At 40.5% G+C, this 287,880-nt stretch overlaps 3 protein-coding genes across 13 annotated transcripts; 1 reads left to right on the top strand and 2 right to left on the bottom strand.

The window, feature by feature from the left end:
* Positions 1 to 22,772: 22,772 nt before the first annotated feature.
* Positions 22,773 to 38,779, bottom strand: FUNDC1 (FUN14 domain containing 1). Its single transcript, XM_069873172.1, has 5 exons — positions 38,695 to 38,779; positions 35,626 to 35,782; positions 33,672 to 33,747; positions 26,838 to 26,966; positions 22,773 to 25,287 (listed from the first exon to the last, which is right to left on the bottom strand). The coding sequence occupies exons 1-5, from the start codon at positions 38,723 to 38,725 to the stop codon at positions 25,210 to 25,212; spliced, it is 471 nt and encodes a 156-aa protein (XP_069729273.1). The 5' UTR covers positions 38,726 to 38,779; the 3' UTR covers positions 22,773 to 25,209.
* A 40,566-nt stretch (positions 38,780 to 79,345) lies between these two features.
* On the top strand, positions 79,346 to 233,367 carry KDM6A (lysine demethylase 6A). Of its 11 annotated transcripts, none has more exons than XR_011338828.1 (31): positions 79,346 to 79,546; positions 79,695 to 79,758; positions 111,741 to 111,849; positions 124,475 to 124,524; positions 151,394 to 151,452; positions 162,819 to 162,939; positions 173,984 to 174,038; positions 176,804 to 176,838; positions 180,245 to 180,338; positions 184,315 to 184,441; positions 187,138 to 187,236; positions 187,618 to 187,837; positions 188,400 to 188,534; positions 188,972 to 189,127; positions 189,761 to 189,856; positions 192,544 to 192,648; positions 193,251 to 193,646; positions 195,637 to 196,412; positions 212,118 to 212,247; positions 213,767 to 213,872; positions 214,295 to 214,500; positions 216,873 to 216,937; positions 217,032 to 217,106; positions 218,910 to 219,058; positions 220,047 to 220,161; positions 222,220 to 222,407; positions 223,644 to 223,785; positions 227,444 to 227,570; positions 228,458 to 228,628; positions 228,889 to 229,005; positions 230,978 to 233,367. XR_011338828.1 is itself a non-coding variant. In XM_069872943.1 (31 exons), the coding sequence occupies exons 1-30, from the start codon at positions 79,389 to 79,391 to the stop codon at positions 228,943 to 228,945; spliced, it is 4,386 nt and encodes a 1,461-aa protein (XP_069729044.1). In that variant the 5' UTR covers positions 79,346 to 79,388; the 3' UTR covers positions 228,946 to 228,967; positions 230,978 to 233,362. The 11 variants fall into 11 exon arrangements, 9 of the variants coding, with proteins under 9 accessions (XP_069729044.1, XP_069729063.1, XP_069729055.1 ...); XR_011338829.1 differs by having other exon boundaries at positions 228,889 to 228,998; positions 230,978 to 233,366; XM_069872943.1 differs by having other exon boundaries at positions 228,889 to 228,967; positions 230,978 to 233,362.
* Positions 233,368 to 242,724: 9,357 nt separating this feature from the next.
* Positions 242,725 to 266,339, bottom strand: DIPK2B (divergent protein kinase domain 2B). The gene is made up of 6 exons (XM_069872772.1): positions 265,932 to 266,339; positions 260,810 to 261,074; positions 254,295 to 254,468; positions 252,295 to 252,583; positions 243,611 to 251,141; positions 242,725 to 243,092 (listed from the first exon to the last, which is right to left on the bottom strand). The coding sequence occupies exons 1-5, from the start codon at positions 266,153 to 266,155 to the stop codon at positions 250,801 to 250,803; spliced, it is 1,293 nt and encodes a 430-aa protein (XP_069728873.1). The 5' UTR covers positions 266,156 to 266,339; the 3' UTR covers positions 242,725 to 243,092; positions 243,611 to 250,800.
* Between the last annotated feature and the right edge of the window lie 21,541 nt (positions 266,340 to 287,880).

Here is a 287,880-nt window from a genome sequence, read left to right as displayed (position 1 = left end):
TCATCCATTCTGCTTCAAATATGATAGTGCATTGTCTGTAGAAAAAATTAAAGCAGTGTAAGATATCAAAGCAGCGAGTACATTTTGGGTTTCCAAGCAGTGGTCTCTAAACTGATGAAGTCTGCCAGAATAATAACAGAAAGGGAGTAACAAGTAATACCCTCCAATGCAGAGACCAAGACATTGGCAACTGCAGGCACCACACCAGAACTTGCCTCTTAAATTAATCAAGAGCTGACTTAATAACAGTGAGGTCATCAGCATGGATCAAAAGTCTTGGTCGATACCGGCTTCTCAAAACTGACTGAAATCACTCAATTACAAAGAAGTTAGAAATTGAGGCTTACTCTAAACCTAATCCCTTTGCTAATTAGAACTTTGTTCTAACTTCCAGCCTAAAGGCATTCACGAGAAACGTATCCATTTCATCCTTGTTTTGACATTGTCCTTTGAATAATGTGTCTCTTTTTTGCTGTTCGCTGCTTGCTCCTTATGTAATGGCAGATAGCCATCACATCTCCTTTCAGCTTTTTGCCAAGTTTAGCAAACCAGACTTCTTGGCACTCCACTTGTGTGATAGTTCATCTTTCTTATGAACGCTCAGGTCTGCTCTTCTCTCTGCCTGTTCCAGTCTGAATGTGTCTTTCTCAAATAAAGGTAACTCTTCACAATAATCTAATTGTGGTCCCACCAAGTTGCTGCACTGATCCTTTCACTTTCATCTCTGCTGTTGCTCTGCCATGTCTTCTCGACGTTTCTTTCTCCTGTCTTTCTGCTTTCTTGGGTTTGCACTTCCTTCTATCACTTCTCATTCCCACTTGCACCACTTTTGGTTCTGCTTCTTTTCTTCACTGCTGCTTTTCTCATTGAAGGACAAAATAAATGAGGAATGTCAGGTCCCCCTTTCCAATCCCATTGATTGAATTTGCTGAAGAATAAGCAGCCTGGAGGGAAAAGGATTTATTGGGCTGTTTGTTAGCTTGAATGGAACCATCTGGTTCAGCCTGTTGAGTCTCTGAGCATAATTTCTTACTGCACGGCTCCACCGTTCCTCTCTCAAAATGCACTTGGAGGACTTTTGTATCAGCATGTCTAAAGTATGGGCAAGACCTAATTTAGGAGATGGGAGAAGCAGACTTCACTGTCTGTCAGAGGTGGTTTCGTGCCCCTAAAATACACTTTTCAAGACAACAGGTCCTGGTGCTTCATGACTAGTTTTCCTTCCATCTGTTGAAATTGGAGCAGCTGTCGTGGTGGAGTTTTATTTTTTTGTTTGTTTGTTTGGATGCAAACTATGTTAGCACAGAAAGAAATGTCTTAACTTGAAGTTCAAACTGAACTTCTGATCAAACTCAGTTCTTTTTATGAAGGAGGTACCTATTATTTGCTATGGTTCTACCTTAAAGATGGGACAAACTCCAGATCTTGTCAATGAAAAGGTTAAAGAAGGTTTAAATGAGAGATGAAACCCTTTTGTCATGCTGGGGCATGAAATTAGCTGGTCGCTGGCATGTTCCACACCACAGGGACGCTGTATTTATTTTTGTGTGCTAAATGCTCTAGCAAGGATAGTTAACAAATAAATAAATGGGTTGGGGTTGAATCCTTAAAGGAATTTCAAGTGGAACAAAAACTAATGTGAAAGTTGAGACTTTAACAACCTTGACAGTGTCGCTTTAAATTACACTTAATAAATACCATGAAGCTGAAGTGTTCTGTGATTATGCATATATTTGTAACAAATGGTTGCACAAATATTTGGCTCCTACCGATGAACTAAATGATATGACATTTGCCTGGGAAAATTAATTACTTTAACATGTGTTGTATAAAATATGAAATAATCATGTAATCTATGTGTATACTGTAGGGTGTTGCTGAGTGACTAAGTTATTACCAAAGGAAATATATGAGAAATAAACAAGAAATACTCAGAGAGATGCTGTAAATGTCATGTTATGCTCAAGGGCCTTTTGCGGCTGAATAATTTTTATGTGGATGAGGAGAACAGGATCATGCAGTGAAAAGTCAAGTTGGAATGAGTTAATCTTTGTATTTGCACGTAATTTCATTGGTATTTAATGTAGCTATGATGTTTCTGTTTCAGATTGTAGGGTCAGTTTGTAATGAAGATGACAAGATTGAATCAGACTAAACTTCGTGATCCAGCATGGTCTGAGCACCAAATTTTAAACTGTCTTTGTTAAAAAGAGAAGCTGCCTGTTAATGAAATGGGGAATAAAGCCGTCCTGATAGTCAAATCATGGCTGCTGGCTTGGGCAAAATCTTACTGCCTAATTCATGTGACTTTTTGGAAGGGTGAAGTAATCTCCCTTAGAGGTCTTGCCTGTGATGAGGCACTTCTCTGTGCAACTGTCAAGTCTCACAAGCAGGGAAGGTTCAGCGACTGCCAGAGCTCTGCCCTCCCCTCCCATTAGGATGCTCCACGGAGTCTACATGAAACTGCGCACATGAGGAAGAAATGGAAAGCAGTGAACTGGAGAAATATGAACTGGCGAGGGAAAAGCAGCTACGTACATTTCTTCTCAGACAAAAGGTGTAGAGCACAATGGACCCAATGTCTAAACAGTAGCATAATATGGTAAATAAATCACACCCATTGCATTCATATTCTTTCCCCTAACTAAAGAAACTCAGATAGATGAGGCTTTTTTGTGAGCAGCTAGTAGGATAATTTAAAAAACCCAGATCTGATTGGTTTGGGGGGCAGGCTGTGTGTCTCCAACTACTCCAACAGTTATGAAGAATGTGTTAAACTAGGGCACAGCCTGCTCGGTGAATGTGTCTCTGGCATTTTGTCGTGAAGCAACACAGAAATCTGGTTCCCAAGTGGTGATCCTGGAGTTAGTTCCTACCACAGGGGAGGAACAGCTGGGGAGTGCGAAAGTGGAGGACAATGTTGGTGAGAGTGTTACAGGAGTTGTAAACCTCAGGGAATGAAGGAGGGATAACATAAACCTGAAGGTAGAAGACTTGAAGGCAGCAGACTTTAATGAACACACAAGATATTAGCAGTAAAATGCCCCTGGGAATCAAACCTATGGAACAAAAGAAGTCCAGAAAGAGTCGATGGTTCATTAAAAAGTAACAACAACAAAAAATCAATTAAAAGACAGTAGAAGTAGAATCACAAAATATCCCAGTGCGAAGAAAGGATAGAAAATGGAGTTAAGAGGTACGTGTGAAATCACAAGCTCTTCAGTGATCTCAAGTGCAAGAAGGGAGTGTACAGAATGTAGAAACTAGGTCAAATATCTAAAAATGAATGTTAAAAAAAGCTCAGCATGAGCATATAGAAACAGAATCAAAAAGTCTAAGGCAAAAAATAAAATACTTCTGTTCTTTCCCTATACTAATAAGGCATTTTAAGGGCATTTTTGATAGTAACAAAAAGGGAAAACAAGGGAAGAATTACCCTGTGGGGTAATAGGCAGATGATGCTGAGAAGCTCAGAGAGCTTCGTGCCTTTTTTGAAGAAGAGTAGAAGAGGATGAACATAGTGCTTCTGTTAAAAGTAGGTGCAGGGAATTGTGGATCCAGGGAATTAGAAATAATCACCATCCTGTTACTCCTGAGAAAAGAATAAGACAAGTGATCTATGCTTTCATGAATATTTAAAAATGAGAAGAGGCTCGATATATAGAATCATAGAATCATTTGGTTGGAAATGACCTTTGAGATCATCGGGTCAAATCATATCTGTCCAGTACTAAACCATATCCCTGAACAACTCATCTTCTTTCTTTCCAATACTTCCAGGGATGGTGACACAACCACTTCCCTGGGCAGCCCATGCCAGTGCCTGAGAACCCTTCCAGTGAAGACATTTTTTGTGATGTCTAATCTGAATTTCTCCTGGTGCAACTTGAGCCCATTTACTCTCCTATCACCTGTTCCTCTCCTATCACCTGTTACTTGGGAGAAGAGACCGATACCCAGCTCACTAAAACCTCCTTTGAGGTAGTTGTAGGCAGCAGTAAGGTCTTCCCTCAGCCTCCTTTTCTCCAAGCTGAACAATTCCAATTCCCTGAGCCACCCCTCATAAGACTTGTTCTCCAGCCCCTTCACCAGCTTTGCTGCCCTTGGCTGGATGCGCTCCAGCAGCTCAATGTCCTTGAGTGAGGGGCCCAAAACCTTTTTCCAAATGCACCATATTTCAGGTGTTGTATGTACAAGAGAAACAATATGAGCCACAAACAAGGGCACAAGGAGGATGTACGTGTGTGCGCATATGCACTGGGGTTTTGGAGGGGACTGGACAGGCCTGCCACGAATACATTTGGTGAGGGTTTCCAAACAGAGGCAGACTGTGAGATTACCTCTTTCCCACTACAAGGGCTTATGCAGCTGCCTAGGCTGAAGACTGAGCAGTCTCTAAGAGCTGTAAATTGCAGGGATCATCAGAGCTGAAGGGAGCCAGGAAAGAGAGAAGCAAGTGTTGGGTGCAGACTTTCAGCGCTCTTGCAGCTGAGAGCAGTTATGGCCCTTCTAAAAAAGAGGATGCACAGCAAGGAGAAGAGGATGCAGGAAGCACTTGGAGGCTAGTGGGGCCATTTGCTGCGTTGTTTTGAGTACCCCATGCTTCTGAGATGAATGGCAGGATAAGGTGTGGCCAAGGAGAAGACTTGCAGACAAGAGAGACGCGACCTTCCCAATGCTGACTGCATCTCACTGTGCTTCTGCCTCCTGGATGCTTGGTTCAATGCCTTAAGAGCACAAAATGTGGGGAAAGATGCTGCATGTAAGAAAGCTCAAGATTTAAAATATCTCTCTGGAGCTGTGATGCTTTGTCTGTATTTAATGGCCGCAGTGGTTAAGAAAAGACAAAAGCAATACAGTTACAACAGGAAAATACTCTAGTGGTAAGCATAATGAAAAAGAGCGTCACACCCCTGCTGAGCAGAGCATCCTCACCTTTCAAGTGCTTGTAACAACGGGTTAGAAAGATTTTTGCTATGTGTGGCTTAGGTACAGCTGGTCCACCCCAGGGTCAGTAGCGTGTTTATGTAGGCTCTTTCAGCACTGTTTTTCATGCAGGATATTATGATGTGTATCTGTAGTAACGGCCTGGCAGGAACCCTACTGGAAAGGTGAAGAAATAGGTGGCCTTTCACTCACAGCAATCCGACTCATCATTTTCTCCAAGATAGACATTCAGGCTTGTCCCTGTGGTCTCTTTTCCTCCTGCACAGCCAGCAACTGTACACTTGCTCGGAAATGGCTGAGGAGATCACAAGGACCAATTCAGCAGGTGGGATATTTTGTCTATGTAGGTAGCTGTGCCAGATGCCTGGGAGAGAAATGCAGAAACTGTGTGAGTGGGTAACCAGAGAATAAACTGCTCGCTGGTGGAAGCAGGGCAAATATGAATATTCAGCTTCTACATTAAGAAGTTAGGTGATAATCGAAAGCATAGCTCCCCAAGCCCTGAGACTGCTCATGTTTTAATCATTGCTAGCATAACTGTTGGTTCTCTCATCACTTTATGGAGTGGATGACTTTTTTTTAATACTGCGAGGCTGTCAAGGCAATGAAGCTTCATCCCCTCATTGAACGGAACATCCTTCCTCTCTCATCCTCTGCCTTTCAGTGTCACTGATGGGTTTTGATATCTTACTGTGCAAAAGTAATCAGAAGTGCAAGGTCTACCTGCTCTTGACTCCTTACATTCTATAATTCTGATTGTTGCCTGTGTAAATCAAACAGTTCCTCAGTGTTAATTTGGGGTTTTTTTCCAGCTTCCCTAACAATTTTCTTTGATGGTGCTTTACGTTTTTGTAGAGAAAGGTCTAACATTAACCTCTGTTTTAATGGAAGAAAAAACCCAGGCTGTTCTGAAGGATGGTGGAGAACAGTAACCTGCCATGAGATGCTTGAAATGCCCCCTAGGAAAGAGCCCAAAGCTTGCTCTTCTCTTCACAGGAATCTTGGGAAGAATAAGTTCCTTAAGCTAAATTAGCTCTTTTGAGTAGGTCACTGTAGAGCATTAGGCTGACTGGAAACAGATGCAATGTCTTATGTGAGCCACTAAATCTTACTGACACTGTAATGTCATAATATTCAGGATATTTTTCATCTCATTCCTTACGTACGCCAATACCTTGTTTGTGATTTGCCTCCTGGTTTACACTGAGCTTCCAGGTGAATGTCCCAGTCTTTCCCTGACCTTGTTGTCTGTGATTTAGGACCAAGCACTGTGCAGAGTGCTTCAGGCTAGTCCATCCTCTGGACATGATTTTCCTTCACTGAACACCAGTCTGGCTTTCTCATCCTACTGCCTACATGCTCAGGCTGGATAAAACTTTTGGGAATTCTTTTCTCTCCATTGGCTCAGATTAACCTGAATAACTATATGTCACCTTCAAATTTTGCTTCCCCACATCTATTCTAGATCACAAAGAGATACTGCAAATGCCAGTCATCATGTTATACAATCCATTGGCATATTAATATTAATACAGGATCTAAAAACAAAAAAAAAGACTGAAAAAACATTCCAGTAGAGACACAGGAGATGCCAGGATTAATGTTTCTTACGTACTTGTGATCTAAACCCCTCTGTACAGCAATATAAGTTTTAGTCATCGGTATGCAGATGATTTTTTAGAGGACCCCTTCTCATTTAAGAGGCAGTATGGATTCTAGACTAGATGGATTATTTTTCTGACTAAGGCTGCACTGTCAGGCTAAATCTACTTTCACTATATAGGTACAGAGAAAATCACCACATACATAGTACATTTTCACCATTTATGATCCATGCTGGCTGGACAGACAAGATAAAAGGGACTTCAGGGTGCCGTAGAAGTTTCTCTCCTGGACTTCATTTTTTTCTGATTTAAGAAAAGGGGAGAGAGGCCATTTTTCTAAGACCTAGACTTTTAGGACACGTTTAGATGAGTGAAACTGCCTTGCTCCTTAATAAAGTAGAAGCATATTAATTGAGTTCTCTGCCTGCTCCATCACAGTCAGAGATTTGGGATTTATGGTGCTTAATAGCCATCACAGCTAAGCTACAATGATCAGCCCAGATACTGGGTAGTTTTCAATAAAATACAAGAACACAATCCATACAGATTAGTAAATTAAAATGTGTGTTCTGTGTGAAGCAAAATACTTTTAAAATGTATAGTTTCTTTGGAACAGGGTCTTATTTTTTGATTGTCTGCTGCTCAAGGAAAACAAGGTGTGAAAATATAGTCAGTTTAAGATTAATATTATGTATTCCTAAATAATATCAAGACTGTCACTGCTATCATGAAGTAAATGAATAATATCCCTAATCAAAAGCCTTTTTTGCCAATAATAAAATTCTGCAAAGTTTGGTTATTTTTTGATTATTTGCAAAGGCGAATTTTGCTAATAATTTTTTGCCAATTATTTTTGCAAAAACAGTTCCACTATATACTCAATAGTGCAACTGCACTGACATGAGGGAATTACCTCCACATATGACCTGCAAAACGTGTCCTGCAATGTGGCACGTAACACAGAAGGAGAAGCACATTTCTGTGTTTTACCAAATGGGGAAATTACAGTGTTGAAGTTGCAAGGCTTAAATTTAGCCTGCCTTATGTTTTCCCCCTTTCACGTCCTGCCCAATAACTTGTTCTAGGAAAGTTATTGCTCACCTAGAACCTACAAGCAATCTTGCAACAGGTGACATAATAACTAGTACTCTTGGCCAGAGGATAACTTGTTTTCTAAAGGGGGAAGAGAGCAGCACAGAGGTGAGATCTGGGGGCAGAGCTCCCATCAGGCTGATCCCACCTGGCGACAAGCATTGCTAAGAGCAAATGTTAAAGTAATCATAGGATCATAGGCTAACTCAGGTTGGAAGGGACCTGGGGCCTTCAGACAAGGATCAACTCTGAAATCAACTCATGTTGCTTATGGCTTGAGAAACACAGGACCTGGAAACCTGCAATGATGGAGCCTGCGCAACATTTTTTGGCAAGCAACCTGATCCACTTTGGGCTTGCCCTCATGAGGAATAAGTTCCTTCTTACGTCCAGTGTGAACCTCTCTTGTTTCAATGTATGCTTTGTTGTCTCTCTCCATCCTGCCGTTCACTCCTGTGAGGAGCTTTTCTCCCTCATGTCAGTGATCTTGCTGTAGACGTGGGAAGGCGAGTGCTACATCCCTCTAAAGCCTTCTCTCTTAATCAGCTGTCTCTAGCAGGTCAGGCAAATGTCAAGAAGCAGCAATCCACATACTGCAATAATTGCCATTTTCCATTTTATTTGAATAGTTGGACTCTGTGGATAGGAGTCAGTGAGATTCCTATCCCAGGGATATAAAAAAATTCTTGATTAAACAAGCAGTCTATCCTAGATATCATATTGAAATAAAGTAACAGATATTTGTTTGTGTGTACAGATACTTGCTAGCAAGGGGTTGATTTGTGCAGAGCCCCAGGTATTCCACGTGTGGATATGTCCATCACCATCCATTGGTCTTCACCAGTGTGGATGTAGCAAGAGACTTTCTCTCTTAGCCCACAGACCTACAGAGATGAACACCCCAACAGAGAAGCCCATTCCTCTGCACATACCTTTGTTCCTGAAGTACCTACCAGGCTTCTGACAAAATTCTGTGTTCAGGTGATTGCTGCCTCACGCATTTCCCCAGTGCTGTGAGTCTCCTAACAAGAAGCACGTGTGCAACTGAGGCAAAAATGGCCTGGGCTGGTTTGTGGTGCTAGAGAGGTGGGTTAACATCTATACATAGAAGATCCCAGGCACAATCCCCTTTTACCTCCTGCCTCCCCGCCATCAGGATTCCTTCACCCTAGCGCAATCTCAGAACAGAAAGAGTGGAGAGACTGATTTCTCTGTAATTTCTCTAGTCAGGAAAGTAAGCACTCCAACTTTGTTGTTCCCAGCAGAGAGATCAACAGACCTAAATTCTCTTCTGCATCTGTAAACAGCTAGGAAAAGCTGAGCCTTCAGCTGTATCCCTACTACTTTTCTTCTGGATTCCTCAACCAGCAGTTTGGCAGGTTTAATTAATTTTGCTTTGGGACAAAATCAGATTCACTGGAATGGTTAGCAGCTTTATTAAGTGTTAAACATGCAGCTGTATGAAATAAATAAAGTTAATGTAGCTGTAAATAAGAGCCAGAATTCGGCGTAACCAGACTAATACCATGAGCTATGATAACATCCATTGAAACAGAATGATACAATATCAACTGCATTTGCGGTTTGTGCTGGTCTGGAAAGAAAAAAAAAAAAAGTACCTGGCAAGACTATCATCAGAGTATTACTAAGAGTTCTTTCTGTTGTGTATTGGTTTTAAGAACCAGAACTATTTTCTTGTCAATTGGAAATTCAACCAGTGAGACTCACTTAATACGTGACACTGTCCCCTTTGAGTACAAACAGGACTCAGAAGCAATTCATAAAGAAGAAAAGCTCTTGCTTAGTTTAGCTACATGACCTGCTTAGCTCTCAAAGGGACCCATCAAACTGAAATTAGGCAGTAAAAAAAAATCATTATAAATAAATTCAGGAACTGGCAGATCCTGGAATCCCTCTGCTAATTTATATAGCTTTCCAATCACATTTTACATTTTTGTCAAGTTTCTCTCTTAGGTGAGTTGTCTAATCACAACTTTCCAGTCTACACATCGGATGACAAGTCATGCACAGCATGATGTCAGTCCATTATCAAGAAAAACAAGTTGTATTTTATCCTGTGCTGCCACTGGCTACAGTTTTCTACATTTTGAGTGTCTGGTAAAGCCATAGTGTGGATTGCTGTGGTGGCATCAGCCATTCGAAGTGTGAAGATTTTTGCAGGACCAAGCTGCCAGCAAGACCTGAGCAAACAACGTACCCGCCTTTCATCTCACAACATATCAGCTCAAGGTCCTGGGGAAGGGAAGGGCATCATTTCATGTGGACTGTGATTGTTCTTCCCATGACTCCTCTCCCACCTAAGACATTCCTCAGGGTGCAATGTTTGCTCTATTTTGCTGCAAATTATTTACAGGATGTGTGAGTAACTATTGTGATATTTGTAAAAACAATGGAACCTCCTTTTAAGAAAAAAACATTTCAGCCTCAGCAGCTTTGCATTTTGGAAGAAGATAGGTTGGGAGTCGGTTACATGTCTTGAAACAGGAGATCTGTAGAGGTGAGGGTGAGACTCCCAGCTGCAGAGACAAGCTGGATCTCTCAGGCTATGATTCTATTGTCTAAATAGGGGCATCCCACCCCATGTGAAACACCTTACAGTATCCATAATTCTATATGGATGGCTTGGGTATCCTGAGGCACCCCAAGGGTGCTGCACCCCGTGTTCAGGCACCTGAGTCCTGCCCCCTTTGCTGTCTCACCAGAGATGAAGTGGCACCCAGAGCTACAACATTCTTGACAAATAATAGCCCACATGCAAGGATGGCACTTTTTACTAAAATAGTCCATTGCATGACATTTTGAATGCTTAAGAGGGCAAAATGCCTGAAGAACTTCATTATGCCTCTACAAATCCATTAGCAACACTAGGCTACCAGAAAAGCCTCACACTGCATAAGATTAGCACATCCCAAAGACACAGGAATTCACAGCTGGAAGGGACACCCTCCCAACCCTTGCTGTCTCGTGCACTGAGACAGGGCTGAGCATTCTGAACCATCAGTGCTGCATGTTTCCATAATCTTCTCTTTGAGACGCTGAAGAAAACACTTCTGGGTTATGTCGTCCAGTGCTGCATGACTGTCATCATTAGGAGGTTTTCTCTATTGCCTAGCCTAAATCTTCTTTACTTCAGTTTAAGCTGATTTCTTCTTGTCCTTCCTCTGGTGGACATGATGAGCAGTTGATCATAATCCTCTTTATAACAACCTTGTGCTTACTGGAAGACCGGGAGACAGATTTTCTGAGAACTTGGTTTTGGCCTTAAAATAACTCTTCCAAATTATTTTGCTTTTGTACCACTTGCCCACAAAATAGGCAGTTTTCATAAAAGAAAGAGACAGGAACGATCATTTGATAACCGTCTCTATCCGTCTGCAAAGACAGGTTTTAGTCCTCGGAGAGGCGACCTGTCAGACATTAAACTGATACTCTTATTTATCAGTGTCATTTGTAATCTGTAAATCCTTCTAGTGAGGTAACGGTTTTCAATTTTGTTCCAACAAAAATGTTTGGATAATTTAACTGACTGGTGCCTCTGATCCCTTATTGAACTTGCAGTGGCCTAAGTGAGTAGTTGCTGAGCCAAGGAAAACTATATTGGGTAATCTGGATAGTAACACAATAGATTTCCCACTTCTTACCAGACTGGGTATTCAGAAAAGCAGGGCAGATAATCAGCAAAATCAAAATACACTGATTTTAGAAATCACTCAGGAGTGTTTTCTTAGCCTTGTAGGACCAGTGCTATCACTTCAGCTGTGCGTGTTTGTCTCCTGGTGCAAGCCTCGGGCTACAAATGTCCACATCTACTAATCTTTTCAGAAAGAAATCTCTTGCACAAAACTCGATTTGCCTTGTCTGAAAAATAACCCTCTTTGAAATCCAGAATCAGTTGTTGCTGCTGTTCATCCATGCGAAGTGCTGACAGCCTTTGAAAAGCAATGCAAAACTTGTGGGTGCCTCACACTACTGCTTCAGTTTAGATTATGGAGCTGGGGAGATCAGGTCCATAACTGCTTGTTATCTTGAAGGGGATTGGTTTCAGGAAGAAGCAAGGACAAAAAAAGTCTGCGCGCCTTCTAATGCTGAGCAGGTTGCAAGAAGCTCAAACCCAAAATTGAGAATAATACATATTGTACAGGAATGACATCACTTTTAGTCATTTGTAGAAACGCTCATGATCAAGTTTCACTCAGAAGACATAAATTTTGCATGTAATACAGCTCCACAGTGGTGTGACTTGATAGCAAGGAGGAACAAAAGTGATTGGTGACAGTGGTGGGCACTGCCTTGTCACCCCCAAGTCAATAGCAATTGAGGGCAATGCCCATCCATTATGTGGCCTGAGGAGCAAAGCATGTTTTTTTAGGCTTGGTCGTCATTCCCAAAGTACCCATATGATAACAGGGCAGCGCAGTGCTGTAACCCCCTATCTCTGTAACCTCCCCCGGGGAGCTCAGCTGCCTGTGTATCGAGGACCCAAGGCCAAGCTCTGATACGGCACAGCTGCATAACCTTGAGTCAAGCTGCTGAGAAGGAGCGGTGAGAAAGTCAGCACACAGATAAGAATGGTAAAATTACAGGATTGCTGAGATAGGTTTGTTTTAGAGCTCAAGGATTCAAGAGGGAAAACACCTGCAAGAAAAGATATGGCATGCTTTAAAAAAAAAAAAAAGAAAAAAAAAGAAAAAAAAAAAGAAAGGGAAAGTGAGGCTGCTGGGAGCTGGTCAGAAATTAAGAATTAGGGGATGGTTGGGTCAATGTAGTTGATGTTACCTCCCACTGCATGGGGATGACCAGCTTTTCAAAATGCCCGTTGTCCCTTGTGGAAAAGGTGTGTGACCCTGCTTTGAGCCGGGACTTGGATAGAAGAGTTTCCAGGAGCCCCTCCCAGCCTGAGGGGTTCTGCTTCATGCATGGAGGGATGCTGACACACCACCACCAAGGGCCGTGTCCCGTCTCAGCAGCACGTCATGGAAAAAACAAGGGAAAGTTGATATTGATTTTGACACCTTGAGGTGAAGCAAGGATGCAAGTGGGTCACGCTTGCTGGATCAGTCACAAAACCTATAAACATGGTGCCTACCAAGACACACACACACACAGAGCCACTTGCTGGATCACTACTAGGTTTTCTGGCCCTCAACAGGCTAATTCCAGAAATATTTTTCCCGAGTCCTGCAATTCAGTCAAAGATGAGTTTGGACATCCAAACTCACACCACAGCTGCCAAGCAGAGCAGAGGCTGTGTTGGAGAATGAGCATGCTTCCGTCGGGAGATGAGGAGGAGGGAAGATCTTTCACAGATGGAAGTAGGACACGGGGACTGCCCAAGGTCCCAAGCCTGGGTGGCCATGCCCTCATGCATCCCAGCAGGGTTGGCCTTAGCAGCTCTTTTGCCTCTGCAAAAGCCTCCCATGAGGCTGCCCAGCCTTGGGCACATGCCTGACACACACAGGATTTGCAAGTATCTAATGAGGGTCTGTCAGCCACCCCGAAGTGGTGACCATGTCCCATTGACACTCACATAGGATGTGAGCACGCACAAATCCTGCAGCAGGAACCTCTCAAGGCAGTTGCTATGTAAGTGCACTGGGCAAGGTGGTTGCTGTAGATGGGGAAGATGTGAAGGATGCCTTTGTGGCCCTGGATGCTCCCTTTATTTTCCCAGTGGTGTTGGTTATTCTGACACAGTCTGTTGCTCCCAACAACTCTTGCCTCACTGGTTTTCTTCAGCCAGCCCAGTCAGAGCAGTGCTGCTGGTGCTGGGCACAAAGGAGACACTCCGCAGAGTATCATTGTCCGTCTTCGGCCGGCACCTTCTGGCAGCCAGAGATGGACTGGTTTATTCAACCACTCTCTGCAGAGGCTGCTCCCCTCAAGAGCTTTAGGTTTTTCCAGACCATTTCCTGAAAGGATTTTTTCTTTTTTTTTCCCCTCAAGCAGAAGTCCTCCTGGTGTTTCCTTAGAAAGGCACTGCATTCAGCTCACGGAGAAGGCACATTTAATACTCTCCAGAGCTCATGGAATGGTTGGACTCGATGATCCAGAGAGTCCTTTCCAACCTAGTGATTCTATGATTCTATGATTCATGACTTTCTTCATACGTGGTCTCATTTCCTCAGTCCCTCTTCATCTCTGGAGGTGCAGGATGATGGTCGAAGCCCTGCAGGCAGCCCTGCCCTGACCCTGGAGCCAGCACTCGGAAGAGGCCTGTGGGAGAAGGAGCTGTGGGCAACCTCTTCAGGGAGCTACTGCCCAGTGCAGACCCTCATCTTGGTCTCCACTTGAGCTGTGGTGCAGCCCTGCCTGGCCACGGGCCCCGCTCATCCTGATCCCACCCACATCCCTGACCCAGAGAGGTGTCTGGTGGCTTCAGCTCTTCCTAGCTGGGAGTGGGATGGAGCCAGGTTTCCAGGCCCTGCCCTGCTGACCCCTCCAAGGGGAGCCTCCACTGCCCCAGTCCCTGGGGATGAATGTGGATAATGGGATCTTGCTCCACTGAGCAACAGAGGTTTTAACCAGCCCACAATACCGAGCACACAATTTTGCCTGATATTGTCGTTTACTGCTTCATCCATGAGATCAAGCCTTAATAGATACCAGGCAGCCCATCAAGGGCTACAGTGAGCAACTCAGTGGTGGGAAAAGCTTTGGCTAGAGCTCACAAAAGTAAAAAAAAACAACACAGAAACTTTCCCTGGTTGGTAGTTTCAGCCGTGGCTTTACTCAGATGCCTGAGCAGAGTGGCTGGGCAGCTTCTACAAGGCACAGGCTGCTATAGTGTTAAAGAAGTGGTGTTAATGTATTCACAGCCACCTGGGGCTGGGCAGCAGTTAAACTCTTTCATTAAGGAATCACACTCCTACCTAAAATAGATCAAACAATAAAATTGTGGAGACCAGATGAGGGAAAGTGTGTGGAGGCATGACATACAAAAAATTTGTATTCCTCTCCTTTCTTATTCAAACTGCAGATGATTAACTCTGCGTAGTTCATGTATTTACAGATCTTTGTAAAAGGTTAGCAGTTTCCTCCTCTATATTGCATATTAATGTAGAGAAAAGCAACATCTGAAATCGTAGAAACATTATAAACGCTTTGGACAGCTACATCATGGGTGCGACATTGCCAAGACCTCTTCTCATGTTGGCAAGAAAGGATTTGTACTGGGGAATTCTATTAATAGAGATTATTTATAATAGAGATTATTAATAGAGATTATTAAATCTTCTATGTACCAGACTCCAAATCGTTTGTATTATAGGTACTTCTCCCATGGTATGTATGTTAAAATGACATATTTTTAATAATATATTCATGTTGTCACTTACAAATGTACATAGCCATGACTCACCAGTATTTAGTTTCTCCTGCAGAAGTGAAATCAAGCTTACAGGTCTGTAAATGCCAGGATTTCAGTGCTCCCTCTAGTTTTTTCGTGTAGACTTCATTAAACTCTCACCAGTTCTCAATAATTCCATTTCCAGTAAGTTATCACAGCAGCTCCACAAAGGCTTTCCAGCATCTCACTCTCCTTTCGCAATCCTAGGATGTGATTTATCGCTCCAGTCTGGGTGTGCTGACAACTTTTAATAGTACTAATTGCCTTATTATCCACTCCAGTGCAAGAGTAAAACCTTTTGACATTTTCCTTCCTTCCCTGAGGAAAACAAATTCCAGTTTCTGGGATATTGCCTTCTGCTGCCTCTGTGATAACTGAGGCGAGGAATTCCTTCAGGCCCTTTGCCTTGTCAACCTCATCTGTCACCAACTTTCCATTCCTGTATCTCTCTTGGTGCTCCCTAATCACTTCACATCTTCCATTATTTTGTGTTATCTTTTTCCTCTTCCTTTTTTATTTGCAATGTCAATCTTCATCACATATTCTATTCCTTATTTTCTATCAATGTGCTTTTTCACGTCAGGCTCTGTGATACACACCTTGCTCCAATTTACTATTTTTAAATCAGTGTAGGAGTGCCTATTAACAAAAAAAAGGCATTTTTTTCAGGCTGCCCCATATTTCAGAATCTGCTGCAACAAGTTCAAGCAAATCACACGCACACAAATTCATACGTGTCATAGAATCATAGAATGGTTTAGGCTGGAAAGGACCTTGAAGATAACCCAGATCCAACTCCCCCCTGCCATGGGCAGGGATACCTCCCACTGGACCAGGTTGCTCAAAGTTTCATCCAACCTGGCCGTGAACACCTCCAGGGATGGGACAGCCACTGCTTTCCTGGGCAACCTCTTCCAGTGCCTCACCAACCTCACAGGAAAAAAAATTTTTTCTAATATCTAACCTAAATCTCCCCTCTATCAGATTAAAACCATTACCCGTCATCCTATCACTACTCATCTACCCAAGATTCTTAGTTTTCTAAGATTAAGTTTAATATCAAAAAAACCCTCGGCAGGTCTCTAACCTTTCCAATTCTGATATAATAAATGAATTAGCCTTTATTTTTCTTTTAAAAAAAAGGGGCAAAAAGCTGGAATTAATTCCAGTACTGTATACCCTCAGCACGTATTCTTTCTGCTCCGTCAATAAAAAAAGAAGAACATTTATGATATATGTTCAGATGTGTAGGAATACAGGGCTAAATCCAGAAGAAACACTGAGTGTCTGAGTGGGATAACACCTGCCTTCCGTATAGATGTGCTACTTTGATGGTATCACTGGAGCCTCCTGCTCACAGCAGGATAGCTGGCCATCAGCAGTCTGTCATGTCAGTTGTGGCTTTGTTCAGCCAGATCTTGTAACCCCAGAGGAGGGAGAACCCACACCTCCCATGGGTGACCTGTCCCAGTGCCACACCACTGTCCTGGTGAAAGAGAATCATAAAATCACTAGCTTGGAAAAGACCCACCGGATCATCAAGTCCAACCATTCATGTCAAACACTAAACCGTGCCCCTCAGCATCTCATCTACCTGTACCTTAAACACCTCCAGGGAAGGTGACTCAACCACCTCCCTGGGCAGCCCCTGCCAGTGCCCAATGACCCTTTCCATGAAAAATTTTTTCCTAATGTCCCGCCTAATCCTCCCCTGGCAGAGTTTGAGGCCATTCCCTCTTGTCCTGTCCCCTGTCACTTGGGAGAAGAGGCCAGCTCCCTCCTCTCCACAACCTCCTTTCAGGTAGTTGTAGAGAGCAATGAGGTCTCCCCTCAGCCTCCTCTTCTCCAGGCTAAACAACCCCAGCTCTCTCAGCTGTTCCTCATAAGGCCTGTTCCCCAGCCCCCCTCAGCTTTCCCTGATGTCCGCTGTGACACTCCCAAGCCACAACTTACGGCTGCTGCTCCTTGTTGAGGAAGATTTGGCTCCATCAACTTTGTAACTCTCTTTCAAGTAGTTTTAGGCAGCCTTATATTGCCCCTCAGCCTCTTCTTTCCCAGGCGGAACAACCTCAGCCCACTCCTTGTCAGTCCTATACTTTAGGTCTCTAATCAGCTTAGGTGGTTTTTTTTTCTGGACCCTTTCCTATTTCTCTACCTCCCTCTTGAATTGTTGTGCCCAAAAATGGTCACAGTATTCCAAGAGTGGTCTCACCACTCTCACCACAGACAGGTAGATCACAACTTTCTGTAAGTGATGACCATGCTCCTCCTAAGGTACTACAGTACGCAGTTTTCTCCATCTGCAGTGAGTGTGCAGCACTGATTCAATACAGTTTGGGGTCCACTGTAGCATCCATGCCCTTTCCAAGAATCTTCTGCAAGAACCTTCTGAAAGATTGCTCTGTGCGATGCTCAACTTCTCCAGCTTTGCCTATGAATCAAAGCTCTACAGTTTGATGGGCCAAATGCTTCTCCTAATTTGGTGTCATCCACGTATTTGTTAAGGGGATGTATGCTGGGCTGTCACACAGATCTTCGATGAAGATATTGAACCATCACTTGCCCAGAGAATTCATGGATGCCCTACCCCTGGAGCAACCTGCTCAAAGTGGAAGGCGTCCCTGCCCATGGCACAGGATGTGGAACTGGATGATCTTCAAGTATCCCTTTCAGCCCAAACCATTCTATGAATATTCGTGAAGCAGCAGTCCCTGATGTACTCCGCTTGGTACCACTGCTAGCTGAACACCAAGAAGAATTTCTTCACTCTGAGATGGTGAGGCACTGGAATGGGTTGTGCAGGGAAGTCATGGATGCCCCATCCCTTGAGGTGTTCAAGGCCAGGTTGGATGGGGCCTAGGGCAGTCTGATCTAATGGGACGTGTCTCTGCCCATCACAGAGCGGGTGGAACTAGATGATCGTTAAGGTCCCTTCCAACCCAAACTATTGTATGATTCTATGATTCTATGTTGATTGCTGCCCTTGGGGTCTGGCAGTGCAAGCATTTTTCAGCTCACGTAAAAACCCACTCCGCCAGCTTACGTGTCCTCTGCTTACTGGTGGGAATTCTCTAGGGCAATGATGTCAACAGCTTTACAAAAAACATGACATCCACATTTCTCACCTCCATCATGTAGCCAGTCATTTCATCAGATAAGACTGATCAAGTATGATTTGCCCTTGGTAAATCTCATTCTCATCCTTCATGCCCTTGGCAGTTCAAACGTGTTTCATGGTGTTGGTCTCACCCAACCTTCAGTACCTACAGGTGAGTGAGTCACAGCCTGGTGTGCCTTTAAAAACAGTGGAGAAAAGGGGGTTCTTCTAGGTCAGATTCACGTGAGCCACTGTAGATGTCAATTCTAGAATAAGGTAAAATTGCCATAGAAATGAGTGTTTCCTTTCATTTATATAACCAGGCCATAGGGTACCGAGCTCCACATCCATATTCAGACAGATTTCACTTCTTGTGCCTTACCTTCAACTCCTATACACACTGCAGTCCACGGTTTTCTGATTCCCTGCAGGACACCTGAGGCTCTCAAAGCCTACCTAGAGATTCCTGTAACAACATGAAAAGAGAAAAATATGTGTGTATCACTTTCAATGTTTGTTCTACCTTTGTTTTCATATACAAACCAGTCAGTCATTGAAGCATATGCTTAGCTTTGCTTCCATAAGCAGCCTCAAAACAAAGCACCTTTAGGAGCTGGCGTGCAGTTTAGCTGGCATAAGGAGATTTTAAGATTGGAAATTAGGTATCATATTTGATGCCATATAAATAGGAAAAAAACCTATCAGTGTTTCGAAAGGCAATTTCTCAATATTTTTTAACTTAACAATAATATGTTATTAGAGCATCATTAAAATATAGACTTCCTCATTGCTGTTAATTTTCATTCCTCCTCTTTATTATCCGAAGTGGATTCTGAAACAATATTTGGCAACACTTGATTTTCATACATTCTTCTCATACATCTTCAGGGTTTTCTTACATTTGCTCAGATGTATTTTGGCTTAGAATTCTGTCTGAGCAACATCTGCCTGTTGAGGCATTTTGATTGTCTCACTGGAGAGGATTTGAAATCTGAAAGTAAAAATCTGCATATTTGGCTGCAGCATGAGTTTGTTGTCTGTTGAACATGTGAGAAAATAGTATAACCTTTACTTCACAACTAATACTGCAAGAAAGCAAGATTTTTAATTAAAATCATACTAGATATGTTGGCTCTTAATTCTCTAGGTCCCGTGAGCACGTATTGGCAAGTGAATGTAGAAAGCCTCTTGTTGCAAGGGAAGTTCAAAGCATCTCTGTTAAATGGGAATCGTATGGTTCAATACTCGTTATTTTCCTTTGTGGATGTTAATATTTTCTATTAAGTATTTTTAAAATATACAGTGCGCATAGGCAGAAATGGTTTTTTATGGCTTAAGGCTGTGAGCAGTTGATTTTGTGGGGGTTTGACAGTGAAGCCAAAACCTCTTGTATTAAGGATAAATCATAGAATCATAGAATCATAGAATAACCAGGTTGGAAGAGACCCACCAGATCATCGAGTCCAACCATTCCTATCAAACACTAAACCATGCCCCTTAGCACCTCGTCCACCCGTGCCTTAAACACCTCCAGGGAAGGTGAATCAACCACCTCCCTGGGCAGCCTGTTCCAGTGCCCAATGACCCTTTCTGTGAAGCATTTTTTCCTAATGTCCAGCCTAAACCTCCCCTGGCGGAGCTTGAGGCCATTCCCTCTTGTCCTGTCCCCTGTCACTTGGGAGAAGATGTGTAAGATGTGTAACAATACATTCCAGTTCTCAGGTAAGCATCCTACCAACAGGCAGCAAAATATCCTGGCTGTAATCAACCCTCCTGCCTGCCTGTCATCCTATTATAGCAGTTCCACTGCAAGCAGCATATTTAACTATTTAGCAGTGACTTAAGGTAAACTTTGAGGGGATGAGACTCAGAACTTTCTGTGTTCACTCTCATGAATGCTGAGGCACACCCAGAGAGCAGAATGCATCAGCAGGAGAGAGCAAAGATATCTTGTTTCAAAATACCTAATGGATGGATAGGTAGGGCACTAGTCCAGGAAGCAAGAGAAGTTTCCCAGAAAGAGGTAACTGAATGTGTTCTCTGGCTTCCTCGAGCTCTTTAGCCCAGAGGCATTAGCTGGCAGATAGTCCAACAGCTGGATTGGCTTGTGGGATTTTTTTCCCAACTTCCCACTGTTTTCAAGCACTGCATTCCCTCTTTTTCACAGATCAGCAGCAGTGTATGCTGTGGTGCTCTATTCTAGGTAGCCGTGAAATAAAGAAGGCAGGCAAAACAAAAGCCAGGGGTGTAGGAACACGCAGCACACTGAGAAACACAGAGGGTCAGGGCACAGGAGAAGAAGGTGCAGAGGACCCCTGCATGCTGAACCTGTGAACTAGTCAAATTTGTCACCTCTGTATGGGTTTACCCAAGCTATAAATTGAAGCCAGGTTAGGTCCAGTAAGATTCCTTAGTGAAAGCGACACCACTTGTGCTACTGTTAGCCGTGCCATTTCCAGTACAGTGTGTGAGCACAAAAACCTGTGTTACATCTCTGCTCTGTGGTCCTCCACACTCCTTTTAGCCTGAATGCAGGGCCAAACATGAGCGAGGTTTCAGGCAGTGCTGGATCAGCACTAGGTGCTTTGTGCAGACTTACCCCACAATTATCTTAACTAAAATTGGCTCTCGGTCTTACAGGTTCTGATGAATGTCAGCTGTCTCAGTAGAGCCCACCAGTCGCTTCCCCGACTGCCCAAAAATAACAAACGTTAACTTTTCCATATGTCCCAGTGGTGGGACACCATCACGTTGTATCAGACCTGCTTCCCAATCAGACGCGGGAAGAACAGCTCCTTAAGCTCATCATTCCTATCTAATTTTTTAACTGTAACACAAAAGAGAAGGGAGGATGACACCTCCTACTCTTCGCAGGTTTGATTCTAGTCCTTCTCCTCCACCATCCACCTGTCCCATGAACAGTCTTAGGGTAACCAAACCCCATTTTTATGATCAATCTCCCTTCCAAACTGTCACCTCGTTCTACCTGTGCTGGATTTGGGTGAACATTATCTTTTTCCATTATCCCCTACAGAGCCCACACAGGCAGCTGCATGCTATAGAAGTTTGATTTTAGAAGTAATAACCTGAGATTTCCAACAATTTTCAAAAGGTTAGGAGGAGGCATTACTGATGCTTCTTCACATTACTGTGTGCTATATATATATTATTAAATCGCACAGGTATCAATTTTGAATTACAGCTTTGACTTCTGTGTTTTATTCTGTATGCATGCTTCCCTTCTTAAGACTTCATGACAAATGCACTTGAATCTAGGAGGCAGCTGTATCTTTAACTACAACATTTTAATTTTCAGTTTGGCTGTGAAAACAGAAACAATGTTTAATTCTGGTCTCTTAAAATTCAGTAATAAGATCACACTGGTTCTGACCAACCAGTCATCTCACTTTTAATTAAAACTTACTGCCCAGTGCTGCTTTAACAAAAAAGAAGTAATTTCAGAAAATGGATTATCTCATTAAGATAATACTAAACAAATAGATGATTTATTAGCAGTCTCTCCCAAAATTCATTATTTACTGAACTTTCTACAGCCATTCACTACAGAGGGATATTTGGCATGCCTGAATCAATCATTCAGTTTTGAAAAGTGACTGCTAGCAATTGTTGGAGGGAAGAAAAATACACAAGCCTGTGGAAGGCAAAACCAGAATAATCTGATCACTAAAATCATTTTATTGTGAACGTGACCAAGCAATATGAGCTAGCTATGGCCAGAGAAAACTAAAGTTGCTTTTCTTGCATCTTTAGATATAACTCAGCACTCCTCCAATTTACCTCAGTGTTGCCCCATCTTTTCCTGAATGGAGCCTGTTCCTTGGTTTCATTAGCACACAATGGAAATTAGTTCCAAGGACCAATTATCTGTTATGTAAAAGGCGGTTTCCCTGTGCTAGTTTCATGTTTTTCACCTTTCAGTTTAAGCTCTTCAGCTATACAACAAAAAGCATAGAAATGCTGGCTCAGCCTTTCATTAAATTATCTACTTCCAACACTTTCCTTCTTAATCATCTGCTTCCTAAAATTGATGTTCTCCAAAAAGTGCTCTTCCAAAATTGTCTTCAATCTTTATTTTGCCCTTCTCTGAATCTTCTTACCCTGCATGAGTTTTTGTCACAGAGGATAACAGTGACTTTGAAATCATTCCAGAGAAGAATTTACCACCAGAAACCACATTTCTGATTTCTTCATTCCATTCTCAAAAATCCCAATCAATATTCATTTTTCTGACTGTGACTTTATAGAGCATTCCCTTAGGTACAGTGATATACGAGACTCTGTTCTGAGCTGGCACATGTAAAATCTCAGGTATTTGCAAGAAAAATGCTTTTATTTGTCTTAGTAATTTATGTTTATCAAACTCTGCCACTCCATCATGATGCTCCTCAACCTGTCAATTCCAGCTGCAGCCCCTGGTAGCATCCCTTCTGCTTTGCCAACCTAAGAAACTGTATTGCAGAACTTAGCGAGTGTTGCTGTGCCAGCAGCTGAATGCATTACGTAAAGCCAATCCCAGTACAAAACACCAGCATTCACCTTTCCAACTACACCATTTCTACTTACTTTTTTTGTCCCTCAACAATTGTGCATGTACATTACACCTCCTATTCCAAAGGCTTCAAAAAAAAAAATTAAACCCCTCAAATATATTTAATTCCATCAGTCTTTATTCATTTGCTCAGAAAATCTCAGATAAAGCAAATAGAATAACAGAACGACTTTCCTCTGCAGAAATCAGTCTTGCACACTATTCTGTGTTGGGGTTTGGTTTTGTTGGTTTTTTTAATTCTATTTTTAACTATGAAGCATATTCCTTGATCACATGGGCAGCCTTTTTAGCAAGCACGCTAAAGGACGTTACCTTGAAATCCTTTCACAGAGGAGACTCTAAAAATGCAGGTTTACTGGTTCGTGCTACTGAGGCAGCCACTCCATTCCTAAAGCCCTTCAGAACGCCAGAGTTCATTCCAGTCAGGGTGGGTGACTCACGTCAGTTGGCTTCAGCAACTCTTTTGACAAGCCAAAAATCCATTAGCTTCATCAGCAGAAAAGAGCTGACTGGTTACATTCCCGTTATCCTTTGGACTGAACACTAAGGCAAAATAACTTTTACATTTTAACATTCTCATCTTTCTTAAATTTTCTTCAAATCCCAGATGACCCAGCGCACACATTCCTCCTTGGGCCTCCCATTTCCAATAAACTGCAACAACTGTGTTTAGACATTCACCTTAAAACAAAATATTTAGGATGCTAATGTGTAATTTGTGGCCATTTATTTCTCTGAGTTTAGGGGGGTTAAGTTTTATTTTCAAAAGTCTTAAATAGGCTTTAGCCTAATTAAACCTCACAGATATGCATGACATGCTTTGTAACTTACCTAGGCCAGAAGCATGCATATATGAAGTAAATAAATAATATAGACCTCTGAAGTCCACAGATGCACTAATTTAAATACATATTAGGGTACTGTGTCAAACGACTTTCACATATAGCCCAGCTGATAGATGTTCACCCCATGTGCCATACATCCGAAGTTCACCTCCCTCCATCTGATACTAATGAATCACTATTGCTCAGACGTGAACAAGAACCCAACAGAACCCATGTGAGTGATTCCATTTCACATTAATTTGTTGATACAGTAAAAAACAGAGAAAATGGGGCAGAGCAAAGAGTCCTTCTTGGGCAGAAATTTCTAAAAGGTTCACAAGTTTGAAATGCAGAAAAATATATTAAGCATTTGTTGGGATTCTCAGCTTCTTTAAAATAACCTAGTAACAAATAACCAAAACCACCTTAAAAACCTACTTGAGAGTAAATTTTCCAGCCCACCCAGTTATGCCTCCAATCTCATTTAGAACCCGCTTCCTGCTCTGATCCATCAAAGGTGGGGGCAGTAAACACATCAAGCAGATTAAGTCCCATTTCTTTCCCAGACTTCAGAAGAAGCAGGCACTCTTCCAATAAGCTAACTGAAACCAGCCCGTACCCTCGTTTTTCCATAGCCGACACCCTAGACAGCAAAAGCCAAATTAGGTGACAGCTGTGAAAAATACATGTCTAAGCAGGGAAGAACACAGTGGCAACAGGGGTGAATATGAAAGTGAGTATCGTTTCCAGCTAGAATGGTCTGCAAAAGCAGCCATCACTTCACCCAGGGTACATTGCGCTGATATCCTATCAAGCCCTACCAAGTACCAGCCCTTGCAAAGTGCTCAGGCAGAAGCCTCATCTCTTCATCTCTCCAACTACTGAAGTTTGAAACAAGTTCCATGGTTCATTGGGTGCAAACCAGTTAAGCATCAGATCACTGTGGAGTCTGCTCTTGCAATGATTATCTGTGTACTACAGTGTTATCAGTAAGTTACGCATTAGGAAAAGTAACACTGATGCATTCATTCACTTTGCACACAAGTATCATAGGTATCTCTGTAAATATTTGTACCAGATGCCTGCAGGCTCTAAATATAAGACTTCCTTATTTTCTACATACACAAAGGCCAGAGTCAAAGTTAATTTTCACCTTTAATAAGCTCATGATTCTTTGTTATTTAATACTCTGTAGAAAGGTATTACAGATTGATAAATTATTGCAGTGACTTCTAAAGAACATGGACAGCCATGAGGCTGAAACTACAGTACCATATACATTATATAGTCATGTACCTACTAGAGCATGAAAAAAAAAACCCTTTTAAATTAAACAATATTTAACTGAAAATACAGCAATGGAGCTTTCTTTCTTACAGTATGGTTACATATCTATATTCCAAGAATAACATTTTAAAAAAATGCTAGGTCTTGAAAGGTCATAGATAAAAAGAGTCATGATGAAGATGAACCAGTTTTGCCCAGAAATGCTATAATGAGCACACTGCACAGTTTTTCAGCAAATCCTAGTTTTGCCAAGCTTCAAGAGGCAAAAGCCTGAAATGTAAAAGCTTTCCAATTGTCTAGCTAGTCCACTCCTCCTGCTCTGGAAGGCTGAGTGACCACACTTGCTTTAAGACAGCGTGTCACCCCATAGCTGTTTGTTCTTTGCTGACATGAACGCCATCAGGAAGTGACGATTCAGGTCCTTATGATGCCAGGCCTAACAAAAAGCCTCCAACAAATCCACTGGAAACCACGATGTTCTGTTTGATAAATTCTGTTGACTGAGAAGAAAAACAACATTCATAAAGAACCGAGTTAATTGTGTCTGATTGCAGCATTTAATACTTATCACAACTGCCTGGAAACAAGAATATTAAAATTATGGAGAGGCGTGCAAGGGGAAGCAACGTGTTTAAAAACATGTAAGACCAGGTGGCAACTGCTGGCATCAATGGAGTGAAAACTAATTCTCATCTCTCTATAACAATATATTTAAAATATAGTTAGCATTTTAAAAGTCAAAATACAGAGGAATTGTCATAGCAATTTCACACCAATACAACTCTTGTTTTGATTAAATCAGAACAGATGTTTCACAAACTCACTTGGCACAAAAGCACCACCATGATTTCAATTTTAATCACACAAAAAAGGTTTTTAAAAAATACTGCTTTTTGGAAGACTGGATCACTAGAAAAGAGATACATTTCACTCCATTATGAGCCATTTTCCCAACAACTGAATTCTACAAAAACCACTTATGTGTGGTAACATTTGTGTACCATATTTCATGAAGTAGTAGCACAGAGTATAAGACATTACATCAAATGCGCCATTTCATAAATCTTCCACTTCAAAGAGGCTACATGAAACCCCTATCTTGTCCTACCCATTTATGCAAGGCAATGGAGGACAGCTTAAGCAATCTGGGGTTCAAGAAGCTAGAAACCCCATCTCACCAGGACTTCACACTCACATTAGAATTAAAGGTAATTTTTATCAACCTATGTGCAACTCTATACAGGCTCAATCTGAGATGTCAAAACTCTTAATTAAAGAGTGCTAGTGGGGCTGCTGATAAATTGTCTGCAGCATATTCCAAGTCAGGATTCGCAGTTATTGAGAAAGAAACTTAGATTGCCTGTATGTGAAAACATGTAAGAACAGGCTAGACATCCTTTTTTGTTAATCAAAAAAAAAAAAAAGACAAAACAATTCAATAGAAGTCTTCAAATGACAGAATGAAATAGCCCCAGTAACACTGATCAGCATCATGGGCTACCTCTTTTCAATGTAGCATGTAACTGACAGATTCTGAAGACAGATATTCTTTGAACTCTACAGAAATGAGATAAAATCCACAACTCCAATTACAAAGTAGTTATAGCCTTTCTCCAAGAAGAAAGGTCAGTCTTTTCCAACCAAGTAATTTTGCTATCAGCAGTTTAAGAAGATTTGGGTTTTGTCTTTGTAGCTACCACGTTTCAACCACAACACCCTCAATTTTTTATCGTGTCATCACCTTACTGGCTTTCTCACTAGCCAAGAATCTATACAGACTGAACGGCAAAGCCAGTGACAGTCTGTAATCAAGCTGTATCAGCTGTAGAAATGCATAAACTCTTAAGTTTGTCTGTCATCTTTAAGACTGAACAAAATAGAAAGCTAAATGAATGAAAGACAGTACAATCTGATAACTTTTAATAAAATATACAGCCAGACCATTTCTGATGCTTTCCACTTTTGCACCTGCATTTTCAACTAATCATCACCTGCAATGTAAGGTAAGAAAAACTGGCTAGCAGAAAACAGTTTATCACCTTAGACTTACCTCTTCAATTAGGGTATTGATTTCAGGTGCTGCCTTATTTGCACGCTTTTTTAACTGTTTTTTTGCTTTGTTTACATCTTTTTCAACTCTCTTCCAGTCAACTTGTACATATCCACTATGACTAGCGATCTAGGAAAAGGGAGGATACTTAGTACAGCGGCAGTTAACATTTCATGAGTCAAAATACAGTATCTTAGTGCCTATGAGGGGCTTTTTCTTTTTTTTTTTTCTTATTACAGATGCAGGAAGAGACACTGCTCCAATTACAGCAGGTCTACTGCTTCAACTACTAACATTTTCCACAGTAACAGCAGTTCAAATTAGAAAACGAAATGGCAGAGTTCAGTAGACTCTTTTTAATTTTATCAGTTCTCTATTCTTTAATTATAAAAGCTTGCAGTAACGATGTTTTTCCTTCAGCATTTACTGTAAGTTTTCTTGTAAGAAAAGGAAAGCGAAAAGCACATTCATAGGACAACAATGTAAAAACTGTTTTGTTTCAGCATCTTTCAGAAATGTGGAATCCTGCTTTGTAACAGGGGGCTAATCAGCCCTTTGAAATACCAAAAACTTATTCTATCCTACATCATTTAAACTGTCCAACAAAAAGTATTTGATTCAAGAGAATTCTCATGCTTTCTACAAAACAAAGCCTATAAGTTCAAAAATAACTTGTACAGTACAAATTCTCTAACATCAACAAAATGGGTAATTTTGGAGGGAGGGGTTGTTCAGATCAATTTACATTCAAACTCCCAAAATGGTTTAAACAACAGCCATGGGATTTTAGCATGTTTAACTGTCATTCCAACCCTTTGCCTTATTTCTCTTACTAAGATTTGATCCTAGAAAAAAATAACATGTTCTGTTACTTGACCAACACCAAGAGTCCCACCAATTTCCTTAAGACAATTCACAAAAGAAATACATATTTAAATGTTTATAAGATCATAGCTTAAAGAAAAATAAAAATCAGGCAATTACTGCATGCTCTGGAAAACGGTTAAAATAAACAACTCATTAGTTGGAAAGAAAAAGAAAGGAGAGGAAAAAATCAGACTAAGGATTACAGCTTATTTTTACTGCTAAGGCAAACAGATACACACCACTAACTTCATGAAGAGTAATATTTCTCAGGTCCTTCTTAGGGTCATGTTTGGCAAATTCACATAACTTATGTAATAGTATTTTGTGCAAACAGTACCACTGGTAAATAAAAGCGATAGATAATGAATTTTCATGGAACAGATTCATAAATATACAAATTATTAGGTTTGGCATAAAAAGAAATATCTTACATAGCTCATAAGCACTGATATTACACATAGTTCTTTCTACCAAATAACTAAAACTAGACCATCTAGCTTGTTTTACAACAGCTACAATAATTAACAAACATATTTCCCCACAAATTACAATGTCATGATCCTAAAAAAAACGCCCAAAACCGAAATAAGTGTCAGACAGATTTTGTCTGAATTCAAAATAAAGCTCCTGAAAGACTACCCTTGTAAGAAAGCAAACTTCAATTTCCATCTTTGCGCAAGATTTTGAAAAAAGTCACTGGACAAATGCAAAATCAATTTATTAATTATCATAGAATGGTTTGGTTTGGTTTAGTTTGGTTTGGTTTGGTAGGGACCTTTAAAGGCCATTAAGTCCAGCCTCCCCTGCAGTGAGCAGGGACATCTTCAACTCAATCAGGTTACTCAGAGCCCCATCCAACCTGACCTTGAGTGTTTCCATGGATGGGGCATCTGCGACCTCCCTGGGCAACCTGTTCCAGCGTTTCACAACCATCACTGTAAAATATTTCTTCCTTAAGTCTAATCTGAATCTGCCCTCCCTTAGATTAAAGCCATTACTACTTGACCTGTTGCAGCAGGCTCTGCTAAAAGACCTCTCCCCATCATTCTTACGGGCCTCCTTTAAGTATTGAAAGACCACAATAAAGGTCTCCTGGAGCCTTCTCTTCTCCGAGCTGAACGCACAGTACTAATGCTCAGCAGGGATAGCTAATAAAGGACAGTATATGGTATGAAAACATAAATCCAGTCTTAAAGCTGCACTGGTTACAAATGCAGTCAATGGGTGACATATCCGTGAAAAAACAATGTTGCACATTGGGGTAATTTTTATTGCATTACCGCAGGAATTTCAAAAAGACTCAAGCGTTGAATTAGTGTCTTCTAACACATAAAACTCATTAATATGGACTGATCTACCCCATCCAACACAAAGCAAGAAATGCTACTATATTTGCTTGCTTGTAAAAAAATATAAGCAAATGGACTTGAAAAGAAACATTTCATTAAGACTAGTTTAATTAGCTTAGTTATCCATATAGTACAAAGACAAGTCAGAAGGTTTTAATTAAGTTTTGTTTAGTTCTCCAGTAGTTACAACTTACACTTGTGTCAGAACTCCAGCTTACACAATGAAAATCTTTTCTCCCTGAACTTAGTAGCCATGATCTTAAGGTCTGCTTTTGAGTGTTTGAACACATCTGTGAAATAAGCAACAATGTTCTGAATATACAATTTGTAACAGAGAGGAAAAAAACCCTGTATTCACTGCAGTGATAGTCAAGAGCCTGTGTCATATCTACGCTGGCTGCAATCCTATTAATTACATAACTTTGTAAGCATATGAATAATCCCTCTGAACTCAAATGCTGGTGAGACAGACTTCAATAATTAGACTTTAATACATCATAAAAATCCCTGTTTGTTTACAACAATAGATGCACATAAACACAAATTCTTAATGTTCACTACTATTTTTAAACCCAGCCCCTACAAAACAAACTAAAATAATAATATTTCATTATCAGCTCCATACTTATATCTATTAAGGAGTCATATATGTCTGTACATATATATATATATGTTCTTGAATAGACACGTAAGAGGGTAGGTGTGGATTTCTGTGTATACAGAGATCTAACTATATATGTATATATGATAATGGAATATTAGATATTTCTCTATCTTTTAGATATCACACTAGTAAAATGTGGTTCTGTTCAAGATCTTCCAGAACTGGTGAAAAAAAAATGGATTTTTTCCAAAAAGGTAATTGAAAAAAATACATCCATGCAGGAATACTAAAAATACGTGCATCTTCCTCTACATTGATGAAAGAAAACAGAGAATCTAAAAAGTAAAAATTCATTTTGGGGGTAATACTGGAGAGGCGCGCAAGTACTTTGTTATTGTGAAACATTCTTAGGAGTAATGAGCAAAAAATGTTTAAGAACAAAAAATATACATGGCAAGATGGGACAAAAAAGTTTTAATTTCCTCAACAACAAAATCTCTCATAGTAAAAAAATCCCAAGCAAGCCCAGAAGGTATATGTGAGCTTCCTGTGCTCAGCTGTTTGTGCAGCATCCAGGAGCCATGTATACTTACAGGTATTTTCTGGTATTTATATAGGCAGCGACCCCCATCGCACTCAATCAGTTTCCAGAACAGATCTGACAAGTCTCTAACTTCCAAACACAAAGACAAGGAGGGTCTGAGAAATGATAAAACAGTTTTTGGAAAAGTTTAACTGCAGAGGCTGTGTTTTCAGCCATCATCTGCTGGCACAGCTCCACTGTAACCAGTGAAACTACTACAATTTACAAAGGCAGAGAAATGATGCTCCTCTATTTCATATCAAAACCTGCCAGAAATATGGTATTTCTTTAAAAGTTTAACTTCCAACTACCATTTCCTTAGGTTATTCCACTGAATGTTCCTTCAAAGTCTGGAGACCTCAACTGTCAAGTGGGATATTCAACACAGAAGTGAATACAACTCTTTCTAATTAAGTTCCGACCCCAGAAACATATTTTTCTCCCCCTACTTCACTGAGATGCTGCAATCTCATCACATCATGGTATCAACAACCCCCTATATAATATACAGCCAAGGATATATTAAAGTTTATTTCGCTTCTTGTATTGTTTTCAAAGAATTACTTTAAGTTAGAAAATAATTTAATGAAGAACTGAATTGAATTCATCAATAGCATATTAATGCGATAAAGCAAAATATGAGAAATTAATTATAGTTCCTTAAAATAGGGCACACTACTGGTCCTATACCAGCACATTTGAAGAACTATATTTCAGTAAAAAAGGACAGTTGGTGAAATGAAGCTCTTGAATGTCCAGCAAAGACGTGACAACAGGTCTTAATTTTGAAAAACTATGCAAATTCCTTAATGTCATTTTTATTCTACTCCTCAGACTACTTTTAATTTAATCTGTATTAAGACTGAAAAACTTCTAGATCGCTTACTAAAATCTAAAAAATCTTTTTTATTTCCTGTACTAACTCCAAAAATATATTGCTTTCAGTTTCCTACTAGATTTCTTGAGATGAAGTCAACACATGCTGAAGAAAAAATTGCATTTTTTTTTAATTTCAGGACTGAAATGTTTCACTGAAGGGCTTTAGCCAAGAATCTTGCCTTCTGTAGTCCTTCTTGTTTTAGCAGGTAATTACAATGTCAATATTGCAGTCAGTAGTTGAAATGCCATCTGCAAGTTCAGATAAATTTATAGATAAAAAGGAAGCTTCTAGTCATGTGATGAAACGCTTCTCTGCCCACTCAGGGGAAGCGCTGAACATGTATTCATAGGGAAATTAAAATAACGATGTGTGATCTTTAAATGAAAAAATTAAAGACTACAGAAATGTAATTACACTACAGAATTTATGACTCAGCTTTAAAATGCAAAATGTTTTGAATTGAAATGAAAGACCAAGGCATTTACTTCATTCCCTTCCAAGTGAATCTGATCTTACTTAATTAAAGATATAGACAACTCAATCAAAATATGCAACTCATTCTTCCCCTTGGATAATATTCCTTTTCAGATACACTGTAAATGAGATCAACTATGAAACCAGACACTTAAACACATGGCAAATCTGTTTTATATACAGGAAAGCTCCCCAGACCTCACAGCTCAACAAGCAAAAATACTGCACAAGTAAAGGGTTTCATGGAATTTCTATTTTCCTTTGTCTATAGGTCTCAGTTTTAACTTTTCAGCTTCCTGTAATCAGAAGTACTAACGAAGGCACTTGCAGGCAATAAGCTGCCTGCCACCCCTGGATGCCAGGCCTCCGTTCTGCACACTCTTCAGTCATATTTAGATATGAATTCTCCTTCTGCACGCTCTTCAGTCATATTTAGATATGAATTCTCCTTAAAAAGATTAAGACCAATGGCATACACCATGGGAAGAGAGATTCAGATCTTTAAGTGAACTAGACATAAAAGAGAATTAGTGCTTCAAGATCCATTGCATATATATATATATAAAATTCTCCCCTCATGAACCAGAAATACACATTACGGGCTAAAGAAGTCCAGAGTGCTGCATCAAATTGACTCATTTGCTGGCATAGCACATTTTGCCAAAAATTTACATCTAGATGATTCCAAACTACTTCAGATTCAACATCCTCATAAAATTCATCCCTGTGTTTAGGCACAAGCCAAATAACCAGTGATTTCCAGTTTTAAAAAATCATTACGTACAATGGTGAAGTGGAATGAATGCTATTACTATCAAGCTTCATATCAAAACCACGCCTCTTTCACTTTTCACATTGTTGTTGATGCTTGCTTTTGAGCTATTCAACATAAAACACACCCTATATTTGTTGAAAACAACTTAAACTAAATAGTTCTAAGAACATACATCCTTACATGGAGTGCTGCAGTTCAGATACATGTTTAGCACAGGATTTAAAAAAAACAAAATCAAACACTAAAACAGTAGAGAACATGACCACGAAGGGAGTAAGAGTATTTCACAGAGCTGTGATATTTTGATGCATTACACAGCAGCAATCAGAAGTACTATCCAAGCCTTCCCGATCAATGGTTAACTGTAACAGCCATTACAATCAAAGGAATAACTAAAAGTGGGATATGTCTTTCAGAAACCCTCCAGGATGATGTTGGAAAGTACGAATAAAAATTTTTTAACATCTTGTTTCAAAAATGGTATATTATTGAACTTAAGTAGGCATCAGTCTATTTCCTGTGGAATGATTTAAGGAAAAGTGACAAGCTCACAGGTATTAAGATATGAAAAATGCCTGTAGAAAAACTAAGAACTACTTGGCATCTTATTGAAGAATATGTGAAATTCTCCTTCGCTTAAAGTTTTAGCATATCCAAAAAGCTTTACATTAGATATATCTTTGCCTAACTACAATACCTGATGAAAAACGCAAACGATCATGCCAGGTAACTTCACTAAAAAATTCTGGACTTGAAATTCAATTGAACAGAGAAATGCAATGCAATGAAGCTATCAGAAATCAGCAAAGCTTCAGAGAATCAGCAGATATAACTATTAAAGACAGCATGGAGAGGAAAAACATGGCTGCATAATGGGATCATGCCCTCCACGCAATTGCCAAGGAAGGCCGCTTCTTCTAAAAGCGTAGATAAAATTCTCAAACCTATTTAAAACAAACACAGCTTAAACTCCTTGATTTCCCTAACCATAAGTTTACAGGCAGCTCCTCTAACCTCGCAATATCAAATCACATACAACACCTCAGTTTCTGCACAGAGGTTTCTTCTGACTTACCACAAACTATTTTACAGGATAGAGCAGATTCATATTTACCACTGGTTTTTAGAAATGTCTGTTTTGTACACAATATTCCAGCTGAAATGTAACTTTTTTGACTGATGAGACAACAAAGATCAAGTAGATAAGAAGGCATCCTAATTAAATTTTACCCAACAGCTGTGTTTTTCCTATTGTTTAGTAAATAACATTTGCCAACTTACAAAGCATGAAATTCTACATACTTGAAGCAGAAGAAAGCCACCACCTACTGCAGTTGCTGCAAGCTTTCCGACTTTCTGGAACAAAAATCCCGCACACCTTAGGAGAACAGAACAAAAAAACCCAGTCCAATGAAGTTGTCTGCTAAACAATGCCACACTCCAAAATTCCTAACAGCTATTTTTTCATTTAACAAATCAAATGTATCATTTCATATTTTTTTTAATTTTAAAATCAGAATATTTAATAGAAACAATATTTAATTCATAACATCTAACGCAAGGCAACGTGAGTAATGGTTGCTAGTTCACGGCTGTCTGATGACCCCTTTAAAGTAAGCTTGAGATCTCCAGGCTTTGTCTATACCCAAGAGCTGTATGCTGCTATTAAATGTAGCATGTTAATAAAGCACAATGTAATAAAACAAAAGTGCCACTACAACTGTTCCCAAATGGAAGGGAAATATATTATACCATCATTTATATTGACTATACAATCCGTAACTTTCAAGATCTTAGGTAAAAAGAAGTTACTTCCCTACCACAAGAGCTAAAATCAGCTGAACCTCTCAACTGGGATACAGCCTTAGTCTACTTTTAATGGATCAAGGCAACCAGAAAATTAATTCTCTTGTTCGCTGCCTCCAAACACTGCCACATCAGACAGGGAACAGCACAGATATCAATATCAGAGAATAATCTGGCCAGGAAGGGACCTCGGGAGGTCATCTGGTCCAGCCACCTTCCCAGAACTGGGGCAGCTTGCGAAGTCTGAACCAACCTCCAAGCTAAATCAGGTTGCTCAGACTTGGGCAAGCGTTAAATATTTCCAAGGCTGACAGTTCCATAACTTCTCCGAGCAACTCTGCTGGTGTCTGACCTGCGTACCCACCCACACAGTGGAATGTCTTCTTCACCCGGGATATGAGTAGTGAATTCATATTTACATACATGAACGCACACAGAGGCATATCTATATCTTCAGATAATGAAATATATAGTTTCCAGACCTTTTGATTGGCCAACTTCTCTGCACACCAGATGAACTATTCCCTAGAAGCTTCTAAGTTTATGTATATACATCTAATTTTTAAAAATAACTGTAAGGCTACAGAGGCAAATAAAAAAAAAACTGGACTGAAAGCTAGGCCTACACTATCCAAAGCTGTACTGAGTCTCGACATGACAATTTCATTTTCCATCTATTTCATCTTTCAAATCTTGTATAATTCTGCTGTTAAAGTTACTGTGCTACCATAATGACATTTTCCACCAAAGTTAATTTTTTAGAATACTGGAATAGACAAACACCATTCAAATCCCTTTGACAAGTAACAAACATTTTGACATAGCTGCTAAGACTGTGGCCGTATTTTCCAGTTTAAGTTTTCATCTTTCCTGTCTAGCTTCCTCCATCAATTATTTTAGCATAACTATGCTGTGGTATGTCTCTTCAGTTAAGATGAGAGCAGACTGTTTATTTGTTCCAAATGGCTCCAGATGAATTTAGAGGGAAAAAAGTCCCTATAAAGCGGGGCTTTTAATTAAAAGTACAGCCTGACACGCACTTTTTTTTCTTCATTTCTTCTACTACAAAATGTGTCCTAGCCATAGTAACATAACAAGGTTTCTAAATCTATACTGGTAAGAAAAATGCTTTTCCATACAGAAGTTACATGCAGTAATTTTCCATTTAAACCTTATATTTTTAGAGTTCTGACATTTCCCCAAATCCTTTTCAGAATAACTCCTATGAATTCCCTTAGCCAGCTGGTGTTTTACCAGTACTACAAAACACTTTGGAATGATGAGTCAGAGTAATGAGTTAAGGAATTGTTCACAGATTAATAAACCTGACCAATGATAAAGGAGATCCCATTAGAGAAGATAAATGTATCTGTTTCAAACAGCCTTGGAAAGGGATCTTCTAAGAACAGTAAAAAGTCTAGCACAGTTATGAAAAGGGATGCTCCCTCACCAGCCAGTCACGCCGCCCATCACGATCTGGGTAGCTACAGAGTATTTTTCTACAATTGGTCCTGAATTCCGGCCAAACACACGATTCCACCAATGGTGACGCCGTGCATATTCTGTTAAATCCAGCACTTCATAGGAATCATCGTCACTGTCATGTTCTTTAAAAGAAAACAGAAAAAACACAGAAAAATGTTACTTTCTCACTTATACAGTAAATTAACATTCTATGTAAAACCCTCAAATATTAACAGAATACATTTTGGTATTACCTGGCTAATTCAATGGTTTAAATTGCAGCACATGAGCTACCTATGGCCCAGCAGCTTACAGAACAAAAGATTTTGAGATTTTATGCCATAATCTTCAAGGTAAGAAAGAGAAGACTATAGGGAAGGTATTGTCTATAAAAGGAACAGGAATCTCCTACCTGTTCAAACAGAGGAACCAAGCGGCATCACCAGGTAGCTGGTACAACACAGAAAAAGGCTGCCTTCCTCTCCCCTCCTTCACCCCAACCCCCCTGGAATCCTCAGTTATCCAGTGGAACAGCTCACTGCAGGACGCTGTAGATACTGAAAGCTGATATGGACTCCAAATAACAACAGAACAAATTAAAGAGAGGGAGGCGGGAGGGTGGATATGGCACCAAGGCTGTCAGACACAAAGACAACAACCACGGCTGATGAAGTCCTGGGCTGAAAATCATTAAAAACACACTGAGAGAGTATCCATGCTTACCCTGTTATATCTTTCTTAGCTCATCCTGTACCTGATCGCTTTCAGACACAGGATGCTGGGCTTTCATCTGACCTACTACGATTGCTTTTATGATCCCCAGCAATGTGAAACATGCTTAACTTAAGAGAAAGCACACACATGTCTTCTGGACAGACCAAAACTTTTAAAGATTGAGAATTTCTGGCCTGCAGTTTTCCTCAGGGTAGATGTTAACATATGCTAGTAAGCCAAGAACAGAAACTCCTGCTCCTTTCCCACAACAGATTAAACGGATGAAGCTGGGAGTTAAGTTCCACACTTGCAGCACAATGCCCTTAACATTTTCAAGACAGACCACCTACAACTTGAAGTTAGAGATGCTAAATACCACGTATACTCAAACATCACAGAGAAGAGACGGAGAAATACTTCAAAAAAATTTAAAAGCACATCATAGTTCTACAAACATGCATACAGGAATTGAAGTCCATTTCGGTTAAATATAATTAAGGTGAAATATAAGTTCAGCAATGATTCTGGGATGTTCCAGAGAAGAAGAGAAGTTAAGTAACTGCCTAGAATTACAAAGAAAGACTGGAGGCTTCTGTTAAGAGTGTCAGCAACTTTTTTTAACTCTTACTGTAAGCATGGATAAAAGGTTTGGGAATGCAAGAAACACACACAGAGGTATGAACTCTTTCCTTTTATTATCACCTAAATGTTCTTCAGTACCAAAACACAAACACCTACAATGCTAAGAAGTTGTTGTTGAATCTTCTTCCTTTCCAACTTTGAGGAAGAATGCAAACTTCTTTAAATGGAGAACACAGAAACACCATCACAGATGGCCAATTCAAAAAATTCTGTCCCTGAATTAATACTATTCAAATCAAAAGCCAGAAAAGTATATCACATGGCATGGAAAATAATGCTGGAACATTTTCTATTGGTAAGAAATCACAGAATCATAGAATGGTTTGGGTTTGAAGGGACCATCCCCAGAAAAATGTTTTACCACAAGAACAGTTAAACATTGGAATAACCTCCCTAGGGAAGTGGTGGATTACTCTTCACTGGATGCTTTTAAGGCTCAGCTTGATGAGGTGCTGGGCCATCTCATTAAAACTATAGATCACCTAAAAGGTTGGACCAGATGATCTGAGGTCTCTTCCAACCTGGCATTCTGCAATTCTGTGACCTTTAAGATCATGCAGTTCCAAGCCATCTGTCATGGGCAGGGACACCTTCCACTGGATCAGGTTGGTCAAAGCCATATCCAGCCTGGCCCTGAACCCTTCCAGGAATGGGGCATCCATAACTTCTCTGGGAAACCAGTTCCAGTGCCTCACCACCTAATATCACATGCAGTCTTTGCACACACAGAACTGTGCCCAGCACAGCCATGTCGATACACTTGCATGTTAAAAGCCACAGATAGGGGAGTTGCTCTCAGTGCCCCCAGCTCCGCAGGGAATGTCAGCACCACTGAAGCTCAGCTCCTATGTCCACCTGTCCCCGTGCAAGGCGTTTGCCGGCACTCTGGGTTCACAGGAGCTTTCCAGGGAGCATCTGCTGCTCCATTCCTCCCTCCCAGCATGTGTCAAACTGCTCCCACTGAGGGGAAGGAAGGGGTGAAGAAGGAGACGATGGGGAATGGAATGGGGAAGGGAAGGAAATGAGGAAGGTGAAGCAGACAGGGAAGAGGAGAGGGAAGGGGACAGGGAAGGAGATGGGGAAGGGAAGGAGATGGGGAAGGGAAGGAGACTGGGAAGGGAAGGAGACTGGGAAGGGAAGGGAAGGGAAGGGAAGGGAAGGGAAGGGAAGGGAAGGGGGAAGCAATGGAAGTGGAAGGCGATAGGAATAGGGGAAGGGGGAAGGGAAAAGGGAAAGGGGAAAAGAAAAGAGGAAAGGGGAGGGGAAGAGGAAAGAGGAATGGCATGAGAAAGGAGAAAGGGATGGGGAAAAAGATGTAGAAGGGAAAGGGAGGTGAGGAAATGGGAAAGCAAGGAAAGTGGAAAGTGATAGGGAAGGGGAAGGGGGAAAGGGGGAAGGGGGAAAAGGGGAAGGGGAAAAAGAGGAAGAGGGAAAAGGGAAGCGGCACGAGGGATCGGAAAGGAAGGGGCTGGGAAGGGGCCGGGCTAGGCCCGCAGCCGCTGGACCCCCGTGGGGCGGGGCCATGGCCACCCCGCCCCCTCCGCCCCCCCCTCCCCCGGGCTCCGTCACCGCCCGGGCTCCCCGGCTGCGCCCCCCACCCCCGGCCGTCCCGGTTGGCCGCCGGGCCTCCGGCTCCCCTCACCGCCGAGGCGCGGGGCCGGGCCGGGGTCGGAGGGGTTTGAGGGTGGGGGGCACTGACCTGCGGCGCCGCGCGGCCTCCGCGCCGCCATCTTGGGCCGCCGCTGACAGCCGAGGCGCGCCCCGCCCCCCCCGCCCCGCGGCGCCGCGCGCGTGCGCCCCGCCCCCCTCTGCCCCCTCCCCGCGAGGGGCGCGCGCGGGCTCCCCACGGCGGGTGGGGGGACAAAATGGCCGCCGCACCTTCGGAGGCCCTGCTGCCCCCCGGGGTCGGGGCAGCGCAGGCACAGAGCGAGGGAGAATCCTGGGTCGGCGGCTCCTGTCCCTGCACGGGACAATCCCAGCATTCACCGTGTGTCTGAGGGCATTTTGCAAATGCTTCTGGAATATTTACAGGCTTGGTTCCACGACTGCTTCCCCGGGGAGCTGTTCCAGTGCTCCACCACCCTCTGGGTGAAGAACCCTTTCCTAATATCCAGCCTAAACCTCCCCTGGCACATCTTCCTAACGTTCCCTCGGGTCCTATCATTGGTCACCAGAGAGAAGAGACCAGCAACTGCTCCTTCTCCTCCTTCCTTTGTGAGGAAGCAGTAAAGTGCGGTGAGGTCTCCGCTCGCTCTCCTCCAGGCTGAACAGACCAATTGACTTCAGCCAATTCTCACACGGCTTCCCCTTTGAGCCCTTCACCAACTTCGTGGTCTCCCCTGGACGCTCCCCAGTACCTTTACATCCTTTCACACTGCGGCGCCCAGAGCTGCTCCCCTGCGGTCACCGACCCAGGGCGGGAGCGGAGAGAGCGAGACCATCCCCTTTTTCCCTTTTCCCCGTTTTCATTGTTTCCCCTTTTCCCCGTTTTCATTGTTTCCCTTTTCCCCGTTTTCATTGTTTCCCTTTTCCCCTTTGCCCCTTGCCCTTTTTCCCTTTATCCCTTTTCCCCTTTCCCGCCTTTTTCTCCCATTTTCCCTTTCACCCTTTCCTCATTCTCCCTTTCCCCTTTTTTCCCTTTCCCCCCTTCCCCTTTTCCCTTCCCCTTTTTTCTCTTTCACCCATTTTCCTTATTACCCCTTCCTCATTGTCACTTTTCTGCTTTCCCTTCCCCCCTTTTTCCCCTTTTTCCCCTTTTTCCCCTTTTTCCCCTTTTTCCCCTTTTTCCCCTTTTTCCCCTTTTTCCCCTTTTTCCCCTTTTTCCCCTTTTTCCCCTTTTTCCTTCTTTCCCCCTTTTTCCTTCTTTCCCCCTTTTTCCTTCTTTCCCCCTTTCCCCCCTTCCCCCTTTTTTCACCCCTTTTTCCCCCTCACCCTTCCCCTTTTCTCCCTTTTCCCTTTTTCCCCCTTACCCCGTTTCCCCCATTCCCTTTTTACTCCCCCTGCCACGGGCAGTAAGCGTCCCATAAAAATTAATAACCAGAAAAGAAAACAAAATGCAAGGCCCCTCGAAGAGCAAAGGTTAAAGTCAGTGTGAGGCATGAAACATTTTTTAAAAGTGAAATTTGGAACGGCCTGACCCTGGTTTGCTCCCCTCTTTGATGTGACAGTGGGTGCTGTTGGTGGTGCTTTGGTGGGCTGGAAGCCACACAACTGTATTTTTACTGCTCTTATTTTGGTTTTATGGTATGTGGTTCCATACAATCTTTATAAGCCTTAACCTAGCAGTACCTGACACAGAAATGTGGCAGTAGGAACATCATGAAAGCAAGACAGTTTGGTTGCTATAAATCATAAAACAAAACTAGAAATGGGTTATTTGAAAATGTTTACGGTGTCTCATTTGGACCCTTACGCTGCCAATACACAAGACAGGCAAATATCATGAAAAACACCGCACTCTTTCCCATGTCATAAAGCTGTTGTTAGAGATTGAGACAAATCTCTCAACCTATGAACTAAGCATTTAGAGTCTAGTTAACCCTTTAATCACAGTAGCCTTAACGGACCTAAAAAAAAAAAAAAAAGAAAAAAAAAGAAAAGCATATGTTCTACATGAAGGTATTTCTTAAATCTGCTCTGAGACTGAAGTTAGTGTACAAAATTTGAAGTTAGAGTTTAAAACAGCAATTTGCTTATTAAGTGATTTTTATTACAAACATTTGCCATCATGGCAAGCAGGTGATAGTATGCCAGACGGAACTAGGTAGTACATTTTTTTTCCTTAAGATTTTGAATAAGTCTATTTCTGCACAGAATACTCTGCAGAACTGCCTCTTGCAGTTTGCTTTTACAGAAACCTGACATCTTCGGACTTTTTGTATTTAAGTATGATTTCTTTTTAATTAATTTTCCACTCAATAACAAAAAGCTTATTCAAATTTATTGGTAAATAAATTGCAGTCTTTTTTCTGACACAATCAATTTATCAAACAAAAAAAGTGTTTTGAGTGTGTTACACATCCTTATAACTAACACTAGAAGGAAGCACACAAACAAAAAAAAAAGCTGATTTCCTGGTTTCTTTCACAATGCCAAGGCTGAATAAAAGGCAACCCAGCTAACTCATCCATGGCATCTCTACAAAAGGTTCCCATTTTCTAGGTATTTTTTGCCTTCCTGATCATTGTCAGTCTGCGTTTATACCCAAGCATTATACACACACAGCTCCGGTTGCTGTGGCAGATGATCTCCTGGCCAGGAGAACAGGGAAGGCGCTTCAACTAAAACAGACAGGCCTGTTGGCTGCTTTCAGTTTCACAACTGTTGATGCAGTTGCAAACTCTACCGCGGTTTGCATGGTTGGCTTTAGCGGCTCTATTTCTGTCTCTCAGGGAAATCCCAGGAGATAATTTTTTACTACTGTTTATTCTTCTGGCTGAGTGCATCCCTGTGGAGCTCCTGCAGCCTTCTGTTTCTCTTCTTCGTTGTGTAGGCAAGGCTGTAGAGAAATAATAGAGATTGAAATTTCTTATCCCATGCCCGATGAGATATTTCATGTGCAATTGGGGGTCCAACTACTACTCCAAACCTAATGCTGCTGTCTTGAGGTCATAGAATCATAGAATGGTTTGGGTTAGAAAGGACCTTAAAGATCATCCAGTTCCAATCCCCCTTCTATGGGCAGGGACACCTCCCACTCAATCAGGTTGCTCAAAGCCTCATCCAACCTGGCCTTGAAGACCTTCAGGGATGGAGCATCCACGACTTCTCTGGGCAACCTGTTCCATTACCTAACCAGCCTCATAGGAAGATTTCTTCCTAATATCTAATCTCTATCTCATCTCTTTCAGCTTCAAACGGTTATTCCTTGTCCTGTCACCGCACTCCCGAATCAAGAGCCCCTCCTCAGCTTCCCTGTAGGCCCCCTTTAAGCATCAGGTCCCCCTGATTTTGGGGCTCGCTTTCCTCTTTGGTACATACGGCTATGTCTGCAGCCTTCTCTCAGCCATGCCCCACGGTGCTATACTCTGGACACTCACACATCTCATCCAATGCTTTCACTCCGCTCATCACTCAGTCCATAAGCCTTTGCAGCATTTTTGGTAAGACAGTCTTTGCACTTGTTTTGGATCCCGCCTCGTTTTGCACCACTCTTGCCAAATTAGGGCAGTGTGACAAGCTGAAAGGAAGGAGTCAGGGTCTCTGGTTTGCCTCTTCTGGGATCAGGATGTACCCAATTCCTAACGCAAGCTATCTCTCAAGGGGTACCAGCTGTGGAGGGTGCAGTGGGTCTCTGGCAACCACAGCCACAGTCGATACTTCAGCCAGGTCCTCATCTGCCCCGGGACAACACAGAAAACACCATCAGGACAGCTCTTGCTTCCTGCAAATTTCACAGCCTGTGCAGACACAATGAACCTAGTGGCTCCAGCAATCCAGAATATTTTGAAGGCCTTTTGATTAGCCCCACCATGATCACCGGCATAATTAAACCTTATCAAAGATATGAAATGTTATTCAAACTCTGCAGCTGTAAAAAAAACCAACAACCCAGCCCATGCAAATGAAGTGCACATAGGTGCCACCACTGAGCTATCCACAGGGGCAAATTTTTCAAGGAAAGGTGGGCAATTTAAACTCAGGCCACATTTTGGCTTCGCCCTTAAAGGCTCTTTAGAACTGAAGAGTTTCCTTGTGGCATCAGAAATGCTATATGGAAAAATGGCTCTCTTTGCTCTATAACCCCTAGCTGCAAGCTCAGACTGTGCATCCGGCGTCTGGCCACGTACCTGTGGCAAGCAGGTTCACTGCCATGGCTGGCAAGAGAGAATACATGGAATACTTACCTTGTGAATGCTGCCCCCTAACCCCCCACAATAAACAGCCCAAAGAACAAAAAGCAGGGCTGTGTGACTCCAGTCCTACAGCTCCTTTGTGCTGCTGACCAGACTTCCAAGGTGGGACACACATACTTGAATTTTTAACCATCTTGCATGGTTGATTATTAAAAAGGGCCACACACAGTGTGGGCTGTCTTCACTAGGCCATTTATACAAATGAAATATATTAGATTTAAACTAGTAAATACAATTTGAATAACCTGGCAATACACATATTGGAAGGAGTGGATTATTCCTTTTCAAAATCTGGACTAGACATCATGCTGTTATTCAAAGCTCAATAGGCCTGTGAAGAGCAGTGAAATGTCTTTTGAGAGATGGGAAGGGATTTGAGTTCTCAGTCCATCAGGATCCTGGCAACTGGCTGCTGTGAGAAGGCAGCAGACTGACTCTCAGCAGTTACAAGTGCAAGAGCCATCAGATTGTTTCTGGAGAAGGAGTGAAAGCTTGCACCAGGAGTTACCCCACCGTTTGCTTGTCTGGCAGAGAGGTGCCACAATCCGAACTGTTATGCACTAGGAAGATGTTAAGATAATGATCCTCCTCTCAGTAGTTATTATGCTGTGAAATAATTATCCTCTGCCTTGTGCGATCTCCAGATGAGACTTTTGAGGGCTTGTTTTTGTTGATTGTCTTCAACTATCCTTTGTTGATTTTCTTAACTTTGTAAAATGTTGTTTAGTTATGAGAATTTTTTTTGGTTTTCTGATCGACATATAAATTCTGGTTTTCAATTTTGTAGTCCTCTAATCCTATAACAATCTCTTTCATCTTAATTTTTTTACCCTAATGAAATTTCAGGTAGAGATTCTCACCACAATCTATGCACGAGGAGAGGGAGAAAGGGCAGAGACATGGATGTCTGTTGTCTAGATTAACTAACAGGAGTTTAAATTGTTCCTTGCTGAAGGATTAAACTAACAGGTGTGAAAGGGGAAAACCTTAAGTTCAGTGTGCTATGAGGGATTTTTAAACAGGCAAGAACCGAAGGCAGCTCCAAAGCAAGAGGCATTGGAACCACAGCATCTGCATTTTAATTATTAAACAAATATGAGGGTTAGTGTCAGGTAAGGCTGTGGCAGGATGCATTCCCATGACCCTAACTTGGAAAAGTAAGGAAACTAAAATAAAAAGTTAACAGGGAGATTGATCTTTCCACTTCATTTTATTTACAACATTGTTAATAATGGAAGCTGATTATCCATTAATCTTTTGATCTCACCTCTGATCTGTTACTAGGCTTGGACTGCAACACAGAGCTTTGCCCATGAGCTCATGCTGTTGTATAAATCCCATCAGTGCATTGGAACGGTCTGTATGCCACGCATGTGGCAAATGCTGAGCTCGCAGCAAGAGGGGAGGTAGGTTTTGCAGTAGAGTGTATGTCTGATGAAGTTGAGCTCAATTTTGAGCTCATTTAGGATCACTCTGGGAGTCAGCTAATACTTAAGCAGTGGGAGCAGGCTGCAAAAGGAGATGACTACTGTGACTCATGATGGTTAATCTTGCACAGTCAAGATGCTTAATAAAGACTGGAGTGTTGAGCAAAATTCGAGGCTTCTTGTGATTACCTGGGCAAAGAAAGGTCAAGGAGGAGAACTGAGAGTCTTAAAAAAGGAGAGGCACTTGCAAGGCACTGGAAAGTTGTCTCTAGTGTGATACAGGTCTCAACAAGGCACATGTCTTGTATTTTTGTTAAAAGAATTCATGGTTTATAAAATACTTATCTCATGTATATGCAAACTGACTTTTTCTTTCTGTTTTTTTAGAAGAGATTTCTGCCAAATGTGTGTTCTTAATTTGCAGGTTTGTTACAAGCAAAAAAATATAAGGCTTTTAACTTTCTGTAGGTAACCTTTGTCCTACTGTATATCTATATGACAAAATTTAAGGAAAAGGGAGATGACTCTAGTACTGTATTATTTTAAAGAAATTGTTTAAAAAGCTTTTAGCCCCAATCACGAATATAGAGGTATATTTTATTTTGAAGTTGTCCTTCAGAGAGAAATATGCAATTCCTTTGTTACATCTCGTAGATGTTCTGGAGTTCCCTGCCACTGTCACTCAAGTACTTAGACAAATGAATGGAGACAGTGAGAACATGGACTGACAGAGGAACTTCTGGCAGTCTGCCCCACAAATAAATGTAAGGAAGTGCTTTTCTTTGAGAAGGCATGATGTTGAATCGATCACACATACCACTTCCAGGGTTAACAGATGTTCCTATTAAGTTTTTGTAGTGTAAGTGCACATAAAAGAAAAATCAAACTCTTTTGTGTAGCTTTTTACAAAGTTAACAGTAATAGGATAATAACTGTACAGGCCAAATTTAGAAACAATCCACAAAGAACAAGTTGAGGGCTCTCTGGAAATGCCATCTGAGCAGCAAAGAGCCCAAAGAAATTCAGACTTTTCTGTTCTTGAAGCCCTGCACCAAGAAAAGGTTAAAAATCCCAGACTGAGGGGAAATGTGGTAATAACGTTTTTCATTTTCTTGCAAGAAATGAAAAACAATGCAGAACTATAATGAGTAAACACTAGACAGTATACAAAGAGAAAAGATAGTTCATGTGAGTCATCACTGCTGGCAAGGAAAAACTTTCGATCAGATGTTACAGTGGAAGTCAGAAGTAACATTCACTGAAACACCTGGCTGCTCTCGGGTCACCTCAAGCTTATGAGGAACCTTCCCAAAACTTATACCATGCTTCTTATTTTTGGCTGAAATAAAGTGAAATAAATTTCCCCCAGATAACTGAAAGCATGCACATAGTCACTGCAGACAAACATGAGACTCCCAGAGTACAAGGCTGCTGCCAACTGCCCCGTTCCCTGTGGCCGTATCCCCTTCCTAGATACAGATCTCAAAACAACATTTCTCTGGCCGAAGGACTAAGTTACTTTAGCGGCCCTGAGATTAGGAGAGCTGGATTTGTTTTTCAAGGGTAATTTCCCTGCAAAGACTGAGGCCCTTGGCAAGTGGGGAGACAAACTGACAAGTTAGAGAAGCATTCCTGACTGCACTCGTACAGAGTAGCAGTACTTTGTCACTAAAATTCTCCCTAACTTCGCAATGGCAGTGTCAAATAAAATTCAAATAATTTCTTTATAACAAAGATTAAGACTTGAGAAATTCCCCGAAGGATCAGACTGCCAGTTATTTACCTTTCAAAGTTCAATAATAACAAAGTAGACTACATCACGTCATTGTTTCCAGTAGCAATGTTAATTTTTCCAGCTTTTAAATACTCCGATCTTGATTTCTCATAAAATAGTAACAGAGTTAGACAAAAGTTGAAAGCAGCCATTGCCTCTGATAAAACTGTTCAAAGACAGATAATGTTCACCTTTCTCCCTTATTTTCACTAGTGTTTGTTTCCATGGAAGTATTCCACCCACTGCCTCTCATCACCACTGATCATCTTCAGCGCTTACAGTCTCTCCAAGGATTTGACAATGATTTCTGCAGACTGAGATCTACACCCCCTAAAGGAGGCCGAATGCTGCTCTGCAGAGCTTTCAGCAGATGACAGTGCTGTCTGCTGAAGCTATTTGGGACGTAATTTTGAGCTAAACATCTGTGGCAGCAGCAAACCTGAATTTGATTGAACCTGAAAATGGCATGGGTAGGGATTAGAGGAGGAAACTTAGTTTCACATCCTGTGGTTAACTAGTTGCTTTGACGAGGAGCAAGACACTCTGGCCTTATCTACAGAAGTTTTTGTTGCCATGTATTTCCCAGTTCTAATACCGTGCCCAGTCCTAGAGGCTGCAGGGGCACCAGTTCATCTATCAGAGTTTTAATGTTCTTCTCATTCATTCTCTTCTAGAATTACTCAGAGCAGGATGACAGATCTCAGAGCAGAGATTTGCTTGGTGCACTTTCCAACTAGAATCAAAACTAGCATGTAGAATCTTCTCGTCTATTATTCTATTCACAAAACACGTACTCGCTTGAATAGGGCAAGCAAGAACAACAGATCTACGTGCTGACATGATTGCTTCTTGGAGGATTCTGCTTGTACTTGTTTTTTAACTTCTGGTTCATCCTGAGGGGTATCCCTGGTTATTGGTCAGATGGCAAACCCCGCATTGAGAGTGGAGCTTGTTTGCTCCCTTTTTCTTGTACACCAAGATCTGGCTGAAGTTTTCACAGGGAGTTCTGTGGAAGCAGCTACGCTGTTTCTTAGTGCTCAGCCCCAGAAAGCCATATATGTGCTGCACAGACACAGGTCATGCAGGAGGACTGATCCATATGCTGCCAGGCAGAGGAAGAGGTTATGAAGAAGCAGCTGTTGTGCATATGGATAAAAAGATGCAATAAGTAAAGAGACGTCATGATCCAAAGGATAAGGAGAGTACTTCCAGGATCTGGAAAAAACTGGCTAGTACCTAAAAGGTCCTCAAAAGTAGTGCAGAAATCAAAGCTATGGAAAGATACAGGCCTTCTGTATGTGTGTGGGCATGAACATTTCTACATATTATCTAAGGTAAGATCAGGAGTGACTTATAGTTCAAAACCTTTCAGTGTCTGTTTACCTCAACTTCCACATTTCTAAAGCTGTGGTCATTTTCAGGACTGCCCCAACACCAGACTCTGTAAAGCATGGATTCTTACGTTGCCAGGGTATTTTCTGTTAGTGTTAAGCTCCAGAGGCCTGGTTAGATGTGCCTCAGGACTCCACTTCTCTGAAGTGGTACTAATGCATCAGCATGCAGCACAGAGCTACGCCAAGCTGGCTGGAGCCACAGAAAGACGACAGGGATCCAGGAATCGCAAACCAATTAACACCCATGTGGCCACCATGCAGCAACATCTGCCAGAGTGAAATACAGCAGGGATGCACATCACCCGCCAGCCCTTGTTCAACTGGGACCTCACCCTGGAGTTACCAGGAAGGTGGTGATGCCAGGGAGGATGTTCTGATAATGATCACTACTGCAGATGTGCCTTATCTCTTTCTTGCTTACTCGTGACGTATCACCAAAGTTAAAAAGTAAACTAGTGAGCAAATCATAAAGCTGGGCAGCAGCAGCTTAATAGTTTTGAAATGCAACGTCACAGCACATTAGCTTTAAACTTTGCTTTACTGTGTTCTGTGATATTTATGGGTTTGTTTATTTTTATTTTGCATGTTTTACATGTATTTTATATCCCATAGGCAGTTCCTGAACTCAATTTAGATTTTTTTTCTTCTCCTGATTGATCAGGACCAGTAAGTAATCTTCAGAAACTTTGTTTGTTCTATTTGTTCCTGTCTTCTTCCTAAATGTGTTTGATGAGTGGGTGATTGTTTGTGCTGTCATTACGAAAACCATATGTTGATGTGGTCTTATGGAGGAGTGTTTTTATTATTTTAAGAGTTCAACTAAGGATGTTTCCAAAAGAGTCCTAATTGCTCTTCTAGCTACAAAGGCTGAACAATGACTGGCTTACAAATAATGCCAAAAATCTGTTCAGCAATGTCTAATTATTTCAAAGACTAAAATCTGTTTCTCAGAAATGTCTTCTTTCCACAGTCTGAACTTTTTAACATACTAAGAAAATTATGTTTACTCGAATTCCCTATGGATATATAGCCCAAGTGTCTGGGATGAGGGAAAGTATCCACTTATCATGTGTATGTCAATGTATGCAAAAACCTTGAGGCTGCTCCTGTTGTCATGTGAAAAGCTCTGTGCCACAGCACACCTGAGGATGGATCCTGCAAGGACATCTGAACATATGTAGGTTTCCTGAGTGAATGACGTTGCTCAGATGGTTGAATCTCCTGGGGGGTTGTGCAGGAACCAGACGGGTTCTGAGGTTTTTGTAAGATACTTGTGACCTCCGTCAATAAAGGAGACAACACAGTTTGAAGCACACGAGGATATTCACTTGTGGGCCATTCACTCCTGTCCATCAGGAGCAGAGGAGCAAACTCCAGGCTGCCAACCCAGTGGAACATCTACTTTACAACACTGAGTGGAAAAGACTGGCTTTAAGTCAATGTCTCACCTTTTTTCTCTGCTGAGAGATGCCAGCATGACAGTATTCCTGGAAATACTTTGTGAGACTCCTTGGCATCGCAGGTGAGCAAGAGACAGGGTTTTGACATAGGTGATATCAATTTACTCTGTAAATATGAGAGGCCCATTGACATTTAGGGGACTATACACAGTATAAGGAATGTGCGATGATTGCAGTGGTGGTAAAATTGGTCCTGGAGCTGGCTGATCTCTAAGTAACTGAACACTGCGCTGGCAAAAGGAGAATCACTAAAAGTGCCTCAGTGCCCACTAAAAGCTGCTAAAGAGAAAAGTATGTGGTAGAGATTCAACTATGTATTTTATTTATAAAATACTAGATAAGGACTATTATTCAGTGCTGCGGAGGGAAAGAAAATGAAAAGAGGAAAGCAGCTGTGCGGCTGGCCAAGACCTTGGAAAGGACAGGCTTTTCAGAATAATTTTCAGAAAAACAATTTCCAAACCTCCCTGCTGCGAAGCCTCCTACACAGCCCTCACAGAGAGCCTTTTAGAGAACCTTAAACAAAGGAGAGCAATAGCACAACCACATTTTGTGAGCAGAAATACGGCAAATAAACACCACACATTTCTAGGTGCATGTCAGCCAAAATAAGTTACTGATGAAGGCTCTTTCTTGTGGGTTGCAATAAGAAACGGGCAAGAGGAGAAAAGCAGAAAATACTAATTCTGCAGTGGGAGACAACACATCATACTAAGCATCAAACTAATGCACATTGAAAACATACGCATATGCGTAATTTAAATGTTATGTAAGCCATGCATATATTATATAAATCCCATAAGGTTATAAACATTACCTGAAATAAATGTACATGCATTTCTATTTTGTGTGTGTGTTTCTGTGTATATAAACCCATTTATAATGTAAATTCTATTTTATTAAATTAGTGGTGAAACAAACAGTTTATTTTTCTCCACAACCCAGAAAGATCATAGAGGAAGTTGGCCTGGTGATCAAAGCCTCTGCCTGGGATCTGGGTTCAGGTGTTATTTTGTCTCAGGCCTCCTACACCATGTTAGGTGGGGTCTCTATGACTTATCTGCAACGTGTCTCACGAAGAATTTCGGGGGATGATTAACATAAAGAATGAAAAACTCAGATCCATAATGATCAGGGCTAGCTAGATACCTTAGATGAACAAAATAGTAATGGGCATTTTTACCTGAAGGATTCCTTTGTGGGAATTCCTGCTCCATGCTTCTTGGCCTGCATAAATATCTTTTGCTGATCGTTAACTTTTGGGATATTGTATCATCATAGCATGAGGATAGAAAGGCGGTGTGAATGAAGAACCCTTGTCATGGTGGTTGGCTGAGGAATGGGAAGTCGTATTCCTAGCTGTGCATTGGTTTTGATCCAGGTTCCTTATGGTAGATGGCAACAGACTTAAGAAATATTTGGGCCACGTTGGGGTGTTCTCACATTGCCACCACAGGGCACGGGAAATGTCTAACTGGAAACCTCTGTCTCCGGAAGAATAAAGTTGCAGGTCTCTGTGCTCCCTGGGAAGCTGAGGCTGGGAACTGAGGCTGTGCTTCCAGCTTGGAAGTGGTGCCTGCCCTGCCAGAGCAGCCGTTTGCTCCTGACCTTCCACTGGAGCTCCCCAGCCCTTCCTCACGCTAGCACTGCAGCTTGTGTTGCTGTGCTTGCCCATGGGTGGCAGAAAGGCTCGGAGGTGAAAGCCATTCTGCTCCAAGCTGGGGTTTAATGCAGGCAAATATGTCAAGAAAAGACACAGCCTCATTCCTGCATCACAGATTTACAGTCTCTGGGATTTTATTGAGCCTCTCATGCAGTGGGATGTGTAGACTCTTAGCAAGGGCCTTGACCAGCACTGCCTCTACACATGGGCTGCAATCAGCCAACACTTTCACAGCCGGGACTCTTCCAAAATATTTTCCTTGGTTCACTATTCAAACCCAACTCTAATTCCTCTTCAGCTTTGGAAATTACACAGAAAAGAATTCCCTTGAATGGAGACCCTTGAGCTCAGCTTGAAGCTAAGGGAACAAATGCCATCATTCCCTACCCTATGGAGGCTGTAGGCTACAAACACGGGGACAGGCAGAGGCCGGGCTCGAAGCAGTTTTTCTCATTTTTTTCACCGGGGGTGTTTTGTAGCCCCCCTTGCTTGGCTTGGTACGATACACTCACATTGCCAGCTCCAGTTGCCCAAAAGACTGAAAGTAACTATAAAGTTGTTCGGATTTGTTAAACAAACAAAGAACAGAAACCTCTCCCTTAGTTGGCTGTGGCATTGCAAAATAAAATAAAATAAATAGATAGATAGATAGATAGATAGATAGATAGATAGATAGATAGATAGATAGATAGATAGATAAAAAGGTTTGAGCTTGTTGCAGGATATTTTCTTGTTGAATATTTATTCCCAGTGCTTTCTTCTGTGCTGCACCAGCCAGAATACCCAAGTGGAGACATTGCTGGGTGCTCTTAGTCTAAAGCAGTGGATCACTCCATGAAATGAAGCTGTATCTGCTATAGACAGTGGGTATAAGCTGTCCCTCTGCCTGCTACTTGGCACCGTGTGCCCATTATTGGTGGGAGCCGCCAGGATGGACAGGACAGCAGCCTCCTCAGAGTTGGACTGCAGGTAAACCCTAGGGGAATTCTCCATCTTAGCTCTTAGATGGAAACCCACCCGCTAGTGTTCTTTGAGAAGAACAAGAATTCAAATATTGGTTTGGCCTGAAAATTGTTCTGGCTGCCCTGAAGGCAAAGGGAAGATAATTCTGCAAAGCCACAAGAAGAAAGTATTTTAATTCATAAATCATTTCCCTGGTTTAAAATGTTAATTTTTATCTAACTTTTTCCTTATTCCAAAACCACATTGGGTTTCAGTTACATTTCCTTTGAAAGCAGAAAGCGATCCTACTGAAATGCAATAAAAGGAACTAAAAATACCTCCCTCCCCCCGACTTTGTGCCATTCCCTGCCTCCCCGAATGTTAGAGGAACAAAACCGGATGCCACATTTTTAAGAATTTGGGGGCAGGAACAAGTGGTGCAAGATGCCAGCAGGGAATCTGTGCATTTAGCGCAGAAGGGGTGTTCCAGAAGAATTTCTTTGCTAGAGCTGCATGTGGATGGGTTGTGGCTCTGGCGGAATAGCTGGCAGGTGCTTCTGTGTTTAACTCAGCAAAGTGAAGAAGGGGCAGGTAAAGCCCTCTAACTGTGCTCGCTCTGTGCAGTTACATACACGGCACCAGATGGATTAACGCCCCCCAGCCCCCTCCCCAAACGCACAAGGTGGGAAAGGGAAAGGATGATGCATACCTAGAGTCAGTGGTAGAGAGAAGACAGCAGCTGCTCAGGGCTCCTTGGGAGAAGGCAGGGTTAGAACCTGCCAAGAGACAAAGTGATGGTTTCACAATCTATTTGTCAAGAAGGATAATTCTGAGGTAATCCATACCTGAGATGCTGCCTTCATGCCACTAGCAAGAAAATAATATCCCTCTGTCCCTAGAGTGCCTGTTTTGAAGGAAAGGAGAGAAAAGCAAATTTCCCTTTATCTCAGGAAGAGAAGAAATGTGTTATTCTACACAGAGGCAGAAGCGTATGTGAGACTTATGAGATGTGCTGGTATTGTGATCCTTAATGTTCTTAGAGCTTGCACTATTGCTTTCTCATGTTAAACGCAGACGTGAAATAGTGTCAGATTGTCCTGTAAGCATTTGCCCATTCTTTGCGAAGTTGTATGGTTGGACTCGATGATCCGATGGGTCTTTTCCAACCTGGTGATTCTATGATTCTATGTATGTGGCTACAGACTGAGTAGAACAGAGGAGACACAGCTTGCATTGGGCAGAATCCATTCATTACCCTGTAGTGGGGTTTTATTAGTTTGTAATGAAATGTCAGAGCTCGATTACACCTACAAATACGTTGCTGTATTTGAACATGTGCATGCACGTTTATCTGTTTTCACTCACCTGGCAAATGCAAAGTTAGGACGCCAAGATCAAAGCGTTCAGATTCGTCCCTCAATGAATAATGATGCCACCTCATCACACAAAACCAGGCTGGGAGTGAACATAAAGAAGCAGGGAACAAGAGACTTCCCCAGTTGACAAGCAGGAGGACTGGCAAATCCAAGAAGTCAGAAAATCTAGTGAAAAAATAAGCCCCATTCTCCCTCCTTGTGTTTTACTCCCATGTCTCCCTTTCTCAGCCTGCTTCAGGCTTTGGCATCTTTAATTTCTCTCAGCTGGCTCAGAATTATCCCAGGGTTCTCCTTCTTTTTTTTTCATCTGGATAGGTAACACTGACTAGCCTAGTTTACTTTTGGCCTTGCCTACTGGGAATGTGAAGTGAGGATAAAATTAAACTGTGGGTAGACAAAACACAAGGAAGTTTCTGCAGTGAAATGTGGTACATATTAAAATCAACTCATTCATTAGCTTTCACATTATGAACTTATTAAATACCATAAATCTTTTAAAGGGATTCCTAGTTTAACGTCTAGTGGTGCAAACAGCTATTTTCTGTTTACACAATAAATAGCATTTTCCACAGAATAAAGAAAAAAAATTAATTTTTCTTTCCAGCACAGTCTGTAAAGAAGTCCTTTGGTACCTGACACAAAACAGCAGTGACACAATCTGCTCCGAGTAAATGTGTTCGCTAAAGGGCAGCCTTGTGCAAACACTGTTTAACACAATATCGTGCCTTTTCACTTCTGCGTCTTAATTTATGCTGATATCACAAGAATTTGAATAGTATTTGGCAAAATTTCTTGAAATCCTTAACTCATACTGAGAATCCTGTGCAGTGCTGAGGTCTGTATTTAGCATTAGACTGTGAAGTTCAGTGATGACGCTTCCATCCCTTATTTCATAGAATCATAGAATCACCAGGTTGGAAGAGACCCATTGGATCATTGAGTCCAACCATTCCTATCAAATATTAAACCATGCCCCTCAGCGCCTTGTCCACCCGTCCCTTAAACACCTCCAGGGAAGGTGACTCAACCCCCTCCCTGGGCAGCCTGTTCCAGTGCCCAGTGACCCTTTCTGTGAAAATTTTTTTCCTAATGTTCAGCCTAAACCTCGCCTGGCGGAGCTTGAGGCCATTTCCTCAGTGCTGTCCATTTCAATGTTGTTGTTGCAGCTTTCATCAGAGAGAAAGCAAGGGTCATCTTCTCACACTTAGGGTCATGCAGACGTAGGTAAAACATATAAGCAGTTTCCACGCAGGAGACTGCCCAAAGCAGTTGGTAGAAGTGAGCAAAGTTTGAATAGACTGCAAGTTGTCCACCGCAACTATGTAAATAAAGGTCTGTCATGGAGAAACTGAAGAGCTAGAACTTTCAATCTCAGAAGGTACCTCCAGTGGCCTGAGATGACTCTAAAGTCCTTTCCTCTCTCTTTGACCATTTGAGATATCCAGAGCACGTAGAGAGACGCCCCAAACACACACCAAACCTGCACACAAGTCTGTGAGGTCTTATGTAGCCCTTTTCTCGAACACAAATCATTGTACCTGCTCACATTTCTGTCTCCCAGAAGTCTCCACCCTCTCTTTTACCCACAAGTCCCAAGACTCACTTTTTGAGGGGCCTCTATGATTATCTAGTGAGTTGCCCTCCCTTCTGGGTCTAGCAGCTTGATGTGCATCTTCCCTTTTGATGGGCAATACAGACCTAGTCCCATGCCCCCTCCTCACTCCCAGATTTGCACAGTCCCCCAGAAAGTAGTAAAATTAGAAAGCTAAATTGTTTCTGCTCTTCAGGTGAAAAAAAAATTAAAACGGTTAACAAAAGGCAGTAGAAAAGCAAGAAAGGGGATGTAGCGGGAGCATGAAGTGATCCAGGAAGGCAGGTGCATTTGAGGGCTTCTTCTGGACACTGCTGAGAGGTGCAAGCTGGAAGGTGGCTCATCCATTGTGCAAACTGGCACCACTGAAGTCAGGAGACAGGCAAAAAGCTGTAAACACCTGCACCAAGTCGGAAGATTTCTCCAATTTTTTTTGTTCATTATTACAAAGGATACGCTGTTGTTTTTCTAAACACAGAAAAAACTTACTGTAGAAATTACTACAAAGCACTATTGGTTACTCGGGTATACGTAAGGGCAAATTATGTTCCACTTTTTACTGCAAATGCCGTATACTGCATCATACCGTGCCCTCATTTTCATAGTTACACAATACATCACTGTTACATCAAGTCAATAGTACTTTGGAAGTGTAAATGAGGAAAGATCTCAATCACAGTGACAAAATAAATGGCCACAGGCAATTATTGTGGAATCAGAAAAAGCATATTTATACCACACACAGAATTGAGCTAGGCTATCATCTTTTATGATGATAGTCAAAGAAAATAAGTGCAAACAGATCCTTTAGAAAACAAGGGTAATAATTACTGATTACACTGTAGTTAGGCTGTTTACATCTGAAGTATTAAGTACAATTCTACAAGGTCTTAAACTATGTTTTATAGCAGCTTTTGATTGATGTTGCTACTGTAAAACATTGCAGTCTCTAAGTTACCAAACATCACATATTTTTCTGTGTTAACTCCCATTTGTTTTTATTTGGAAAAAAACCCATTTGTTTCAGGACTGTGGGCATTATATCAATTTCTTTCATAGTGATCCTAGAGTAACCTCTACGCTAATGGCATCTGAGCTAAGAACAACAGAGCAGAAGATTTTTCACTCAAAACCTCCCAGCAGACAAATAGATCAATAATCCGGAATTATTTGGCTCTTTCATAATTCCCCATATAAAATAACTACTTTATGCTTGATGTAAGAATAAGATGACTAATCCTGCGTGGTGTGGAAAGCAGCTGTTTGCTAAACCCATCTTCATCTTACTGCAAATGAAAATGTCATCTGTAAAGGTCTGTGATTTTTCAGGACAATTCATCACAGTGATTAGGCATCTCCTGAAGCAAGATATTATCAACTTCTGGTTTGGAAGAGTTAATTCACTGTGCTGCAAAGTGATGTGAGATGGAGGAGTTGCAGGGAAAGGAAGTTTTAGCTTTGATATGAAAAAAAGAGCAGAATGAAACTGAGAGAGACATCAAAAGGGAGCTGTTTATAGAAAACACTCTTAAGGCTGAAATTCTGCTCCAGTCTCCCTGTTCACTCCCAGGACTCCGGCCAGCAAAAGTACAAACTGATGACCAGTTTTGTGGGCTTTCTGGCCTCTCCTTACTACGGGGTAACCTCCAGCTAAGCTACCCATCTCCACAGCATCAGAAGTATGTAAAAAGTTACTATTGACCACTGTTATTTGCTTTTCTTCCACTACACGCTCAACATACATCTTCATGCAAAGGTATAGCTGTACCCCATAGACGCTGAATCAAGAAACAGAAAGCAGTTCTGATTGGGACAACGCCTAATTGAAAACACTGCCACGCAGAATCATAGAATCACCTCTATAACTACCTGAAAGGAGGTTGTAGAGAGGAGGGTGCTGGCCTCTTCTCCCAAGTGACGGGGGACAGGACAAGAGGGAATGGCCTCAAGCTCCGCCAGGGGAGATTTAGGCTGGACATTAGCAAAAAATTCTTCACAGAAAGGGTCATTGGGCACTGGCAGAAGCTGCCCAGGGAGGTGGTTGATTCACCTTCCCTGGAGGTGTTTAAGGCACAGGTGGACGAGGTGCTGAGGGTCATGATTTAATATTTGATAGGAATGGTTGGACTCGATGATCCAATGGGTCTCTTCCAACCTGGTCATTCTATGATTCTATGATTAAGGTTGGAAATGACCTCTAAGATCACTAAGTCCACCTGTCAGACTAACAGCCCCATGCCTACTAAACCATGTCCTGAAGTGCCATGTCTAGATGCTTTTTGAACACCTCCAGGGAAAGCGACTCCACCACCTCCCTGGGCAGCCTCTTCCAATGCTTCGCCACTCTTTTGGTAAAGAAATTTTTTCAAATATCCAATTTAAACCTCCCCTGGTGCAATTTGAGGTAATTTCCTCTTGTGGTATCACTGCTTCCTGCAGGTAAAGGGATAAGCTCAGCCTCCAGATTTTTTTTCTGGCAGATTTAGGTTTCCAGAGACTGAAAAATTTGTAGTCAGTCTCCCCACATGTACAGCCTTTAAACCGAACTGAAATAGACGGCAGAACTGAAAAGGAAGACTGACACAGTAAATCACAATGATTTATGGGCATTTAGGAATATGGGAAAATTTACACCTTCTCATTTATTTAAGAATAAGTACACTACTTATTTATAGTCTTGGTTCTCATGCAGCACAGACTGTTTCAGGATTGACTGGCCAAATTGAAGTAATTGGATTTTAAAACTTATAGGGTTGAATTCTGGCATCCCTTGCATGAATGTATATGCAGTTTCAGTTCCCTGGATGCAGTTCACATTTCAGATATTAAACCCCTATTTTATTAGTCATCCTAATACATCTAACCAATATAGAAACAACCACTGATTTTTCCATGTCTTTTTCTATCTAGCTTTAAATGATCAAAGCAATGATTTATACTGCCATACAGACATCAGTAATTAAATGTGTGCTAATAATTAGCCTGAATCTTATGTTTTTTAAGTTTCATATGTTTTCTTTCATTTTATTTAATAAGTTTTACTCTCGTTCCCTTCTTGCTCTTGTAGGGCTTCCTCTGCTTATATATTTCAATTGGGTATAAACCCTGAATATTTAAACCAGTTTTAGATGAACACACAAGCGTCTGGCAAATTCTGGGAATAAGATAACCAGGAAGCACAATAAACATGGTCAATATTCCCTTTTTTTGCTGGCAATTTTAATCTCTGAAACTGTAAACACATAACATCAAACCTTGGGTTCCAAACCTTGGGGAGCTTATGAACTCCACTCTCCTCAAGAGATTGTTAATTAGGATAATCAGTAACAGTTTCATCTGTTTGGGGTTTTTTTTACATCTTGCTGTTAAAATCATAACTTTCAAGCTCCATGACATTTTTCTGTTCTTTTGTAAATCCCCGTATTATTTTTCTGCTGCCAAGATGAAACTGAAGTTGATATTTCAGAAGTGATCGCAGAAGTCTTGTGGGAAGAAGGAAATACACATTGATCTTCTCTCTGCTGTTCACAATTGCATTTTGAATAAGCTGATTCCTGCCCAATGCCACTTCTAGGGGTCATTTAGAATTTCTGTCTCCCCGGTTTGTCCCTCCCTGGAACAGCACTGCTCTCGATCACATCGACTTAGCAGCGCTAAGTCGCACTTGGCCCAAAGTTCTGCCTTTTGTTGTTTTCAGTCCTCCATTTGCATTATTGAATTCCTCTTTGGTGGTGTTTACAAGTTAGAATTCATGCTAATTGATAATGATCAACTTCCTTTTTTTCTAAATAAATTGCCAAAGTACAGAAAAAGGACAGAACTCTGCTCCATTTCCCTCAGTGTTCTTTCCAGCCCCAGTCATTTATCTTCATCCTCAGTTTAGGGGAGTGCTTGCAGTCCAGGTAACCTTTACTAACCCATCTAAAACTGAACAACACATTGCCACATGTTCCACTGAAGTCCCAGTTATATCTTAAGCGCCACGTTCACTTCATTGACTAATCCCATGTTTCTCTATTCAAGTCGTGTCACTGGATAGGTTTATTGAGTTTTTCAAGTTTGTTTTCTTTTTTTGAAATAATCACAAAACTAGCCATGCAGAGGACACATAACTGAGAATACAAAATTGTATGCAAAACTATTTATCACTTAAGTCAGCTCTACAAGAAGTCCACAGAAAGCCACTAGGAAGAGAGACAGATTTTAAAAAAGCAGTAAAAGAACATTTCAACTACAAATAAAAAAAACAAAGACAGAAACATTATTTGGGATTCCAGACCTCTACTGTAAAGAGAAAACAGCAATCAATGTGTTAATATAATAGGAAGAAAACAATAAAGAAATAATTAAAATTCTTGAAATAAGGCGATTTCAGGAACATCGGAATCTGGAGTCTGGCCTTCACCCTACAAAGTCTGTTTTTTATCACTTAGTTGAGATAGCAGAAAAAAATACTCTGTTTTAATTAAATAAGATACAGGCATTTGGAACCATTATTAGTTTATGTTTGGCTGACAGTAAAAGAGAGATTTTGAAACACATGAAAGCAAATTAAGGATAAAAGGTTTAGATATTTCTGTGATTGCTTTGACTAATCAAAATATCTGGGGGATAAACTCAGGTTTTTTTTTCATTTGGTCACCATACCAGGAAGCTACTTACCTTTGATGGTATTTTTCTGATTTGTTATTTCTTGATTTCACAAAAGTGGATATGGCACAAAAATAACAAGACATAAACATAAATCTGAAACTATTTTATTAGATGTAGTAGCAAAAGGACAACAAGAAACAATTTTACAGAGGATCCTATAAATGTTTAATATATTTGCAGACTTGACAACAAACAAAAAATGGACAAAATGTTAAAAGAATCTACATCATTGACTAAGTAATAATAAAAATGCTTGGGGTTTTTGAATTACTTTCATGCACTGTACTTTATGAGGTACTAATATGTAAGGCTTATTGATGATCCTCAACTCTGTTTGAAAGCTTCTACCCTGCAATGCTTATCTGAATAGCCGCTTAGTCAGACAACAACTACTTTTAGTTTGTTCTAGTTTTCATCCTCTATCCTGTGCAACACTTTGTGTTTTAAACGTTATTTTCTTCAGCCTTTTCCAGCTGCCTTTATACTGGAAAAAAACCAGTAACTTGCCTTTGCATGTCTACAGGACTTTGCTGTTTGATTTGGGTTTTATGAAATAAAATATGTTAGCAGTACTGCATTTTGTGTTCTCTGTTCTTATCGTACTGGATTTAAATACCTCACAGATGCTGATGCACAGCTTGGAATCTGTACTATATGAGCAATAGGTGACACTGTTTGCCTTAGTAATTATCACAAGATGAATAATCTTTCCCTTTCCCGGGGCACTCTTGAGGTGGATCAGGAAGCTGATGTTGCTTTCTGCACAGCTACGTTATCACTAGGTCTGCATGAAAGATGCAGCCAGAAATGCAGCCACTGGTGGTAGCAAGAGCTTGACTTCCCAGCTTGGCAAGAGCAGAGCTCTAGATCCGCTTCAGCAGGCAGCAGTATTCTTCCCCTGTCCCCTGACAGCTAATTCCTAAACCCACTGAAACTAGTGGAAAATGTTTCACCAATTTCAGTATAACCAGAAATTGTCTCTGATTGAAACACAGCTAATATGGGGGAAAATTCCAAATAGCTTAAAGATAAGGGCACAGAACACATCGGAGCACATCCCTCTGATGTTAGGTCACTAACAAGATATTTAATCTCCCAGTACACCTAATTTGTAAAAAAACAACAGTACCGCCTGAATTTGGAAAGTTCCACCTGCTGAACTGTAATATGGCAATGCAAGCACTATTTATCAATTTATTTTCACTGTAGAGGAAAAGGATACTTCCAAGTAATGGGTGTTTGTACACTGTGTTACATTGTCATCATGTCACAAAAGTGCAGTCCCGAAATATTTTTGTTTATAAGCTGCCACATGGAGAAGCCAACTGGCATGTTGTTTAGCCACTAATTTCTGACATGTGCTGTGTATACAGAAAGACCTGATTTATGAAATGTGAGATTGAAACGTGTCAGGGTTTTTTGCAATTTATGCAAAAATAACTGACTGTGCACAAATCATAACTACATTTGCAGTAAGTAAAAAAAAAAGCTTAAACTGCTAATTTTTAAAATTGGCTGTGTTTTTGAAATATAAAAATGTTTTTAGCTGAAATGGGCTCAAATTTCTTTTTATTATAATTTATAAAAAACTTTTTGATATGCTGGATGCTTTATGGACAAAAAAGGCTGATAAGCTAAGTCTGATGCAGTGAGATTGAGAGTGAAATATGAGAGTGAGGAGACAAAGAGGAAGGCTGAAGGCTAAGGGCTACAGCCCTTCAATCTGGTAATTCAGACACCATATGCACATCTTGTCAACTCAGATGAAGTATTTTAAAACACATTAAGTATGGGCTAATAAAGTGGTTGAAGTTTGCATAACTTGTCCTCAATTGACCTTGGTGAGGCTACATTTACACTAGAAATGGTAGAGAATTATTTTTTAAAAAGACAGAACTATTGTTCTTCTACATGGAATAATTGCAAACCTTTAAATAGGATATTTTTTCAAGTTAAAATTTTCCATGAAGAAGTATCAAAACTTTTTTTTTATTTTCTCCTTCATTTTGCTTTTCTTTTATCCTTCCCCTTCTTCATTTTACCCTCAGTCTTCTCTTTCCCCCTCTTCTGTTTTGCCTCAGAAAATTAAGATGAACAAGGAAGAACAAAGGATGAGGATAAATAAAGATGAATATGACAAGAGTTTTTCATTTCTTAGTTTCACTGAAGATAAATGAAAATAATAAAACAAGGAAGTGCCACAATAATTTGTTAGGTTGTCTTTCCACTAAAAATGACACCAGAATAAAAGATTGATGGAGATGCAGTAAGATGTAACAATCTAAGATCACATCTTAGACATTTTATTTTGTAATTTCTAACAAATGACTCAGAAAGCATGAAGCTCAGAGTAAATTTCATCAGCTGTATCCCATGGTTTAGCCAATCTGAAACGTGAAAACATCTCCTGCATGGGGGAAGTGCTGAAAAAAATGGCTCTGGAAGAAGCAGCTTAATGGGCGCTGCTTAGGGGCATTAACCAACCAGGGAAAGGTAAGTTCCAATGAGACTGAGCTGACTAATTAGACAGCGGCAAAGTTAAGAAGAATTTGAAAGCTGAGATTACTTATGTTATGAATGCTTTTCTTTCAGTGCTGAGTAGTCTTTACACTTCCCAATATTTCCATATGACCTGGTCTTGCTCATTCTTGCAAAATCATGTCTTTTACTGTCATTGTTACCAACAATAGCAATAACTATGGTAATAAATTTACTAATTGTTAATAACATGACAAAATATGCAAAATTACCCTCATTTTCCTTCCAAGAATCCACAACTATTACTCTAAATTTTATGTATAAATTGGTATGGGACACAAATTATGCCAGATTGAAAGCAGACCCATTATGTGGCCTCACACTGATAAGCATCTAACAGCGATAAGCAAGGTGACAAAACCTGGGCTTTAGTCTTCTGAGCCCTTTGGAAATGATTACGACTGTCATTACGCATAATGCTCAGACATTTCTCTACAGTGGCAATGCTACTTTTTAACAGACAAAGAAAAAGGAAAAATGTCAGTGAAGCAAAACTGGGAGATGTAAACCAAATAGCTGTGAAAGCTCTGTGGAGCAGTCAGAGAGAGAGAGAGAGAGAGAAGATCTCTGCCCAATGACAGCGTCGTTTCTCCAAGTGTAAAAAACGGTGCTAAGCACCTCTCTAACTTTTAGAAGTATTCCAAGTAAAGCAGTGGTGTGTGACCCTTTGTGCCCCAGGAGCCTCTTCTGTAAGTACTAGAATCCTGAGCATTCCTTCTCTTGTCTCTGCCCATTACATCCTCCAGCGTGAGGTTCCTAATGCTTCCTGTATGTATGTGAACATCCTGCTCTTTGCAGGTACGTGCTCTTCATTGATGATTTCTGGCAAGTAGTTCTTTTTCTGTGTTTTTGTCACAAAAGAATAGCCCATATTCTCAAGCCAACTACTTCTCTGCAAAAATGCCAAATATTTTTTCTAGCATCCAGTAGGGTATTTCACTGCAGTAAATGTATTATTTTCCCAATAAATTACTCTGGAAGTTATAATTTCTCTCCCTGAACGGTATAACTGTTACTGACAGATTATCTGACAGCCTAGATGTCAAAATATTTTTCTTCAGTGTATACTTGCAAATTTTAGAAGTGACTGTCAGGATTTTGAGCCTGGATGATGTTTGCTTGAATTAAAGCCGATTTTTAAATATTATATTGAGTTGTTTCATTACTGAAGAATAAATCAACATAAAGCGGGGGCAAAAATGCACATGAAAAACAGAGACATTATCTGCCTTTTTCTAAACCAAAACATTTTTCATTAGAAAGTAAGATTACCTATGGATAGCACTTAAAAACAGCGGATAGTAGACAGGCCAAGTGGCAATGAAGCATGTTTTGGAGAGATGATACAGTTTCTCCCTCTGCTTAGAAAAACCGCAGGACATGCTTTGCATCAATTTTACAGTGAGACAAGGAGGAAGCCTAGAAAAACATACTTGTGGAGCATGTACACACACACCCCCCCGCCCCTGCCCCCTCCCCGAATAAAAAGTGATAAATTTGAATTAGAAAGCCAAGGGCTGAGTGGAGAACAAGAACTGTGCAGTGACTTCCATTAGGAGGCTGTGGAGGAAGGCCAAGAAAGGACAAAAGAACCAGCACCAATTGAGAGCATGAGAACAGGTTCTGCTGAAAAGCTCTTTTAAAATACTGTTATCTAAGTGTAAAAATAACCAATGACACCTTTAAGCATCAGTCTCAGATACAAGCTAGCTAACGACCTCTGTTGACCCCAGTTTCTCATATGTACAGGAAAGAAAGACTCGCCCAATAAGTTGCTGGAGGACTACTCTATCCAGACTTCGTTTAACTGTAAGAAGAGTTGCTGTTGTTTTGTTAAAGAATTGTGCCCCCGACTATTAAGCTGCTATCACATGCAAAATCATATAAAAGCAAAAGATGGTGTTGACAGAAAGACTTTAGGAACCTTCTTGTATGGTGCCAGCCATTCTCCCTACTTTAACTATTAATGGTAATTTCTATCTTTTCCTTGGAAATTTGCAACTATGCTCTGCCAGCAGTACCCAAAAATGCTGCTACGGCAAAACTTAGGGCTCAACTTTGTGTTGTGATGACTTTCCGGATACATTCAGAAGTTCGTTTGCACTTATGCAACAGACTTGACTGATTGGATCAAAACTTTGAACCTGTGTTGTGTAGCATGATGAGGAAACCGAGCAAAGACAACAATCAGAGCAGATTGCTATTGCAAGAACTATTCAGGCAAGCTATTATTACTCCCTGGCTGTATCTCAGAAGAAGGGGCGTCTAAGAGTAGGCCAAATGAATTGTTCTGGTAGGTCTCAATCTCCTCCTGAGGAGAAGGTAACAGATTTTCCTGAAAAGAAGTCATGAAGAAATATAACAGGAAGCCTTTAATGATCTGCTTGAGAGATAAGACAAAACCTTGCTGTGTATCTCCTTACAACTAAATATCTTCTGTAATTGTTGGACTCTTTCCTAATTAGCTCTGATACTGCAGAGGATTGCTTTGTGAGCTGTTTCGTTAAAACATGTTGTTCTGTTCTACTTCCTTTCAGATGTTCTACAGATATCATTAGGCTTACCTTTTTATTCATTAACTGTACTATTTCTAAGCTAGTAGAATACATACACACAGTCTTAATTTGATTCAAACTCTGACTAAACTGTTTTGAAAAAGAGATTTATCTCATTCTACTCTAGAACGCGTGCATGCATTGATAGCCTGAAAGTTGAATCTGATTCATGAAAGCATGGATGAATTTGAATCTGCATTTCTGGTTTTTTAACACTTTTCAAGTGTCCAGTGTTCTACTGTAAGTTTTCCAACCAATTCTACCGAGTAACAAATAAATATATAAATAAACAAACTACTTAACTAACCAACCCTATTCTAATCTTTTCAGATTCTATACCTTTATTCACAAGTCCAAAATACTGATCCCATTTTCATCTTGAACCTCTTGCTTCTTTGCAGTTAATATCAGGACCCAAAATGCTCTCTCTCATAGCTTTCACAGCAAGAATTCATTTATAGCACACAGTAGTTTAGATCAAGCAAAACTTTGAGAAATTGGAGGATGATGTTACACCACATATTGAGGATAAAAGTGAGAAACACTTGTACTTATTGAAGTAACTAATCCAAAGCTAATGATACAAATCATAGCTCCCATGGCAAGACTGATGATGAATGCAAATGAATTTTGTCAGGGCCTGAATGCTAGAGCTTACTGATGTTACCCAGCCTAATAAGATGGGTATTCTTTGGAGTAAATGTGTGTACCTTTGAGCAGAAAAGGATGTTACAAAGTTGAAAAGAGCCAGAAAAGCAATGGAGCATTTCTCTGGAAAGCACTTGGAAATTTGAACAGAACCTCTTCTGGTTTCAAAATGACTGTTTTTTCTGCAAGGGAATATACCCCTATGTACTCCTGATAAAGAAATATGCTTGTCTGTGAAGAAACAGTAAGTTTGATAAATTTAATTTACTAAAGAAACCTCTTTGCAAGACCACATAACAGTTTGCGTCAAAAGAAGTAACAATGTTTTGGAAAAATAATCAGAAATTTCCATAAAGCAGAACTTCATTTCTCTCTCAAATAAAAAGTTAACGAATTTCCACACATTGCAACAAATAAGCCTGTACAGTTTCATTTCCTCAATATATGCTTGGTTTCATTAAATTTTACTGAGCTAAATCTTACATATTTCTCATCAGTATAAATTTGGCCAGTCTGCAAGATCCGAAATACTTTCCCTGATGTAATTTTATGAGTTACACTGAAGTCATTAGCTGATATTATTCTTCCATTTTAAATACCCATAGGCATGATTCTAATTTCACGTACAACAGTTAAACTTCTGATACAAACAATTACATGTTCATGGTGAAAGACTTTCTGAATGTTAACATAGAGCAGAAGCCACAGCCCACGTATTAAGACTGCAAAGCAAGCAGAGAGTAGTCAGAAGTTTCATTTTTAATCTTTAACCCTTATCGTATTTATTGTTTATTTATCGTTATTTTAAACACTTTCATGAATTGACATCTTAGCTATGATTCCTACACTTCAGAAAAAGCATAGTGGAAACATTTCAAAGCTGGACTTAAGAGGGAGTTATTAGCTCAATAAGATAATAGTCTGAGGAAAGAGATGTGTGCACAGGTAACACAGTGTTCAAAGGTGTTCTCTTGAAAAAAAGGGTTACTCCTCCTTGTGTGTAGATCAGGGCTTTGAGTTCCAGCAAGAGCTGCTGCATCAGTACAGGAATGGTACAAAAAGAGAGCTTGTGATAAAGACCAGTATCAATTTGCCCTTCTCCTGACTTAAAAATTTGACTAACTGGCAACCAAATTAGCCATTGCTTAGAGGTAGTTAGTAATTAGTAGCAGGTAATTTCCATGGCTCATAAGTTTTTAAAGGATCCAGGTTTTTGTAATTTTTAATTTGTTTTTTACTCCTGTGATAGCTATCTCCAGTCAGCCTCACAAGATGCAATCATCTTACTTTGTTGTGCCTCAGTCAACCAGCCCCTGAGGCACTGCTATGAACAGGTTGCACCTCCTTACAAAAGAAAGACAGGATTCTTCACAGCAGTAGCCAGTGATGATGTAAAATTTATTAACAAGACAAGTTTTAATTTAATTCAGTAGGCTACTCAATAATACAATCACTGCATCATCAGTTCTGGCATTTAACTTCATATTAAAATGATGTTAATTCTGAATATTTTTCAGTGTGCTACACAATATTGCATGTGAATAATTACCATAAAAGTTGTCTGGAAGTGGCTTTCACCTCTCCCTGGAAGTCTAGGGGATCAATGTCATTAGAATCATAGAATCACCAGGTTGGAAAAGACCCACCGGGTCATCGAGTCCAACCATTCCCATCAAACACTAAACCATGCCCCTCAGTACCTCGTCCACCCGTGCCTTAAACACCTCCAGGGAAGGTGAATCAACCACCTCCCTGGGCAGCCTCTGCCAGTGCCCAATGACCCTTTCCGTGAAAAAATTCTTTCTGATATCTAGACTGAACCTCCCCTGGCGGAGCTTGAGGCCATTCCCTCTTGTCCTGTCCCCTCTCACTTGGGAGAAGAGGCCAGCACCCTCCTCTCTACAACCTCCTTTCAGGTAGTTGTAGAGAGCAATGAGGTCACCCCTCAGCCTCCTCTTCTCAAGGCTAAACAACTCCAGTTCCCTCAGCCGCTCCTCATAAGGCCTGTTCTCCAGCCCCTTCACCAGTTTCATTGCTCTTCTCTGGACTTGCTCCAGAGCCTCAATATCCTTCTTGTGGTGAGGGGCCCAGAACTGAACACAGGATTCGAGAAGCGGTCTCACCAGTGCCGAGTACAGAGGGAGAATAACCTCCCTGGGCCTGCTGGTCACGCCGTTTCTGATACAAGCCAAGATGCCATTGGCCTTCTTGGCCACCTGGGCACACTGCTGGCTCATGTTCAGTCGCTGTCAACCAACACCCCCAGGTCTTTCTCCCTCCAGGCAGCTCTCCATCCAGACTTTTCCTAGTCTTTAAAGTAGTACCAATTGCATCCGTATTTTTGTGGTATCAAGACAGCTATTGAGACTCTACGAAAGTGGTAAACTTGGATGCTTCCACGTAAGCATGTGAATTCAATAGGGGATATGGATTTTTTGGTTTTGTTTTTTTTTTGAAAGGGAGGAAAATTAGAGGGTCTTTCTTCTCATTGATAGTAAGAAGCCATTGGGCAAACTGTGATTTTGTTGTGTGAAGATTTAAATCCACAGTTTACAGTAAAATTATGTCCATCCACTACTGGTAGAAAAAGTATTAATCTAAACATATCAAGGGTTTGGAAAATATTGCTTATTTTCAGTGAAGCTGCTCTTTGCTGCCCTCTTTCCCAAGAGTCTATTCTCCCATTGAGACCAAAGGCAATTTCCTTCCTCTCACTTGGCTTTCAGTTTGGGACTATATATTCATGGAGAGAAACACTACGCTTTAACTTTCCTCACAAGAGTAAACCACCACAGGACTCATTTAAAGACCAAAAAACCAAAACTAATAACCCCTAGAGAGAACTGCTCACAAACTGACTTTAGTAGTACTGAATATGCTTATACAAACAAATACACAACTGCAAACATTCAAAAAGAAACCAAACCATATCTCGAGAAATTGTAGGATGGGAAATTCTCCAACCCATTTGTAAACTAGCACTTTCCTCTTTTTTTTCAAGTGAAATGCAGCTGATGGGTGGAAACAGCAAGGGAAAATGTATTAAAGGTCAGGTTAGCTTTTGATTTTATGAATGTCGGGTTTATGGGTAGAAACTACTTGTCTTCCTTATGCCATCCTGATGTTCTCAGCTCTGTAAGAGGCCTGATCCAACTCTTCTTGATGTGTATAAGACACAGTGGAATGTGAACCACTAGACAGCTTTGAAACAGGACCTACCTCTTTATAATACCAATTTTATGAAACAAACAAACAAATAAATTTCAATTAGGTGTTTTAGCATAGGACTTGTTTTATCTTCCAGTCACATGCAATGAATATGTTTACATGCTATGGGTATAACCCTGTTCCTTATTCATGGAATCCTATGCATCAAATTGATGGGATCCCACCTTGCTTTGATAAAATTCTAAATATGCAAGGGAAGAAATAGAGAGTTGCATGCCCTACAGCAACAGACTTGAAATTTAAGCATCATGTTTAATTTCATTTGAAATGGCCCCTGACTCACCAACTGCTCTAAGGGAATCCTGAACTGTGTTTAGACAAGGATAAAGAGTTGTCATTGTCTGTGTCTCTTAAGTGTGTGATGGAACTTCTTGAGCCACTGCTTTAACTCTGGACAAGCAAGACCCAATGTCAGAGAGCCCCTTCTGCTATTTGCACCTTTAAAACTTTCCTCTGTGTGTGATTACAAGTTTAAATATATACCACAACTTGTGCAAATTACCAGATTTTAAAAATTGCTTCATAGGCAGAGGTCATAGAAAACAGATAGGAAAGACTCAGAGACTACATCCACAACAGCTTTTTGAATGTTATTTAAGATTTTATCATTTTAGGCATCCAAAAGAATGTTACAAAAAAGCAACACACACAAAAGTTGATGCTTTTAAACGAAATTGTTCTCAGATATTCTCTTGAAAATGTTTGTCTATAAAGCACTAAATTAAATCCAGTCACAGTATGGGACATCCTCTGCTTTAGGAGAAAGCCAAAAATATCAGATAATAATGTATCCTGGATAATATTGCATTTTGCACTAGGATTTACAACAGCAAACAAAATATCCATCCATTAGTCTAGTTTGCTGAGCATTACGACCAGCTCCTTTCAAACATTCATACAAAACACCTCAACATTGCTCCAGAGCCCTTATGGAAACATTAGTTACTTCTTTTTTACTTACAAGCCGGAAAACAAGCAGGCTGCAAAGGTATTAGCCTAGCATCTTACATTAAGTCAATCCAGATACAAATACCTAGCCACAGAAATACAAAGATTTCCCCCTCACCACTTTCCTTGACAGCATTTGCCGAATTCGTAGAGCTACAGGGGAGCTACAATTGTCAATCTGGAGATGAAGACAGGTTAATAAAAACACTATGTTTTTATTATCAGCTTCTCAAGAGTTGTGTTAAATTCCTGTGGAGTCACAAAGGCAAGAAATCTCACCTTCTTTGTACCGTTTTTGAAGAGCAGAGTTCCTGATCTTCTGTCAAACAGGCAGCTTCTTTGGAAGGTGGTATGTTGTAAGCTGCCACATCCAGCTCCTAGTGGGAGGAAGGACACTTGCCTACTTACCTTCTGAAACTATTCGCATAAATAAAAGCATGCCTGCATTGAGAAGACACAGCAATGGATGCAGCCAAACCTGCTGGGGGCATGGGAGGGAGGAGGAAAGGGCGTGATTAAAAAAAAAAAAAAATCTGCTAACAGAAGCACTGTAAAGGAGCCACTTTCTGGACAAATTTAATTATCCTATTATTTATTTCAACAGCTCTGCAGAAATTGTCAGTTAGTATAATATTACAGATCTATAGAGTGCAACAAATACGATACAGTGGTAGCTCTTCTAACTTTCACTTCTTCTACTGGCAGAAATTAAAGAGGTAAGCATGTTCATGCTAGCATTAAGAGAACTAGGTTTTTTTACATGGAAAATCTACAGAACACAAAAAAAATTACTTCTGAATTTCATTAATCAGCTCAAAATACAGTTAAATTTAACTATACCAATACATGGTTTCCCATGTTTAAAATGAGTTGTTGACACTTGTTATTTTAAATAAGTAACAATTCCGTTGAAGTTTCTATTTCTCAAGAGAAATTTTATGATTTCTACTAAAACACTGCACAGTGATGGAGATTACTGCCTAACATAGCTGTGCCTACTTCTTATAACTATGAATTACCACTTAAGTTCCAGATGAATTCAAGTATTAAGCCTTTCAGATAAAATGTAGGTTTTAAAATCAAGCTGACCAAGGGGAGGAGAGGGCAAGAGACAAAAATGACTGTCATTCAAGCAAGATGGAATGATACTATGCAAGGTCTGCAACTAAAGCATTTAGTAATTACCAGTTTTTAACACTTTCATAAAGAAAAAATATCTCTATGATAATAACGCCTTTCCTAGATTAGCTCACTTTAACTCCCCTCACCACTCGAAGTTAGTAAAGTGTATCTGAGATTGAAGAGCAAGTTGTTCATCAAAAAGACTTCTTTTTCAAACACGTTCTAGTTTCAATAATTACTTCTACACATGTATTGGGGTTTTCTTATAGCTAGCAAAGACACTTGACTTTTGGAGGAAAAAATCAAACAAAATAAAACCCAGTTTTGGGGTTTAGATCAGTTTCCCCTACTTTCTTGACCACCATCCACTGTCAAAATATGAAGTGGATCACACAACACTCATCAGAAGTTTAATGAGGGGTGGCAGGTATACCTGCTCCAAGAAAGAGTAAGCCTGAGGCATGGTGCAGGTGAACTGTGACCCAGGTTATAGACTCCACCCTGGTGCTGCCTCAGAAACCACTCCTGCCACCATGCCCATACCTGACCGTGAGCCGCAGTCCAACTTGGGTATCAATGCAGCGCTGCTCAAGGCCATTTTGAGTCCATCTGAAGCAGCAGGACTGTGACTGTAGGTCCTCCCTGTGCTAGGGACATCCAGCACAGTTTTCTCCTTAAGGCTGAGTGTCTTTACTTCACCAGGTGAGTGAGTGTATGTGCTACAGGTTCTTCCACCTAAAACCTTAAGAGATTCTGGTTACCCTTGTAGTAGTCTCCACTTGGTGATTTTTTACTGGCTTGTATCTGAGTGCAGACCAACTCCTGTGACAGACCTACCTTGGAATTGTAGACACCCTGGTTTGAAATAAATCATTATCTGTTGTTTTTCCATGTTTAATAGCCTGTTTTTTCTGAGTTCTGTGACACAATGATAGTACAGGGAACATGCAAATTACAGATCATTTTACTATGAACTCCTGGTTTAGTGAGCTACTGCTAAAATACAAAAATGAAGTCCTGCAGGTTTTTTTGTTCCAAGTTTCAAGAACAAAGTAATTTAGTAATTTAAGCTTTTCTGCTTTTACCTTGGAGTAAAGGAAGAAAAGAGCAGTAAGAAAAAAAGGTGTATTAAAAGACCCTGTTAATGAATACGGAAAGTTAAACAAAGGGGCTACTTTCTCCCTGACTAACCTATTGTCAGGTTGTATTCGTTTACGCTGGTTTCCCTTACAGGACCCATAGTACATATTTCAGGCAGCTGGACTAAACCTGGCAAGGTGGCAATGATCTAAGTGTTAGTTTTATATTTTTTAAGACACAAAATGGCATCCTGTGGGTTCTTTCAATTAGCTGCCTTTTTTTTTTTTTTTTGCCTCTCAGTTTTTCAGTATGTACATACCTTCCACACAAAGCCAAGATTGTTATTTTGTGATGTTTCTCCTGGGCTACTGCAAAAGGATTTGCCTTATACTTAGAGGCCTAATGAGCCATTATAAGCATAATGTTGACTCCACACCTGGATTTTTTTTTTTATACAGCATTGTCAGTAGAGATCATGCGTGCATCCTGTGCTCCCTCATACTCCTGTGTGACAGTATAAGGAGGTGCCTGCTACCCTCACTTTCCTAGCACCTGATAGCTTGCAGATGCAAAGAACTTCAAAAAGCAGAAATGAAAGATCAGTTTGAACTCATACACCTGACTGACTTCAAGCACCATACTTTTTTCCAGGGACTGAAATAATGAATCTTGCTCTATGTGACTCGTAAGTATGTCTTGGGACCAGAGAAGACCATGGATTTCAACCATACCCCAGCAGGGATTGCTATATTGCTCAATGAAATTTGCTATTTGACTTTGAAGTCACATCAAGTATGTTAATAATAACAAACAGGTTCTGTTAATTGCTGTTCTTGAAAATATGCACATATCTGAGATTGGATCTGATGAGGAGGTCAGATAGTACAAGAACACTAGCTGTCCATGGAAACACACTGTCACCCAGAAAATCTTCACAGAGCACGTCTGTCATATCAAGTGTTCTGAAAAGACAAGTGCTGCAGAGAAATTCTGTCCTTCTGGAGAGCGAGAGCTACAGAGCCACAGAAAATAAAGCCAGATGTGTACAGCAAAGAACATGGTTATGACAAAGTGAGCTGGTGGTAGCTGCCCTGTCCAGGAAGAATTCCATTTTAAAGGAAAACAGGCAGAGTGGTCCCTCCAAGAGCTTGTCCAGGCAGAAGATGTCTAAGGAAACTTGGCCTGCATAAAATGTACTGAAGGAACTGCCTTTGGGGAAAAAAAATTGTACAATACTATGCAGAACACTTGTAGAGTTCAAGAAAAAGCTCTCCTCAATTTTTAAGTCCAAAAGTGAGTACAAAGCGGCAGCTCCACATCCCAAGCTGTGACAAGATTAGATGTATCTATAACAAAACAGCATGATATACTTCTGCAAGGTAACCCTTTTGAGTTGAAATCCAGTTTGGTTTTTTTTTTTTAAGGAGAGGTGCACATTAAAAGTTTGAATGCATTTGTTCCCCCGTATCTTACACACAAGACACCCAAAACGTTTTACATTTTCAGGACCAAATCTATTTTGAAACTATAAAAGAAAAAGATCTACTGAATTTGCAGGGTTCTGATCTCTTAATGAACTGCTATTTTGCCTTGTCCCAGATCATGACACTGAAAAAAAGATCAGGCCTTCTGCATTTGTCATTCAGAAGACCTGCAGTAAGAAGGTTCGTACTTTGTGAGAAGCAGCATTACTGACACGGGACAGTATTTATAGTAGCAAACAACCCTCCAGTCAGGGCTTCCTACCAACAGATTCACAGTGACTTTGCAGTGAATATCCACGACAGGACTACCACACTCCTGCTTACAAAAAAATCCAAGGATCACCATCTTTAAAAAGGTCCTCCCTTAATTGACAACAGCAAACTAAGCACTTGGTTGCTGGAGTTGACAGCAGTAATAAAGAATATTGACGTGACAGTAAAAAGTAGACCCGGAGGAGGTCACCCTTCCCCTGTTCCATGCTACATGAAATGATTTTCCCAAGATTGAGTTCCCCTACATGTGCTCAGGCTTGTCCTGTGTGCCAATGAACCCGAATGCTTGAGATACCTCAACTACCTTTGACATCAGGTGAGATGACAGCTTGAATCCCAGTGCTAAGCTGAATCTTTCTTCCCTATCAGCTTTTTCGCACTGATTGCAGGAGTTGCTTTTCAGCTTAACAGAACATCAGGTAACGTGTATTTATTTATAAGGAGAACGCTAGAATTAACTTCTGCTGTTTCTAACATCACTTTTCAAGAAGCAGTGCATTAACTTTGCATCTCAACTTCAAGCTGCAGAAAACATCCAGCATGCTAAACACCTACTTGGAACACAGAGTTCTCTCTGGCATAAAGTACTCTGCAACTGCACATGTACTAACAGCGTTTCATCTCTTAACAGACTGGACAAGTCTTGCAGCATGACAAGGCAATGCTTGATACAGTGTACAGGAATAAACAAAGAAACTGCACGGAAAATTAATGAGCATGAAAACATAGAGGAAAGGGGGATCCAAAGAATACTGTTCAGCTCAAGACTTCTATCAGTCCAAAATTTTCACATAGAAGGTAGCAAAGTAGTTCTGGAGACTTGCAGATGACTTCGGAATTCAAACTAAGCTAAAACCTATCGAGTTAACAAATACTTGATAGATGCAGAACAACACTGCAGTTTCTTTCTTTCTTCTTAAGAATTCAAGGACACATTCCTCCTGGGGTCAGCTTCTAGGGCATATCTCAGAGTGGGAGGTGAGCATCACAGTTGTCTGAAACAAGCCTCTGTCCTTTCATACAGGAGATAGTGTATCAATGGTACCCCCAAAATTGTTATCAGACTGCTTGCAAGGCCAGGCAGTGTTGGTTTCAGTATGCATTTTCAAGCCTTTCTTGCTGTTATTAAAGAAGCTGAGCTTTGGATACATTGTGAAGAGCTGAAACACTATACAGGCCTTTTATGGTACTTCTTGAGTCATCCAAACAGTAGTTCAAACAGAAAAAAAAAAAGGGGGGAAAAAAACTAGGCAACTGGAAATTCAATTCAAGCAATACAGGCAGGATGCAGGGGATAGAGTGGTGTTGACAGCACTAAAGTAGTAACTTGGGTTTTTTGACTTCAGGTACATGGAAGTTCAACTTGATGTATGACATAAAAGTAAGATCTCAGTAAGCTCCTACCAGGTCTCTTGAATTGTTCTGTAATTTGCAAGTTACCTGCCTTGTACTGAGAAATCGTTTCAGCTTCTACTCTTTCCATTCATTTATACTTGGTATACTGTGAGGTGGAAACATAAGACCTCACAGTCAAGATGGAGGCCAGTGACAAGTGGGGTTCCCCAGGGCTCAGTGCTGGGTCCAGCCCTGTTCAATGTCTTCATCAATGACCTGGATGAAGGCATCGAGTGCACCCTTAGCAAGTTTGCGGACGACACTAAGCTGGGTGGAAGTGTGGATCTGCTGGAAGGCAGGGAGGCTCTGCAAAGGGATCTGAACAGGCTGGATCGCTAGGCTGAGACCAATGGCATGAGGTTTAACAAGGCCAAATGCCGGGTCCTACACTTGGGGCACAACAACCCTGTGCAGTGCTACAGACTGGGAGAAGTCTGGTGGGTTAAAGCTACCAGGAGGAGAGGGGCCTGGGGGTGTTGGTTGACAGCGACTGAACATGAGCCAGCAGTGTGCCCAGGTGGCCAAGAAGGCCAATGGCATCTTGGCTTGTATCAGAAACGGTGTGACCAGCAGGTCCAGGGAGGTTATTCTCCCCCTGTACTCGGCACTGGTGAGACCGCTCCTCGAATCCTGTGTTCAGTTCTGGGCCCCTCACCACAAGAAGGATGTTGAGGCTCTGGAGCGAGTCCAGAGAAGAGCAACAAAGCTGGTGAGGGGGCTGGAGAACAGGCCTTATGAGGAGCGGCTGAGAGAGCTGGGGTTGTTTAGCCTGGAGAAGAGGAGGCTGAGGGGAGACCTCATTGCTCTCTACAACTACCTGAAGGGAGGTTGTGGAGAGGAGGGAGCTGGCCTCTTCTCCCAAGTGATGGGGGATAGGACAAGAGGGAATGGCCTCAAGCTCCGCCAGGGGAGGTTTAGGCTCAACATAAGGAAAAAACTCTTCACAGATAGGGTCATTAGGCAATGGAACGGTCTGCCCAGGGAGGTGGTTGACTCACCTTCCCTGGAGGTGTTTAAGGCACGGGTGGACGAGGTGCTGAGAGGCATGGTTTAGTGTTTGATGGGAATGGTTGGACTCGATGATCCGGTGGGTCTTTTCCAACCTGCTGATTCTATGATTCTATGATTCTAAGATCCTGAGGAATAATCCGTGCTGAAATACACATTGGCACATCACCAATTAGTAGATTCCTCAGCACCAAGTTAGGCACCTTAAGAAGCGCAACCGAGAAAACATATGACTTAGAAGCCATGCAAAAGACAGATGTTTGATTACAGCTCTGTTTTCACTAGTAATAATTTATGGCGCATTACGAGAACCAAAAGTAACTTGTTTTTTACACGGATTTCAAACTCAAAAATACGTTAATGACAAATGCCTGTTTCTTTTACCAATACTCTAACCAACTTGCTGCTGGCTATTTTGTGAAGATAAGCAACCTCTGTCAACTCAGGTGTTTTATCTGTTCCAACTGCATTTGCATCGGAATGCATGGCTATATGATAAAATTCTGATTCTAAGAGGAGCGAGGACATACTAATGTGAGCCTTCTTTTGCAGCACTCAGGACTTTGGCTTGACCAGATCCCCAATCAGTATGCTGGGAAGCAGCACAGTCCTGCACACTTCTGCCAGTGTCTCTGAATTGTGCTGTAGGCACCATCAGGACCAGAAAATATTTGAGAATCTATGTGGAAAGTGTCATTGACACGTAAATGTTAGCTGTAGCCCCTACAGAGGCAGAAACATGCTTCAGTTTCATGAATATGTGATTTGATGGTGGCAGTTAAAAAAAGAAGGAATAGAACCAGCAAGCAGCAGCATTGTGATTGAACTTCCATTGCACAATTTGGCCTTTGACCTTATTAATCTAATCCCCAAAGGCAGTTAATAGCTTCACTGATGCTTTAGAGTGTCTGGCAGTCATCAAACAGCCCCCTCCGTGAGAAGAGAAAATTGAACCAGCAGAGACAAGTCCACATGGTCATGAGGTTTCAACTAGACATTGGAGAAGTGATAGTGATGTTACAGAAGATTGCTACTGATCCGTTTTCAGCAAAATGCATATGAGCAGTGAACTGTGCCACCACACGCATGTCGAAGGTTGATCTCCTCATATGCACCATGGCAGAGGCAAGATTTGCAAGGTCTTACACCTGGGTCAGGGCAATCCACTGTTTCAATTCAGGCTAGGGGACAATGTGATTGAGAGCAGCCCTGTGAAGAAGGACTTTGGGGTGCTGGCTGATTAGTAGCCCAACATGAGCCAGTAACATGTGTTTGCAGCCCAGGTGGCCAATCGTATCACCAGCTGTATCAGAAGAAGTGTGGCCAGCAGGTTGAGGGAGGTGATTCTCCCCCTCTACTCTGCTCACGTGAGACCCCACCTGGAGTATTGTGCCCAGTTCTGGAATCCCCAACATGTGAAGGGTATGGAGCTGTTGGAACGGGTCCAGAAGAGGCCATGAAGTTGATCAGAGGACTGGAGCACCTCTGCTACGAGGACAGGCTAAGAGAGTTGAGGTTGTTAAGCCTAGAGAAGAGAAGGCTCCAGGGAGACCTTATAGCAACCTTCCAGTACCTGAGGGGGCTACAGGAAAGCTGGAGAGGGACTTTCTACAAAGGCATGGAGTGATAAGACAAAGGGGAATAGCTTTAAATTGGAAGGGGGAAGATTTAGATTGTATATTAGGAAGAAATTCTTCACTCTGAGGGTGGTAAGGCCCTGGCATAGGTTGCCCAGGGAAGCTGTGGCTGTCCCGGGAAGCTGTGGCTGCCCCATCCCTGGAGGTGAGATGGGCCCTTGAGCAGCCTCATCTGGTGGGAGGTGTCCCTGCTCACGGCAGGGTGTTGGAACTGGATGATCTTTAAGGTTCCTTCCAAACCAAACCATTCTGTGATTCTAAGATATCCACATAGCCTGAATAATTTCATATTCTCTTTAGTTGTCTTACAGATTGAACAGTTAGAGAATTTCAGTAGTTGATCAAAGGCTGCCCTTCACTTCTGTGCAACAGCCGCATCCCAGTGGAGTGGCTGTGGTCTTCAAAAACCGTGCTGAAAATAACCCTGGAGCTTCCTGGCCCATATGGGGAAACTGATGGGAGTGTAAGGAGAAAACAGGACCCTCGAGTTCCTGGGCAAGCCGAGGAGCCAGGGCTGCCCAAGAGACATTTGCACCACGAAGAAGAAGGCACCCAGCCCCGGCGCCATTCCGAGAGCGGGGCTGCCCCTCGCGCTTCGCCCTCGCGGCCGGAAGCGCCCGGCACCGCCCTCGCGCCTCGGCGGCACGTGACGCCCGCGGGGCTCGCGGCGGCTCCACCTGCCACTGGCCGCCCAGGGAGAAGGCTCGCCTCGCCCCGCCCCTCCCCACCCCCCGCCATGCTCGCGGCCGGCGCGCGCGCGCCAATCCCAGTGGCCCCCGCGGCTGCGGGTGATAAAATGCGCGGAGCGGCCGGCGGCACCTCCGCCTCTGGCAGCGGCCGAAGCCCAAGTGTGGCGCTGCTCCAGCTGCGGCCGAGACGCCTTCTCTCTCCCTCTTTTCCCCTCCCGCGCACGGAGCCCGAATCAGCGCCCTTCCGCCCTGCCCGGTTTAGCCAAGAGCCGCGCAGGTCTCACTCCCCGACCCGGAGCGCCCGTTGTGCGGCTCCGCCTGCGGGCGGAAGGGAGGGGAGCGCGGCCCGCGCGTCCTCCGGTGTTTAAAGGCGGGTGTCGTGTAACTGACAGCCCGCCCGGCCCCTCCGAAGCCGCGAATCCCGTCGGCCACGCCCCCTCCCGTCATTGATTGACAGCCCGCTCGGCCTATCGCAAGCCGCGAATCCCGTAGGCCCCGCCCCCTCCCGCGTTTGATTGACAGCCCACCCAGCCTATTGCAAGCCGCGAGGCCCCTGAGGCCCCGCCCTCTCCCTCCGACGCCGACCAATGGGGGCAGGGGGGCGGGCGCCACCCGCCAACCCGGCCGAAGCGCGGCGGCGGCGGGGCGCTATGACTGACGTAAGTCAACAAAGGTCACGTGCGGCGCCGCGGGGGCGGCGATTGGCTGCGCGGGCCCGGGCGGGGAGGAGGCGGCGGTGGGGGAGGAGGGGAAGGAGGAGGAGGAAGAGGGTTGGGGGGGTGTCACGGTGGCGGCGTGGGGCTCTGCCGTGTGACACAATTACAACAACTTTGGGCAGCTGCTGGGGAAGTTTGTGCGGGCGGCAAACACGGCCCTGCGTGGCTCGGCGGAGCGGGCGCGCTTCTTGCCACCTCGGCTTCGCACCCCCACTTGCTCCGGCGGCGATGTAAACACCGCTCCGCCGCCATCCGCTGCCGCCTCCTCCTCTCCCCGAGTCCCCAGCGCTGGGGATTCCTCCCTTCTCCTCTCCCCGAGTCCCCAGCGCTGGGGCTCCCTCCCTTCTCCAAGTCTCTAGCGCAGGGGTTCCCTGCTTCCTACTCCGAGCCTCCAGCACCCGGGCTCCTTCCCTTCCCGTCTTCCCCCGAATCTCCAGCGCTGGGGCTCCTTCTCTCCTCCTCCAAGTCCCCAGCATCGGGTCTCCTTCCCTTCTCCTCCTGAATCTCAAGCGCCGTGGTTCCTTCCCTTCCCCGCTTCCCGCGAGTCTCCAGCACCGGGGCTGCTTCCCTTCCCCTCATAAGTCTCCAGCGCTGGGGCTCTTTCCTTCTTCCTCCGAGTCTCCAGCACTTCTCCCCAGTCCCCAGCACCGGGGCTCCTTTCCTCCTCCCCCCACCCGCCAAGCCTCCAGCACTGGGGCTCCCTCCCTCCCCCGTCCCTCCCTCCTCCTCCGAGCAGCGGGGCTTCCCCCCGCCTCCCTCCCTCTCCCCTCCCTCCCTCCCTCCCCCTCCCTGCCGGCTGTTGTTGTTGTAATAAAAGTTGTGGTGTGTGTGCGCGCCGGGCACCCCGCCCCGCCCGGCGCTGGGGGGTGTTGGGGGCGCGCACGGGGGGGGGGGGGGGGTGTGTTGCGATCGCGAGTTTTAATTACGCTGCGTTTCCATGAAATCGTGCGGAGTGTCGCTCGCCGCCGCCGCCTCTGCCGCTCCTTTCGGTGATGAGGAAAAGAAAATGGCGGCGGGGAAAGCGAGCGGCCAGAGCGAGGAGGACTTCGCCAGCTTGACAGCCGAAGAGAGAGAAGCCCTCTCCGGCCTCGACAGGTACCGCCGCCCCCGCCCCGGCCCGCGCTCCCGCCGCGCCCCCCGCCTCCCCGCCGCGTGAGCCCCGTGTGCGGGGCCGGCCCGCCGGGAGCGAGCCCGCCCGAGCGGGGCCCGGCTCCTCACGCCGCGCTCTCTCTCCCCTCCGCAGCCGGCTCTTTGGATTTCTGAGGCTTCATGAAGATGGCGCCAGAACGAAGGCCTTGCTGTTAAAGGTAAGCGCCGGGCTTGGGGCTGCGTGTGCGTGTGTGTGTGTGTGTGCGTTGAGGGGGGGGGGGAGGCGCCCCGCCGCCCCCTCCCCGCCGTCCCGCACGGGATCGCGGTTCGGGTCGGAAGGGGCCGTAAAAAGCCCATCCAGTTCCAAGCACCCCCTTTCCTCTGCTCTTTGCTACGGGCAGGGACGCTTCCCGCTACACCGGGGCTGCTCCAGGCCCCATCCAGCCTGGGCTGGGAGGGGGCACCCGGGTGCCACATCCGCACCCCCCCTCCCCGGTCCCCGCACGGGTCATCGCGGGGCGAAGGGCTCGGACGCTTCGGCCGCGGGACGGGACCCCCCGGGACCGGGAGAGATCGGGGCGAGGGGGTCGGCGAAGATTGGGGGGGGGCAGTGGCGGGGGGGGGGGGCGCGCGCGGGGGCGGGAGTGGGGGGGGGGGGAAGAGGAGGAGGAGGAGGTGGCGGGGTGGGGTGGGGGGAGGGCGCGCGCGCGCGCGCGGCACCGCCGCCGCTGCTGACGTTGGCCTCGCCCCGGACCCCTCCCTCGTGATTTTGGCCCCGCGCGCGCGGCGGGGGCCGGAGCGGGGCGGCGCGAGCGGGGCTCGCGGGCACCGGGCACACGGGCGCGCACACGCACACGGGGCCTGGGTGGTGGTGGTGGTGGTGGGGGGGGGTGTTGGGGGGGGGTGTTGGGGGACAGGACTCCGAGCGGCTCCCGCGGCCCCGGAGATTTGTTTACTCCGCCGCTCCGCGCCCTGGCCCGGCGGCCCCGTCCCTCCTTCCCTCCCCTCCCGGCGTTGCCTGGCTCGCTGGGGAGCGCGGAGGCCCGCGCGGCCTCCCCGGAGAGGCGTTTGTTGCCGTGAAAAGTTGTTAGCCCTGTCATTTAGTTAAGTAATGGCTGCTCCTGTCGGCCCAAGATGGCCGGACAGGGAGGAGAAAGGGAGAGGGGGGGAGGCGGGCGGGTGGGGGGGGAGGTAAATACGAAACAAACACCGGGAACCGAGGAGCCCCCGGGCCAACTCGCCCCGCGCCTTCCAAGTTCTTCCCGGGCGTTTTCGGGGCGCCCGCGCCGCCCTCATTAACCTGTGGCACGTTGCGCTGCCCGCCCCGGAGCGGCCGACAAAGGCTGCTTGGGCCGCGCTGCCCGCCCGAGCGCGGGGGAACTCGGGCCGCCGTGGGGGAGAAACACCGCACCGGGACCGCCGCCTTCTCGCTCCCGCGTCCCGGCGTGTTCCTGTCAGTAGCGCTGCGTTTGACACTGTGTTCATCCTATTGTTGTGCCCGCGCTGGATGCTGACGTTTTCGCGTGGAGAATTTCTTTCTGTCGCCGGTCTCGGATGATCGAAAAGACTTGATTCTAAAGCGTGTTGAATTCGGTGGCCCAGGCCCTTCCTTGCGTTTGGGTGTTTATTTCTGGCATGATTGGAAAAGCTCAATGTCAGGACGCGGGGGGAGGGGAGAGGGATGGAAAAGAAAACAAGTACACTTTTCTTTGTGCTTGTGTTTAAAAAAATCTCGTGGTTTGCTTTTGATTTTCAGGGTTATTTATAAAGTATTTCTTCCAATAAATCAAAAAGGTAGGGGAATGACATGCCAGGCCGATTAAATAACGTACATTAACTGTTAGTGGACCAGAATTAATGTCTGCTCTGTGAATGCTGTTGGGGCCGTCAACAATATTGGAGAGAATCGAATTTGGGGTAGAGCTTATGGATGCCGGATAGAAAATAAAAACATCCTATGTGATTAGATCATCTGTCACTTAACATCGCTAGGTTAAGTTTTATTTTGTCTACTGTAAAATTAAGCAACGCTGACAGCAGTCCACCATACTATGTGAGCTTTGAATCCTTTCGTGCATATAGGGCATTTCCTTTTTTTTAGGCTAGTTGATTAAATTTTTAGTATATACAGTCCGTTTGAGATGACTGAAGTTGTGGGGCATTTTGATAGTTTGGGTCATTTTTCTAGAAACATCCTTGCTTGTTCTCCTGCTGTATCAATGCATGAAACCATGCAGCAAATACTAAAAAAAAAAAAAAAAGTAAATAAAACCCCAACCAAATATTTTGCTATTTCACCTCAGTTTTCTGACAGTGTTTTGGACATTCAGGAATTGTGCGCTGACTCATGAAGCATATTCTTCATAAAACTTGTCTGTGAGAAAAGTAGATTGTTGAGGAAGTAGGAAGATTAAAATGTGACTGTTTAGTGGAGAGTTGTTTGAGAGGAATTTCTTGGCTTGAACCTGGTTTTGTTTTGTTTGTGCTTTTTACTTTCTGGGAATTTGTACGTGCTTTAATTATTGTGATTGCTATGTAGGAATTTGTTAGTTTTAGGATGTTTGCGATTTAATTCCTTTTCTGTGTGTGTAGCTTCGTATGTTCTGTGCTCTACAGAAAGGTTTAATTAATATAGCAAATCGCTTTAATTCCGTGTAACAGTTATTTTAGCTGTAGAAAGTGTGGCCCTGGATACGTGCATTTTAGTAGTAGGTTTTACAATGGTAGTAACAAAATCTTTCCTTTTGTGCATGTAGCAACAACAGCTAACAAAGACACTAGACTCCATAATTATGAAATCCTAACTGAGTGATTTCAGAATCTACAAGCCAGCGCGTTATAAAGTAATGTGAGATTTATGTGGAAGTACAGCAGGTAAGGAAAACCATTGAGTCATGTTTCCCCGAGGAATCCTTCACAAAGGCGAAAATTTATCGGTACCCCCCTTGTTGTGAGAATAGAACACTGGCTATTGAACCTTTAAAAAAGACAGGCTTGTAGCTGTGTCTCTTCTGTCAGTGCCTGGCGATGTTCCCTCCTTAGCCGTGTCTGAGGATACTGACTGGAGGGGGTGGTGAGGTCCTCGGTTGCAAGCATTGAGGAAACTGCTCCGTTTTCTACACAGGTATTTGTGCAGCAGCAGGATTTTGCTGTAGGCTTAAATTCGTTGTCTCAGTATGAGGAGGTGCTGCTCTTGATTTACTGGGGCTCTCTTGGCAAGAGGCAGTGCATTGGCTCAAACCACTCGCAGGCCGACCAAGAGGTTTTGCGAAGCCTTTGCAGCGGGAACTCTGGCTTGATGAAGCCACACCATGACAGAGTTTAATATGAAGAAATCTTGTGTCTTTTTCAGTGATGGAGGAAGCTTGGGGTCTGAAGCTGCAGTGTAGTTGTAGGGGTTGTGTTCCAGGTCTGGACTGCCATCCTCCCTTTTTCGTAGTTTCGCTTTATAGGGTGTATGGCTGTAGTATTGTGAGCTAAACTTGAGTCCTGCTGCTGGGTGTAGCAAATGAAAAGAGCAGATAAGACACTGGTTCTGTACAGTTCTATGAATTACGGAAGTTACACACTAAAGGCCAGGGATATTGTATTGTTGCTCCATGTATTTGATGTGCGATAAGCCAGAAGAAATAAAACTTTACTGTAATTGTGTACATGCTGTTAGTGTGTGTGACAGAAGAATAGAGTTTTCTCATGCAAAAAATTTTGTATTGGTGAAAAGGAGCTTGAAAATTGTAATTTGCAGCTTGTGTGGTTTTAGGGCAGAGGGGGAAATTGAAAGAGGGGGGTCACTGTTCAAACTGGTTCAAAAGCTGAAAATCCAGTGTAGCTAGTCTTGTATAGGAGAAAGTGCTCACTGTTACATTTCTGTAGTTGAAGAACATTAATGTGGAGGAGGGAAAAAAACCCACAGACACAAACCCAAAACAAACCTCAAGCCCCTGCTGTTACACCTCTCTACCAGGAAGACCTTGTCGCAGAAGGTGAAGCTTAAAGATTACTCAGGGGGAATTGGGCATGAGGACATCCATTATATTGGAAGTGAATTGCAAAGCATTTCCTTTTCCTTTCTTCTTTTCTTCCTTTTTTTTAATGGTACTTTCAGTGTTTTGCCCAAGTTGACTTTCAGTGACAGACCTTCATTTCATAAGCTATGTAATTATTTGGCTTCTGTACAGATTTAGGTTGATGTAGCTGGTATAATGTATTTGGTGTAAGGTGCTTGTTAAATCCTACTCAATGAGTTTAATCAGTTTGTCATATCCTGTAGAAAAAAATTGAAGCATTTTTTCCATTTAAAACTATTATGTTGAAGTCAATTTAAAGAGATGAAGTAGTTCCAGGCAGTACACCAGTTTTGGGTCTCTGTTACCTCTTGTGGTTTTGCAGTCCTTTTGTTCCAGCTGATTTTAAAAATGATATTTCCTTTGTGTGAAGGCCACATGTGTTGACAGAATTAACAAGGTGATTATCTGTGCTTTTATTAAGCATACAAAGTAGAACACAGTGGCAATGTTCTTTCATTTTTCTTATAATTGTAGGTGTTGTTTGTTTAAAAATAGCTCCGGACAGTGTGAATTAGTGTATATTGACTGTGTCCCTTTAGTATCGACATTAATGTTAATTTTCTACTAATCTATAATTAAATAGCCTCAGTTTTAATTAAAACAGACTGCTTGAAAAATAACTATGTAGGAAAACATTTTAGCAGATTAGTCTAGGTGTATTAAAGGGTTTTTTTTCTTAATAACTTTGGAAATGTTTCAGCTTAATGTATTTTCATCAAAAAAAAAGAAATATTGCTATAAAAGAATTGCACTGCTTGACTTATAGAATGGCAGTGCTGGGAACTGAGAAACTGGGAATTGGTACCATGAGACATTTGTAAAGCATTCCAGAAAGTGGGCAGTCTCTCCAATTTCTGTAAATTTATATCTGAGCTGTTCCTTCATGTTTTTTAAATACATTCTGCATTTCTTATTTGTTTATCTGGCATACTCTCTGTTTATGTGGAACAAGTTGGAGTTGGTTAAAATTCTGTAAATTGTGTTATGGGTGAAATTGTATACTTTCTTGAAGGTGTCTGGAAGTGGAGAACATTAAAGTAAAAATGTTAAGTGCGTTGGATAAATTTGGACTGATGTATAGTTTTTTTTAAGATCAATATTTTTCTGTGTGGAATTCAGGCTTTTTTTTAAAAGGATTGGGTTTTTTAGGATTGAGTTAAGATGTAATGGATGACACATGCTGTAGCTCATGGTTGTACCATCTTTAGACTTTGGTATTTTTATATTCTGGTGCTTAAAGACTTCATAGGTTTGTGATACTTCACCTGGTATTTAAACCAACCTTTTTTTTTTTCACATGGAAATGACATCTTACTTTCTGTTTAGGTGCGAGATACTTGATGTGTTTCGATACTTTCAAAGCTAGCGTTCAAGGAATATTTCTTTAAAATAGTATGTTTTATTGCTCAACTCATACATTCTTGAATATTTTGGATGTTTAAGTTTCAAGTGTTGTGTTGTAAGGTAAGGAAATTGAAGTCAGAAATGTTACAGTTGTCATCTTGATATGTTGGTGTAAAGGCAAGGATGAACCTTATATCTACAAACAGTGTGCTTTTGTAGAAGTGTAGTTAAGATTGTGGGACAGCTGGCATATTGGTATTTGCCTTGCAGTAAGCTTTGTTTGGCATTAGAGTGTTAGTAGTGAATAGAGTAAGATTTTTCTTTGTTTAGTAGTCTTTTTTTTTAAGGAACAAATGTTACATATTGTAGCTTATAAGTACTGGTCTACTGAGTCGGGAGGCTGAAGTGATCTTTTTCTTCAAGTGATATGCTTGCATAGACTTAAGATAATTCCTGCCCTACTGAGTCAATAATCAAACAGACAAGACAGGCAGCTATCTGGGATGAAGGAGAAATCTTATTGTATTTTAGGTGCTGAGAAATAGAGGTTTGGATAAATCATTAAACTTCTGTAAGTGTGAGGAAAACGTGTGGCAAGGGTGGGACACAATTGTTCTCCTTCAATTCCATTCTGGTAATTCATCTTCTGTTGGTCTATTTGTGGATCACAGTACTTGTGGACTCTAGCTTTTGAATTTCTACATAGGTAACCTCTGGTACTGTACATGAAAGAGAAATAAACAATGTAAAGCTTTTTGTCTGTACCTAGTGTTCATATGTGCTCTCTGTGTAAAGCATGGCGCTCTGCCTCTTGCCAGCCTTTATGGCTGTTTGTTCGCTGTAGTGGATTGAGTGGACTTGGTAATTATAGAGGTAAGATGTGTCTGTAAGTGCTGATACCATCTGAAGTGTTGAAAGCATCATCTAAAAGCTATACCATATGTTTGTTATACTGTTTTAGAAAAGAGTAGATATTTCATGCTTGGATAATGCTGCACGTAGAAACATTTGCTTTCATTTCTTTAGTAAGATGGTACAAAATTAATGAGTGTCATGGAAAATATTTACAGCTATAAAGTGATTTTGTACTGATCAGGATTTGTCACAAGACTTTCCAGTACCTCAATAATATGCTGTAGCCCACTGTTGTTATTTATCCACCTGAGAATTAGGCAAACTTACGTTCTGTGGAAAAGCTAAGCTTTGGTTTCCAGCCTTGAACATTCATGAGTTAAACTTCAGGTTTCTCTCTCCTTAGTGAGCAAGTATTGCCCTCTTTGGCCCTCAGCTGATACAATTTTTGAGGAATGGGAGGGATTCTTTCAGCAGTCTGAAAGGGAAGGAAGTATTGTAGTTTTAAAAATGCTAAGATAGTTGTGTAAAAGCTAGTTACTGCTGCAAAGGGCTTAGACCAGCTTCTGCGGAAATTAAGCAGATGGGCCGCAAGTCTGAGGTGAACAAATACGAGCTAGGTGGCTGGTTTTAGTAATGGTTCAGATAATTCCAGAAGCTAATCTATTATTGTGCTTGCTCTGAATGTGTATATACAGATGTCTACAACTTCAGTCCTCTAGTTTCACACATATTTTGTGTTTTATATGTATAACTCATGTAGTTTACTTCTTGTTTTAATCTCCCTACTTGGCAAGGTTCTGCAGCTATGATACTTAAAGTATGACATTTGAATAATATATCTTTACAATTAAAAATGGAAGTGATGCTCCTTAAACTTCAGGTCTCAACACAGAGACCAGTTTTTGTTACAGATCTTAACAATGCTAATCTTGTTCACTAGCAGAATACTGCTTTGTAGTTAAAACCAGACAAAATTGAACTATGTGGTCCTTTGTGGAGCTGTGCAGAAGGCTGCCAGGATTTGTGTAGGTGTACCTGAAAGGATAATCTTGGTACTTCATGGAACATTTTTATTAGGAGGAAAGAGAGCAACTGTTGGTCTAATCTGAATTTCTTGGACTAGGGAAGATCTGTAAAATAAAGGAAGATAATTAAATATCATATGTTATCATGGGATAGGCACATTGAGGAAATAGCTGTAGTAGTTCTAACTCCTTTTGTGGAAAGGCTGTTTTCAAGGCAGGCCTGTTTCAAGACTAGTCTGTTGAAAGCTTGCTTTCAAGACTAGTTCTATTGATACTGTCAAAAGTAGGATGTGCCGTTTGATAGTTTGCTTGTGGACCCAGTAAAGTTGGTTGAATGGTACATTTTTAAAATGAGCCTCTATTTGTCAACATGTTATAGTGGATTAGGTATTATTCTTGATACCGAATACTACTCTTTGTATCCAAAGAATGGTAGGAAAGTATTCCTTGTGTAAATAAAATACTGAGTTAATGAAAGGATAGCACTTTAGGCGTGTTTGGGAGTGGAATGATATTCTTTCTCAGCTACTTTCACTTTAAGAGCATAGGAGGATGCATGGTTTACCATCAGAGCTGTTTTGACAAAATAGTTTCCCTTATGGTTCTTGTATTCACTATGTAGCATTCACAGAAGCAGCTTGTTTAATTAAGATGTAGAATTAAGAGCTCATTTTTAGTTTTGTAAAGGGAGTGACTAGCAGTGTGTTATGTATTGCAACCAGAACACTATATGTCTACGTATAAATTTCCTTTGTGGTAAGTTGTTAAATTAATTGTTGTTTGTTAAAATGGCTTTAAGTCATTTCCTTTTTGCACGGTGGCATGTTGAGGATTATGATTCACTTCTCATTATAGATTGGTTATTAAAGTCTAAAGCAGATTGAATTGTGCATGTGCTTTTATTTTAAATTTCTGCTTGCATTTTGAGAATTTAGAGGTTCTGAACAGTTTCAGGATATCATTTTTAGCATTAGTCCTGAGATCCAGTGCAGTGGCTTTTAATGTAGAGGGCAATAGGTCTTTTTTTTTGGTAAAGAATGCCAGAATATATGTAAAAAAAGGACTGTAGAAGAAAAGTTACTGTTAGGAAGCTGCTTTATGTCATTGTGGATATGGCTCTGGACGGAGGAAAGATGTTGAGGGACTTAGGTTGAGTACTTCCTGAATTATGTTTGAACCTGTGTCTACTGAAAATCAGGCCTCTATTTGATCTTGAGGAAGAGGAGAAAAGAAAGTCTTTTGGGAAGGTTTTTCAAAATTGTAATAAAAAAAGAGATTTTCAGTTAAAGGAAATGGAGGAAAGGTTGAAGAAGGATACTTGGAAGATTAGATGTGAGGAAGAGTGGGAAGCGAAGGCATTAAATGAGTGACACAGTGATGCAGACAAAATGGGGGCAGAGAGAGTAGCAGCTTCTTTCCAACAGCTACTTGTCCCTGGATACTATCTAACTGTGGAGCTGGTCCCTACCTCAAATCTTTTTAAGAACTAGGTAAATAGGAATAAAATAGAGGTAACAAAATTGAGGAGAGTTTGTGGAGGATGTGGACAAGCTTAAGAGTTGTCTGAAAAAGACAATGGGTTGTGTGCTGTAAGTTCTGAATAGAACAGTGCCTTTGCTCTCTCCCATTTTTGAAATAAAAGTAAGGCATGGCTGTAGAAGCTGCTTCTTGAACTAGGAGCAGTGACTGCATTATCTGTGGCTGTATCTTCTACTGCTGCTTCCCTTATCCTTTACTTCCACCTCAAAGGAGAGGAAGGGTAAAGAAATTTACTGCTTCTGTTCCTCAAAGTGAAAATGAAGGCCAAGAACTGTCATGTCTGTTTTCATGTCATGTTTTGTTGCCTTTAGATTTGAAGGGTATAGAAAGCTGAGAAACCATGTAAGATGTAGGTAGATATATTAAAAGGCCAAGAAATAGTTTAAAGCATGGAATTGAAAGCCTGTGTAAGAGAGAATGATGCTGATGTAGAGAATGTGATGGTATAGTTTAATGCAGCAAAGTGTTGAAAGAGTCCGAGATAAAGTAGAAGGATAAAAATGGACAACATCATTATGTAACATCATAAAGCATGTCATAAGCAATCTCTGGTAGGAAGGAAAAAGTGGAATGATGTTGGGAAGAAAAAAAATATAAAAATTGAGTACAATGGTTAATAAACTTTAATAGCGCTTCTGGGCATGTTACAAATATAGCAGCTAAAGGTAGATGATGCACACCACGGTTCCTAAAACTTTGTGTTCTTAGTCTCTGGTGTGGTGCACAGAAATGTTATTTTCTGAGTGATTTGAGTCTCTACGGGATTTTAATGGCTGAAAGGGTGGACCCTTTGAGTCTGATTTCATTAATGCCTGAATGTTATAAATTTTCTAAGATGGGAGACTACAAAGCTCATTAAGGACTGTCTGACTTCAAGTGTTACCTGTCGAAAAGAAAAGTAGTCTTAAGGGTCTTGTTTGCTTCTTAACCAAATTTTTTTTTGCTTATTTTTAAAAAGAAATGAGTGTTTATTTGTTCCTTTCTGAATTCAAAGAAAGGGGTGCATATAGTGTTTACTACTTATAATTCTGGAAAAAGAATCCCTAGTTAGAAACGGTTCAGCTAATTTTGAATCAGAGCAGTACATCACCTTCTATTCCTTGCTTAAGAGGTTTTGGGGAAATAAAAAAAATGTTGTGCATGAAAACAAAACTTTAAGCATTAGGCAGTGTTAAGAGATAAATGTCTGAGTCAGCCTCTTCTGGTATCTTTTATGAAAATCTTCAAGTATACCTTTAGCATAGGAGTGCATGTAATATAATTCATAAGTTATGAAAGCTCTCCACTACAAGAACTTAACTGTGGTCACTATGTGGAGGAAACTAGTTGTTGAAATGGCTTTAATGCCTCTTCTGATTATATGTGAGGAGGATTTAGAGGTGTTTCTGCTTATAGTGGAGTTCATTTGTTGCCTGTGTTAAATGAGATCACAAAGACCATCAGGGGCCACGTTAACTAATGAGCAGAATGAGGTCTTATTTTCAACCTTAAAAGGGCTCTGGCTTACAAGTTGTATGTTGAAAAATGTATTTTTCTCAGTTTTCTGAGACAAGTTACGCATTGCCCATCTATTACTATCTTGATGGGAATCTTTTCTATGTGTAGTCTCAATATAAGACATTTTAAAAAGTTTATTTAATATAAGTAATTCGAAAAAGTATCAGTGGTTGAATGGGACCTGGAAAGGTGACACTTTTTAAGAAAAAAAAATTGGAAAACATGACAAAAAACTCTATTGTAGTATGGAAATCTGTTGTAGGGGAGGTGGGTGTACTTGGGAGAGTTGGAAAAATTGTGGAAGGTTGTGTAAGGCTTCCCAAGGTAATTGTGCACCACAGGGATATAATTGTTGTGTAGGACTTCAGTGCCTAATCTTGAATATCGTTTTGAGTTAATCTGGAAATGTAGAAGTTTGGAAAACTGTATGAGGAAAAAGCTGGAATTGGAATATCACAATATGTTTATTCCCTGTCAGCAACAATGCTGACATTTTAAGTAGTTGTTGTTATTACTACTACTATTATTATTATTAATTAGTTGAGTTTCTTCCCCCGTGGCTCCTTGGTTTTTGCTTTTGAATGGTAGGATGTTTTCCTGTAATGCCAGTTGCGAACTTCAAGCTTGCTTGTATCATGGCCAAAAAACTGAGAACAATGATGACTCCATTATATCCAGTGAAAAAGGAATCTTTTGTACTACTTAGTTTTAATTGCTAATTAAGCTAAGTCCTTGGTAGTGTGAAAGAATGGAATAGTTTATGCCCTCCACTTTGGACCAGTATTTGCCGTTCAGTTGCAGAGAATGATGGAAGGGGTGATTTTTATTACGATTTCTAGATGAAAGTGACCTTCCTGAGAAAGTGAAAACAGGTAAGAGCACTCATTTTGTACAAAAAGCTCTCAGAATTCAGAGAGCGCTTGCACCTGTGGAGCTGAGGAGCAGCTTAGGACTACTGTGCTGCTTGAGAAGGTCTAACAACACCACCTGACCCCTTTGAAGTTCTCCATGGATTCTGCCTGACTGCCTGCTTCAGTTTGTTTACTTAATGATCAAAGGTATTTTAGATTGTCCAGACAAGTGGCAGGGATCTTCTAGAGAAAGCTTGTTGATTATTTTAATTTGTTCTTGGATGGTTGGTTGTTTTGGTTTTTTTTAATATTGAGTGTAGCTTCCTTAATAGTGAAGCACTGGTTCTAGTGCATTAGAGCTCATTTTAAAGGTTTTTCAGTGTAGCTAGGTAGGAATTTCCTAACACCAGGAAACTGCCTCAAGAGGTCTGGGTGAATGGATATGCAGATTTACAGATTGAAACAAGAAAGCAAATTCCAACTACAGGTCATTTCACAACTTTCTCCTCAGGGCTTTCTCACTTCCACAATCAGGACTCAAATATGGAAGAAACCAGTTCAAAGCAATTCATTAATGACTAGCCTAAGGTCTGTCAGGCTTCAGACAGCTGGAAAAGAGAAGTAACATACTTCTGCTGCAGTGACTTAATTTTCATGATTTTTCTGTAGTATTTGAGAACCTTTCCAGATTTTTGTCATGCTGTTGCTGAAGTTAACCTGTATGTTCTCATAAGATTTGCATAGCACCTTGTTTGCCAGTGAATCCCTTTTCTAAATAAAAAAAAATCAACTACTGAAGACTACCAGCTGTATTGGTACCTGGGTTTAAGAATGAGGGTACTGTCAAATTTGGATGACCTCTTTGTGTTTGTTTGCACTTGGATCTCAATTGGACAGTAGTGTCTGCTGCTATAGCTGTTCTGTCATTTCCTCTTCCTTGGCAATCGCTACGCGGTGTATGCTGACAGAAGTTATTCTGTTAGCACCATTGCACTGTTATGTGCAATGTCAGAATCAAAACTTGTTAGAACTCTTTCCTTTTACTCCGTTGGGTTATGATTGAACCGAAGTGTGTGATTTTTTTTCTTTTTTTTCTTCTTGTCCTAGTGTCCAAGCACATAGAATATGGTAGAGCTGATTTTTTTGTAAAACAGCAATGCAGTCTGTAGCTTTGCCTTTGTGTGCTGTTGTGATGCTTTTTGTATTAATTTCAACTTTCAGTATTTTTCATGTTTTCTAAGGAATGAAAAATTCTGATCAATCTTAAATCTTGTAAGTAATGTAGTTTAGAGCCCAGGTCAATGTGATATTGCTATTTGTTACCTCAAATGACTAGAAAAACGATGTGATGTTGTACTGCACAGAGTTAAACTCTGGTTAGGATGAAATATTCTCTAGATGAAAGTTATTCTGAAGTGATAGTTTTTAAGGAAAAAAAACATTTTTCAGAGTTACTGCTTTTTGTCCTTAATAAAGGTGTATCAAGTTATGTAAGTTCTTTACTCTGTTGCAGCTGCTGTATCAACTTCCATTTTAATTATAAGCTGCTGTGTTTTTTTCCTTGGTTTTTAACTTTGTTAGGACAAAACATTGGAAAATGTACTTTGTGTGTTAAACCTGCAATGTAGGTAGAATGACTAGTGTTACTTGGATGGCGGGTAGAACATTATTAAACAGCAGATGATGCAGCATGTATGTAACTTAATATTGCTTGTCAAATTGGTAATTCATTTAAGTAGAATAAATCCACATTTTCTGTAGAAGCTAAAGAACAGGCACTAAATGAATAGGACAGGTACCGTGATACTGCCTCTTCTTCCACAGTCAAGTAAGGGAAGTAAAATAAATTGCCATGTCTGAGTAATTTTGGCTCTTAGTGTAAAAATTGGTTGCATTGCTCCTTGGAATGGACATTAAAAATGTAATGTTGTATTTTCTTCCTTCACATAAATAAAAATCTTGGCATCTAATTATTAGTCTGGTTGGGCCTCTTGCTTTGTATGTTGAACTTAAAGGAAGGTTCCCATAACTTTGGAGAAGGAAGGGGTACCTCTTGGGAGACACAATAGCAGAGCACCTGCTCAGGTGATTGAGCTGAAATGAAAGGTGAAGTTTCTATGGCTGAGTGGCATGTGCTGAAGAGAAGTGCCAGTGAAGTAGCACTTGCATGTTTGCATGAAGCTGTAGATCTATGTAGGTTGTCTTTTCTTTGGCTGCTTAGAAACAGCTAGAGCTTAAAGCTCCTGTGTAATGTTGGCCTCCTAACCTCTCCAGCAAGTTAAGAGATTCATCTTTTTGTGTGTCCCCTGTTGTTCCTCCCCTGGCAGTGTTTCTAGCTCTGCTTATCTTAAATTCTGCATGCACCAAGCCCCCTGTCTGTGTTATGATGTGTGAGGTGCTGGTCCTAAGTCTGCATGTAGTGATACAGAAGTGTGTGGGTGAGAGGGAGGCACATACACATTAATTTTAGGAGAATTAGTTTCAAACCATTTTTTCAGTATTACTAATTTAATTTTCCACCTTTCCTTCTGCTGTTATGCTTTTCAACTAATACACAAATTAATATGTGACCCTCTCCCCTAATTAATTGTGGTAATAGCACTTTTTAATATACAGTGTATTTTGGAGTGAACATCAGTGGTTTTCTTAGATGTCATCATGCAAGTATTTAGTGTTTTATTTGTGTGTGTAGCCTGCATTATCTGTGGGGAAATATCTTCAATTCAGTATCAGCTATTTTTATGCAGGCATGAACTATGTAAAAACCTTTAGTTTTGACTGAGCTCTTAGAGGTCTGAGTTGTTCTGTGTTCTCAGTGAGTGAAATGTTGAGATCTCATACCCTATTAATGTATCTGAACTACTACAAAATCTTTGTAGATATGGTTACCCAGAACTTTTTCCAGTGAGCTGAATTTAACTCCTGTGAGACTTTGCCATATATAACAGGTGTAGGCCTAGGAAGCAGTTTCATATGGACTTTCTGGAAGGAAAAATAACTAAAAATATGATTGGAATGGGAGGAGGAAAGAAAGGGCAGATGCATAACCACAGACTCTGGGTAGTGGGAAGATTTCTAAGGCAGTAAGAGTAAAGTGGCTAAGTAGTGTTTCTGGAGATGTTGCAGCAAGGTAGAAAGCACAGTCCAGGTATGCAGTAGAGTCGGAGGTAGCATGTAGCTTGGACCACATAATTAAATCGTAAGTTACGTGCTTATCTTCTCTCATATGTTTAAAACTACTATAACCAGTGGAAGGAGGAATCTCCCAAGATTTTGGGAAATAGCCCACGTTCAGGACATAAATGGCCCTATTAATTGTGCACTCTAAATATAAGTCTCTGAAATACAAAAGTTTTTGCTTCCATCGGGCTATATGGTAGGTGAAGGGAAGGAGATCACAGGCTGGAGAAGGCTTGCAATGCTAAAATTGGGTTAAGAAGTACATCTTACAGTGGTGTTTTTTTGATTTTGGAAGTGTCACCGAATTGCAAATCTGCTCTTAGAGCAGAGTGGTATGTGCTGTTTGCTTCACCTGCAAACCTCTTTGTCAAATACAAACTGACCAGTTAGTTGCCTCTTGAGTAGGTGAGTACCAGTAGTTGTAAGTGAATCCTGGATATGAACGAGATATCAGCTCACCTTTGTTGGGCGAGTTTTGAATGCGCATCTGGTATAGAAAAGTTTTTGGGAGGAGGGAAGGATGTTTGAGAATTGCAGTGTCCTTTAGCTAGTGAGAGCTTTGCCATATGCAGGCCTTCTAGAATACAACTACTCAGATTCTTGTAGTAAGAGAAAGGATTATCTCTGTTTTCCTTCCTCTCCACTGCGAATTCAATATGTATAGCACAAAATTGCAGTTTATGCAGTGAACTTCTTTTCTGTGGTGTCTTATGTCCTTCCAGATTTCTCTAGGAAGGCCAGGGAATGAAAGTGTTGTGCCTGTGGACATAACTCTGACTTCCATGAGTGATGCTCCGTCTTTTTGGGTCTGTAATGTGCTTGTGCTTATTTGCCGCTGTCTGCAATTGAAGTAGAGGTGCCTGTGGCGTTCCTGTGGTTCAGTTCTTAGTCTGCTTTCCAGGAAGACTCAACTCTGCTTTTTTTCTGAACTTGGTTCCCACCTCTGCCCTTCCCCCCCATACCCAGTGATCTACTTTTGTACACCAACTTTGAGATTTACGTGCCATCCTTGTCACACAACTGGTCATGGTTGTAGTGGCTTAGGTGTCCCTGAGCCTTCCTCGTGCCTGTACAAGACAGTGCTACATAAATTTTAGTGGTTTTCTTGAAGCACGGAAATGTTCTTTCATTTTATCATGTTAGCAGTTAGGTTGATGACATTTCTCAAGGCAAAGTCTGCATTGCATCACTACTGATGTAACAATTCATACCTTTTTGCTCAATACATTGACTACGGAGTACAGGCACGTCTTATGCAGCTAGAGTACTAACAGCTGCTTCCCAGTGACTGTTGTCAGATATTTGTGGACAGAACTGTGGTTACATCTATTTCCTGTTTTCAGGACATTACTTAATTGCTCTACGCCTTCTGGAAGGTCTCATGCAAGATTCCACTTGCTGGCAAGCTATGTGTTAAATTTTATTGACAAAAATCTTTTCAGTTAGCATTTTTATACTTATGTCACTCTAAAAACCTGTTTCACCAAACCAGAGCTAGAGTTTCTATTTAAATGGTATATTACATTTTCAGATGAACTTTACAAGAATAGTGATACCACTATCTATAGCATTCACTGTAGTCACACAGCTGTAGCTTTAGACAATGATAGCTTTCCGACAGTGAAAGCAAGTAGTAGCATTAGGACATCAACAAGGAAAATAAGTGGCACTTTTTAAAAATTTTAAAATACTGTTCCAGATTTAGGCTTGGGTTGATGAAAATGGGTAATAAGTAAGTTATTTGATTCTTGAGTTCTGACCAAAAATGACAGCAGAATCCAGGGGTAATTGTGTTTTGTTGGATCTGTTTGTCTGATATTATTGATAATGTCTGTGTTCTGGAGAGAAAAATCGGCATTCGTGGACTTTGGGAGCTAAGAGCATTTAAATGTAACAGGTGATAGTCTGTGTTTTGGAAAAAAGAGTAAGTATGAGTTACAAGCCTAACAACCAGATAAATGGTGCAGGTGAAAACAAATTGCATGCCTCTACCCATTTGAATGTGTGTGGGAATGTGTTTGGAAAAAAAAGTACTATGAACAATTACTTGGATCATGCTGCTTTTAGGGAACTTGAGATGGTAGCTTAGCATTATAAGACTTTAAAAAATGCCCTTTCTAATGTAACCACCTGAATGCCTGCTTTTGTTGTAGCCTATTATTGATAGTTCTTGAGGTCAGAGAGCTGTTCATTCTTTTAGTACCGTTCTGTGGGTGGTGATGAAAGTTGGGCATGAGACATCTGAAGTTATTTAAAAGATTGTATCCAGCCTCATTTCTATTGGGGTTTGGGGCTGAGGGGGGGAAGGAGGTGGTTGCTTATTTAAATGGTCTGTTAACAGAAAGTTATGAATAACTTTTTTTTTTTGCTTCACAACAACTTTAATTTTCTATATAAAATTTTGGAAGTACGTCACAGAGCATGTAATGTTACTGACTTTGTGGGTACTCTTCTACGCTTTCATTTTTCTTTTCTGGGGAGTTGCTGAACTAAAACTTTTCTTCATATTTAGGAGAAGATTACTCCACAAGTGAGTTTCGAAAAGCAATTACCTTTGTGTAAAGGAAAGCTAGTTCATATGAGGACAGGAAGCTTCAGTTACAATGTTAGGTGGTACGGACATACCTGCATTGTTAGTTCTTGACTTGTTAGAGTAATCCTGAAATTAAAGTCAAAGTATAATTTGAAAGACCATAATAGGTGGGCTTGGTTCTTAATAAATTGTCTGCTAAAAAATTGCATTCGTTCATTAACTGCAATTTAAAATTGAAGTTCTATAGAGAGAATCCGAGCACTGAATCCCACTTGTATTTACGCTTTTCAAACGACCAGATTTCAAATATTGTCTGTGGGTTTGAGGGTTGTAGTTACATGCTTCACTTATAGACAGTATGTTTGCCTCCTGTCTGGATGGTAGGGATGCCATAGTTCAAAACCTTAAAAAGTTAGTTCAGTCTTTTACCTAAGCTTTCCCAAATACTTTTATCCAGAAGTGCTTCCAGGGCATAATCCCTTTATTTTGCAATTTAGCTCTTTATATAAAGTAATTGGTATTGGTCTGTCGTGTTCAGATAGAAATTCCTTTCAGAAGTCTCATGCAGAGTTTTTTAGAGAAAACAGAAAAGAATATGTAGATTTGCATGAGAGCTTCCAGCTGGTTTTGAAGTCTGTCCCCCTTATGGTGCAGGCAGTTATGTCACAGGTACATAGATACATATTATTACATTTATGAAAATCACTATTAAATACTGTTTTTATAACTTTTAAGTGCTCTTTTGCTTCTACTGTTGCAAGATCCCAGTTTTCTGATTCTTCAAATCCTTTTTTAAATTTTCAGTTCAAATTTATACACATTTGTTTGTCAATGCTGTTGTTGGGGTGAAAAAGCTCTTCTGTTCCATGGTGTTTGTATGTTGATAGTAGCTTTTGATTTGCTAAGCTAAATAATTGGAGGTGTTTTGACTTCCTTTTGCAAGAGAGACTCTTCTGCTTTCCTCTTATCTCTGTAGTTCTCTTCTGAATTTGTTTTCTGAATAGAGGGAAATTTTATAGAATGCTGTAGATCACACCTGTGGAGATTCTCATGGTTTTAGAACAGAATGCTCCCTGCCTTTTCTACTGCAAGAGCTTGAGAGTATCAACTACCAGGGAACAAATTCAAAAGAAACACAAGATGGTTCCTTGCAGTTACTCTGTGGATTGTGCACCAGACTGGCTACTGGTCTGATGTATTGTGGTCATCTTATGCTTGTTGGAGATTTATCCTCTGTTGAACTCCAGAATCGTGTACTTTTTTTTAATTCTTCTTTATGTTGACAGCATATGCTCATCTTGGTTTGTTGTCTCATAATCCAGTTGCTGTACCTGAGTAGTTTTGGTGGGGGTTTTTTGAGCAATTTTAATAAGCCAACTGTTGCAGAGTTCAGGATCTTAAATGGTTCCATTATGTTTTGCTACTGCATGCCTACTGGATTTGCTTTCGAAAAAATACGTCTGCAGCATGCTGATGGGTGTTTTCAAAGTTGTAATGTCCTCACCTCATTATAGTTGATAGACCTAAAATTATACAGTAAATTCAGTCCAAAGGCCAGTATTGTATCCCTGCAAATTATGGAGATAATGATAGGCTACCACCAATAAGTGTACTTAAAAGGTGAACTGCTATAATACTAATGTTGGATTTTGTGCTGCTTGGACACTATTAAATACCTATGAAATGGATTTTAGGTAGAGCTTGGTCTGACTCGTAGGAAAGATGACAAGATGTTGAACCATATGTGATACAAGTGCAGGTGACCATGATCAAGAGTCTTAAATCTTGTTCCATTATTATACAGAACAGAAGGAATAACTTTTAACAAATTTATTTGTGCCTGTTCCATGTTGTGCAGTGTAGCTGTGCTGTTAAGTGTGAGGGCACTAAGGAGAATGGAGTTGAGATTCTGTTCCTTCCTGCCTGGGTGTGTGAGGGAGTGGCATAAAGGTAGCAGGTGAGTGTTTACATCTGTAGAGGCAGGGAAGTAAAATTTGTAAGAGCTGCAGATTTTATTTTAATATATTGCAAAAACTTTAATTTTTTCAAGTTACCCCACAGCAAAAAGTTTCAAGCATATATTCAGTATACTGGATTTTTTTGTTATGATAAATTAAGAGTCAGGTTTGTGTTGTTTGTCCTGCAAGTCTGCAGAAAAACTAACAAAAACCTGAATTTTCTGTGTACAGCTTCTAACAACTTGTAGACTTTAAGGAGCACTTCCACCTGCTTAGCAGGTGGAGAGGAAGGAAGAACAGAGAAGAGAGGAAGCCCCCCCACTCTTCTGCCCCGCCCCCCCCCCATCCTGTTAGTGCAACCTGGCCCTGACTGTGCTGGCGAATTGGCTGAGAAGAGGAAAGCAGTTAAAGCCTTTCCATGCACTGAACTGCAGTGCAGACCTTGCTAGTTAGATTTTCCCTGTAAGGCGCATGCGCCTTATGAGGTGCCAGTTCTCCATCTGTGCCCAAAAGGCAGTGTAAATCTCTTGTATGTTCTGAGCTTAAGCATAAAGCTTACACACCTCCTGTTGCTTGTGCAGGACAGGCCACAGCTAGTCCTGAATGATGAGGTTTGCTTTTTTGGGGTATAAATAAACCTATTACTGCAGGAAGCTATGGAAAATGAACCTTTTGTGCTGCAGTTGACACTTCACAATAAGGAATTAAAAAGATTGACACTTGGGACTGAGTTGCATGCTACCCTTTGCCTTTTATGATTACTTGAAAATGTTTTTAATTTAATTTTGATGCATTTTAAAATGTTCTTAAACTGTTTCACCTTTGTAGTTTTTCATCCTCCCCAAACATTCTCTGCAGAGGGCTAATCACTTGTTCTCTTGAGTGACTGGCACGGTTGAAGTGATTATTATGTGGAGATGCTATGTGTTGGGTGAGTAATAATGGGGAGGCTGTTGTGCTGCCAGATGGAGTAGGGATGGAATGATATCATAGTGAAGAGGGTGCTGTTCTTCAGGACTTGAGTAAAGTGTGATTTGTCTGCTCTTCTTCTCTGGCGTTCCCCCGATGAAGGTTTCATCTCACTTGCGCATTCCCTCTCGCTTCTTTATTCTGGCTGACCTTTTATTTGCTGCTTCTATGTGTACTCTTTAGAACTTTATTCAGTGTCTGATTCTGTCATGCTTGGTTCATAGGTTTTTGTTTTGTTTTGCTGTTTTACTTGTTTCCTTTCTAGGGGAATTGCTTGCTCGTGGTGTCTGTTTTGACAGGGATTTTTCTACAGTGTATGGTGGGGTTTTTATGTATATTAATGAAAGCGAGTGTAAAAGTGTGTGCATGTTTCCACATACCCCATGTTGATATACTTTTTCTAGTAATGATTAGTTCTACTCTTTGGGAACAATACTTGAAAAAAACCCACATTCTTCTGTGCAAATAACCTTTTTTTTTTTTTTTTTGCATTGTGAAGCGTTTTCGTTGACTGCAGTTCACTCACTTGTGTATTCTGGCAATTTAAAGATCTTCTGTGATCACTGAGTGCTGTGAGAGTGAATTTCATCTTTAAACAAAGGTATATTATATTAATGACAGTGAAATGCAAGACAGGGTTATGTCCCATTGCATCCAAAAACTTAAAAAGGGAGACAGTTAACTTCAGTGTTAAGGAACTGTCTTTTTAATGAAAACTCTTGAGTGACTTTATATCCTGGGTCACCGTTGGTGCATTTTTTACAGCCTCAAGTTAATTGCGTTTTGGAAATTACATTGCCTGTAGTTCTAAGGTTTTACATTAATTTATACTTGAAATTGATGATGTCTGCTGCTGTAAACAATGTAGGAATTGATCCTTCACCTAAAGGCCTTAGTCATTATAGCTTCAGCTGAAAGGTAAGATCATGGAATCATAGTATAGTTTGGGTTGGAAGGGATCTGAAAGTCCAGTCGTGCTGCCATGGGCAGGGACACCTCCCACCAGACCAGGCTGCCCAAGACTCCATCCAGCCTCGCCTTGAACACTTGCAAGGATGGGACAGCCACAGCTTCCCATGGCAACCCGTGCCAGTGCCTCACCATTCTCATGTTAAAGAAAGCATTATTTTATTATCAGCTATATAATTTTAACCTATGCTGTTAAAATTGAAATCTGATACAACTTTAAGCATTATTGTTTTTTAAAAAAATTGAGTTTCATATTAAGGAGTTAGTTGTGACTGGTTATAGAAACCCATGTTACTGAGCACTGTATTGTCTGTGGTTTGAATTGGTGACCTGTTGTCCGCAAGTGTTGGTGTATTGTGCATTAAGTAGTCAGAGTATGTGGTAACTGAAAATTAGGTCCAGCAAGAGTGGATGTTTTACCTTTTCCAGCTGTGTATGATAGAAAAGAGTATTTGCAAATCCTTCCATTGGAAGGAGTAATGGAATGATGGAATTGAGAAGAACTCATTATTTAGTCTGTCAGTGTTCAACTGAGACAAATGGTGGTGGGGCCTTGGACTCCTTGATACCTTCTTCTAATGGACTGCATTCTTTATCCAGTTGTTTGTTTGAAATAGTTTAATCCACTGTGTCTATGCAGGGTTGTACTGTAGTTGTGGGTGGGCAAAGGGATAGGTGGAACGGAGTTTCCCATGTGTAGGTGGAAGCTTTGTCTCTGTCAGTCTGCCTGTAACCTGCTGTGAATCATTGTCATGACTTTTGGCTTAAAATTGAGGTTGACTCAACTTGCTGTGAGCGTGAACAACTCAAGTTTAAAATTCTGTTCCCATCTAGGCAAAGCCCAAGTCTTGGTCTCTTGTATCCTATATTAATGTCCTTATTAGATGGTTTAAATGTTTTTCAGTGATTTTTTTTTTTTTTGTGTGTGTATATCTTCCCCCAGTAATAGAATTAGTTTCTGACATGGTACTTACCAGGAACTGTGGCCTTTGAAGCAGGCTTTGTTTTCTAGTTCAGTAGTATCCCTGAAAATACATAGTGAGGCATGGAGGATTGGTGTTAAGCTTGATACATGAATGCTTTCTTACTTGGTATTTGTTAATGTCCATCTCTATATTGGTTGTCAAATATGATAGGGCTTGGGAAGGAATATTCAAGAAGGAGATTTTCTATCTAGCTCCAGGGGAATGCTAATGAGAGCAGTCTATGTTGACAGCCTGCAGGGCTATTTACCCCCCAGCCATGGGATTCTTCAGGATGTGTTGCCTGTGAAAATTAAGTATGAAGTATGAAGACTCTCTTGACTAGTTTTTGAGCAACATTTGAGTGTATTGTCATTTTAGTTGGTGCTTAGTGCATATGATGATGCAAATGCACACTAGTAGCTAAAATACTTGCACACACCAATTCTGAAATCTGTAGGAATGTACCCTCTGTGCCTGTTAATGCCTCGTACTGTAAGCAGATGTTACCTCTTTCCAGGAATGCAGTACACCAGCTCTTCCATTCAGAAGTGGTACTAAGCATTAGTTGCAGGATTGTATCCAGAACATTGTATTCCTCTTATTTCCTCATTGCAATTATTTTTTGCTCCTACTGCCACATGAGGTGGGAAAGGTGAGGGATAAGGCTGGGTGTTTGCAAACATTAGCAGAGAACAACTACAGGTCATGATGGGAATTATTGCTGTGTTTTTCTACGTCTTTGCTGAGCATAATGATCTTCTCAAAACCATTTTTCTGCGCAAGCTGTTTTTCATGCACATTTGGTGATGTTCCAGTGTTGCTCACTATTATGTGAGTGGCATCCCTGTTGTCTAAGCATAATTAAGCAGCCACAAGAGAAGTATGTACGAACGATAGTGGAAAACCAAACATGATATGTGGGGTGGTACCTGTATGTGAGATTTCAGTGATGCCATGGAAAATCTTTGTGGGGAACCTTAACTGCTGTAGCAGTTAATGCTAATGTCAGAAGTATCAGTATTCTGAGACTCTTGGAAATAATGGTATTTCAGTATTTGAAGCCAGGTTCCTTAGGTGTTCCTTTTTTTTATCCTTTGTGTCTTAATGTACCTTTACCAATTTTGTCCCCTGTGGTGTTGAAAGCTCTATACTTTGCACCCTATTAGCATTAGTTTTTATATTTTATTCGTAAACAGCTCCTGACCTATTTTCAGCTCCATTCTTCTCAAATAAATCTTTTCCTTATATTTTCAGACTAAGCTACCAACAACACTTATGTCTGAACACCAGACCACCTCTGGTGCTTGTAACCTTTTGAATCTGTGTTTAAACTGTGCAGGTTTAGCAATCGGTGGTAGTTTTTTAATATTTTATAAAAGTTGCTCTTCTGTATCACCTTGTATTCAAACAGCAGTAGACTAAATCATTCTATTTAGTCCTAAGCTATGTATTTTTGCAAATATATTTGTTGTATTAGTCTTTCTAGACATTTTCATATGCACATGTATTTACATTGTTCTGTTTAATAATAATTTTATTTCCAAATTTCTTAATTCACTGCTTCATTGTCACTTTTATGCTTGGTAGCTGATAGTGTTACATTTCCAGAGACTTAGGTCTGAGTCAGGAGATCTTTGCGTAAGTCATTCAGATTTAAACTTTGGGGTTTTTTTCTTAAAACAGGTAACTACTAATGCAGACTCTGTCTTTAATCGGGTTTTTTTTTTTCCTTCTTTCTGTGTTGATTTTAATTGTATTTCCAAACTTTTCTACCCAGTGAAATCAAAACCAACTGTTTGATGCATGATGTCTTACTAAAATTGATATGAAAATCTGTAGGTGGCTAGATACAGCTAGTTTAACATTTTCAGAAAAGATAAGTTTCTCTATGAAATCTAACTTTCGAAATGTATGGCATGCTGCACCTCAGTTGTGATGTTCTATGTTGGTATAGTTAAGACTTGCGAGGATAAAATCAGATCCAGTAGTCTTAAATTTTAGTGTGTGATGAACTCTTAATTAGCTCTGGAACAATTGCTAAATTAAGGTGCTGCAATTCTACTTGAAATAGAATTATTATGGTAAAAATAACACAAAAATGTTGCTTTTTTTGGATAAGCATCAGCCATTTCAATTGTCTATTAAAAATCCACTGATACTTAAAAAAAAGTTTTTTGAAAAATAAGCATTCATAATTTAGAATGAAACTGTTTCTAAGCTGTCAACAAACAGAATGCTCTGTATTCTGTCCCTGAATACGTAATCTGAAGACTTGGAAGGTTATGATAATTTTTGGACAGAATTTAATCTATGTCCTGGATAGTGTAGGTGTCTGTACATGCATCGATAGTTACAAGTGGATCTTATTGTATTTAAAAGAAGTAATGGGGGAGGGTTGTATCCTAAAGGTGATCTCGGAATTAATGCTGCAGAGTGATTCATTGCATTAACTTCAGTCAACAAACTTTTCATCAAAAAAAGACTGGTTATGGACACTGTTAGCTGAAAACGACTGAGTTTGCTCAATTTTTCTTTGAGAAGCCTACACTGAGTTTGCATCTGTCTGACAGAAAGTGCTTGTAAAGAATGTCTTATACTTGGCAATAAGTGGTGGCAAGCTACCTCCCCTCCCCCCACTTAAATGTCACTTTTCTCCAATTAACATCGGTTTGCCCATATTCTATTTTGTAATCTGTTCTGTACTTCTGTGCTTTTTATGAAGCAGTGTCCCTCATTTTTCAATGATAATTAGCTTCGGGGAAAAATTGTTCCCAAGTTATTAGTGTCTCCTATTCTCCGTCTGATTCTAGCATTTGTTTTCGTTATGCTAATTCTCCACAGTAGGATTCTAAATGGTTATATTTTCTTATGTTACTGTTTGTTTCTTATTCAGTCCGGTCTCTAGAACATTTTTGGTTTGTGCTCTTTACCTTGCAGTTGGTTTTTATGTTAATTTTCACTTGTAAACTTGGCAACCTTGAACTTCTGCTGTTTGCTGTCTCATCTTCTCTATTCTATTTCCAGATTATACTGAAGATGTAACAGATATTTGTGTTTTTTTTTTTTCAAACGATGCCTGTGGTAGATAAGTCCTAGACCACAGTAGTGGCTTTTAAAGGAAATTCATCTTAATCCTCATCATCGAGCTATGGATGTAGCTAGCGTGTCCAACTGCTTTTCTTCTGTTACGCTGTTTATTCTTGTGTCCTCTTTCATGAAGTATTAATCATGGGAAAATAAATGGGCCAAAATTAATGATATATTTTCTGAGAAATGGATAAGGATAATCAGTTTCCATTGTTCTGTACTGGTTATTGTTCCTGAAATAAGGACTTAAGTCTTAAATAATGTTAACAATTAGAGTAACTTCCCAACATTACAATATACCATAGAAATTTTGCAAGAACAGAGTTACTGAAGAGCCCAGCTCATGTTTTTCCTTCTTGAGGCCCAGGTCTTTTGGGGCATGAGTATGTTTGTATCCAGCATGCTGTGCTCTTAATGCTCTTATTGAGGCTTTTATATAATGTATCATATATGAAATACAAGGAGAGTAAACTTGTGCGAAGCTGGGAGAGGAATTTTATAATGCGGCATGAACTTTACAAAGAGAGAGCATATAAAGAAGCTTTGAAAATGGTAGTGGGAATTGATACTGGGTATGGAAATTGAGTATTGTGCTCTCTGTACATATGAGCGCTGTCAGTGGAAGGGATCTGCTGAATTTTATATAGGTTATTTTCATTCAAATATGAATTGCATGCTTTTCTCTGCAGAAGTAAATAAGATGTTCTAAGTCCTCTACAACCCTGGAGGTGGTGTTGTTTATCTAGTCAGTTGTTAATGGGATGGGTGGGGGTGATAGTTGTAATATTTGAAGAATTCAGGCTTGTTTTTTTTTTTTTTTTTTTTTTTCCTCCTTGCCTAGCTTGTCTGGTTCACACGTATTTTATTGCAGAGCAGGAGCTAGAACTGAATCAGGAGGTTCCCAGGATGGTAGCTGTTGTAATTGTTTCTAGAAAACTGTGTGCATTTTAGTGTGAATTGTGGTGTGGAGAAAGGAATGGAAGAAAAGCCTCTTGACATGGCAGTGGGGAGAGTGAGCCCAGCACATATACAAACCTCAGCTCTTCTGGTCTGTAGATATCCCTCAGATTGACTGGTAGTAGATAGTGTGGTCATCACTTCAGTGTGCAGCACTGTCTACATAATGAATTTCTTTTCTAGAAGGGTAGACTATCCGTTAAGAGCTAATCAACACTTAATTTCTAAGCATTACTATAGCATTTATTTTATTTGTGAAGAGTCCATTTGTTTCTCTATCTGAATTTTTTTCACATGGATTTTTTTTGCGTGCTTCTGTTTCTCATAAGCTGCTTGTAAAGCCCATCCATTCAAGTCATTGATTTCTAGAGAAACAAGAAAAAAGAAGTGGGAACTGTTTTGTTGGCTGTGGCCCCCACCTCCCCAAAAGGCTTATCTACATGGATGATAGCGTTTTCTGTTGTGAACTTCTAAGGTTCCAGGTACATCTTGAGGCTTTGAGTATGTAATTTTACACCGTTGTCTGTATTAGAACACTATCATTCCTTAGCAGTTAATTTATTGCTCAGTAAAATTCAAGTGATTTCTTTCACTGTGCATTACTGCCCAGCTGTTGCCATGCTAACATTTTACATTGTTATTTTTCCTGTTTTCTGTAGTTGTCCGTGATTTTACTATGTTTTAAGTAAAAAAATTGATGACTGAGTGCACTCCCGTGTTTGCATATCATTATTATATTAGAGTTAATTATTAACATACTGTCATGTGTGGCCATTTAGTCCTGCTACTTCCATCTTAGTCATGCTTGTCACAAATAAAGAACATCATTATGTCGTCTTCTTTAGGAACAGTTCAATAAAGCTATATTGATTTTTCCTTTCTTTTGGACAATTGTTTAACAGTAATTTGAATCTGTGCTGTAAAATACAAATAATTGCAACCAGTGATTATGGAAAAGACTTTTTCTTTAATTAAAGTAGAAATAACCTTGTTCTCCTTTATGCAGTAGAGATGTAATGTGTATCAATGACTTCTGTATACAATGTTTAGAATTCTGGTTTTATCTGTTGGAATGTTTGTGGTGTGTTTTTTTTTGTGTGTGGGTTCTTCTTATTGTATATTCCCAACTCTAAGATCTTTTCTTTAAGAAAAGGTATTACATTAATAATAGCTCTAACTAGCATTTGCTTTATGGGGTTGTTTTTGTTTGGTTTGGGGTAGGTTTTTTTTTTGCTTCTTTTTTTTTTTTTTTTCTGAAGGGGAGAGCAGGGTGGGGAAAGGAATGTTCTCACAGTGAAGGGAAGAGCTATTCCAGGTCCTTTCCGTTTGGAGAATAAATAGTGAATAGACGGGGATTTGGTACTGCATTTTAAAGGTGATAATGGTGTTCTCTTTTCCTTTTGTGTTTTTTCCTTTTGTGAATGCATAGCTTTTTCTAAGTTGACAAATAAACTTTCTCTTCTTTGCAATATTGTATTTAAACGTGTCCTAAGCATTGGTGGTTGAATTTGTGAAATGAGGTTGTGTGAACAAAGCGTGATGTCATAAGAGAGTGTTTGTAACGATCGTGTCAGAAGTGGTCCCAATGACAAAAATGTGTTGATGAAGTTTGCTTTTAATCATGCAGGCGGCAAACAACATGAATATTGTTGTTTTTTTAAAAAAATTGTATCATATAAGCCAACTTTTTTTCCTGCAGCCATTCCTGTATTTGTTTCCTGCTTTTGCCTGGTTGCTACACTGCAAAGCAGATGCAGGTGATTATTTTGCCAAGTTTCTAAATTCTTCAGGTTTCCCTTTTATCTTCATGCAGCCTTGAACAAAGGGAAGGAAGTATATGACATTGTGTAACAATCTTCCTTTTCACTTCAGGGTATTTCTGTTTCTTGTTAATTTGTCAATAACTCAAGTCTGGCTTCATTGAGTGCACTTAGAAATCCATACGTTTCTCCATGTGGAGAAATGACAATACTTAAAAACCTGAGGGGTTTTTAACTTCTTTTGAACTCTGTCTCAGGATGATTTAAATGGGTTGCACAACTGATACCATAGATTACAGTTAGAGATCTACTGAAATGAATGAGATCTCTTGATTATTCCTTCAAAAAAAATTGTATACAGATACATGTAATTGTGACCTTCTTCAAAATGTTTTTCATCTGCTCATTAAACTGAGACAAATTCTTATCTATGCAAAGGAATACTTGTTCCTTTCTAAAGATGTTTGTGGAATGGTTTGTGGAAGAAAGTTTCTTGACTAAAACCAAAGTTGGATAAATAAATTCGTCTGAGTGAATCTGTTCTAACGACCAGGAACAGCAAGAGCCATATACTCTCATCCTGAAGAGCCAGTCTGCTCATCCTCCAGAGACTTGGAGGTGTAGTTTGGTGTTCCTGCCAAGGCAGTAAAGCTCACTCTTGGTTCTGTTTCATTTTGTTAGAACATGCTAGAAGAATTTTCAATGTACATTTTAAATATTCATACAAAACAACCTTCGCAATTAGTTTGCATAATGTGTTTTCCAGATAACGTTGCAAATAAGTTAGAGATGAACTGAGAAGGTGTAGTCATTCAGCGGTGTAGTTGGATTACACTTAGATTAACAGTTAACTGTTACTTCAAGGGGAAGTTCTGTTTCGCAGCTCTGGTGTCCTATGCCTTGCCTTGTCCTGGCATTAGTAAGATGGCTTAACAGCATCTTCAAAGTATATTCTAAGACCAAGGGAGAATCTGCCCTGTGGAGAATTTGAGGGTTGTGTGAAAGACCTGGGTACAGTTTTTTGTATCCATACTAAATGCATAGTCATTCAGATACTTGTGATACCTCTTTTAATGAGGATTTACTTAAAAAGGGGCTGGGAAAATGTTATGGGTCCCGGGATGCTTATTTGTTTGTGCATGTGATTTATAATTGTCTTGAACATCCTGCATAGAAAAATCCTGCCATATTTGTTCATAAAGTCAAATTCCCTTTAAATATCTGTAGTGATCTAATGAAGGAAATAAACTACCCTGACTTCCTCTCCAAGAGTTTCTAAGCTGCCTGCTGCGGTAGCAGTTTCTGTATGCTGTGAACAGGGACTGAATTGTAGAAGACAAAATATTAATTTAAGAAAATGTTGTAATGTGAAAATTCTCTTCAGGAGCTGCAGCAGGTACAGCAAATCATCAGCAAATGAAAAGCCTGTCTGCAAATTAATCTGTGATGGTAACATTAGGGATACCAGCAAGAATTGTTACTATTTGTACAAATTTAGAGACAAGATCGAAAACTGGGGAAAGGAAGCAAGGCACAAACCCCGATATTCTGCATTAAACCACCTGCAGATTGGAATAGGTTCAGCGGATGAGCCTGAATTTTGAGAATTCGTTCACACACACGCAGTAATTTAAAGAAACTCATTTTGGACTTGTGCGCTTTGCTTCTGATTGCAGGGATTGTATTCCTCAGATTGAGAGTTGTCTGACTCCAAGAGGTGTTTGTAGTGGTGGGAATAAAATTAAAGGAGTAGCAGCTTTGATAAACTGTCAACAGAATTCCAGTCCTTCCAATGCAGTTTGCTAAGGCAAAACTCACAGCGTGAATGAACAGTCTGCAGTCGCTCTTTGATAGAGGCAAATACACATCTCCAATTAATGTCTTCAGAATGTGGACAAATAGCTACAGTTTGAAATACTGGCTTTATTGCATCATTTTAATACCACACATAGACCTCATAGACTTAGTATAGATATTACTCATTTTTCATCAGCTTTCATAGAATCACCAAGTTGGAAAAGGCCTCTTGGATAATCAAATCCAACCATTCCTATCTGCTACTAAACCATGTCCTTGAGCAGCCCTTCTGCCTGTCAAACACCTCCAGGGATGGTGACTCAACCACCTGGGCAGCCTCTGCCAGTGCCCAGTGACCCTTTCTGTGAGATTTTTTTCTGATACCCAGTCTGAACCTCCCCTGGCGGAGCTTGAGGCCATTCCCTCTTGTCCTGTCACTTGGGAGAATAGGCCAACTTTCTCCTCTCTACAACTTCCTTTCAAGTAGTTGTAGAGAGCAATGAGGTCTCCCCTCAGCCTCCTCAAGGCTAAACAACCCCAGCTCCCTCAGCCGTTCCTTGTAAGACTTGTTCTCCGGCCCCCTCACCAGCTTTGTTGCTCTTCTCTGGACTCGCTCCAGAACCTCAACATCCTTCTTGGAGCAAGGGGCCTAGAACTGAATTCGAGGTGCAGTCTCACCAATGCCGAGTACAGAGGGAGAAGAACCTCCCTGGCCCTGCTGGTCACACCGTTTCTGATACAAGCCAAGATGCCATTGGCCTTCTTGGCCACCTGGGCACACTGCTGGCTCATGTTCAGTCGCTGTCAACCAACACCCCCAGGTCCCTCTCCTCCAGGCAGCTTTCTAGACAGACTTCTCCCAGTCTGTAGCACTGCACAGGGTTGTTGTGCCCCAAGTGCAGGACCCGGCATTTGGCCTTGTTAAACCTCATGCCATTGGTCTCAGCCTAGCGGTCCAGCCTGTTCAGATCCCTTTGCAGAGCCTCCCTGCCTTCCAGCAGATCCACACTTCCACCCAGCTTAGTGTCGTCCGCAAACTTGCTAAGGGTGCACTCGATGCCTTCATCCAGGTCATTGATGAAGACATTGAACAGGGCTGGACCCAGCACTGAGCCCTGGGGAACCCCACTTGTCACTGGCCTCCAGCTGGATTTCACACCATTTCCCACCACTCTCTGGGCCCGGCCATCCAACCAGTTTTCCACCCAGGAGAGCGTGTGCCTGTCCAGGCCAGAGGCTGACAGTTTCCTAAGCAGAATGCTGTGAGAAGCTGTCAAAGGCTTTACTGAAGTCCAAGAAAAGCAGCATAGCAATTGTAGCACCATGGCTTTGTTTTTATTCATCAGAACTTTTTCTAAAAACAGCCATAAAATAAGGCTGTTCTGAACTTGAAATTTGGTAAAGATGTGTGCAATACACCTCAAGCATGGGGTACAAACTGAGACCCGCTCATCTGGTCACATACATTGCTTTGTCCATTGAGTTCAGCAAGGCCTATTTTATTATGGCTTACCATTTAGGAAAACAATTTTAAAATTTGCATAGCAAGGTAAAAAGGGCAAAATAAAATACAGATTAGATCAGGAATTTGGATTCTCCACAGATGTTTCTTAATGCTTCTTCATTTTATTGTTGGCATTTTTTATTTTGATGATAATACAAGCGTACACAAAGTAAATTTCTAGTTTTATTAAAGTGACTTAACGAAGCTTGTAATTTCAGATTCAGTATTAAAGTCTCTGATTACTGTAATATATTAAAATCAAGTTTGTAATTACAACCAAATTTGCATCATAGGCCGTGAGCTAGTGGAAGTCGTGGATTAACCACCTGGAATTCATTGGAAATAAGTCAAGCTTCTGAGAACTATGAAGTCTGCTGCTGGTGTAAAGGACCTTCCCTCCCATTTATTTTAATTCAGCTACTTCATTTTATGGCTACTGTGTTCAAAATGAAGAACCTTGGAAGTTGAAAAAGTTGGGAAATAGATTAATTCATTAATTTGTTCATTCCCAAAGCGTAAACAGGGTCATGAGGCAAAACTATAACAGGTTAAAGATCATGACCATTGTGGTGAACAGAAGGTATCAGTTCAGTGTATTAAAAATCTGTGCTTGAAGCACGGAACATACTTCATTGGTGTGTGCTGCTTAAAAAAACCTTCTACGGCAACTTTTCTAAAGTAACACTCTTTGTAATAGGATTCAAGTTTGCAATTTTAGCTTTATTTAGTCTGCAGTCACTGTGTAGTAAGTAAAAGGTTGGAAACTGCATTTCACGACATGAGAGAGATATGCAAAAAGAATCAGATCTTGGAAAATATATGCTGAAGTGCTTAAATTGCCTAACTAAACATGGTGAGGTAGTGTTCCCTTCTGCTTAGGGAAAACAAGTGAAATAAATGGTAGAATGAAATGTGAATCTCTTGGGGAAAAACAAATCCAGAATGAAATCAGGGTTGTTTGTCTTGCAAATTGGAAAGAATAAACAAAAAAATTTTACTTTACATTGATTTTTATTTTTTAAGTTAAAAATCATCGTGAGTGTTAGAAGTTTGGTTTGGGTTTGGGGAATTGAATGTTGCTGGGAGTCCACAAATAAACTAGAGAACTTATTGTTCTTTGCTATCAATTTGCATTAGAATTGGGAAACTTCCAAATCTATTCTGTCTTAAATATTATGCTTCTGAAAAGTAATGCTGGCTACAAGTTATTGAGAGTGTGTTTTGACTTTTTGCCTTGCAGAATAACAAGAAATGTTGATGATTCTCAGAAAATTTACAGAAAAATATAGTATTTGCTTCAGTTAAATACAGAATTCTGAAATCCATGTATTTCTTTTTCTCAGGCTGTTCGCTGCTATGAATCGCTAATTTTGAAAGCTGAAGGAAAGGTCGAGTCTGATTTCTTTTGTCAGTTAGGTCACTTCAACCTCTTATTGGAAGATTATCCAAAAGGTAAGGGTTTTTTTGGTACTTATAAATGTTATTGGGGTTATTACTCGCGATTTTCTTGATTTGTGTTATATTTCAAAACTCATAACAGATGAAGTCTGGTGATGTGTTTACAAAAACGGTTGTATTCTAACTTCCTGTTCTTTTTTTTAAAATTGAAAAAAAATCCCTAACAAACCACTACTGGTTCAGGTATGACCATGTTTGTTTAATATATACAGTAGTACTGAGCTGCCTACTTGATTTTTTTTTCTGGTTGATTGTTACATGACTGTACAAACAGTTAAAGCCATGGCTCTGAAGGTCTCCCATGTGGGGATGGGAGACACAGGTGCATAGTACAAGAGCCTATCTTAGTGCTTTCTCAACAGGTAAAAGGAGGCTGAGGGTGTTAATTCAAAAGCAAAAATTTGTGCTTAGTGTGTTTCAAGTTCTGTTTTAAACAGTAGGAAGAATGGGTGTAAGGGTTTGGCAGGAGAGGGGCGTGTGTCTCATTTTTTTATAGGTCACTGTTTCCTTAGTCTTTGTAATTACTTGCATGTTTTTTGTGATTGTTGCAGCCAGTGAACATAGAACCTTTGGTACTCTCGTGCTTTGTTGCTTATGGGTCAGTAGAGTGCTTTTTTGTTAGTTGTGTCCTTTCCCAAGGATACTCTCTGTTGCTGATTGACATATAGGGCTAGGTATTGAGTTTGTCCTGTTCCCACTTGGGTGTCAGGCCCAGTATCTGATAGCTGCCCCCCTTCTGGTGATTGTGGGAGGTGTAGATAAGGAGAAAGCCTTTCTGTATATTGCTCTGCTTCACTGAAGCAGTTTTTCTTTTTCATGGAATGTCTTTTTTTTTATTGTTGATGCTTTTTAGTTTTAATATGAATGCAATTCTCTTTCATTTTGCATATAGAAATAAACAACACCCTCACCCCAAAAACATCTACTTCCACCCCTTTTTCCAAACACACAAACCCACCAGTTTACAATTGCCTTGGGACATAGAAATAGGAAATGAATTATAACTGGTGGTAGTTCAAAAGCAGTGCTCAGTGATTCATGCTAGCTGTGGACCATTTCATAACAGTGTGTCTTTGTGTCCACTTGCTCACTGTCTGACATAAAACAATGTGAGTTAGAGTTCCTGGAAACCTACTTTGCCTTCATTTTTTAGGTTGACAAATGTTTAGATTTGATAATACTAGAGAGGAATTTGCAGTTTATTTGAATTCAGTTTGTAAATTTAGAAATGTTTGAGTGATGGAGGGTTCTGCGTCTATTGAATGTATGGGGAGCTTAGGAACCTTAGTGCCCTTAACTTGCACCAACATCATAAGAATCCCCAACTTGTACCTATATCTCATCCAGCTGGTGCAATACAACCACTGGTGTTTCTCATTCCAGAGACATGGAAAAACCTGAAGGAAAAATGGCAATATGCTGTCTATAGAACTTACTGAAGAATACTCTGATCCCATGTTGTTTTCTTAAAGAAAAATCAAGCATCCCCTCTGCAAACAACTGTCACTGTTGTTTCAGATTAGCCTAATGTAGCTTGGTATGATGACTGCAGTGTGGCTTACTGGAAATATTTTACTTAGAACAGTGCAAGATTGTGGGCTGAACTGTATTAACTTTGCTGTTGAGTTGATAACAGTTAAAAGTAACTGGACTTTTAACCTTTAGCCTGGAGAAGAGGAGGCTGAGGGGTGACCTCATTGCTCTCTACAACTACCTGAAAGGAGGTTGTAGAGAGGAGGGTGCTGGCCTCTTCTCCCAAGTGACAGGGGACAGGACAAGAGGGAATGGCCTCAAGCTCCGCCAGGGGAGGTTTAGGCTAGACGTTAGGAAAAAATTCTTTACAGAAAGGGTCATTGGGCACTGGAACAGGCTGCCCAGGGAGGTGGTTGAGTCACCTTCCCTGGAGGTGTTTAAGGCACGGGTGGACGAGGTGCTGAGGGATATGGTTTAGTGTTTGGTAGGAACGGTTGGACTCGGTGATCCGGTGGGTCTCTTCCAACCTGGTTATTCTGTGATTCTGTGACTATGTGCTGCTGTGCATTAGAGGTGAGGTTTAATGATAGGGAGTCGACTTTGTCCTGCTTATGTAGTTTTAAGAACAGGCAATAAAGAATACAAATAATTGTTGAAAATACCAATTCTCCAGAACCATTAAATGAGCATGAGAAGAACTATCTGAGGGAAAAAACCCATTTAGATATTAAAATACTTATTATTTTCTTAGATGCCTGTTTAAAGTTGCATCTCAATCATGAAAGAAGTATCAAGAAGTTAAAAAACATTGTTGGTAATGAAGTTTTTAAAAAAGATGTATCTGTATTTTCAAAGAGGTAGGGTAGCAGTGAAAATAATGCTGGAGGTGTTTTAAATCATAGGAAGAGGGAAGTTAAAGGCGTTTATTAAGTGAGGGGCACGCGGTCTTGTTCACAACAGTTCTTGGATTCCAGTACCAAAGACCATAAAAGCATTATCCACGGTGCAAAAAGGTGTTAGCGATCTGTAACTAATTTACTGCTGTTAGGTGGAAGAAGTGTTAGGCTGATGCAAAAATAATTGCTGGTTTTACTCATCAGCTTTAAAGCAGTGTATGTCAGCATGGAATAAGAGGTGGAGGTTTTAGTTTGTGTAGCTTCAGAAGAGTCATTCGCGAGACATGCGGACATATGTTTTTGTGGAGAATCATAGAATCATAGAATCACCAGGTTGGAAGAGACCCACCGGATCATCGGTTCCAACCATTCCTATCAAACACTAAACCATGTCCCTCAGCACCTCGTCCACCCGTGCCTTAAACACCTCCGGGGAAGGTGAATCAACCACCTTCCTGGGCAGCCTGTTCCAGTGCCCAGTGACCCTTTCTGTGAAAAATTTTTTCCTAATGTCCAGCCTAAATCTCCCCTGGTGGAGCTTGAGGCCATTCCCTCTTGTCCTGTCCCCTGTCACTTGGGAGAAGAGGCCATCACCCTCCTCTCTACAACCTTCTTGTCATGAGAGCAATGAGGTCTCCCCTCAGCCTCCTCTTCTCCAGGCTAAACAACCCCAGCTCTCTCAGCCGTTCATCATAAGGCCTGCTCTCCAGCCCCTTCACCAGCTTTGTTGCTCTTCTCTGGACTCTCTCCAGAACCTCAACATCCTTCTTGTGATGAGGGGCCCAGAACTGAACACAGAATTCAAGGAGCGGTCTCACCAGTGCTGAGTACAGAGGGAGAATATTGACCAATGTTGGACATAAACGTTACAGTTCTTGATTAATTTTTTTGATTTTTCTGGCACTAATTCTCTGCTGTGTGGTTTCACCAGGATTCAATAAGTTGTAGTGGGTGATTCCACTCGCCAGCCACCAAACAGTGACCATATCTTTCTCTGGATGGACTTTGGTTTGGGGAAGTGTTTGTGCTTCACCTTCATCCAGACACTGGATAGTTGTTGGTTATATATAGAGTCCATTTTCCATCCCATGTCACAATACAATGGGTTGGTTTTGTTGTGCAGAAGAAACACAGAGCAGACTTCATAATGGTGATTTTCTTAATTTTCATTCAGCTCATGCAGCACCCATTTGTTAAACTTCTTTGATTTTCCAGTCTGGTGCAAATGTAAAACAACTTGAGTGGTTGAGATTTAGTTCTTCTGCAACCTCTCCACTTGTTTTACGTGGGTCTGTTTCAATACTGGCCTTCAGCTGAATGTCATTTAATGCAGAAGGTGTCCATAGTCCTCTTCTTCCTCAACACTTCTGTTCCCGTTATGAACTTTTTGGATTCAAAATTGAGCTGTACATTCGTTCAATTCTTTCTTTTTTCAAGACAAGGTTGGATGAGGCTTTGAGCAGCCTGACCTAGTGGGAGGTGTCCCTGCTCATGGCAAGGGGAGTGGAACTGGATGATCTTTAAGGTCCCTTCCAGCCCAGACCACTGAGTCTGATTCTTTGATGGCCTCCTGGTTAAATGCTTGGTTGATATTATTAGCGCTTTCCTGCTTTACATCCCATTTTGAACTCATGCAACAAAACTACTTGCATTTTCCTTTTTACTGTTTTGAATTTGTCAGTGTAATATAAAAAAAGAATAATCAGTAAACCCAAAAACATTAGCATAAATAAGTAGAGTGAATTTCACATTTTAAACTGGTATACAACATGAATACAGTTAAAGAAAAGTTTAATCCAAAATAAGCATAATTGTTTACAACAACAAAAAAAGGCAATTATTTTTGCACCAACCCAACAGGATGCATGTGCATTGCATTATACATTTAAAGTAAAAAAAAATAGTTATTCTGTTCTGTAAATTTTTACTTTTAGTTGTCATATATTCTAGTTGCAGTTGTAGTCAAAATTTTAACTGCTTGGGAAGAGAAAAGTAAAAGGAGTTCAGCAATGTTTTCAGCTCACTAATACATATTTTGTCCATTTTCTAAGTCATTAAGTTGCAGATGTGTGAGATGCTGAAGCAGGATTGTCTTCAGAACTGTAGTCTGTCTGGACTGAAGTTAATCTTGGGACAAAGTTGTGGAGAAGTTGATATATTTAAAAAAACTGTGATTAGTAAAATGTCACAAGATAGCAGCATGAGTAATGCTGAACAACTTTTTTTTCTCCTCAGATGTCTATCATTTATTTAATAAAAATCTTTAATAAATGTGTACAGCTTTGTATGTGATGTAGAAAGGTCTTTAAATGCAAATGTGATTGTGTTCTTTGCACAAACTGTATTGCATACATTTTTAAACAAAGTAGAACTGAGTTGTCAGTTGATTGTTGAAGTCTGATGAGTGCAAGGTGAAGCAACGCTTGGTCAATAGGGCTGGAACACCTTCCCTGTGTGGACAGGATGAGAGGGTGAGCAAGAGAAGAAAAAGGCTTCTGGGAGACCTTATAGCAGCCATCCAGTGCTTAAAGGGGAACAACAAGAAAGATAGGGAGGGATTCTTTATCAGGGAGTGCAGAAATAGGACAAGGGGTAGCTGAAAGAGGGGAGATATAGGTATCAGAAAGACATGTTTTGCTGTGAGGGTGGTGAGACACTGGCACAGGTTGCCCAGAGAAGTCATGGATGCCCCATCCCTGGAGGTGTTCAAGGCCAGCTTGGATGAGGCTTTGAGCAACCTGATCCAGTGGGAGGTGTCTCTGCCCGTGGCAGGGGGTTGGAACTGGATGATCTTTAAGACCCCTTCCAACCCAGATTTTTTTTTTTTTTTAGTCACAAATGCTTTGATTAACTTGGATCATTCGGTTGGGTGTTACTGTGTTACTTATGTGGTAGTATTTTCATGTAGCTAATACCTTCTTATGAATCTAGTAAATGTATAAAATATATGACTCGTACCGCACGAGAGGGAACTTGAGAAAGATTTATCACGGGTTACTGCATGTCATTATTGGAACTAACTGGCAAATACTGACTGCCCTTGCTGCACATACACAGGGAATGTTAGGGGCCGGTTACCTTTGAATGTGGACTAGGTTCATAGCTGATGCCTTGCTGAAGTCCGAATATATCTAGCCTACGTCCTTAGGTTTTTAAATGAAACCTGTTACGTTCTGTTGTGATTTCTCTGGAAGTGCATGGTTTTCTGCCACTTGTAGCCACTGAAATCCAGATTTTATAACCTTTTTGCATCAAAAAAGTATGTTTCCAACAAGCATTATGAATTTATGCAAATTACTGGACGAGGTTTATTCTTCTCTGTGTTATATCTGAGGGTAGACTGCAGTACCACTGTGTGTTTTCTTAGCCATTAAAATATCTGAAGGTGATTTGCAGCTTGTAGTTTTCCCAAAATGGTGTATATTTGAATTGTTGTTAGCTAATGTTTTTTTTCTCTGCAGCCATGAAACTGAATTATCTTAACTTCTTTGTGCTCTGCTACTGTAAGGAGAATGTCCTAGGCAAGATTATCAACCTTTTTGCAGATTTTGAAATACTGTGAGTCACTGACTTGTAAGTGACTATAACCAAGGCAGATTTATTCAAGTTCATGAGCGTGTTCAAGGTGGTTTCTGTGCTCAGTTTTTGTTGTCTTGATGTTTTCTGGTTAGAATTTGGCTTCAGGATTTCCCAAAATGAAGACATTTGCTCTTCCCAGTCAAAAGCATTCTGTTTATTCAGTAGCATTTTCTTAACTTTTGTCTGATGTCTTCCTCTCTTTTTTTTTTTTTTTTTTTTTCTTGAGGCAGCTATTCCCCAGCTGTTCAATTGTTTCAGAGGTTTCCAAACCCCTTGTTCCCTGGGCGTGTCTTTAGTGGCACCCCAGTCTCCCTGTTGCTGCTCTCTGCTTTGTGCTGGCACAGCTGATCCTGCAGCTGTGTGGGAAACTGATCCAACTGAAAAATAACCTAGTAGGAAAAAAGTGATTGTCCCAGAATGTGAAACCTCAGCCTTAGATTTTGCCAAAAGAGCTTGATGAGTTGTCATGTAGGCTTTTGGACACTGGCAGCCTTGTGAATTGAGCTAAGACTCCGTGATGTATACCTGTGAACTTTGTTTGCTGCTGCATTCCTTTGGAGGCCCAGGATTTTGCCATAATTGTGCTGCTTGTCTCAGAGGAAAGTGATGCTACATCAGTAGTTGGGAGATTTTTAAATTTTATTTTTCTTTCTTTTTCCATGACTGGTTTCCATGAGGAGCACAGAAAATAGGCAGTGATCTTGGTGGTCTGGGTTCTAGTTGAACATTGTTTAATGAGCTCATGGACTCTATCGGCTGTATTGGTAGGAATCTTTCTATCTGTTTTGTAGAAGGGTCGCATAGATTGGCTGTTTTCCAGCCTGTGACTTGGAGGACAACTAACAGTTCCATGAGTAGAGGCATATCATTTGCCTCCTGCAGTTGCTGTTCTCTAAGCAAAATTCTTTGAACTAGAAGTAGATAGTACAATTAATGAATGATTTGGGAAAAACATGGAATTATTCAAATCAGAGCTACTGAAGTACAATAAGTACTGCACTAAAATAATTCTCATTGCAGTACTCAAGGGGTGATCACATTTTTATGTACTATGTCAGGATGGTTTTAATAGTTGGTCTGTAGACAGTGACTGCAATATAAAGATATTAAGTAATTTATAAGGTAGTGTTAATTACTTGAAGGGCACGTTTTAACGATTGTTAGGCTAAAATTTAAAACAAAATTGAAAAAAATACATAATGTTTGAGGTGCTCAGTTTTTAAGATGTAGCCTAAACCCAAAATGGAACTGGAACATGTTTTTATTGTTCTTGTGTAAAGTTGGTTGTGAGAGCAACTCCCATGTTCAACAATAAGCATGTAATCCCTTGTGCTTACAATTCTGTCTCTGTAAAGTATTTCTCTGTAGTGGTTAATACCTTAGTCTTTTAAGACTTTGAAGGATAGGAAGCATTTTGGTGTGCTGTGTTTCTGAGGTACAGAGTAGGAAGAGTCATAAAATGTAAGACAGCTTCCCCACATTGATATGATTGCTGTTGGGCTGTCTTTTACTGATGATAGCAGGCTGAATGAGTTGAGAAAAAGGTAGCTGTGTTTCGAGTAAGTGTGATTTTTAGGTGTGAGGGTTTTTTATTTTGTTTAAGCAACTCACTTCTATCATCTTCAGGATGCTGTTGTTAAATTTGGGGAGGTTTAATTTCAGGTGGTTCATATAGTTGCATGAAATTCCTATAGAAGGAAGAAAGTGAGCTATCTTACGCTTAGAACATTGGGGTGTGGGTTAGCAATAGGCGATAGTTATTATATGATATAGCTGGGCCATGGTTTTTGGTTGGTTTTTGGAAATTTTCTTTTTGGGCAGTATTCTAAATAAACACTTAATTGTTAAAAGTAATTTTGCAGAATATGCTCTTTAAAGGATTTGTGAGCTTCATGTGATTCTGTTCTGTTCTTTCACTGACATTCCCCATGTTTTAAAACCTTTCCTAGAGTTCCTTATCAAAAGTATTTCTGTAACAGTAAATCTCTTGTCAGACTTGTCTTATGTGTTTAATACTTCTTAGTCTCCTCTGCAGCTCATAGTTGGACGTGATCATATAACAGTGGGCTTCTCACCACTATGCATTGTATTTCTAGATGAAGAAAGTAACTACTGGTTGTTAAATGTAGTTGTTAACTACTCAGAGAAATTTTTGGTGACTTTTCTTTTAAATGTGTGTTTGGGCTTTAGTGTCTTCTGTCATCTCTTCAGTACTTTCAGCACAAATCTCTGGAGGAATTGGAGAACAACCTTTTTCCTGAGGCTTTGGAGCAAAAGGCCTGGGCTGCATTTTTGCAGCTCTAGCTTCCCCAAAGCTCTAGCTTTTATGTTCATTGACTCATCCTTGGAATTTCCTTACCTGTTGATGCTCTGGTTTTGTGGCCCAGCAGTATTCAGCTTACTGGGTTAAAATACCATTGTGGATAAAACTTGCAGTATGTGATAAAGCTGTTTCCATAACCTGCATACAATTTCTAGGTGTTAAACGAACAATTATTTTTCCTGGAAGCACTGTCAGATTTAAAGGAATGCATGTGCCCTTTCTTTACTTCACTTGTGCAGTTCTTCAGATGGTTTTCTATCTTACTACTTATTTTCACATCAGATAAGCACTTAGAAATGTTAGTGCTTTATTATAAACTAGCATTAAAAAAAGAAATTTCTATTTAAGAAAGCAAATATTAATTTACACAGAAGAATGTAGAGCTTTGAGTCGGTTTGAAGTTCTCTTTTTCAGGGATATGTCTTGAAATTAATGCTTGCTCTTAACTTTAAAAAGTTCGGCAAGCCAAAAATCTGATAGTAACATTTAGCCTTGCAAGGTGCCACTAGATGGTGTCAGTATCTAGTTCACTTTTTGCTTACTGAAGCACTAAAATACTCAAACTGCACCATGTTTGTATTGCTTTCAAAGGCTCTTCAATTTTCAGGTATTGTAAAGTATGTTTGTTAGAACACATTATGATAGCCATCGTTCTGTGATTGTGATTAGATGTGCTGGAAGTGACAGGTAGGTGGAGATCATTCACTCTAGACATTCTGCTCCCCATTTTACCTTACTGGCTTGTTTAGGTTATCTATTTAGACTCTGGATATGAAAAGAGATTGTCTATTGTGTTACTAAAACAATTATGTAGTTTATAAAGGATTACAATTTATGTAGGAAATTACATAGATTAAAAATGAAACCACATACATGGTAGTTATGTAAAATCTATTTTGTGTTCTCTATGTGAAGTCAAAGAATCTAAAATAGGGATGAATAAGAAACCTGTTATCGCTATCCTGATTTTGAGATGTCCTTTGACCCTTGTCATGGTAAGAAACGAGGGCAGACTCTTCTAGGGCAAATAATAAAGGCTGTCAGTGTTAAAGTAACTGTAGGTGTTGCAGTGTGGGTAGTTCTGGGTGGCTGTGAATACCTGTAAGAGGTCACCAGTAGACTGATTGTGTGAACTTGCTGAGGGTCAGCTCTGCAGTAGCTGCTAGTGGCTTATAAGACAGATTCTGAAGCAGGCCTGAATTTAAAAGGTTTCTGACTGCCCAGTAGTTTAAATTCCTTGGGTGGAGAGATGGTATTTTTCTTTTCAGAGCTGTTTTAGGTAAACATTTTTTTTTTCTCATCAAGCACTACAACTGATTGTGATTGATCTGAAAAGCTGCATAGAACTTGGGGGCATATGCCCCCATTCCTTCCCACTCAGAGTATGATGGTAAATGCTGTGTCTGCCTGTAGGGTTTTCAAGAGTCTGATGTTAAGGGTTATCTCTTACACAAGTAATATAAATTGGCTGGGTTTGGAGAGAGATGTTAATAGGAAGAGTGTAAGCTGGTAGAATAAGTAATAAAATACTGGGCAGAAGGATGGAGGTTAGTGACCACAAGCACCGTTTCAGGAGTTTTTGAGTCACTTACCCAGTGTTGTTTTTGAAGTCTGAATGTGGTCTTTTGGCTTTAGAGAGATTTCTGTGGTAGACTAGATCATTTTACTAACATAGTGGAGAGATAAGTAAGAAACATCATCCTGCTGTTTCAGCCCTGTTGTTTGAGTCCAGACACATATTTTCTTGGGTGCTCAGGGCTATTTTGCCTGCTGAAAAAATAAGTTCTTATCTATTTGGCCTCCAAGAATTCCAGAGGTGTAAGAATTTTAGTAGCAAACTTCTAGATTGGAAAACATTGATGCTAAGTTCCTAATCAGAAGATTGCAGAATTCTGCTGTGCCTGAGAGTGATTTCAGAGCACTCATTTCATTATATTTAAAGGAGGACATCTTAACTGAAACAGTAATGAACTTGAATCTGTAAAAATGAGTTGACTGCAGTTGAAAGAGGGGCAGTACTTCATAGATACTTCTTTTCCTGACAAAAATTGTAATGACTAGTCTTGGATGAAAAGTAAAGCTGAAAATGATACTGCAGCCTTCGGTATCCTTTGGCTTTTTTTTTGTTGTTTGTTTTGTTTGTTTTTCATGCTGCTAATGTGATACACAGCACAGGTAACTTCCTCTTCACTTTTCAGTGAACCAGAGAATATCATCCTACAATTGGAATGTAGCACTAGGGAAGCATAGTCCATGTTTCAGATAGGGGCTCGTGTAACATTTGTGTTACTCGGCAGATTTTTTTTTTTTGCCTTTTTTTTTTTTTAATTATTCTTTATCTACAATAAATTGTGTAATTTGAGGAGTTTGCACTAATTTCTTATAAACTTAAGGGGGAAGTTGGTTATTGTTCTGTAATGCAGTTTTTTTGACAAGCTGCTCTCACCATAGAACTCAGGATAAATGCCTGCTCAGTGGTGACTTGACATGGAGAGTAGCAAGTATGGTATGGTTCGGGTTTATAGTTCATGTTCTGCTGTGTTAAAACTAGTAGGTTGTTCTTGCTTTCATGATTTGTTGATTTCTTGATTTGTAATATGCAAGATTCATCTTAGGGATATGTCTGATTAAACTTCTATTGTGTGGGCTCTTCCAAAAACAAGAAGCTTTCTTGAATCCCCCTTTTCTGTTTTTCTGGTTGTTTATTCAATCCTTTTAGCAGAGCTTGAGTGCTTGTGAAATAGATGTTTTATCTAGATGTAAAGGTGACTGATATGAACTCTAACAGGTCACTAACTGCAAGATGAGCACTTGTTAAATACTGAAATTGCGCATCAATATCAGTTTCTAGTGGTCTGCCTTTCATGAGGAGGAAAGGGATATTCAGCTCCTGTATAGTGATTCCCTGCTATGATTCATTGTTATCAATTTCTGCACAACACTTAGCATTTTAGTATTTCATCTTCAAGAAGTTAAGTAAAAGCATTATACCATTGTCCTGGAAGGAAAGGCTGCACCCCTAGAAGAGGTTGCTGAACACAGAGTTAGGATTGGACACTTTAGACACTTAAGAGGAGGACTGTAGTGTCTCCTTTATTCTTCTGGAAGAGTAATGTGGCCTTCCTTAGAATGAAGGCCTTATCTCCTTATCATGGAAACATGAAATATGCTTCAGCAGTCTATGCTTTCCATGTACTTGGTTTTAATTGTAGCATGAGCCTAGCATAGTAAAGCAGTCATTTGAACTGTTACTATTGGAAGTTGATAAATCTTTTTGAAGAATGGAAGAGTTAGAAAATAAAATTATTTGCAGATGTCAGCGTTCCAAGGCAAACTGGTAGAATATTATGGAGCAACGACTTCTTTCTTTAATATACAAACTTTTCCCTGTGATAAATGGGGGCACTATAACTTCTCTGGGCTTGGTTCTTTATGAGCAGTGACATTAATGGAGCTTAGATTCATGTGCCTCCTCATCTTCCACCTTGCCTGACACGAGGCTTTATAGGGTCTAAATGAGTGAATAACTTCAGATGCCTTCTCTCCCTTTGTGCAGTGCTGCTCACCTCTTTTCCATTGTCTCTGTTTGACTGGAGAACAGGGCTGTGCAGTGAATTATTTAGAATTTTCCATTTTTGGACAGTGCCTGGTGCAGTGTTCTTAAGAGAATGTAAAGCCGGTTTGTATTCCAGTCTGATGTGGCCTGTTAGCTGAAGGGCAAGTTCAATCAACCAGAATTTTTAGCAGGGAAGAAGGATGCAAGAATAGCATTTTAGAGAAATTTGTTGTGAAGTAGAGCTAATATTCTACTCAAAAGAGCTGTTCTTAATACTGTTTACCAGGTTAGTCTTGGTCTTAGATGTAGAATAAAATGTAAGCTCTTTTCCACCTGCTTTTGTTTCTCTAGTTACTGAATGAAAGGGCATGTGAAATTGATTTCTCTTTGTATGTCCCTCTGCACCAGTTCTTTAGAAATTACAGGACATCAGGGAGCATGGTACATGAGCATACATGATTAAATTTTTAAATCTTACAACAGCTTTGTCCAGGATGAAAATCCCAAAATTCCAAATAGTCTCTTTTGTTATAGGTGTTCTTTAAAATATTGCTTGATTTACATTTGTAAGATTAATAGCAAATATACTTTTTTTTTGGTAACATTTCACAAAACAAAATTATAATCCTAAGGAGTGCATTACCCACAACAGTGTACTTACTGTGGCAGTGTTACTTTTATTAAATCATTTATCATTTTAATGTTGTGTATTCTGACTCTTAAGGTTTTCTATCTTTTTCTTCAAGGAAAATGCAACAAAACAAATTCAACATTCATTTTTCTTTCTTACAGCATTATCTGCATACCAGAGGTACTACAGTTTACAATCTGACTACTGGAAGGTCTGTATATCTTGGTTTTTTTAATTTAAAAATAACCCCCAACCTTATTGTTGTAAATGATTGAATTTCTAAAATGGATTTATTTCAATATAAGTTTGGAGTGTCTTATCTGCAGTTACTTTTTGGCATGTTAATTAAGTCTTAATGGAAATGTTTACCTAGATGTGCAATTCATATTATAAATTTAAAGTGGAAATGAATCTTCACGTTTGAGATAGTAGATGGATTGGTTTGACATATTTTGGATTTAAAAAAAAATAGTTATCCATTACTTTTTTTTTTCCCCTATGTGAGCATAAGTATTTGGATGTGTGTGAGTACTGAGGGAATCATACCTACTTGAAAGCTGCCCTGCAGGCATTGGATGTGTACGAGGAAAAATGTTCTCAGGTTGCTTTTTATTTTCACAGATGCCGAATTGTTTAAAGTCCCTTTCAGTATTTTAGATAACATTCTTATGTAAGACAGGAAAAATCTTGTTAGTACAACTGTCTTATCTCTAAGTCCTTGTAGAGGTATCAGCACTTTGAGTAAATATTTCTTAGAGTGATATTGTCAAAAAAAGCCTTGTTAATATTGTCACGTGAAATAATTTGAAGCTTGTTGATTGTGTCAGGTGAGGCATGTAATGGTAGATACTTGTGTGGTCTTAAGCAGCTGTTTTCCTTTAAAGTGTTTAAGTGCATATTTCGACTAGGGAGGGCTTGCTCTGGAAGGACATCAACACCATGTATGTACTGGCATTGGAGAAATGACATTTTCAGTGTTCTTTGTATTTTATAGGGGCTGTAAGTATGTTCTGGAAAGTCTTGTGATGAAAACCCCCATTGGAGGGGATAGAAAGGGAGAAAGGCAGGATAAATCGAGGGTAGAAGAGTGACCTGAAATTAGCATCTTCTCCTCCTAGCATATGGAAGGAGAATTCCAATCAGAGAGTCCTAGGAAGACTGTTCATATAGTCTTGTAATGCTTCTGTTCCAGTAGAAGTTGTACGAGTGCCATTTTTGCACCAGGCCATTTTGGAGCTGAAGTAGTGTTTTCAGGAGTAATCCCTGTAGTTTAAAAATTACAACTGTAAAGGCATTTATCTGTTGTTCTTAGGTGCTCTGAGAGTTAGATTGCTGTAAGTGACGGTTGAAATAGATCAATTAATTAAACCTCTATTGTAATAGTTTCTGTTGTTTGTACTCTTCCTGTGTTGAGCATTTCAGAATAGTTTGTGACTTGAATTATTTCTTCTGGCTTTTGTTCTAAGGGCTCATTATTAGAAGTGATAGATGATTAGTAAATTATTTTCCTGCATTTTCAGAAAATTTGGGGTAAAGTTCAAATGCTTGTGTGTATTTCCATGGCTGTATAGTGTTTTCAGTGTGGCTTAGAATATTATCTGCAGTTAAAATAAATGCAAATTGATTGTTTTGTAGTTTCATTCCAGCAGTGTGGATGGCAGTAAAATGTGGGATCTATGCTTGACTTATTGAAAGCAATTTCTGTGTGCAATATGCTGATACTCTAATGCACTTCTTTCTTCTGAGTATATCAGGAGTTTTGCCATGCAGAGATTATTTCAAACAATTCCAGTTGCAAGCAAGAGAACATTGTTTGCAACTGACAAAAGAGCATTTTGACTTCTAGAAAGAACCACAAAACCCCAGTAATTTTTCTTCAGGTTGGCGTCAACCTGGGAAGGATGCTACGCTACTTGATCTCGTTATGAATCTCCTCATAAATTTGTAGTCAAAGTGTATTTTCCATAATAATTTGGATTTCTTAATTTTTACATGCATGAAAAACAACTTGAAGAATCCAGATCCATTTTTCAGTTAAAAACATTTTTGCCAAAACTAATAAAAATCGTGGGTGAGTCATGTTTCATCTTTTTAATGGATGATGAAACTAGTCTGGAGTTGGCAGTGGGGAAGCTGCCTGGGTTGAGTCTTTCTCTGAAAGGTCTTCCTCACCCCAGCTGAGAGGTTTTCTTGTTTCTTTATGTCCTTCATGCTTTGTATGTGTAAGAAACCATTTAGTCCATATTAATAAGTTCATGGTGTATTTTTAGTCACCCTTACATCCTATTTCATTAAACTTTAACTTTTTCGGAGAGATACAGATGACTTAAAAAAAAAAAAGAAAAGCAGCCACATTTCCTTGTTTTACTGTTGTGGGTTTAAGAATCTTTTTTCTCCCGTTCTTACAGGATTAGATGTCATCAATTAAGTTGTTGAAATTTGTGATGGTAAAGAAAGGAAGAGTGCAGTGTGTGAAGAAAGGATGGTGTTTGAGCTATGAGGAGAGCTGTGTGAGAGTACTGAGACACTGATATTGAGTGCTGAATCAGATGAATCTTATTACATAAGACAGGTTTGAAACCAGACAGGAACAGCCTTATAAACTCAGGCGGCATATCTGAAATGACTAGCTGCAGTGCAGTGCAAGTTGACATGGTTTTGGAATAAGTGCCCAGTATTATCTTTGTTTTATAAATAGAAAACTTCTTGACGGATTGTGAGAAATTTTAGGTTGCTTTAGGTATAGTTTGGCCTCCTTAGGTAGTATTTTTAGTCTCTGCAACTTTAAGTTTTCAGTGTTGCATGGAATTGGTAATGGAGCATTATTTTCATGGATTGTTTGTTATATGGTATTTCTGAAATGGTCTGAAATTTTAACCAAGTTATCTATCAGAATTTGATGCATAGGTTGTTCTGTGATTAATGCAATAAGCATTTTGTTGATCCTGTGGAACAAAAAGAGAAAGGAAAAAAGGTTAGAAAATGTATTCTGAGTATATATTGTAGTGATAGAAATGAAGGTGGAGGGTTAGGAAGAGGCTGTATTTTGCCATTTACCAGGTCAATGTTCTCTCCATTTTGATGAGGTTCTGCTTCCTTTCGAAGAAGTAGTACCTGTATCGATAGTTTAGAAGGAGCTGGGTGTCATTGTGCTGTGTATTCCCAAGTAGACCACTTTTTGCAGTGATGTCTTTGGCTACTCACAGATCAACACAAAATATTTTGCAGAATTGCTGATTTTCTCCAGTTTTTGTTCTGCACAGGCACTGTGGTACCTCAGCTCTGCATTTAAAAAAGTTATTTCACTTGAAATCATGTGAAGTAAATATCTCAACTTGGATAAAAGCTGAGTTAACAGAGTTTTTGCTTTTAAGTAGTTTTTTCAGTGTTTATGTGCCTATGCTAAAATAAATCTCCCTTCTGTGCAGTGTACTTCATTCTGATTTCCTTTTAGAACTCCTCTGTGTCAACATGTTGGGGGAAGTGAGGAGGACTGTGGGGGATGAATGGTTAGGAAAGGGCAGTTCAGGAGAGGGAGACAACAACTAGAACTGAAGTTTGTAGGTTTTGATGCTACTGAGAAATTAAAGATATCAAGTGTAAGTGTCTGCCATGGTTATCAGCTTTGACACATTCTGAGGAGGCAGGATTAGAAGCTTAGCAAGGAGTAAGATTCCTGATTTTATCTGATGGCAGATATCTGGCACCTGGAAAAAGTTTTATTTTAATCACTTCATGGGGTGGTAATATGATATAGTTGATCGTCCTGAACTCTTATGTAATGTGGGGGTTGGGTAGGGCTGTCTTAACACAAATTTCAGTACATGAGTGAACTGAGTGTGTGTAAGTGTGAAATATCTGGCCCTGTTGCATTCACGTGGTTGCCGAGGGCAGGGGACATGTAGAAACCTTCCTCCACAGGTGTGGGGCTGCAAGAGGTTTTAGCGCTCAGCAGAGTGATTCCTGGAAGGGCTTTACAAAAGAGCCTGGCTGGCTGGTTCTTTGATTAGGTGGCCTCTGCTTTGGCATGATGGCATGATTTGATCTTAATTAAAGTATGCTTGTGGCGTTTTGCCGGTAGGTGAGTGTTCGTGTATTGTCAGTTGGAAATTATGTGCCTGTAGTTGTTGGAACACTGAATAAGTAAAACTTCTTGATACCGGTGTCACTGATGTTTCTGTGTCTGGGGAATGAATATATAGCTTTCTAGACTATAGACTTTCATTTGACTAAAATCAAATACAGGGGATCGTGGACAAGTTATGAGGAACATGAGGACGGTGCTGCCTTTGTACATTATTCTGAGTGTGTTAACTCAAAGACAAGTATCTTGACTGTCTTCGGTGATTTTTATAAAAAGCTGTGTTTCGTCAGAACAACAGAGGGTACAGAGATACTTAAATGTTTCTATCTATATGTGAGTGAGTTGGGAGGATTGCCAGGGCACAGTATTTATAAATGCATGTAAGTGAACCTTAAAATGATGGAAGTTACTGTGAAAATGAGTTAACTCCTGTGTTAGGCAAGGCTATTTACCATGGACTAGGATGCTAGAACTTAGATTGAGGGTGCCTTAAAATGACAAGAAACCTCAATTTATTCAGCTATAGTCAATTGTAGTATCTCTTCATAGAGAAATACTCGGAGTGTTTCAATCAGAAAATCTGAATGTTCCCTCAAATGTTTGAGGAACACTTAATTAGTGAGTTACATCCTCCAACATGAACTCAGAAATAGTCTTCTTGTTAGCTGTTCACTTGGGCTGGAAAGTTGCCTAGAAGAAAAGTAAATCTGTCAGGCACTCTTTATCATTGTAATGAAAATGGTCGTAATCACCTTTCTTTTTAATAAAGATTTAATTTATGTGATCAGGGTGAAAACATCAAAGAAGTTTAGTAAACTCTAAGGAGGATTTTTGGAGACCTACTTCTGTCTGTGTTCCAGTGGATTCTAAGAATATCTGTGTGCACGTATACTACAAGCTGAAGTTACAGTGCTTTAGAAGACTGAATGGTCTAGTGATCTAGTTTCTTTTTAAAAAAAGAAAAAAAATATTAAAGAAGGGGAATAGATCCCATAATTGGTTTTTTTTGCAGTGAGGTATTGATCTAGTTTTGGAAAGCGGCTGTTGAGGACCCCCTGCTTGCATATACTGGACAGTGGAGCTACTGCTGAAGTTCAGATATTTCCCTTGGACCTTCTTCATATTTGACTCTATGTTTGCAAATAACAGAATTGCCTGTTGCTTTTCTTGGATGGTCTTTATAAAACTGAGAAGAATCCAAAAGTATGCAAAGGTATTAAATAAACCAAAAAAGCAAAATTTCTCTTTAGAAACCCCAGGAAAGTGCAACTGTGTTTGTGTTCGTTCATCATAGAGGAAGAACGTGATCTTAGTCTGTGTGGAGTTGTTGATTTGTTACAGAAAGCAGTTTTTTAGTGCTCCTTATCTAGACCTAAAGTGTAATTAAGTACCGGGTAATTTTTTACAATGCTGTTTTATAATTAAACCAATGTAGAAATGTTACTAGTAGTATTTTTAACCTTAGGACTGAACCACTCTTAATTAGTAGTATAGGTTTTTTTTTTCAGAACTAAAGTAGCAAAAGTGTTTGTTTTTAAATGTGACCTGTTCTTTTAAAAAATATTTTATACACTTTCTTTTCATCTTTCTACCTTTTCTGTTTTAATAGGCCAAGTATCTTTTGTTTTTCTTAATGCTGTAAAAGAGGAAAACAATTAAAAAACATTAATGCTTTAATTTTGTATGTTTTGCTGTCTCTCTTCAAACCATAAGTCTTTTCCTCCATTTTTGAATAGTTGGACAAAAAGCAATTACTAGACACACTGATAACGGCGAATAAGAGAACATTTTGCACCTTAGAGGATCTGTTATAAGGCAGCAATTTTCCACTTCATTGACTCACAACTGTTTTATTTTCTGCAGTAACCTCAAAATACCAAGTAGTGTTTTTAGACAGAATTCATCAAAACTTCCATTATTTTTTTAATTAGATACAAATGCTTAGTTTAATTGAAACAGTGCAGTAGTACAGGATCAGTAGAAATTGCTGGAGCAGACACCTTCCTGAAACAAAAATTGGAGGAGGCAGTAAGACGATTTGTGAACACTGCTGTTTATTTAAGGCCTTAGTTTTTGTGAAACTTCTTGAGAGAATGAGTATCCCACATAAGGAGGCAAATTGCACCTCAGAGAATCAAATTTTAAAAGGATAAGAAAGCCTTTAACAAAAATTACTGGACACTTAATAAAGAGGACACTTAATCAGAGAAGCATTTAGAAGAAGGCTTGGTCAGGAAAGCAGAAATCCTTAGTAAAGGTGAAGTGTGCTGAGATCAAGGGCATTGCAGAAGGAACTGGGAGACGAGGTAGGTGCCCTCAAGATGTGCAAGGTCAAAACCTGCAATTCAGCATATATTTGCAAAATAAAGTCAGAGTAGTAGGATAGGAATGGACTAAATAGAAATGTCAGAGGAAATGGAGAATCAGGAAGTGAAAATTCAAAGCAGAAGTTGAATAAATATCCAGTGGCTCTGGAAGGCATTGAAAAGGGCGATATCATTAATACCTTCTATATGGTCTTTACTTCTGTCTGAAAAATACAGTGGTCATCAGTGCAGCACAAGGGATTCTATACTGCCCCTCACTCTTGACTAAAACAACAGTTGTTAGATTGCCATCCTTTGACTAGAGGGGTTTTGATGAAGACATTCTGGTCATGTTCTGAGAAGGTATGAAATGTAACTGTTCCAAGACCTATTGTATTCTGAGAGGGAGAATGAACCATGGCATTATTCTATGTTACAGAACAGAAAACACAAAATAGAGGTAAATTTGAAAGGAATGGCCTGATTTTTAAGTACTGAAGGCAGCTGGCCATTGTAATGGAAGATAAAAAGCATTTTTATGGTATTTAATGGGAAATAAGCATTTTCAGGAGACGGTGTTGCTGGAAGTGCAGTCTGAGTCTGATACACTGTGATAATATAGCTTGGCAAGCTATTATGTCTAGAAAAATAAAACAAGAAAAGGGAAGGGAGAAAGCTGAGGGGAGAGAGAGAAAAAAAAAAAAGTCAGACCAAGTGAGACTGAACAAATATTGTGGGGTAAAGGAAAGTGTGGCTAGAGGAAGAATCACAAGGAGGTTGGGAAGGAAAATTGTAGCCCTGCTGAGATTCTGAATTTAAAGAAAATGAGAGAAGTAGAAACATACTTCAAGGCTAAGAGCATATGGGGAGAAGGAAGGAAGGTATATATAGAATAATACAGGAGTGGATTGTGGGAGGTCTGAAATGAGACTTCTGCCAGCTTTCTCCCCAGCAGCAACCTCTGTCTCATAAATGCACCAGGCACAGTGGGAGAGATTGGGGGGGAGGTGAAATAAATAAAAAAAAAAAAACCAAACAAAAAAAACAATTAAAAAAAAATCCAAGGAACGTGGTAACTGTTCAGGTGAGGAAAACAGTATCACTCTCTGTCAAAAGACCTGCAATGTTTTCTGTTTTGAGGAAGCCAGAAAGTAGCGTTTGAAGCACTGATGATGGACTGCTTGGGGAGCTAGATAAATAGATAATAAAAATTCATTATGTTTAGAGTGGAGGAAATTGCAGTAATGGGGTTTCAATGGATAAAGATGAACTCTGCCCTGAACTTGCTCAAGAGTCCATGGCAAGGGGAGGAAAGAGTTAAGATCACAAACTCTTCTCCTATTAATTAAATAATGACGATTTTAATGTATGTAGCTGTTACTGCAGCTGTTGTTAACAACAATTTCCTGTCACAAAAGAATGGGTTTTGGAGGAAATTGGGAACAAGGCATCTACTGATTACAGTGTCTTTTATTGAACTCTTGATGAAAAATATGTGAGGATTTATTTTCTGTAATACTTTCTAGGGGTGCAGTGGGTAAGAGTGAGTAATTATGTTGGTGAAAACCTTTCACATTGATCCTAAGATATGCTGGCAAGACAAAAAGAGGGAGTGGAACGGATACATCATCATCAAAGGTCTTTTTAAAGAAAAGTCAGTCAAGAATTACAATAAAGACCATAAGTAACCATAGCTGTTTCTCCTAAGATTTTTAAAAGTTATTAATACATTAAGATTATGAAATAATGTATAGAAATTGCACATGAGAAGATAACCTGAAAAGCTAGAAAAATTGTTAAAAGAGCAAGGCCTAATAGAAATTTGGAGTATGGAGACTGCTAAATTGAGGGCCAAACTTAGGAATTGTGCACTGTGTAATCTCTGTTCTATATCAGAATACTTGGTAGCTTTGTAACTCTGTAAATGAGGTTATTTCAGCATCCCATAGGTGTGATCAATTAGCGTGATTACTCAATAATGTCAAAAAAAGGGATTCTTAAATGGAAACTCTGTTTATGAAGACTAACTGCCTCTTAAAGAATTATGTGTAGGCTTTCAAAATATTGCAGAGGAAATTATTAATGTAGTGAAACTCTGGAATGCTGGAAAAGTAATTGTCATAGTCATGGAATGATTTTGGTTGGAAGGGACCTTAAAGATCATCCAGTTCCATCCTCCTGCCATGGGCAGGGACACCTCCCATTATACTAGGTTACTCAAGGCCTCATCTCCAGCCTGGCCTTGAACACTTCCAGGGATGGGGCATCCCTGACTTCCCTGGGCAACCTGTGCCAGGGCCTCACCACCCACATCATGAAGCATTTCTTCCTGATGTCTAATGTAAATCTTCATCTTTCCAATTTAAAGCCATTCCTCTCATTCTGTCACTGCAAGCCCTTGTAAAAAGTCCCTCTGCAGCTTTCTTGTACTTCAGGTACTGGAAGGCTGCTATAAGGTCTTCCCAGTGATGGTTATTGTGTTACCAATAACACTTGGTTATGTATAGACTACACAAAAAGTAGGGCAAATTGATAACTGTATTCGTGTTTCAGAAAAAGATTTTTTAATATTGGATGCTAAAAGTAATTATTATTTCTTAAAAATCAGACAGATTGAAAGAAGTACACATTTTAATTCTAAACCATGTTGTTAAATGAGTGCCACCTTGAAAGATTAAGGAGAAAATGTGTTGTATGTCAGGCTGTTAATTACAGCACAACTTATCTCTAGTTTAAAAAAGAGGATACATTTATCTAGATATTTCTTAAAGGGTAATAAATACTAAGAGTTATTGTTCTGGGTTTTGTTCTTTCTCTGTGTCTGTGTCTAAATTTCTGTCCCTTTGGCTAAAACACAGTAGTCCCGTGACAGAGCGAGAAGCAGATACTGTTTGGTATTTTTTTACTGTTGTTAATGCAGACAAATAATGCAGCATGTCCAGTGTTGTGTACAGTAAAATTGTACATGGTTCTGATAATTAACTCCCTATTTGATTATTTATCTAATGAAGTTATGACAGGAATGCATATTCCCTCTCCTTGGAAGGAATCAAGAGTAGGTGTAGAATCTTAAAATGCATGAGACCAACCAATTTAAATAATAAATTTTGACATGTTGCCTGTGCCTTCCAGATAAATTTGATAAATTCCTTCTTCTTTATGTCTCTTTCTATTAAATGTTATCATAAACAAAGGAATCCTCCTCTACACATACAAACCATCTACCTATTTGGGTCACAACAAGTATTTGGTCTTTCTAGGAAGCATGTATGTTGTTATTTGATTAGAAAGATTGTACATTTTCACGTAATTAGAATAATGGTTTTATTTCAATGTCTATAGACCTGAATTTTTTCAGCGTATTCACTAAGCCACTCATTCCTTCCAATCATTGGTGTTACAGGAACTCAAAACTGGCAAATACTCAGTTGTAAAAGAGTAAGGAACGTGCTTTGGGGAGAAACTTTGCTTGGGTGAGAAGACCAGGCAGAATCTCAGAGAAAATGCTCTCCTTCACTTTAGACATGTTAACTGTTTCTAAACAATATTCAGTTTTCTAATGGTGATGCTTCATCCTGGGAATTCAGCAGGAATGCTCTTCTTGTCCCCCTGTATGTATGATCTCTGTCTAGAAGTCCAAATACTCTTGGTGTAAATAACATAAGTATCACTAGGATTGATGGAAAAGTCTCTTCAGAAAAGCTTTTATGCATGTTGAATTCTTGTATGGCTGAAGTTTCTTTTGTGCAGCATAAAGCGCTGTCAACCTTCATCTACCAATACTTAGAATAATAGCACACTTCCTTTCTTCAGTTCCTGTGATGAGTATGTAGGATGCTAAAATGAGACATGAAGTGTGGCGGTGGAGGAACTCATCAATTCAGATTGTTCAGAGACATTTAGTTGGTAGAAGAGTTCTGGCTTGAACAGAGAGCACGTCTTCTGTAGGCAAGAATATTATTTGAATGTTTATAATATTGAATGACCAAATGTATCTCTTTTTCTGCAGATAAGCAACTCCATTGGTAATGCATGTGATGCTTGCCTTTTGAAAAGTATTGTTGTTTGCAGAAACCACAGTAATGGTACAATTACTTCATATGCTTGCCCTTTTCCTACATGGAAAAGGTTAAAACAAAACACACCCACCCTGCTTTACTTATTTGTAGTTTGTAGATTCCTGTTTGATCGTAAGGCATCAGTAGATACCGTGTCTCATTAATGAGTGGTATTCCTTTTCTTCACAAATGAATCTTCTATGTTTTATAGTTGGTTCTTTAAAAGATGAAAGATTTGCTTAGTTTTAGAAACTAAGATTGTTTTATTTTGCAAATTTCACGGTTTTCAATTTGCTCTCTCCGGAACTGATATTTCTGTTCTAGTTTTTTAAAATACTCTTTCAAGCATAAACCTAATTAAAGTATTCTGCTGTATTGCTTCCTCCTTTTCCCAGGATGGATACATATTCCATCTTTTCTGTGGGATGGAGGTGGGTGAGGTAGGAGTGGTTGAAGTGTGAGTGGATCTAGTACAAATAGATGGAGAAGGTAGCAGGTAGGAGGATGCCTAGACATAGAACTGGAGGTCTCTTAAAGAGCCTACGACTGGCTTGTGTGAGGCTGGTATGCTTATGCTTTGAAGAAAAGGCAAATTATTTAAAATGCTTTTAGAACAGTGTTTTGAGAATGATTATGCTCTGCTCTGTGGAGCACCCTTACAAGGCTGAGTATTTAGAGGAGAAATAGTAATTATTTTTCTTATGTAGTAAGAAGTAATCTCTGGTGTCTGCTTGCCTTCACGGAGTGCATCAAGTGAGATCAGTGCTGAAACCGCTGAGAGTTGTCCTTGAAGGGAAGGCCAGATGCTGAAAAAAATACTGGAGATTTAAATGCTAAAGCATCCTAACAGCAAACAAAGAAAATCTTCGAGTTTAGATAATTTCAAGCAAAAGTGTTTCTAAATGTATGCTGAGAAGGGCTGCAGCTATCTAGAAAACCTGTAGTTAATCACGTGTTCCTATGCAACCTGCAAGTTTGTAATAAGTAGATAGGGATTTACCAGCATTCAGAAGAACCTGGGCAAATACACTTTTGTCTCTGTTGGCTACTTCTCTGGGCTGCTGTATTAAAATTATTTGGCATTAGTTCCTAAGCCATTGTGTAGTATCATTTTTTTTGGTACAAGTTATTCCTCCCAGCTTCTGAGGGATAGCTGAGAACTCGTAAGTTCTACCCATTATGCTATGCCATTTTTCTCATTTTGTTTGCCAGGGGAATGGGGCTGATGAGTGTTTCAGCTATAGGAGAAATAGCAGTCAGTTAGGGATGTTTCATTCTTGTTTCCTTCATTGCCAGCCAAGTCTTTGTTCTGCAAGGCCAAAAAGTTCCTCGCTTAAATTTTATCTGGTATTACCGGCCAAAATGAATGCACCTGTTTTTCTTGGTTTCCTCACTCAGTCTTTCTAGATTAGATTTTTGCATAGTGTTTTCTTATTGCAGCCATTGTTGTAGCCTCTTTCTTATGAATTATCAGGGTCATCAGAAAACAGTGATAAAACTGTATTACCAGGCATCATAACTATACTGATGCTGTCTGTAATGTGTTCTCTAAAAGTATTTAACATATATTTTTTTTTCTCCTCCCAAAGAGGACTGGGATCCATTATAAACAGATTTTTGTGAACTTTTTCTGAGAACAAGTAAGCTAAAAAGTCTTGATCCCAGTCCTGGTAAACGCTGTGGAAGGGGAGATGGATCAAAGAGAAATTTGGAGTGGGGGAAGGAATTCAGTCATACGGGCAGTTAGCTTGAACATTGGTTTTGGAAAGAAAAGAAGAAAAACTGACTATGGTTCTGAATGACTATTTTCATTATAGTTAAGGATTGAAAACTCATAGTGGTGATAGAGAAGGAGGAATCTCTTTAAACAAGACTAGTGCTGATGGTGGTTTTGTTTTGTATTCTGTTGTCAGCTGCTGCAGGAAATTCATGCTTACTCTGTCTTCCAGAAGTCTTCCTATGAAGGGTCGTATAGAAAGTCGCATCAGTTTTGCAGAATGCTGCAGACTCACTGTGTTTTAATGGTTTCAAAAAGCAACTGGACAAAGTCAGGGAAGAAAATCCATTAAGAGAAATTGAACATGAAGACATTTTGTCTGGTTTTAGAAACTTCTGAACCACAAACCACTGAAGGCTGGGAGGGTATATTTAGGAGGGAAAGACTTAAAATAATAATATGAAGGTGAATGAAATTACTCTTAGTCATAACTTCAGCAGCAACATTATAAAAGTTAAAAAATGTTAGTACTGTACCCTCCCTCCAGGATCACCTACTCAGAGTTAGGTTTCCTCTTTAGTGACATATCCTTCCTCTCCAAAAAGTAAAGACTTAATTTTCTGATTAAATGCAATCATTGGATGTTATCTAGAGCAGAATTACTCTGTTGAGCTATACAAGAATTTTGGCACACTTTATCCTGTTCTCTTTTTCTCTCCAAAATCCGTAAAAATGCAATAACATAAATGAAATCGTCCATCTAGTTCATAATGGAATGCGATAACCCTGTCTCAGTTCTGCTTCTGATCTCAAAGTCTGGGCAAACAGAGCCCTGTATCTGCCCGAAATTTGTAAATAAGGTCTGAAGAAAAGCTTGTCTTGAAGACATTTCACTGGGATAGTATGGCTTTCAGAGGAATGTCAGTCTTTTTTTCCTAAACTGTCTTCCCTGTCCATTGGTGTCAGATGAATTCCTCAGTCTCTCCTTGATTGTGATGGCCATAACACTGGCTTTTATAGAAAGAGAACATGTAGATATTCCTTGCTGGTGAATATTTCTGACCTGGGCTTTGAGTATAGAGAAAACTGAAGCAAACAGATGATGCACATCACTTCTGAGTTCAAGACAAAAGCAGATGATTGATGCCACAGGAAGGCAGCTAGTCTTGAACTGAGAATAAGCATTAAATGCTGCCTTGGGAAAATAATGCAAAATAAAACTGGCTCGATAGAAACACAATTGATGTTTTGGATTTTTTAAAATGCTTCTATTTGATAGCTTTGCTAATTCTGGTATTTTATGTAGAAATGTAACTTCAAGTTCACATGGCATCTGTACATATTTACTGCTAATTCATATCTCTCAACCTTGTTTTTTATCTTTTCCTGGGATTCCAGTTCTATGTGCTTCATCTTACAGCCTGTACACACAAACTGGGAGATGTTGTGTGAGTCTTGAGATGTTTTGGTAATTTGAGTTCAGGGAACAGGTATCAGGTGTAGCTTCGCTTTGTTATTTTGCTGGAACACGGTGAATTACTGAGTTTTTGAAGCTTTCTGTTGAAGCACTGCTCCTTTCCATGGAAACTCATCTGTTCAGGCTGTGAAAAGAAAGTGGTCGACAGTTTTGTAATTATTAGGAAGAATGTGATCTGCCATGTCAATAAAGGATTACTCTGTCATAAGTGGAATAAAGTTTCCTGTCTCTGTGCTGTCAGTCAAGTGTGAGCTGAGCGGCAGTTCACTGGTCTGAGTTACCAAATACATCTAAATCCATCAATATGCCTGTTCTGAGTCATTTTGTTAGACACTGCTTTCAGAAAGAGAAAATGGAGAGTAAGTGGCTGTGTATAAGAAAATCTGAGACGTGAACTTCATAAAGCAAAGTTATTCAAAAGTCTTGCTATAGAAGCTCCCACTTCATTTAAATGCAAGTAAATAAAATAGGATTTTCTTTATTTATTTCACCCTATGCATATTGTATAGAGAGCAACATTCTCTAATGGGATTGAGGGGTGCTGAAACTGGTTTTTAGCCTGAGGTTTCTCTTTGTTTCCCTGAGAAGGATCTGAATTTTAGGTCTGAAAAGTATTTATTGGAGGCCAGTAACACAGTGAAGGTACTAAGCAGGTTTAAAAATGATTGAGAGTCATAGCTATCATTCTGTGAAAACCTAAGAGAAATCAAAAGTCAGATATATCTGGCAGTTGATAACAGAATTGGATATTTAATTACGATGTTAAACAACTAAATACAGCCTGGACTTCCTAAAGCACATTTTAAAGTGGATGTGTTCATGTTTAAGAACAGGATCAAATGTAATATTGAAATCACATTAAAGAGGGAAGTGTTTCACAAAACTTAAGTGCTTCCACAAGGCATAAAGCACAAATTAGACCTTCCAGAAACTATGTTCACATTCTCTCCTTTTCCCTGACACTGATGGTGAAGAGACCTTTGTAGGCTCCTTGCTTGCCATGTTTCCCTATCCATCCATATGAGTAGATCTTCAGTGGCTCTGGTCTGTCTCCCAAGGAGTATTTTTTTTTTTTTTAAGTTGGAGTTCTTCCTAGCAGTCCAGTACTTAAGTTCTCTTAATTCACATAAACTTCCCATGTGAGTATTCATTCTCCTGTACATTTGAGAGACAGGTTTCTTTTTTGGTTAAGCAGGGTACTGTAAAGAATATTCATAATTTCAGTGTAAGATATGTAAGATATGCCCATTTGGAGATCTGCTAGGTGACAGCAAGACCGTAATTGCAGGTTTATGAAGCCACCTATATCACTGTCTTTCCTGCCTTAGAACTGTCCTTGTTGTTTCGTGGGTGTAATTTACTTTATTTTTGATATCTCCAATTGAAGAACGATCTTGTTTATGGAAACCCCACTGTAATAGGTAATGGGACCTTATACAATGTGTGAAAAAGCTATGAAGTCTGTTTTGGAAGTGTAACTTTAAATAAAAAGGTAGATTACACTAGAGAGGAATCACATATTTGGAAAGGATTGGAAGTAGCATACAGGGTATAAGTTTAAGCAGTCCTTAATGTTCTCTGAAGTGACAGAAAATTGTTAATTGTGTTGTGACAGGAGGAGAACACATCTTTGCTCTAGGAAAATACATTTAAAGTGATGTATGTTTACACTTCTTCCATATGACACTGTCTGATGTGGGGCTGGCATTAAATATTTTGAATTATTTTAATGATTGGAAGTGAAAATGAATATTGATATTCTAAAAGAGAAGATAAATTTTGTTTGTTGCATGGTAGAAGTTTAGATGTACCAAAAAAAAGATTAGGGAGAACTAAGATAGCAAGTGGGATTTCATATGGTGTGTTGAGATTTTTAAATGGTAGTGTTTGAAGCTATTTGTATCTCCTATCTCATTTATGCATGGCTGATGGTGTGCTGGAAACTCACCTGAGTATCAGAAGAAAGAGGGAGAATGAAGAAAAAGTTAGAAGCCTAAACAGTATTAGAAGCCTAAACTGGAAAGCATGGCCTTATATAAAAGATAAGTTTAGTTCAGCTTGACATTTTGCTAGAATCTAGTTATGCACCTCTCAAATGTAGGACAGCGGAATGAAATTTCATACAAATGAGAAGCGTGCGTCTAAAAGTTGTTGGCAGAGGAGATAGACAAGAAGGAGAGTGATCAACAAACAACGTTTATATGGGTTACAGAGGGTTTCTGCTTACTTTTAGTACAAGAGCAAGGGGTATCCACTCACACTGACAAGCAGCAATTATAATATAAAATTAATTTATAGCACTCAGCCTAGCAAGGTATCCTTAAATAAGAGCTCCCTGGAGTCTTGTGAAAGGATGTCAAATTAACATAGGAGGAGAAAATCTCTGTGCTATGACAGTGGTTAATTGTCCCTCTTCTTCTGTCCTCTCTTCCCTCCTCCTCCAGGCTATCAACTACCTGTATGGGCAGAGGAGTTTAGGATAAACTGTCCCAGAAAAAAAGACTTTAAAACTATCATCTTTGAAAGGTTTCCTATAACCTTTCCTTGTAATATGCAGAACTGAGGAGATACTAGAGGATTTGGAAGTGTTCAGTTTCCTGATTCAGCACAAACCATGTTTTGGTTTGTGGTTTTTCAGAGTTAATTTTTCAGAAGTTAAGCAGTTGACAGAAGTAATTAAATAACATCAGGTACAGCAACAGTGATCTAATGGCAAGAAGAAGAAGGATTAGTGAGGGAAAGAAAGCTGAGCTCTGGAGTAGATGAAAGCTAAGTGGAGCAGGGCAGAATTGGCAGAGAAGAGATGGTGGAGCGTGGAGCATTCTGACATTTGGCTGGTTTGTGAGGTTTTTTTGGTTTGTTTTACCTTTAGATATTGAAGGCTCTTCAACTCACTACTATATATATCTAGATATTAACAGAGCAGGCTGAAAATCTACACTTGTACAGTTTTCTGTTAAGAAATCATGATTTGATGGAATTGAAATATTCCCTGGGAATGGCTGGTGGGCTGCCCAGCTGCTTTGCTTTGCTCTTGGCTGCTGGCCATCTTGTCTGCTCCCCCAGCTGCCTGTCATGCGGGCCTGCTGCCTTGTCTGTTGTATCCTCTTTTAGAGTATTTGTACATTCTGACAAATAAAACAGCAAATCACCAATTAGAACAGCAATTAGTGATTACCGCTAAACCAACTACAGTCTTAATTGGAAAATCATTTTCAGTAATAATTGATTGATATCTAACTAGCAGTCAGTAATCTATGATCTTGTGTTCTGATACTTTAAACAATTAAACCTTGAAAAAATTAACACACACTTACTTTAATATTTGATATATTTATAACAATACATAAAATATATACCCTGAAACATGCTATGCAGTGACACTTTCCATTTTGAGATGTTACTGAGTAATGTAATGATTGAGTAAAAATTGAAGCAACTAGTGAGGTGTTTTTTCTAAAGCTCATACTCAGAATTTTGTTCCAAATGTGGGATTTTGTTCAGTTTGCACTTTACAGAACAAACTGTTTTTATGCTAGAGCTAACGAAGTATGGGCTGATGTCTGTTGTCCTTTCACACCTCCTGTTGTTCCTTCTTCAGCGTTTCTTTGTAAGCATCCATGAACTGGAATTCCTCTTTTCCTACTGAAGCATCCTGAATGATATCTTGTTTCCTATGACATCTCTGAGCAGAAAATGCAGAGTTTGAAATTCAGCTTGGTTCTAGTTACTACCCAGCACAATGTGTCTTAACAATCTTAGACAGTTTTTCCACTTAATTTTTGTGATTGTTTTCCTTTATTTTTTTAGTGGTTTGCTTGTGTATATTTGAATTGCGTCATAGTCATTTGTGCCTTAGTGCATTCAGTTTGTCCACTCCCAGTTTATTGGAGTGCCTCAGGTAGAGCAGCTGTGTAATTAATTATGCTGAGGCTTTTTTCCAACACAGTAGTGATTCTCCAGCAGTGAGAAATTGACAGGGAAATAATGGGGATACTTGTAAACTCAGTGGGATTCCAGTCTTTGCTGGAAAGGGTTGGAAAAACGTTGAGTCAAGAAAGTAAAACTCCGTACCGGTAGTTCTGTTTCATAAAGTATTTTGAAGATAATAGGTATTAAATAGTGATGATCACTTGCCATGTAAAAGGGAACGAAAAATTCCAATAAACTGTCCTGATGTCATCTTCCAAAAAAAATAAGTTTCAGTAACTGCGCATATATATGGACACAAATTAGTTTCTCTACTTTGATTGAAAACACTTGTTAAGAGATTATTTTTTTTAGGTTGGAGTATCTAGCTGGGAAAAGAGAAAGGCCAAATCCTTTAATCCATATGAAATAGGAGTGGTAGTCATCAAAGGAAAAAAGAGGTTGAGGATAACTGCTCTGTGTTTAGTTTGCTTATGCTAATTGTTACAGGGGCCCCACCTTAAGGGTACAGTCAAAATAAGGAAGCGCTCACAGGACACCTTCTGGGGGATTCTCTCATCTTTTCTGGGAGAGAGCAGAAATGGGCACGCCTCTTAAGGGCTTGTACACAACTGGATGCAGCATGGGGAAATAGTGGGAGGAGTTAAGAAGTCCACACGAATGCTTGTATCAGAAACGGCGTGACCAGGGAGGTTATTCTCCCTCTGTACTCGGCGCTGGTGAGACCGCTCCTCGAATACTGTGTTCAGTTCTGGGCCCCTCACCACAAGAAGGATGTTGAGGCTCTGGAACGAGTCCAGAGAAGAGCAACAAAGCTGGTGAAGGGGCTGGAGAACAGGCCTTATGAGGAGCGGCTGAGAGAGCTGGGGTTGTTTAGCCTGGAGAAGAGGAGGCTGAGGGGAGACCTCATTGCTCTCTATAACTACCTGAAAGGAGGTTGTAGAGAGGAGGGTGCTGGCCTCTTGTCCCAAGTGACAGGGGACAGGACAAGAGGGAATGGCCTCAAGCTCTGCCAGGGGAGGTTCAGTCTAGATATCAGAAAGAATTTTTTCACGGAAATGGTCATTGGGCACTGGAACAGGCTGCCCAGGGAGGTGGTTGATTCACCTTCCCTGGAGGTGTTTAAGGCACGGGTGGACGAGGTGCTAAGGGGCATGGTTTAGTGTTTGATAGGAGTGGTTGGACTCGATGATCCAGTGGATCTCTTCCAACCTGGTTATTCTATGATTCTATGATTCTATGAAGTTGTAGGGTTGTGGTCTCCCTGGGATCACAGGCATGCACAGAGGGATGGCTCAGGCTGCTGGAGTGTTCCAGTGGATGGGTGTGAGCTCCTTAAGAAGGACAGACTGGGACAGTGTGGAGAGGGAGATGCCCCTTATCAAAGAGCAGCTAGAATACATGGAGCCCCACTCGTAGCTGAGCACTGGAAGAGGAGTTGCCTGTAGTGTTGCTTGAGCCTCTGTTCCTGGAGGCAGTCAAAACCCAACCGGACGTTGTCCTGGGAAACCTGTTCAAGTTGACCCTTCCTTGAGCAAAGGATTGAACTACATGATCTTGAGAGTGTTCGTCTCCATTTTTTTTGCAAACCCAGAGTAAATTGGTTTAGTTAGAAAGCACTCAGTCTCATATATGGCTTTCTGTTTTAGGTCAGGAGTAGGTTTTTGGTTTTTAAACCATATATCATACAAAATAAATTACAAACTTTGTAATTGTTAGCAGCATTCATGGAATCAGTAGGGAGAGTATTAAATTCGGTTAGATGAATCATCTCCATAGAATGTCTTTCAAAGTAAATTTAATCTTAGTGTGTTGCACGACACCTTTGCTCACTTGATTTGTTTTAGAAAAATATTGTTTTCTGTTACAAAGTGGAAAATGAAGATGTTTACATCAGGTCAAATTTTATAAGCTTCAGTGGAAGGCACATAGCTCAGATAACAATAGCAACAATCGTTATTGAGATGTTTACTTGGCTGTTTGTCCTTCTGACAAACACTAACTGATCAATATTCCAGTTTGCCAAGGACCTAAATTTACTAATGGATGAAGGAATACCTGGTTTACAAAACGCATATATTCCATCATTGATGAAGAGGGTTTTGAGTTGTTTAATGTTGCAGTTTTGCCTTTCACATTGAAGTGCTTCCTATAAAGTGATTGAGACACAGGGTATTTATTGCTCAAGGGGTTTTGAAATTACCAACGTATCTTGAATTAGTTACCGTATGTGGTTTGTAGTAGTTTGCTAGAGATCTTGTCTTGATGTACTCTGTCCTTCCCTGTGTGGCAAGAAGCTTTTTTACAGATAGTGCTGGAACGCCACTTGATGGACAGTGGTAGAACGAGGCTCCCTCTTCAGTAGGTTTTGCTGTGTGTCTTGGTCCCTGAGTGAAAATGGTGGAACAATAGTGTTTCGGGGAAGCAGAAAAAGTAGTGTTCATTAAGAGGGGAGCTGTAGGGAATAGAGAAATGCAGCACGGGTGGGCAGTTGCAAAGGTTGTGGAGAAATGCACCGTCTTTCCTAAAGAGGAGATGAGAAGGGAGCAGGATGGGGAGGAAAGTATGATAATTTCAAAGATATGTATCTCATACAAGGGGAAATATATATATATTTTTTACTTTGTGGATGATGCAGGATTTTTGGTTTTGTTTTGTATTTGTTTTCAGTTTTTTCTGCTTCACCTTCTTAAGAACTTTTCCATGAAAGGAAAAAAAAAGATTTTTATGAATTAACAAGAGATATTAGCTAGTTTTCTTCCAGAAACAGTAGGTGTATTTTGGCAGTACTTAACTCTCTGAAAAGATTAACTTCTTAAAGACAAGAGGAAATTGCTTTGTGGATATTTACCAAGATGTTACAGTAATTAATCTGTTATGTATGCCAGAATATATTTGTCACAGGAATAATGAGTTTGATATAGTAATTGCTTCCACATGGCTGCTGGGATGCAGGCACACACCCAGTAACAATGTTTGGACTGTTGTGATTATTGCTCAAGAAGCAGGATCGTGCAAGCATGTTCTATACAGCTGTCCTTTAGAGATCTTGTAGAAATCTAATATTTTTCAGATACTATAAAATTCCTTGAAGACCTTGAAGCCAAAATTAATTATATTAATTTGTAATATACCCCTTATGAGGATCTTTACTGTTCTTGCAGGGATGTGTAGAATATGTAGATAGGTAGCTCTGTTTTCCCTGTTTGTACAAATCTAAACAAATTTGATTTGAGCCCTCCTCTCTTTCTCCTGATAACTTAGAATGTTTGTGACTGGAATTGCTACAGCTTGTCAGCTCCCACAGGCAAGTAGCTGTTTATGCACAAGAGTCTGAGTGGAATTTTTGATGCAGTACGTATTCTCCAGGGAACTGTTGTTATATATTGAGTAGTGTCAGGAGGAAGTATTAGGCACTGTAGTGTCAAAACTTCATCTTTCATTTTTGCAATAAAGAAATAAACATATTCACACATTTGAACACAAAAACTGTTATTTTGCGTTGAACAGGTGGCTGGGAGACCCCGTGACCACAGGGTACAACTTAAACTATAAAACCCTTTCCTAGTTAGGTTTTCTGCAGCCCGATGTGACGTGGGATGGACTCCTGATTCCACTGGAACTTGGGCAGCTGTGGAAGTGATGTTCAGAGTTCTACTGGAGGCTTTTTTTAATATGTTATCAAAGACTTTTTAATTTCTCACAATAGTAAGCAAATGAAAAACGGTCACTGGCCTCATAATGGTGCTGAACTTCTCCAGTTTTCCTTAAGACTTCTGCCAATGAACTTCATGGGGACGTTTTATTGTATTTCGTTTTTTATTTTGTAGTTTGGTGGGGTACGCTCTGATTTCTGTCTAAATATTATCAACTTTTTAATGAAACAAAGGAATTATTTCACATACATCTGGCCCTGCCCATTAGAGTCATAAAGAAGAAATGCTGTATTGGCTTACTTATCTCACTGGTTAAAGACCCGGACAGAGAAGTGTGACAGGCAGGCTGTGATGTTATTTCACGGTTTTATTCTTCATGTTCTGACCCATAGAAGTTGGTTTCTCTCAACTCAAACATTTATATGTGGCTAATGAGATAGTAAAGTGTTACTTCTTCTTTTTTTTCTTTTTTAAAAAAAAAATCTAATTTGCCTGTTTAAATCATTTATCTAGGATTTATCTAAGACCTTGAACTCCTGGAGCATGTCCAAAGAAGGGCAACAATGCTTATGCTGAGTGTGGAGCACAAGCCTTATGAGGAGTGGCTGACGGAACTGGGGTTGTTTTGTGGGGAGAAGAAGAGGCTGAGGGGAGACCTCGTCACTCTTTATAACTACCTGAAAGGAGATTGTAGCAAGGCTGGTGTTGGCCTCTTGTCCCAAGCAGCAAGCGACAGGACAGGAAGAAGTGACTTTGAGTTGTGGCAGGGGAGGATTAAACTAGGTATTAGGAAGTGTTACTTCACCCAGAGAGTTGTCAAGCATTGGAACAGGCTGCCCAGGGAAAAGGTTGAGTCATGATCCCTGGGGGTATTTAAAAGTCATGTAGATGTGGTGCTTAGGGACGTGGTTTAATGGTGGACTTAGTGCTTGGTTAAGGGTTGGACTTGATGATCTTAAAGGTCTTTCCAACTTAAACAGTTCTGTGATTTCACTCCTTCTGTTCAAAAAGTTATTGTAGGTTTGATACGCCTTTTGTTGGTAGCAGTGTAGGCTTAAAGAGCTTTTGCTTACATTCCGCTCTTCTGCTTGTGCTAGTGCAGTCATTTATGGGGGGGTTGCTACACAGTGAACTTGGCTTGAAAACTGATCCAGTTAAAAATAATCCTTTTTTATATGGATATTAATAACTTGGATCAGTTCTGGTGTGCAGTTGGCTGTAGCGCTCTCCAAATGACGATATAGGCAAAAATGAGAGGCAGCGTGAGGGAATGTTTAAATCAGCAATGCTGTGAAACTGTGGCAAAAACTGTTCCTTCTCATTTTGAAGTGGGAAGGGCCTGATTGGATCCTGCCCCGAGGCTGCATTGACTTATTTAGCATCTCTCTCTACTCTCTTGACTTTCTAGGAAGTGTGCACTGAACAGTTTTTTCACCTAGGAGTGTAGTTTCTTTGGAGATTCTTGTGTGTGTAAAACAAATTTGGGTTCAGTAAAAGGGTCTTAACTTCTTGGGGCAGCTGAAGTATGTTACTGGTGACAAATATCTGGAGACAGATATGATAGGAATACATTTCTACAGTCAGTCGGGGTGGCCATTTGTAAGTCTGAATGTGAGTACGGCCACTTGTTACACAGGGCAGGTGGGTTTTCTGAGCCTGTGTTTATAGATGAAAGTGTAACTGTGATGGTCTGGTCTGATGTCTTTCTGCTGAAAGCACTGGCCGCTTGCTTGGAGATGGTGAAAAAGGCTTGTCTGTGAACTTGGCCTGAAATAGCTATAAAACAGAACACGTGAAATGTTGGAGATGTTTCTATCTGCTGCTTCAGAGAGACTATAAAGTAGTTATTTAAATATTTGGATGGAGTTTTTCTCATAGGTTAATTTATTATTTTTCTTGATTGCTTAAAACAAACAAGACCAAAAAGTCTTAAATGTGCTTATTCATCTCAGTTACATAAAAAGTATGTACAGATATATTTTTACCTCCTTAGCTACCTATCAATAAAATATGGTGGGTTATACGTTTTGTTTAATTCTAATTCAAGTGTTGCTCAGTATAAAATAGTGCATGTGAGCAGCACAGTACACCATATAAACTTGACAAGTCTTCTTGAATTGCATAAACATGTAAAATGGAAAGAGGTATTTGAGCCATCTAGTGGTTGGTATGAAACATTTTAACATTTTTCAGTAGGCTGTAGAAATGTAAATTACATCAGCTTGGAAATAAATAGCATTTCTAATTTGCCTGCTTTTTAATAGCATGGCTGTAGGGTGAAAAAAAACGGACATTCAACTTAAAACTTGAGGTACAGTCTGTTTTGGTTTGTAGCTTATAGTGAAGATAGATCTCATAGTTACTAATCTAATTTTTACGTTAAAGGGTGAGTTTTGTTAATGTGAGATCTTCAGAAATTGTGAGGGTTATTAGGAAGTGCAAGGGAAGAGCTGTAATAGAATAGTTTTGTTTTCTACTTATTGAAACATGTTTGGAGGAAAACTAGTGAGCTTGTATTCTACCTCAGCAGCAATTTATATGAAGGTTTTGAATAGAAGGGATTTAATTAGGGCCACAAAGCTGATGCGAGGGCTGGAGCGCCTTTGCTGTGTGGACAGGCTGAGAGAGGGGCTTGTTTAGTCTAGAGAAGAGAAGGCTTTGGGGAGACCTTCCAGTGCTTCTAGGGGGCTATAGGAAAGCTGGGGAGGGGCCCTTCATCAGGGAGTGCAGGGATGGGATGAGGGCTAATGCTTTGAAACTGAAAGCGGGGAGATTTAGATAGTAGGTAGAAATTTTTTCCTATGAGGGTGATGACACACTGGCACGGGTTGCCCAGAGAAGTTGTTGCTGCCCCATCTCTGGTCCAAGGTGTTCAAGGCCAAGTTCAGTGGGGCATTGCGCAGCCTGGTCTGGTGGGATGTGTCTCTACCCATGGAAGGGGGTTTGGAACTGGATGGGCCTTAAGGTTCCTTCCAGCCCAGACCGTTCTGTGGCTCTACGAAACTGAAGTTATCTTTACAGGAAGACATGGGATGGATATTTCTCCTGATAATCTTGTCCCAATAAAAGTAACAGAGGCAGCTGCAAACAGGTTTCTAAAGATGGGCTATGTTCCTGGTAAACAGAGTCACAGAATCTTAACAATGTTAAGTAAAAGGTCATTTTGTAGATGAAAATTTGTGGAATGATCCCGCTTAGTCCTGATATGCATTGAGCTGTTCTAACCTTTCATCGTGGATGTTGCCAATAGGAACTCGGCTGCATGTTGAACTGGATGGTATTCAGTAACAGGCAGAAAAGTTTGTTGCTGAAGTAATGAACTTCATGTGTATCTTGACTTCTAGTTATTTGTGGGAGAATACTGCATACATTGAACCACTGTAAAATCTTCCAGTCCTTGTGAAAGTTCCATCCAGGTTCAAACCCAGATTAAAAGGTATTTTTTAATCTTTATTCAAATCTAATAAAGTATCAACAAGCAATATTAATGGTGTTGTATACGGTTAGAGCTGTAGTATTTCAGAACAGATAAATATGATCCATACTGACAGTTGCATCTTTACATTTGAAGTAAAATATTACTGAGTCTTAAATCTTGAGAGTCTTAAATCTGTTTTTTTCTTGAGAAAAAAGTGGTAGTTTTAACAGATTTTGAAGGTCAATCTCAAATGTTTTGTAAGGCTGAATGAGAGAAAAATGGGAAAACCAGTCACAGAAGAAAGGTCAGGGCAGTAATGATTGTTTTGTATTTTACTTGGGTGGGGTCAACCTGAAAGCTTCATGTAGATTTGGTATATTAGTTACATTTGGACAAATTGCCTGTATCTTTGTCCTGTTGTGCCTTGAAAGTTGCTTATTATAACCGACTCAAAATCAAATTATTAACAAGATCAAAATACCAGCCAGAATAATCATCTGCATCTGTAACTCATTTGGACTGTGAATTCTAATAGGTTTCAGAAGAGGAAATTAAATTCTTGGAAGATGGAAGAGGTTTTAGTTGTCTGGCATAGTTTTACTTGAATTCCGCAGTGTAGTGATGAAGGATTTTTGTTATTACTGTTGTTCTCAATCTGTATGATGATCTAGTCTTGATTGCAGTTGGGGGGATCTCTGAGGTAGCACTGGACAGTTTTGTTTAGTTAACTTCTGTTCTCAAATGAGCCTGAGCTGAACGCAGGACAGGCTACTATGTGCGCGATGTATTTCGCAGGCTTCCATGTTGCACGTGTGAAAATTTCTTTTCTTTGTGTCTTACTTCTGCATTTAAATTTACTTGTAAGCCAGGGTATTGTGTATGCTCAGTTTTTGAGCTTGCCTTCAATCCTGGTCTGTTGTTGCGAGAGCATGCTTGGAAAACAGAAAATACTTGGCGTATGGAATTAGAGATCTTTTATCTTTATAATGTTCGTATTGTGTTTTTGTTCAATTAAACAGGAATGTGGTTTTATGGTAGCATTAAAGTGTCATCTTTTATGGTTTATGTATTTCCCCCTCCATTCCTCCTGTTAACATCTTCCAGTGCTCTGATTGCTGTAGTGTTTGGTCATACCACAGCGTTTTCTTGGAAGCTGTCCATCGCTGAAGCTACGATCGGACTGTATTCATGAACTGATCCTTGGCATTTCCCCTTGTTTTAATTTGCATTTAGAAAGATGCAAAGGAGGTGTAATGAAATGGTAACTTTGGGTCCTTCTCCGAATGAATGCTGCTGTTTGCATTGTGTTCTGGTTACCAGTCATTTTCTAAGAGAAACTTGGTTATATCTTTTATATTTGGATTGAGTAGGAGTCGTAACTGGGACTCATTCAGTGGAATTCCACAGAAATTTGACTTGCTGAAGAAGTATTAGCAAGTGGAAGATCGATTATGTTGAAGTACAGTCTTCAGTGATGGAATTTCCATCTCTTAGCTATGTGTCAGAGGTTCGTGTTCTTTGGGTTGCATCTCTGGTCCCTCAAACCCAGAATTATATGTAAGAAAAGCCTAAAAATGTTTCATAAACAGCATGTGCTTGTTGTCTCCTGTAAATAATGGAATAGTGCTGCTAAATAGAAAACAATTACGCTGTGGCATAACTTTAAAAAAGAAAAAGTAGGTTGTTTACTTTTCCTAAATGAGGAAATATGTTGGGGGTTTTTTTGCAGAATTGGATAGATAAACATTCATTAGATCTCCTTAGTAGTGTCACTTTAGGAGCAAATCATACTTCCTGTGGAAAGAAAATGGGAGGGAAATGGGTTTCCAAAGGAGAATGGTTTTTCTTGGTTTTTGTTCTCCTTCCATGAAGTAGGGAAATGGAAAATAGAAGTTGATTAACAGTGAAGAAATAGGATTGTCTTAAGTTTGAAGCCAGTGGTCTGTGTTTTTGTTATTCAGAAAAGTAGATTTTTTCCTTAAGCCTATTTTCAGATTCTTGCAATTAGTGTTCTGCTTTAGACTCTGAAATTGGAGTGTGTAGCATAGTTTACTTTTATGTGAGTACGAAATGGTGTTTAGTTATAAAACATTGTTTATTACATTAAATTGCTAGAGACCTCTACTCCATCATTTGCTTCCCTGCTGTTGTACAAGCACCAGAAGGCATATCTGTTTCTCTGATGTAGAAATACTTGGTTATTATTGTTTTTGTTATTGCTCCAAAAATATTTTGCAGAGCGTCACTTTTTTGTTTTTAAATATCTACCTATCTTTTCATTCCTTCTTTTTCATACTTCCTGTTCAAGGTGAAATTTAAATATGCTTATCTTATAATGGAAATTGAATAAAATGTGAATAAAATACTGGAAACTCGGTCTTGCAGTATATCATTGTCTTATCTGGGTTTTAAATGTTGTTTCTTTCCTTTACAGAATGCTGCCTTTTTATATGGCCTTGGTTTGGTCTACTTCCATTACAATGCCTTTCAATGGTAAGTTGTAATAACGAACAGTATCAGAGTATTTTGTGCTGTCTTATTGGTGAGTGAATATTTCAACTTCAGTGTGACTGTACAGTAGTTTAGGGGGTTTATATTGTAGATATGAAGTCTGGAAGCATGCTGTGCTGGGTCACATATCTGACTGACTGTACCACACTGGTGGCAACCACAGCAGTTTCTTGAATACAAAAGCACTTATGGGAGGAGAGTTTTGGCGCCTTATAACATGATTCAGCAAGGGGGGTGGAGCAGTATGACTTGATAGGTTTTTGTGAATTGTTGTTATCGGTAGTCTGTAGCCTGTGTTGGTTTGAAAGCCTGTTTACAACAAACTTTACTTTCTCTTGGAAAATAAATGTCAAGGTGGGCTTGTTTTCATTAGCTTGGCATTAAGTGATTTTTACATTGCTGTATAATGTGAAAGTTTGGGACGTGAGAAGCAGTACGCTGACGTGAATCAGAACTTTTAAGACTGATGTAAAAAAATAGCAAATTGCGACAGGGCTTTGGGGACTTGAAAGGGGCTGCTGTTGGATGTGGGAGGGGAGGGTTGGTGTTCAGCTGGAGTTTTGGTTTTATAGAATCATAGAATAGTTAGGGTTGGAAGGGACCTTAAAGATCATCTAGTTCCAATCCCCCTGCCATGGGCAGGGACATCCCACTAGATCAGGTTACCCAAGACCCCATCCAGCCTGGCCTTGAACACCTCCAGGGATGGGGCAGCCACAGCTTCCCTGGCCAGCCTGTGCCAGTGCCTCACCACCATCATTGTGAAGAATTTCTTCCTAACGTCTAGTCTAAACCTGCCCCTCTCCAATTTAAAGCCATTCCCCCTAGTCCTATCACTCCATGCCCTGGTAGAAAGTCCCTCTGCAGCTTTCCTGTAGCCCCTTCAGGTACTGGAAGGTCGCCATAAGGTCTCCCTGGAGCCTTCTTTTCTCCAGGTTGAAGAAACCCAATTCTCTCAGCCTGTCCTCACAGCAGAGGTGCTCCAGCCGTCTGATCATCCTTGTAGCCCTCCTCTGGACCCGTTCCAACAGTTCCATATCCTTCTAATGTTGAGGATTCCAGAACTGGACACAGTACTCCAGATGAGATCTCACAGGAGAGGAATAGAGGGGCAGAATCACCTCCATGGACCTGCTGGCCACACTTCTTTTGATGCAGCCCAGGATACGGTTGGCCCTCTGGGCTGTGAGTGTACATTCCCGGTTCATGTCAAGCTTCTCATCGCCCAGCACCCCCAAGTCCTTCTCTGCAGGGCAGCTCTCAATCACATCATCCCCCATCCTGTACTGAAACCGCAGATTGCCCCAACCCAGGTGTAGAACCTTGCTCATGGCCTCGTTGGACCTCATGAGGTTCTCACAGGCCCACTTCTCCAGCCTGTCCAGGTCCTTCTGGATGACATCCTGTCCTTCTGGTGTGGCAACTGCACCCCTCAGCTTGGTGTCATCTGCAAACTTGTTGAGGGTGCACTTGATCTCACTGTCAGTATAGTTGATGAAGATATTAAACAGCACTGATCCCAGTACGGACCTCTGAGAGACACCACTTGTCACAGATCTCCATCTGGACTTTGAGCCTTTGACCACTACTTTTTGAATAGGACCACCCAACCAGTTTCTCATCCACTGTACTGTCCATCCATCAAATCCATACCTCTCAAATTACAGGGAAGGATGTTGTGGCATACAGTGGCAAAGGCTTTGCAGAAGTCTAGATAGATCACATCCGTTGGTTTTTCCATGTCCACTGCTGGGGTTACCCCATCACAGAAAGCCACTAAGTTGGTCATGCAGGATTTGGCCCTGGTGAAGCTGTGCTGGCTGCCATTAGTCATCTCCATGTACTCGGTGTGCCTTAGCATAGCTTCTAGGAGGATCTGTTCTGCTTTATTGGTGATGGGAGAGAAATGATAAACAGAATAGTCTCACTCACTGATGTCCTGTGGGAAGGTCCTCAAACTTTTATTGGTCAATAAAAAGAAAGCTGGCGTTTGTTCTTGTAAAGATATATCTAGTGTCTGTGAAAAAAAGTCTGAGAAGTGCAATGTTTAGGTGAGTGGTTTCTTTATCTAAAGTTTATTAGATTGCCTTCCTTGCTGGCTGCCATGTTGTTTTCATCATGGTGGTTATTTCTTTTATAACATTGAGTATAGAAACTTAATAAAATAAATGATTTTACTATTTGATTACTAAAAAGTTCATAGTCTTCTTGGACTAAGCATGACTGAAGGTAAGGAGGCAGGAAATGAGTACTGACTGATGGTTTGGGACAGTAAAATGGAAATACTCCTCCTCTCTTTAGTAAATTGTTAATTTGTCAAAAGTTTCTGTGTAACTGTAAGACATAGGAGTTGCCCTTTCCTTAGGATATTGGAAAGTGTAAATAATCTTTTATTCTTGAAATTAAGGTGAGTTGGTTAAACCGTGTGCTCAGAACCTGGGATTTTATTTTTTTTATCTTGCAACTTACTACTTTCTATAGTGATTGTGGTGAAATGAATGCCTTGTATTGTGGCATGCAATTCTGTCACATTCTAATTAACAAGAGAAGAGTTTTCAGAAAACCCGAGAATCCACTGTTTTAAGATTATGATAAATCTTGGTTGAATTTTGTCAAGTTTCTGAATGTTGTTGTTCTTACACAGGCTTCATCATTTAACATTCAGGAATATTCTGTGCAGCAATTCTTCTTTCAAGGGGTATCTTGTTACCATTTGCACTGTGAAAATGGTAGAAAACTGTCAGATAAAATTAAATAAGAAGTAGTTGGGGTTTTAAGTAGTTGATTTTTTGAAAGACCACCTGTTCAGCATAGACTTTTGCCATCAGAGGATCATGGTGCTTAGGAGCTTCCTGTGGATGGAGCAAAGAATCAAGTGATATGAGGCATAAGTGTTAATGAATTAGAGCTTTGAATTAATTCATGTTTTTCTTGCATGCATTTAAATAACCTTGTTGAGGACATAAGTATAAATCAATGCCTTAACTTATGATGTCTTAACTGCATATAGAGCTTTACATTAAGGTAGCTTAGAATAGTCATATTTGCCACTTCATACAGACAATAAAGATCTGTACAGCATGGTACTGAAGAAGTGGTCTCATTGGAGTATTGGGAAGAATTTTTAGAGGAAGAAAATGGAACACAGATAAAATCTTACATTTTTGTGTGTCTTGTGGTTTGGGGGGTGGGGTTTTTTGAGTTTGGTGTGGGGCTTATGGGGGGCCTTGGTTTGTTTGTTTTTTAAATCCCTGTGACTGCTTCCCCTATCCCCTTTACTATGTTTTCTTGGGGGTGAGAGGAGTGGGATGTGTGGTTGTGGGTGTGTAGGTGTAATGAAATCATAATAAACCTGGAGGTTATAGCGAATCATTTACAGTAGTTATGTTCTTTGTAGATCTTAATCCTCCACAGGACTCTCTTGCAGCTTGCAGGGAGAATCCTGCTTCCTTCAGAGTGAAATGCTAGTCAAACTGTCTTTTTTTCCTGCTGCAGCTATTCTGTCTATTTATTTTTATAGAGTACACAGATTTGTGTGTTTCAGGCAGGTAGAGGAGACCTCTAGACTCTTGAAAGTGGTTGAAGGTATTGTGCTTTATCCATGAATCTTTAATTTTTTTTAATCCACACCACTTTAGATGTTAATATAGGTGTTAATTAGAGGCATGTACATAGTCCTCCTGACAGGAGGGGGTAAGGAAGTGCTCAGAATTATTTTATGTTTCATATAAAAATAAGGTCAGTTTTGGGATTCTTGTTCATGTTTTCGCATTATTTTTTAAGTTTTCCAGCATTCATAAAGATAGGTGTTGGATTGGCTCCAAAACACGTACGCAATTCACTATAACTCAGTATTGTATGGTTCTCTATATACTAAAACAGCATTACAGCATTATCGTAACTACTAAATCTTAATGGATACATCATATTATATTGGTGATTTTGCTTGACTATTCATGCAAGAACTGAAAGTTCTCGACATACATATAAATGCTACAGTAATGTATTCAGACCAAAGATATTTCATGCAGTTATTATAATAAGATATGACATAAGGTATTAGATCCATAAATTGAATCAAGTATAGTTAAATAGGTCTTACAGATCTTAAATTTTAATGCTATGTTCTTTTTCACCATTTACCATCAGGCAATAAGTCGAGTGGTTGGCTGATTTTCCCTGTTGATTCCCTGTTTCTCAAGTACAGTAGAACACCGGTAGAATAGTTAGCAGAGATCCTGGGCTGCATTAAAAGAAATGCAGCCAGCAGGTCGAGGGAGGTGATTCTCCCCCACTACTCCACTCTCATGAGACCCTTACTAGGAGCACTGTGTCCAGTCTGGAATCACCAACAATAGAAGGATATGGCACTGTTGGAACGGGTCCAGAGGAGGGTCATGAAGATGATCCAAGGGTGGGAGCATCTCTGCTATGAGGACAGGCTGAGAGAGTTGGACTTCTTCAGCATGGAGAAGAGAAGGCTCTGGGGAGACCTTACGGCGACCTTCCAGTACCTGAAGGGGCTACAGGAAAGCTGCAGAGGGACTTTCTACCAGGGCATGGAGTGATAGGACAAGGGGAAATGGCTTTATGTTGGAGAGGGGCAGATTTAGACTAGACATTAGGAAGAAATTCTTCACAATGATGGTGGTGAGGCACTGGCACAGGTTGGCCAGGGAAGCTGTGGCTGCCCCATCCCTGGAGGTGTTCAAGGCCAGGTTGGATGGGGCCTTGGGTAGCCTGGTCTGGTGGGAGGTGTCCCTGGCCATGGCAGGGAGGTTGGAACTGGCTTGTATTTGAGGTCCCTTCTAACCCAAACCATTCTGTTATTCTATGATATTCACATAGCTTGAATGATTTCATTTACTCTTTAGTTGTCTTATAGATTGAACAGTTAGAGAATTTCAGTAGTTGATCAAAGGCTGCCTTTCGTTTCTGTGCAACAGCCACATCCCGGTGTCCTGGCTTGGATGCCACATTTTCTTTCAGTTCAGTACGGATTGTGAACCTGACTGCTGACGTATGCTTGAGTCCCATCAAGATCAAAAGATGGAGTGTAAGCTCTGCACTGTTCCTCAGAAACACCTTACAGGAACCTGGGATCAGTCACCCCTGTTGCCCCATTTAGCATACCTTTATGCTTCTCAGTCCAAGGATTCCTCCTGAGCTGTGCAGGTGTTATGTAAAAGAACAGTCCTTCGTGCTGATGCTTTTGCAGGATGCTGTGGGGAGTGTCCTGTGCTGTCAAGGTCCGTTCTTTGCCCCTCTTTGCTATATCACTACTTCACTTGGTGGGGAGGGGTGGGGAGAAACAATTAGTAACACCGTAACATTTGTCTTTGAGGGGTCTGTTTTTTCCCAGGAGAACCGCATCTTGTGGTTCTCAAGCTGTTTATGTCAGTGATTGGCGGATCCAAGGAACTGGGTTCTTCCTATGAGGAGCAGTGGAGTGTGTAGTGGGTTGTACAGAAATGCAGACCACCTAGTGGGGGCCTCATTCACTTGTGTGGCGGCACTTCACCCGTCATGCAGACCACAACTGCTTCATCAGAAGAGATATCTATTCTGTGTGCCTCCAGGTACATCAGTAGTTTGTGCCGTTGTGGAGGGTGCACAGCATTTGATGAAACAGTCCATACGTTGTGGTTTGTGTGCAAGACTGATTCACCCAGCTGACACTGGCATTGCGCTGGCAGCGGGCAGTCTGTGGAGTTCCTGCTCTGGAAAGTCAAGGAGGGGTATAAGTGGAGAGTCTATAACCAGCTTGCTTACCACTAACTTGTGATCTTCAAGTATCAGCACAATCTGTATTGGTGCTTCTTTCTTCCCTGTGCTGTCAGAATCCTTTGAGCTGCTCTGGTGTTTGCAGTTCTCTTCATAAGGAGGGCCGCGTTTAAACAAACATTGTGTAGATGCTGCTTTGTTAAGTATTTCTCAGGTTTCAGGGTCTATATAAATACTTCTTAGGTATATAAAATGGGAATGCATATGTAGATGACGTACTAATTGTAATTAGCTACTAACAGAGTGCTAACTAACTTTCTCTTGTCTTATCTTTCTGTGATTGTATATGAAACGTTCTTCTTGGACTGTTGGAAGTGTATCGTATTTGCTAATGCTGGGGAAGAAAACTGTACTCTCAGCTGCTGTTCTAAGGAAATGTTTAAAAACTTAGGTCACAATGTTTCACTGTTCAACTTCTGTGGCCCTGTGGACAGCAGAGGTGTATATAAAGGCTTTAGAAGTATTCAGTAAAATTGCAGTGTCCTGGCCACTGCTGCATACAGACATTTTGTTCATGTTCAAACTATGGCTATGAGTTTCAACTAGAAATATGTCCATCGTAGCCTCACATTGTTTTCATTAGTGAGGCTGTGAAATGGTATGACACTTAGTATAGGTGGTCAGAAAACTGAAAGATAATAAAGGATGAGGAAAAGAAACTTTTTTCCCTGGCTGCTTCAAGTATTTCACCCGATATATTAGAATAATGTTATGTTCTTCTATTTTGTACACTCATTCTGATTTTCACAGTCTTTGTTTGAAATGTACGAGTGTTAACTTTTGAATAGTTAAATCAATGCTATTTTATTATAGTCTTTCGCCTAGTTCAAAGCTGATTTTATTCAGTCTATCCAAGTAAAACCTTCCAATAAAAGTCTTACGAGTTCAGTAAATGTTTAATACAATCTTATGTTAATTATTATTCAGCTGCTTGCTTCACTTTCATAATGGGAGGCATTGTTGTATAGATGAGTGGGTGGAAAGGTAGCTGCAGTATTGATTTTGGAAGTCTTGATTTGAAGATGATAGATTCATGTAATTTTTTTTTCCTGAATTATTGTAGCAGTGCTGAGCAAAATTTAAGCTCAGAGGTGCTTTTCACTTCTTGTAGTGTCTGTTTTCCAGTCCTGCTTTTGCATTTTGTCTAATGTTGCCTGCCTGTTGGTGGAAATGCTCCCATTCTTGGCGAAAACGCTTTTTTAATTTAAATAAATTATAGTAGATGCAATCAAAGTTGTTTCTTACCATGAGGTTGGTTATTATTTTCAGAGAACAAACCAAAAGTTTTCTCTTGCTGAATGTAGATGACTGCCCTTCATTCGATTTGTCCTTTGGACTAATGTATGTTTAGTCTGCTGAAGGATTAAAATTAAAAGCTCTGTCTGTGCTTGAAGGCCTGTTAATTAGTGGTGGAGACTATGAACCTATTTAAGGAAGGCTATGCGCCATCATCTCTGAAAGAAGCTGTTAGCCTCTTAGGCCAAGTCCTGCCTCATATGTGACAGATCATCAAGCTGTTAGTTTATATATGTTCTCCTGGTTTTAGTCAACCATAGAAGAGCTTTGAAGGAAAACATCTAAATAATATGGGTGCCTTGGATCCTCTGGACCCATAGTTTTTTGGGTTTAGACTTGGGCAGAGGACAGAAATGGCATTAGTGATGTTTCAGAGCAAGTGACTCCTCTTGTAACCAGAAGGCTCAACTCAGCAGATGTGGCCTGGGAAGGACCATGGTCAACATCGAGCCATGTTCTCTCTCATTTCCCTTTACTAATGCAACTTTTGCTCCTACATTCCACTTCTTTTCACGTCCAGTTCCTTCTCTAGTACGAGTACAGTACCAGTACCAGGCTGTGCCAATCCCTGATGCCATCCGCACTGGATGCTACTGGGACTTAGAACTGAAGTGAATGTCAGTGTTGTTGCAGATGTTTTGCCATTGATGTGGCAAGGAACTGAGTCTAGAGCTCTGGGCATGGTACTGGGAAACGGGCAGCCCCAAAATAAAACTAAAGTTATTACTGTAGTCAATGTTTGTGATGTGTGCTGTTATCATAATTGCATTGCTGTTTTGTTTAAATGTTTCCCATAGGCAAAATTAGATCAATATTAATTAGGCTGTGGTGTAGAATTGCTTGTCTGTCTGTAAGTGTTAATAAAGAAATGTTTTTTCAGAGTTTGAGTGGTTTATCCCGTGTAAATACTATTGCTTATTTAAAATCAGACCAAATTAGATATGAGCACCTACCACTTGTAGAAATTGTTGAAAATGTTGCCTTTCACATGACTTCATTTGTGAAATTTTGATGATTCACAGAAATATTGGAAGTGATTTGTATTTGTTGTTATTGCTTACTGTCATCCTGGAAAAATGACAAATTGCATAATCAATATAGAATTAACACTGGAGTTAAGTAAGATCCAGGCCAGTATTTTGAATGGAGAAGATAAAATGTCTGATTTTCAGGTAGAAATTCTGCTCTGGAGAATATTTGCTGTATTCTTACAACATTTCCCCCTGAATTTACTTACGTAATTGTGCTTAATTATGCGTTTAAATTTATCTTACACTTTGGGATTCTTCTTTAGTTTTTATTATGGCATGCAAGGGTACAGAACTTAAGATGCATGCAAGACAGTAACCTAGGGTGTGTATGGATTCATTCTTAAATGTAAATCCGTCAAGTATTAGAAATTGAAAGAAAATTTCTGAGTGGAGATTGATTCGCCAGTCTCTACCAGTGTGTCCATTCCATTGTCTAGTCAATGCAATGAATGGGAGCAGTCAGTGCTCCTTTACTGTTCTTCTTTGAGATTTTTTTAACCTTTCAAGGAAATAATGCTTTTTAAGCATCTCTGCCCTTCCTCCTGAAACTGTCAATTTAGTGATCAAATACAACTGAAATGTAAAGTTAGAATATTATTATGGCATATATAGACTATATATATAGAATATATATATTATTATCGAATATTATTATTTAGCTGTTTATGTGGTACAGAGTTTTTTGTTTTGACTTGGTTGTTGGATGTATTTTTCCAAGTGTCCATGAAAGTGGGTTGAAAAGCACGCTGTTACTTCCTGCATAGATTGTGTGTCTAGGGGGGTGATGTTTTATCTTACTAGTTTTCTTCCTCCATGTGTGTTTTGGGCTTCCCTTCACCGGAAAGATGTGTTGGGCTGTAATGTGATCTCAGTAAAGACCTGTGGTAACTTCTCATGTTGAATCTGATTCCACAAGCAGCTTAGACAAGAGGGAGTGACGTTTCTGTGTTGTCTGTGCAGAGCTGAACCTTACACAAAGCTGTGACCAGCAGATCCTGCACTAAACGTGACAATCATTTCATGTTGTCCACTGGTGATAATTTTCCAGTTTTTTTAAGTGCTGAGCTTCTCTAAAAGACTGGGGTAGACAACATTCCTTTTCTTTTGAATGACGGTATGCGTTCAAACTAAGTAACTGCCCTTAAAAGTCTTTTTAGTCTTAAAAAGTCTTTTAGTCTTAAACGTCTTTTAAGACTCTTAAGTGTGGGTTTAACACTGTGGCTCAGCTATGGCAATGAATAATATTTCCTGTTCAGTAAACAAGAGATTATAATTTTTTTTTGTCTTAGAGTTTCTCTTAAGCTTTTTTAGAAACCCATGTTTCAGTGATCTGTATGAATGAGACACAGCATATGGGAAATATGGAAATACTGTTTTCTCACTAGGCAAGCTGGCTAAAATGTGAAGAACATGAAGTTCACAAAGTATATTTGAGCATGGTCACAATCTCATGTTATATCAAAACGCGATGTCTTCTCCTTGTTTTTGTTTTCTCTCTGATCAGACCCATGGCACTGGCTTTCTTCCTTTTTTAATCTTAGGATATTGTCTTTGAACAAGGTACAAATAATGGATTTTAATACCAGTGGCTAACTTACTGAGTGCCATATTAGAGTTAAGGCAAGAATTACTAACATACAATCATAAAGTCTATATGTGCCAATGGTTCGTGTCAATATTTAGTGAGAAGCCTAGTCTTTGGCTTTCTGGTTTGAACGGTGTTCTTGTAGAAGGCGATGAGCCTGCTGTTACGAGATATGGATCCTTGTTTGTTATGATTTCAGTGTAGATACTGAGGTGTGTGATTCGTCACCACCCATATTATTCCAGGGAAGATTAGACAAGATGTGAGAGACTGCTCAGCTGATGAAAGTTTGTCCCTTTTGTGCCTCACTAGCACATTTTCTTTGTGTAAGCAGAAGAGCAGGGTACAAAGTAAGGAAAGCCTTTCTGAAGGATTATAATTCAGTTCCATGAAAAAAGTGTAATATTTTTGCAAGCCCATCTGCTCCTAAGTTGTATTTAAAAGTCTCAGATAATGCTTTAAGTACAAACTATTCGGTTGCTTTGTCTGGGGGAAGTTCTGTACCTTCGGTTTGCTTTGCCATCCAGAATAAGAAGAGAGCCTATAAAAATTTTAGAGCTGAAGTGTTTTTTCTGATGGATTAAAAATGATCATTTATGTGTTTAATGAATAAAAAAGCCTATGACAAAATATTTATTGGATTTCCTGTTGCAACTGCTAACCTATTGTCCTTTCAACACTTGGAAAGTAGGAATAAAATCAATTTGCTTAAACATTGCACGATTTTAGGCACTGCGCTAGTTCCCATCTGGTGTCCCTGTGCTGCTCTGCAGTGGGTATGGTTCTCCCCATAGGCTTGCCCGTCACCTGCCTGCTCAGAGTCCGTCTCTGGAGTTGCCTGGGACAGCAAATAGGAAAGGGCTCCCTGTCCTAATTCTATGCGATTGGCCTGAGGTGCAAAACAGTCACAGTTTCAACGAAGACACAGTTGTTACATAGCATTTTTGGTTTATCTGGTACATTGCTGTGATGAACAAGGGTGTATATAGAGAGGTTTTAAAGGTAAAGAAATAGGATAAGAGTCATTTTCACTTATCATGGGAATATGACAAGCAAGTTATACTGGGAAGAGGTGGCAGGCTTTCATATCTGTTTTCCTGGAGGTGGGCGAGTGACTGGAACATAATGGAGCAATAGGTATTAGTTGAGTCCCTACACAGCACTGATCCCAAGAAAAGGAGGAACAGGGTGGAAAGCAGAGCAGGTTGGTGCAGTGGGAGGAGATGTGTGTGATCTCTCCTTCTAGGCCTTCTGTTCTGTTGCTGCACTACCTGGAATCAAAAGCAACCTAGCAGTTGGTTGTGAGAGGAATGATCACTGTGTAGTCCTAAGGTTGCACTAACTTTGTTACCAATTCCTGAGTCATGCTTTCTGAAATAGCAGATATGTTACTGTATTTCATGCAGCAAATTTGTTTCTCTAAATTAATAGAAAAGATTAGACTTTCAAATATACCAGGATATTGGGAGTACCAAACTACCCAGTCCTTGATGAATCAAAAGCCATGCACTGAAAACGTTGCTTGTAAACCATTATTTTTGTATATTCTGTAACAGAGCTTTCTGATCCACTCTCTGCCAGCCATATTAGTAACATTGATTATAAAGTAATACTTCAGGAAAAAATAATTTTTTAATCTGTTTTTCTTTCAGGGCAATTAAAGCATTTCAGGAGGCGCTTTATGTTGATCCCAGCTTTTGTCGAGCCAAGGAAATTCATTTGCGACTTGGGCTTATGTTCAAAGTGAACACAGACTATGAGTCTAGTTTAAAGGTAGGTTTAAGTCCTTTCAAATTGAATTAACACTTGTTACAAATTGTGTTGTACCTTAAAACTGCAAGGAATGTATAAGTGCATCTACCTGCTTTAGAAATAGAAGTTCTTCAGAATGAAGTATCTGAGTCTAAAGAGAGAATAAGGGTGGGATTTAAGGTGTGTGTAGGTGCTAGAAGTACTCAGGAAAGCCCAGCAAAGTTATTGATCAGCACTGATAGGCCAGCACATCAAAAATTTGGTGTTGGGCTCTTGTTAAAATAGTACATTTTAGAGGAAGGCCGAGGATGTGCAGAAGGGTGAAGGAAAAGGAGTTGAGCAGCTTGGATTTCTCATGTTTGTTCTTTTATGTCTTTTTTCCCCTTAGTTCCACTGTTGTAAACTGGAAGGTCTTATAAATCATTAAAAATAGAAAGCTTTTATGCAAATTAATATTTTCACGTAATTTTTAATATTCTTTCTGCTTTTCTTAGTAGTTAATCATTCTTTCATTTCCTGGTTTGAGAGTCAGCTTCTAAGGCAACAGTTTCTGGCTAATCAGTCAGAAATGGTTCGTGTTAATACAATACTTCTTCTTCTGTACTCTCTACTGTTTGCATTATTTTTTGGTCTCTGATCGAAATCTATCATCTTAGCTCCCTCCATTCAACATATTTGCCCATTTTTTTCCCTCCTTCCATTTCCTCTTCTGTCCATCTGTTCTTCCCTTCCTGACCTCTAAATTTATTTACAAGCATAATGGAAAAAAATGTTCTTTAGTGGAGTTCAACATTGTGCTGGGAAACACAGGGTTGAGAACTTTGTAGCTTGTAATTAAGTGTAATTTGTAAAAAGTATTTCTGCATCTTAGTCACTCCTAAAACTACTGAAAACATTAAATGTTTTGTTTTCGAGAATCTTATGGCTTCCTTTTCCTGGCAGATTGTTTTCCTGGACCTTGTATTTTTGAGGCTATCACAATCATGTTGTCCAAAATTTGAAGGAGTGCTGGTCTCAGTTTTTCCTTTCCATATTTGTAATAATGGGAGGCACTTTCATCAGGCTTCCTTTTTTTTTTCCGTTCAGAGACAGGTAGAGTTGGAAATTGTGGTTAGAGAGGATCATATTACACAGGAGTAGGAAAGATTCAGTGCAATGAATGGCAAAAGAGAGCAGGGAGAGGTAGAGTTAGACCACTGTGTTGGGAAAACGATTATGAGCGAGTTTGAGTGGTCCTATTTCATTATAGTTTGGCATAGATTTAGTATCTACTTTTCTGGGACATGGGAAATAAGAAATGTTGAAGATGTACAATTTTGTTTTATTTTTAAAGAAGTCTTAGGGACCAAACAGAAGAGTAAATTTACAAGAATGTTATAAACTCATAATCAAGTAGTGGAAGGAACTTCTCCATTTTAATTTTTAATAGAAGAAATTGACCTTTTCCTGCTGTGCAATAAAATATGTAACTCTGTGGCTGAGCCAAGGATTTAAATAGAAATTATGAGAATTTGATCTAAATAATCTACTGTTTGATCTTTACAACTTTGCAAAATAAAATGTTACTTATTACAAGGATTTTGAGCGTAACAAACCTGTATCCTTCAGTACATCAGTTCGGAAGGGGAAAAGCACCAAAGTAGTATTCTAGAAACAGAAAGAAATTAATCGTTTTTAATGCAGAATTGTCTTGATTCCATTGCTTTTATGTGCGATGACGTTATGTCACTTAGAAAAACAAATGGCAGCAACAAAACCAGCTTCCTCTGGAGCAGAGTGAAGCTCTTCAAATGCCCAACAAAATGAACATGATGAGGAGATTGCATTAAGCATGGTTTTGCATTGTCCTTAAATAGGTATAACTACAGGTTGTTGCTAAGAGATCCTCGTTTTCCACCTTGCAATCCTGATTGCATTGTTCGGCATCCTCTGCTGTGTTGAATGGAGTGATTTTTCCATTTGCAGACTGAGGTAGATGAGAAGTCTGAAACAGCTCAACTTGAGATTGCCCAGTTGCTAGATCCAGTGCAAGATAGATGGCAAAAGTGTGTGTGTGGGAAGGAAAGGGAAGAGCTGTATTATCCCCTTCTGGAGCAAAATGTAACATAAAACTCTACCTTGGAATTATCAATTGAAAAGCACAAGGTAGAGTTTCTGGTTTGCTTCCTTTATTCTGAAGGTTGCAGTCCTTAGCTGAGAATCAGTAACAGTGAGGAACAAGACAGAAAAGAGACAGTGTGGCAATCCACTCAGTCTCAGAGCAGTTTCAGCTGCGTGCAGTTCAGCACAGCTGTGGATTGCATGTACAGTCCTGAGACTGATTTACTTTGAAAATGCAGTTTTACTGATTGAAACATCAATTAACACATCCGGAGATATCGCTTGAGGACTAGATGAGCAGAACAAGCAGGGCAGTAGCTTCTTTAAAAGCCAATCTATTGATCCTTCACTTGAGGTTTAAAAGACCTCTTAAGCCAGAGCTCTGTAAGCAACAAGAATATGAGATGCAAGTCAGAAAAGACTTGCTTAGTGAAGAAAACAAAATCAGGTGCTGGTGTGGTGGTTATGCACAAGTGTGGGAAGAATAAAATGGAGTGCAAAAGGGTGTTTTCACAGAATGTCTGTCTCTTTCTCTGAGTCTGAATGTCTCATCTTTTCATGAAGGATAAGTAACCCAGAGGAATGAGAAGACACAGTTGCCTTGTACCTTTTTTAGATGTTGTAGACCTTGTTAAAAGGACCCGGGATTTTACAAAGTGTTTGTGGGGCTTAGAATCCAACCTTCTGGTAACTGGCTGTGAGCATAGATCCTTTCTTGGTCTCTGTGTAGCATAATTGATATTTCAGTTTGGGTGTCCTAGTTCACACTGAGGGGGAAAGTGGAAATATATTTTCATCTGATACTTGCTTGTGACTGTTGGGGATTTCACAGATTGTACCAACGTTACGTTAATGTACTTTGAAATATCATAATATTTTTGATGGTATTTAAACATTCATGTTAAGTCTGTAATTGCTAAGAATAAACCATTTGCAACAGATGAGTCATTGTCAGTAAGAGTCTTCAGGCAAAGGGAGAAGATGGGAGTCTGAAGGTCATATATTCCATGTCTTTCACAGTTGTAGACCATTAACATATATCATCTATATTGTGTGTAAGCAATTTAAGCACAAAATTAATTTTTACTATTTTAAGATGTTGGTGATCAAGATAATTACTAGAGTGCTGTTTAACAACCATAAAATCACCTCTCTTTTTTTCAAAAGCAATTACTGCTTTTGCTTGTTTTTAACATTACTGCAGTTAAGACTTGCAAATTACTATGAGAACCCTTGACTGCTTCCTTATCCCATGGCCATAAACTCTGGCAAGCACAGCCAGTGCTGTTGAAAATGACTTGGCCTTTCAGGCTTATATTAACAAAAAGTAAAAAGTAGCCTTTCTTGTTGAAAAGAAAACAGTCCTTGTGTAACCTGTCAGAGCAGTATCACCTTCAGAGATCACACAAGAAAGCTGAATTTGCCCTATTAATCAGAAAGGTGCAGTCCATTCTAAAGTGAACTGGCATTGTCTTGGGGAGAGGGATATTTTAGTATTGTTTACTATAACAGCAACATACTCTTAAGGTTTACCTCACTCCTAACCTTTTTGTGCTTTACCGTGTGTCCTCCTGCCCCCTTCCTACCTGCCATTTCTTACGAATGACCCTAGGAATACTGCGTCCCATGGTGTTGGCTGCAGTGACGCCATGGTAATATGGAAAGAGAATGAAGCAAGATGTCTAGATACGAGATATGCTTTTACTGGTTTGGGAAATGTAATTGGAAAAAAACCTCAAGTTTCTGAGTATGTGCCATGTTATTTCTGGCATTTCTCTTGCTATCCTAGTAATTTTCCTATTTACTGACTATATTTTTTTCAATTTTTAGTTCTTGTCAAGTGCTTTTGAATCTTAACCAATTTCTAGCAAATATATCAGTGAAAGAAATTTCAAAGAGAAAATCCTAGACCATTTCTGCACTGCATGTTGCCCCAGAGCCTTTTGAACTCTGCAAGCTCAGGAACAGGTGATCTGGTTGGCTTGGTCTGCAACAGAGGCACCAAGTGTCTGGTTGTGGGGATGCTCTTTTGGGACGTGAAAAATTCCTGTCAAGGGAGCTGTCCTGTCCACACAGGAGTTGATGTGCATTGGGCAATCCCAATGACTCTTGTCCACCTGGAAGGTGAAGAGCATGAAGGTTGAGCTGAGTATGTAGCTCTTGTGAGACCTCATCTGGAGTACTGTGTCCCGTTCTGGAATCCTCATCGTCAAAAGGATATGGAACTGTTGGAACGGGTCCAGCGGGGAGGGTATAAAGGTGATCAGAGGGCTGGAGCACCTCCCTTACAAGGACAGGTTGAGAGAGTTGGACTTCTTCAGCCTGGGTAAGAGAAGGCTCCAAGGAGATCTTATAGCAATCTTCCAGTACCTGAAGAGTGCCTACAAGAAAGCTGAGGAGGGACTTTTTACAAAGGCTTGTAATGATAGGATGAGGGACAATGGGTGTAAACTGGAGAGGGACAGATTTAGGCTAGACATAAGGAAGAAATTCTTCACCATGAGTGCGATGAGGCACTGGCACAGGTTGCCCAGGGAAGCTGTGGCTGCCCCATCCCTGGAGGTGTTCAAGGCCAGGTTGGATGGGGCCTTGGGCAGCCTGGGCTGGTGGGAGGTGTCCCTGCCCATGGCAGGGGGGTGGAACTAGGTGATCTTTGAGGTCCCTTCCAACCCAAACAATTCTATGATTCTATGTTATATGGCACTGCTGACATGCCTAAAAGAGAACCTGAGGAAAAAAGTAAAATTACAACTGTGATATTTAGTTTAGTGGTTGGGTTACCTTGGTAAATGGCAGCCGTGGGAGACTAGTCTTGGATCTGGTGCTTATTCTGCTTGGTGGCACTGAACTGTCATTATATGCTTTCAGTGGGGAGTTGGAGCTGCAGTCCTGGAAGCCTTTTGAATGCAAGAGTTGCACTGTCATTGCTTGATGACAGACTGCTTAAGGCAAAAATAGAAATCTTAGGGTTTTGCATTTATTAGAAAGATAAAATTGAAGAAACAGTGGGTGGGAGATTTTCTGTGTGTTTGGTTTTGTGAGGGGGTGTTTTGTTTGGTTTTTTTTGTTTGGGTTGTTTTTTCTGGTAGATTGTTCTTTTTCGTAATGGGTGGTCAGTGGGGGCTAGGGATGTGAGCAGATTATTGGCAAACCAAGCCATGTTGTGCTTTGGGAAGCTTGTTTGGTTTTCAAGTATTGCAGATGCATCCTGTACCCAGCAATGAAACCCTAAGAAGAACGAGAACTAAATTTCTGAAGTATTCAATTATATCCCTTTCAGTAGAAATACCGATTCTGCCTTTTACTTTTAGAAATGTTTCCTCCCTAATTATATACAAAACAGCTCTCCTAGTAGTTTGCCCCTGGCTTATGCTTTAATCTAGCCTATAAATCATGAATTTAAATGTATTTTTAATTTTTTAATTATTTTCCTGAAGGTTCTCATTTGTTAGTAATGTTAAGGCACACTGCTTATATTAGGATAAGAAAGAGGCTGGAAAATAATCAGAATTTATTGGGAAAATATGCATGAATTACATGAATATGCATAAAATATTAAAAATTAAATACTGATTTACAAATGATCAGCTCAAAACTTATTTATATTCACTCACCATTCCATCACTTATTCAAATAATTCTGTCATATATAAATATTTATGAAAGTTTTAGCTACCATCACTATTGTATGCTAACATGTAGCTATAATAGACATTGTTACTTTATTATGTTCTTTCTCTCAATTATAAGTAAAAATGTATTTATGAAAGTGAAAATTTGTTTTCAAGCCTTCAGGCGCCCTTTTACAACCTAATAATCTTTTATGTGTGCTTAGATGAATAGTTTGAGCTTTAACGTGTTGTATTGAAAACTTATGTATTTTTTTTAATTAATAAAGAAAAAATAGCTAGTCAAAATACATACAGTTATGAGAAATTTCTATTTCCTATGTCTAGTTTGATGTCTAATTCTACCAGAAACTTATCAGTGCCATTTTTAGGTAAGAAACTAAACCAAAGGGCTTTAGTAGTTCCTGTGCAACCCATGATTGCAAACACTCCCCTTAACAAATTAGACAAAAGATTATTTTGATAAAAATGTAAGTGAATGGAAAACAGCACTTGGGAGTGAAATTGCTGTCTAAGTCATTGTAGTTTGTATATGAGAGACACATGTACAAGGAAAAACATGAAAGCTTTTTAACACAGTGCGACTCTGTAATGAAGCTGTAAGAGAGTTATTCGGCCAGCTGGGTTTGACAGTGGATCACGATATCACAAAGTCTTGCCTACAGAGTGTTTTCTTCTGTTCTCTCTTACTCCATTTTCCTTGGGTCTTCGAGTGATTTTTGGAGTTTTCCTATAAGAGAAAACTGTAGGTATGTTTTGGAAGTGTCATGATTACAAAGAGGAGTAGATGCTGTAATTGAATTAGCGTGCGTCTTATATATCTATTGTATTATAACATGCATCTTGTAATTGAATTAATATGACATCTTCTGTCTTTTGGTGGGGGGGTGGATGACAAGCACAAACAATAACAAGAGAAACAGTTCACTCAGATGTCAAGCGTTCAAGCTGATGAAAATTGGTGCTGGTACACCTACTTTATTTGTTGACCTTCTCCTTGTGAGAGGTGTCTTGGTTCAGGGCTGGTAGCGGTAGCTGTAACTGGAAGGTTGGCATTCAGGGCACGCACTAATAGCTGTTTGTGCTGGCTAGGTAGCCGCAATGCTCAGCAGGGATTATGCTGTCCTTTTGGCTCAGCCTGGGTGTCCGCGTGGGCAGAAGGCAGAGCGCTGCAGGTCCTGAAACGACCCAAGCTGAGGGTAGGTGGGTGGTTCAGTGCTGTGGTGATGGAGCAGCGAGGGCAAGCTCCTGGCCATCCTGTTTTTCTGTGGTGTTTGGTTGCTGCTGCAGTCCTTTGGGCTGTTAGCATGGGAGTAGCTACATTCTGATGTTGCAGAAATAACAATAAAGTGTGCAGGCAACATGACTATTGAGGTAGCTTTGTGAAAATCACTGTGGTGATGTCGGTCAGTAAATTCAAATACAGCCTTCCTTTCGCTATTTGAAAATACAACTTCTCTGGTGTTTGTTTGAAACAATAATTCAGTTGCAGCCAGTCAAAACAAGAGATTCTTCGCTTCTGTTATTCAGTTTGTGTCTATGTGAGCATAGTTTCTTCGGTCCTCAAGCAGCTTGCTCCTGCCCTGTCCATGAAACAGTTTTCTTCAGTCTTGAGGTTTTTTTTCTGAATGTTGGACAAAAGTATCTGAGTGTTTACACTGCATAAACCTTCATCTTACAAGATGAGTGTGTCTGAATCCGGAAGGGGCTGTAGAGCGGTGCAGTGAGCTGGTGTAGCAGCACACGGAGCACGTCCTCTCCTGACCCCTCTCCCCTGGCCCCAAACACGCCTGGCAAATGGAGGCTTGGCGCCCTGCCACGGCTGATTACGCAAGGCTTTCCGTGCCCTACTTATCTGAACAAAGGCTGCTCTGAGGAACGTAGGCATCACACCTAGGTCACATAGGCAGAAAAAGCCATCTCCTGACAGAATTGTACTGAGTCAGTCATGATGGAGCTTTCCTTCATGGTAAGTCTGTGAGAATTGTCAGGTTTCAAATGATGGCTTGCCTTGCTCGCTAAATAAACACAGGAAAGAGAGCTATTAAACTTGCTAATGTCATCCTCGAGAGGAGGAGGGAGTAGAGTCACTCTTGAGGTCTCAAGTTTGAATGTAAACAGAGGCAGTACTGAAAGTCTTACACAGAGAAGAAAATAACTCTTTTCGTGTTGGTCATTTATTGATCGAAGAAACAAGAAAAACCTGGGTACTTGTCTCTTAAATTGTAAAGGACTAAATTTGTTAGGAGAATCGGTGTTAATTCTCATGGTGAAAACATATTAAGTTACCTAAATCAGTGTCAAGATGACTGTTGTTTTACTACCAGCTCTGATGCTTTCATTGGTTCCGTTTATATGCAGTCCACTGTACTCCTGATCTTTGGAAAGTTTACCTTCGAAACTGTTGCCACAATCAAAAGCAAATCAAGGACTCCAGAGGAGACAAAATAGGCTTTAGATAATTGTGCAGTTACAGATGGCTACAAATCAAGGTATATTATGTCTTGAGCTGCAGCTCATGAAGAGAGACTGTTACTCTTTAGCATTCAGAACACTGCCTTCTAGGTAAATCCTCTTACTCGAGATTTGAATTTCTATAGACTGCTGTCTGCCTTGAGGTATTGTATGTCGTCTCTGAACTGCAGCGGCCTCTCCTGCATAATAACTATTTCACACAGCAGTCGCCAGCTTCAGTACTGCAATATTGGAGCGAGGTGCAGATGTTTGCTGGCCGCTTCTGTTTGTTGCAGAAATGGAAGTTGGAAATGATTATTATTTTTTTAATTTTTTGGTGCTGGTAATTGTGATTAGTGGATCTTCGTTTGGATAATGAGGTTTATGCTTTAGAATGCATGCATGCGGGTTTTTTTGTCTGATTTTGAATGCTTAAGAGGGAGCCATGTATTATTTATCTGGCAAGAGGTTTGCTTGTGTATGTGCATTTCAAAGGTTCTTGGTTTGAAAGATTCTGGGTTTTCTGTGTATTGCTTTGCAGTGATTGCTTAGTATTTATTTTGCTGTAGTTAAAGGCTTTGGTTTATCAATTTCTTTGCACTTTGTAGCTTGGTGAAGAGTGTAAGCAGAAATTTACTACACATAGCAAATTTTGATAATTTGAATTTTGAAATGTAAAATTTGGCTAATGTCACAGTATGAATTTAAATTTTTAGGAGGCATTGCTGAGAATATTCCTGCTTTTTTTTACTGTACAGCAGTGCTACTACTGGATTATTTAAATATTAAAATGATTAGATTTTCTTATATGGTTGCCTGCTTTCTGTCAGTGAGTCTCACTGTGTTAACCCTTCTGAAAAGCTACTACAGAACAGTTGTCAATCATTTCTCTGTAGATCTGCATATTATTTGTAATAGCATTGCTAGGTGAGAGCAAATCTGCCCCTTTCTGCTTTATCTTTTTGTATTAATTGTTACTGAGAGTGCAAGATGGCATTTAGGTACCATTTAGGTCGGCATACTCAGTGTACAGGCCGAGCTATACAGGTTGGTTCCTTTTTTTCTTTTGTTGGGTAAAATGCAGTATAAAGTAGAGCATTTTATTTTTATTTAGTCTTTTTTTTTTTTTTGAGTTGCCTGCTTAGTAGAATCACTATGGTAACCGACTAAAGGATGCCTCTGAGGCACACAACCTGCATTGCAATGTAAGTGAGGGAAGATTTTAAGTTGTCTGACTGCTAAGCAGTACAAAAAGGAACAGACGAGGCAGAGAAATAAGCTAATGTTTAATTTTCATAACCTATTATAAAAGCTTGCCCTTGGATTATAAAGTTATTTTAATAATAATGTGTATGTGAGTTCATTTTTTTCTGTGTTCTCTTCTGGGAATGATTACTAAACTGTTCATTAACAATCATAATTTTTTGTTATCATTCAACTTGAGTGTGCTTCATTTTTAAAAGCTGTTACGTATTACAAATGATGTTGATAAAAGTCACTGAGGAGGTAAGCTACGTTACTGTGTGCCTCACAGAGCTCCTGAGAGCATCAGCATTCCTTTTTTTATATTTTGCTATAGATGATATATTAATTTTCCCATAATTTTTCTGTTAAAAATGTTTGTTTAACAGTTTGGTCGTCTGTTAAACTCTTCATAAATCTTTTGAGATGTGTTATATAGACATGCTATACACAAGGTGTTATTAGGACCATAAGGAAAGTTATGTGGTATCTTGTAGCTCTGAATATAACAATACTGAAAGCAAACTGCTTATACATCCATTATTAAAGGATATTTTTTTTAGCTGCTCTAACAGGCTTCTGATGCCACCTAGTTTGGTATCCTGAACAGCAAGAGCTGAATTACCATTTTTGCGCTAACAAAATAAAGTATAATCAGTAATGTATTGTGTATTAGAAGCCATCTGAAAATCTGTTTTGTAGATAACTGTATTTAATAAACATTAGTATTTTGTAGGCTCTCTTAGGTTCCTGTATGCTTAGGCCTTACCTTCTATTGAACTAATATTTTAATCCAAGTTTTGCAGTGTGTATTCTATGAAGTTTATGGAAAACCTTAGATGCACTTGAGTTTGCATTCCTGTTCCATTCATTTTAGTACACTTGGTTGCATTTCAAACTGTAGATAATGATCACTGAATTAGCGTGACACTTGTGAAATGATTGCTTGCAGACAGACTTCATTGCTCTGCTTGTGTGACTTTTCTAGAACAGTGAAATACTTGACTCAACTTCAGAATGCGAAGATATTTCAAAAGTTATTTTTTGTATCTCTTGAGGAAAAATGATTAAAAATAAAACAGCTTTTAATGTTTGACTGAAGTTATCTTAATACCTGGAGGGAGAGGATGTAAGAACTTACAACTCTTTAAGTATTCATGTTTTAATGTAAAGGCATTCATTTTAAGTGCTTTTTTCGAAAGATCAGTTTTTAAAAGACTCCAAATCACTCCATTTGAGGAAAGAGTATTCTGATTTTCTAGACAGACAAATAGAGAGCTTTGATGTTTATCTTCACAAGGCTATGACCTGATACAACTACATTTTCAGCTGTATATTCCAAGGAAAACTTGATCTTCCAATGGTGACCATTTATTTGATGCAGTTATTCTTCCCGATACTATCATAATTGTTTTGTGAAGATGTCTGTTACCATCTTGTATTGCTAGAAGCATTGCTACACGTTTGCAATAAAAGTATTTACTTTAATCTAGTAAACAATTGAACGGAAATTGAAACTTATTTTCTTCAAGACATGGGGTAAAATGCAGAATTCATTTTCAAATGCTAAATTGATTTATTCTTAGTTGTTTGACAACATGTTAGTGTTACTTTAAAAACAAGTTGTTCTTTTTTTTTCAGCATTTTCAGTTAGCTTTGATTGACTGCAATCCCTGCACTTTGTCTAACGCTGAAAGTAAGTAACGTATAAGTATTTGCATTTATTTTGCTGTAGATTTTTTTTTCAAGTCTTATTCTCACAACTGTATCAATTTTTAATGAACTAGTCCTTCAGTACTGAGAGAGGGAGGCTACGAAAGCCATCTCCATCTGTCAATGGAGATGGATAGTCCGATGGAATTGTGGATTGTTGTAATAAACGGAATAAGTTAAAACAGACTTAGCTTATTAATTATTCTAAAGGCTTAAGTTGAGGAGGAAACATACTACTTGACTGCTCATTTGTTTATTTATTTATAAATGTAGTCCTTGTGCTGTGGCACACATTTAACAGTAAATATTTTAAACTTTGTGCTATCTTGATAATCTGTCATTTTTCAGCATTTGTTTTAATGCCATTTAAATTTACAAATCTAAAATTCAGCATTGATCTTACACTGTGGAAATAAGAAAAAGTATAAAATATAATTTGATTGTTTTATTAGATGCCAACCATATATTAGTGTGTACTTGAATTAATCTTTCAGTGTAGTGTGATCTGTCATATGCAGTATATACTGTAGGGTGTTATGGAGCGTCCTGCAGGTATTTATCCGTAATTCCTGGAATTGTATGCAAGAATAAGTGTATGTACCTGCATGTTTTGAAAACTATAAGAATTAAAACCCAAACAGTTGCAAAGGAAATTACTTCCTCAGTATTTAAGGTACCTTCATGCAGCTCTTGGTGTTGAGCTTGCTTCCTCCTGAGACTAACTTCAGAAACATTGGATAAAGCATTTTTTAATTTCTTAATTTAGAGGTGCTGGATTCATCTGTGAATGTTCTGTCTGCAAGGGTAGTGAGGGGGAGTTTGTTTATCTGGGTGAAATTTCTGGCTATATTGGCATCAAGGAGCCAGCTGTGCTACAAGGTCTTCTCGGAAGCTTTGTCACTTACCAGGAGCAGACACAGATAATTCTGTAAACTTATTTGCAGAATTTTTCCTAAGTCAATAGACTTTTGTTGTTTTCTACCAGATACGTGATTCTTTACTGCATTTCTTGTTAGTTCATATTATTTCTCACTAACCTTATTGGTTTTTACTGCATGTCTGTATTTTTGTAAGGTTTTCTTAGCTCTTCCCTCGTAACCGCCCTCTGCCCCCACATTTTTGTAGAGGTATTGCCCCGTGGCCTTAGGCATGGTGCCTGGCAAACCCAAAGCAAGAGATGAAGAGGAAGGAGGGATACTTTGTCCGGTTCTCCTATATTGCTTAGCCGAAGGACAGCTGGGTGTCAGCTACCATCACATTAATGCTTGAGATTGTCTTAATTGCTAACCCTTGCGTTTCTAAAGGCTGGAAAAGTAAAAGCATTGCAGTAAATGTCTTCCTAGCAGAAATATTTGAGTACTAAGCCTGCCTACTTTCGATTTAGGCAGTCGCTTATGTGATGCCTTTAATTTCTTTCCCTTCAAGGAGTGGCTTCATGCTGAAGAGGTTTTGCTATAAGGGGAGAAAAGTAGATGTTTGTTTTTTGGTTTTTGTTTTTTTTTTACAGAATGAATGCCCAAAACAAAAGCAGAGGTTTTTCTTTTGTCTGTGCATTTTGAAAATGTGATGAACATAATGGGTGTGCTTTGTGGCCTTTAGCAAGGAACACAAAAAGTTTATTAAAATTTTAGATGATACATTTCATTATAACCTAGTTTCTGAAGTGCACCAGGGTACCTTCTTTATAGTGAAGGACAAAGCAGGGCATAAAAGGAGCTTTTCATCTCCCTTATAACCCAGAGAGAAACCCTGGAACTGCAAATTACCTGTATAAAACTGTGAAATGCTATCCTGTAGCTCCAAGAAAAGAAATCTGTGTAACTGAAATAAATGGAGGTTGGCTTAAGCACAAATAATTTCTTACTGTCCTAAAGAACACCAGGGAAAAGTCTCTCAAATGAATTTTTCTTTCCTCATCAAATCAGAATAATAAGGATTACATTCTTCTCAGCTTTCACTATCTAGCAGTTGATGACTTGTCTAGGTTAGCAGATCTCAGGGTTTAGAGATCAGGTACTCCACCTTTTCTTTATAATTTGAGTATCATGAGGATACTTCTCCCTTTGCTTTTACTTTTTAAAAACTTCCATTTTCTTTCTCCAAGAATTGCTAGTAGTAGTATGGCATTCTGTGCTGTTTGGATGAGGAATTTAAGATGCTTTACTGTAATGATCAGAATACCATTTGTAATTAACAGTTTTAGGTCAGTTTAGTAGTGGAAAGACAATTCCTAAAAAGGAAAAAAAAAACCTCTAAAATTAAGATCTTGCATGAAGCTGGCACTGTCTAGTATAGCTTTCTATTCTGGAACCCATCTAGTCTGTCCCTTGGTAGTTGAATGAAAGCAAAAAATAAGTCTTCATTTCTAACTCAGTTGTGTACAGAAAATGTTTCCTACATTCTCTTGTTGTGCATCTCTGCTTAAAGATATTTATTTGCTAAGTTTACTGAAAGTTTAATGGACTCTGCATTTCAGAATACAAATAAAATCCATAGGCTGCCTTTCTGGAATATCTATTTGCAGTCTTAATTCTTTGTTAGGATAGGTATTCGTTCTCTGTCAGTTCTCTTATATTAAGTATGATGTATCGATGTAAAGAGATACTTCCCTTGTATCTTCAAAATGTAATTTATCTTGATTTTTCATTGCTAAATCTGAAACATTGTTTATCCCTTGCTTAAAAAAACATATTGTAATTATTGTTGTCAGTAGTTAAAACTAATAATTTCGGTTTTCCACTCTTACAGTTCAGTTTCACATCGCCCACTTATATGAAATCCAGGTAAGCTTCAGACTCCTTTTTACAGTGTGGTTGAGTTCCTAACCCTGTGACGTAATCAATCTGAGGAATTCCAGTTATAGATACTTTTGTGAAGTTAGGCTTAAATCTCAAATCGCTAAAGTATCTTTATTTGCTTTGGCTAAATGAAAAATATCTTGTGTGGACTGTCAGGCTATAAAATGGAGCAGCTATTTTAGTAACCTTAGCTAATTACTAGTCTCCCAAGTTGAGTGCAAGAAAAAATCCCTAGACATAATTTTTAGTAAAATTCTCTATAAATACATAATGTTGTAAAACTTTGTATATAGATAAAAAATGTGTAATTTCTGAATTCATATATTCATTTTGCTTTTCATGCACACACACACACACACACACACACAGAGTTGAGTTGAGGCCGTCTTCCAGATGCCTTTTTTTTGACATGAAGTGTTCAAATTTAACCGAATGTATGTGACAAACATTTGAGATCAACACCACATAAAGTTGTGTTAGTAATTCCATATCAAAACCTACCACGGAGTTTCTTAGGTGAATCTTTTGGGAAATTACAGAATACTTGCTGAACTTCCAGAATATAAGTGAAATAGCTGTTGAATCTTTATAATTTGACTGACTGGTCATGTAATGTAGGTTGTATGCCCTTTTATCATGTTTATAGGCATTACGTGACTGATAAAGGGATATGACATGAAAATAAAACCTGTTGTAATTAAAATGTGTGACACACAAACTACATTTTCAGTCAGTTTGAAAAGGAGCTTGATAAAGTAAGTGCTGTCCTTTGGCACGTGAAAAAATACTTTAGGTATTTATATATAAATAAAAGATAAAAACTTGATAAGATTATATTTCTTTTAAATGCTTTTGGTGCAAAGATGTATGAAAAGGCAGAAATCCACCATCACAAAACACCATTAAGAAACTAAATGGAGTGTTGGCAGTTCTTACTTGGCCACTGTCCAGATTTCGTTCTGAGCACCGGAACATATCTGACACGTTTATATGACAAAGCATCATCAATACATTAGTTCTCTCGATCTGCTAGAGGAAAATAGAAAGTTGAACAGCTTGGGTTGCTGTGCCAGGTGCCTTATATAATTGTGTGATCAATGTTACAAGTGCTTAAGCAATGCTTTCTGACTGGTGTTGGTAGGCTGCAAGTCACAGCAAAGAAGTTTTAGTGCATTCTGCTGTTAGGTTTGGTTTGGCTCACAGTTCTGTCTGGGTTCAGCATCATCTTTTCTGGAATCTGAGAAGCTTGGTACCACAAAGGATATTGACTTTGTTCTGGATATTACCCTTGACACAGCAAAAAGATGGGTTTGGAGGCAGGCTTTTTGCTTGGTGTCCTTTAAAGGACACAGTGCTACAGTTTTCTGAACCCTTCCACATATTTGAAAATTATCTGCTCTGTAATATTTAATGAAGCAATTCCTTAATTATGTACCTTCATATTATGGAAGTTTAAACAATGGGTTGCCAGCCACTGGACAAGAGAATAGCCTGATGCTGTTAACAATTAGCAGTGGGTTTTCATGGTGTTTAATGCTAATTTCTGTTACGTCATCTGTGGCAGCGTGAGTCTGACTTATTAGGCTGGTAGCTTATACTGTGTCTAAAAGACGTTGGGTTGGGTTCCCCTCCCCATTTCGAAGACCATTCATGATGCAGCCAAGCAACAAGGGCTTTGGATCTTCAGAATTAACATATCTAAATAAAACTGAGTGTAGACTTTATGAAAATTTTCTGTAATATTCTTAGGCACACATGTGGCAGATCTATAAAGGGCAAATAATAATACAACAAATAAAAAAAGTAAAAAATGTTCTAGATCTGAAAAATTTGCCCTGTTTTAGTAAGTCTTTCTGAATCCCCCCAAGCATGTGAACATCTTCAAAGTGGGAATGTGAGTCACTGATATTTACCCATTTGACATGCGGAGAGCTGCCTCTGCTGTCAAGCTATACAGTGAACTACAGTTCATTTGCTTATCCTTCATAATCATAAATTACAAATTTTGTTCCCAGTGCTAAATTTAAATTTTTTTCCTCATTGTTTTTATTTGCTGGCCATGGGTATTTCATTTATTTATATTATTTGTTTTCTTACCAGTTGTCTGCATTTCATGAACACCAATTAAAAGTCTTTTCTACCAACTTCCCCTTGTTCCATTTGAAAGTATGTACTTGTTGCATTAATTTTTCTTCCTGGTTAGATAGAGGCTTTAAAAACAACAGTTGTCTTTTGTGATTCTGGGATCTCTAGGACCTAATAGCCTTTCTTAACTTTTAATAGGTATTAATATCGTTTAGAGCCTTCTTCCCAGATGTCCCTTTTAAAAGACTGGCAGTTAGTACTGTGTACATAAAATAAATGTAACTAAATAAATATTATTTACATTTAAGTAGCCCCATTTATTTTAGTAGGCTTTTCAGCTGTTTGCCAGAATGAACTCTAATGTTGAATTATGTGTAAATATATTTCTCTTTAAAAATTGAAAAGAATTTTTAGGAAGTTAAAAAAAAGAGTACTCTTACTAACAAACCTCAGCACTTGTGCCTTTAAGACTTATGTTGGAGAGGAAGAACAAAGGAATTAAGAATTGAAAATAACAGTCACCATTAAATAATTATTGTTAGGGTAACGCGAAAATGAATGCTGATGTTATTGTAAAAAAAGTCACCTATAAAAAGAAGTCTTAACCTTTTGTATATACAAAACATCTGGTACTGTTCCAGTAAAGACCATGAATCTAACCTAGAAATGTGTTTTCTGTATCAAGACCTGTTCATATAGGGAGTTAAGGATTCCCATGCTTCAAGCACACTTAAACTATATAGCAGGTAATAAGATGGCATACCTTCATTCTCTAGGCATAATCCGTGGATATGTTTTAATTCTACATACGGTGAGGCTCTTACCAGGGCAAGAAGTATGTTGAAAAGGCAGTTCAAGTATACCAAAGGAAGGAGAGAGGGAAAATTATACCAGTGACCAATTACTGATGATCTTCATTTGTGTTACAATTTTCCTGCGAGGAATTTGCATAGGGTTTTTTCAGGTGGACCACTCACATTCAAGTATGCCCCTTAAAAGCAGTATATTCATTTTAGTATAAGAAGCATAATGCATGTACGAATAGTTGACCAAATTTAATAATTTTCAAATTTCCCTCAATTATTTTAAGTAGTCAATTGATATTAAATACTATGTTTGTGAAAGTTATTCTCTTATCATATATATACATCACTCATTAAAGCTTTCATATGCACTGTATGCAAAAAAAAAAAGTTTTGGAATTCTTTGTCACTGTGTTTGTGTGCTGTCAGTGCTGTGAAATCATTGCTATTGGTGATCTGTTGTAAGCTTTATGATTAATCCATTTACTTTTTTCCTTTTGCAGAGAAAGTATCACTCTGCAAAGGAAGCTTATGAACAACTTTTGCAGATCGAAAACCTTCCTGCACAAGTAAAAGCAACTGTCTTACAGCAGTTAGGTATGTAAAATAAACTTTTATTTTCCTGTGTGTTTCTTTTTTCCATCTTCAGCAGTGTTTTTTAAGGCTCCACTTCTAAAGTGAGTCTTAGACACCGAGCGTGTGTGAGATTTTTGCCCAAAATAGAATGCATAATAGTAGGTAGTTAAGTAAATAAGAGAAGAGGGAAAGATTTTAATTAAACACAACATTAAAAAGCTCTTAGACTTGCTACAGTATGCACGTTACAGGTTTTGGGGAGTGAGGGGATGGTCTTTAAGAGGAGGAGTGCAGCAGTTAGAATTCTGTGTTCTCTGTTCTGCCTCTGAGAACATCCCTTGAATAGCCAGGCTAAATGCAGTAAACCAAAATGTTCTCCTCTGTTGCAGAATAGAAGAACATGGAAAATATAAAATTTGCCTTATTTTTCTCTTCTAGTATGTAATGAAAACCGATTTCTGTAATTTAAAAGCTTATCATCAGATTGCTTAAAAGAAACCACATAAAAAGAGAGAAAGTATTGTTGTTTTAAAATTGTCATATTTCGTATTTATAGAAAGCTCGTAAATAATTTATAGACCAAAATTTCTAATGAGTGGGTAGAATAAATGACTTTTGTCCTGTATGCCTTATAAAAGTATTTCCAGAATATTTCATTAAAATTGTTCAATCCAGTGCAAAACTTCTTCATTCCCTTTATCCATGTTCTTCATCTAATTTATTATGCTGAATATTACTTTAGCCTGCTTATGCCCATTTTTTTCCCCTCCCTTCACATAATGGTCATTTAATTCAAATTGGTAACTGGCACTAGGTTATTGCCACAGGGATTTCTTTTTTGTAATGCAACTTGTGTATCAGTTTGGACTGGGCTAATGTGTTTAGGTTTTTATTCTTCTGCGTGGAGCTACAAATGAAAATGCGGAGGAGTTCACTAAAGGACTCCAGGTGCTGATCTTTTTGCTGTCACATGGCAGTGTTTCTTGTATTTCAATAACCCCTTCAAATTATTTTTTTAAACTTGATATTAACCTGCCTAGTATAAATTGTCAGCAGTTTCATCCAGAAGGCTATACGTATATAATCAGTGGAAGAGAGGCTGCCCAAAATAGCCGACTGACACTTTTTCAGCTCCGTTGGATGTGTGTTGCCACAGTAGAAGCAAAAGTGCATGGTTGTATTCTTAAAATTCAACCACAGATCTGTGTGCTAGCAGTGACTCTGAGAATTGTCTGCTGTCTAAAAACAGGATTAACTCCCTTAACTCAGTCAGCGTAGGTCACCTAGTTTTGTATTACGAGTAGCTTCCATGTGGAGAAAAGGACAGAGTGGTCTTAACTGGAACATTCTAGGAATAATACAATTTATTTTGCTCTCTGCTGTCAGCAGCAGTATTTATCAGAGTATGGTGTTTATCACAGATTTAGTCTCTAGCAGCTTGTAGTGAAAACACCTCCTCAGGAAGCATAGTCTGGGTGGTGCACTGCTTAGAAAAAAATAGTGGAAAATACCAGCTATCTGCCAGAATGCTATTGGCAAAACCCAATCAAAATATATCTGTAAACCAGTAAAAATGTATTTATATTTCTATGTTGAACTCCTTCGCCCTCCCTCCAAAACTGAAAAATTGTTTTGGCATGAAAATACCCTTAGTTTCTTTCCCTTATCTAGTTAATATTTAGCGAACCAGAGTTGAAATTAGGCAAGTTCATATGCCTTATGAGAGTATTATTAAAATCTTCGCTCTTGTTGCTGGTTTCCCAAGCAGGTCGCTGTGGATGACAACCTGATGGTTCTCAGATAAATACGCACATTTGAGCTGGTGCATGCTCACTAGTTAGGGTAGACATAACAGTAAGGGCTAAAGGCTAGTCAATATGCTAGCTGAGAATTTGAGTTAGTTCTTGCAGATGGGAAACTGCACAATTTACCAGGGTTTTTCCATCACTTTCTGTATGTTCTTCACTTTATGCATGAGAAGATGGATCCAGTTTTCTTTACCGGTGGTATTCCAGTAGAAAATTTGTTTGTTCTCCCTTGCCATCTAACTTGCCTTCTGCCTTTCTTACCTCCCTGCCCAGGAAGATAAGATCACAGGAAGATAAAATCGGGAAGCAACCCTTGTTTCTGCAGTGAAACTAGATAGGGATTGCTAGTTCTCATTTCTGACTCCTAGAAATAGATTCTTTCCTCTTATCAGTGAACCTCAGTAAAGATCTCCTGAAGATACAACATGTTATCTTTCAGTCCAGAAAGCTTCTGTTGAAACAGAAAATAGGCATTGCCACACAACACTTACAAATATTCAGGAAATTGCCTAATGTCTTCTTTTTCACCCTTGTTTTTATAATCCCTGAACTATTACCTTCGTCTCAGGATTTGTCTGGCACTGCACCCGATACATCTGTCCTTCTTCATGTACAGTTATGCAGGTGCATTCTGGTAACTGCTCTGACAGAAGACTTTTTTTATTACACCTGTATTTTCTTAAGAACTTCAGTGACCCTGGATTTTCATCAGAATCATAGCTTGTTTCTGACGTCAATGAAATAAAATATGAACTGTATAGACCAGGTAGAAAGAAATAGTTAAGGTACAGTTTAATTGCAGAGGGTGAAGTGAGGCTGCAAGTACTCATCAGTTCAATTCTTGGCCTTAACCTTCTTTGGCACTTCAGATGAGGTCTGAATTTGATCTGGATCTTTTGAGTAGAATTACCTGTTCGTGTAGTTAAATGATATCAAAAAGGGTAAGCTTAGGGTGATGAAGTTTAGCTGGTGGAGGTTTTAAATGGATATTTAGTGCAGATGTTTGTACAACTCTGTAGGTAACTAAAACTTCATACAGACCTTGGATATTTTATTGAATTGATGTTCCACAGTGGGGCATTTATGGGTGGGACACTACAAAACCATAAGGACAATCCATTGTCAGTTTTGGTTTACAAATGTTGACTGAAAAGCAGTGGGTTGTTAAGGCAGACTGGATTTTTAAGACAAATACATGGAGATTAAGCAAGTAGGAAGACCTTGCTGACCAGTGTTGTAGGTAGGGATTTCAGCCAGCCAACTGCCTGTCACAAAGGATTTCTTTGTACTCATTCAAATGGCAGTGAGGTTATTTTGTGGCTGCTTAAAGGAATTCCATCTAAGCATAGAGGCAGATGAGGAGCAGCTTGAGAAGAGGCTGAAGGTGCTTTATAGGAAACGGTAACCAAACCTTGCATCAGTGCTATAGCAGAGATACGTTTTAATAGTGTGTGAAAGATTATATGGGAGCATGGGTTGTGGGAGGCCTTTAGAGAGGGGATGAGTAATTTGTCTAACATAATGAAAGAACAGAAGGCATTTGAAAGAATATGATGTGTGGTTAGATGAGGAAATAAAATGATCTTTTCAGCAGAATTTGTTACAGATGAGAGGTGATTGCATTTGTCAAGGTGAATAGAGAAGATATTGTAACAATGAAGATGAAATGATAATATAAGACACTTGTAAGCAGAGATACAAAGAATGTCACCAATGTTCTGTTGAGGAATTGTCCTGATGTGGACATAGGATAAAATACAAGGATTTAGAAGAAGAGGAGTAAACCAAACATAATATACAGATAATTGATGTGCGTGACAGGGAGAATGGTGGCATTTTTCACTGTGACAGGGAAGGTATCTATATTCAGAGGAGGGAAGATTAGCTTTTTATAGCAGAATATTGAACAGTTGATAATCATGCTGCTATAACCACATACAAAATAATTTAAACCAAAAAAACACTTAAAGTACTTGAAAGTAATTTTGTCTAAGGGTCCTTTTGTGCTATGATTTTAATATAGAATTTCAAGTTACAAAAGTTTGATTCATAATACTATAGGCAAGTGGAATTATTTGTTTATATTCCTGTTTTTAAAGAGGAACTAATACTATGAATATCCTGCTGTGCCAAAAAGTTAAATGGTCTTAGGGAATTTCACTTCTGCCATTTATGGATTCTTTTTGTAGGCTGGATGCATCACACCGTGGATCAGCTCGGAGACAAGGCAACCAAGGAAAGCTATGCTATACAGTATCTCCAGAAATCTCTAGAAGCAGATCCAAATTCTGGTCAATCCTGGTATTTCCTTGGAAGGTGAGAAATTACTTTGTAGACACTGTAACTATATTTTTAAATTTTTTGAGGATACTCATTATTGTGAGTATCTTATATTGTGTTTCCTTCTTAATACTTCCAGAGGAAAAATGAAGGGAAAGGATATATGTATCTACTGAAGTCTAGTTTTCTGGAAAGTGTATAAAAAGACAAGGTGCTAACGTATTTGGGATGAATATAGATGAGAAGTTGAAATGAAGTATGTTACCCAAGTGGTCCTGCTTTTTTGTAGCTATTTTTCAGTCTAAACATTTACAGTAATCTGAGTCTGCCCTCCTTTTTTTTTTTTTACCTGTTCCTCCTCCCGCCACATCTTCTCTCTTCTTTTTTACCTCTGTTTTTTTTTTAGTAACTGCTCTGTAAATATTGTTACTTTTCATCGTACCTTTTCCACAATTCATTATTTCTTTATTTTCTCAGAATCTCCTGTCTAACCTCAGTCAATTTCTGCACTAACACAAATATTTTCTGAGGTATACATCCATTTATAAACAGCATATATTGCAACTACATACTAGGCCAAGGTAGCTCACATTGATCCATTCTAATACTTATTAAAGTGTGGTATTAATTCTGTCCTATGAGACAGTGCTTTTTACTTGAAAAATAACTTATTCCAAGATGTAAATCATATAAATTTGAAGACTTTTATTGGTCTCCTTTTTAAGAAAATGAAGTACTTCACACAAACCAGCAGTAACTCTTGAAATACTTAGGTTTTGGAGAAAGCTTTGAGGGCAATTCAAGTCCCTATGTGAACAGGTTAGTTCTATGGAGAAATACATTAGAAAGGAATTATGCAAAAATAAGACCAATATCCTAACCTCCGTATCTTCATCTGACTTTCTTGGAGGTCCTGGTCATGTATGACTGGAACAGACTTTTGGTTTTGTCATCCTAATTTTGTTCCTCCAGCTGTTCCTGTAAGACAGGGCTCTTCCAGCAGCTCTATAAGCTAAGCGAGGAGTACCAGCCCAGGCTGTGAAGAGCAGAGGGTGAGGGCAGGCGCGAAGGGAAAAGGGAAAATGAGCCAGGGATTGTCTTGACTCATCCTGTCATTCACTGGGCTGAAATGCTGTTTTTTTTCCTTGGTACTCCTATTACATGTCCCTTGGGCTTGTTGAGTTCTTAGACAGCAGCAGGATGGAGCCAAGGATTCATAAAGTATGTGTGTGCAGCTGCCATGCTCCTGCTCCTGCTGTGCTGTGGCCTTCATGTGGTTGGAGTGAAACCTAGAACCATGCAAACAAGGGGAAGAAATGCAGGAAACGGGATGGGGGAAAATCTAGCGGAAGCATCTCTTACAGTCTACAGGGAAGACTACAGCGAAAATGTTTCTATGCCCTATTCCTCCAGTCCATACGCTGTCAGGAGAGGAGGAAAGGATTAGGGTTACAGGGTTGTGCTTTTGCTCTTCCTCTTTTTACCTCCTTGTGTATTCCCTTGAGTTGTTCATTATGCTAGTGGTTGCCCAGACTGGATAGAAAGTTGGTTTAAAGCTGTCTTTCAAAAATATAGCACCACCACCCTCCTCCCTCACTGAAAAAGTTGTAATCAGAGTCTTCATGTATGTGATAAGCAGACAGATTGAAAGGTGTCTATTGGAACTTGGGTTAGATTGTGGTTAAAATCATCTTCTGAAACATTATATTCAGATTTAATGAATGTTTTCAGGCAAAGTACTGCTAGATTTCATTGTATTTCTATCCTAGCGTGTCTCAAGAATACGTGAAAGAGTGCAGTATGTTTGATGAACCTTTGCCTGTCCTGTTCTGCTCAGGTTTTAATTTTTTACTAGAATAAATTTTCTGTTCTTTGATTTGAAAGTTGTCAGTTCTTTTTCCAATAGGGAAATTTGTTACAAAGAATACAAGAAGCAGAGTTATTGTAGATGAAGCTAGTAGATGTGTACGTATTTTTAGTATTATACTTATTTGAAACTTTTCATTTTAAAAAGCTAGCTATTATTCCTGATGTTGTAATTGTAGTTCTTTTTAAAGTTCTGATATTTCTGTGTATAATGCCAGAATACCTTTGAATTTGTACTGGAAACATAGTTGTCAAGTAAGAAACTGCGAAAAAATCCAGAACAGCGTGATTTTTTACAAAATTTCATGCTCTCTAAATGCAATGAAACTAACTGGTTTGTAGTTCATTACTTGCAATCTTATTAAGATGTGAAAAATGCACGTACAGATCTTCCCAGACAATCAGGAACCATCCTGATTGAGTTGGTCAGACTCTCTTAAATATTCTGAGGTAATTCTTGGAGACCCTGAAGTTGCATAACTGTTTGTTTGATGAAATAACTGACTTAATTGTTTATAATGCTATCTGTAGATAAATAGTGCTCTTATTGACTGATAAGTCATCAGTGAAAGAAATGTTAGTCTTTTTGGTGTGACACTTTCCCTTAGAAATGTTGTACACTAGGGTTTAAGCAGTTTTGGCATACTTCTCAAATAAATAATTGCTAATACACGTGTTGGTTAAGATATTTGAGTCTGCTTCTGCCTGGTGTTCAGGAACAGCACATGTTCTGGATTCATCTGGATGAGTATGTGTTTGCATAACTTAACATTTATCAGATCAGTCTTGGTAAGCTGTCCTTGATGATTCCCTTTTCTAAATATTACCAAAGCTCTTTCTTTTTTTTTTTTTTTTCCTTCTCCCAGGTGCTATTCAAGTATTGGGAAAGTTCAGGATGCCTTTATATCTTATAGGCAATCTATTGATAAATCAGAAGCAAGTGCAGATACGTGGTGTTCTATAGGGTAAGAATGACGCAGGATAATAGTTACATGATTCAGTGCTAATATATATATATATATATGAAGAATATCAGCTTTTTAGCTCTTCTGTGCTCTTAAGGGGACTGTAAACCTTTTTGATTCATACCTTCCTGTTGTCAGACTTGTCTGATTCAATGTTTAAATAATGTATATTTGCTTTCTTAGTTTTTTTATTAAATACTGAATGTGCTATGTATATAAGCATTGCGTGACAAGGTTCTATTTGTTGTTTATGCTTAGCCCTGTGCTTCGTATAGTGGCAGAGTTTAATTTAGTGAGGGTTTTGAGGGGGATGTGTGTATTTGACTCATTTGTATTTTGACTTTGTTATTAATCCTCCACTTCACTAATCTTTCTATTCAGTGTGCTGTATCAACAGCAAAATCAGCCTATGGATGCTTTACAGGCCTATATCTGTGCTGTACAATTGGACCATGGCCATGCTGCAGCCTGGATGGACCTAGGCACGCTCTATGAGTCCTGCAACCAGCCTCAGGATGCCATTAAATGCTACTTAAATGCAACTAGGAGCAAAAATTGTAGTAATACCTCTGCACTTGCAGCACGGATAAAGTATTTACAGGTAAAGCTAATGTTTTAAGGAGTGGGAAATACTCTTCCAAATACACAGCAGAGGGGAGGGGAGAATTAACACACAAGTTTAACTTGCAATTGTTTGTGGTGTGTATAACCTGTTTTCATGTGTATTGTAAGCATATCATAGCCTGTAATATTTTATTTCTTCATTTTTAAATGGAACTTAATTCCTTATAAACCCTATTTTGCACATGTAATCAAAGCATACTGTTTTACATCACTTTGCTTTTTTCTTTGTTATTGTCTACACTTTTAAGTTCTCATAACATATAGAGAGCATACGTGCACACTATCTTTCACTCTTGTTTGCAATTTCAGAAAAAAGGAATTGTGAGACCTCTGAATCCAGAGCTCATCTTTGTTCTGATTCTCACAAAGGTTTATATTCTGGTTACCCTCTTTATACTTAGCACCTTTCTAAAACCCCAAATTTTAATTCTCTCCTCTCTTTAAGACATAATTAGCTACAGCATTTAGGAAGATTTCATGGACTTGCTCTTACTAAAGTAGGCTTGTGTTAAATTTGCTTTTTACATAATTTTTCCTAGGCTCAGTTGTGTAACCTTCCACAAGGTAGTCTACAGAATAAAACTAAATTACTTCCTAGTATTGAGGAGGCATGGAGCCTACCAATCCCCGCAGAGCTTACCTCCAGGCAGGGTGCCATGAACACAGCACAGCAGGTGAGAAGTTGGGTTATGTTCTGCAGGTGCCCAGCTTTAAGGGTTCTTTACAATCGGTAGTGGTCAAGCTTATTTTGTTGAGCATAGGACTGGCTTTTAGTACTAAAAAGCCTTTGATTTATTTGCAAAGGGATATTAGATCAAGAAGCTCCCTATAATATGGGAGAAATATGGGGGTACCAATTTAGAACCTTTGTGGATTTTCATGATTTTAATAAGATTTCATCTTAAATAGAAATGCTGCAGTGGTTTAATAATCCCATGAAAGGTACACATTCCTCCATTGATGACCATATGGAAACTGATTTTTCAGTTATTGAGATCAGCTTCAGAATATCTACTCTGCCCTTTTAATATATGTGGGCTGTTATATAATTAAAAGGAAAGAATTAAGAATATATAGAACCATATTTTTGTCTTCCTTCTGTGATTCTTAGGCTTGTAAACCTCATCATCCAAATACTGAACCTGTACTAGGCCTCACTCAAACACCAATTTCACAGCAATCCTTGCCACTACACATGATTCCTTCTAGCCAAGTAGATGACCTGACCAGTCCTGCCAAGAGGAAAAGAACATCTAGTCCAACAAAGGTATATATTCTGATGAACTCAAGAGCCCCCTACCAAAATTATCTAGAAATATGCATTGAAGTGATGCAGCATGCACAGAATTTGTGCTGTAAATTTTAATCCTTTGGCATCAAGGTGGGGAATGTTTTCAGGAATTTTAAAATACATTTTTCAGTGGTGTGTTTAATCAGGTTACAGTTCAGACAGGAAGAGCATAAGGGCAATGCAGATCGATGGCACTATACTATAGTCATAGTTGTGTAAGTGAAAAAGTACAGTCATGGTCTGATGATACATAGAGAGGGAGACGATCATGTCATCCTGTCTATTGCCTTTGCTTATATTTAGAATTCAAGTGTTTCATCATCATGTAATAATTTTACGTAGATAAATTATTCTGTTTTAAAAGTAGCATACATTTAAGTTAATTGCTTAATTGAATTTGATTGTTTCTCATTATATTAGATATCATTTAACCTTTTCCTCTGACTACTCTAATGCTGTATGGGAATGGTAGAATGAGACTTGGCATGTTTTAGTTTGTTGTTATTCTTGAAATGGTGATCTTTCATAAGTAAGGTAAAATCTAGGTAGTAAAAGAAATTGTGCTGACCCTTTGATAGTCATGCATTTTAACGTAACATTTTCTCTCAGAATACTTCAGATGTTTGGAGCAGTGGCCATACAGTGTCACATCCTCCTGTACAGCAACAAATTCATTCTTGGTGCTTGACACCACAGAAATTACAGGTAAGTGTGCTGAAGATCTTCTGAAATTTTGGAATCTATCTTTCTTTCTTCCTTCCTTTCTTCCTTCAAGGAAAATAAATCTGGAATGTTTTTCAGTTACACCTCTGAAGTTCAGTATGAAATACTTCCCAAATAATTCCCACAGCGTAATTCAAATTGTGCTAATATTTGTGGTTTCTCTAGGTGAAATTAGTTCTGTAGTGAAATAGATGGTCTCTAGCAGGAACTAGGAATGCAGACATTGTATGTATTCTATAATTCATAAATTAAAAGCATACAGTCAGTCTTTTTTGTTACGATATTTTAAAGATAGAAATGCAAATTGTCACACTTGAGTGCCTAGTGAGTTTTACTACTTGCTGTAATGTGGCAGATACTGAAGGAGGTGTAGAAGTATTGTAATATCATATTTTTCCTCTGAGGGAGATTCTTGTATCAAATTGTGTAAACATACATGCATGTTCTGCAAAATGCAATTACTCAAATGAAATCTGGTGCTGCTTTTCTATTTTTTGTCTTGGGTGAAATGCTAGATTTTGATTTTGAAGTCTTGTTTCAGGTCTTTTGTTAAGATGTTTTGTTGTCTCTTCAGCTCATTAGGGCTTGCAGTGAGCTTATGGAATTCTATGTTTTGAAAATCAGGTCTAGCTGGAAACTCTTACCCATGTATTACAGATACTGCTTTGGATGCAAGGGAAAATTGAAGGGAACGCAGTACGAAGAGAAGACATTCTGCCTGACTGAGCTGTGTTCCCCTCAATTCCAGCACAGTTCTTCAGCTGTTTCTCTGTCTGAACAATATTGGCTTTATTATGCTGCATAGTTTTTCCCTCCCTCTCCCTGCTACCTCCCACCCCTTTGGTCCTTCCTAATCACTCTTCTGTCTCTTCATGCAGTCTCACAATTTCTCTCTGCTTATTTTATATCCTAATACTTTTCCCCCATTTAGCTTCATGTTTTTCCAGATGCGACTTCCTTTTCTAAGTAGCACCTAAGAAGGTTTCTCTATGTAAATACAGTATACTGGATTTGCTGGCAATAGTTTGAAAAGGTTCCAGCATATATGGTTAGGAAAGCCAAAAAGATATGATGCAAGAGGAGAGTGCATAAAACCTATATTACATCTTCTAATTCAACCTTTTAAAAGTGGCAGCTTGGAAGCTGAGTGGATATGGCACGTAACACACACCAAATGGCTCTGCTAACAAAAGCAAGAAGGGGAGAGGGCTATGTTAGCGTAGTAGCCTCCTATGCTGCTGTGTGCCAGGGGAAGAGCCATCAGTGTTGGTTTCAGAGAATTGGTGACAGCAGCAACAGTGCTGCCCACAAAGGCTTTGCTCCCGTGGCACTGAAGGGGGGAGCACAGACTTACCTCTGATGACGTATGTGCTAGGGTCCATCTTTCTGAGTCTTGTTACCCTGTTCAGATGTATTTTAAAAAGCAAAATAACAACTGAGGACCACTGGGTTTGCCTTCGATGTACCCGGTGTGTGTTCCCCTGGAGGCCCTTTCCCTTTCACAGTCAGAGAGAGAAATTAGTGTTATTCATTGAAGTCCCCTACAGAGGGAAGTTCCTGTTCATCCAGGGAGTTTGGCATGAGCCAGCTTAACCACTTCTTAAGATGATGTTGTATATTTTTTAGTTGATAGTTTGCAGATGCAATTTTTCAAACTAGAATTAACTGCACTTTTATATAATACTCAGTCTTCAATTGTATTTATGTATTACTAGTACAACATAATCAAAGCAAAGAAGATGAGAAGGTTGTAGAAAACTTAATACATGCAGACCTGAAAGGAACAAAAGGAAATGATTTACGTTTGGGTTTGGTGGGGCTTGGTTTGGTTTGTTTGTTGTTTTTTTTGTTCGAGGGGCGGGGGGGGGGGGGGGGGGGGGGGGCGGGGTTAGCTTATTTGTTTATAGTTTTTTTTAAAGGACTTACAGTGATGTGAAGTAGCTTAGCATTTAAGAACAATCAAGAAAAAAGCTTATGTCACCATTTGCGTAGCACAACTTTTGCCTTCCTCTCCATACAGCCCTGCTTCCTTCTCAGGCAGTGCTTTTGTGTTCCACAAATTTCAACATTTACGTCCCACCACTTAACAGCAGCAGGCTTACTGGTGTGTGCCGAGTAGTTTAAAATTCATGCAAATATTAGATTTTTGCTAATAGATATTTATATTTTTCAGTTGAAAATGAGTTCAGTATCATCTTAAGACACTGCTCTCTAAGTTATATGGTTTTCTGGGTTTGTTTTTTATATTTTCTGGAGAATTTTTCATGTGTGGCTACAGGTTGTATTTACTTTGTGCTGAACAGTAAGCACGTAAAAAGAACATAAAAGAATAGCACATTACAAACCATGCATAATGGTAAAAAGAATTCTGTACAGTCATACTTAAATATAGTTTTCTTTTACAGTACCAGTATGCTTAATGTTAATGTGGTTATAGTACTTAGATGCTCAAATAAATTAGGAAGTCTCTTTAGTTTTAGTAACTAGTAATGAGGTTTGGTTACAGAATGGTGTATGGAAATATATATTAGTCTGCAACAGAAAGCATCAACCATATTTTCAGCTTTACAAGTCTTGTCTTCATGGATAATTTTCAGTAATGTATGCAAGAAGGTTATTAAAAAGCACATGCAATTTTCGAGGTTCTGAACTGTACTGATGTTTTTCAGCACTTGGAACAGCTGCGTGCAAACCGAAATAATCTAAATCCAGCACAGAAACTAATGCTGGAACAGCTGGAGAGTCAGTTTGTCTTGATGCAGCAACACCAGCAGGTGAGAACAAAACTACTTTTCTCTTCTATGGAACAGTTATGGCGTCTGTTGTGTTTCTGAATTCTGAAGAATTTCTGTTGTACAGAGTTCTCATGCCCTTCACGACATTACATTGTCATCTTTTGTTGTATGAAATATAATTGTGGTTTACTGGTTGCAACGTTAATGGGTTTAGCTGTGTTTTATTATAGGGCTAGCTACCAGACAGTGTAAAAGTTTTAAAGCTACACTTCCAGAGTAAATTTGAGTGGATGCATCTAAAAACACTCTGACTTAAAAAACAGTTATAGTAAGCTGTGTTACAGCATATCTCTCTTCCTCTCATTGTTCACTTCTCTCTCTCTTAGTGTCCAACGTTAGCAGTAAAACGCTAACATTCAAACTGAAGAACCTAGAAGAAAAGCGTGCCGATAGCTTTACCTTAAAATTCACTCAGCGCATTTGTGAGCACAACAGTCATCTTATTTCTCAAAAGCAGCTGTGAAGGTCTTAAAATCAGTATAAAATTGGAGTTGGCCAGTGCAATGAAGTACACAAGTGTATGATCTTTACTTATTAATTCCTGCAGCTAATGCTCTTGTGCTTTGTTCGTCTTCCATTAGATGAGACAAACAGGAGTTGCACAGGTACGATCTACTGGAATTCCTAATGGGCCAACAGCTGATTCATCACTGCCTACAAACTCTGTCTCTGGTCAGCAGCCGCAGGTTGCTCTAACCAGAGTGCCTAATGTCGCTCAGCGTGGAATCCGTCCCGCCTGCCCTGGGCAGCCTATGGCTAATGGACCCTTTCCAGCAGGCCCCATTCCCTGCAGCACAGCAAGAACGCTGGGTAGTACAGACACTATTTTGATAGGCAATAATCACATAACAGAAAGTGGAAGTAATGGAAACGTGCCTTACCTGCAGCGAAACGCACTCTCTCTACCTCATAACCGCACAAACCTGACCAGCAGCGCAGAGGAGCCGTGGAAAAACCAACTATCTAACTCCACTCAGGTATGTAATTTCAGTTTATTCATGGCATACGTTAAGGAGGCTAGATAACCAAGTCACTGGAATCTTTAATTTGTAAACACACGTTTTCAGTTTCTTAAAGTTGATGACCTAGCTGCAAATAAAACACACACTAGGTTAAACTTGCCTATTACTTTTTATTGTTAAAAATCTGTTTATTAGAATAACTACTTTTAGGATAAAGGAAGTGATCATAAATTAAAGAGGGCTGCTGCATTCTGTGCAGTTGCCTGCCTTTGCAGAAAAATTTCTTTGGAAAGGAAGGCTTGTACATCTTTTTGTTGCTTCTTTAATGTGAAACGTAACTTTGTATTTCATGTAGGAGCAGTGTGCATATTTCATGGGAAGCTGACTGTCATAGCTATTTTTGACATTACATTGTCATCATCGTGTAATCATTATCCATATCTTGTTCCCATATAATCTTTTAAAATTAATATCAAGCAATCCGTCCCACAGAGTTACTTGCAGAAAATAAACTACAATGACAGTAAAAATCCATGGGGATTGAAGTGTGTTGTTTTGTGTATGTGTGTGTTGGAGTTTGAAGATGGAGCTTATCTTCTCTAATTTCACCCGAAGTGATTTTTTTCTGAGACATACCTTATGGATGTAAGGAGGTATTCTATAGGAAGATACTCTGATGACTTAATTCACTTTTACCAGATGAATTATACAGCTTGATACAATGTTGCTTTCTTCTTAGAAAGTGCATAAATTTCTTGTTACTTCACAACTTAATTGTAGGTTTGGGACTGTATAATGAAGTATATAACACAGTAGTGTTTTACCCTGAACTCAGCTAGGTATGCATCACCTTTGTAGTCTTGGATGTCTACTGTTTATTAGGAAATTGAGTTCTTTACATAATATGATTGATTCATGCTATTAACGTCAAGATTTAGATTTTCTGTGACTTGTTAATTCATTTGTGTCCCCTTAATGATGAATAGCAGCAGTTATTTCAAATTATTATCTCAAGACACTAGGAAGGAACTATATACTTTCATTGCTGTATATGAGTAGACTTTTAAAGGTGGAAGTGAATGGAATTCACTAGCTTCTACTCCTTTAGAAAGCACATAGTTACCAGTGGAATCAAAATGGTTTGATTGCCTTACTTCTTTTATACTCTCTCCTTTTTCGCTGAACTCAACTCAGGTACTTGAGCCATCTGTCTGCTCAATAACAAAAGAAGAGCGTGTGAGAAAACAAATCTGATTTCTGAAAGAAAAGCTACTTGGATCTGCATAAGAGCTTTGAGCACAGAACAATGCAGATTGCTGGATTTAAATGACAGAAAAAAGTGAAAATTTGTGAAGGCTTCTGTGGAAGAGTAGCACAAGCCTACTTGTATTAATACCAAAACTAATGTGCCTTGATGTTTTGTAAATGTCTTAAGAATTTTAAGTAATCTCTTTAATAGTTGTTTCTTCAGGATGGGGAAAAAGCTTTTTGTTCATGTGACTATTACACACCTAGACTTAAAAGAACATATTGTAAATGCACATGTTAGTTTTTATCCATGTTATTTCATGAGTTACATAGGGGCCTTTGACATAGAGGTCCAGCAGAATTTGCTGTCTGAAACCCAAGTCTTGTAATTTAAGCACATTTTATAGTTCTCATGATGAGAGTTTCTTGTGATTACTGAGGTTTACCGTTCAGTTGATGTTTGCCATGTTAACATAGTGGCTCTCACTCCGTGGAGTTTGGGGATGTAAGCTGTGGTGGTTTGTTTGTTTTGGGTGGTTTTTTGTGGGAGTTTTTTTCTGGTTTGGGGTTTTGGTTTGTTGTTTTGTTTTTTTTTAATGTTACTGTATTTCTGTTGCTTTATTTGTGTCTGGTTTTCCACGTTGGTCCAGTTCGGGCATTTGTAAAGCCAATGGAAGGCTTTTTAAATATTCAGTTGTTTACTGTATGTGAATATTTCAGTTGAGATTAAATTCTAATTTCATTCCTTCCTTCGTAGGGGCTTCACAAAGGTCAGAGTTCACATTTGGCAGGTCCTAATGGTGAACGACCTCTCTCTTCCACTGGGCCTTCCCAGCATCTCCAGGCAGCTGGCACTGGTATTCAGAATCAGAATGGACATCCTGCCACGCCTAGCAATTCAGTAACACAGGGGGCTGCTCTCAATCACCTCTCCTCTCACACTGCTACCTCAGGTGGACAACAAGGCATTACCTTAACCAAAGAGAGCAAGCCTTCAGGAAACACATCAGCAGTGCCTGAAACAAGCAGGCATTCTGGAGAGACACCTAACAGCACTGCCAGTGTAGAGGGACTTCCTAATCATGTCCATCAGGTGACGGCAGATGCTGTTTCTAGCCCTAGCCATGGAGATTCTAAGTCACCAGGTTTACTTAGTTCAGACAATCCTCAGCTCTCTGCCTTGTTGATGGGAAAAGCCAATAACAATGTGGGTACTGGAACCTGTGACAAAGTCAATAACATTCATCCAGCTGTTCATACAAAGACTGAGAATTCTGTTGCCTCCTCACCATCTTCAGCCATTTCCACAGCAACACCTTCTCCAAAATCTACTGAACAGACTACCACGAACAGTGTTACCAGCCTTAACAGCCCTCACAGTGGACATACAGTTAACGGAGAGGGGTTGGAGGACTCTCAGAGCCCCATGAAAGCAGATCCTCCTCCAATTAGCCACAAACCTAGTCCTCAGATCATACCATCAATGTCGGTGTCCATATATCCCAGCTCAGCAGAAGTTTTAAAAGCATGTCGGTAAGTGCTAGACATCTTAAATAGAGATAGCGTGTACGATGTAACTTCCATTGCAGGGAGTGCACGTGAAAGTGCTTCATTCATTCTGATATAACAAAGAAGCAGTCATGTTGGTGAAAACAGAACGATGTGGGTTTAGCTCCATATCTTTTGAATGTTGGCTTCTCTTCTCACCCTTCGGTATTGCTGGTCATATTTTAAGTAAGGCTAAGCTGTTCTAAGGTAGCTTGGGTCAGAGCTGAGTTGACTGCAGTACCTTTCTAAATATTGTTTAAAAAAATCGGTAGCTCTGTTTATTTTTATATTTTAGTTTAGATTTGTCAACCATATCCTTGGTCATAACTGGTTGGTGGAGTTTGCACCTGCATTCTTACAGGTTTTGAAAGTTGTAAAAATGTGTGTTGCAACTGCATTAGCTGAGCTTTTTTTTTTTTTTAATCGAAAAGCTATTGTAGCTTTTAATTGTGTTTCAATGTTTTTCTCTTGGTACTTGTGGGTACATTGATAAAAATATCCACAGCGTTGGAGATAAATGGCTTTCTTAGCATGGTTCCCATCTACCTTGCCACCTTGGTTATTACCAGTGTTTCATTTTCAGAACTTCAGAAACTTTGTTAGACATATTCAGTAACTTCCTTTTAAATAGAATTTCAGTATTTCATAAGGTTTAAGATTTCATGCTAAAATCCATACAGTAAATACAGACCTGCCACTGCCTTTCTCTCTAGCCAGTTGTTCAGTAGCTGCCTGACATAAACCAGAGTGGTTTGCAAGTGAAATTATGTGCTGTTTGGAATGACAGAATTTGCTAGGTTGCCCTGGGTCATTAAAGGGAAAGGTGGTGTGGACGTTATCAGGAAAGTGTGGTGCACTTGCAGCCAGTCCTTGCACTCTCTTGCCAGGCTTGTCGAAATAACTTCCTTTCCTCCATGCTAGATTCCCAGTCCCTTTTTGCTCTGTTACCAGTGGTCTTCTTTTCTGGATGACCTTAGACCCTCTTTCAAGCCTAGTGTCTTCTGGCTCTTCATGCCTGCTTTTCAGTGTGTTTGTTCCCTTCCTCCTAGCCATCCTATTTTTCAAGGCTCGCTTCTATTTCAGATGCTTGTCAACACAGTTCTGTGGGAAATTGTTTCAGTGAGAGCAGAAAGGAGTGAAAAAGCTGCACAATCATATCTTCTTTCAGATAATTTGAATTTAAGGTACAGATTACCAAGTGGCCAGAATAGATCTCTCACTTGTTAAATGAACATGGTTTTGAGTTAAAAGAAGCACAACGAATCAGACTTGTAAAGGCATAAGTAAAGTAGGAGGTTTAAAATACTTGGAATATTAAAATATAACATCAGTTTGTACGTTTCTCACTTCCTTTTCAAAACCTGTAGATTTTGTTTCATGAAACTCTAGCTACTGTAGAGAATATGATTGGAAGGCCTGTTTTAAAGTATAGAATGGTTTTTGAACACTGCATCTGATTATGTTGATTGTATTTCTGGAATGTATATGGTTATTTTCTTATAGAAGGACTTCTCAAATAGGGACCTGATATCAGTAAATAACAGATACATTTCTTTTTTCAAAACATGTATCCTTTTCATGGGATTTAAGGCTTAATTTCTGTGAGGAGCTTTGATACAGCCCCTACAAAAGGAGCCCCTACAGTTAAGGGTTTTTTTTCCCTTATACTCATTAACCAGTTGTCTCTTCTAGACAGAATTTATAGGTACAATACAAACACTTCTCCTTAGATAAGAAACAACAGCAGCAGTATAGATGTTGGAACTCATGGTTGTTAAGGAAGAAAATATTACGTTCGGTGCTTGTATTAAGCTCTTATAAATATTTTTTTTCCTTGTTACACTAAGTCATCCACACTTGGCCTGTCATTACATATCAGTGTTCTCATAGCAAAACTGATAAATAATCACAGAACGATTGAGGTGAATCCAGGAAGGGACCTCTGGAGATCATCTAAACTAACCTTTCAGCTCACATCAGGGCCAACTAGAGCAGGTCGCTCAGGACCGCATTCAGCCAGGTTTTGAATAATAATTCCAAGGATGGAGACTCCAGAACTTCACTGGACAAGCTCTTCCAGTGCTTGGTCACCCCTGAAGTAAAAATGTGTTACGAGTGCATGGAGTTAGTCTTCCCGTGGTGCAGGACTTGGCATTTCCCTTTGCTGATAGTCATAAGATTCCTGCTGGCCCATTTCTCCCACCTGCTGATGCTCCTCTGATGGGTCACTCACAATGACCGTCTGGTGTATCAGCTTGTCCTTCCAGTTCTGTGGCAGAGATGGCTCTCCTGATGGCGGCGGTTTCAGTACCTGTAGCTCAGGTATAGGAGCTGTTCATGTTGTGGAGTGTGCTTTAAAAATGCAATCTTTCAGCTAGCTTTAAGTCTGTTGGCCTTAGAGTGCAGACTGTTTTAACTCTTCAGCGGTGTGAATCTTTGTCTGTCTTACATTCCAGTTCATCAGCAAGCACGTTAGTGTTGTTTTTTATCTTTGGTCAGTAAGCTTGAGTCATTTTAGATCAGATGTATCAAGGCATAAAGTGAGATCAGGCAACAGTAAACGTGGCGATGATTGTGATATGATTGTTCAAATTGCACAGCATTTTCCTTGGCGTCTTCATTGCTAGTAATGTGGGGTGGCACAGAGTGTGGAAGACTAGATTATGGAATTTTTAGATGATGTTTCTTAGCAGTGACCTCTGTCAAAGATGTATACTGTAAGCCACAGTGGTATAGATGGAGTGATAGAGTAGTATAGAAATGCAGCAAATTTAGCCACCTGCACGATAGCCAGTGGCCTCTGGCAGCGGACGATGATGGACTGAGGGCAGTAATATCTTAAACTGCTGCAGCTAAATCTTCCAGTGTTCATCTCTGATGCATAAGCCCTATCTTCTTGACAGGCGTGTTGGCACTAGAATGATTAAGCTCGTTTTATGTCCATGTGGTCAGCTTAGATGCATTCCCTTAACGCTTTTGATGGTTTCTAGGTCTGTCTTAATAAAAAGCAGTGTAGCAGAAACACCAGGCTCCAAGCCTTGAGATTCCTATATACTTTTTAGCTATTTATTTCTTGTCTCAGTGTTGTTAAATCACCAAAAATGCCAGGTAAACTACTCTCTCTTTCCAAAGGAAAATAGATGGAAATGCATTTGAGTGGTGCGTAGTTTGGGTTGTTGGTGTGATGCTGGTGTGGTTGTCAGAAGGTAGGAACTTCCAGCAAACATCAGTGTGCTGGGATTTGATGGTTTTATCCAATAAGCACATTTTCAGAGTCTCAGTCAAATCCAGACTCTAGCATAGAAGGATAAAAAGGATAATTTCCGACTCTGCTGCATCAAGGAAAAATTAATTTTGCCACGGTAGTGACAACATTTTTTTCTAAGACTTGGTGATTATTCTGCAACCATCTGAGCCTCCCCCACCACCTCCCAACAACTTACAAGCACTATATTTAGATATCCTGCACAATAGCAGAGCTCTTACTATTGCACTGTGCTGCCATCACCGAGCAACTTTTATCATCAGAGTGAAATCCTTAGGGATCTTAAAGTATTGTAGGATTTTTTTTATGGACAACATTACAAGTGCTGACACTTGATTGAAATATATCTGGTGGCAATGGAAAAGTATTTCAGTGACTCACTTAATTTTCTGTTAAAGCTGGCAGCAATACTTAAAACTTTGTCTTTACTTAGAAAGGTAAAGGTTCCTTTGTGAAGCTTTGGAGTGTCCATGAGGTATGAATGTGCTGGCAGGCAGAAGTATGATATGTTAGTTGGCAAAAACAAGTTCTAGACATTGTCTCTCCATCTCTCCTCAGAATAGACAGCTTTATGTTATTATATGCTGAAACTTGTATCCACATGGGAAAGCTATTTAACTGTAAACTGTTTATTATACATAACTGTTTTCTATTAATGTTATCAGTCTTAATATACATTAAACATAAGATAGTTCACTCTGGAAATGGAGCAAACTCTACTAGACACAGTTTAGACAAAGTTTTTTTTTAAAAAAAATGAATTTTCCTTCAAAGTTAGGATGATCTCATGCTTACAGGTGCTAGCAGGGACTCTGTCAGGTATTAGTTAGCTTTGCAAATTCATGCTTTGTGCTTACTGCTCACAGCCTTCCCTCTGGACCACCTCAAAGTACTCAGATTCTGTCAGTCAGTAGAGAGATTTGCTTTCCTTCTCAAAAGAATTTCATTTGAAATCCAAACATGCAATGAAATTGAAATGTCCATTCAGAGCACTAGAATTTATATATCCATGTCTTACAGTTGTCACCATTTGTGAAAAAGTTAGCTAAGATGCTTTTAAAATTCACTGAAGTGACTTTAATCATGAGTATGTGGTTATTGACTGTTTTGCTTTGTACTCTTAACTGCTGTTTTCCATGCCTGACCATGTTTACAGTTCTTTTAGTTGAAATATAATCTTTATTTTTTTGTTGTCAGAATTCCTGTTGGAATTTTTACCATCTCAATATATTTTGGGATAATAGAGCAAATGTGGTGCTTTCGACCATTGCCCTGTTTGTTAGTAAAAAAAAGTGATAAAAGCATATTTATAATCTTCTATCACTTTACCCACATAAATCAGTTAAATGCAAAGAAGCTTCATCTGTTACTGTTATTGAGAGTTACTGATTTCTAATGTACTGGGGTTTGGTGTCTAACACTGATCATGGCATAGACTTGTGGGTATCTGTTACAAGGAAGAATTCCGTAGAAGAGAGGAAAAAACTGTAGGGAGCTTCTTTTGTCACCTTTCAAATATTAAATCTTCACTTGAAAGTTAATGTCATAATAAAAGTTTCTACACCTATTACATTCATAAAAATGAGGAGCTAACAGCTTTTTTAAATTGGGATCGTGTATGTGTTCTTGCCGGTAGATGTATAAAAATAGTTTTTTTGCGTGGTGTTAGGATGAGTGCATTGCAAATGTGCATAAAAGTAGTGTTTATAGACTTCAAGCTTTGAGTGTCTTCAAAATTTGCTTAGCAGAAATCTGCGTGCAGCTTTCCTGAGAGTAATGGGAAGGGTATTCCTCTAGTCAAATGTTGCATTTTGATTGTTTTAATACACTTTTTATCAAGCTCTTCAGAGGCGAGATCTGCAGTTTGTGTTCAGTAGCAAAACTTTGAGCATTTTTACTGCAAAAATCCTAACAGTTTTTAACACAAATCGTTGCTCATTGGTAAAGGGAGATTTATAAGAGTGGGGTTTAGTCATTTTGTTCCACTTCAAAAACTATCGCTTCGTTATAGCAGAACACATAGCAGAACACAGAAATGTCTGCTGGGGCTTTTCTAAGCAGATGTAAACTCTGCTGCCAGCATGTTCAAAGCTGCTTCTCTGGTGGCTGGAGTTGGTGAGCCGATGCCGAGTTGCTGTTAGGTGAGTCCCCGCCATGGCCCAGCACAGCTGAACACTGGTTCTGGAGTGACTAGCTGCAGGAGAGGCAGAGCAAATCTGTCAGCTGGAGACTATTGACAGACTCCCAACTTGACCTTGGGAATTTAGAGCAGAAGAGCAGAGTTTTAAGCACAGCCAGAGTTTACAGATTTTTGCCATCATGTCCATGTCAGTTTTGCTTTTCACTTGGCAGGGTACTGGCACTGTGTTTTCTTGAACTTACTCACGGAGGTGATACCAAGTTCTGCTTTAAATGAAATGTAAAAGATTCTGACGGTATTCAGAATTAATTATGAAACATTAACCCTTGAAATGTACTTCCTAAAGTGTTGATCAGGTCTCTTGTCTTTCTACAGTGCTTCACTTGGGTTCATGTGGCTTACATAAACATTTTTTGTGGGAGGTAGTCTCATACTTTGTCCCAGGAAATTTGTAGGCAGCTCTGTAAGCGTTAGATGTGCCTCATAATTTCTTATTGAGTAGAGATTTAGAGCTCCCTCTTCAGCTTGGCTGCACCTTGATTCAGCAAGGCAGGGAACTTAGAAGCTAAATAATAAGAAAGATGAGCATTGGCAAAACTGGAGGAGAGACTTGGGTTTTTAGTGTTCAGCAACTTGGAGGACAAGAAATACTTGAGTCTTGGCTGGGACTGATTTTACAAAGTTAAGAGATGGGAGCTCTCCTAGTCAAATTGCACTTGCTGGAAGTGCCTCCATGTCTTTTCATCATAACAAGGGGTTCTGAGAAACTTTGTGGGACACGGTAGCAAATGCAGCATTTTTGAGGTAAGCCTAAATGTAAAGGTAGGCAGTTTCCCCATATGTGAAAATTCTGTCATGCTCGTTATTACTGTTCTGACCTGTGTTGGTTATCTGTTAGGGTAAAGATCGTACCTGCATGGGGTTTTTTAATAATAGAAATAATGACTTTATATACTATAACCACGACGTAATACATTAATAGGATTGTTTCCTGCCATGCTTGCATGTGTTGCAGTTTACATGCATAAATTTGAGGACAGCCATATACTAATTAGTTGATTAGCCCTTGCTTTCTTTTAAAATGTGTGGAGTTTGAAGGTGTGCATGCGTATACGTGACAGCTCAGGAGCAGAGCTCTGGGGAGAACATCTTTGTTATAGATACTGTGTGCGTGATTGACATAAGGAAAAATGTCTAGAGGGGAGGGTATTAAAAGATGTTCTGCTGAAAGACCTGCTTATTTGCAAAATAAGTCAACCTTTATAAACAGTAAAATAGAAGATGTTTATATACTAACGTATCAGGTACTACAAACTTCAATACTGGATGTTAACATTTATTTTAACATAGTGTAAGATAATGCAAAAATAAAGAATTGCAAATAAGTCCCATAATACTGATTGCATTTGGGTGTTGTCTCTGTAAGTGATGTCTTAAGGTACAAAAATGAACTTGTGACCAAAAATGTTAATTTTTAGAACTACTGTATAAAGTTGTCCAAAATAGAAAACCTGAAAATAATTATTTGATTTTGGTTTTCTTAAAACCCCACCAAGCAAAACCCAAACACCTGTGCTAGAATACATTTCATGCACAGAGAGAAAGGAATTGTCCTGTAGTAGTAGTTTTATATATTGAAGCTACATTGGAGTGGGCCTTAAATGTATGAATATTTGTCAGTTATTAATATACATATCCTTATTTCATTTGATACATACAGAAAGACATTCTGGCTCCATCTCTAATATGGATAATTATATTCTGTGGTTTTCTAGCATATTCTTCTTGCTCTCTGACAATACTTACTTGATACAGTCTGACCTATTATCCTGATGGTATTCTCTAGGGGAAAAAGAAAGATATTTTGGCAGATAGGAACAGCTGGATGTAACTTGCTTTTTTTAGTAGCTGGAGCTCTACATTAATCATTATTTTCCTCCTCATGAATCTGCATTTGGCTCTGTTTATTATATACGTACTTCAAAACCAGAGTGTTTGTTATGTGTAGGTCACACTGAAATTCCTCAGAAGTCTATTTGTTACATAATGTTTTTCTTCAAATGCTTACAGTTTTTAAAAAAACCCAACAAACTTACCTAAGAGAAGCCATGTTGTACATCTTCTAAACCCTGCAGGTTTATTTGTGCTTAGAGCACAAAAGACCTGAAATTATTGGCTGTTTGGGATTCATTAATGTGTGAGAGTTGATTCACAAGGTAACTGTAATTGACCTACTACACTATAGAGAACTGCAGTGTAGTTCCTCCTCATACAACAGGGATTTTGTCAGGAAGCAACGTGGTAATACTAACCACCAAAACCTGACCTGTTTCTTAGTGTTGCTAGCATTTTGTTTGTTGCTTAAGAATAAAGGCATATTGGAGAGATTAAAGTTTGGTGTTTTTTAAGGTAAAAGTCATTATCAGAAAAGGGGCTCAGAAATCATGCATTACAATAAAATAAAAATGGAATTAGTAAAAAATAAATGCTGGGAAGTTGTAATTTTGTTTCATGTATACAAGTGTCGTCTTAATAAAAGCTGTTCAAGTGAATCCAGTAGGTAAAAGGAGTTGCTTTGTATCATAAAACACAGAACGCATGCCAAATAGAAAGCTCCGTTTCATTCCTTTTTTATTATATGTGAATAGGTTGTCTGGTCTGTAGGAATAGACTCAGTAAATATTTTGTTTCTCCAAAGACTAAAGCGAGCACTTAAGTAGGGCAAGACCATGGCAGAGGCTGAAAAGTTTCTTTATATCTACCTTCCTTGGTGAGGGTGTTGAGGAAATACTTAACAGATCTATTCATGCGGAAATGAAGTTGTTTAGGAGGCTGAGAAGAGGTCAGACAGAAGGTGCTAGTGTAGCAATTGGTACTTCTACAAAGAGCTTCCCTTGAAGGGCTAGACAGTGTTCATTGAAAAGCTACAGGGAATTTAGAAATGCAGTAGCTGAGATATATGCAAATCTCATTGAGATGATGTTCTGGAGAACAGTAAGGTAACAAAAGTTCTCATCTTGTTAAACTGCTGTTGGAGTGTAGGGGTAAAAGAGTTGAGGAGGTGATTCTAGTAAGCGTAAGTGTCATTTGGTGAGTCTTCGCTACCAATAAAAGTGGTTGCAACAGTAAATTTTAAAGTGGTTATAAAACATCTAAATTGCTGTGTTTGATAGAGTAAACTCTGTGCAGTAAGCTACATTTCTTTAAGCCTCTAAGCAAAATAACAGATAAGAGAGTGTACTATTAAATTAATTAAACTTCCTTAGATTCCTCGAGAAAATGCCCCATTGAGAAGAGGTCATTAAAAAGAAATGAAACCCAAGTAATTCTGAGCGTAAGAGAAAACCATGTGATTAAAAGAAGAAAACGTGATAGAAATAACTGCTCTGATTTAGTTATTAGAAAAGCCAATTTTTAATACATGGGGGGGAAAAATGAAGAGTATGCTGCTTTGTCTAGCTGTGTATCACGTCTCTTTAAAGACTGTTATCAAAAGCTCTTTCCTGTACTCTTAGAAATGTAAGTATCTTTTCCCTGTGAGCAATCCTCTGAAAGGAGAATTAATGAAATGTCATCACAAGATTGAGATTTAACACTCAAGCTGTTTATTTCTGCTGAAGTGAAACCAGCTGATTTTTAGTTCTATCTCAACTGGTGCATCCAATTAATGTCCTGGAGGACTGATGTTAAAAATGCAGTGTCCCTCAGTTAAGAGGGTCCATCTAAAACCTGCCTGAGGTCGCGTCTTTTCTTTAAGCAGTGTGGAGAAGCTCCTGAGTTAACTTGTATTTCTCATGAAGGAAATAAATAGCTTAGTTATGGTGTGGTTGTGGGTTTGTTTCTTTTATTTTTCTAATCATTATTTAGTAAAGCTTGTTCACAGCCTTGGAAGAACGAGAACGGGTAAAGCTCCAAACAAAAACTTTCGTTTGATAATGACTCAGAGAAGTCCATGCAAGAGGTCTGCAAACAATTCTGAAGAGCCCAGCTGGATAACTGGACAACTTCATGTCAGCTGAAAGTTGATGTTGTCGGCTTTATGGTGATATACAGAAGGAGTAATTTGAAAACTTGCAAAGCAGTTCTGAACTTGAAAGCTCTACCATTTTGACATTAGTGAGGAAAGCAAATGAGAGGTATAGGCTAGATTGTAATGCATATTAAAAGGGGCTAACGAGCCTTTTTATAATTCTTTTTGCTTGATGTGCAAAGAGGAAGAGTAGAGGGCTATCCATCGAGGAAAGGAAATGACCGGGAGGCCAGGAGAGATTATCTGCCTTTCAAGGGAGCTTGTAAAATGATACAAGTATAGGACAGCAAACAGAAGATTGCTTGAGCCAGTCTGGAAGAGGGTCTGAAATGGCCTGCGTGTCCACAAGCGCAGGAAATCAGCTTCGTGAGAAGTGGGAAGAGCAGTGCAGAGGCTGGAGTGGACACAGATCTCCTTGTTCTGTGGGCTCAGTGTTGAAGCCTTGGGCAGAAGCAGACTTAGGCTGGCCTTTCTGAAGGTGCTGCTCCCTGGCAATTAAGCCTGCTTTGTGAAGTCAGTTAGTGAATCAGGGGTTCGGGAACTCTGCAATCAAAGAGGCAAAGAGCCTAAATCTATCTGAGAGGAAGTACTTTGTGGAGGAAGGAGCTGGATTAAGTTTGTGGTTTGTTCTTAAAAACAAAAACAACAATAGCAATTCTGGTTTTACTGGGGTGTTCCTTTGTCTGGAAGCAAAGGACTTTTTTGGCTTGAAGGCAGAATTGTTCAGTTGATCTAAAGGCAAGTTACTTCTGGCAAGTCAACGTCACCATAGCAAAAGTTTTAAGAATCAAATCTGAAATATTGTGTTCTCACAAGCTAAACCCTGCTGAGAGTAAGACATTCAATTTTGCTTCCAAAGGCGAATACAGAAATCTGCAGATGGGAAGCAGAATTATCTGGGAGTAAAAAAAAACATAGGAAAGATTTGTAGTTCAGGAGGAAGGCAGGTGTATGAAAAAGTTTCGTACTACTTGTTATAATGCTTTTCTTGCATTACTCATTAATGTCGTTCTGTTTATCTTAAAGCGTAAGAACAAGGTGATTAGCAAATGAAATGGAAAGATGTAAAATAATTAAGAAAAGAAAAAAAAGCAACATAATGTCTTACATAACATATAATTAACCTATGAAACTCACTGCCAGCCTATACTATAGAGGTCAAAACCAGAACAGAATTAAAAAATTATTAGAAATACATTTGCATAATGAGATAATTCAGAATTCTATTGTAGGGTTTTCTGTAAGTTTAAAATGAAAAAGCTCTGGGATTATTGCCAGCCCAGTACCTGGTTGTGAAAGGCTGGAGTAGAGAATTCAATGATAAACAGGTTGTAATAGTTCTCTGACATTACTTGCGTTTAAGCATAGCATAAGCGTGACTTGACTTCTTTATGTTTCCCTTTGGGAGCTCATCTTTCCCTTCTGGCTGTAGAAGGAGCCTGGAGAGGTGAGCCTCAGAGACTCCACTTTAGGGGTTGTGAGTAAGCACCTCCTTCCCAGGGTGGTGGCTTTTGACAGAAAATTTTCTGTGGCTTTGTGATAACTTGCAGTATGAAAGCAATTAATTGTGTCCACTAATTGTTAAAAATGGCTAGGTATTTCTGTTTTGAATCAGAATTGGGTCAAGTAAGTGTTCTGCATCCCAATGCTGCAACTGATTCCTTCTGCAGACGTTTTAAAAATGTTTTGTTCATTATTCTTTAGAATGTAATTATTGCTGATAGATTTGTGATAGAATATCAAATAAATCCACAGCTCCTTATAGTCATGTTAAATGTGATTTTTATTTGGAGGAGAGATGATATTAATTGTGTTCTTCAGAGTAGCTATAATCTCTTGAGCCTTAAGACCTTGTTAATTCTCATGCAGCTAATCCTCAGATAATAATACACTTAAAGAGATTGACTGCACAACAAAATTAACTGCTTAAGTCCAAATGATTGTAGCTTAACTCTGTTTTGTCTTGTAAAGTGTTCCTAAAATCTAAATGTATAGATGACTAGCAATTGTTTAGGAACTTTTTATTATCATCAAAAAGTCACCATCTCCCAACTAAAAACAAAAATGGGAAGTATTTTTAAAAGTACTGAAGCTATGAGTTCTAGAAAAGTCTGAAATGAAGTTTGCAAGAGGAAAACTATAAGCAAGAATGAAAAAGAAGAAACACCAAACCCAGTAATGCTTGACGAGTACACAGGACAATTAGAATACTCCATAGAGGCAAGAGTTCAGTAAATATTTTTGTTCTGTGCTTGGGAAAAGGGGAGATACAATGTTCACATCATGGGAGGTACGATAACACAGTATCTGTTTTCACAGTAATCAAGGAGAAGATTAAAGAGTAGTTATACATAAATTTGGTGGTTTTAAGGCAGAGGTCCAGATCACAAACATCCATGATCTCTGAAATAGCAGGCCAGAGAATTGTTGTTTATCATTAATACAGATTCTTTCTGTAGTCCTTGGAAAACAGAAAAAGTTCCAGAGGACTTGAAAAGCACTACAAAACTGCTTTCTGAGAAATAAACATAATCCTCTCAGTCTGACATTAGGCTTCAGCAAAGTAATACATTCATTGAGTTGATTAATTTAATAAATATAAAGGATAATAAATGATGGTAATGATTCCTGGTCTTAGAAAATTTTATCATGTTAACTTTAATATTACTGATGTTTTTGAGAGTTTGAGTAATAAAAGAGTTAAAACAGCTGTATAACACAGTTGGCTTTAAAGTTGAGTGATATCTTTTTTTAGTCAGCTAGGATGATGCAACATCAATACAGTATCTGTCAAGTCTATAGCAACTTCCTGATAGTAGTTCATGTAGCTGTAAATGTTTGTAGTGTTAGCTTAAGATCAGATTTTGGTCTCATTTTACTTATTTTTTCAATAGAGAGGTAGGGCTCCGACAGAGGTGTCTTTGAGGCAAAAGCAGCCAGAGGCTGTCTTCCCGTAGGACAGGGACATCCCAGCTGCACAAGAAGCTACTGGATTATCTGTGCTGTGAAAATCGTAAACTCGTGGGAAGAAGTGAGGTAGACAGTAAAGGCATCGTCTCTGGTGAAGCCATCCATCTCCATTTGTCAAGGAAACTCTAGATAACATTGAATTATTTGTGTTAGTATTTGCCAGAAGCGCAGACTGGAGGGGTGGGGGGTGCTGTATAACGAAGAGGGCAGGTGGCTGTTGTGAAGCAAACTGGGTCACATCTCTGTTTCTGGTTAACTTGTATGTTTTGGTACAGCCAGAGGGGAGGTTGTTCTATAGGATTGAAGGAAGGTAACTGTTTCTAGCATGTGTGGCAATGTACCCTAGAAAGCAGTAAAATGGAAGGCAAGGATTGTTCTAATGACTCTGGTAACTGAGGATTCAAAAGATCCCATAATTACATGCAATGTAGTCACCTGTTTCATTCTGGTGATTGGTGTCACTCATAAGCATGTCAGTTCGTTTGGTCCTCAGGGTAAAGCAGTTGCGTGAGGAGTTGTTGCTTTTACCCATCCAATAAATTGCAGTGGACTGTAAACTGCAGCTTTAACTCAGAACATTGCTGCACATCAGTGTGCACCCTCAGTCCTTGCCTTTCTGAGACGGGCAGCTGCCTCTGCATTCTCTTCCCACTCTGCAGGAATGAAGAGTGTTGTCCTGCCTCTGCAGACTATGAAAAACGAATTCCCTTGGAAAGTCAATTTAAATGAATGAAGTCTGTCCTTCTCTTCATTCCTTCACCTTGGCATTGCAGGTGACTGTTTAGGCATGCAGTTTCTTTTTGACGACTAATTCAGGCTTGTTTTTTCTCAAGCATTACATCTGTTGCCTCTTTCAGCCAGTTTGAAACCCTCTTACAAAAAATACACTCTTGAAACAGAGATGTGAGATTTTCCTAATGGTTGCTGTGGTCAAAGGGGTCTTTCACTTTCCCTCCACTAACCATAGTTCTGTATTTCCAGAGTGGAGGGGCTGGCAGTGGATACTCATGTGCTACATTTTAGGTGCCAGCAGCAAATCTTTTTAGTGCTTCTGTGGTTGGTGCTTTTTATAACTTCTGTTGCTCTCTTTTGCACACTTTCAATTACAGTGTTATTTTTTAGTCATTTTCTTGCATTGTTATTAATACTAAGTTATTCTGATTCATAGTCAAAAAAAGGTGATAGTGAAACTTGTCTGTTAAAAATGACTATAAATATTCTTACTATTTGTTTCCTGTCGCTCATGAATTACAAGTGGTTTCCTTTCTCAGCTTTGCTTTTTTTTTTTTTTTTTTTTGGCCTCTTTCCTCTCTTGAAATGTCCAGATGGGGCTTCAGTAACTTAATAGGAAACTGTGGTGTACATTTAGTAGTATCAGCTTCAGTTGCTGGGTTTGAGGTATCTTTCTTCATCTAGTCTTTTCCTCTGTACTATCTGCTTTCTTTTCTGTGTCCTTTACCTTTTCAGACTTGTAGTTCCTCTAAGTGTAGAGGAGTTTCTCCTTTCTCTGTTGTCCCCCTACCGTGAAGACCCTATGTTACTGGCTTCACTAAGCTTTCACTCTGGTGATTATCTTCTTGTGACTACAGTATCGTAAGTCACATTTGTTCTGAGCAGTGTCCCTGGGGTTTTTTTCAGGTTCAGTCTTTCTTATCCTCCTTGCCTCAGAAATTGCCTTGAGAACTGTTTTATCAGTTCAAACAATTTTGTCGTAGTTATCTTTGATTTTTAATACTATGCCTTTGCTTTTCTTGTTTTTTTCAGTTTGATAATGCAAAGATTATAGTCACTTCTAATACCTGCTGTTCAGTTTATAGTTTCACTTTGTATAGATGGTCTGTACTTCAGAATCATGCAACTGTGGTTGATAATTTTCTTAAGGTGATAGTGGTTTTATATTGCCATGTTTTCTCCTATGGGTTTTTTATAGGGGGGCAATAGGGTCTTGGCAGGAACTACATCAGACCAATGTTGGTCAGTGAGGTTTTTGCCAAGTTGCATGACGGCTAATCAAAGTTTCCACATCACTCTTTCTTTGAAGTTGCAATCTATTCTGGCATTAGACTCACCTTGCACAAGGAATAAGCCGTGTTTGGTACTTCAACAGGCATGCTTTGGAGGGAGACAGTTGTTAAATATGTCTCTCTCTGTACTGCTCTGATCTTCTGTCAGAGAAGAGCTGTGTATGACTTAGTCATTCGACTTGTGCCAGCTGACTTTTTTGTCGTGTTGAGCACCAGTTTCTCAGGATTCTTATCTTTGCTGCAGCCTGGGATAGGTGAGATTTTTGCTCTTTTTTTTGAAGCATTTGTCATAGCAGTCAGTCTGATCTAATCTCAGGCCCCAAGTCCATCTTACCAGTGGTTTGCGGTAAATACAACAAGTAAAGGTTCTCACTCAAGTACACGTGCAGGTGTTGACACAGCAACTTGCTCAGATTAGGTCCTTTCCTGGGTGGCTCAAACAAATGGATTGTGCAGCAGTGGCTCCTTCTGCCTTCAAAATGTGTAAATTGGAGAGAGGTAGGCGATTGTTGAGTTTAGTGCTGTCGGTGTAGTTGTAGTTGGTTTTTGTGACTCGGCAGTGTTTTGGCTGAGACACTGTCATTTTTATGACTGCTCTGCTACAGTGCTAGGCAGTGTGTTACTGGACTGTGTTATCTCAGCTGCTATGAATTGATCATCTACCTGCCAATTCTGACCTAGAATCATAGAAGAGTTAGGGTTGGAAGGGACCTCAGAGATCATCTAGTTCCAAGCCCCCTGCCATGGGCAAGGACATCCCACTAGACCAGGCTACCCAAGGCCCCATCCAGACTGGCCTTGAACACCTCCAGGGATGGGACAGCCACAGGTTCCCTGGGCAACCCGTTCCAGTGTCTCACCACTCTCATGGTGAAGAAATTCTTCCTAATGTCTATTCTAAATCTGCCCTTCTCTAGTTTATACCCATACCCGTTTATACCTAACAGGGTTCTTCTCTGTTTCTAGTTGAAACTTGCTTTCTCTGTTAAATTTTGTCAAATAAGTCAGACTTGCATTTATTTAATATGTCTATGTTTTTAACTAATGGTAGTGGTGTTGCAGATTTGGCAGGCAAGGTGGGAATTATTTTAAATATTGTCAAATTACACACTGAGAATTGTTGATTGAAATATATGAGGTTTATTTACATCTTGGATTACGATTTCTCCTTATACATCATCATTTTGCAGAAAAGATGACACTAACGTGTGTTTATTTTATTTGTTAAGTATTGACAGAGGCAGCTCTTCTTTCCTTTTAGGAATCTGGGTAAGAATGGCTTATCTAGCAGTAGTATTCTATTGGATAAATGCCCACCTCCACGACCACCGCCTCCACCATACCCTCCCTTGCCAAAGGACAAGCTGAATCCACCTACACCTAGTATTTATGTAAGTAAATCTAATGGTAGAAGTATATTGCTGACTGTCTTCTGTAATTATTTGGATATCTAAATTACATAATGTGATTTTTTTAAAGATGCGCTATTCACAGCTGAATTCTAATTACTGTTAATTAGATGCCATTCCAACTAATGTATAAGCAGGAAAAATGCTGACGTTAAGGAAAATTTTGAGACTTACTTTGGCTCTTAATTTGTAAACTGTAAATTGCAGTAAATGAGGGTAAAAAGCATCAGATTTTTTTTCTATTTATTTTTAATGCTCAAAATATAGGCAGAATAAACAAAACAGTCCATTAGATACAAGGTACGTTTTTTCAAATATGTCTGTACATTTTTTGCAACTGACAGTTTAGGTGTAAATGAGATGAGTAATTAAACTAAATTCTCCTAACAGTCTGCCTCAAAATATGGTGAAGAAAAAAATAATAAAATTTGAGGTGATGTTAAGAACAAAATGTCTTTAGGAAGAGGGAGGGTTTAGTTGCATAGTGTTTTCTTATGCAACCATTAAAACGTCTGTTCTGAAAAGAAAGTTTCATAATAGCTTTAGTAGAGTTTGAACTAGCTTCCTTAGTAATGGAAGAATGATCTATAGAATGTCCACTTCCTTGATAACAGAAGAATAAATTATAGCATGTCCATACAGCTGGTCTGAAAACCTCGTGTTAGCTTTGCTCAGCCCAACTTGGGAACCAGAAGCAATTGGCACTTTGCTGTGGTTGTACACAAGCAATCTGCCTGGGAGCTAGATTAAGTGGAAGCGATAATGCTTCCAAGTGTTGCATCTAAATTAATCTACCTTACTACAAGTGCATCACAGTTTTGTTGAGCTCATACAAAGCTGGTAAGTCACCGTGTTGCAGCACGCTTGGTAGATGTGCTAGCATGGGTTCTAGTGTTTGGGAAGTATGCGTTATGTTTTATTTATTGCAAGAAATGTCTTCATCATTTTAAATGATTCACAACATGTTTAAAAAGAAAAGAAGATGAGGAAGAACATAGCATAAAATTGAGGTCGTAGGTGCATAAAAAGCATAAGAAAATCAAATCAACCTTTCTGGTTAACCTGAGATATACTGTGTGAGTAGTCTCTTTAATTCTACTGTTTCTTGAAGATATTATCTGTAGAATTAGCTTTTTGACTTCTGTAAAGAAAGTTAGCGTATTCTCTTACTCTTCAGAGAATTGTGTAGATTTAGAGAATGTACAAGGCTGCTGTCAGATAAAGAAATAAACTGCAGGAAACCTGAGTTGCAAAAGGCAAAGCAGCCTGGGAATAATTCATGCCAAGAAGTAAATTGCAGTAGCAAATTAATTTCAGAATTGAACCTAGCCTTTAACATGGAAGGGGTTGAACGATGAAGCTGTTCATTCCCCACAGTGCAGGGAAATGGAGAACATTCATGTCTTCTTTCTGTTGTTTCTCTTTTTTACTATTATTTCTCATTTTACAAATAACGAGTCTAATTTCATCTGACATCTAATATTCCATTATAATTTTACAGTTGGAAAATAAACGAGATGCTTTCTTTCCACCTTTACATCAATTTTGTACAAATCCAAACAACCCTGTTACTGTAATACGTGGCCTTGCTGGAGCGCTTAAATTAGGTGAGTTTGCTCTCTATGCCTTTTTTTCTTTTTTTTTTTTTTTTACTTTGGGAAAAAACTTTGTGTTTTAAAAAGAAGTCTTGCAGTTCTTGAAAGTAGATGTTTTATTTCTGTAATACTATATTACTTGTGTATTCCAAGTAATTAGGGTAGTGTGTCATTTCTCAGTTTGCTACCATTTCTAATCTTGATCATCTCTAAAAACAACCCCCCAAAATCCAGAAGGCTTTGTTGAGCACACAGAGGAGCTGAGCTGTGGGTATGTAAGGAGTGTTGATTTTTAACCTACAGGTGGGCTGTGCTGTGAAGCCTAAGGCCAAAAAAATGCTTTAATTTAAACCTTTAAGTATTAATGTCTTCTTTTGATGAAACTTTTCATAAATAACTGTTAAAATAAAATACATTTTATTCCTATTTATTAGATCTAGGACTCTTCTCTACTAAAACATTGGTAGAAGCAAATAATGAACACATAGTAGAAGTGAGGACACAGCTACTGCAGCCAGCAGATGAAAACTGGGACCCCACTGGAACAAAGAAAATCTGGCGTTGTGAAAGCAGTAGATCTCATACAACAATTGCTAAATATGCACAGTACCAGGCCTCCTCATTCCAGGAATCTTTAAGGGTAAGTCTGTTGTTTTTATTTCGGATATAGTTTATGAACTGTATGTTAACTCTGGAACCAATTAGTAACAACTGTTCAAAACAAATGGAAGCCATTAAGCAAAAGGAGACATTTTCATTAGCATGATGAGCACAGGTAAATTGAAAAAATCTGTTTTGTCAAATAGTGTATATAGACTGTTCCTCCCAAATGCTTAATGTAAAACTCAGTTTTCTTAATGTAGAGCTGTCTATTACATATTTAAAAGCTTATTAGCTTAAGCTTTCGTGTAATAATGTCAAAATTAATATTAAAACATTTAGAACTGAAGTTGCCTTTTTTTAACTCTTATTGCTTTAAATTTCGCATACTCTTTGAAACCAAATTTCTTTGTTCCACATAGTATCCTGAATTAATTCAGATGTGGTGTATTAGAAGCATACTTGTCTTTCAGCACAACAGTTTAAAATATTAAAGTAACTTTTTCTTTTTCCCCTAGAAAAGTAACTGATGCTTTCCATGTTTGCTATTGTTGGGTTACAAACTTAAGTTTCTATTTAGTTTGGAAGTTGTTAGACATAGTGAGATGTTTGAAATGTTATTTTATTGGTATTACTTTTTAATACTTCTGCTGAAGTAGTGAGCATATCCTTGAAATTAGCTGTGGGCACTCTTTACAGGCTTATTTTTCCTGTAGTTAGAGAAAGATTAGGCCAAGGTGAAACTAAGACAAAAAGATATTATTGGCCAGTTGTTAATAAAAAACAGGGAAAACACCTGTGTTGGAAAACAGCTATTATAGTTTTCACTGCCATTGCATGGAAACAACAGCGGTTTCAGTAAGAAAGGAAAGAGAAATTTAAAATTTAACCTTTGTACATTAGAGGAAAGGATTAGAAATGAAGACATGAATTGGTAGTTGAAGAAAAGAGAAGGGAAGGTAGACACAAAGTTTTAAGTGAGACTGAAACAGGAATCCACTGGGAAATGGAGAGCACTGAAGTCATCAAGAGCTTGGGTCATAAATGAAGAATTTTCTTTCTCTGCAGTGGTAATAAATTTAAGTAGGGCACTGGTTGAAGTTTTCTAGCGCCCCTTGACAGTTGCACCACTATTGTATTCTTGTACATCATTCCAGAGGGCCTGAAGAACGTGATATCTATAATGTTCTAGTGAAGTACGTGTTTAATGATGTATGTAATTGATCACATACCATCTTGTCAGCAGGAAAGCCTCAGCTTTGGTTTGGCACCAAGAAGTGAACTGCAGGATTTTCTGATTATTTTTTTTTTTCCCTCTGTAACAAATTGGTGGTAAAAATGCAATATTTAAAATAATTTTCAAAGTCATGTTTTTCATTTTACCCTTGGAAATAAAAAGGCACTGTTTTAAGTGTCCGTGTCTCCTTTACCTAACAGTGTCTTGACCTGTCCTTAGGTGACTTTGACAGTGTTCAAATGAAAGCCTTGTTTCTTCTTTCTACAGACACAATCCTCTTGGCTTGCCCTAAGTGATGGTTTTTTTATTCCTCTAACAACTATTACATTACTTTTCTAACATGTCTTGCAATATTTGATAAATCCATCATCTCTAGGTTCCTTTTTGTTTCTTTGTCCTTCATTCAAAGCATGAATAGGACTTTTTCAGGTACATAGGGCACCGAGATTTAACAAGAATCCGATTGAAAGGCAGAGATCTTTGGATAGCCTCCAGGCAGTTCTCTTCTCCTTTTTGTCTTATTCCTTTTCTTTCTATGTCTGTATACTTGCCAAAAAAGAAGTCTTTAAAATAGGGTTCTGAGCTCGCTCTGCTAGAAAGATCAAATTACATGATTTAATATTGGTTATATTTTTTCCACTAGTCATGGTCCTAGCTACTGCAGTGCTAAAATAGCATATGACTATGAAAAATTCAAAAGACTTTGTATAATAGATTTTATAAAATCAATTTTATAAATATTAGTCATTCTAGTTTCACATCAAGAGACCTGGTGGACTTTGGAGGAAGATGAATGTTCTAGTCTAAAAAAGTTAGTAGTGGTACATAAGACTGGGTTCCAGTTTACCTGCATAATGAAGCAAACCAACACACTCACGCATAGGCTTCTGCCAGTAGGCTAGCAGAAATGTTGACATGGTAGACGTTTTCTGTTGTGCTGGCCTGAACTTCACTGAATATAGCCAGGAAGAATTTTTTTGAATAGCTGACTAATAGCTCTTTATTCCTTAACAGTAAAATTCACATAAAGTCTTAGATACAGGTATTTTAAAGCTTGTACCAGCGTCTTGAGACAAGGGTACTTGTGTCTGTGAATGTTATCACTTTATACCTATATATTGTATATATTTTCTTAATTTTATCTTTATAAACATTTCCATAATTGCATTTTCTAGGAGGAAAATGAGAAGAAGAGTCACCACAAGGACCACTCAGATAATGAATCCACATCTTCTGATAAGTAAGTGTGGTATAACTGTAATTCTGTACTTGGTTTTATGTGGCTTTTTACATAATTCTCATTAAAATTCACCTGTTATGTTTTATATTTGTAGCTCTGGGAGGAGGAGAAGAGGACCTTTTAAAACAATCAAATTTGGGACCAACATTGACCTGTCAGATGACAAAAAGTAAGCTGATTACAGTTTCTCCTGTTCACAGTGGTATTCTACAGTATGATGCTCCTTCTGGAAAACCAGTGCAGGCAACAGTCAGTCTGTTGATAAACTTGATTCCAGTTCTATACCCTGTTTCCGCTACTAAAACGTTGCCTTTGGTCTTCTAACTGTTGCTAAGAGTCCTTATCACCCTAAAATCACTTTTTGAGCTTTTCTTTCTAGGATATTATTTTTTCCAGAAATGAACTTTAACGACCATCAGAAGCTGTTCTTTCCAGTCCTCGTCCTAACACATTCCCTTTTTTTCACTCTGGGGCTTAAAATTATTTGCTTACAACTTTAATTGCTTCTGGCAGTATCAAGTTTTCAATCTTTGCACAGAAATTATCAGATTAAAGGTTTTTTCTTTTTTGTTTGCCTTTTTTTTGTTACTTTATTTTTGTACCTGCTGTCATCCCTTCTGCTTCCACTTTTTTATAGCTCTTGTTTCTCTATACAGGAACCGGTTTTAAAATATGTAGTAAAGACCAGAGCAATGCTTGCCTGTGGGTAAGCCGTGATACCTTTGCCAGAACCTAAAAAAAAAAAAAAAAAAATTGGTTATACTTTAGACTACTTATTTTTCTGTGAGCAGATGAAGGTAGTGGAGAAAAATACTAGAAAATACTCTGAAAGCATATTTCTTTTTGTTCATTAATATTTATTTGCTTCAGTCTTTAGTTAGTATGTATTTCCATAGAAGATCCAGCACATCTAGGCTACCAGTCCCACCAACTAATCTCTTTTAATGAATAGAGCAGAAGAAAAGGTTATGATGTTTGAAACTGGGGAATAAGGCCTGCTTAAGATGCTGAGATCTTTCATGGTGTAGTCACTGGAAGATCAATGTGTGTACGTATGTATGTGACTAGAGTTTTTTATGAAACTCTGAATATTAATGCTGGTTGTTTCCTAATGAAATTCCACCTATAGATACAAAATTGTTGCTAGTAAGCTAGCGCTCAGAGCAAACCATTGAGAGAGAGCCTTTAAATTAAGCTAAGTGTAACTAACCTGGGGCTCACAGGGAACTGGATTTTGATACTTGAAATAGTTATTATAGGATTCCAGTTAGATGCCTGATCTGATCTGTAACCTCCACTTTTTCCACAATACTATCTTACTCCTCAACCAGCCTGTCAAATTTCTGATTGTATTTGGAAATACTTAAAATTAAAAGTGTAGTGTAGATACCTGGGTGATGTTACAGATCTCCACACTTAGGTCCTGGGATTTTTTTTGTTTGAAGATCTGTGATTTTCTTAATGCAAGTATTCAGGTCCGTAGCACATGCATGTAGTTAACTTCCTTCTTGGTCGCTGCAGTTGTATGCACAAGCCAGGGTATGTTTAGACAGTCTTGAGGTACATGGTAGCATCATATTGATTGGCTCTTGAAGCTATGGTTAGCAGCGTCTGACTAGCTGAGAGTATGAGGAGAGCACAGCTCTGTTTTCACTTGGAAAAGAGACACACTGAGGTGTAAATCACAATCAGAATTTTCTAGCAGTGGTAGCAGCACACTGACTGCAGGGGTGAGCCCAGTTACCCTGGCTGGTAGCTTAACCTTAAATGAAACTGCTTAAATTTGTGTAACTGTTGAGTAAGGGTATTGCATCGTCCCAAATTCCCTCTTAAGAGATGCTGAGTTACACAGAAGTCGGTTGTCTGCTTCTTTATCTCCTATGCTAACAATTTATTGTAAATGTTTATATTTCCCAAACTCTTCTAAGAGTTTTAGGGATTCACAGTTTGTTGATTTGCTGTTTTGCTGCAGGTGGAAGTTGCAACTCCATGAACTGACAAAACTTCCTGCTTTTGTACGTGTGGTATCAGCAGGAAATCTTCTAAGCCATGTTGGTCATACCATCCTGGGCATGAACACAGTGCAGTTGTACATGAAGGTTCCAGGAAGCAGAACACCAGGTGAGTATGACCTATGTGCATGAAAAAAATCAGGTTCTAATGCTGTGATGCTGATTTAACTGCACTGCGGATTTTCTGTATCATGGAACGTGTCTAAACATGATAAAACTCTACATATTCAGGTTTTTTTTAATTTATTGTCTAATCTTACCTTGCAGTGGAACTCTCTGGCTTTACGTAGTGCTAGGTAATTAGCGTACTGACCTCTTGCATGCAGTACTGGATTCTTTGAGGGGAAAAAGAGACTCGGCTTATAACCTTGGACAGTATTTGTATTTTACATACCTTTAAAGTTTTTATAGGCTTCCAAAGCAAGTCTTGTGCAATCATAGAAGACATTAGACTTTCACTTTTTAGATTTCTTTATTGTCTGAGGATAGGACTCAACACTCCATAGTGAACGGTGCCGTGTTAGGCCACTGGACTGAAACTTGAGAGGTCTGGACTAAATTTCAGGGTCTGGTTTTTCTGAAGTGCAGCTTCAGAAAATTCCGTTAGGGATTATGGCTCAGTTTTCCAACTGTCAAAAGAAGATAAAATACTGACATTTCTGCATTGGTTCTGAAAGCTCTTTGGGACAGATTTTCTTGCTGCTCGTCTATTCAATGCTGGAAGTCATGAAGTTTTGCTCCTGACTGGGACTGTCAAGAGCTATCATAAACCACAAAATCTAGGCTTTAGCATCTTGAAGCATTTATTTCTACAAAAAGGGAACTGCCCAAGTGTTGGTCAGATTTGCAGCATTGGTAGTTCCAGCTTTTCATTTTCCACAAACTAAAAAAAGCAGAATTCTTGTGTGACAGATCTTTTAATTGCTTAACACCGTGAAGCACCTAAATAGTGTGTGTAATGTAAAAAGATGTACAAATAATTAAACTGTGATATAGAGTTTTTTGATAATTTTAACTTCATGTTTTCATAATGTTATAGATCATAGTTTCATGGATCAGCCTTACATGAAGTGTGTTTATTTTTCTCTAAATTTCAGGTCATCAAGAAAATAACAACTTCTGTTCAGTAAATATAAATATTGGCCCAGGAGACTGTGAATGGTTTGTTGTCCCTGAAAGCTATTGGGGTGTCATGAATGACTTCTGTGAAAAGTAAGCTGGGCATCCTATTTTTCTCTTTTTTTATCAAGCTCTCTGTGTCTTTCTTAGACCTGAGAAATTACTGAGAGTGTTGCAAGAGGACATTATTTTATGTATTCTCAGTGTAGTAAAAAAAAGGTTATTACAAGTAAATCAAAATGCAAAATAGAATTTATACAAAATACATTTGTACAATGTACAGAAGCTTGGAATGCCTGCAATAGCTTTTCTTTCAGAAATTAACATTAGATCCATTATTTGTTTTTTCAAACACAGGGTTTAAGGAAATATGAGAAGTGAGAGATTGGTAGTAGCGAATGCTCATCTAGGTTCAAGATTCACATGCATAGTACATTATGGGGGATCAGAAGTTTAGTATAAGCATAGGCTATGTACTACCTATGTGTATGATGTGGCATCAATCCAGGGTTTTTTAGTAGTAGAATTTCTACATCAGAAAATCCATCGTAGCCCTTGCTGTTAATCTTGGCACTCTGTCGTGCTTATTAAAGCTGACCTCTACTGTTACCAGATGGTGATGCTTTTGTAGTGGCATCTCAGGCTATTGCAGTGGAGTGATGGAACAAAGTTGGGGGTGGCGGAGTTGGGGTTTTGTTTTGGGATTTTTAGGAGTGGTGGAGTCAAGTATTTTACTGATTCTGTATGCTTTTAATCTTTGTGATGATTAATGTAGTGTTGTACACAAGCAACTTCAGAGTCATGGGTATTTTGGCATGGTTTCTTGGTGCATCTAGAGGGAGAGCTTAGTATACTCAGACCCCAGGAAATGTCATGGCATGCTTTGCTTACACTTAAGTGTTTGTAGCTTGTTGGAAAAGTTGAGGTGCACTGACTGTTGGGGAAAACTTCAGCCAGCTCTAAAACAGGGATTTGTACATAGTGCCTTATGTTAATGGATGCTTTAAAAACAGACAGCACACACACTTGTGCACACACACCCCCCCACAAGAAGAAAGACGGTGGAGGAGCAGCAATTGTGTCCCCTCATCATGCCAGTATTCAAGCTGTAGCCTCTGAAGCTGATCCTACAGGAGAATTTTTGTTCTTACCTTGCCCAGTTAAACTGGACTTAGCTGTTGACTTCAGAACTTTTCCAGAGCTCTGCAGATACACCTCAGTGTCTCTGTACTCTTCATTTTCTGCCTATCTACTGACAGCTATTCTTATTTCATCAACCTTTACAAAGATTAGCCATCTCAAAATTGTAATTCCACTGATGCAATTGCAGTGTCTCTGATGGTGATATTTTATCCCCATAACTCTGTCCTCCTGAGGGTGACAGAGAAGGATCTTAGTAACCCAATAAAATGTCTGGAGTACCTTTGTCAGGCACTAAATTGTCTTTGAAAATTTTGAATTGCAAATAATCTGTCATGGTACGGTATAAAACCAGTATAAAATCGGGATAAGGATGGGCGAGAAGTATGTATTTTAAATAACCATAATGGAAGAATTCATGCTTAGGAAATCCATATGAAGGTGTTTTTTTCATGCTTCTCAGGAGGGTCAAAATTCCTTGGCTGAATATAGTGTAGTCCTGTGGATCACAGTTGAGATGATGCCAACAGGTTGTTTGTTGTGTGGACAAGCTTGCATGCACAGACAGTATGAGTACGTGGTTGGCATTGTTCAAAACAAATTGTTCTTAAGAGCTGGTATGGTCTGTGTATAAAATCAGGCACTGGTTAACAAAGCAGCATTTGGCACCAGTGTCAGTTTAGATCTGACCAAGGATTTCTCTGCCTCAGCGTTAATAAAATACTTGGAAACTTAAAGGAAAATAGAACATAACTGGAAGCCATAAACTGACTTCATGTGGGTAGCCAGATGGTTAAGTGTTTTAATGTATTGCAGGATGCGAAATGTGGAATTAGGATCAGGAATTTTATGGATGAAACTTTCCTTTTAACTAGTCCTTCTGGGTCACTGATTAGATGCAGAAAGAATTTGTTGTGGTGATCAGTTTTTACAGCTTAATGTCATTGAAGTATCAACCACTAATATGCCTGCTGATAAATGCTGAAGACTTTATTTCTCCTCTTCTTTCAGGAATAATATGAATTTCCTAATGGGATCTTGGTGGCCAAACTTGGAAGATTTGTATGAAGCCAATGTCCCAGTTTATAGGTTTATTCAAAGACCAGGGGATTTGGTGTGGATAAATGCTGGCACTGTTCACTGGGTTCAGGCTATCGGTTGGTGCAACAACATTGCCTGGAATGTTGGCCCTCTTACAGGTATGGCTGAATAGTGCCACTGCTCAACTATGTAATTAGGTCATGTTATACTACATTTGCCACAGAATGTGCAATTTCTTACTAATTTACCATGTTTCACTACATTAAAAACACGAACATACTGCATTTTAAGGCTTTGTGTTGAAGCATTAAATAATTCCATTGGTTAGAGGAAGAGAGAGCAGCAAGAATGCAATCTTTGCACTTGTTCATTTAATGGACTTGTAGATATTAGAATTGTATAACAAACACTAGCAGAATAAAATGCTCAGGTGAATTCATACATGCTGTCTTGTAGGGCATTTCCTAATTTTCTCTCCCAAAATTTGTTCTGCCCAGCAGACTGCATTATAGTTTGAATATAATGACTTGTCCAATCTAAGTTTTTCAGAACAACGGATACCTAATCGCTTTTAAGTGAAAGCATCAGGATATGTTAGCAGCTATAAAATTTTGATCATTAAGCAACATTAAGTGTTACAGGCCTAGTGCTCTAGAAGTCTTTAGTTTTGAACCATTGTCTTGGAAGGTTTTTAGATCGGGACTGGAAGGAATTTTCAGAGCTAAAATGAGATTGGCAAGCATTTGAAGAGAATGTACTTCCAAAAAAACTGTTCTTTTCTTGAACAGTTTAAGGTGTGTCTTCATTTCACTTTGGTGCAGTAAATAATATATCTCCAGGATTGTATGACTGACTGATACAGAGCTCATGTGTTCAGTTGCAATAAACTTTGTCAAACATTTTTTAAAAACTGGGCAGGGTGAGTAGGCTGCTTAATGAAAAAGTCTGACTCATTGCAACAAATCTCTCAAGGTGCTGTCTTCCTTTTCAAGACAGGTTGTATACCATAGCACTGTAAAATGATGATAAAGAGCGAATAGCGTTGGATGCAGACGTCTCAGATTTAGATTTTTTTTTGTCTTAAATTTTAAGTATTTGATTTTTTTCAGTAACCCTTTAGGGATATTACTCTGTTCACCATAGAAATCAAACACTTGTCAGAAAAATATTTTCACAGGCATTTGCTGCTGCTGTTGTATTGTGTGTTCTTCTAGTAACATAAGTAGACGTTTCAAAACAAATTTCATAAACCTTAAGTGTAATTGGAATGAATGGCTTATTGCAAGTGAAATTTAATCTAGCCCTAAAAGGAACAAATTTTGATTATAATCAAGTTATTTTGGCTCCAGTTGATACTTGTTTCTAATTGCTTCTATAATTTTGTTTTTGAATAGCCTGTCAATATAAGTTGGCAGTGGAACGGTACGAGTGGAATAAACTGCAGAGCGTCAAGTCCATAGTACCCATGGTTCATCTTTCATGGAATATGGCTCGAAATATCAAGGTCTCGGATCCAAAGCTTTTTGAAATGATAAAGTAAGTTTTACATATTTGAATGTTTACTGTACCTATTTCCTCTTCAAGCCAGAAAGCAGTATTTGTTTTAAAAGTAATCCTTTGTAAGACTTCTGTTCCTGGGAATCAAGCCAAAATTATTTTCTATTGTTTTTCAAATAATCCATTTATAGATGTCATTAATTTTATTACATTGTCTTTGATATTGTTGTGGCGTAGCTTTAGAATGATCTAACTTACTTTTTTGTTAAATATGCTATAGACTTAATACAGCAGTTTTCAGAACCAGTTGACTCGGATGACAAAAGCAATTCAGAGGACATCCCAGAAGAAATAATAGCATAGGGTCATCAACCCAGATACTAGAATTAGAATGTTTAGTCATTTTTACTGGAAGGTTAAACTTAATTTGACGTTTCTGGAACCTCTAGTTAGTGCTCGCGCTATGCCATTTGGACATCCAGTATAAATGTTTTTAGAGAAAGGCGAGTAGGAATTTGAAGACTTCCTTCCCTTTGCTCTTTCTTCTGAACAATGAAATAATTGATGGGTAAAATGGTAATTGAGTGTAGTGACATTTCTCAAGTGCATTTTCCAAAATGCAAGAATATTCCAGGCTCAGAGCACATTTAGTAATTTCTTTTTTTAAAACTACAAATTCAAGCAAATACAAATCCTGTTGCAGCAGCATGATACCTAGGTTGAAGAATGAACAGAGATTTCAGTGTGGGTTTGTCCTAAAGAAAGTGGGGGAAGTATTTCCAAAGTGCATTACTTACCATGAGAAAACTCTGGTAGCAGTGTTCTTTTTCCTTAAGCCTACCAAAGCTGCTTCTAGCTTGAGCACTCTTAGTCTTTTCAGCATACTGGATCCACAAGCATTGAATCCCTTTATAATTTGCTTTGAAATGGAACTTTACAAAAATGAGGGGGTTAACTTGCAAAAAAAAAAAAAAAGCAAAAAGAAGTACTTCCCCCCCCACTAGACATCTGAGTGAGACACCTTTTTACAGTAGGAATTTAATATACATTAACATCTGTTGTTGAATGGTGGGATTGGTGACATGGTAGCTGTATAAGGATAACGAATGTTGGAAGTTGAAGACAGGGGATATGTAGTCACTGTAAAGCTAGGGTTTGTGTGCGAGTACTTTCTTAAAATCTAGTAAGTAGTATCTAGGATGAAGAAAACCTTTGCTGAAGGCTTGACAGTCCTGCCCCTTCAATTAAGCTATTAATGCTCATAGTCAGGATGCCAGCTGTCACGAAGTGGAGAGGTAAAATTGAACAGTTAGAAATGAGAAATAGGGGGGAAAGCATGCTGTGTGAGACTGGAAGCAAAAAAGTAAAAAAAAAAAACCCTAACTTCTTTTTCTGGGGCTCCTTAGATATCTGAATAGTACAAAAGAATAGCTCTTAGAAAATGATAAAATTAGCTTGTACTTCTGTTTTGAAAGATAAACGCAAATAGATATTATTGGATTGTGTGAGAGTAACTACCACAAAGGCTAGAATTTAAGCATACGTATAAATACTGGGAACCAGGTGAATGATGAAAAGAAATGGAATAGCAGTAGGGAAGAAAATAATAGAAGGGAAGTTTGATGTTGGAAGAAATCTGAAACCTCCTTACATTTTTAGTTAATGTGCAACTCACTGCTGTCCCGGTAGATAAAAGCCAAAGCAAAAATTGAAACTTTCTTATGAGATGCCTTTTAAAGATTTGGTATTAACAATAGAATCATGAGCAAGAACACAGGCAGGCAAAATGATTTAGAACTTGACTGAGGGAGCGCAGTGCTCAAGAATAGAAAAATGAATGACGAACCTCTTAAATGGAAGCTAGAAGGACTTTTACAAATGCAGCTGAGGAAGAGAATTTTAGAGGTAGTTAGAACATAGGCTTAAAAATTAATTCCAAAGTAACTGAAATACTAAGTTCTTTTACAGAAATAGTTTGAGAAACATAAAAGAATGTGCCATGGACGAAATTATTTTGCACAAAATCATGCAGTCAGATACAATACTTTTCAGTATCAGTAGAGAAAGTATATTGCTGAAAGGTACAAAAAGGTCAGTTTTGGGTTGCCATTGAGATGGTCTCCACACTTTGAAAAGATTTACTTGATATCTAAATATTGAAACTGGTTTCTTGCTGCCCTTCTAGAAAAAATCATGGTGGTTTCTGTCTTCTCTTAAATATTTGACCAGACTTGATTTACTCATATTCTTTATGCCACACCTATAAAGAATTTGAGAGAGGGATGTGGTCCAGCTTTTCTTTTCACTGAATTGTCACTGTACAAGAACAAAAGCAGACCTGCAATACTAAAAGCTGACATGGTTTCAGGTACACGTTGAAATGAGGCTTTATTACAAAGAGTGCTATACCAAAGTTACTGAACTTACCAGAAGCACATTAGCCTAACACTGAAGTGAATTAGTACATGATCTATCATGTTCCGTTAACATCAGACTTCCAAAGCGTTGAGGGACTTACAGCTAAATGAACTATTTAGTTTTCTCGAAATTTGGTATGTAAAAATACCATGCTTAACATAGAAACATGCTTTCAGGTTTTCATTGTTCTTACAGTGAAGATATTAATGAAGCCATTGACTTTGTTTTTAGTGAAAATGAGCAGTCTCAGTATAAGACATCCAGAGGAAAGTATCTCAAAGTAAGCCTACAATTCTTTTAACTAATTGGAAATATATGAAAGAATAACCTAGAACTTATATATTACACGTTTAAGGCTTTACAATGGGAGAAGGATCAAGTTGAAAACATTTTGATAGAACTCTTGAGCACTTCGTTTTGTGTCCAATATCTGTTTTTCCCCTTACATTTTTTCGATCTTCCTTGTGCATCTAATGAGCATGTAATGTAACCACCCTGTGGAGGAGAAAATTAAAGGCTGCAAAGGCTGCAGCTCAAATAAATAGGATAACTGAGAACTAAAAATTATGGTTAATAACACTGTAATTTAGAAATCTGATGACCTATTTTGCCAATTTTTTTAGGGAATGTTTCTGGCTCGTACAATGCTAGAAAACAAGTTAGATATTCTGGTACAGAAGGGAGCTGTGTGAAATAGTGAATTGGTTTTTTATCCTTTACAGAAGTATGTCAGGGAATTGTTGATTTTAATTTGATATTTGATCAAGTTTTTTTTCTTCAGATAATAAACGTTAGCTTTTTTCCAGTGTTAATTTTTTCTTCCTATGAAGGGTTTTCCTATTCCAATACCAGCCTGTCTATTCTTTTTCCTTTTACATGTGAGAAGATACTTGTAACAGAGATTTTTAGCATTTTAGTTAAAGCTTTGGATAGGCTATAGTCATTTGCACAAGAAGTAAAAAATAACTTCGAACTTGGCGGTTTGGAATTACTTGTTGCTGATAAATTCATAGTTCAAAATAAAATAAAAATGTGTTCCAGTCAAGAATGAAAGATACAGCCTGTTTGCAGGGAAGGGTCAAGCACTTAAATGGAACCATTCTACGCAGAGGTCTATAAGCATGTGGTCTAACTTCTACCCAAGTCACGGGTAGCTGTTCCTGAAATCACAGAGGAAGAGGAACCTCCGTCTGCAGTGTCTTGGAAGAAATTGAAGCCTACTTGGATCTTGCTATAAAGCTGAATATCAAACTGAATGTACCGCTGATTTTGGTTGCAGGTACTGCCTGTTAAGAACTCTCAAACAGTGTCAGACACTGAGGGAAGCTCTAATTGCTGCAGGAAAAGAGATTGTCTGGCATGGGCGAGCAAAGGACGAGCCAGCTCATTACTGTAGCATTTGTGAGGTCAGTAAAAATGTGTTGTGCTTGTGCACTAATAGAACATTTATTTAAGTTCTCTGTCTTTTGTTGTTTTTAAAAATCAAAACTAAAATAGCAGCATCCTCAAAGAGCTTATCAAGCTGTTATTCTAGACATAGGCTGTGTTTTGCTGTGGTCTCTTCCACAGTACATCCACAGTGGTGTTGTTCACTATGTCGATTTTCAATTCTCAGTTATTATAAGAAGTTATTATCCCTTCCTGCATATAATTTGATCTGCTGAGCTTCATTTTAAAGGTGTGTCTGTCTTCATTTCGGAAGTCTAAAACAGCTGCAAAAGAGAGAATTCTAAGTACATTTTCTTCAAAGGAGGACATACCTTGTTGCTGAAACTTCTTATTATATTTTCTGTTCATAGTTACTTTATATTATTGGATAATAGTTTTCGTGAAGCTTTAAAGAAAAAAAATTCCTACCCCTTGAAAATCAGTTTCTAGTTACCTTTTGGCTGAGCCTCTTGGGCAAGATGAGCATGTGACTGGGTAGTAAGGAAGTAAATTGTGAATTTCTTCTGCAGACAAATGTAAAAAAAGAAAATTGGGTGTAATTGTTCTAAATCCCCACCTTAGTGAGTGACCCCTATTCAGAGTATGAATCCTGCTTTGTCAGTATTGATGAAAAGCTTTCCCGTAGCTCTGTTCATGCAGACATCTTAACTCTAATATTAGTCGTTTTACAATATTTCATTTTTCTGCCTGAGCCATAGGAGGGTAGATTTTTGCTGAACAAATACAATTTTTCTCTTTGCAAGCATGGGGTAAGGATGTAAATCTTAAAGCAAATACAGTTTTCGTGGTTTAACTTGTAAAAAATGAAATTGTAACAGTTGGCTTTCTGTTTCCTGTCTAATAGGTGGAAGTCTTTGATCTGCTTTTTGTCACTAATGAGAGCAACTCTCGAAAGACCTATGTTGTACATTGCCAAGACTGTGCACGAAAGATAAGCACGAACCTGGAAAACTTTGTGGTGCTAGAACAGTACAAAATGGAGGACTTGATGCAAGTCTATGATCAATTTACATTAGTAAGTCAAATTAATAAGTGGGTGCATAAATACATTATTTGTAAAGCAGTTGTAGACTGTCTTGGTACTCCATTGTATGGGTACTGTGGACTTTGATTCAAATGGAGGTATGGGTTGTATGTGATATTTACAGAACAAAAAGGCTGAAGAATCAGAATTATGTGAAATAGTAGAATAATTTACTGCAGAACATAACCACTGAGTTTTCAGGAAAGTATGATGTTACAATTCATAAAGTTGTGGCTTTAAAAATCCAATAGAGATCACCTGAAGACCATAACTGGATCAGATGGAGATGGGAAGAATCAGGACAGTGAAGCTTGGAGAAACTAGCACCAGGTTCAAGAGCATCTCTAATACATTGGTTGTGGTATGAAGTCAGTATAGCAGCAGAGCATCCTATGCACTCAAGAGTCCTTCCTTCCTCTTCCCCACCCATCCCCTCCCAAATCAGCACTGTCCTTCTGCTTAGCAAGTGGATGCTCTCAAACAGTTCTGTCTCTTGGCTTGGGGCCTCCTTTGCATTTCAATTTAAAGCAAAAGCCTCTTTGCCATTATAGCTTTGTGCTATATATGGCAGCCTCCTGCTTTGAACTGTGTCAGCACAACTGTCCTAACATTTCACCCAGGTTTCATTGTTTCAGGCAAAGATGGCTTGTTTGTAATCACAATGAAAGCGGTGCTGGATTTATTTATAAGCCTTGCCCTTCTGTCAAAGGAGATGAATGTTGGACAAAACGTTATGAGAATTTCATGTTGAATTAAATACAACAGCCCAAGGATGGCTGTGCTTTTTGATTCATTTCCAGGTGCTGCAGAAAATGTGTGTTTAGACAATTATTTAATGTAATGCTAGCATGAGAGGTTGCTACCTTTTGAGCTAAAGTCTCAAGGTTCAGCAGTAAAGGCTGCTGAAAGTGCAGGACCGTGTCTTCTGAATTTAATTCTCTTCATTGGTCCTACAGAGCCTGAGCTGGTTGAACGTCAGTTCATACTTCTAGAAGCCCATTGTCGCTATAGTTTGTGAAATAACTGCAATTTTGAAGTGATGTTCTGTTATAGAAAAGCATGTAAATAAACACCTGTTCTCAGATATGTCATCGAGTTGAGTGGAAATGGGCAAGAACACTTCTGTATGGCAGAGAAGGGGGAGGGACGGGCATTTTTTTGTCTGTGTTTGTAATGTTATTTAGGTAACAATGATTATATTGTCCCTAGAACAAGGGTTCTCAACCTGCAAGTGGCTCCCTCCCCCACAAAAGCCTATACCTGCAGCCCTAAAGGGCGTTAATAAGTGTTCTCTTGTGAAACAGGTATGCACATTCATTTCTTTAAAGGGGATACAGTCTCAATTGAGAAGAGTCATAGCCTAGAAGTGACATCTCTAAGATCTAGAAAAAGAGTTGAGGCTTGTTGGAAGTCACAGGACAAAGATCATCTAGATGGCAAAGGTGCAGTAGGCCTAACAGAGAGGCTGTGTGTGGGGGGTAAAATACTGGGAGCAAGCATGGGGATCAGCTGGTGTTAGTGTTTCATAGGTGGGTACTGCGGTATGATTCAAAGTTCTTTAAAGACTATGAGCTGCTGCTTCTTGAAGGGATTCCACATCATGACAGGACTGATGAGAAGGAAATGCCATTGGAGATCCAGTATTTTGCTGGTAATGTCACAAAGTGCCATATTGGGGAAGAGTTAGGTATATTCTAGACCTTGACTCCTGAAAGCAGGCAGGAACAAGACACCTAGCTTACTTCACTCTTGAGGCACTCTGGTGTTGTCTTCCACGATTAGAAAAAAACAAAAAAACCCCAAACAAACAGAAAACCGAACTGACAACTTTGTTCCCACATCAGAGAATATGTTGCCCTTTCCATAGGTACCCTAATTTCAGCTATATGTTATTGTTTAGATAGAGAGCCAAAAAAATGAAGCCCACAAGGCATTTGGAGAGCCACAAATAGACAATCAGCCCTCACTGGTAAACAGGTTGAGAATCCCTGTTCTAGAGTGTATGAAGATATATCTACACTAAGCCCACATGGGGCTCTTTGCTGCCTTCATGGAACTTGTTTTGGCAGCTGACATCATATTAACACAGACATCCCCACAGCATACTCCAGCCTGCAGTACAGGCAAAATCAAAATGCAGAATAGTCATAAAATTCACATTGTATTTGAGTAAGTTGGAAAACAATGCCAGTATCCACTTGAAAAAGTCCTAAACTATAGAAACGCTAGTGTGTGTGTGTGTGACTTTAAACTGTCATGGCTACCATTTGTGCAGGTCTTGGTTAAACAATTGAGTTTTACACCCTTGTAGAAAAGGTAATATAATGTTTTCTTTTTCAGGCTCCTCCATTGCCATCCTCCTCATCTTGACATTTTTTCATGGACATTAAATGAAAACTTTTCTGATATTCAGGAAGTGACCCAGTTCTGCACCACTGATTTTTGTAGCTATCCCGTAAGGCTGCTGGCTGAAAGCTGTGTCTATGCAACCTTCCAAGTGCGGAGTGTCAAGCAACTGGACAGGAGAGAGCACTGCCTCCTACTCCAGAACTCAAAACAAAATAAAGCTCATCCAGCTGTACTTCAAAAAGATAATTCCATGTTTTGTATATATCTGACAAAACTGGCAACATTATACAGACTACTGACTTGAAGACCACCTCTTTTGTATTTCTCTTTCTGGGCTGATGAGTTGGTTTCATCCATTTTTCCCCTTCAGAATTTCCCTTGGAAAAAGTACTAGCTTAGCTGGTCATTTCTTTGTAAGGTAGTTAGAAATTTTAAGTCTTTCTTTGGGCAACTTTTTTTTTTTTTAATGTGAAGAGTTAGGTGATATAAATTTTTTACTGCTTTTATGTTTTTCTGTCTTGTTTTGAAACCATGACGGTTACACTTTCGGTTCCTAAATAAAATTTAAAACAATTAACAGCCAAGTCACAAAGATAAATGGGTTGCACATAGACTAAGGAATAAACTTCAGATTTGTGATTTTTGTTTCTAATCTTGATGTAAATTTACACTATTTATAAATACATATTTATTGCTTGAAAATATTTGTGAATGGAATGCTGTTATTTTTTCCAGATTACCTGCCATTGAAATTTTAAGGAGTTCTGTAATTTCAAACACTACTCCTATTACATTTTCTATATGTAAATAAAACTGCTTAGCATTGTACAGAAACTTTTATTAAAATTGTTTAATGTTTAAAGTTTTTCTATTGTTTGAGTTTTAAAAAGATTTTATGTACAGTGCCCAGTTTTTGTTCTTTTTTGAATCTGATTATATATATTTTATATATACTCTTGTGCTTGTGTATATATATAATATATATAGAAACTTGAATATAAATATGTGTATAAAGATTTAGAGACTAAATTTTTCTCGTTTTAAGTTTTACATCTATGGTAGATTTGAGGTGTCTACTGTAAAGTATTGCTTACAAAGGTATGATTATTTTTAAAGAAATATATGGTATGTATCCTCAAGACATAAAATGACCTTCAGACTGGTTTATTGTTAAATTGCACTTTTTGCAATAACAGACCAATAAATAGTTGCTGCCAAAATGTAGTCGTAGAAAATAAGTAACGGCTAAACTTTAAAGTTCTTCGAGAAAATACCGGCTTTGACAGGAAGTTTGGCACTGGTTTTAGAGGAGGAATGGAAAAGATGAATTTGAGCTTGGGTTGGGGATATTCTCTAGATATCAACCAAATTGCAACCTATATATTACAATATGTTCTATTAACCATATAAAAAGTTACGACTGAATCACCTTGGCATCACTGTTGACCCAGAAAAAAAGATGTTGTTTTGTGGTATTCTATTGTATTTTCACATATTTTGTAATACGAATTCACTGGTAAATTTTTGAAGCACTAGGTTTATTTAGGACAAGTTTATAATATATCATTGTAACAGTTTGCAGTTTTAATGATGGTATTTATTTTAAATCGCTCCTTTCTCATTAGCTTCTTGAAAATGCATTAAATCTAAATTTCAAAATTAATAGCTTTCTTATCGATCAGAGTTGACTGATGCGGAAGGTTCTGCATCCAACAGTTTCTCATAATTTCTTATTAGTGGGGTATGTTAGTGATTGCATTGTTAAATCTTTTGTAATCAATGTGAAGTGTTAAAGGCACAGAGCATGCTAGTAGTTTCTTTTGAACAAAAAGCATCGACTCTTACGTTTGTAGCTTCAAATGAAGGGTGTTTTAATGAAGAATCAGTACAGCTTGTCTAATGCTGTTGCGACAGTTTAACCATAGTTAATAATTACTTTCTTGCTAGTTCTTACAACAGTTGGGCAAAAGGGTATAGAGGTTAAAGAAAAGTATAACAAATGCACTTGCCAGCAAAATTATCAGCTAGCAGTTAGGAAGCCAGTTCTGTAAAGATGTAAGTCTCAGCTCTTCATAACAAACTCTACAAATCATAATTTTTTACTTATGTATTTTATGCAGTCATAAATATTGTAATCTTGACAAACCATGCTGCAACTGAAAAGCTACTCCTTTACAGTAGTCTTAAACCCAAATAAAAGCAAGATAACTTACCTCAACTAATGGTAAACAAAAAGTCCTCGTTTCTCAGTGCTGTACAAGAATATTTCTAACTAGGGAAGGAGCTGCTGTGTGCTAAAGGGCTTTGTACATTTCCTCCCCTTTGGAAAAGAGGAGATTCCGTTACCAAGGAAGAAAATTTGTGTTTCACCAGTGAACAAGTAGACCAGATCAGCAAAGCATCGGGTGGTTTTGCTCACTCTACTTCAAAGTTTTGTCGTGCATTTGAATTGCTGCAGGGCTTTAGCATTTTGCAGTTTTCATACTTCATAGTTGCCCTTTGCTCCTAACCACTGGACAGTTTTGATCTAGAAGCTGCTGTGATTTAGAGTGCTTTTGTTTCATTTTATTAAAAAAGCACAAGATAACTTTTTATTAATTGTAGTTATTAGGAAGCACTTCAGCTTCTTAGACTGAAAAACGCATGATGGGATAGAAACGTTTGTAATCTCGGGATATTTCCAAGGCTTAGCAGTTGGGCTGGGCAGAGAGACGTGGGAATCCTAAGCTGAGTGAGGAGGAGTAACTCCATTTCCAAGGAGCCTCAGTTTTTGGAACCTTAAGCTCCAGAGCAGAGCCATACTGCAAGTGATTCTGATTTTCTTGTGGCTACAAATTATAGTAGCAGGCAAATTAAAGATTGAAGTGTAAAAAGATGAAAACGACCAAAGACGTGGCTTTTACTGCAAGAATTTGTTAAAAGGATGAATTAGAAGGTATTACTAAGGGGATGGATAAAACCAGAAATAGCAATGGGTTTAAAGTAAAAATAGTAAAAAAATTGAATTAAAGATAAGCGGGAATTAATAGCAGCATCAGTTACTGAACTGTGAATCTGAGAACTGTCCTGGAAGAGCTTTGAGAACAAAGGGGTACCACTTGGGGGGAAGGAGTAGTAGCCTTTAAGTTCTGTAGATTCGTTCAATGGAGCATTTGCTTTTTAAGCTTTCCTTCAGGTGCCTAACTTAGGAGCAGTATCTGCTTTTTTGTTTGGAGAAGTGAAGTCCTATTAGTTGTTACATTTTAGAAATTGTGATGTTGATAGATAACTAAGAAGTGTTTAGAGAAAGGTCACTAGAAACTGAGGTCTCTAGCGACAGAAAATTCCCAAAGTCTTCCTGAATTTATATGGCAGGTGACTAGTTGATTCTAAAGACAAAGTAGCCTGAATCTGCACCTTTCTGGTTGGAAGAAAGGCTTTCCAAGTAGTATTAAAATGGTGTCACTTTGCTTAATTGAGTGCAGCTTGGCTCAGTTCAGCAGAGTACAGCAGATCCTTGGAACAAAAGTGCAAGGACTGGGGACTCCACAGTGATAACCTGGCCACAGGTACATGTACTGATTAAGAGATGAAGATGGAGGGATTTGACTGAGATGATAGGGGAAGGGGGTATCCAGCCTTGGTTGCTTCCATGATCCTGGGGAGGAGCTCAAGCAAAAATTTTAGTTGACATAGAGGACTAGGAAGAGGGTTTTGAGCATAAGCTTCCCTCGGTTTTGTCTGGATCCATAGCAGAGGGTCGTGGCTGAGCGATTGAGTGGCTGAGCTTGGGCCAACAGGTAAGAGTGGTAGGGAAGCTTCATCTTCCATGCCTGCTTTAGCCAGGTGGTCCCATCGGATCATTGGGCACTGGCAGAGGCTGCCCAGGGAGGTGGTTGATTCACCTTCCCTGGAGGTGTTTAAGGGACGGGTGGACGAGGTGCTGAGGGGCATGGTTTAGTGTTTGATGGGAATGGTTGGACTCGATGATCCGGTGGGTCTCTTCCAACCTGGTTATTCTATGAAAAGGCTGATGAGGGTCATCATTTACCTCTGATGTGGATCAAAGTCAGCCAGCATCGGCTGCTTTCGCTCTGATGATGCTGACAGCGGAGGGAGGTGGGATGCAGGTGATGCTGGACAAATTCAGGCTGAAGCTCAAGTTCAAGCAAGCGTGGGGGCCCCCTGGAGGAAGGCACAAGGTGCCGGGGAGGAGGCTGCTAGCAAGGCAGTGGTGCAGGTGTAGGGCCCACCAGGCCTAGCGCATTCCAGGAAAACAACATTCCTCTAAAAACAAGTGAGAGTTGGACATAACATGATAACGGGGAGGGGGGGAAATGAGCCCATGCTGCGGGAGATTCCATGGGGTGGGATGCAGCGCAACTGCCTGCATGGGTAGGGACATGGGGACAGCCATGGAGCCCCCAGTACCTGCCACCCTGGCTCTAGGGTCGAGCCCATGGGCTGGAAGAACAGGAGTGGGTGTGAGCTGCCTGGTGCTTGGCCAGGTCCCAGTGGGCAGGACTCCCACTGCTCACAGCAGCACTGCTGGTGATAAGGGGGCGGGGGCGGATTATTATGGGGTGCCAGCCCAATAACACATTCGAAAGATTAGGTGCTGGGTAAGGTACCCTTATTTACTTTTTGGAAGCCGTAAAAGCATACTGGAGGGCTGGAAGAAGGGATAAGGCACCTCGTAGCGCCAACGGCCCTTAGGCGGTAACACCAACGTATCATGGGTTGCTGCCAGCCCCCTGGTGCCCTGGGCCTTATTAAAGTATGAAAATCCCGTTGCTGCTGCTCTAGCCTGGGGAATGGCAGAGCGCTGGGTACGTGCAGCAGTTAGGGCAGGTGCACAGAGCGGGGATGGAAATGGATTTATCATTAGAGCATGCAGCCTCTTCAGGACTTCTCAGTCCTGCTCTTGAGCTCCTGAAAGACCATGGCTCCTCTCTTGCAGAAGGCAGCGTGCTCTGGTTTCTGGTAGGACGGAGCACTGCCCTCAAATGACACATCCCACATTTTTTTCTGACGGGAAGTACTTTTGGGACTGTTCTAAATGCGTGTTGTTGCCCAGGATGTATGGAGGGACACACAGTTTGGGACTGAAGCTGGTAAAAAAGGAAACCAAGCCAGAACGGGCATAGGAGAGGGTGATTTAAAGTAAACAGAGCCCGGGCAATGGTTAATTGATGGGCTAATAGTCAAGTGAAGGGGCTAAAGCGCTAACTCCTTTAATTCATGGAGCTGGTAATGTGCTTGAAAGAATTCCACCTAAAGCCAAGGCATAGAGTGCAGCCTTTGCCAAGTCCATGGGGACACTGAAATGGGAGATGAAGAAGTTGCCTGTGAAGTACATGCAAAAAAAAGTTCCTGAAAGGGGCAGAAAGGACACTGCAAGAGAAGACTGAGAGGTAGTGTAAGATCTGCCCAGTGACCTGCAGCTCGGGTATCATTTATAGTGGCCTTCTGGGCACAGAGAAAGATGAACAGGAATGAAAAATATTTTCAACTCTCTCCTCTATACTTTATAGCACAAAACCAGTGGGAAACTGACTCGATCCTTTGAGGAAACTGACTTTTCTTGTGGCAGTTATCAGGCATCTTTAGTTTTCCACGCCATACGCAAAATGCAGTGTGCAGTTCATGTCCTGGCTGCTGCTGGAGCTCTGATCTCTTCGTTTAAAACATGTTAAAGTTAGGGGGCTGAGGGCTTTGATTTTCTTCATTCCAGCACTTCACTGCTGTTGGGCTGTCCCACAGGCAGGCTGGTCTTCCCCAGAGTGACCCAAAGGAGAGCTCCAGAGCTTGGAGAAAGCTGAGGGGTGGGCAAGGGCTGCAAACAGGTTTTGATCACCTCCTGTCTGCAGGCAAGTTTCAGGTAGCGTAAAAATGACTTATTTGAAGAACAAGAGCGGGCCACAGGTGAAAGTGAATTTTGGTTAGTGGAGGATAATTGAGCCACTAGGAACAGCCTCACTTGGGATGTGGAAAAAAAAACAAACCCAGAAATCCAAGAAAAATAACTAGCAGCCAGTCACGGTTGCCACGGTTTTGGGTGGGAGGAACGCAGAAGGGTTTTTTGAGGGTAGTAGCACTGGGCAGGCTGTTCAGCGCAATGTGAGAAGAGCATCTACTACGGTTCAGTTCCATTAGTCCAAGGCCACCTCAAAGGTCAAACGTCTTCATAGCTGAAGATCGGGAAACGTATTCTGGGAGCTCACGATCAGCTGACAGGCTAGGGGCAGACTTACAGTTCTGTGTTTACGTGCAGGACCTTGTCTTGCTTCTGCGATGCCAGTGTTCTCTCTGCTGCCCTGGATTAAATGCTAATGATCTAGGGATGTGCTCACTGAGAACAGAGCGGCTCTTGCCAGCTCCTGTGTTGGACATCAGGAGGAAGCAGGAGCAAGGGTCGGCTGGCTCTGCTGGGCAGTGGGGAGCAAATTACACCAGCCCTGCCATCTGCCCTGCCCCAGGGGCTGCTTGTGTTCCCTGGGGTGCAGGAGCCTGCTCAAGGAGGGCCCAGGGCAGGTCTGGGCACTCATCCACATCCCCTGGGGCGAGATCAGCCTGGGGAAACCTATCAGTGGGAGCTGCAAGGTAAGTTGGAGGGGCTGCTGCTCCTTAGTGCTGTGCCCAGCCTTTTATCTGCTTAAGCTTCCCAGGCTGATGCAACCCTGAAAGGGTTGTGACAGCGGGTGGGAAGGTAAGTTATTAGGTGGCAAAGTGATCATGGTTACACTCGGAGAGGCAGAAATGGCTGAGCAGGTCATCTTAGGGATGATGATATCCAGTCATGAGATAAGAGTGCAGATACCTGATACCTGGCTGGAAGATTTAAAAATAAAAAAAAACAACCTGGTTTTAGAGGCAGGCTGGCAGAGTATAATATTACTGAGGAATGGCGATGTGGGCTCAGCCCAGGAGTGCCCCATGGGGGTGCCATCCCAAGTGCTCTCATGGCTTGGCGCTAACATGTTTTGCAGCAAAAAACTGCACTTCAGCCAAGAACTAGTCCTCAGCAGATGACGGGCTGGTGGACGGCTCGGGAGAAAAAGACCTTGGCTCCACATGGATTAGGTTTCCTTCATCCTTATCCATCACAGTGCTCCAATGTGGCAAGAGATTTTGATATTCCTAAAAATGGATGAGGGAAATTTCTGTGTCTGTGTACACTGAACCATGTTTGCACCATGTGCTTCTAAGTTGCAGCTTGACATTTAAATCCTGTGTCGGCATCTTCCAGCTTTTACCTGTGTGCCCCAGTCAGAATTCTACAGGGTTATCTCTGACAGATGCAGCAGAAGCCACTTCCCCCTAAAAAAGAAAAATTATAAGAAAATGAGGAATAAAACATCTGTTTTATGAGAAGTGTCTTAGAGGTGAAACTGTCTTATGTTTTAAAGGTAGGAAACCAAGAAGAAAAGGAGCAAAGTCCAGCAAGGCAAAAATCTAGGCAAGAAAAAATTATTTGAACAAGTGCTCAATGATCCTCCCGCCCTTCTGGTTAATAGAGAAACAATACGTGTGTTGGTGGTTGATGGTACCTTTGAAAAGCCACTTCCTCAGCAGCTACAGAGTAAAAAGCAGAGGTGGGATGACTTTTCTAGCGTGGAACAAAACGAGCTGGCAGTTGTCACAAGTGCAACTTCAGATCCCACCTCCTCCCTACCACCTCTTCTTTCTCAGCAGTTCACCCTGGGGGTGCAGGGGCTGCTGAGGGCGGCCGCAGCTTGGCTTATTCCTCCCCTGCTGCTCACCACTGGATGGGTTGATGGATCCTGCCAGGCAAATGGGGAACAAGAAGACCCATGAGGGGAAAAAACCACCAGCTTCTGCTGAGAATGGGTCTTGGGAAGAGATAAGAAGGTTTGTGCTGGCAGATTTTGGCACCTGGAGGGAGGGTAGAGGGGCGGATCATCTTGCTTCACCATTTCTGTTCCTTCCTCCCAATGTTTACCCCCATTTAGCATTTCTGCGTTCAGAGCAAGCCCCCAGAAGGCTCATGTGCTGCAGGGGGCAGTGGCTACAGGGCAGTGGTGGACATAGGTGTTAAGAAAGTGGAGTTTTCTGTGGCTGGGGAGAAGGGAAGTGCATTTCTTCTCATTTTCCAGAAGCTGGGTGGTGTATTTACTTTCAAAAGCTTGAAAACACAGAAAAAAAAAAAATCTTGCATAGAGGTGGAGAGCTGCTCATTCCTCTGTGTCTTTTTTTGCACCTCCTCCCTCCTCTGGTTACTTTGCCAAGCTACAGATCTGCCACGGAAGAAACCCCCTTTCCTCTCTGTTCCCGCAAATGTCTTTTCTTCTCAAATGTCTTGCATGCTTTATGTGCTCATTTTGTGCTTTTTAGTGATTGTGCTCACCTCTCCTCCTCAAAATACATCATCTTCTCTTCACATTTATCTCCATGCTGTCACTGCCGAACACCCTTAGCGTAGCCTTTTGATGTGTTGATGCACTCCTTGTGCCTCAGCCATGCTCATCACCTTCTCTGTGTATTTAATGCTAAAGGGAAGCAAGAATTTGGGATGTAGGAGCAGATTGGCATTAGGAGAAACTTCTAGGCCAGAGGAGCTGGTAAAGAAATTAGCTCAATTTTGTATGTAGATCTGTGCCTGTCACTGACAATGGCAAATCTACTGGGGTACAAGAAAAATCGTTCCTTTTAAAATAGGCGTTTATTTGTCTTGTTGCAAGATGACTCATTTGTTTGGGCTGTCTGAGAAGGCATTCAATGTTTTAAAGTTTTAAAAGCTGTGAAGACTTAATGTCCCTTCAACCCTCCTCCACCTTAGCTCCTATTATTGAACTGCAATTTAAAATGTTGGTTTAACTTGAATTGCTCTGTGATTCTTTATTTTGTTTTCTCATGTTTGCCATGCAAAAATACTCTGACTAGAGTAATCACATCCCTGCTGTGTTTTTCTCTCCTTTATCCCCCAAGTTATCGACCTAAAAATCTAAGCACTTCATCCCCGCTCCTTCAGCTGGAGCTTTATGGTCTTTCTGCACACACATGTGCAGTTACATTTTCCCCTCTCTGCTACGAGCTGCACATCTCTCCACGTAGGAGGCTGCTGCCTGCCCATGCCAGGCTGGGCTTTGTGGCCCCTTGCACCACGGGAACATCCACCCCATGTCAGAAAGCATCTTCCTCCTTTTCCTGATCAAATCTCTGGATTTGCCTGATCTGTTCCTCCTTGTCTCAGCTTGGCTTTAGGAGACTCCACGTGGCAAATATTTCAATTTAATGATGTGCAGTTGATGTGACGTGACATGACGGACTCAGCTCAGCAGGCAGAAACTTCTCCTGCTTCCGGGGGGCTTGTAAAAGGCTGTAGGACAGGAGTTTTGGTAGAGGGGATATTATTTTATTATGGCCTTTTTTCCCAAGATCTGCAGTGGTTATCAGGTCAGTCGGAGAAGGAAACTGTAATCCAATTAATACGAAATGGTCTAGAAAGAGTTGCATTTGCATTTTTTTGCAGTGAAACCTTCTTCAGAGGTTCTGCCTCCTGTCATGTATTTGCTGTATTTGTTTGGATGGCAAGTTTCCCCAAGCAGAGTTTGTTTCATCCGATGTGGAATGGGATTGGCAGAAGCACAGCACCTCATGCCATGAGGTCCTCTGCCTTGCATGCTCCCTTAATTAAGTTGGAGTTGTAGCACCCAGCACTTGGATGATAATGACCTTTCCCTAATTCTTCTCTTCACAATCTGCTTTTACCTCCCCTAGCGTGCACATGGACGAAGTTTTCCCCCTGGTACCCCTCCAACAGTGGTGACTTCTCAGAAATAGTTTTCCTTCTCTCTTTGAAGCTGCCAAAGCAGCCCCAGGCCGGGACCTGGTCAATGGGGCCAGCGGCAGTGGGGACATCCCCTGGGAGCAAACAGGGTGATGGTTACAATTCATCTTGGGGCAGGGAAAGGTGTCCTTGTCCCTGGCTGCTTGACCCCAGGCAGAGCCAGAGGAGCATCACTTGGTGCTCACCAAAGTTGTCTTACATTTCAGTTCAGAAAATACAAATGTCCCCCAAGCTTTTTTTGGGTAAGATATCAAAAGAAAGTGATCACGGTAGTTAATCTCTCAAAAAAACCCAAGGAAGACACAAAGAGACAGAAGGAGGGATAGATTCCTGAGCTACCAGGTGTCACCTGGGGGGAAAGCACATTCTCCAATCCCAAGGTTTCCAAACCCTAAAAAGAAAACAAACATCAAATCAACTGTCTTGAATATTTTTTAATCTATTAGAGGAAATAAACTTCTATTCATCCATATATAGTCATTGAAAGCTACTTCAGATGTTGAAATAAAAAGTCTCTCAAGGGTTCCTGCTGTCTAAAATTAACTGGATTCATTTTTGCTTGACGACTTGCTTTTGATTATGATGAAGGTTTATTCTGAATGAACATTTCCAGGCATGCAATGCAGCTAGGCTGGAAAACGAATGTTTTAATAGGTTTGGGATCTCAAAGCTCCCATGTGCCATTACGCAGCGCTCTCTCCCTCCCACTCACAACATTGATCTTCAAATGGTTTCTCTGGATCAGGATAAGCTTATTTCCTTCAAGCTGCATTTTTCCCCCCTGCAAAAGGACATATCAATGGAAAATTATAGGGTTTTCTTGAGAAGACAGTGAGTCATTAGCAGTTATGTTGCAATAAATTTGTTCATAAATATTATTAAATTATTAACATCTTTAATTTTATGGACATCACAAAACTAAAGACTCCTGAGGAAGATGTTTTCTTGGTCGTTGGAAGTGGGTGCCTGGAGACAAGCTGGGATGTCATTCCTGCCCCTTCCTGCAACCTTTGAAATTCATTTGGCCTGACACATTGGGCCAAATTTTTGGTGCTGTGTTTGGGGAAGGAAAGTAAGAAACACAATGAAGAGGGATCCTTCTCCTGTTATGTCCTCTCACCACCCTACAATCCCTGACATGGGGATTTTGTCTGTAGTTGCCTCTCTTCAGGCTCATGTTCTTTAGTAAGCTGGATCTCCCCCAGGAAAACTCTCCCACACCTGTGCCCATCTGGTTATCTCATTTTCCTCTGTGCTGTGCTGAAAACGCCTTTCTTTCAGGCTCCCTTGGCATCCTGAGTTCCGTCGCGCCCCTGGCCAAACTGCTCTGCTCCTGGTCTTCTTCCCATGATGAGTGTCTGCCTTGAATGGGGTCATACCCGCCCTGTATGTCCCCTGACTTGGCAGCAAATAACTGAGCAGGGTTCCTCGCTCACAATCCTTGGGTAGCATTTCCATCAGAGCCGCTATTTGCCAGCTCTCCTGCAGAGAAGCAGTGGCAAAGTCTTAGACAATGCAAGGTGCAAGGTCCCCCCACCACCTCTCATGCGTGGGCTCCTTACCCTGACAAATGGGGAGACTGAGGTGGGTTTTACCTGATTTTGCTCTCAACAGATTCTGTTAAGATGCTACGATTTCTTCTTCAAGACATTGCAAAACACCAATTTCTTTGTTCCCTGGGCTTCCTTGTACTGAGATCATGTGCTGGCCACAGCAGCTCTTCTGGCAGGCATCCTGTATCTCATGTGTTTGAGAAAGGGTTTATTGTCAGTCTCCGCGCTGTTAGCAAGTATCTTCTTGGATTTCTCTTCTGGGCCTGTTTTATTGTAGTCTTGCATCTAATTTGCCTAATTTCTGCATTTGATTTCTACTTTTTGAAGGGCACCTGTTTGCTTTGAATCACCCTGTTGTGCTGCTGTTTAGCCACCTGGGGTATGTGTGTATTTACTTCTTATTTATCAGTACACATTCACTCTCAGCTTCTAATTTGGTGCTTTTAAATAGATCCTACTGTTGCAGGGCTCTTCAAGAAAAACTTGGGCAGACATCAGAGCAGATCAGGCTTTCCTGGTGGGCTCTATGTATGGCTTAAAAAGCTAAGTCATGAAGCAGCTTACAGATGTCCTTGCAACCTGCAGATCTGGCCTCTACAAGCCTCCCTCTGAATAGTTCACTCATCTGCCGCGCTGCATCCCTTTCTGCTGGGCAGCAGGAGGTGATTTATGGAGCTGCACCTGGGGTCTTTGTCCCCACCCTCTCCAGAAGAAGCAGGGCCAGTGTCTCAGAACAGGAATGGGTGTGCTCACAGATCTGGGTCTGCAGTGGGAAATAAGAGGGACCTTATTGTTACACCTTTTCCAGTAATTCTTAATTTTTACCCCCATAGTACTGAAGGTCCTCTCTTACTTCCCATCAATTAAATCTGTGTTTCTGTGTTTCTGTCAAATTTATGAATAATCCCATAAGACCTCATTGCTCTCTACAACTACCTGAAAGGAGGTTGTAGAGAGGAGGGTGCTGGCCTCTTCTCCCAAGTGACAGGGGACAGGACAAGAGGGAATGGCCTCAAGCTCCACCAGGGGAGCTTTAGGCTGAACATTAGGAAAAAAATTTTCACAGAAAGGGTGATTGGGCACTGGAACAGGCTGCCCAGGGAGGTGGTTGAGTCCCCTTCCCTGGAGGTGTTTAAGGCACGGGTGGATGAGGTGCTGAGGGGCATGGTTTAGTGTTTGATAGGAATGGTTGGACTCAGTAATCCAGTGGGTCTTTTCCAACCTGGTGATTCTATGATTCTATGATAAAATCCCATGAATGCAGACATTCCTGGGACTAACCATCTTCTGAAGACTCTGGTCCAGGTAGAAAAATCCTGCTTGTTTCCATGACATTTGGCTTTTAATGTTTTGTCCTTGACTTGCCAGTGCTGAGGAGTTAGACCTTTTGAGGTAAATATTCCTGTTTTGGGTGGAATCTCAAAGTCATATTCGTTCTCACGTCCTCCATTGAGAAGCTTCTCTATTCTGCCTTCCTTCCCAGTAACTTCATATCACTGCATATACAATCCTTCAGTTATGCAAAAGATATATTTTTAGAAAGCTCTGCTTGGCTGCTATCTAGAGGGGTGGAACCATGAAGTTCAGTACTGCTTGGCCATCCCTTCCCTGCTCTCTGTGCACCCAGATGTTCCCTCTTGTTAGGCAAAATACCAATAACACCAACACTCCTGTTGGAAAAAAAATGAAACAGCTTAACTTCAGAGAGACTTTCTCAAAGCACATTGACAGAGCCAGGCAATTGCTCTTTGTTAGATTTTTCTGGTCATTTTGCTTGCAGAATTCAGCAAGTGTTTCCTACACAGTTTTGGTTTTTTTTTTTCCCTTGTACATCCTTGTAGGCACAAAGAGAGACTTCTGTCAAAGTTCATCCCCAGACAATGCAGCCATTAGATAGGAAGGCCCTGGGCACTGGGCATCCCCCCTGGTTTTGTTCATCAGGCAGATACTGTCATCTTTTGGTACCTGGCAAGCTTAATCCCATGCAGTTTTCATGTGACAAAGACACTCGGTGGGATCCCTCTCTCTATTGGAAGAGGACAGGGAGAGCAAACACTGCCATTAGTGGAAATGGGGAGGGATAAATAAACACCTTATTGAAACCTGGGCAAGTCTTCCCATGTCTTGCCCACCTCCTGAATAGATTTCCATTTTCAAATGCCAAAGGAGATGCAGCAACTAGTTGGAACTGGATGATCATTAAGGTCCCTTCCAAACCTAACTATTCTATGATTCTATGACTCTCTTCAGGGATATCTGAGATGGTGACTGGTGCCCTGACAGAAAAAAAAGATGTATAATCCCAGCACTTCCCTCAAGCAGCCTCATTCTTCCAGCAGCTTCCTCCTCCTGTCCCTCAGCAGTACCTGACCTGTGCACAAATCCCTGCTCTGCTTTGCTAGTGGAAATAGTGTGAACGTATTAGGAGCAATTCCTTTTCTCCACGTCCAGCTTGAGACAGCAGGGAAAAAAATGTGCAAATGTTTACAGCTGCTCCAGCCAGAGTGAAGTGAAAACCCAAAGGTGATCTTCCTTCTGTACCAAGAATATGAACAGGAGGTTTTTCACCCACTGTGAAAAGTCTCTGATTATTCCTAGTGACTTCATTATTTTTTCAGAACAAGAGAAACCCCATTATTTTAAGACATCACTAGAGGAATGAATTTGACAAGCCTTTATCCAAATGAATGTTTAAACTTTGAAGGGAAAGCAAATAAATCAGCATGTCTGACAAGGTTCTGTCAAAGTACACAATATGCTGAACCTCACCCGACACGTCCATAAAAAGCGATCTTTACGTGTATCAGAAGAACAGTGTAAGGCAAGGATTGTAGCTACATGCATCTTTGCTGAGTAGTGATATAGGACTGCAGAACTGGACAAACTTGTTCTCTTAAAGCTCAGTGTCCCCTGGGAAGAGGATGGTGTATTCTTGTTCTTTCAAACACCTGAAAATTTGCTTTAGATTAACTATTGCCGTTTGTACTCTATGTTGTGAAGAACAGAGCTCTGTTTTAAAAAAAATCCACTAATCCCAGGCAGTTGATCCTTACGGAGGTGAGGGGCTTGGACTTTGAGAGGTGCTACGTGAGGAGCCAGTAGAGGTGAAGAATGACCTCTGGCTCTCACAGGAGCTCATTGTCCTTTTCCTGTTGAGAAAACATTTGCCTACGTGTTCCCCTCAAAAGTTAGGAGAAGGCTGGGGATTGCGTAGCCAGCCCCTTCCCGGCCTGATGGCAGGGAGAGGGGAGAAGCTCAGTGATCTTGGGATTTTGGTGGCCCTTAGGACAGAAGTGAGGAGTGCCAGCAGCAGCAGAGCCCAAGTTACAGGAGCATCCTTCAGCTCCAGCTGAAGACCTGTGGAGAAAGGAAAACTTTCTCTCATTGCTCCAGAGGAGCCAAAATGTAAAATCCAGAAAGTAAAACTATGCCAGAAACACAGTGTTTCTTTTTTGAAATAGAAAATTGGCGTATTGCTGCTGTCTCTTCCCCTCTGGTGGTATATGCACAGTTGGGTAATCCCACTATTTTCTTCTCTGGATCTAGCCACCTCTAGCATCTCCTCTTTTAGGAGGTCTTGTTTCATGTGAGATGCATGGACCTCGGCTTTAAAGGCTAACAGCTCATCACACACAATAAAGATAACTGAGGAGAGGTGTCTCGCCTCTCCAAGGCCACCCTCTGCATGCAGAAGGACATCTGGTGGTCCTAGGGCAGCCTCCTGCCCAGTACAGCGCCACATGCAACCACGTTGCTCTTGCTTCGAGTGTCCTAATGGTGGAGATCCTGCAACTCCAGAACCCATTTCTGTGCCCATCCAGCCTTCTTCTACCTAAGCTCACATTCCTGTCCACCACTGAAAAACAGACAGATTATCCCCATCCTTTTATTGGTTCCTTTTAATTCTTTGAAGACTTTTATCCTGTGTACCTCCATAGCTTTCCATCTGTCTTTTCCTCTGTCTTTATTTTTCTGGGCCTCTGGGTCATCCTCACCCTTCTTTTTGGGTTTCTTGTCAGCTGTTCAAGTCTTCCTTGAGGAGCAGTGCTAAAATCCCACCAATACCCTCTGGCTGAGACCATCCTCATGCAAAGGACAGTGGATGAGCGTGGCCATTTTTTTCTAATCCATCCAAACTTTTAACGCCTCCCCCAACCCCACAATGGGCTTGCCATGAGTACCTGTTTTAATTTAGTTTTCCTTTCCGTGAAATTAATGGTTTTTTTTGTTTTTAATTTCAGAATAGCTGCCAAGCTGCCTTCAGCACTGAATTGGAGAAACATAGGATACGGTGGCAGCTAGACTCAGCTATTAATCAGGTTAATGTGTCTTGGCGATCCAGTTCAGAATAGTGTGGTGCTGCCTCTTGTGGTTTCATAACATCTCATGGCATTCAATATTTTTGTTAAAGCTCTACTTTCCACATTTATGTCATAATAAGAAGAGCTGAGGTTTCACTTAGGAAGAATTAGGGATAAAGTATCTAGAGCACCTGTCTATAAAGATTAATTGGCAAATGGGACCTAAGTGCATCCTAAAATCTCCAAATACTGGAAGGCAAATAAAAAACACCTGCAAGCACCTGGTTTTGGCTGAGCTTGCTGGAAAGACACTTGCAAGAAATGTGTTCATTTGGCTGCTTCAGTGGACAAGAACTGCTGAACACCGATCCCATGTTCTCCAAAATGCTGTGATGTTTTCTGGATGGTCCCTTGTGGGCAGCTGGGAGATGCAAAGTGAGACAAGAAATTATCACCCACAAAAGCTGTGGACTTTCAACCAGTCATAATGAAAGTGCCCCCTGCTGGAAGGCTTTGGGGCACTCTGATTACCAAATACCCAGTAATTTATTACCAGATACCTTGACTTCAAACCCTTGTGTGGGTTTTCCCTGCAACACCCAGCATCCTGGCCTAGGGTGCTGATCGGGAGGCATCAGGAGGTATCAGGACGGCTCAGACACGAGGAGCACACGTGTTCCTGTCATGTTTGGGAGGATGAGGCCCCTCCAAAGGCTCTGCCTCTATGCCATTTCCCCTGTGCATCAGCCACATCTGAGAGAGGGGTGGCTGAATGAAGTCAAGGGTGCAGAGCTAACAGGCACTGGGTGCGTTGTTCATGGAGGGGAACCAGTTTTCACTGATTTTCCACTTTCTGTGGTGAAGACCTGTTTTAGCCAATGCTTCCTGGGCGCTCTACTTTTGGTGGGAGGTGTGAGTGAAAAATACAATTTAACATTATCTTTGGCTGCCACTCCTTCCCAAAGGGCTGTATGGGGCGGGAGGCAGAGGTGTCGGCACCGCAGACACGTGTAGTACATAGAGGAGCAGCGAACTACACTGGGACTGTTGCTTGCTGGGGGCTGCCCATACACAGACCCCCATACCCTGAGAAACGGCAGCATTAAAATACACCACTAGGAAAAAAAATATGGCAGAAAATACAGTTTAACAAACCTCTTGACATGAAAACTTAAAAAAACATGCGGGATATGGCTCAGTAAGGGAGACGCATAATAAAAAGCTGCACATAAAGGCAGCTGCAAACTACCCACAAATAAAGGAAGCGCTGAGGCTGACTGCAAAACTGGTAGAAGGCTTCTCCTGCCATCCTTGTCCCACTGCAGAAACATTTTAAATTGTTACTAGGAACAGTTTGCAAAGGCTCACAAAAAGCCAACGTTAGAAATAGCTTGAACGCAGAGAGGAAAAAATTGCTCGAGAGTTCTTTTGGGAAGGATTAGGTTTAAAATAATTGCCATTTATAAATTAATTTCACATCCTTTTGGAGCTTGGCCTACTAGTATTTCAAGGTTTGACTGGAGCTGGCAGAAAGGGTGGGCACAGCTTCCAGGGCTTAACTGCCAAGAAAAAAGAAAATACTGAGAGGAAAAAATTGGCAATGAAAAAAAACAAGGCCAGGGAAATATAGGGAAGGGATATTTAGTTTAGGAAAATTATTATACTCTGAGCCATGGTCTGATTTTATGCCTGGCATATTAATCACGATTTTACATGAGATTTTACATGTCTGAAGGGAAACTGTTGGTGAACACAGCTCCCAATGCTTTAATAATTTTTAAATCCATAATTCTAGTATTTTTAATAGTTGTGGTTCTTTTTTTTTTTAAAAAAAATCATATTGGAGTCCATTGAAAGCATTTGGGAGACTCCTCTTGGCTTCAAACACTTTGAATCAAACTGCGTAAAAATTAATGCCATGTGCCTCAAGACTTCTGCTGTAGACTTGCCGGTTGAGTCCAGCAGCAGAATAAGACCACGGCTCTTCCATTTCTTACACTCAGCATTTTAGAACAATGAGTTATCAGGGCCCAGCCAAAGCCTGTGTGAAACCTCTCAGATCTTTTGCCCTATGCTGGATTAGACCTGGTCCTGATGTTCTCTCAGGTGTTGAGCTTGTGGAGTCCCCTCTACATTTTCCTGGGTTCGTTTGACAGCAGAGAGAAGCTCTACTAGGAGCCCAGCCTCTGGCACTGAGGGGAAGACTCGAATGGGAAGGAGCCCAGGGTTAGTACCCAGCTATTAGGTAAGAATCACAGACCAAGAGATCAGAGATGCAGACAGATTCAAGAAAAACTGTTGAAAACAGATTGTTAGTCAGCCTTATGGATCTCGGCAAAGGACGTGTTTTTCTTACTGGAAGAGAGCCATGATGTAGAAATAGACCCAAATCAAGAAAGAGGGCTGCATCCAAAGCTTAGAGTGTATATTTAAACATTTTTGCTGTTGGGCCATCTGGGACTAGAGCTAAATTTACCTACATATTATTTTCAATGCTTCTACTTCTTGAGAGGTGAAAGGTGCACTTGATAGTTTACACCAGGAGGAAAGGCGAAATAAATGTCCTGGGTCAGATTTTTCCAGTGTCAGTCCTGTGCGTGGTTTTGGATGCCTAATCTGTCTGTGACACCTGACTTGAAGCCCATGCTGATGGTCTGCACAACAAGCCTCTCCACAGCCAACACAAGATCTTGACTTGCATTCTTGCTCCTGTAATTCCAGACAATGATTAGCAATGCAAATGCACTCACACCTTTTTCTGTTTTAGAAAATCTCACATCTTTTTCTGTTTGTTTTTTTTTTTCTATTTAAGAAATCCCAAAAGTCTAGTTTCTTACTCAGCTAAGTCAGATTTGCTTGGTGGCTCCTGCACACCTGGATCCTAGGAGGAAATATCAAACCCAAGTGAAGTCTGGCAGTTCCCTAGACATAAGGGAAGGTTTGGTGAGGGCCTTTGATGATCCACAGGGAGTAATGGGACAGCGACTGACAGACGCTGGGTGAGAAAGTTGTGTTTTGTAACTCTGCAACTTTTGCAACCTTCCCCCACAAAATGAGGCACCTGCATCTAGCCCTGGGTTGGCCACTGCTGTGAAAGAAGAATCGACCACCTCAAATTTTAGGTGCCAGAGTAATTTCTTTGGGGACTGGCTTACTGATTCCTTCTTTGACAGAAAAAATGGATGAGGATGTATGTATCTCTTGCTGGTCAGAATTTAGACCTCCCCAACTCACGAGGTGTGTCCCAGCACCTACACTGGAGCACTGAGTGTTCAGCAAGTCTCACTGGGCTCATTGTAAACTAATTTCTCATCCTCTGCATGTGTTGTTTCTCGTTTTAAGGTATTTTTTCCCATTTAAAAGATTTTGTAGAAATGGTTTCTTCAGTTTTCTTTAGAAAGAGAAGTGAAAGTATCTACTAGACAATCACATCCCAGAAGTGTTTATTTTCTGATCTTAAAACAAGAAACTTTATTAGTCTCCAATTACTGCCCATCAACTTGGGAAAGACAAGAAGTAGTTATACTTGGGAATTAAAGAAACTAAGCATCAAGATGTATGGGACCTTTCAACTTTTTAATCCTCTTGCTTGCATCTTTCTGTTCCATGTTTCATAAAAGCAATAAAACTCAAATATTTTATAGACATGATCTGAAATGGCTAGGGTATGGAAATGATCCAGTGGTTCAGTTTATCTATGATTTAAATATTTCTACAAGGAAAGTCTTAAATGCTTCCATCCATCCCAAGTTATGTGCATATCATCTTGATCAGAAAGACTTTCTTGGGAACAAAGCTCTTCTGCCTAGCTTGTTGTGAGTGTGCTGCCTTCAGAGGACTTCTTTGTAACAGAGGGTGTGGAAAACACTTCCAAGGCCAAAAACCATGAAGAACATTTAAGAAGATTTATCCTGTAGCCCCTGTCACTCATGATAATGCCGATAATCCATAAGCCTTACATCATATCTAAAATCCCATTGTAAGAAATGCATCTCTGGGAGGGGAATGGTAAGTCCCACATGCACTCTGCTCCCTTCTCTTCCACCTTGATAAGGAAGCCCCTGATCTGATGCAGCTCTTTCCACCTACCCTTGTTCCTTCTTGCTTCCTACACTGGCAGGGGGCTGGCACTGCCCCAGTCCTTCTCAGGGTACACCTCCTCTGAAGCCATCAGTACTTGTCACTGTATTTGCAGTCAGGGTAGCGGTAGGCAAAACGGGAATCGCAAGACCGCAGAGGTTTCAGGAGCTCTGCCAGTTCTGCAATCGCCTTGTTGGTGCCCTGGTCATCAGCAAAGCCACTGGCACAGTGCTGCAAGAAGCTGTCAATTTTCTCTTGCACGGGTTGCAGGAATTTCCCCTTCAGAAGCTTAGGCAAAAGCTCTTGACACACCATGACAAGACTGTGCTTCTCTCTGATGGAGTTGCAGGACACAAATGCTGACTGGCAGTCCACAGTCAAACAGCTAAATATATCTTTATACTCCTGTTGGCTGTCAATCAGCTGGTTCCCTGTTAGAGACAATTAAACCAGTTGTCAGAATCACGGTAGCAAGATCTTGGATAATCACATACGTCTCTACCACTGTACTAACACGGGGTTTGTTACCATTATTATCTAAAGCATATGGCTATCTTTCACCACAAAGTATTCTGGGCTGTAGCTGTACATGGGCCAATTTTCTCACTCCTGAATATATATTTCTGAATGACAGAGCTCTGCAGAACAGCCTGGCAGAGGAAGTGGAGAGGGGTCTGTCGAGTCAAACTGATGCAAGAAGAACTGGATTACTAACATAAAATGTGGCGTTCTCACAAAAAACCTGCTACAAATAGCCAAACCCATAATTTTTCCATGTTACCCCAAATCATTAAATTGTAACAACAGCTTTCTAGCTGGAGTCAAGTCAACAGTAACAGCTGTTGGGACAAGAAAAAGAAACCCAGTGGAAAAATCTCTGACAGCTGCTTCTGAATATTTGAAATCTACTCAGCTGAATGTGTGAGCTGAGCAAAGGCCTTTTTAAAATTTGAATGTTCAAAATGAAATTGTTAAATTATTGGAGGAATAACCTTTGACTAGCCCTGCTTCCAGGCACAGATCCATGTAACCTGTGAAAAGTGAATAGTAACTCTTGATTTTACTTAAAAATGACAAAAGGGGGATTTTTGTTGTTACAATAATTATTATTAGTTAATGTGATAAATACACCTAAACCAGCCTGATTTGACCCAATACTTAAAAATAAATGAAGTTATAAAATTTCTGCTTGCAAATATTGACATTTATGTGGCAAAAGTTTTAAGAGGTGATTTAGGAAGTCTTCAAACGAGAGCATTCAGCACCAGGCATGTTGAATGCTACTGCCAGCGGCAGAGCAGCCAGGCAGGACATAAGTGCCCACAGTCTGTCACCAAACCACTGGCCACACAAACAAAACATCTGTCACCTTCCCAACTCAGAGACAGGATGGCAGGAGCTGCTGGCGTTTTTGCTGCCAGCAAGCGTCTCCGCGAACTTTTCATTCTTTAATTTAGTAAGTGATATTTGGTTAATTAAAAAAAAATCAGCTGCGAAGCCAAGTGTAGCAGGTGAAAAATTTGTTTCTCCTGTCTCGCTGAGCCCTCCTGTGACAGATGCGCAGCCATGGAGCCTGCTGAGTACCTTCCTCCTTGTCGATGATGCCCAGCGTGCTGGCATCCCGGATGAACAGATGCCCGTTGCTGAACACGCCGAAGGTGCCAGCGTCCACATGGGTGAAGTAGAAGAAATAGTTGAGGTCGTTGGTGCCCATGGAGCGGAGGACAGCAAGGAGCTGGAGGGCAAGGTCAGCAGCCACCTCAGGGTCGGCGCCGTAGAAGTCGCGCAGGGGCCGGGTGCTGGCGCTGACCACCAGCCGCCCGCAGGAGCCCAGGTACCGTGGGAAAGGCCATCCCTCCACGTCAGGGAAGATCTGCAAGGGAGAGCGGGAATGGTGGGATTACCCCTGCCCTCTAGCCACTGTACTCTGCCTGTGGACCCACCTCCTGGCCCGGGTACCTTCGAGCGCCTTGGCCAACATCAAGCAGCAGTGACAGTGTCATTGCTTTCTAAAGTAGCTCACCACCCTTCCTCGCCCCAGACTTTCCCAGCAGTGGAGGAAGGCTCTGCTCTGTCCCAGAGTACCTGTGCTGGTTTCCCCCCACCTCATTTTTTTTAATTAAGGAAGAAGACTCTGATATTTAAAGACCTATTCCAAAAGGGAGACTAAACAGAAAGTCCACGATAATAATAGATTTCAAATTCATGAAAATTTTAGGTACAGAAGAACTAATTTTAGGTGTCTTTATGGAACCTTTGATGGATCCCTCATGAACATCCCTCATAGCTGAAGTCACGGCTTGGAGGTGATGAGAGGCTAAAGCAGTTTTCTCTAATTTGTAAGAACTGCCAGGCCATTTTGTAAGAGACTTTGCAGTCTCAGAAGTAGAAGTGCTGGGTTCATGCTGCAGTGGGGACACCTGGGCTGGGCTCCCTGCATCACTGCAGCTTGTACTAGCAAGGCAATTATCCCAGGTGGAAACCAAACTGCAGGACTGCTGAGCTGTGCAAACACAAACCTTTCTGCCATTTACATTGCAACTTGTCTGTCTCCCCAGCACCCTAGACTCTGCAGGGTTATGAACTCATCCAGTTTCATGTTTAACGTTGCATCTCCCTTCTGTTGTGAAGGCATTTTGAGCACTCGTGTAAAAATCAAGCCATTTCTCTTTCTCACCTCTTTAAACTGCTTTCCCATATTTTTACAGTGATGAGAGCTGCAGTTCTGACCTCTGGCAGACTCCCAGAGCCCAAGCACCATTCCCTTTCCCTGGGATCAGGCAGAGCCCTGTGCACTGCTGAGGGCAGCAGTGACCCCGAGGCAGGAGGCAGATGCTGCCACAGCCTCTATTTGTAGTATATCAAAAGGCTGCAGGAGACAACAAGGAGGACTAAAGGTGTGGTGGTGGTTGGGAAGGGTGAGTATACACCCTAGGAGACATGTAAGGAAAGAGCAGAGCCACATGCCAGATGTGTCAGCAGGAGAGAGGTGCAAGGACTCGTAAGTCTCTGCCTTCAAACTCAGAGCTCAGTCATATTTGGGACTCCACAAAACACCTCTGCAAAACTGCACTTTGCCACAGAGCTAGTTATTAGTGGCATGGAAATGGAAAAATAAGCACTGGCATGTGGAGTCTGGAAAAGCAGTGCTCCCCAGTTCCATGCGCAACCTCAACACTGTGTCTCAGTCTTCCTACACTAAAGCATATGCTTTCTCTTTCACAAACAGGTTGTGATTTTAAGTAATATATTAGCAATGCAAACATAACACTGCGAAGTATCAGGGATGTGTAAAACCCTGCCTTTCACAGTGCAATAACCTGTCTGGGTTCTGATTTATTTAAAGGGCTGGCATTTGTATCTCTCCACAGCTTCACAAGCTGATGCAAGGAGCACTGCAGGAGTCTGCCTGGTTTCAGCTAACCAGCCTCATAGAAAAAACAGGCTTTATGAAGGCGAGGGAGCCTGCCAAATGCCAAAGCTGGGAATTTTCTGCAACTGGGGGCTGGCACTGGGGGACTGCACTGGGTTCACTTGCAAGGAGCTGCACATGGTGTTTCAAGCTGGGGCAACGTGGTACGTACCTGTAATAAGATGGGGTGTGAATTCACTGACAGGGTGTACAACAGTCGCAGTTTGTCCTGGTCAGTGAGGTGGTCCATGTAGATGCTGCCAGCATCTGGCACCTCAGCGTAGCGCCGTACTATCCTGTCCAGGAGACGCTGGGATGGGCAGCGCAGCAGTGGACTGGGCAGGCCCTGGCAAGATGATAAAACAAGACAAAGATGTTTATTTTCCATCCTGAAATGTCACAATGTGCTTGGCCTCTGCCCGGGTATGGGCACTGCTGCGCTCTGCCCTCTGCCCTTCTACCCTCTGTGGCTCACCTGCTGGTGGGTACAGGTACATGGGGGGCAAACCTCACCTAGGAAAAACCCCTGTGCCAGCTGAAAAAGCCTGTTGATAACTCAGGTTTCCAAAATGGCACTAAGTCTTTGCAGTGCAGCCATGGATGCTGCAAGCATTTCCCCTGACTGCGTGGTACCACATTGCTCTGTGCTGGGGGACATCCTTCCTCTGCCTGGGTTTCCAGTCTTGGAACACCAGTTTGCTGGTGGAGGTCTCCGTTTTCTTAAGCAGGTGAGTCACTTCATTAAATAATGTCATTGGATCGCTTTGCTATTTGCTCAATCTGTGAGCAGCTTTCTTAGACGTATTATTTGCTAAGGTCAGTAAACACACCTTAAAACTGTAAAGAAACACTTAATATGGGTACAAACACAGGATATGTTCTCTCTCTGATAAACTTGCACTTTATTTATCAAAACCAAATTTGAATAGCTTGTGTGTATTTTTTGTAAATACCAGCAACAAATAGAGAAATGTTGGGCTCATGTAGACAACCCTCACTGCATTTCACCTTTCAGATTTGGAGATTTGGCTTATAAAATTGCACAAGCAATCCATGGCTGGGGTAAATGGCATAGAAAGGTATACCTTCGTAGTCAAAAAATACCTTTGTTTTAAAGTCAGTCTTCCTTAATACCCAGGGAGCACAGATGTATGGACAGTTGCCCATTGTGCCACCAAAATGCTGTCTTGCCCAGGCTCTGCTGGGGAAGTGAATTGTGGTTTTGGTAAATATTTTTCTTCCAAATGATCGCAGTAACCAAATTTACTTTTTCAGGTTTTTCATATTTTGATGACTGGGAGACGGGCTTCACAGGAAAGGGAACTGGAGCTCACATTGCCCCCTGCCATTCTTCATGGTGAGAGCAGAGATTTGACTCAGGATAACCCCAAGTCATTTGGTTACTCTGGGGTAGGTCTGTCTCTGCCCTTCCTGCACGAGCTGTTCATTTGGCATAAAACACTTAATTACTCTGCTGTGATAATGAAATGAAGAAATGAGGAAAGGATTTCTGTCTCACAGCACTTGCAGGTGTTTTATAGCTGACTATCACTTTCCCTTGGAGGAGAAGTGAGAAAAACTGAGCAGAACAGAGCTGAGTTAAAGAAGAGATAAGTGGTGGAGAACAACTCGGCACGTATGCAAATATTTGCAGCCAAAGTCAGAAATCCTTTCTGCCTCCAGGTCTTTGCAATGCAAAAGCTGAGACCCTTAAGAGTATACAGTAGGAACAGAAATCACAGTGGCGGGGAATGCACGAAAGTTGTAGTTATGATTTTTTCCATGGTCAGAGCTCATCCTGTTAACACAGATGTGAACATGCACTGCACACGGTGGACACGGGTTGCACACGGTGGTCACGGCTGCACGTTTTCTGAGAAATCATTTCAGTCACACCAGCAGTGGCGTGGAAGCAGAGGAGCAGGACTGGGTGCTGTCATGTTTATATCAGCAATCAGTGCAGCTTCCTATGATTTAATGAAGCCCAAAGCTGGACAGTGGGGCCAGAGCTATTCAAATGTGTGAAGTTCAGCACTTGGTCAAGTGTTTCAGCAGAGTGGGGCCTCCACTTCCAGCTGAATGATAGAAACATCTGTACAGCAGAAAAGGAGCTGGAGTTGTAAAACTGTCGACAAAAGATGTCCATGGAAGAAAAGTCTGAAGAACGTGTACTTGAAACACTAGAGATAAAGATTTATCTGAGAATATCTTAAGGTTTTTGCAGTGTGACTTGGCAGGCAGCCTGATATCTTGTTTGTGACTGATAGGGAAATCTCCTTATTTACTTTGATTAAATTTCCACATTTTTATATCTGATTATGAGTAGTTCCTGTAATGGCTACCTGCATTCAACTATGATTTTTTTCTTTTCTACTGTCCAGTATGAAATGTGTTTTAAATACCTGTGTATGCATGTGTATGCATATCTAGTGCAGATACATCCATATTTCACTCTGACTTTAAGATGTCCTCAGAAGACAACTCCTCACTCTGCTTTTTCTTCAACCAGTCCAAGGAGGGACAGTGCAGCTCAGGAACACTGCTGTCTCCTGACTCATGTGTTGCTCTGTGGGTACAGCCTCACCAAATGACCATGTTTGGAGTGGGATCTGTGAGGAAACATTTGGATGCATGTGTGTCAAAGCACCAGTGGCTCCTGGTTGCTATGTTCACACCAAATGAGAAAAACTGAGGATGCCTTGTGAAGCTAAAGGACTTGTCCCCACTGCAGGCACTGCTGGTATTGTCCTCTTCCAGTGGGAGTTTGGATGCAGTTGGTGCTAGAACGTTTTCCATAGCACATTTCTGATGGTGCTGTGCAGGTCCAATAGGCTGCAGGTCTGCAAGGTGGCTCTGGGAGCTTGGTAATACCCATTCTTCACTAAGCTGGACCAGCAGCTGCTGCCTATGCTCTGTAAGCAAAGTGATGTGTACTGGCAACATAACCACAGTGCTGGCACACCTACCAGGAGCTGGTTGTGGTGCCAGTCAATAGCTTCAAATAGTACATCCTAGGGAAAGGGGATGAAAATGCCTGGATTTTCACCTTGGTACTGCTTCCATCTACCTGCCTTCAGCATTTTCCAGGCTGTGCTTTGTAGGTAGGGCTGTAAATTTGCCCTGTGGGTGATCTTTTCTGAAACTAACTGGATTTTTCTGTTGTTCTTTCCCTCATACAATAACAGCAAACACCGTGGTTTGAGGTGATGAGCTCCTGAGCAAAGCAGTGTCTGCTGGGGCTCCTGCACAGGCTGGATCCAAGCTGAATCCTGCTCACCTCCAAGGTGGGCTGGATATTAACACTGAAAATTTTGCTGCGTTCAATAAAGATTTTCATTGTGGTAGATGAAATAATCACTATGGCAGGTAGCTCGGCTGACAGTTGGGTCAGGCAGGGCAGGCAGCATGAAGTGAAAAAACAGTACTTCATGGTCTGCCATTTTGATTCAAGCACATTACAGCTTGTTGTAATTTTGTGCTCTATGGGACAAAATTACCTGAACCCATTAGCTTTCCTTGGTGCTGCTATATAGGAAAGCCTATGAGGAGAGGCGTACAGGGTATCTGCTGGGTAGCTGCTCCTGGGTGACTGCAGCTTTGTGAAACAGGGTGGGAATCATGTTAGATATCAGCAGCAGCAGGGTGCTGTTAATACCTCTGAAAAGAGAGAGGGGGCATAAAAGCCAGAAGAGCAGCGGTGCAGGTAAAATTTTGTAGTGACATATGATGCCCCCAAGAACACCCCCTTTGACAGCTCATGCTGTCAAGCACACATTTGCCCAGCCAGTGCAGCAGAAGGTCAGCAGCACTGGGCAGAGGCATTTCTGTGGCTTATGGCTCTGAGAAGAGCACGCGGGCGCAGAGGAAGGGGATCCCTGGCTTTGTGAGGCTGGACATTTTGGGGGTTCACACCATGGTGACCCACGTAGAAGGGCTGTGGGCTGAGGAGTGACTCGTGTATAAAGTCATACACACTGTATGACTGAAATGTTGTTGCCACAAGCTGTTTTTTAGATTCAGACCATTATGACACCACCAGCCGTTTTCCAGAGCACATGCCCCATCTTAAATAGTGATTGCTTCTGAAATTTGAAGGTTGGAGTGGTAGGCTCCAGGATCGCTATGTTCTTCTGTGTATTCAAGCCTATACACTGTTAGAAAGGATTTATATCCCCATTTATGTTTCCCTGATTAATTCACAGAAGCAAAGATCCATGAGAATACAAGCAGCGCAATCCTGAGGGTGGTGTGCAAAGGTGTGGGGCTCCCTGCAGTCTCCTGTGCCCTCTCTTAATCTAAAAAGCTGCAGGCATTGCCAAAATGTCTCATGGAGTTTGTTCCTGGGCACATTCCACCAGACTGGCCCCTGGAGCTCGCTTCAGAGGCGCCCTGGAGCTGGGGTCAGCTCAGATTCCCACTGCTGCGTGGGGATATTCAAGCACCTGGGAGAAACCGGATAGGTGCAAGGACAAAGCACCTCAGCCTGAATCTCTGAATGGTACTGCACATGCACGTCTCTGTGTGTGCACGCATGTACGTGCAGCCAGTTCAGCCAGGGATTCTGTTTCAGAGAGCACAGAGTAGGGAAAATTACGTAGCACATCAGGAGCCTTTTAAGGAGAAGGGTTTGGGCTCAGCTAATGCCTTAACACTGCAGCAGATCTGAGATACCACAGAGCTACTTTTCCCTACTTAATTTTCACTAAGCTCAGCAAATGGAAGTTTTAAGCTCTTGACTTCTTCTGTTTCACATGGAACTGCTGTGGGTGCAGCATTATTTTGCACAAAGCCATTGGATGCTCTAGCAATTCCTAGGACCTGGCATCTCATCTTGCTCTCCTGCAGCCCCCTGAAGTGATGCCTTGGGTGATAGTAACAGCTGATGAGTGTCTGGCAAGATGCTGTCCAACACCCTGCGTGGAGAAGTCCCTGCCTGCAGCCCACAAGCTCAGGTGAGGGATGCTCTGAGTTCAAGTGATGCATATTTGCCTCCCTCTGCCAAGTTTCTCTCCAAAGGTTGCTATCCAAAGCCTTGCTCCAAGGAATTTTGCCCTGTCTGACATGTGTCATCCTGCACCTCAACCCCTGGGGATGTGCTGGCTTCAGGGTGACCTGCCACGTGGGGCTGTCAGTGACGTGAGTGAGTCCTTCTCAGAGCAGCTCATGCACTACCCCTCGCACTGTTCCTGCTGCTGCAGCATGGGGTCTCCTGTTCTCTCTCCTCACTCATGTGGCTCCACAGGGTAACAGAAGCAGAAAACCCAAAGCAGCATATCTTTAACACTCAGCAAAGCTGAGCAGATGTGGCAGCATGCAGGCAGGAGGAAGCAGTAGGCTTTAAAGAATAAAAAAGCAGTCCCTTTTTCACAGCCACTTCTCTCTTAGACGGGGAGAGGTACTGGAATAATCCTTCACTTCTCAGGGTCTTGTTTATAGCATATCCAGCCTATGCCCATGGATATTGCAATACTTTGCTGTTGTTTGGATGGAGTGGGGGGGATGTTTGTGCATTTAGGGAGGGGACTTTTGCTCTCAGATTCAAAATAGCTGCTGCAAGGTGCGCTCAGTGGCCATCCCTGGCTGCCCACGGCATCCCTTGGTGTGAGCAGTGGTCAATAAGCAGCTCTCCTCTGCAGCCTGCCCACTCTACTCCCACACACCCCGTCCTCTCTCGGCTTTGTGTGTGACCACCCAGGATTGCGACAGAAAGGGCAACACGCTTCTTCATGCCTGAGATCATTTGCTATAGATGGCAGGTGGATGAGGAATGGAGGCTCCAGCTCCGACCGCCCATGCCACTTGCCCTGCCAGCCACGATCAGAAAGGAGTCCAAGCTGACCGGTCTGACCCAGGGCAAAATCACTTTCAATGTACAAGTTACCCTTTCGGGTATGACTTTATGACAAGAAAAGAAAGGAAAGAAAGGAAAGAAGGGAAAGAAAGGAAAGAAAGGAAGAAAGGAGCACACCGAGACACGATAGAAAACTTGAAAAATCCCAACAGAAATATCCCCACTCGTGCTGTTGTCACATTTGTGTGCATGGTCCTGTGTTTTCCCTGTCTGCCAAATCAGTGGGCGCTATGATTTTCCATGTGCCTTCAACCTTACCCTGCATAAAGGAGCTGGGAGCCAGTACCTGCCTTCCTGGGGCAGGAAGGGACAACTCTCTACAGGGACAACCCACCATGGGAAAACTCTCCATAGGGACAAGCCTCTGTGGGGAGTCATTAGAGTTAGGGCTAGGGTCGGGCTTAGGGTTAAGGGTGAGGACTAGAGTTACCCCCATTTAGGTTTCCCTCCACAGAGGTCTGACCCGTAGGATGTTGGCTGTGCAGTTTTGGCTGTGGAGAGTTATCCTAGACCCTTCTTGGGGTTGAGGCCTGGCCCTGGCCAGGCGGTGCCGTGGCATTTCTTATGGTTAGAGGAGGGTTGGCTCTGTGCCTGAGGTTCTCATCTTCCCGATGGAGCCTCATTCTGCCTTTCCCTCGGGATGGATGGTTTGGCCAGTGGAGGATGGGGCTGGACGGATGGACCTGGCCACTGCCCAGACTCTGCCTCTACCTGGCAAGTCACAGCCTTGTCTTCTTCAGACCCTTCCCCTCTGCAGAGTGCACATCACCCCCCTGTCCCCATTCTTCCCTCCCCATCTTGTTGGTGTGGGGCACGGGGGGCCGAGAGGCACAGACCTGGACAAGGTCAGGGGTGAGGCGCTTGGCCCGTAGCCACTTCTGGAAGCGGGGCGTGCGGCGTAGGGCATGCTCCAGGCTGCAGGTTTTCGTCTTCAGCAGGGAGGTGCAGATGCGCTTGTCAGCCCGGTCGTGCTGGTACTTGGTGGTCAGCCGGGTGATGTCGACCATCCGCCAGCTCTTGGTATCATCGGTGTAGTTGCCCAAATAGCTGAGCAGGTAGCTGGGGGGCAGCTTTAAATGAGAAGAAAGCCAGGTGTCAAACCTGCCAAACCAAAACGAGAGCCCCACGGAAAATGGGTTAACAAGCCACAAGGATACCTGCGTAGCGCCAGTGCCACCACGGTTGCTCCACCGCATGCTGGCCCCAGGGGCTTTCTACAATTGCTTGGCAAAGGCCTCAAGGTGAGGAAAGCCATTTGAAACCATTGGCTGAGGAATCACACTTTGGAAAAAATGTCTGTTTCCGCTTTCTGCTTAAACCATCCCTTGTTGTGAACAGTGCCATGGGGTGGGGGGAAAATAGCCAAGCAATGTCTTTTGGGACATGTAGAGAGAGGGAAGGAAGGGAGAGGGCTGCAGGGTTTTGTTTCAAAGGAATCCCTGGAGTTTTTAAATATTCTTAATCCTGGAGAACAGGGCCCAAAAAAGGAGTACTCCACATGTTAAGGGACCCTGCAGAAAAAAACTTCCTGGCAATAAATGCATTTGGGAATACCAAAATGACCTTTTCTTTTGAGGTGGTGACCTTACTCAATACTGGGGTTGATAGGTCCCCCACAACATCACTGGCTGTATTTTAGCAGCCAGTGTGAGTGACATCCCCAGGCAGTGGCAGAGTTTGGGGCATGATGGAGTGGATGAGGGGACGTGTGCCCTGGGCGTGCAGCACCATTGTAGCCATGGAGATCTTGTACTGATTTGCTCCCCGTGCACAGGCACAGGAGGGGAGCATATGGGCTGGGTAATTAGGCTGTGACAATTTTTTTTTGTTTCAACAGCCCCCTCAGCCCTGCCCACACACACGTCGCACATGCAGGAGCTGAGGAGCGTGGTGCCTATTTTGTAAGTATGTCTGTAACCTGCTCTTGAAAAGCAGCTGAACTCTGAACTTTGCATCGGTCAATGTCATGCATTCGCAGCCTCTAAAACCTCCTGCTCTAACTGCCTTCCCCAAGAGCTTAAGAAAGCATGTTCTAATTTAATCTCACCATAAATTACAGCTGATAGCTCAGTAGTGAAACAGGAGAGGCAAGAGTTTCACTGAAGGATTGGCTGGCTGGAGTTAGATGAAAAGACATTAACAAATCTGAAAGCTGAAGCTGATCTTTCCTTTCAATTTCCAGTTGGGAAATGGGCACAAAGAAATTTTGGGGGGATTAATTTCCTCTGATTTCAGGCAAATAAATGACTCAGCAACAGGAGCTACTCTCTGCAGTCAGACCCCAACCAGCCTCCACCTCACAACCACTCTCGAAGGCAAAACCTCACTCCCCTTCCCCTCTGTGGACGAAGAGCAACTCAGCTCTGGGGCAAGTTCAAGCGCCTAAGGCAGGGAAAGCTGGTCCCACACAGAATGCTGGTGCTTGCCCTGCTTTGGCTTTTGGCTCTAGCCATGTGCCTCCTTCAAAAAGATTTGCCGCGGAGATTCAGGCTGATAAAAAATGGAGGAGCCTCTGGCCTTTTGCACAAGCAGGTTGAGGAGTTCAGGCATTTTGATCATTTTGGCATTTTGCCCAATATGAAATTGAATTTTCCCTACAATTAGGGCATCTAAGAGGAAAATAAATGCCTTGTTTGGTTTCAGTTTTTTTTTTTGTTTGTTTGGTTTTTGAGCTAGAACTAAAGACCAGAGAATAATTGCTATGCCTCAGTGTGATTTGTAGTGCATCACAACCGCTCCTAGTGCCTAATCGGCAAAGCAGGCACCGTGTGCCAGGCACGTACAGGGAAGAGGTAGCTACAGGCTGGGTTTCTCTTTCTTTCTTTATTTATTGAAGTTAAGCACAAATGTGCCTTGTGATTTGGCTCCAGCACGCATGTTCAGGGGAGCTCACGCCAGGCAGATACCAGGAAAGCACTGCCTCCTGCATGCAAACAGTGCATGGATGTGTGAAATCCAGGGCTGAGTGTTAATTTGAGGGTGGATAGAACAATTTCCTCTGCAAGGCTCCCAGGGGAGAGCCACGCAGGCCTGGGAACCTGGCACAGGCTGCAGCAATTCTGTATTTGGCATCATTTCTGGGCAGTGCAGAACTGGCCTGGCACACTTGCTAGATACTTTCAAGATTCATCATCAAGTTGTGCTGTAACAATAATTCACTCTCATATGAAGTCTTTTAGCTAAGGGACTGAATGTGCTTTAATTAAGACTTTCAGTAAGATCTGTGTGAGTATCTCAGTCACAGATTACAGATTTTAGCTCAACCCAGAAGGAAATGTTGAAGAGAAGCAAGCTTATTTTTCTTTTTTCTTGGATGAAATGAAGTATTTAGTTTCAGCCAAAATAATTTTCCTTCCATTTGGAGTCTTACTTTTTTTTTTTTAAAGATGAAAATGAAGTAAGTTAAGTCTTAAAACCAAAAATTAAGGAATGCCTTATTAAAAAAGCATTAAATTAAAGCATTCCAGCTTCTTCAAACTCCCTTCCTGTTACTTTTGGCCAAAGCTCCTCACCAGTGTAGACACAAGTCTGCAAATGGTTTTGGTCAGCTCAGTTTCGCAGTGTTTCTAATATTTTATGAAAACTTCTGCTGCGCTCCGCTCTCAGGACAGTTGGTAAGCAGGTTTTGGTATTCTCATTTACAGATGGATAAAGTTGGGCAAAGATAAGGGAAGTAAAACATATCAGAACACAAGATGAGTCACCAGCTCTTCTGGGAACAAAACCCACATCTTTCTTAGTTGAGTGTGAATGCATGTCGCAGCTCCCGGAAATGATAGAGAATTAATGAAGCCCGTTTTAATGAGTATTAACACGGAGAAGCTGCAAGTGCCATCTACCTTTGCCAACATGAGAAAAGGCACACAGGGATGGGTCAAAGAGCATTAAGCATCACTGAAACTTCCCCCATTTATCCTTCTACTTGCCAAAAAATCCCAGCTGCTCAAGAAATCAAGTGGGAGAACAAGTTTAACCCCTGCAAAGAAAAACCTGAAGTTGACTGACTGATCAGGAGAACAGTTTTAAAAGCTACCTTTTCCAAAGTGCTCAGAGCAGAACGTGTTATTTGTGTGCTGCGCTGCTTGTGGGAAGTCAACTGCAGGCTTGCAGGAGAGATTAAAAGTAAGTCTCTAGTTTAGGAAGCCCCGCTGCCTTCCCGGAGACAGAAACATCATGCTCCCACACATGTGTGGCTCTGCACTCCCAGAACCTGCTCAGACTCTCTACACACAAACACCCCCTCCCTGCTGCCCCTCAGAGGAAAGCCAATGTGGGGAACTCGGGAACTCCTGCTTTCGCTCACGAAGCATCTATTCCCTGCACCTTGGTGCAACACGCAGCTGGCCACCAGCCAGCCAGAGGCAGTTGCTTGCTGCAGAAGGCTACTGCTATTTTTGGCAGGGCTGAAGGAAGCTGCATGGCCCCAACCTCCCCAGCAGCTGAGCGGGGGTAAGCGAAACAGTGCACCTGCGACAAGCTGCATGCGCAGAAGGTGCTTGGTACTCAGCAACAAGTCCCTAAAAGCCCCGCACAAGCATGTGGGGAAGTGTCCACACAGTTTGGAGCACAGGGCAGGAGCCAGATCATGTGCCACCCTGCCACAGAGAATAAAATGTAGGGCAGCCCATACCCTAAATACACCCCCAGACCCTGCAAATGTACCCCAGCCTGTGTCAGCCAACTGAAAACACTGAGTGTAAAACAAACCTGCTGTTTGAGACAGGAGCCTGGGCTGGGTTGGGAGCAGCCCAGCATTGCTAGCTAGGCTCTTCTTAGTGCTTCTGCACTTTACTTACTACATGGCCTGGCATCGCCCTTGGCACAAGCTGGGAGAGACAGGAAGCCAAGAGAGCAAACTGCTGAGAGGTGGGACCCCAGTGTGCCCTGGTGAGGGATGCTCTGGTGTAGCATAGCCACAAGCTGCCTTTTTCCAGCCGCAGTGAGGGAAGGATGGATGTTCGTTATTACAAGTTCTTCCCAGACAAACCATTACGGTTTTACTATGCTACATTTTATAGGATAGTTTAAGACAAAACTGGTGATTTGTCCACTATTATACTACTTACATTATAGCATTAAAAATACCATTTTACTATAATCATTTCTTCTCCCCTAGGCTTTTATATCTATAAAAGAAAGTGCATATGGCTCTATAAATCATATCAGACCCAATAAACCCTTCCTTTGCCAAGCACTGCCTTTAACTTTCTCCTCAAATACATTGGCAACATTTTCCCTGCTGTGATCAGCTATGCTCCGCTTTTGAGCCTAAAACTGATTGGATCAGTTTGATGACTGCTTGAGCAGCATATGCCTTATTGACTTCAAGGAAGATGCAGTTTCTGCCTCTGCCTTTGAGTTCTCAAAGAAACCTCCCAAAACTGTACTAATAATTCAGCCTCATCTATTTTCAAGTGCGTAGTTAACCTGATGTGCAAAAGTGATTATGCCTCAGCCAGATTTAGATCACTTATGATCTTAGTTAGTACACGTGTGAAATTCTGCACATTTGTGTTGTTGCACCTGGTACAAAATTAAATAGCAAGTTTATATGCTTGTAGTTAACTTAGTCAGCTGTGAGCTAACCCCCCCTTTCGCATTTATTCGATTGCTCATAATAAAATATTTCCAGTACATCTAAACAAACTAATTTCTTCCTTCCCCCTTCCCTTCCCCTATCACTATCTTGAATTGTTTCAGAGCCACTCTCTGTGTCAAGAGTTGTGCCATTTACTCTTACTTTCAAATTATAATTCTGGACTGAAGTCTTATTATGTTCATGTGGCTTTAAAAGCAAAGACACAAACCAGAAGCTTATAGACATTAATTAAAATACTAAGTGCAGTAACGGCAAATGGGTGCTAAGTTACTTTTTACACTGTCTCTCATTAAAATACTTGGGTGACTTTCAAGTTACTACACAAAATGCTTTAAAAATGACTGTGCTGAGTTGCTGACCTTATTTCTTCTTTAAAGAATTTCTTGCAAATGGATGTCCCAATGCAGGCGTTGCATTTATCAAGTCCCAGGAAGGTCCGGCCAAAACTGTAGCTGGGTTTGGCGTGAGGTGCCGTTGGAGAAGCTGTTGCAGCTGTGGAAGAGTTACAGTTCAGAGCCAAAACCAGGAGCAGCATCAGCAATTCTGCAACTCGGATGCAAAAGCAACATATCCAGTGCCCCATCTACAGTAGCGAAGAGCTCTGCTTTTTTGCAAGTTACCCCTCTCTGCGTTTTCAGTCTCTTTTTGATGACTTCAGCCTGCACCAGTGAGCCCTGAAACACAGCAAGACAGTCTGGGTGGAGGAGATCCTGCCGCAGTCCCCATCCTGCCAGCTGGTCACTGGCTCTATTGGCTTGAGGTCTGGGTGGGAAAGATACGATATAGGGTGGGGAGAAGGAAATACATGGAGGATGCAGATAACTTGGGTCGCCATGGTTACCTTTCCTTAACTTGATGCAGCTGCTGTGGCCCCTGCTGACCCTCCCACCAGCCGACTTGGAAAACAACACCAAGAAGGGCTCATCTGCACTTTGTGCAGACAAATGAAGGATATCCTGTTGTTGAAGCAAAGGGCATATGCGGGACAAGTAGTAAAAATTGATTTGGAAGGAATAATAGTGTGGCAGAAATGCACATTTTGCCAGAAGCCAGACTCTTAGTGTTGCTTTATTCCTAGAGATTTGCAAAGGCGCACTGCTTGACTTCTTGGACGGTTTCTTGGCTCAGTTACCCTTTCTAATAGAGCACTGAAAAGGCTGTCAGGTGGAATCGTCACTGTTTTGTTTCTTGAAAATAGTGGTGTTTATAAGTGATTGCACCACAGTGTTTCATGCAGTGGAAAGCAGGATAGCTTGAAGCTTTTCAAAACGCGCTGCTGCTGTAAGAGCTCGGCTTCTAAACTGCTCCTGAAAAATCTGGCTTTTCAGCAAGTCTTGTGTGCTCTTGAATGTCTTTTCCTGATAGTCCTGGCACTGGAAAGAAGCTAGTGAAAGGGATGGGGACTCACACAAGAGCTTGCCAGAAGTTTTGAATGCACTTAGAAATGAGTGTGATCACACCCAAAAGCTGCTTACATTAGACCAAAGACTTGAAAGTTATGGAAACTGCTGGTTTCTTGTCCTGGCCCTGTTGCTGGGCACAGGACTATACGTATCCTGGGCCTGGAACACCTAGAGTGTAGGCATGGGACCTGGTAAGCTGCTGCAGGAACCTTCTTGAGGCTGGGAAAGCAGACCTTGAAGGGGCATCTCTAAGTTGTACCCTGACACCAGACAGCACAGCGCGTAGCATGTTGCTGCAGTGGTACCAGGCTTTGCTTCCCTCCTGTCCCCAGCTGTCAGGTTTTGACTAGTGCAGGAGGCTCTCCCAGGCCTTGCTTCACCAACAGAGCAGTGCGGAGCAGACCGATGCTTTGGAGAATTCTCATCCCTGCTGCTGGACCAGTCACACCATGTGGGCAAGCCAGTTCCTGGCACCTTTTTGAAGAAAAAAGCATAGACTGTAGACATCCTTTCTTACCCCCTCCAGTTTACCGCTGCAGCCTAACGGGACTAAGGGGTGCATGAGACACAGGGGTGTGTTCTGGGCTCTGTGATCGCCCCTTGCTTTCCAGAGGGTCTGTCAGAGGAGGGAGATCTTAAGAGCACAAGGCAGGAAGGGAGCAGAGCTCTTTCAAGCTCAGACACTCATCAGTTGGGGCACTTGGGAGATCTGGGGCCTCTCCTTGACTCCCTACCCTTGTGGGAGGTTGCTTCATCTCCCGGTGTGTCCCTATGTGCAAAATGCAGCTAGGTGACATTTAGGGCTTGTCTACAGGGTATAGCACAGACAGATGAGGATAACGAGCCCTGCTGAGAGGGAAGAGGGATATAATGAACCCTGCCAGCACTGCAAACAAAAGGGGCTGTGCTGGTATGCCAGCGAGGGCATCCAGCGCACAGCTCTGCATTGCGCCGTGCTCATATTTTGCCTTATACTCCAGTATAAATCTCTTTGAAATACGCTGGTGGAAAGAGCCATACCAGAGCTAGACATCAGTATTAACTGCTTCCCACATCCAGAAGTTTATCCCTGGCATTTCCTATTGCTGGTACATTATTCCTTTCCCCTCTGCGGAAATCAGCCCTTCCCACTGTTTCCTGCTAGTAGCTCTGCATCGCTGGCCCTGTTAACACTGCTCCCGGTGCAGCCACTCCCCGGATTGTCACAAAATTAAACACCAGCAATCTGTCTTTATCTTCACTACTTAGTGTATAAAATAAATATCCCTTGGTTTCCTATTAATATTTTAATTGCTTGCCTTTATTCTGCAATTTTCCATGGCAATTTGAAGAAGAGAAACACAGGGTCCCATCTCCCAGTGCCTCAGCCTGCAGTGCCCCATGGCAACCCATGGAAAGAGGAGGGCTTCAGCCTTTGGGGTAGGTAATTGGGCCTTTCCCACAGTAAAGCCTGAGCTTTGGCACAAGGAATCACTATATGGATACAGTAAGGTTTCCGTTCTGTTAACAGTGCCTGGATGGCTGTGTTGCTTTTGTGCTTTTGTGTAGTTTAGACATGTGTAAAGCAATCACAGAATCACAGAATCACAGAATAACCAGGTTGGAAGAGACCCACCGGATCACCGAGTCCAACCGTTCCTACCAAACACTAAACCATATCCCTCAGCACCTCGTCCACCCGTGCCTTAAACACCTCCAGGGAAGGTGACTCAACCACCTCCCTGGGCAGCCTGTTCCAGTGCCCAATGACCCTTTCTGTAAAGAATTTTTTCCTAACGTCTAGCCTAAACCTCCCCTGTCGGAGCTTGAGGCCATTCCCTCTTGTCCTGTCCCCTGTCACTTGGGAGAAGAGGCCAGCACCCTCCTCTCTACAACGTCCTTTCAGGTAGTTGTAGAGAGCAATGAGGTCACCCCTCAGCCTCCTCTTCTCCAGGCTAAACAACCCCAGCTCTCTCAGCCGCTCCTCATAAGGCCTGTTCTCCAGCCCTTTCACCAGCTTTGTTGCTCTTCTCTGGACTCTCTCCAGAGCCTCAACATCCTTCTTGTGGTGAGGGGCCCAGAACTGAACACAGGATTCGAGGAGCGGTCTCACCAGTGCCGAGTACAGAGGGAGGATAACCTCCCTGGACCTGCTGGTCACGCCGTTTCTGATACAAGCCAAGATGCCATTGGCCTTCTTGGCCACCTGGGCACACTGCTGGCTCATATTCAGTCGGCTGTCAACCAACACCCCCAGGTCCCTCTCCTCCAGGCAGCTTTCTAGACAGACTTCTCCCAGTCTGTAGCACTGCATAGGGTTGTTGTGCCCCAAGTGCAGGACCCGGCATTTGGCCTTGTTAAACCTCATGCCATTGGACTCTGCCCAGCGGTCCAGCCTGTTCAGATCCCTTTGCAGAGCCTCCCGACCCTCCAGCAGATCGACACTTCCACCCAGCTTAGTGTCATCCGCAAACTTGCTAAGGGTGCATTCGATGCCTTCATCCAGGTCATTGATGAAGACATTGAACAGGGCTGGACCCAGCACTGAGCCCTGGGGAACCCCACTTGTCACTGGCCTCCAGCTGGATTTCACACCATTTACCACCACTCTCTGGGCCCGGCCATCCAACCAGTTTTCCACCCAGGAGAGTGTGCGCCTGTCCAGGCCAGAGGCTGACAGTTTCTCAAGCAGAACGCTGTGAGAAACTGTGTCAAAGGCTTTGCTGAAGTCCAGGAAGACCACATCCACAGCCTTTCCCTCATCCAGTAGCCGGGTCACTTTGTCATAGAAGGCGATCAGGTTAGTCTGGCAAGACCTGCCTTTTGTGAACCCATGTTGACTGGGTCTGATCACCCGGTTCTCTTGCATGTGCTTCATGATAGCACTCAAGATCACCTGTTCCATGACTTTCCCTGGCACTGAGGTCAGACTGACAGGCCTGTAGTTTCCTGGGTCCTCCCTGCGGCCCTTTTTGTAGATGGGCACAACATCAGCCAGCCTCCAGTCCAGTGGGACTTCCCCAGTCTTCCAGGACTGTTGGAAGATGATGGAAAGGGGTTTGGCCAGCACATCCGCCAGCTCCTTCAGTACCCTAGGGTGAATCCCGTCCGGCCCCATAGACTTGTGACTGTCCAGTCGGGCTAGCAAGGCTCTGACCACCTCCTCTTGGATCATGGGAGCCTCATTTTGCTCCTCTAGCTCCTGGGTTTGTACACAGGCGGAACGACCCTCCTTACGACTAAAGACTGAGGCAAAGAAGGCATTAAGTACCTCAGCCTTTTCCTCATCCCCTGTTACTGTTGTCCCTTCTGTGTCCAATAGGGACTGTATGGTCTCCCTAGTCCGCCTTTTATTATTTATATATTTGTAGAAAGATTTTTTGTTATCTTTCACAGACTTGGCCAATCCAATTTCTAGCTGAGCCTTAGCCCTTCTGATTTTTTCCCTACACAATCTCACTTCCCTCCTGTAGTCCACCCAAGAGGCCTGTCCCTTCTTCCAGAGGCCATAAACATTTCTTTTCTTCTTGATATCCCTCAAGATCTCTCTATTCAACCAAGCTGGCTTTCTCCCCTGCCGGCTTTTTTTCCGGACCACGGGGATGGCTTTCTCCTGAGCTGCTAGGACCACCCCTTTGAAGAGCTCCCAGCCCTCCTGGGCTCCCTTGCCCTTGAGTACTGTCTCCCATGAGACTTCACCAACCAGCCTGCTGAAGAGATCAAAGTCTGCCCTCTGGAAATTTAATGTTACCGTCTTGAATGTTTATCTTTCTCTAGGAACAACACATGTAATTGTGTTTTCTTCCAGTGTACACCACCTGCACCACCTGCAAGTGTTATAACGGCAATTTCTTATTCAAAGAGTGGGAGCTGGCCCATCATATCCACCTCAAGCTTGCTGCTGGCATTTGCAGTTGTCCCCATAGGGTTTGAGCCCTCTCATTCCCTCAAGTACTTTTGCTCAGGTTGAGCTGTTCCTGAGCACAGATGGTGTGTGTAGGAAACACTCAGTTCTGTTCACAGAACTGAAAAAAAAAGCTTTAAAATTAATACACGTATGTATGAACTAGCCTAAAATGGCAGCTGGGAAACCATGTCTTCCTCTACATTGTGAGTGGGGCTGCGGTTCTGAAGGTAGCCTCTCTTCTAATGAGGTAGTTCAGTAGGTGAAGTTAAATCTGTGTTTGCTTTCCCTTCCTTCAGGTATCATGGCATGTAGGTATTGTGGTCTGGTGGCAAACAGCTGTGTCTGCAGTAGTTCTCTAGATCCTCTGACTATGCCACATGGGAGTAGCAGCTTGGACTTTCAGAGCACTGATTGCAGTGGGATCTGCTGGAGCTGCTGATGGATTGACTCTAATGGCACAACGGGACCTTCACAAACCTTGTAACAAGATACTTCTATGCAGCACCATTAACCACATAAGAGTATGGAGCCAGTTGCCCTAATGGAAAATCCTAGTTAGTTTTATAGGAGTTATAATTTCTAAAAATTTCTGCTAGGGATAAAAATGCATGTACTGCCCTATCAAAATCAGACCAATTTTCCTTTTTAGACTCCATATGCCATGAGGGGTATGGAAACACACCTAGCAGCATAACCCCACTCCTGGTCACAATTCTGTGGCCAGGGGAGGTTCCAGGTCCCAAAAATGCCCTGTCTCTGCAGATTCCAGTGCCTGTGGGTTTGGAGAGGTATGGCTGCGGTTTCCAACTGCTCGTTGAGGCAGGAGAGGACCTGGCCTCCCTTGGTGCTGTCTCTAGAGGAGATGAGAGAAGGGCAGGCTGATTTTACAAAAGAATGAAATAGACTTTTTACTTAACCCTTCTCCCAGTCCATTTATGCAATCCAGCTGTTTCCCACTGCCTTTTTCCACCCCAATCCCTTGCTCAGCCTGAGCAACTCTGGCTACCCTCAGAGTGAGTTTCAAGCTGCTGGAGCCTCACAGTGACCTCTCCCCACCTCATCAGTGCTGCTGGCTGGCTCATCCCAAGCCAATTGCAATGCCAGCTCTGTGCTCTGGATGTAACTGTGACACTGCGGAGATGACGTTGCAGAGTAGGAGACCTTTTTAATTAATTAGTTCAATAATTAATTATGAATAATCATCACTAAATGCTTCAGAACAGACCAGATGCAGAGGAGCAGAAGGTACAGTACTGTCACTCCTCAGCCAATGTTGTCACCAGAGTCCTCTCTGCTACCAACCTGCACCTACTCATAGGGGCTTCACTATTTGGGAGACCTAAGTGACAGGTTTAGGGTGGCAGGTCACCTCATTTGCCTCTTCAGCTCAGGTTTACTGCTGCAAAAGAGCCCTCTCAGCAAGTACAGGGTTGCTGAGCAACAGAGCATTGCCTGCCAGGTTGTGGGAGGACTGCATCTCACTGCCATGCACAGTAAAGAAATAAAATAAAGGAGAAAATCAAACTTCTGCTGGAAGAGGAGAGGCTGCTGTTCTTCCTGAGGTCCTTGTCTTGTCTGGTCCTGAGGTCCAGTCTGGGTCTTACTGCCTGCAGAGCCTGGATAATACCTTGGCTGCCACACAGAGTGGCTTCACAGGACGGGGTGGAAGTCAGCTTAGGGTGTGGTGCAACATGATTATTCTTAATAGCATTTTTCATTAATCACATCCAAGATAATAATTAAACTATTACCAAATAACCGGTACAGATGTGATATTGAGCTGCTTATCACTTCAATCCCAAACAAGGCTGGATGTGTGGATTAATAGCTAGAGTGGCTTGACACACCTTCAATTCTTTCAAAGTGAAAAGCGTATCTTTTTGAATGCTTTGGAGCTCACAACATTTGGGAGGATGCGATCACTTCCTTTTTCTGCCTTTTCCTCCTCATTACAAGGTTATGAAAGAAACATCTGTTTTGAAGTCATCTGCAACAGAAAATTTTTGTCCCAGTTGGATTTGTAAAAGACAACTCCTGTTACACACCTTTATTCTCCCCACCCTAATTCTTCCCTTTTTCTTCTGCTGAAAGATGCAAGAGAAAGGGAGAGGAGGAGAAATATGCAACAAACAAAAACCATTGCCCATACTACAAATACAGACAGAAAAAGGGGCCAGTGATATATAGGGGGGTGTCAAACACCACAGCTGAGCTGGTAGACTGTGTTTACACTTCTATTCACTACAAGAAGATTTGAACTTCGGTGTGTGTGTGTGTGCGCGTGTGTGTGGATTTTTCTACAGTTTTAATCAATGAAAATAGTAAAACTCAAATAAAAAGTTGACTTTTTTGCCTCACTAGGAAATAATTCCTGTTGTTTGACAAGCCTGCACACATTTAATCAGAAGCATCAATAATCTACTCTATTAATAATATAAGAAAATAGTTCCTGTTCTGTATTTGCGGTATTTTTTTTTTTACTATCTTTGACTCCATTCTCCCGCTGCAGAAGAGGAAACATGCTCTTCGGAAATCTCTGCCTTTGCATACTGGTAGGTAGCTGGTGGAAAAAAGCCACCTAGAAGAAAAGCATCAGGCACTGTGTCCAACTGATATGGATAGTTCTAGTCTGAGAGGGGCTGAAATGTCAGTACAAAAGGCCACCAAATGCTATCAGCTACCGTGGTGCTTGTAGCATTTACAGGAAATCGTGCCAAGATGTAAAAAGTGTGGAAGAGGATCCCAGATTTTCGTGCATCAGTGTCCTGACAGAAAATGAGAAATGGCAATTTTGGGCCTCAGGGAAGAATGACAGTGAGAAGGAAATTGGCTGCACACCAGAACAGGATGTGCTGGGCACTCCCTGCACAAACCATACAGGGAAAAAGGGAGGAAGAACTGTCTGGAAAAGGAACAAAGATCCTTGCGAAGGAACATTTGCCCTCCATTGGCAGTGCAAACACAAGAGACAATGGCACGTGTGCTCCTGGACCACTTGTTCAGCAAAGCAGCACTTTATATGGAGTCTGAGTCCACGTGACTGCAACTGAAACACTGGTGCATGTGTCATGATTTTCTTTGACAACACTGAAGCAAAGAAACAAAGCATCCTTCCCCAAGGTAATAAAATAAATAAATAAATAGATAACTAATTAACTAAATGAATAAATAAATAAGATACTCTTTCTATAAAATAAATATATTCATGTCATGCAAATTCCTAGGAGGGAAAGGCTTCCCCATGATATTTTTCTCGGATATGTACTATTGATTCTCTGTACTAACAGTTAAAACGATTAAATAATAATGCAGACTTTTTGGTACTGTAACTTCAGATTCTCTATCAAATTCCTCTGTGAGGCAGGAGCAAGACTAAACTGGATCATCCACAATAAAAAAGGCATGGCAGGAATACAGTCTTGGAATGCATTGGCTAACGAACCTAAGCTGTTAAAATAGCAGCCTGGTTTCCAAGACCAAAGTAAAACACATATGGGTAAATATGGGTACGAAAAGATTCTTTCTGAGCTAGTTACCTGGTAAATGATAAATCTTTAAAAAATATGCCTTGAAAGAATAAAATATGGCAGATGTTTGATTCAGTGGCAGACTACTGACTTGGACAAACCATGTATTTCTTTTTAGATACCAGTTGCTTGGTCCCGTTTGATTTCTGCACATCAGATTGGAATCTCTGGTTTATTGCTTTTGAATGGGAGTAAGCCAATCCAAAGTTTTCATCAGTTGTATTGTTTCAGCTGTCTGGAAACAAGGAAAGTTTGTAAGAAAGATATGAAGACTGCTTTGACTAATCAGTCAATCAGTGGTCTTGACCAATAGCCAGTGCTAGGACCAGGGAATTCAAGTATGAATTTTACCACTACAGGTGCACTCCAGGCAGTGACCTTTGTATTTTTTCCACGCACCAAAGGCCACAAACCTGTAGTTTTGAATGTTCTTGTTATCATGCAACTGACATTTGCAGGTGACAATAGTAAAGACACTTTCCCCACACGCATTAACAATTTCTATATTCAGGCATTGATTCCTGTTCAGGTAGGATCAAAGCTGATAAAGATTGAGTGCTGTTGTATCTGGTGCAAAGAAGGGGTTCCTAAAATCTGGCAAAATCTAGAAGTGTATTAATTGGAAGGAGAAATTAATCAATATACGTAATATATTGATTTTCCTTGTACTTTTTAAATGTCTCTCTTAAAAATCTGATTTCTATTCTTTTCTGTCTACAAATATGGTATTTTAATGTTTTGGATACTAGACGTGCGACCTAGGCTGTCTCCCTTCATTTGAACCATTGTCTCCCACTAGTCTCCTCCTTGCATTTTATAAGAAAGAACAATTAAATGAAGGAGACTCAACCAAGGTCCCCCAAGTCTAAGCAGCCTTTTCTGTATATTGGTGTTGCTGTCTGGGGTTGAATAGAGTGGAGCAGTTGAGCATATACAAAAATTATATTTGTTTGATCTTGTGGAGGACTCAGGTATGTGACTCAGTGCCTTTATTACACTGATGTTTACATGTCTCGATCCAAATATTCTAGGATAAGCACCAAAATTCTAAAAGCGGGCTAAGTGAATCAGTTCCCTAAACATGACTTAATCTCAGATAAGGTTCAGTTATGAACTCAGAGAATACGTGAACAGCTCATGATCCATGAGCAGTGGTCAGTCCTAGACTGTACAAACTGTGTAACACTGTCTGTAATGCTTTGGCTGCACATTAAATTGCATGTGTTACCAGACACTTTTGAGGGCTTGTGACATATGCTCCAGCACATTGCCAGATAAGGAAGGAGACAAAAAAAAAGGAGATGAAAAAGGTATGTTAAAATCTGAGCTTCAATACTTGTGTAGCCAAAACGGGGATCACATATGGTTTCAGCGGAGAAATACTATAAAAAAAACTCCTGGAAAGCAATTAGCAAGGAAGTGCCATTTCTTCTCATCCGTCACCATCCCTGGAGGTATTTAAAATATGTATAGATGTGATGCTTAGAGACATGGTTTAGTGATGGCTTAGCAGTGCTAGGTTAAGGGTAGGACTCGATGCCCTTAAAGATCTTTTCCAAACTAAGCGATTCTATGGCCAGTTAATTACTTCTGTCTTTAACCTCCATGAGGGGCAATCCTGCACGTCAGCCTCTCTTGTATCGTGCACCTCTTTCCAGTGCTGCTTTTGCTACTACCAACTCTGCTTCCTTGGGTGCCATTCTTCCTGTGAAACACTCCTGTTGAACAGCAGCCTTTATGCTAGTTGAGATGCTCTGGGGACAAGCACCAGGTGCAAAGAAGAGCCTTGTGGAAACTCTTGCAAGCAGCAGCTCCAGGACTCAGTACACTCCTCCATCCCAAATACCTGTATGAAGGAGACTACAAACCTGTAGCAGAATGGTGTTTTTTCAATGTGGGGATACAGCCAGCTGTTCTTTCTCCCTTTTTCTTAACTCTCCTGTCTAAAAGTTACTGCATTTTACTGTATTTTTTAGCATCCTTAAAGTAAGTTTTTGACTACTTTGAAGATCCATGTTAGAAAATAGAGCGCACACACACATGTGCAAATGCAAGTACACATTCAAACACACACACACATGCAAGCACAGATTCATGAAGGTGTGGGCTGCTCTTCCTTGCATATTCAGTGACTTTGTATCTACAGTTCTGGCACCAGACTAATCTGGAAGTAGAAAATGAAAGAAGGGTTAATTTAAAAAAAAAAAGCAAACTTTGTGTTGTTTGCCCTGATCTTATATCAGTTTCCATGGAAATGGAAGTAGAACAAGCCAAGAGCAGTAGTGTAGCCAACTTCAGTTGCTGGCTTCTAGTTCTTGCTTCTGTTTCCATGGAAATAGATGCCAAATCAGCAAAAAATAAGGTAACTTGTTTTAAAATACTAGAATTTTAAAGGCTTGTCCTTATTTAACCCCAGTCAGGAAGATAGCTGGTGAGGGGAGGCAGCCAGCAACAAAGTTATAACTTTCAGAGGCTCTTTGGGATTGCTGACTGCTTGTTGAACTCTGTAGAGTGAATTCAGGGGGCAGCTACCAACCTTAAGAAACATTTCACAACTTTCTTCCATGCAGTAAATATAATATATTTTTCTCTTGGCTTGAATAATCGCAGTAGTCTCTAGGAGGCCAAACTGACTAACAGTTCCTTGCAATGCAGCCGTGCAACTGCCTCCTTAGGCTGCCTTTGCCTTCAAGAGTTCAGAAAGTGCTGTGATTTTCTCAGAGCTACAAGATACGAACTACCCCCAGCTTCCAAAGGAAACCTTCCGTGTCTCGAAGTTTCCAGAGGGAAGCAAAGGAGGATTAGTTGGGGAATTCCTAATGTTGTTTTACGACGAACGTCCCACTTTCTTTTCTTCTTAACCCGGGAAGGCAAAACTTCACTGAGATAAATGAAGTTAACATATTGCTTATAGCAAAATGTGGAAGAGAAAGCTAGAAGATGTGAACAGAATTCAACCAAAACATTTCTGTTGTAATTTAAAGAACTGAAATTTCGTCCAAAACTAATTTTATTAAAACCAGCTTTAATAGAATGTTATTTCAAAGCTGGAGGTTGGCCTTTGATCCCTAGGTGCTGCCATGGTGGAACTGTCCATACGAAGAGTATTACTTGGTGTGAAGTTGTGTGGGGACAGAGATGAGAGTCCCATCCTTGGCCCCATTTTTCTCTGAGTTGCTTGTAGATTGGGAGTGTTCCCAGATATCTTCCACCTCTCTTTTCCCTCACAATTCCTTCTCTTACATGCTCCTCAGGTGCTTATTTAATAGGCTGTAAACACAGTGTAAGATGATGGATCATATCAAAGGTCACTTGTGGGCCTTTGTTTTGGCAGCAGCTTATGTCTGAAAGCCAAAATTGAATGTATTTATTTAAGAAAGATTTGGCTGGCATTTGTGGGCAAGTAGATGCAATACTAATGAGACATTTCTGCATTTGCAGTGTTACATTTTTCCTTTTAATGGCATAAAATCTGCTCTTGCAAGGGCATGTGCTTCACTTCATATGCTAAGTATATTCCCTTGGGCTACTGAGGGAGTAAATAAATAAAGAGGGCAGGCCAACCTAATTTTAAAGAAGTGGATCAGGCCAGAACTGAGGCCTCACAATTTTTCATTTTAGGTATTATAAAGAATGCAGTAATTTTCTGGCTGGTTTCTATTGGTCTTGTTTGAAGCATCAAGACCTTCAAGAAATCGCCAAAACACGACAGATTTTTTTCATAAGGAACATCTTAAAACTTGGGATTTATTTTTTTCTTTTCTATTTCTACTGTACACAATGTCTCAAAAATCAAGGAACTCACTCTCACTGCTGGAACAGACATGTAGTGCTGCTGTTGCCACTGTAATGTACCCATTTCAAAGTTGGTTTTTGAGCTGCTGGGGTTCTGCTTGAAGGGGAAACCCTAGCACCATGTTACCCATAATTCTCCATGGCACTTTGCTACTATTTTCCCTGGAAATGCTTTAATCTCGGCTGGAATAGAAAAAAAATATCAGGGAAGGAATGGAAAGCCAATTTGTACATTTTAAGGGGGTGGAGCTGGGGGAGCTGAGAGTCAGTGCTCCCCAAGTGTTTGTAATTAAAGATTCAATACAAAATTTGACTCTCCATTACACGTCAGTTCATCATCCTTCAGGCTTGCACTGGTGCTTCCAGGCCTCCAGGTCACTACCCTCATAAACGTCACGCTCATCACCTTGCAATGGTTAAATTGCACACAGAGTGAAATAGGAGCTATTATTTGCCAGCTCCCTGCAAACAGCTCCTAGCACCATAGCATGACTCAAGGGAACATGAGAACAAACTACAAGAACTGCAAGTTTTGAAGCCAAAACCAAGAAAAGAAAAAAAAAAAGAAGAAGACTGCACTTTTCTGTGAGTTTCATAAATTTGGCAGATCAACCTTGCTGCACTAGGCACTCCATTATATATTCACAACCCTGTCCTGGGCAACCTGCTCTGCCAGCTTGCATGGTATGGCAGAAGGGATGGAAACTTGCAAAGTGAATACGGACTACCCTCTGCTTTTCCTGTAAAGTGACAATTCCCAGAGCAGAGACTGCTCCCATCAGTATCTCACCAATGAAGTGCAGCAGCAGCAGCTACCAGGTGCTTGCCTTGGGCAAGGGGTACCACCATACTGGGAATCTCTCTCCCAGAGGCACCTGATGATGCTGGGTGGTGATTGAATATTGTATAAAAACATTGTCACACGCATCACTCTTGGTACCCCACAAAGGGCAGGGAGGAGACAACGGGCAGGATGTGGGGCTGCTGTGAGGTAGTGAGCTGGGTTAGCCCTCTACTACCTGCTGCGGCTGGCACCCAAGGTTACTCATAGGCTGTTCCCTTCAGTTGGGTAACCAGCCTTTCTTCCAAGCTCTGGTCTCAGGTTGTCACCCTTCTCTGGTCAAGATCCTTTCCCTTCAGAACCTTTCCCAATCTCCTACTCTTGATGCAAGCATTTTCGGGGCAAGTCAGCTGGATGTCCATAACACCTTGCCCTGTGAGAGAGCCCTCTGCAACTGAGGCAAGTATCAACTAAAAACAAATGTGACCAGAGAAGCAGCACGATTGATTTGCTCCAAAGCTCAACCTTGACTGGAATGTGACCTTTGTCCAGACATCTTACCAATGGACTGTTAGTGCTTGCGTATTTTTTCATTTTTAGGTTAATTTAAAGTCTAATTTGGTTATAAACTGAAATCATAGGGACAGTCACAGAATAACAGGCATGCCGCCTTTCTTCCCCCCCTCCTTCATCTGTGACGATAAGACTGCCTTGCGTATGGCTTGCAACATGTACCTGCACAGCTTTTAAATATTTTTATTGTTCGTACTAATGGTTTTAATTCTTGCATTGGAAGGCCTGTAGCTCTCACAGCACAGATGGGAGATAAAAGCACCATAATCACAGAGCAGGGTCAATGAGACTTTTTCCAGGAAGAAGCTAAAGGCATTATTTGGCACTAACAAAGAAAGGGATAATTAGAAAATATGCAAAGAAGACTTTATTCCTGTAATTAATTTCAAAGTTGGAAGTTCCCTAGTCCTCTTCCATTCAAAAGTGACAGCATATGAGCTATCACAGAGGAGATGTATCTTAATCATAAATCACAAACAGGGGAAATTGAAACTTGTGTTTCCACTGACTTTAAAAAGAAAAAGCTGTAGCTAGGAGTTAATGTGTATTCTGACTCTGTGTGAAGAAAATACAATTATAAATAAGTATTAACACATTACATGAAAGGCAAGAGGAGAATTTAGCCAAACTTGGTTTCCTGGGAGACTGGGCATTCCTCTCCAGAGAAAATAATGCTCAGAAGCCACTTTGATAGCTTGAGGCTGTGCCTGTGTTTGCAGCTGTCTTTTTGCACTAATTTCCTACAGTTACTATCAGCCCCACTGATGGCAGCAATGATGGAAAAAGGGTTCAGCAAACTTCCTCTACCACATATCATTTTAACAGTGTCAAAGCCGTTTCTGAACAAGTCTAAATGGCTCTGCTTTAGGAATGCCAGCAACCACAGACATCTTGGTTACAGCCTTGCTCCTATCTGGATCTTCAACATTTTAACAGGTGACCTTGGCATCTTGCTGTGTGGTAACATCAAAAATAAGCAAAGGAAAATGGCATGCACAGCTCTCTACAAAGTTTATCCCTTCTGTTCCGTAATCTATGGCTATCGCCTCCATCACCATGTCAGCAGTTGCAGTATTATTTAGTGAAGAACATCCCGCTTATGAAGGCATCTGCCTTGCTACAAGTGATGTGGTTGGACAGCTTTAGCACTGTTGTTTTTACTTAGAAACTCTGGATCCTCTCAAGACAGCTGGTGTTGCACACAGAACCATGCATTTAATATTAAATTGTTTGGGTTTTTGTTGATTTTCCCCCCCCCCATTTATATTGGTAGCTTTACAGTCAGGCTTTTTAGCTTACTCTGATTTTAATTGATACTGTTGGCTTTGTGTTGTGGGTAGCACTCATTTGGCTGATGACTGGTGTAGGTGAACATAAGTCTCACTGTGTTTCCTCACATCACGAGGAACTGACATCATGCACACACTTGCAAGTTCCCATTTGTACACAAACTTTTAAGATTGACTCTACAGCAATCATGCCTTCAACTGCAATGTAGAATATATGTGCACACACTCATATGCTTTTAGTAGTGATTTTCACACTCATTTGCTCGTAAGGTTGGTTAGGTCTCCTCACTTACACTCAAATCCAGCTTTCTCTAGCTCTAGACCTTCAGCTTGTTGGCAGGTGAACTCGGCATCTTGCTTTGCAATTGGATCAAAAAATGCATAAAGGTAAGGAGATTACATACAGATTCCATATGCCTTTATTTTTTTCACAGTTCATTCAAGGGCAATCCTTCTTTTAGCTCTTACTTCTGTTATAGGTCCTAGTCTAAGATTTCTTTGCTTAATGCAGAGAAATAGGTGCATAAGCTTATCACAGAGTTATACACAGCAATTCAGGATATGCAGTTAGCATTTGGTGATGACAGAGCTGATGATGCATTGTGTATTTCCCAAAGCATGGATAGAGTGGGTTTAAACAGCCGTTTCCTTTTCGATTATTTGTTAATTTCTAGATTATGTTCTTATTGCATGAGCTTCACAATTTGCTCTCAAGCAAGTCATGCTATTCAAATTGTCCTGGAAATTTCTTACATCTGCAGGAATTAAAAAAAAATATTTGTGATTCCCTTGCAGAAATATCTTATGAACTGCTAATGGTATTCTTACCTCACAACTGGATCCAGGCAATGCTCCTGTATTTACCATTCCAAATCACTACAGCGATGGTTTAACTGAAGACAGATGAACTGTGTTCCTCTTTCCAATAAAATTATTTTTTCCTGAAATATGTGGTTCAGTCTCATTCTTGAACTTAAACAGGGAAAGCCACTCTGCTCGCTGTCATAAGTCAGTCTTTGCCCATTGGTTGGTCCCTGCATATGTCACTTTGGGTACTCAGCAGATGCCAAAAAGGACCCAGTTGCTAAGATGCTGCCTCCGTTCTACAGCTGAAGAGAGTGCTTGCCCCAGGTGGGGACCTTCAAGCTGCAGAAAACCATTCACTGAAGAACGGAACAACCTGCAAGACCCACAGGCAAGCAGAACTCAAGGGCTTGTCAGTTAGGAAGGAATCTTCTCTTAGAACTTATGGATGGAGCTGCTTTCCTCTACAGCAGTGTTAACCCCCTATTTTTTCCAAGTTCTGATTAGCAGCTTTGTGTTCAGTTTTGAATTTCTCTCCAGTACACAACTGTTGAAGGTTCCCTCTGAACTCCTCCTAGTGCCTTTTTTCTTTGCTTTTTGTTCTTGCCCGTTATTTTGTGTTTTAAGAAGGACCTTATTCCTCATTTTTTTGTTATTTTGAAGACAATTGTAATGCAAACTTTTTTTATTTATTCATGTCTTCACAAAATAAATTTTATTAACTTCAGCAGAAGTAACATTATGAATTTTAACTAACATAGGCAAAACCTTTGCTTAAATTGCAGTTTCCAGACAGGACAGGACAGAATGTTCATTCCTCTTTTACAACTGTAAACATAATGACTGGCTAAATAATTTTTGAAACTTCCATGTTCAAAACCTTGCAGTAGTTGATCAGACCGTGAAATTAATTTTTGCAAAAATCTTCTTGAACTTTTTGATTGGCTTCACACTTATTACTGGCAATTGATCACAAAAATTACAGAAGCAAGCTTAAAATTGTTTTAGCATCCTTTGAATGAAGAGGCAAATAAATTTTAAGTTCGTTTTAGCTATTGCACTATTCTTGCTCTTTGCCCTTCCAGGAGACAGGCAACATTTTGGCCTGTCCTAGAAAGGACTTCGGCTTGACTCCAGGCAACTCCTGCCTATGGAGGGACCAAAAATAGACACCTGGCTCATACCCAAGCAATAGTTTCCAAGTTAACCAGCTCACAGCTCAGTCTCAGCAATCTTTTACGTACACAGAGACAGACTCTGCCACCTTGTTCATACTCAGTAGCATGTTACTCCTCAAGCAATAACACAAGCTACTTCCAGAACAAAGCATTACTCTCTGGGAATAACTTTAACATGATTTAGAACTTTGAAATGGCCTTTCTTTGTGGAGATAGATCTCATTTACTCCAAGCTCCTCAGCTGTGCCTATCCTATTCAGCCTCTGTTGGACCACTGCAAACAGCTTGTTTCAGTCTGAGTGATCCTGGCACTGCCAGGGTCAGCAGGCAGGAGGCAGATCCATGAGTGAAGCACTGTCTCCAGGCTCTCCACAGGCTGCTCCCACCTCTTTCAGAAGATCTGACATACCGCCACGCTTATGGCAAGGTATTTTGGACTTCAAAGCAAGAAACATGATACCAATTCCTGATTTTCCTTGCTGTGAAAGGGAAATCAGGTTCTTACCTGCTCCTCCCTACAGACTGGGGTATGACTCAGTCCCCGATAGTTTAAAGATGATCAGAGCCAGTACTGGATTTCTTTGTGAGATGCGTTGTTGCTCTACCAATATGCGCAGGATAAAAATACCTCCTGCGGCAGTCTGCTGCTGCACTGCAAAACAAACAGGACTTCTTCCTTTAGATTGACTGCTACATAGCTGGAAGTAGATTGTTTCAACTAGATTTCAATTGAATTTATAGTTTCAGGACTTCCCATCTATCACAACCTAAAATTCTTGTAAAAAGAATGAAACATACTTGTGTAGTTTGGGTAGTGGTGATAACAGGGGAATATACATCATAGGCAATGATTTCAGAAAGGTTTACTTTTTGCTTGGCTTCAAAATGAAAAGTATCATGGGGAAACAGGTTATTTGCAGTGCTAACAATGCATTTTTTCGAGGGTCTCTGGTTTCCTGTGATGCCTCATCTTTAATGCACTTTATTGTGAACGTGTTGGCACACATCCCTTTCCCAAGCCAAAAGCCACCTGACAGTTGCAGCAGGAAGAATGAAAAGCAACATCCCAATTTCAATGGAAATTCTCTACTTATGCATGATTTGTCATAACAGTCTACTCATTTATTCTCCTCCAGTGATAAATTACTAGTGTCTGGACAACGCTGTAGAAGGAAAATGATTTCATAATACCTCCTAAACTTATATCCCAAAGCATGAAAATCTTCATTTTAAAACATGAGAATTTTTAAACCAATATACTGCCCATGTAGATTTTAAATACTTTTGGAAGCCACAGTTTTAACTTCGACATTACAGTTACCTTAAGAATACAAGAAAACTTGCTCCTTATAGATTAAAAAAATACAAAACTAAAACCCCCCAAAACATAATTAGTCATTTTGGGGTCTTGACTTAAAGTACTTGGAAAGTTTATAAACTTTCAGAAGACTGGACTAGAATACAGTCTGGTCACCAGGTAATTCCTAAGATGTTTTGAGTAGAATACGCCAAAGAAGAGCACTTGTTATTATTATTATTTGCTTTTGAAAATCTTGACTAGTGAGACATTTCTTTTAGCTATATCCCTTGACTGCAAGTAATACACAGGAGAGATGAAGTGCCTCTCTGTACGTATGTTCATGTTTTGTTAAAAGGATGCTTTAAATGCTAGGTGCTTGAATTCACTAATAATTACCCAAGTACTAGTAGTTCGGTCACATGCTAGTCCTTAAATATAGTAAACCTCAAGATGGCACTCTTGAACTACAGAGTTTTCCAGGGAAGATGATTATGAATTACTTGCAAGGAATTTGAAAAAAAAAAACCAAAAAACCAACAAAAACCAACAAAAAAAATGAGGAGAGTGGGATTTAATGGTGAGTGTGAACGTGTGGAGGACTAACCAATGTAAATATCAAATAGAATGGCAATATCAGCTAGGACATCAGAGCCTACTACAGTTCACATGGCAAAATTTACTTTAAAGTATTGGTTGCAATAAAAAAAAGTTGTTGATAAAATCAGATTTTGTGAGCAAACCCATGTTTTCTTGAAAGTTCTTCCATTTCTTAACTTGCACAATGTCCCTTATTCAGTACTTCCTTTTCTGACACAGAAGATGTTTTTGTGTTTCCCAGTGAGTATCTTGAGGTTTGCTTAAGTATTGCTTGGGTTTGGTTCAGTTGTGAGGTAGAACACCTTTGGGTTTAGTATTTATGCTGATGGCAACGGTCTACAAAGGCTGTGCCTCTCAGTTCCTCCTCCCACAACAGGCTCATCATCTCCCTGAGTGCAATGGAGGATGCTTTGTCAGTACCTGCTTTGCTTTGGCTTTTTGTGCTTTCTTCTCATGCAGCCCTGCTGTCCCCAAGCACGGAGAGGAAAGAAGGACACCAACCTGCCCATTTTTTGGGTGCTGTAGAGCTAACCTGCTCCTCACTGGCCCCACATGAGCTCCTTGCTTTCTTCTTTTTATTTTTTCACACGTCATAGCACCATTCACTGTGTCTCCACAAGGTTCCTGGCTAGAAATCCCGCACGTGGCTGGAGGGAGGCTATCTCAACACATCCAGGGTGCTGGATACTGCTGCTGTGCCATGGCTCTCGTGCAACTATGGAGCAGCTGGCTCCAACCCAGGCACTGTGGTGGTTGGGGACATGCTGGCACCAGCAGGCAGTCACTGCTGTTTTTGTGGAAAAAGGGAGGCATCTTCTCAACCCAAGTTTATATGACAGTGGAGGTGGGAAACGGAGGGGCAGCAGCTCCCAGGCCTCCCAGAGGTTTCTGCCTTTCTTCCTCCTCCTCAAGGGGAAGTTTTGTGGAAGTCAGAGAGGGGCAGTAAGGAGCAGCCATGGAAGATAAGAGGGAGACCTACCCTGTCTTGTAAAGACTTTTTGGGTTCTTTCTCCCTCAGCGTGTGTTCATTTCACAAGAGACTTCCCTCCCTGAGCAGTTTTCCTCGGCTGTTGCTTCTATCTGTGTTGACTTTGGAGACTCACAGTCTTGTCTGTGTCTTAAGTGAGGTTAGGGTTATGGCTGGCACCCACCCAGCCCACCATCCAGTCTGCCTTGCTTGCCACCCTTGTAGCCACCACGTCGGAGCCAGCAGCCGAGCACTCTTACAAAACCATCTGCTGACTCACCCTTCCCTTGCTTGCCTAAGTGAAATCATGCCTGCCTTTAAAAATCACATTGCAGCATTACATGACATATTTATCCTCTTCTTTCACTGTCATGAACTACTTCAGAAAGGCAGCTGTGAGGTTTCTGGAAAATATAGGGCTTTTTTTTTCTTTTTCTTTTTTTTTTTTTTTGCTATAGGGCCATTGAAAAAGGAAGGCATTTGTTTCTGCTCTGCTTGCTGGTATAAATCTGAATCTGTTGAATCATTGAGGTCATTCCTGGAAATGCTGGGAATTGTCTTCTCCAAAGCTGGTATAGATGGGTCCCAAGATGGGTAGCTCTGATTTTTGAATGGTGTCTGTGGTGTGACCACTTCAGGCAGTAGATGATGCCTCTGAGTATGTCATATCACATCAGCATCATTTCCTATCATCAGCCTCCCCTGCAAAAGGGACTCACACAGACAAATCTCTCTGTGTCAAGTTTGGCTTTAGTACCTGTCCTGTGAGGTTTAGTTACTCTGTCTAGATTGGAGGCCTTATTTACTTGCACCCTATGTTGCAGAACCTCTGTGTAAGGCGTTGAATCTTTGCTCAAGCCAGGCTTTGGCACAGTCAAAAGGTGATTAGATACCCAAGACAAGAGCCTGATGGGTGATGGATTTTGGAATAGACAGGATTGGAAAAAATAAGTGGGCTTTTGCTTAGGCTGAGCCAAAATAAAAAACTTTTTTTTTTTTTTAACTACCGAATAAGACATTACACTACATTTTGGTCAATCCAAGTATTGATTTTGATTCTGATTCATCTGACATTTTTTAAAATTTTCTGTTTTATAAAATAGTAGGTTAGTTTTTCATTGGGGAAAAAAAACCTTGGAAGTACTGATGTTTTCAAAACTGAACAAAAAGAAGATTGCTCTTTCAGAAGTAAAACATTTCAATCAAACCTTAAGAAATGTGCCACTTCATTTTTTTTCTTCAGGAAAAAACTTTTTGCCAATTATGACAAATTTTATATCTTTCATTTTGTGATGATTATTAAAACATTAATGACAGCATACTTTGGTAAGTGATCTGCTACACATTTTTTTTTCCCCATGCTACAGAGCTGAGTAGAGCAGAGACATGGATATTTCTGTCTCTTGAGAGACTCGTGCTGAGATAAAGGTACTGAGAAAATCTTTTAAGTACAACATTCAAGAGGATACTTTCAGTCCCAGAAGTCTGCGTTCTACCATTAGAGAATTTACCGTGTAACTTGGACAGTTTTATGATGTGGTTGGCAATTTAACAGCTAGCTGCTTCCAGAAAGACCTGTGCTGCCAGCCTCTGCCTTCCCCAGGTCAAGTCTATCATCCCACCATCATTGCCCTGTGCCAGCATCAACGCTTGGCCAAGCCTGTGATGAGGAGGTTTGGAGAGAGAAACAAGCAAAGAAGTAGTTCCATAAGAAATGAAGAGTAGCTTTCCACTAGTTTAGCCCCTCAGATTTGCATTTCATGGGATTTCTGCCAGGTATCTATGCCAGTAAAGGAAAAACCGTGAGGACCATCCTGAACAGCAGGCTAGCATGTCTGCAACAGTCTCCTACTCCAGGAGGCAACCACAGAATGGAGCAAGAGGACAGTTGCAGACCTGTTGCATCTTTCCTTTTCTTTTTACAGTGCTGCATCTCCCTTTTTCCTGTTACTTTCTTCTGTCATTTGGATTGTTTTGTATGCTTTGTCCTGTGGCATCTGTGTTTTTCTACAATGTTTTCCATAGCTTAAATAAATCTGCAAAACTATTAGACAGCTGTGGAGCACCTGTGCAAAGATGCAATCCATGAGTTTAGGATATTGACTTTTGAAGAGGTTGAAGATTTCTTTTTCACTCTTAGAAAGTTACAAAAAATAATAATTTACAAGTCTTCCAAGTGAAAAGCATAATTTTTCTATCACTACTGCT

This window comes from Phaenicophaeus curvirostris, chromosome 1, assembly GCF_032191515.1.
Source record: "Phaenicophaeus curvirostris isolate KB17595 chromosome 1, BPBGC_Pcur_1.0, whole genome shotgun sequence".
NCBI classification, from domain to species: domain Eukaryota; kingdom Metazoa; phylum Chordata; class Aves; order Cuculiformes; family Cuculidae; genus Phaenicophaeus; species Phaenicophaeus curvirostris.
Note: the sequence above shows the minus strand (reverse complement) of the source record. Positions and strands in the feature narration are given on the sequence as shown.

Excerpts from the sequence above, each read along its gene's own strand:
- KDM6A (XM_069872935.1), top strand. The coding sequence starts at position 79,389 with ATGAAATCGTGCGGAGTGTCGCTCGCCGCCGCCGCCTCTGCCGCTCCT. Across the intron at positions 176,839-180,244 it reads CCCACTTATATGAAATCCAG|AGAAAGTATCACTCTGCAAA; the intron begins GTAAGCTTCAGA and ends TTCCTTTTGCAG. Across the intron at positions 216,938-217,031 it reads GAATCCACATCTTCTGATAA|CTCTGGGAGGAGGAGAAGAG; the intron begins GTAAGTGTGGTA and ends TTATATTTGTAG.
- DIPK2B (XM_069872772.1), bottom strand. The coding sequence starts at position 266,155 with ATGGGGCACTGGATATGTTGCTTTTGCATCCGAGTTGCAGAATTGCTG. Across the intron at positions 252,584-254,294 it reads CACACCCCATCTTATTACAG|ATCTTCCCTGACGTGGAGGG; the intron begins GTACGTACCACG and ends TCTCCCTTGCAG. Across the intron at positions 251,142-252,294 it reads CATCATCGACAAGGAGGAAG|GGAACCAGCTGATTGACAGC; the intron begins GTACTCAGCAGG and ends TGTCTCTAACAG.
- FUNDC1 (XM_069873172.1), bottom strand. The coding sequence starts at position 38,725 with ATGGCGGCGCGGAGGCCGCGCGGCGCCGCAG. Across the intron at positions 35,783-38,694 it reads GAGGCCGCGCGGCGCCGCAG|AACATGACAGTGACGATGAT; the intron begins GTCAGTGCCCCC and ends TTTCTTTTAAAG. Across the intron at positions 25,288-26,837 it reads TCAATACCCTAATTGAAGAG|TCAACAGAATTTATCAAACA; the intron begins GTAAGTCTAAGG and ends TTTTCTTCTCAG.